Below are 288358 nucleotides of genomic sequence, written 5' to 3'. Positions count from 1 at the left end.
GGCCAAGGTCTGGAATGGGCTTCCAAGGGAGGTGGTGCTCTCCCCTACCCTGGGGGTATTCAAGAGAAGGTTGGATGTGTATCTAGCTGGGGTAATGTAGGCCCAGCACTCTTTCCTGCTTATGCAGGGGGTCGGACTCGATGATCTATTGAGGTCCCTTCCGACCCTAGCATCTATGAATCTATGAATCTATAAGAGTTTAAACCACCCCCCCTTTCAAGGACACAGTCAGTTGAATTCCAGCTTCTGTAATCTGCATGAGAAAGGCTAGGGAGAGGCTGGGGGAGAGTCTGCGATTTAAGAAAAACTGTGGCAAGGCTGGGCAAGGAGAAAAGTCCTTGGCAGGGTTTCTTTCTTATCAGGCACAAGATGCAAGCTGTGCATTTCTAACAATACTCCATTTCTAACACTGGAATATGGGCTCATTGCATGAGTAGGGGAAGGGCCCAGAGGATGATAGGACTGGGGCACCCTGAGAGGCAATCAGTCTAAGCCAAAAGCGAGTAGTACCAAAAGGAACAGGGGCCAAAGGCTCATCCTGATCCTAAAGAGACAGTCTTCCTAACTTTATAATATACCATCCAGGTGTTGGCAGATGACGTTAGAGGCTATCTTGGGGAGACTGGGTGAGACAAGGTGGAGCAGGTATAGTCCAGCCCCCAAAAGAGTGCAGCAGCCACCCCTGAGGTATACCTTTCTATACAGCTCCATGGGTGTTTGTCCCGACTAGCTAAAGAGGTAAGATACATGGTCCAGTGAAAAGAAGCTAGATCATTCAGTTGGGATACAGAGACATCATAGGGCACCATCCAAGCTCTGATCTGTAGTCTGTTCCTGTAAACTGGAGAAATGTGGGCTTGACTGAACAACCATCAATTACATAACTAATTGGTAGAATAATCACCAGCCAAGAGTAACTATAAATGGACGCACATGAAATGGCAGGGGGTCTCAAATGGGTCTGTTCTAGATTCTATGCTGTTTAACTTTTATTTTATTAATGATTTGGATGCAGGGATAGAAAATACATGGTTACAATTTGTAGCTTACATATGACTGGTAGGGGCAGTTTAAAGGACAGGATTAAAATTCAAGGAGATGTGGATAATTTTGTGAACTAGGCTCTAGACAAAAACATGAAATACAAGAAAGAAACATAGAAGGTGCTGCATGGAAAAGAAAAACCAAATGATCTAATAAAAAATAAGGGGATATGTGGGTTGGTAGCAGCACTGCTGAAAAGGATCTGAGGATTTTAATGGAACACAGACTCAATATGTGTAAGTAATGGGAAGCTGTTGCAGAAAAAAAAATGCAATTTTGAGTTGCATTAACACAAGCATTGCATGCAAGAGTCAACCCTAGTATAACTCAACTTAACATAAATTAAGCTAGAGGATTCTCCAGTTTTCAGTAGCTCCTTATATGAAGGATGTAGAGAAACTATAGACAATCCAGAGGCAAAGAGATTTAGATTAAATTTCAGGAGTAAATTCATGACTCTGAAAACATTAGGACAATGGATTAAGCTGCCTATAGAAGCTGTGGAATATTCTTCAATGGAAGTTTCTGGGAAAGGGTGGGAGAGAGATCTGCTTGTAATTATTTAGATAATATCATCCCTTTATATAAGGGGTTGGACTAGATGACCAGAGTAGATGAGCAACCTTATGATTCTGTTATTGTTCTAGACAATAAGTAAATAGAAGCTAGTCCTTTATAATGAGGTATGAATCATCACCTTGAAATGTAATACTCTCCTGAACTTTGGAGAAGTTCAGGCCTAGCTCTACAACTCCAGCCCACTCCACTTACAAAGCAATGTTTTTCACATTCCTTTTTACCAAGTTTATGTTTTATCTTTCCCTAAGTTGAGATTTTCACGTTGGAAATGAATACCACTATATGATACTTTTAAAGATGTATAGCCATGGCTATATGACTCACTGGGTTGTCATTATTGTGCCGGCAGTGATAATAGTGGAAGAAGGCAACTTGAGCTTCATTTCTTTAAAAAATAAAATAATACAAGTTAAAGCCCAAGACTGCAGAACACTTACAGTTCTCATAATACCTCAACCAATACACATGCATTTCAATTACTGCTGTGATGAAGGGGGCTCCAGGAGGCTCATTTAAACTCCTCTTTAAAAGTCCATCGCCAAGCTAAAGGGAGCTTTCAAGCTATGGCTTTGCCTCTAACTGTCCAGTCTCTGAATAATATTAGTTATGTGTTCCTGGACATAAACTATTTTTAAAGGGAAATCCTTTTGCTGTTAGGATACCAGAGATTTCAGGAAATATTTTCACAAAGGCTTTCTAGAAGAGGATGCTTTCCAAAAAACATTTGTTCTCTCTCCCTCTTACATAATTCACATACTTTCATATTGACTCAAATGGAAAGCAGCACTGTATATTACACTACCAATAGCCTCAGTGTTTTACGGGGAAAACATAACTATAATCAGAAAATTATTTTACTCTTGGTTTGTCTCCTAAAGAGTTCTTCATTCCACAGCTGAGACTGGGGTTGGGGTTGCCTAGTTCACAGGTTGTGATTGAAATAAGAAACAAAGGCATGATTCAAACCGGCTGAAGTAAATGAGTCTTTCAACGTGAGCCCCAAATGAATAGTTGCCTCACTGCCTTCAGTAATGTTTAAAATAAAGGGAGGGAGGAATACTTGTTGAAACCCCTTTTAAAAAAAAAAAATATTGGCAACACATCACTCATTTCAACACTCCAAAGCACTCATGCAGTTGTTCAATGATTTCCAGAAATTGTACAGCTGGAGCTGTACATAAACCTGTGTTCATTCAACATCAGAGTTAGGATTATAGGGTTTCCCCTAAGAAAATATTATCAAGCCAAATTGTAGGCAATTGAATGTAAGTATTGTGAAATTAAAGTATCATTTATCTGAACATTCTGAGCAAATCAGGGCTTTTTTTCATAAAAACATCTCTAAAATGGACATTGGTTGCACTGAAACCACACAGCTGATGTGCTCTAGCTGGAGTGAACAAGAAATGCAAAATGCTTTGATTTAAATGCATCAATCACTCATGCTTGCTTAAACTGAGCCAAAATCTGAAGATTCCTATGTGTAGGAGGGGTTATGCAAAGTTTAAGCATAAGTCAACTGTGAAAAAATAAGAGACTATACTTTTCCTATCTGTGGTACAGAGTATATTAATTCAGACTAGAATTGTCAGTACAAAACTGGGGGCTTCATAGTATAAAATAACTACAGATTGCTGGGAAATTATAGCTTCCACATTACTAGAAGTTTGTGCAGCAATGCTGTTGCTAACTTTGCCTGATAAGATGTATCATCTAAAGAGTAATGAAAGACTGAAACTATAACAGCTCAGAGAAATAATATATCAAGAGAGATTTTGCTTATAAGAGACTATCACAACAAATAAAGATGCAAAACCAAGAGCTGAGTGAGCAAAAGGTGCCTACAGAAGATTTTACCTGAGAATATAGCAAATACCACAACAGATATTGCAAGATCTTTCTGTCCTTAGTCATTCCCACTGTATTTCAGACTTATTATTTTGCCTCAGGTTTTTTGTGACTCTGCCAATGTTGTCACTGGCCTTGTTGTGACAAGGTTATAATTTTCACACAGACTTACTGTTCTTGAAAGCTCTTCTCCAACAGATGTAGTGCAGCTCTTTTTCAAGGATCAGGTATACATAGCTTTGCTCCTATTCTATCTATTCCCTACTAAATAGAATCACAGGAAAGCAAGCCTGGAAGGGACCTCCAGAGGTCATCAAGTCCAGCCCCCGCCTGAGGCAGAACGCTCCTTATACAAACCACCCCATACCAATCCTTGTCTAACCTATACTAAAACTACCCAGTCAACCATGTGCACAGCCACAAAGCCTAACCTGCTACAGGTAAAGCAGGGGGCAGCAACAGTCATTGTCCTGCTGCTACAAGAGAAATACATTCCTGAGGTCCCTTTGACTTTGCCAATTCTCTCTCATAGAAGGGTATGGCAATTACAAAGAACGCTTCAGAATCAGATCAAGTTCCACTAAAGTCAACAGAAAGAATCACATTTACTTAAATTTGGTATTGGTCCTGGCTCGTTAAGCTAGACTTCCCTGCTGCGCTCTTTATTTACAAGATGATTCTGTAAAGGAGGTATTTCATTTGCTATTTCCCTGAGAGACTTCAGTGGCAGCAAGCAGTTGGTAGTGTTCAGTGCTCTTCTCCATGCACGGTTAATTTCTGCAGGGGACGAGGATATATAATTGCCTTCTTTCTGGCATGTATGGTTTCAAATTTTGCCCCATCTGATCTCACAACTGTGCACAGAGTAAACACAAACCCAGGCTTTAAAATGGGATTTAAATTCCTTCTGTAGCCATACAGGGCAGCAGCAGCAATTCCTTTTTCCCTAGCAGTTCACTGCTTAAAGCACAGCACTGCACAGAAACTGAGTTTCTGTGATAAAAATGTTAGACCAATGATACATTGCATATTCAAACATAGAGCAGTTATATGTAGAGAGACATTAGCTTCCCTACACGGGCTCTGTATTCAGAATCCATCCTCTAATGCATCCCACAGACCAATTTCTGTTCAGGTCCAGTATTTCATTTATGTTCTTTTATATTCCATCCTATAAACCTGCCCTTATGTGCCCATATACCATGAAAATTGATTTTTAAAGTGCATTTTAAGTCATGCAAGTCAGCCTATATTAACATTCTTCTGTCCCTTCCTACTAGTTAGTAAGGAATTGTTCCCCATGCCCTGCATAGATAGTACTGCAGTATTTCAGTTAAAGCAATTTAGTATCTATGTGAAAGTAAGTCCTTAAAGAACATTTATTGCCTGCCAAGTCTAAGCTGTTTGGAGTGCTTAAACAAAACACTGTTGCATGAGAGGATGAACAAAGTTCCTCTAATCCTTTGAACACTTCAGCTCATCCAGAGCTATTTGTATACGAGTTCCTTAGCAGTCATTATGGAAAGGTCAACTCTGTCAGAAAAAAAGTTAAAATTGCTTAGTAACCTTGCTGGTTACAGGGAAAAGAGCCCCTATTTGTGACTGTGCAGCTGGATCTTGTTTTCAATCACTTACCTTTTAACTCCTAAATCAAAATAAGAATTCATTAAGGGACAGGGACATATATTTTTATTATAAAACTGCTCTTCTTCAGTTACCTTTCCACACTTTAACAATGTCAAGTTCTGGGTCACAGTTTTAAAACCGCTTTGATGTAACTGATTGGTGAGTCATTTAAGATGAAAACAAAGGCAGTAGTCATTTTTCTGTGATGAAAATGAAACACCACTGATGATGGTCCCCACTGGGACTCTGCCAAAGGGTCTGATTCCCTCCACCTGAACCTTATGTGACTTGCATTAAGTCTGTTGGCAGAAGATATAACCAGCTTGCACTTTGTGTAACCTGTTCTTATAAACCACCATGAAAAGAATTGCATAGCATCCCCTGGTAGACTATTCCAATGCTTAATTGCTTAATTCTGGTACCCACAATACATAGAATAATGACGTACTGACTCTGATCTTTGGTGGTACCCTCCCTGGCAGGCCTGTGGCTGGGGTAGAGGTGCTCAAGTTCAAATGAGATATCATCCATTTTTCAAGGTCATTCTGATCAGCTGAAGGACTAGATCCTGCTCTGCCCTTGCTCTGTACAATACCCGCTCTAGTAAAGCCAGCTCAGGATTTTGTTCTTAATCTCTAATGCAGTAAAGTACACTTCAAATGTCTCAGGATGAATTAGCCAAAGTGCAGACATTTGTATCAGAAAGGCTTATAGATGTAAGCACATAAGCAATCGGATATCACTGTAGCTTCAGGCAGGAAAACCTCCACCAAGTTACGAGCAAGCTCAGTGGAGCTGAACTGGTATTATAAACCACATTGGCACAGCCAGATCCTCAGTTAGCCTAAATCTGCATAGCTGGAGATAGAATACCTTTGAGAACCTGGCATGCAGAGTCTTAGTATTGTCTGAAATAAATGGAACTGAAATCATGCTTTGTAATTCCTGTCTTGTAGTTAATTTGGTGAAAGTCTTTACATGGACAGAATTGCAGAAATTGTGCCTTATTTCAACTGGTTTCAGAAAAAAAACACAACTATAAAAAGTACTTAGCTTTGTTGGATTCTAGTTTTTGAGACTTTCTACTCAAAGAAGAAATGTATTCCTTTCTTTTTTCAGTCACTCGTGTATGTCGTGTATGCTGCTGGAAAGATGTCATAAGATGGTGTGACATTTTAACAGTCTGTCTCAGTGATGTAACTAGGGTAGGGTGACCAGGGAAACTGCCCTAGATACTACTGGAGGTAGCGGGCAAAAAAACAGCATTTGCCACAACCAAGCAATCGTGGTGGTAGCAGCAACAGGAAGTCACTGCTGCCCCAGGCACCCAGCTGCATTCTTACATTGACGTCCTGTTTCAGAGCAAAGCAGAAATTGAATTGGTGGCCACACTAGACATTTTCTCTTTAAACTTTTGTGTAACTGATGACATCACATGCTATTTCAAGCTGTCTTTCTAATAATCTCTGGATATAGAGAATACTTTGTGTTGGCCTCGTTAGTCACAAGTCAGGCTGTTAGTCGTGGGTAGGATGGGTGGCACTTTATAGACTAACTGGTTCAGAAAGGCTTTTGTCGATAGTTTTCATAGATAACAAACTACTTCATTAGATGCTCACCTGCCACCCAGTCTTACCTTCTAACTGTCTATGATTAATCCTATGCTTATGCTCAATGAGGTCCATGTGCATATCTGATTAAGACCTTGAAACAGACCAAAGATCTCTTAGACACTTTTGTGAAGCCGCATTATAACACACTTCATAAGAAAAAGAAAATAGCCTGCTGGCATTGTTCTCCTTTTTCTTTCACCAGAACTAAAACCCAGAGAAGATGGTTAAGCTTAATTCTGTTTTAATTCAGCAGAACTGTGGCAGCATCCTTATCTGTATAGTGTTTGAAAAGGAAGTTCCTAAGGCAAATACCTTTTCAAAGACTGCTTCAGAAGAAAAGAAGAAAAGGCAGGCTTTTAAATGTTTTGCAGAGAATACATCTTGAAGTCCTACTGTTTAATCCACAAGGATATGCCAGTCACACAACGGCTTCACATCTGGATCAATCAGTTAGGTTGCAAACCTTCAAGATCAGCTTCCTCAGCTCTGAATGTAAGCAGCTTCCAGTGAAGTAAAAGGAAACTGCCCAGATGAAAAGGAACTTCAGAATCAGGTTCTGTGACATATAAGCCTTGAATAGTGCTCAATTTTGTTGTTCATGTTTAATCAACAGCCACAACAGAGGAACAGGCCAACTTTCCATTGCTGATTTCATAGATTTCACAGACACTAGGGCTGGAAGGGACCTCGGGAGATCATCGAGTCCAGCCCCCCGCCCAAAGGGCAGGAAGTCAGCTGGGGTCATAGGATCCCAGCAAGATAAGCGTCCAATTTGCTCTTGAAGGTGTTCAATGTAGGTGCTTGAACCACCTCCGCTGGCAGACTGATAATTTTGTATTTAAATTATTTCTTCTTATTTGGGCAATTTCTGAACGTAAACAAGCAATTTTTTTCATGCTGTGTGAAAGATGTAGACAAGTTGGGAAGTGTCTGGGGGGAAAAAAGTAGCAAAAATAAGAGGTTTAGAAAATATGACCTCTGAGGAACAGCTGAGGCAATTGCTTTGTTTAATTTAGAGAAGTGAATGCTGAGGGGAAGGGGGAAATACGGTAACAGTTTCCTCATATATATGAGGACAGTCATCAGTTGTTCTCCTTGTATTTTGGGGGCAGACAAAATGAAAAAATCATAGAATCATAACAATAGCTATCTTTGAAACAAGGAACGTTGAGGTGAGATATTAGGAAAACTCTTTCTAACTCCCAGATATGTGGAGCCATGAAAGTACTGACTTCTACTCTTTGGATTATGTACCAATTACAGCATGGTCATCCCAAGAATCAGACCCACTAGCTCTTCCCCCTCCATCTTCTTCATCATGCCAACACACATGCGAGAAGAACATAAGCCAGAGAGGCAGAGGTAGAAGAAGACTGAACAGTGATTCTCAGCTCATGGAGCTGAGCATCTGGTTGGGTTTAAGTTGTTGAGGGTTTTGTTTTTCATTCTTTTTTAATCCTTTCTGTAGAATCATAGAAATTATAGAGAATGAGGGCTGGAAGGGACCTTCAGAGGTCTTCTAGTCCAACCCCCTGCCTAAGGCAGGGTCACCCCTATACAAACTATAATCTAACTCTACATAAGCACAAAGCAGCTGACTGGTGATGTGTAATTGGTGGCGTGTAGATGAGCCCATGCAGTACCTAAGTAAGGGAGGTTATAAAAATGAGGTAAGTGAGCATTCTGACTCTGCTCGATTTGCCCTATTAGTCCCCTTGCTCATGTGCCTATAGAGAGTAAGGGAGGGATAGGAGCAAAGCACAGTAGGACAATGGAAAATGGGCCTCTAGGAACATTGTGGAATCTCCCCTTTTGGGAGATTTTCAACAGAAGGCTGGATAGGCATCTTGGATAGTTTAGGACTAGCATAGTCTGTACCACTGTAGGGGGCTGGACTACATGCCCCTTGTGGCCCCTTTTCAGCCATATAATTCTCTAGTTCTGTAATACAATCCCTATACATATGCAAATATTGGCCTTCATTTCAATTAATTTCATTCACAACGTTTTTCTTACTAGGCCACCCAAACTTGCCCAGAAAATCATTCTTACAAAAAAATATACTTCTTTACTATAAGGTATGATCATTAATTCACCGAGTTTTAAATTAATCTCTCATCACAGTCGCATTCCTTACAAGACCTGAAGTGAAATTTTGGCCCTGCTGTTTTCAGCAGGACTAAAATTTCCCCATTCATGTATATTTGGAAGTAAGTAAAGTCAGACCATAGGCAGAGTCATTTTTTAACTGTAAGTTCTATTAGAATGGAATAATTTTTTCACAGGAAAATGGTTAAGAATGTGACACTTAAGTTACTATCCTTTAACAAGATGATTAGGGAGCTCTTTCACAGCTCTTTGAACTCTTGTTTCAAGTTGCCTGTCTGTGAACTCAAAAGTTCAATTTTCATGATCCCATAGGCTAAGAACTTGGGTTCCAGAAATGGAAAGCTTTAGTCTCATGGAAACTGATGAATTACCAGAGAGTTGCAACATGGTCCTGGCTTGTGTTATTGTAGATAACAATGCAAGGAGAAATAGAATAGAAAAATAACTCCTCCCTTTATTTTTTTCTCGTAAACTACAAATGGTGCATTCAATGCTGGGGAATGAAGCCACCTGGGGAATTCAATGCTGGGGAATGACGATCAAGACAAATTGTGTTTTAAGTTTAGTGGTAATTCATAAGCCCCAAGAGAAGACATAAACCTTATTTATGATATGCATATTGAAAAACAGTTAAAAACTGCAAGATTTTTTGGTTTGAACAAGCACAAGGCTTGTAGCTAAACTCAGGAAGCAAACAAACAGTATGTGGATACAAACCAGAGAAAATGTGGACCTCAGCTGCAGTTAGTTTAACCAGCCCTAAGATAACACACTATACAGAGTTAATCTATGGCTAAATGTATTATGTTCACTTACTCTGATTTTTACATTTATTAATAGAAAAGAAAATAAATTGTCAGATTGTACTTATTTTTCTGAGTAGAATTTTGTATAAAAGATATGCTTTTGATTCCACTTGCAAAGTGATGTTTGTGTTTGAATAACATAAATGATAGCTTACAGCTGGGTCCCAATAGTAATAGTGTCAAATCTAAGTCAGTTTTCAACAAAATATTTGCACTAGTACAGTTTTCACTTAATGCTGTAATTTACACACTACAGTTTCTACACATTGAAAAATATGTCCCAACATTGGGACTTCCAAAATCATTTAGGGTGACTTGCTGAGTAAAATGGTACAACTACCATTTATAGACAAAACAAAGCAAGTTAGCTGATGGAATGGAAAGCTGAGGAAACTGATAACAAAAGAGATGATCAGAGAGCTTTTGTTGGATCTGAATGAATTCAAGTCAGCAGGGCCACATGACCTTCATCCCAGGGTCCTGAAGGAACTGGCAGAGAAGGTCTTGGAGCTCTTGCTAATGGTCTTCATAAAACTGTGGAAAATGATCCAGATACCAAAGGACTGGAAAAAGGGCCAAGTCATGTCCCTCTTTAAAAAAAGCAAAAAGGAGGACCCAGGGAACTACAGACTGATTAGTCTCACCTCAACACCTGGGAAGTTACTGAAGGTTACAGGAAGGCCATTGCAAACAACCAGGGCAGGAAAGGCTGAATACAAGTATGGTTTTATGAAAACCAAATTATGTCAAACAAACTTGATCTCCTTCTTTGATAAAGTAACTACTTGGGTGGATGAAGGGAATGCTGTGGATATATTGTACTGGGACTTCAGCAAGACTTTTGACAAAGACCCCCATGACTTTTTCATAAACAAGTTGGAGAAATGTGGGCTAGATAAAACTACTACAAGGTGGATAGATCACTGGCTCAATAGCCACAAGCAAAAGTAATTATTAATGGGTCTGTGTCAGAATGGCAGGAGGCTTTGAGTGGAGTTCCACAGGGAGATGTCCTAGGTCTGGTGCTGTTCAACATGTTTATTAATTATTTTGATGCTGGCATAGCAAGCTTCTTGAGTAAATTTGCAGTAGACATGAACCTGGGAAGGATTGCAAACATGCTGGAGGATGGAAGTGCAATTCAAAAGGATCTCGACAGATTGGAAATTTGGACTAGAGCTAATAGGATGAAGTTCAACGAAGACAAATACAAGGTGTTGCACTATGGGAAGCAGAGTAATAATAATAATAATCACACATACGCACATATACATACAGGTTTCCCTTGCTTTATGTGTGTTCTTTATGTGCAAATTCATTCTTATACAATGACCCTTTTTATACCAAAAATTTGTTATATGAAAAGTAAATTCACTCTTATGCAATTGGTGTGATGGACATGTAGTACTGTCCTTTTGGAAGTACTAAAGCACATTGCAGTAACTGCCTGTACTGTGCCATACAGGCAGCACATGCTTAAATTTCCCTACTACATCACTGCAGCGGCTACATTGTACTATAAGTGGAGAGCACGCCCCTACAGCAACGTAGTGAGAGCTCATATGTAGATCTGCGTGATTGTTACATCACCATAGCACACTGTACAGCGATGTAGCACCTTGCTATGTTCCTATAAAGTTATGTGTAGATGTGCCCCATGTATTCCATGTGGTAGGATGGTGAAGGAAAGCTGGGATCAAGAGAGGATTGTCTAGTGTAGTGGGGTAACTAAGGACAATCATATTCTGTTACGCTCATGGATGGTTTCAAAATGGGGCTGCCTGGACTACTCGCTTGTTTCTCCCACTCATCACACAGGGCCAGGTAATTTTTTGTTGTAAGCCCTCTGCTTCTAGCTCTGGATCCACCTACCTGTATGCTGTCTTCAATAGCTGTATCTTTTCCATGTCACTAGTGACACAGGCAATGTTGCCCATTGCCAAATGCTGCAAATAAGGAAAATTTGAGGGAGCAAGTGGTTCTGATATAGAAAACTGATCCCTGCTAGCACTGTTTTAGAAAGATTAGGCAACACAAGTGAATTTTCTTATGTTAGTCATACCATCAGTGACTGGCTGTTCTAACTCATCTCTCTGGCAGAGACCATCTTAAGCAGAGAACATATTTTCCACTTCCCTGTTTAGAGGTTAGTACATTCCCAGGAGGAACAGCTCTATGCCTTGTGTCACTGGGATGAGATGTCTGATTTTTGTCTGATCCCTAGCTGGGCAACAGTACTGAATATGTGTTGCCTCCATCTATTCCAGCCAAGTACTTTGAACAGCAGGAAACCAGGGAGACTCAGCTGGGAGGAAAAAGAACATAAAATTAGGATCCCTTAAATTCTCAGTTGCCCTACACCTTGGATGAAATCCTGACTGTTGGGGACTTTGCTACTATGACTGCCCAGGATTTCACTTCCTTCTTTATGTGTACCTCAGACAAATGAGTACAAAGTGGATGTAAAACACTTTATGATTTAACAGAAATTTATGCTCACTTGTGCAGACACCTTTTTGAGAGTCAGGGCTTTCAACGCTGCCCTTGTTCCTTGTTTGCAGTTTTCAACTAAGATTTTCTGGTCAGAATCATGGCCATAATAGTTTTAATCCTCATGCCAATCTCTTTTTTCAGTAAGCATGTTTCAGTAAGTGTCTAATGAAATCCCTTGTTTGATACCTCTATTTTTAATTGCTATTATAGCAGGCAGTAAGAATATTAATAACATAAACTTAATGGCAAGAGAAGTTATGAAACCAAACACATTTCATTTGGTGTATGTAAAAAAAAATGATGCAAGGGCTGATGAGACTAAAACTGGTGGACAAGTGATTTAGAGTGGGTGGGTGTTTACAGATCTGTTTCCAGTGTCTAAAAATTGCAGAAAGTGACACAAAGACTCGTATTACTGAATCCTGCACTCTCTTGTAATGAATAATTACCCTGACATCGTCAAGTGATGATGTGTTTATTGAAGCAGTGCAGATGTGCAGTCCACACCAAACCCAACCAATTAGTCCCAAATGTAAAGAGGTCTTATAAAAGGCAAGAACATGCATCACGGTTAATGTTGTTACTCTTTTTGTAATGCAGTGTTTTTCTGAAGTGGAAAGATCATCAACACCTGGTTGTGCTCATCCATTAACAACACTTTAAGTGTTACACAGGTTCAAAGGCAAGCTTAATGCTCTAAAGGTCTTTCTAATATAGAAATGTCACTTCTGCAAGAAAAAAATGAAGTGTCTATCAATAAAAGACAGGTTAAAAGATGTACTACCAATTTAAAAGTTCAAATCCATGTAAGATGCATGCTTTAAGCAGAAAACATCAATCTAGTCATTTAGGGTACCGTGTCCTCAAATCCCCTTCTTTTAGAGTTCCATTTCTAGGTTTATATCCATTTTCTTCCCTTCACATCTCTAACTGACAGGTATATGCAGGTTTTACATCTTCCTGCTGCCACATACAACAGTAACTCTCAGTGTTAATTACCCCATCAATTCATGAATTTGCTATGTGCAAGACCAACTTTGATCTGTGTGCCTCAATAAGTTCTTTTTTTGCACAGACACACAGTACGACTACAGTTGGGATGAAATAATGTCACTTACTGCTATGCAAGTGTTAATCAAATAGCAAATCAATAAAAATAATATACTCTCTAACAGAGTAGTTAGTCATGTTAGTTTGACGTCAGCAGAAGGCAGGGTAGAGAAGCATCTTATAGACCAGGGGCTGGCAACATTTTTGGGCAAGGTGCCAAAAATACCCACAGCCCCAGCTTGTAAGATGTTAGCATGCCAGGGTGGAAAGCGGGGGAGCTGCAAGAAGCATAATACTTGTTGTGGCAGTGCAGCCCTAGCCCCTGCCCTGCAGTCCACCCCAAGGTGTGTGTGCTCACCATGGAGCCCAGGCTGCTCACAGCAGATGGCAGGGAAGCTGCAAGCAGCTGCACTGGGGTCCACAGAGCCCCAGAGCAGTTCATTGCCAGAAGCAGGTGCACATATGCTTTGAGGCTGGTAGTGGAGAAGGGACCAGGGCTAAACTACCACACCAGTGATTGGGCCCCTTGTGGCTCCCCTGCTGTCCACCCTGAGGTGCACATGCCAGGCAAAATTCCTTTGTGTGCCATACTCTGGCACGCATGCCAGGGGTTACCTACCCCTGTTGTAGACCAACTGAAGCAAAGATGCATAAGCATTCATGAGTAAGAACTCACTTCATCATGTGATGCTAATGTGATACCTTCTTTCAAGAAGAAATTGTTTACACAGCACTTACTACAATAGAGCATTGATCTTGTGTGCTGCATGCTAGCACTACAATAATCATGATAATTAATAAATGAAAGGAATACAAAATAGGAAAATTCAGACTAATTAGGAATGTAACTAAAAAAAGAATTCAAGTCTCTTGGATTGCCTCAATTGGGCTTTCTGTCTACACAATAATGTATCTTTTATCCCTGCCACCAACAGTTTGGGTAGAGATAGTCAAGGTCAAGGAATAACCTTCTGCAGGAGTTCAGCTAAGCTATTCAAGGCTTAGAAGAGCATAACCAGGCTTCCACTCTCTCTCTTTACATCCACTTCACCTGTTCTAATCCCACCTCTTTGAGATGCAATCCAGCAAGCCTAAACCACTGTAAATCTAGGGGGAGGTATTTGCTCCAGGTACTGATAACACAGAGTCAGAGGAAAAAGGAGGTCAGTTTCTTATCCAGAATGATTCTGAAGAGCAGAACACCATGTTGTCCCTTACTCTGTACTGTGTTCTTGGCTACAATCAAACCCAAAGTTAATACGCACTGTATAAATGTATAGAACAAGTTTAAAAAATCCCTCTCTAATCTGTATGACTATTTTCAACTTGAAAAGTCAGTTCTCTCCACACCTATGGAAACTTCTTAAAACATGAGGGGAATACAGTATTGGACTCAAGTTCTGAAATAATTTGTGCTGTTTATATGGAGTTCTAAAATTCATACAGAACCTCCGAATTAGCATCTGATCTTCTCTTTGGAACGTGTTGATACCAGATCTTCATTCCAGTGCTTCATTCCATTGAACATGGAGTTATCCAAATCCCATTTAATATATACACATACTTAACATCTAGTTCAATCTTCAAAAGATTATTTCTCATATAAGAGAAAGTCCACATCTGAATAAATGATGGAAACTAAGTCACTCATCTCTTCTAAAAAACATTGTGCCTTAATGCTTCTGATTCTTTTTCCTATATTTTACTCTGAAGTACCTTGACAAACTTTGACTGCGTTCAGTATTCAGTATAAAAAGACTGACTTTAAAAAAAATATTCTGAAGAAAACTCCCAACCGCTAGAAATACAAGTTATATCAGAACTCTGTTTCAACTCATATCCAAAATAAATGTCATTACTTTAGAAGCATCTAGTCATCTCTTCTAACCCTATTGTTAAACATGGTGACAAGAAAATTCTTTTGTTAAGCTGTTGTAGGGGCTCACAGCCATGCAGCTCCCTGCTGTAACTCACAGTGCTTTGAAGGGAATGCCATAAGTTACAGCATTTCCTTTGACCCAACAGACTTTGGGTTGAGAGTTCAGATTGTTGCACCATCAGGCACTTTTAAAGTGATCTGCTTTAAAAGAACTCCTTTCTTTAACGTAATCATGATGCTCATGACTAGGATTCAGCGATACCATGACAAATAGGAGGATTGAACCACAAGAAATCTCATGAGGTTCAGTAAGGAGAAGTGCAAAGTCCTGCACTTAGGATGGAACAATTCCATGCATAGGTACATTCAGGGGAGCGACTGGCTAAGCAGCAGCTCTGCAGAAAAGAACCAGGGGGTTACAGTGGACACTAAGCTGAACATGAGCAAATAGTGTGCCCTTGTTGCAAAGGAGACTAACAGCATAGTGAGCCACATTAGTAGGAGTGTTGCTAGCAAATTGAGAGAAGTGATTATTTGCCTTTATTTGACACTGGTGAGGCCACATCTGGAGTACTGTGTCCAGTTTTGCTCCCCTTCCCACCTACAGAAAGGAAGTGGACAAATTGGAGATAGTCCAGTGGAGGGCAATGAAAATGGCTAGCGGGCTGGAACATGTGACTTGTGAGGAGAAGTTGAAGGAACTGGGCTTATTTAGTCTACAGAAAAGAAGACTGAGGGGGAATTTAATAGCAGCTTTCAACTACCTGAAGGATGGTTCCAAGGAGGATGGAGCTAGACTGTTCTCAGTGATGGCAGGTGACAGAACAAGGAGCAACGGTCTCAGGTTGAAGCAAGGGAAGTTTAGGTTAGATATATAGGAAGAATTTTCTCACTAGAAGGGTAGTAAAGCACTGGAACACGTTAGCCAGAGAGGTTGTGAGCTCTCCATCCTTGGAGGTCTTTAAGACCCAGCTAGACAAAGACTTGGCTGGGATAATCTAGTAGGGAATGGTCCAACTTTGAGCAGGGGGTTAGACCAGATGACCTCCTGAGGTCCCTTCCAACCCTAGTTTTCTATAATTAAACAACCTCACTTACAGAAGACTCTGGGCTTTCATTGGAATGAAAAACATAGCAGCATTCTCTATTAAATTCTGCACATTTTAATATAGTTTCTATAAAATTATAAACCATTTTTTAAAACATTCCCTGGATTCACAAGCAGCTATCATTCCCATTACATTCTACAAGATAATACATGAACTCTTTCTAAATTTTATAATTTTCTCTCTACCCAGTAAATCTCTACATGGAAACTCATATGCACAGAATGAATATATACTTCAAATAAATAAGCAGTAAAGGTATTGGGTTTTTTACATATGTGCTTTAATAGACAATAACAAATACTGTGCAGATTTCCCAAAGTAAACAGCTTATATAAGAAAACCAAGGAATTATTTCTCAAGAAATTATTTGCTTCATTCATTCAGGCAGCTGGAAAGTAACATTCAATATATATAAATAATTCTAAGCAAACACAGAAATTGACTTATTTTCTGCATTTTAAAAGTATGATTTAGTCAATGCATACTTCATCCTGAAAGCCTACTAACTCCCAAATTAATTTACAAGCAACCCAAGAAGAATAGGGTTAAATAAATACATTCCTTTGTAATTACTGAACAGAGTAATACAGATTGTTTTGGCTCCAACCCAAAGGCCACACCCATATGGACTGACAGAGTATTTAATGAGGTGCCACAGAACTGAGATGAAGTATTGCCTAGTAACTTTGCCTGCAGGCTCATATATTGATTGGACAAATCACTGCTACCTATGATTTATATTTGTTTTGCACATTGGCATGGTGCTGATGGTCCTGAGCACTTAGGCTGAATTTAATTTCACTTTACACACCTCAGGGGCTGTTTCCAGCTACATAAGTTGAATTTGGGGTACTTATGCATGGTTTGTGGTCTTATTCTGGGTGGATGCATAAGAAATCACAGATACTGAGCATGTTCACACTGGCTGGGCAGCTATGCAGCTCCATAGACATTCTCATTGAGCCTCTGTGGGTGTGTCTACATGCTTATCGCACTGGAGTTTATTGCTCCTGGGTATGCATTTACACATACACCTGAAATCTCAGCAAGTTGAGCTGGATCAAAGGAGCCCCAGCTGGCAGAGAATTCTAGGGGATCAGCCTGTCAACCTCAACACGCTACAGAGGGGTTGGCTGGGGCATAACAGTGCTTCAGTGTGGGGCTAGCCAGTAGGCAGCCCCCACAAAATATTACCCATCAAAAACCCACACCTGGTAGTGTTACATGGAAGAAGCAGAATTCACATGTCAGTCTCTGAGGACATTTATACATATACCAGATGCACCAGAGATCCACCACTTCAGATTCATTGAGTCTGCTCTGCATGGGATCTGATGCGCACCACACTGTACCTCATGCAGGTGTATAAAGTGGCAAAATGCGCATCAGTACAGAGAAAATGGTGGTGTTAGACAAAAGACTATCGCACGGGTTCAGCAACCAAGATCTTTACTGAGTGACACATAGATCAAGCGGGGAAAAGCAATGCTTTATTTAAAACCATTCATACACACACAGGCCAATCCACTGTGCTGAAGTTCAGTCATGATGGCCAGTTGTGGTGCCTCTGGATACAATGATCTTATGGGAGGGATGCCAGTGGTTTTCTCCTGAATTAATGTGCATATGACATCGTACAATGGCATACAATGCCAACAGGGCCAGGTAGTCACTGCCTTTTTTTCCCAGACTGCTGTGGTGCCTGTGACAACCTGCTCAGCAAATGACCTTGTTGCTGTTGAGCTGAGTTGCTGAGCTGACTTCATCAAAACTCACAGTCTTTCGGTTACACACATCATGGCTTAGGTATGCACATGGATGGATGGTAAGGAATCGCTTGTTTTACAACCTCCTAAGACAGGGAGTCTGCTTGGCTTCTTACCTTCTTGTAGATGGTTTATTTGTCCTTCTTATCTTCCTGTTCTCAAGGCTGCTTTCTCAGTAGACTGGGTATGATTAAAATCATATTCATTCACTCACTCATGCATTCATCTAAAATTAATTTTTGATAATATTCTCAACCACAGTGGTGCACTTTTGACCGAAAGCACCTCTGAAGTGTTTTAGTTCAAAAGCACACTACTGCCATTTTCCTCACACTGACATGCTTTTTACCACTTATACAACTGTAAGCTTTACAGCGCCAGGCACTTTTCAAAGCATCCAGCACTGCTTTGAACCACAGAAAAACAAGATGACCCATGACAAGCAGATGACCCTTGAGAAGCATATGACCTTTCCCTAAGCTTAAAGACAGCCTTTTGCTGACAGTAAGCAAACTTGTTCTGTGTATTTTGTAACTCTGTAACAGCAAGCAAGAAAACAAAACTCCAAAGCTAGTGTAAATTCCCCAAAGATACGCACACATATATGCCTTATGCCTATGTATACCTATATTTGCATATGTATGACCTGTTAATGTAAAAGGTGCTACCAAATTCAGATCGGGGGAGCTCTTTGTTTACTGGGCACTGAGTAACCCCTCTGCAGAGAAATAAATCATCTTGCCGACACTCTCTTGTTCTCTGCCTAATTGATTGTGGCTAAGAATGAGCCCAGAGACAGGCCATGGCCAGTGCTCCTCGGTGTATGAGCACACCCTTCAGTGTATGGGTGCTATGCAGCAGCTGGCCAATTTCCCCAACAACTTGCACATTTAAAAATGCCCTGAGTGAGGGCTAACCTACATTCCCTGCTTCCTAGGTGAGCCCCCAAACCAATCAACTATTGAGAGTCATTTAAGCTTGTATCTCTTTAGCTCTCCAGCATGATGCTCTAACAATCATACCACACGTTGGGCATTATCCACACATTAGGGTTAGGCATTATCCAGTCCCATCTCTTTTGGAAACTGGCTCCCTGGGCCATCAAGAGTGGGAAGCATCTGGGACCATGATGAGTCAGCAGGTAGAGGGTGTGTGGCTCAGTGTGATGCTGCTGCCTGGCTAGGGACAGGTCCTGGGCTCTAGCCTTGGCCTTTGTTTGTAATGGAGCATCTCTTTTATTCAAAAAGTAGTAAATGTAAGGTACAGTGACTGAGCTTCAAGAGGAGATCTGGAGAAGTGACAAACTGACCTGTGACCTATTAGTTAGAACAACATATTGGGAACTTAAAGAGATGGATGTTCAAAGTGCTTCAAGACAAGAAGGGTCTAGAACAGAGCTATTCAACTGGCATGCAGCCTATGAGCGGTTAAACTGAGGCCTGGAGGTCTCGCTGACACAGCTGTTATGTTGGTGCAGCTTTAGAACACAGAAAGCGCGTCTGCACATGCATGTGATCAGTTTACTTGTGCTCCCAAGCTTGCTCCCCTCCCAGCTCTGCACTTGTGGAGCTGAGTGGGGAACAAGCTCCACAGCCTGTTCTCCACCCAGCTCCGCACTCGCAGAGCTGGGCAAGGGACAGACTTCTCTGCCCCGCCAGCAGGGAATTCCCAGTGCCAGCTCCACAACCATGGGGCCAGTGCTAGGAGTCCCTTATCTCCCAGTGCCAGCTCCATGATCACAGGGACTCGGGCTGTGAGACCCTTATCTTGGGTTCTAGAGCTGTACCAATGCAACAGATCTGGTATCTGTGCTCACAAGCTGCCACTAGAGATGGGACATTAAACCCCTGAGAAGCCCCAGGACATGGATCCAGTCTGTGAATCCACAGACACCCCTGACTTAGACCATGGATCTCCTCTGCTTTGGTGAGAGCCCCACCCATGCAGCTACTGAGGCTAAAATGGAAAATGACTTTCTTCCTTGTCTTTCAAGACTTGAACTGAGGTATACAGATATAGAGCTGCATACTGGTATAGCCTTCTGCTCACACATACAGGTCCACACTGCAGGAGTAACAGAATCACAAACTGTGTATAAGTGCCAACTTGCTGCTCATGCAGCTGAAAACTGCCTTGTGAGCATCTAAAGTGAAACAGAATTCTGCCCTTACGGCTTTAGGACAAATCCTGGGTGCAAATATTTTTAGACATTTATTTTCTGTAGTTTAAGGAAAGTATGGTGTTATTCCTGAAGGTGTTATTCTTGTTGTTCCATCTGTGAAGTTTGAATACGAAGAAAAAGAACAGAAATATTCTCTTGCATTATTAATAATGGTTGGTTTTATTACTTTTGTTGAAGAAGTTTAACAGCCAGGTATTTTCTGCCTCCTTTCTTCATATTATTGGCCAGTCTGTCAACTATACACAACACCTGGGTTGCAGAGTTTCTCATAATCTGTTACTTGTAGACAAGATAGGCTGTGTTTACAATATAATCACTATTACAGCAGTAAGTTTTATATAAATGATGATTTTCCTCAGGGACAAACCCACTTGCAAAGAAATACACAACAAAACCCAGAATTTAGCCACATGGTTTTCCCTAAAGACGAGAGGAAAAAGAATTCTTATTATTCCCATTTTTGGGAGATGCTATGGTGACCATCAGAGATGGCATATGGAAAGACCCAGAAATAAAGTCTAAACTTGATCCCTTGCTATAAAATTTTGTTCTGAAAAAGAGAGGGTGATAGTAAAAGAGAGGGATTACCTGCTTTTCCCCTTTCACTTGTCTCATCCCCTACCCAAATCCTCCCTATACCACTCTCCACCAGACTCTCCAATTGAAAACGCAGATCATCCTACAGTGACAGAGGAAAAATAGATGGGGACAGAGGTGGTGGCTGTTGCTTTTTGTACTGCTAGTCCCACCATTCCCTCCACATGGCAGATGCCTCCGTGCAGCTGAAGAGCCTCCAAACTCCATTGTTATCTGTCATCTCCAGTACAGGATCCTTTGGCTCCTGAAGGCTCTATGCAGCCTGCTGCAGGAATGTAATTCTTCCCTACAGGCTGAGTCAGAACAAGCTCCCCTGTTGCTGCTGAATATTGCAAAGCAATATCATAAACATCTGAAAGCTATCAAGAAAGTCACAGCTGTAGCTGCTGCTTTGATTCCTTCTGATTCATTAACTTTGCATTTTCTTTTTACCATGGGGATCAAAGGCATGCTTATTGTTATTCTTAAGTCTGTGCATATACAACTTGCATGTGAGATACGGTAATGTTTCTATTACTGACAGTGGCATCTCACTTGAGGCAAAGCTAGAAACTAATAGAATCTAATGGCATGCACATGCTGCAGGTTGGCCACCTTTGGTCTAGTCTGACTTCCTTCACCAAGTCACACTACCCTTGCCTCTGACCTAGCAACTATTAATTGAATAGGACTCTAGCACATGACAGACATCGTGCTAACAATTCCAGTTTAAGCAAGCAAACATTCCTCTTTTCCTCAAAGGTTTTGGGGCACAATATGTCAGGAAAGGATTATTTTTGATGCTTCCTAGCAAAATAACAGCAAAGTAAACCCCTGAAATTTCATACACACACACAAAAACATTTGGGAATGCAAAATCAATAAAAACAGTGGCAAAGAAACTGGCCGAAATAGTTGCTCCGTCATGCCCAGAATCTGTTATTCTTGTGCTGACCAGAAATTAGTTTCAAAATTCTAATGTGACCTCTGCCTGTGGTCATACTTGGGTCTTGTCCAGGATACGGAAAGACAGGATAAATGCAAATTGTCTACTTAAAGATGGTGCGAGTTCTGGGTTATGTCATTAGTGATACAAACTCCTGCTGCTCCATCCATGGACAAATAATCTTTAGGTGGGGTTGAGGAAGAACATCCACTCAAGCCATCTCTTGTTCCTTTAGTCAGTAACTCAGGCTTTTCACAGAAACCAACATTTGGCCTTAAGTGACCTTATATTTGAAAATCCTGTTTCAAAAGCTCTTTTAGAACCTGAGGTACTTCTAAAAGGTGTTTTAGATTGTGGGCCGGCATGGCAACTTCTGATTGTCTCTAGCATGGATTAAATCAGAGCAATTAAAAAAGTGGCGTTCTACTGGTACAATAAGTTATTTTGAAAAATTAAAGTATACTTCGAATAAGCCTTTCATTAACACTCACATTCCTCTCCCTCTCTAACTTGATCCACCATCCAACTAACTTGATCTTAGCTAAGTTTAAACCACATTACAAATCCAGCACTCTCAAGGTTCAAGCAATACCGCTGTAATTACACCATTATACATAATCTACTGTAAACACAAATGTAGAAATAATTGTATTGACACATCACAAGTTATCACAATGGTATATACAGCTGAAAAAAGAAAGAGCTGCTTACAGATGTGAAAAAAAATAGTGCTTTAATTTAGTGCACCAAACTCAACACATGCCCAGAGGAGATACTGCATCAGTTTAACCCAGCTTACCCAAGGTCTCTGTAGATCATGCACTTCAATGGGGCTTTTTGGTGCTTTTTGTCTAATAGCTATTATATTATCTAAAGATAATAGATACCTATCTAATGGATATTAGATTGTCTAATAGCCAAAAGATATCTAATAGCTAATAGCTATAGATAAAAGTGCTAAAAAAGCCCTGCTGAAGCGCATGATCTATAGAGACATTGGGTGAGCTGAGTCAAACTGATTCAGTGCCTTTTCCAGTAAAGCACTGTTTTAGTGGGGGGGACGGGTTTGGGGAGAGAGGGGTTGCATCTGCTAGTTGCCTAAGTAGATATAATGAGATTTTCTTCTACATGGCACTTTTTCCCTTCTCTGTGATCCTAGATGCACAATGCCCTGTGAGTGCATCTACACATGGCTGTACAGCGACTTTGTTACTGTGCCATCGTTTAGTGCTTCCTTTTAAAAGAACTAAAAGACAGAACAGTAATAACCCAAACTGCACTGTGCCAGCCACACATTGCTATTTTTGGCCGCTACATCACTGTAACAACGCGCTATAACAAGGGAGCACATTGCTACAGCAACATAGCAGCAGTGTCATGGTATTTGCCAACAGACGCTCCTGCGCCATAGCACATCGCTACAGCACTGTAGCATCTTGTGTAGAAGCTCCCTGTAAGAAGTTTTATTCCAGAAGTATTTCCTAATGCCCCACAACAGGTATTTTTTCATAAATACCAGGAAAAGTATAATAAAATGATAGCCTATTAGACTGCAACATGTTTATTTTTAACCTGCACTCTTGAGCAAATAAGGCCGCTTTAAACTGGTCTCTATTCACTTCCTGCAGGGTGTGTCTGAACCCTCAAATATTTTATGCATGCATACCAACACAAAAGCTTCCTTTAGTCCCTTCTAGCATGCAGGAATAATACAACAATGTGACTGTTATATAAATAGTAATAATTATGCAGGAAACAGCCTACGTTCCCTTGGAGATGGCACCTCATTAATTTTACTGAAACTTCTATTATATAACAATGAGTGTTACTGTCAGTTTTTTCCCTTTAATGAACAAATTTTTAAAAAGAGGGAAAATGCAGGAGTTCTTCCACTTCTTTAGAAGTTCTGAAATTCTCACCATCTCTGATGGTGATGGATAGATAAGTAGTACCTGAGATTACATACAAATAAGATTTGCTACGCTCCCTGGGTACGGACCCAAACTTAGTCCAATTTAACTGCATTTTAACTTGAAATGAACAGATGTAGAAGCCCGTTAAACTGGTTTAAAGCCACTTGGAAAATCAAGTACTCTTCTGAACTGGTTCACAGTTCACCAGCTCAGCTTTATGCATGGACACCATGCATAAAGCGCCCCCACCACTATTTTGAAGCACAGGGAAGCTGAATATATGAGACATGGAAGTTGCTGGAGCATGCCAATTAGCATGCTCCAGAAGACTCAATTCATTGAGCCTGCTCTGATGTGCTGTAATTATAGAGCATCAAAGCAGCTGTCCTGCATGTAAAGGCACCCTACGTGTTCTGTGACTGTCTGGTTGATCCTTCAAGTATTCCACACTACATCACCCCTCACCTCCCCACCACACCACTGCTATAACTGGCCGCTCTGGTACATGGCCAGAATACTACTGCTCCCCTTTTTTCCCCCTTGCATTGGGACTTTTGTCAATGAGCTCCTTGCTCAGTAAAAGCTATCTATTTAACAACCAGCTGTGTCCTCATCCTAGTCAACCACAGCTCATCATCATGCCCACCATGTCCCCTCATTCCCCCCCAACCACTAGAAATCCTAAAGCGTGGGTCCAAGGACTCTCCCTCCCCCAAGCACCTGAAGTCAGGAAAGCACACTCCAGAGTTTGGCCAATTGCAGAGTTTTGAAGTTTACTGAACTCATGTTTAGGAGAAAAGGGAAAAGGGGAAAGTGAAAATTACCCTAGTCACGTGTTACCCACCTCCTGGGATCCCCAAAGCCTGGATGAAAGTATTCTCCCCCTTCTTCACACCCACTCACTGCAAGGCATGCTGGGCTGTCTGCTCACTCCTACTCCCTGATGTAAAAGCCACAGCATTGCAATGCCTAAAATGTGACACTTCTACCTGGAACACTAAGGCATTGTTACATGTGACATCTCTGATCCGTGACAATTATGAACCAGTTCCCAATCAGTGACATCTGGGAATAGATCAATTGTTAAGTATGTAACAATGGGAAGAATTCCCTTTAAAAAATCAACAATAATTAATTCTCACAATAACATAAGGTTTTTGCTCACCGTCACCAACAGTAATGATGTTAATAAGCCAAAAGGCTCTGTTTATGCATCATCATTACACTCTTCCTCTGTGTGTTTTTGCATCAGCATATTTCCAGGGCTGGAACCTTCTGCTTTATTAATCAAAACACCAGGGAAGGAAAATTCCAGACTCCATTTCTGCCCAAGTTCTAATACATCTAACGTATGGTATCTCACAGTATTAATCAAGGACAGATTCATTTTCTAACTACTTGAAAAAAATAGCTTCTGACTTAAGACTCCACGGAATTAACTATTTTCAGATGTGTCCAGGCCCTTCCACAAGCAGAATGAAGCTGAAATTGGTCCTTTTCTTGCTGGCATGTGAGCATCTGGGAAACTTCCCTTGACCACAGAGGTATAAGAGGGCAACTCCCATCCTAGGCAGTGGTTGCACGTGGGGCAGCATCAGCTGCCTCAGTGCCAATATGGCAACTTGGCTAGTTACCTCTGTGATGGCCACTATTTGTGCAGCTCCCCACAAAGTCAGCTCTTGTGACTGATGCCCTGGTCACCCCCCACCTCAGTTATGCTACTGTTTGATGCAGTCTTCAGCATGTGCATGAGCAGTGCAAGATCACACACTTCAGACTTAGGAATGGCAATTGTCCCGAACAACTGTAAGAAGAGAATTGGAGTTTTGTATCCTGTGTTGGGAACATTAATGCAAATGAAATCCATATATGTGTGACAAAAACTCTTCATAAGCAAGAGTCTAGAGTCTTCCCATCAGTCTAGATGGAGTACACAGCTTTGAAAGCATCATTTTGATCTTAAATGTCAATAGCCTTTATGACCTCTCAAAACATATTTCTTTCTGACATACATCTTCATTCATATTTCTGAAAGATTTTAAAACTTCAGAGAGATTTGAAGTTACAATAATTCCACTTGTCATATGCTGGCTAATTAACTGCTAGTAAATGGCCTTGAAGCATTGTTTGGGTTTGCCTGAGACATACTAAAAATATGTGCAACTTTGTTCTTCACTACTGCAGGTCAGCTCTCAATAGAAAACAGATGAGTTTTTCCACTGGTTTGAATTAGGAAAAAACTGTCATTATAAAGCCTTCTCCACAGCCAGAAAACTGCTATCTCAGTACATAATATTTAATTAATTTAAATTTCATTAGTCATTGTGCTGTGCAAAAGGTACCTGAATAAGAAAAATGTGATAAAGTCAATTAACTAAGGTTACCTTATTGTGCTGCTGTTCCATTTGACATTCTCTAGCCTTATCATGGGCTGCCCAAGTAGAGATTCAGTTGTGTCTCTTAATTTAGCTTCAATTACCTATTGTAGGCCCTTTATGCATGCATTTTGCTGCCTCTATCCTTTTTATAAGCCCCTATTAATTTTAACTCATGTAGGCAATGAGGCTAAGCAAGAACATTATAAAGAGAAAAAGCCTCAAGCCGTTGCATTTCTCAAGACAGGGTTTTTTCAGTTTCCAGGTGCCTACACCTAGTTCTTGCCCTGCTTCAGAGACCCTCACTTTCTAGGATTACCATATTTCCAGTTCCAAAAAAAAGAGGACAATCAGGGGCACACCTCACTCCCAACCCACAGTCCCCTGGCCTTGCCAGTGCCCCTCACTCCTGACCCACAGTTCCCTACCCCCCCATCCCTGCTGGTGCCCCCCACTCCCAAACCATAGCCTCCTGCTCCCTGCAGCCCTGCCAAAGGGGGCTCCCAGCTGTCCCCATCCAGGCCAGGACAGAGCTCAGCAACTTGAATCTGTGCAGGAGGCAGCACAGTGAATCTGGCCCCAGTGCAGGCAGAAGGGAAAAGGAGAGGCCTGTGGCACCCTTTTTCCTGGCTGGGGCTCCAGTGCTGCATCAGATGGCCTAGCCATGCCCCTCTCTCCCCCCACAGGCAGCGTCTTCCAGCTGGCCCAGCCCTGCAAGCAAGGGCACTGGCCCCAATGCTGTCAGCCTAGCCACAGAGCTGTCCTCTGCCCTTTCCCCCACTGAAGGGGCACGTGCCCTCCCTCCACCCCTCTGCCCTGCCACAGCCCTGGTGACTGGACAGCTTCCCCCAGTGCCAGCAGGCACCCACCCTCACACACACAGCCATCCCCTCCACACCCCTGCCACACACACACATCCCACAGCACCCCATAGAGTCCCCAAGCCCTGGACCTCCAACACCCACAGACTTACCTGCATCCAGGCGCTGCTCCCACAACTGTGCCTGGCTGTATGCCAGCCACATATATATGCATACACAGATGCACATGAGCATAGGCAACACGTAGGAGGGCATGCGGGGCTCAACAGGGCCATCCCCATTGCCAACACCACTGACGGTGTCAGCGGGTGCTCAGCATGCCCACCCTGCAGTGGCATACCAACAAGGCGGCAGAGGGTCAGACCCCCTCCCACTCAGTGATCAGCCACTGGGGGACCCCTTCTCCCACTCAGCGATTGAGTGCCCTTCCAGATTCAGGAGGCATCAGTTGCCCATGCACATAAGCCTGCTGCTTCCAGTCGCTCTTCCCCTACTCCCGCCAGCAGAATGGAGCAAAATCCCAGACATTGGTTCAGATTTCAAAAAACCACCTGGACAGAGATTGGAGGTCCAAAGTGAGAACATGTCTGGGAAAACCCAGATGTATGGTAATCCTATCACTGCCAGATGAGTTTCCCACTTCAACATCCATGCCTGTGGCATGCGCCTGGTTCTACATGTTCTACAAGATGAAACTACTCAGTAAAATTGATGTTTGATACATTTTCCCAAATTCTGCTCTAAATATAATAGTATTTCTACTTAAATATTAAATTAAGTGGGGGAAAGTCAGCCAATGCTTCTGCTACTAGCTGAAGCAAACTGTTCCATTAGTTAGACTTATCCAACTAAATTTCTCAACATGTATTTCCAATTTTCACCTTTTTATGCTTTCCTACTCCTTTGCACTGTGTGTACCTGTTGCACCATAATCAGTTTGTCTGTTCCTTAAGTTATCTCTAATGTACACTTAGTTAATTTTAATGGGTTGTATTTTGTGTAGAATATCTTGCTACTGGAAAAAAGCAAAGAACTCTCAAAAATGAGTCTAAAATATTTCTTGAATATATATTTCTATGCTGTAGCAAATATGGGAAAATAACCTTTATATTGAAAATGTGATTTACTTTGACAAAAGATACTTTGCCAGTAGAAATTCACATTTCTATTTTTTAGGATGTTTATGTTTGATTTCTGTTCTCCCTCATAGACTGTCTTCTGCTTTAGCCTACAGTAAAGTTATACTCTTTTGCTTGTTGGATAATGGTTTGTTTCTATGGAAATCTTTCAGATGTCAAATGCAGTATTATGACTTTGCTAATGTAACGAATGCTATTTGTACAGTGCCTTAGGTGTGCAGGGTACTTAGACAAATAAGACAAGCTCTCTAAAAACGGTTTGCAGCTGAATTGATATACAAAAAGTAAAAGTGATGTGGGAGGACTCAGGGAATTAGAAGGTTTATACAGTATAAAATCTACAGTTATTGATTGTACACACAGGCCACATCCCCATGACCTGGAATGTCTGTTTCCTCGGGGACAGGTAGCAGTGGCACACCTTGTGGTGCTGCTACTTGTCCCTGGGGAATGCTCATGCCATGTACACTCCAGTATGCAGCAGGTTACCCCAGGTGGGGTAGGGGAGGTAGCAGTGCAAGGAATGCCTCCATGTGCGGTGCATGGTGCCACAGATGGGTCTGGGGTACCACATAGCGCATTGTCCGCGCTTGTCTGGATGCAGCCACAGAGTGCATCTACACATGCACTTTACTGCAGAGTAGACTAATTAGCTCCACAGTAAAGCATCACTGTCACACATGCAGCAGTATTATGGTGCACTAAACTAATTAACTCTGCTGCCAGATAGTATTGTCGGGAACAGTACCACTTTACAGCGGAGTAAGTAAAATGTGTTGAAATACATGTGTAGACAGTTACAGAGGCTTGCTGGGACACAAGGGTGCTAATGTGGGGGGCTGCCTGCCACCTACCCACACAGCTCTGCACTCTTAGCATCCTCATGCCCCTGCCAGCCCCTCTGCCAACCAGCGCTGCCATTTAGATTTCAGGGCTGTCCCCCCATGTTCCCTGTCAACCCAGAGCTGCTCCACCCTTCTTCAAAGTACTGCTGTCCTGGGTGCACATGTAGATGCTGCACCCAGAAGAAGTGTACTGTGGCTCAAAATGCTCCAGAGTTTATTGTGCCACATTAATTGCATGTGTAGATGCACCCACTGTATGTTATTGTGATCCTGTATACCTGTGGAGGGGGTTGAAGAAGGGAGGTTCTGGAACAGCCTTCCAGTAAGACTACTTGGGACAAGGAAAGCTTAACTACTAGACATGGTAGTTTACTGTAGCAAGGAACCTGGTCTTGATGAACCAGGAGCCCCTTGTTAGTCTTGGTTCAAATAATTTTTGTGTTTACTTTTTATGAACATCTGAATGACATTTAAACATTTTAATTTATTGGCCCAAGCATTTGCAGAAAAGGAATATCAGGGTTATTTAGAGGAGACTGATGACAAGCTAGACAGAGCGTTTCTTATGGCTATGGCTATGAAGAGGTACTATTTCAAGAAAATATGACAAAGTAGATTCTGTTCAAAACAAATAGGCTAGTGGCTTGCCATTTGTTATCTGCAATAACTTATGTCTGTGATTCAGAGGTTGGATTATAACATCCATTATTCAAGGGCAAACAGGTAGAAGAAATGGGAGTGAGCAGCACTATAGTAAATTGTTAGTTCTCTCTCAAACTGTAATTCCACAAGCAATGGCCAACAGGCTGTGGAGAACTGGTCAGTTGCATGACACTGGCTTATTTTTTATTTCTAAGGACTAATTTGTATTAAAAGATTCTAAAAAAGACATTCAGTATTTCCATGGCAAATACTGGCATACTTACTAAAGGGTGGAGTTCAGGCAGAAGTGCATGTCTACTCAGCTGTAGAAAAGGAGTTGGGCCCATGAGGCAGTCTACTAATGTGGTCCGTTCTATAAAAATAGGTTTATAAACTGCTGTGTATATTTTTTCATTTTAAATATCAACATTCAGGGACACTATTTCTAGTTTATTTGACTATATTTTTGAAAAATAGAGGCACAAACAGAGCACAATTAGTTGCTGAGTGCTCTACATAGCCCAAAATAATGCTGCAAAGTTAAAATAAAGACTCACTGGCACATCTACATGTCCAATTAATGTGACTGAATAAACTCTAGTGCAGTTTGAGCTGGAGTAAACTAATCTGGACACCATCTATATGTGCATTAAACCTACACCAACCTAATTGCCACGCCTGTGTAGACAGTGGCTCTTTACTGCATAGCAAATTAGTCTACTGCATAGTAAAGCTCTCGTACACGCACCCATTAAGTCTGGTTCCTCTCTAACACTGTTGTAGGTCAAAAGTAATTCCAGCTGAGTCAGCATAGTTACACTAGTGTAAAAGTGTGCTGAATATGAGGAAAATCAAGCCTTTCCTATGCTAGAAATTAGACACAAAACTACCTTACAAGGACTTGTTCATCTCTCTCCTTACTTAGATAGGTGGGGCCTATGATAGCAAGTGACTGGACTTGATGAATCAAAAGTCCCCTCCAGTCCCCATATTTCTGTGTTCACACTACTCTATTTTTGCTTTGTGGGGATATTTGAGTAAGAGAAGTTAACAGGCACAAATATTTGCAGAAAACGAGTATTAGAATTGTTCTTAGATACTAGGTTGTATAAAAAGGAGCACAATAGAAAAGAATAAAGAAAAATGAGAAAGCTGATGCCACAATAGATGGGATTTGAGTTGGTACCCTATGGCACATCTTCAATGTATTTACTATTGCAGCCTTATTAGCAATCATTTAGTTTTTCCATTCCTGCCATTTCCATTATCCTATCTGTATTTTCCCTTCTGAGTTTCTCTTTCCTTATCATTTCTTACCTACCATTATTCACCCATCTAGCCAGGCTAATGCTAGATTTCATTTGATAGTTTTCATTTATTTCTCTTTCTGAAAATCAATGTAGAATTAAATTAATTTCTTGAACTGGGAACAAAAGAGAGAAGGTTAGAACCTGTTTCACCTATTGGGTGCCGAAGTGGGATAATTATGATCTTGTTCCATCCTACTTGAATCCCTGAAAAATGCTTAAAATAAAATATTCCTGATCACTTTTTATGACTTTATCTTAAGTCTAAATAGGGTGGTGCCTTACAAAAAAAGGTCCCTCAATGTTTTGTTCAGGGACTTATGAAGAATGGAATAGGATCATGCTTAGGCACCTAAACCTACTTATGCACTTAATGGGCAAAATATGATCTGGGCTATAGCCTTTTCTTATATTAAAATATTAGAAATTATTTTCCTACCAGTTATGATGTAGGCAGGTCAGGCCACAGCCTTCCACCTTTTTTAAATCCCTTTTCTAGATAAGAGGTACAATGGCCCAAATCTGACTTTCCAGGTTCAAGATAAAAATCCTCACAGCCCTGCTAGTATTAACTTTCATTTGATAGTAAGTTGGCATAGCATCAAGTATGACCCTCTCCAGATCATTCCACAGGGAGAAACTGGACCACAAACAGAAGATGTATGATGTGACAGGAAGGGAGAGAGCAGATCTTCCAATAAGAAGAATGGTAAAGCAAAGAGGATGTCAAGGCTTCAAATTCCCTCACTGTGGCCGGCACCAAGTTTGAGCTTGCTCATACCAGGATTTAACTATTGCTGATGCACACAGTATCATGGAATCCACCAAACCCCAATGAGTTTCAATTACATTAACATCTACACTGCCTCCCACCCAAGCCCAGGAACAGCACTGAGAAACACTACCCCTGCCCATTCATCCCTTTTCTACACACAGCAATGTCTGGCATTTATAGTTTGAAGAGACGCAGAGCACAGGCCTCAGCAACTCTTTGGGTCTTCTTGTCTCAGGAGAGCTTGAAAGTAGTTCTGGGTGCAAGATCAGAATCAGTATAAACTGTATTGCCTGCCTAATTTCCAGGCTTGGCATTTAGGGAATGGTAGTGAGTAGACATGGTTTGCATTGGCAGCAGTCCCTGGCTCACACAGGAGGCAGTACCGGCATGGGCTACATTAATTTAATTTAAACTTATTGGGGTTCAGTAGATTGTGCAGTACGAGGGAACCTTGGGGCTGTGATGTAATTTCTTGAGGGGGCTTTCCTAGAGGGAACTGATCATAGACTCTGGTGAGCATAGCTTGTGTTGCCAAGTAGTCTTTTGTAATCTTTTATTTTCCTGCTCTTCCACCCAACGATTTTCTGCTCCAGCTATATATCACCTCACTAACATCTTTTTGGAAGCTAGTTTTTACTGTATTGTCCAATTATGGTTCTATGAAGACTGTGGCTTAGAAGACCCAGATATTTGGGGTCTTAAATGTATTTAATATTCATGTAAAAGTCTTCAAGATTATTTCAGATTCCAGTTAAACCTGGGTTTTGTTTTTTTGCTCCACATTTGAGTTTGGATCACCTAACTAAACAAATTGTGCTGCCGAATATGTCTGTACCTCATTTTGTGTAATTGGTTTATTAACTTTTGCACGCATATTTAGATTTAAGGCGAGAGCTAGATTGTAAACTGGATACTTAAGTGGGACTTGGGCAAATTTTAGATGCTTAAAATTAACCTTACTCCAGCAGTCATATATTTCACAAGGTGTTTAAATACCTTTCTTGCAGAAAGAAATGCAAAAGCTATGGGACAAAAAGCAAAAGGGACCAAGTGAGGAGGGCCTTCCCCTGGAATGTGGGGGAGCCAGCTTCTCATCTCTATTTCCAGGACTGTTTATGCTTTTTATATTACACAGTCACTGATTAAAACCAGAAAAAAAAAACTCTGGCAGGGCCCCTTGTTTCCTCGTCACTGGATGTAGAAACAGATCCCTTATTTGATTTCTTTCTGGCCTCGAGGGCCCCGTATTCTTGACCAGCCAGTGGTCCAGCTTCATAGAAGGGTTGGAGGGTACCAATTCATCCCCAGTTATTCTGTAGCCTGACGATTAGGGTATCCTCTTGGGAAGGAGAGATGGGTTGTTTCCTTGAGAATACTTACCCATAAGATATTACAATTAATTGCCATAGTCAACATCTCCGATATAGGAGGGTTTTTTTCTAATAGTACAAGAAAAATTGTTAACAAGTTATACTACAGTCCCAGTGGAACTCTATTAAATATAATTCTCTGAGGTGTCATTAATTCTTTGTTTTGTTTATTATAAACTAATCAGTTTCACCATAATGACCTCTTGAAATAATACATAAATACAAAGGAATGAAATAATTGCACTAGCAATTTAGCAATAATTATCCACTTAAAGTTACAGGAAATAAACAAAATAAGGCAAACAGAGGTTACTCAAACTACTAAATAAGGTTTCATAATGCAAGTTTTGTTTTTGTTTCCAAACCCATGGTGGAACAGACATAAAACACGTTGTTGAGTACAATAACAACAACAGGCAATTAATAGAAGTCACTGCCATCAATAATGGTTTACAAATAAAATGTCCCTTCCTTTCATTTCACTGTGGCAGTATTTCATTTGTAAACTATACAACTGTTCACAAGAGGCCTTTCAAAATCAAGTGGCAGCTACATAAAAGGTTGTTTTTTAGGGTTATTTGTCAAGCAGACAAGTAACAACACTGTTTGCATCCTGCTGGTGTTTTTAAAATCACTTTGATGTTTTTCAGTTATTAAGCACATTTATACTTCTATCACCATATTGCTTATAATGTAGGCCCCACTTGTCCCTCCATATTATCTGGATTTTTTTAGATGTGCCTTCTTCTGTTACTTAGCTTGATCCTCTTTCAGTCATGATTGTTGCAAAATATTTGTGTGAACAGAACAAAATTAAAAATAATCAAAAAATAAGCAGGCATTTCTTCCTTATGCCATTAGCCAACTTTAAAAGCTTGGATTTTAAAATACAGTTTTAAAAGCCTGGACTACATGCTGTGTATTCATATACCTCCAACTGTAAAGCTATGTATTATAAAGTATTTCAAATTATTTTCAGTTTTGCTAAACTCAAATCCCTTAAGATCATTGCTTGGTCATATAAGCCAACAAATAGAGCATTTCTTTTGGAAAGATTCCATTGAAAATTGTGTTTCACATAAATTGTATTACCATTTTCATTCTTGACTTATAACATAAATCCCATACCTAAATATGCAATTTTTATGCCTCAAGTATTTGGAATATGTTTTGCTTCTTTTTTTGGCCACATAACATGAAAAAAAACTGATTAGGTACACAAGACTAAAAGAGACCTTTGTGATCAGCAAGTCCCCCTATTGTCACACACAACCACACCATATAATCCCTTTCATAAGCTGCTCAGGGTCCATTTTTAAACTAGTTATACTGCTTGTCCTCACTATTTCTTCTGAAATAGTTTTAGAACTTCTCTGGTTAGAATCCATCCTCTGATCTTCAAACTAATTCCATTCCTGGCCATTGTATACCCAGTGGAATTGCACTGCCCACCTCCCTGCTCACCCCCCAGCCCCACAGAGTCTGTGCCCTGGCAGCATACCCATTCAGGAACTTCAGAACAGTCCCTGGCTGATGCCAATGTTTTTAAGAGTAACAGATGGAGCAAGCTGAGTACATGACGGCTACAACAGCAGCTCATTCAGAGACTCTTTAGGACTTCTGGACTTGGGTAAAACTGCTACCCATGAGACCCCAGTCCTGGAACCTGCATCCCCCCACCATCAGAATTGGTGCCCTCCCCACCCCACCCTACCCCACCTTCCTTAGGATTTTCCCCAGAGAGCCAACTCTACTTGTTACCCTATTGCCACCAAACCTGGTATCATCAGCAGATTTAATCACTTTAGGCACATATCTTTCCATCATGGAAATAAACATATGGCTCAGAAGATGATCTTGATGGCAACACTTTGGATTTCTCAGTAATAGAAAGGGGATTGTTGTCTGGAGAGGGGATCCATCTGGCAAAGACTGGGAAGAGCATCTTTAGGCATTGTCTAGTCAACCTGCTGAAGAGTAGGCTCCATGGAGGATGGCAAAGATCACCCACCAGCTGCACTATGTTCAAGAGTGAGGGGTGAAAACCAACAGAAGAGAACTAATTCTGGAGAAGGGCTGGAAACCCACCAATGATATGGCAAAAGAGATGTCAGAGGAAACCTAGTATGGCAGCCTACAAAGTATCTTTGATACTTTATGTAAAAACAAGGAGTATGGGGAATGCAAAGATTAAATAGAAATTACCACTAAATACATATGACACAGATTATTCAGCCTCACATCTCTCTCTCAGGCATGCCACCAGTTTCACCAAATCCCATTTATGCTGAATGCCTCTCACAAAAAGAAAATTCCATATCACCTTCCATATAATACCCTATGCTCTCCTTTCAATTTATTATTGGTCACTTCTTTCCACACATTTACCATCAGTCTTTTCATAAGATTCCCAACCATTGTCTTATCTTATCTTACTTAGCTTTCTTTCTTATCATATTAATCACCTTAGTTTCATAGTTTGTAGGGTTGGAAGGAACCTGAGCAGATCATTGAGTCCACCCCCCTGCCATGGCAGGAAAGAATACTGGGGTCAAACCCTTGTCTTAAAGACCCCCAGGGTAGGAGCCAGCACCACTTCACTTGGAAGTTGGTTCCAGATCCTACCCGCCCTGACAGTGAAGTAGTGCCGCCTGATGTCTAATCTGAATCTACCCTCTGCCAGCTTGTGACCGTTATTTCTAGTCACTCCTGGTAGTGCCTGGGGGAACAGGGACTCCCCCAATGCCTGCTGATCCCCTCTGACTAGTTTGTGACAGGCCACTAGATCCCCCCTCAGCCTTCTCTTGTGGAGGCTGAACAGATTCAGGTCCCTGAGCCTCTCCTCGTAGGGCCTGCCTTGCTGTCCCCTGATCATGTGAGTGGCCCTCCTCTGGACCCTCTCCATGTTGTCCACATCCCTCTTGAAGTGCAGCACCCAGAACTGGACGCAGTACTCCAGCTGTGGCCTGACCAGTGCTGCATAGAGGGGGAGGATCGCCTCTTTGGACCTGCTCGAGATGCATCTGGGGATGCATGACAAGGTGCGGTTGGCCTTCCTGACTGCATCCCCACACTGCCGGCCCATGTTCATCTTGGAGTCAATGATGACTCCAAGATCCTTTTCTGCCTCTGCACTGGCGAGAAGGGAGTTCCCCAGCCTGTAGGTATGCTGCTGGTTCTTCCTCCCCAGGTGCATCACCTTGCACTTGTCAGTGTTGAATCCCATCCTATTCTTATCCACCCACCCCTGTAACCTGTCTAGGTCCAATTGCAGCCTATTCCTCCCTTCTAGCATGCCCACATCCCCCCACATCTTAGTGTTGTCAGCGAATTTGAACAGGGTGCTTTTTACCCCCTTGTCCAAGTCGCTGATGAAGATGTTGAACAGTGCGGGCCTAAGGACTGAGCCCTGGAGGACCCCACTGCCCACATCCCTCCAGGCTGAAAATGACCCATCCACCACCACTCTCTGGGAGTGGCCCTCCAGCCAGTTGGCGACCCATTTGACTGTGTAGGTGTCGACATCACAGTCCCCTAGTTTTTTAATGAGAATAGGGTGGGAGACAGTATCGAAAGCGTTCCTAAAGTCCAGAAAGACTATGTCCACTGCTACCCCTGCATCTAAGGATTTGGTGACCTGGTCAAGTACTCTAATTCCACTCCCTCAAATTCCACAGTGGGCCAGTGGCTGCCACACCTACAGCCTTTTCGAATCTCCCCCATACATACCCCAACTTCTTAATGTTCTTCCTACTAAGTAATAGCAGAAACATAAAGTATTCCCCACCCCTTCCTTTGTCTCTTTACATACTTATAAACTAAGCATACAAGTATAAAGCTTTCCAAATCTGGCATTCCCCAGCCTCCTAATTCCCTGGGTTTATATAGCTCCATTTTGGCTACACTTTCTGTTTTACTTCCCCCCAAAAAACCACAGGTGCCTACCTCTACCTCACAGGGCACTGGCGCGACCAGTCAGGCCATCGGTGGGCTCTCCTTCAAGCCAAGGTGACAGATGTCTCCCATACGGCAACAGAAATCATGGGAGTCATAAACCACTTGGTGCAGGGGTGGCTCATTGGTCAGGGCGAGCTCACCCATGGGTCAGAGCTCACATGAGAGTCAGAAGCATAGGAAGGACTCTGACAGACTCCGGCAGATTATATGAACTATAAGTTAACACCAGGTGGAATGGGAGAGGGTATAGGGGTTGGTGGAACCCTCACTTTACTAAGGCGAACATAAGGACCAATTGTGCAAGAAGCTACACACCCCGACATTTCTTCTTTTCTCCCTTATTCAGTGAATCATGGCAAGGGAGAGTGTGGGTGTGCAGAATATTGCCTCAAAAAGGGTCCTGGCAGTCTTCAGCCAGCTGGCTGAAGAGCAACGACTGCCTTAGTAGAAAAAAAAAAAGAAAAGGAAAACCTTACGGAGAAGGTGGTAACCATCTGAGATTAGTTGATTACTTAAATTGAGGCGAGGCTGACATCAATTGCACTTTAACATTCACCGGGAATGGACAGTGTGCTGTTCCTGGATAGAAGAAATAGTAAAGAAGCCAGAGGCTAGCATGCAATGCAGGTAAGAAAGCCAGTCAGTGAAAATGGAAATGGAGGCATCAGGATGTGAAGGACAGTTTGGGGTGGAGGGGAAGGAGGATGTAGTAGCACAGGTCAAACAAGTACTAAATAAATGCCCAGTAACCACTGCACAGTAGCATCTCATGTAGACATGCCTACTGTGTAGCACTTTGCCCTATCCAATCATCTTTGCAGGAAACCCCATCGTCCACAATACTTCAAACATGAAATCATGTTCAACCCTATCAAAAGCTTTTCCAGGTCTAAATTCATTACTACCTTGTTTCTTTTCTTCTCTTGCACATCTGATATGATATCTGTCATTAACCATAGGATCTGGGATAACTTTCTATCAGGAACAACACACATTTGTTCTTGTATCACATCTGCTATACAGTCACAAATTCATTGGTCAATACTTTTGCCATCAATTTGTAGCCTATGTTTAAAAAGGTTATTGGCCTCCAATTGCCTAACATGTCTTCCTTTCCCTTCTTGACTATCAAAATTACCACACCTCTTCAAAATCCTACCCCATTCCCCAGCCTTCATTATTTCCTTGTATGTCTCTATTATATCTGTCCTCAGCCACTGCCAAAAATTTTCATAGAATTCCACCATAAGTCTGTCTCTTCCCAGCATCTTCCCTCTCTTGCAAGCCTATAAGCAGCCATCCCCCTCCCTCATATTTAACTTCTACAATTTTTGTTTCTTTCCATTCGCTATTCCTTCCTATATCTCCTCAAGGAATACTTTCATTTTTCTTCCATCTACTCCTCTTCTTTTGTACAGCTCTTTATAAAACCACATCCAATACTTTTGCATTCTCTTCTATTCAGATGCCTTCTTCAATTCTAGCTGCTTTATATTCCGTGCTTCTTTTCCCCAATTTCACCAATAAAAAAATGCCTTACACAATCCTTGCCCATCAGAAAGATTTTTTCATCCATTTTCCTTTGGAACCATTCTTCAGCCCATTTCTTTATGTTTTCCAGTTCTTTCACTCATACTCCTCTTACCACCTCCTTTACTAATTCCTGCTTCCTTGTCTGCAGTTCCTCTAGCTCTTCCATCCTCTTCTTCACTTCCCTTTGACCAATGTTTCTGTAATTCTCTTGTTCTTCTCTTTATCATAGTCCACCACTCCCAGATGCTTTTGTAGTGTTTCCTCAGAGTCTTCCATTCTTTATGCAGTTCCACATATATTTGACAGGTCTTCTCATCTTGTAATAATTGAACACTAACTTCCACATCCCTTTCCCCCTACCTTTGCTTTTATATGAACTCACTTCCATTCTCGCTTCTGGGGATTGGTGAAGATCACATCTAAGATCTACTTCTTTCCAATCCCTAGCTCAATTGACATTAATACAAAATTAATCCTCAACATGTGTCTCATACTTGGTTCCATTCCTATAATCACCTTCTTACCGGACCAGATAGCCTTTAAACCATCTTCTTTTATTAGCAGTGGGAGGGGGACAAATTCAAAGCAAACCTCCATATTCTATACCTGGAAAATTATTTTAAAAATTATAAATTTGCCATATATAGTATCTAGTTATTTGGTGCGAGGGGACATCTTACATTCAGAGTTGTCTTCTCTTTGAGTAAATATGGTATAATATGCAAAGAACATTCTGACTTAATTGGCATTACATAAATTCGGTGGGATAACTCCCATGACTGGAATATAAAAATTGAGCAGTATACTTCATTTCAGAAAGATGGGTTTGATTTAAAAAAAGGAAGTGCACTATACATCAAGAATATACATGCTCATTCCCAGGTCCATAAGGAAGAAGGTGGTAAGTTTGAGTGTATCTAGGTGAAGACAGAGAGGCAAAAGAACAATAGTGAAACAATGGTGGGGGTCTACTAAAGACCACCAAATCAAAAAGAAGAGGTGAATGGGGCGTTTTCAGGTGACAAGAATATCCAAAAGTTATGCAGATGTATTAATGGGAAATTTTTAACTTCCTTAATATCTATTGGAGGAAAAATACAACAAAACATAAAATGTCCAGATAGTTCTAAACATGTGTAGAGGACAACTTTCTGTTGCAAGAATCTGGAGATACAACCAAGGACAATCTGTTTTTGTTTGTTTGTGTTTTAGCTTGTCACTATGTCAGAATAGCTTCTTATTGAGCTTCCAATAGCACACCCTCTGGAACCCCTCTATTTTTCAATCTGTCTCCCATGAGACCTTTACCACCTGTTTGTCTGAGCTGGTTAAAATCTTACATTTTGAAGTCCAGTATCTTCCTTTGCTAAACTCATGTCTGTCTTTTCTTCATTTTCTTAGGATTGTGAATTCTATCACTTCCTCCCAACTCTCCTATCACCTTCAGGTTCATGGTCCATTTTTCCTTAAGGGTGAGGACAAGGTCACTAAGATGCGACATGGATTTGTTGAGAACAAATCATGCCAAGTCATCTTGACTTATTCTGTGACAAGATAAGTAGTTTGGTAGATGAGGGAGGAATGCAATAAATTAAAACACCTTGAGTTCAGTAAGGCTTTTGATACAGCCCCCCCTTAACATTCTCAAAAGTAAAGTAAAGAAATGGGGGCTAGATAAGATTACTAGATAAATTTAGATACATAATTGGCTGAATAGCCACAAGCAAAGAGTAACTATAAATGAATCCATGTCAGAAATGTTAAGGGGTTTCAAGCAGGATGACACAAGGGTTAGTTCTGGGTCAGGCTCTGTATGTCACTTTTATTAATTATTTGAATTCAGGAATACAAAGCATCCTTAATAATCTTGTAGATCATATAAACCTGGAAGGGCTTGCAAATATTCCAGAGGATAAGATTAGAATTCAAAAGGAGTTAGATAGATGAGAGGGCAAAGCACAAGACAACAGAATGAAATTCAACAAGGGCAAATGTTAAGATGATGCATTTAGGAAAGAAAAAACAAAGGCACGAATAGCAAATGGAATAAAATTGACTAGGTACCTTAACTGAGAAGGATCTGGGAATTTTGGTAAATCACAGACTCAGCATGAGTCAGAAATATGGTGCAGTCACTAAAACACAAATGCAATTTGGGGTTGCATTAACAGTGGTATTTATGGAAGACATAAAGAGATGGCTGTACCACTCACATTGGCACTGGTTAGGCCTCAGATGGAGAACTTCCTGCAATTCAGGCCTCTATAATTTAAGACGGATGTGGAGAAACTGGAGAGGAAACAGAAGCAAGTGATAAAGATGATAAAGAGGTTAGAATGCAATTAATACAAAGAATGATTGAGAGATTTGGTATATTTGGTTTAGCAACTGAAGAGGGACATGAGAACATTTGTTGGGAAGAAGAACTACTTTCCCTTGCCACCATGGGCAGGACATGAAGCAATGGGTTTACACTTCAGCAAAGCAGATTTTGATTAAATCTCACACTCACAATCAGTTGAAGTTTCTAGCTCAAAACTGGCTGTCTTTCTGAAAAATATCCTATAAATCAAACACACTTGATGAAAAAAATGATAGCAAGATTCTGTGGTCTATGTCATGCCCACATTCAGATTACATAATTCTAATGGTCTTTGGCTTTAAAGTTTATGAATCAGTTTAATGCAACACTTTATCCACTTTATTGTTCATCCAGGACAGGGGTGAGCAAAGTCCAGCTCACAGGCCTGCAGTTAACTCCATTCCCCAGCAACCCCTGCCCATATGGCTGGAGCTAGTCTCAACTGTGACCCCAGCTGCACCTGTACTGTGCGCACATGTCTGAGGTTGCCATGGAGACTGGCTCCAGCCAAGCTGGCAGGGGCTGCTGGGAAATGGACTCTGGCTGCCAGCCAGATCAACCATTTTGCCCACCCTGATCTAGGACTTTTTCACATATTTCCAGTTGGAAACATACAAAAACAAGGCAAGTAATTGGATCCACTCACCCAAAAGTATACCTACAAATGATGGCATCAGAGTAAATCTGCAGTGTATTAAGGACTTTTCATTTGCATACTTCCTTCAGTGTAACAGGTAAGAAAGATCGCCTTATTTTATTTTTGACTTCTTACCCTTTCTTATTAATGTTTTCCTGGTCACAAGCTGTCAGGATTCATCTGGTGGTGTTACAAGGCAACCAGACAGCCTAATCTAATTGATAGATTTAAAAGAGGCAACTGGTTGACAAGGTGGGGCAGTTTCAGATGAGTTTCAGGGAAGCAAAATTACATTTCATTGTGTCTACATGTGTATTAATGCACTGTAATAACGGGTACTAACTCAACACACACCTTATTAGTGACACTGATCTGCAGTAGATTAATTCTACTGCACATTAGCACTGCTTTTGCTGTGACATGCTAATGTGCAGCAGAATTAGTCTACTGTGCATTTATCATCTTATGTAAACGTGCCCAGGGAGATCTTGTCTCACATACATAATAATCAGATTTATCATCATGTCAAAATAATATCATAGTTTCATACATGTTAGGGGCCAGCTGGAAGGGAACTTACAGATCATTGGGTCTGGCCCCCTTGCACTTGGGCAGGAAAGATTGCTGGGTTCAAATGACCCCAGCAAGATGGGCATCAAGATGCTTTTTGAAGATCACCAGGGTAGGTGACTGTACCAGCACTGGGGGAAGCCTGTTCCAGAGCCTCAGCACTTGACTCAGGGACAGGAGCTGAGCAGGGAGCTGGGCACACCTGGGTCTCCACGCATATGTGTGCCCCCTTACCTGCTCAGAAGCAGCAGCAGCAGCGTGGAGGCAGCAGCAAGGAGACAGCAGTAAGGGCAGCAACAGCTGATCCCCCTAAGGTAAGTGAGGTGGAGGGAACTGGAGCAGCAGAGCTGGACCCAGAGGGGAAGCCCCCTGGTCCCTTTTTGCTGAGCCAGTAGGGAGCCGCACTCCCAAGCCACACGCACGGAGTGCGCAAACAGGTGTGCTCTATAAGAGTGCGCCAGCAGGTGAGCGGGAAGGGCCAGGCGGGAGATTTCATTAAGGGTAGGGCAGGGGCACCACAGTAATATAAACAAACAGCATTTGATATGCCACTGTGGACCCGGAGTGCTGTTAGGGCCCATGACCAGGGGGTACTGCCTACCCAGGGCTTGTCTGAAGCTGCCACCCAGACAGAGCCCATGGTAGGGCTAGCATCCCCCTCCCTCCTGGCTTGCAGAGGGGATGCTCACCAGGACCGGTGGGTGCAGGGAGAAGGGGCCCCCACACCTGTCCTGCAGGCACCTGTCTTAGGGTCCTGGAGGCTCAGATGAGGGAACTCCAGGAGGAATTTAGCAGGCTAAGAGGCATCAGGGAGGTGAAGGATGAGATTAATGGGTATTTTCTCTCCCTGTAGAGCCATGCATCCAAGGGAGAAGCACCCCGGGAGGTGCCCCCCCAACAGAGTGGCGAATGGTCGCCTCTGGGGCAAGGGCTGCTCACAGCAGGCCAGTACCAGTTCCCCCAGTTCAGCTGCAGAACAGGTATGAGGCCTTGGTGGCACTACAGGAGGAGAGAGGGGAAGAAACCTCCGGAGAGGAGGCCACTCCACACTCCTCATGCTCCGAACAGGCTGAAGGTGCTAAGCCGACCCGGAGGAAGAAATCTCGGATGATCATTATAGGAGACTCTATCCTGAGAAGTACGGAGGGTCTCATCTGTCGACAGGACCCCTCGCATGAGGTCTACTGTCTGCCGGGCACCAAGATCAAGACTGTGACAGGGATGATCCCAGCCATTATCCACCCCACCGACTACTACCCCATAGTCCTTAGCCATGTAGGTACTAATGATGAGGCCAGGAGAAGCCCCAATCACCTGATGGCGGATTACCAGGCTACGGGGGGCCTGCTGAAGGAGATAGGGGCACAGGTGGTGTTCTCCTCCATCCTTCCAGTGAGCAGATGTGGAAGGTAACAAGAGACCTGCATTGGTGAGGTCAACTTCAGACTTCGGAAATGGTATCTTGAGGCAGGCTTTGGCTTCCTGGACAATGATCTGCACATCATGACAAGGGACGTGCTTGGATGGGATGGGCTTCACCATTGCCCTAAATGTAAGCATGTATTCTCTTCTAGGTTGGAGGATCTTCTCCAGCAGGCTTTAAACTAGGCTCATTGGAGGAAGGGGAAGACGAGGGCAAAGGAAGCCAGGAGCAGCCCAGTCTAAACCAAAGAAGAGCGGAACAGAAAACCAAGTAAGTAAAAGGGGCCTGGGTACTACTGGGATTAAGAGGGCAGTGCCAGGAGGCCTCAAATGCCTGTACACTACTATTCGCAGTATGGGGAACAAGCAGGAGGGACTTGTCCTCCTGCTAGCTAGCATCAACCCAGACATAGTGGGGCTCACTGAAACGTGGTGAGACTCACCTCATGACTGGGTGGTGAACATCAAGGGCTATAGGGTGTACAGGAGAGATAGGACAGGGAGGAAAGGTCGGGGTGTGGTGCCCAATGTCAAGGAGCAAAACACATCCTCAGTGAGTAACACATCCTCAGTGAGTAGCACTGGATCGGAGGAGGGGCAGACTGAAGTACTCTGTGTTAGAATACAAGGTGGTTAGGGAGAAAGGGACTTAACGGTGGGGGTCTACTGAAGACCACCCAACCAAGGAGAAGAGTTAGACAAGGAATTCTTAGGTCAGCTCACAGAAACAGTTAGGACCAAGGATGTGGTTGTCATGGGCGACCTAAACTTCCCAGACATCTGCTGGGAGGAGCAGACAGCCAGATCTGACTGCTCACTCAGGTTCTTAGCTGACATACAGGACCTCCATCTAACCTAGGAGGTGCACAGCCCCACCAGGGGAGATGCCTTGTTGGATCTGGTCCTGGCCATGGGTGATGACCTGATGGGGGGACTGCGGGTGCTCAACCACCTGGGCAACAGCGATCATCACCTGCTGAAGTTCACCATCCAGCGCAAGGTGGTGAAGGCCTGCAGCAAGGCAGCAGCCCTGGACTTCAGGAGGGTGGACTTCAACAAGGTGAGGAGACTAGTGTAGTCCCCAAGCAGGGGGGAGTTGGGTGTCCAGGAAGAGTGGTCGTTCCTTAAGGAGATGATCCTCCAAGCCCAAAGGGAAGCAATCCCTACACGGATCAAAGGGGGCAAGAGGGTGCAAAGGCCCCCATGGCTCACAAAAAGCATCCGGAAATGTCTCCAAGCTAAAAAGGAGGCGTACACCCATGGGAAGGGAGGGGTCATCACCAGAGATGGATCACCATCCATTGCTCGGGATTATAAGGGGGTAGTCAGGAAGGCCAAGGCAGAGATGGAACTAGGATTAGCAACCCAGATCAAGGACAACAAGAAGTCCTTTTTTAAATACATAGGGGGTAAAAAGTACTGAAAGAAGTGTATACATGTCGGGTCAAGATGGAGGGGGAAGATGTGGGCGAAGGCCGAGCGGGAATAACACAGCGGCCTTCAGGATAAGCTTATCAGAAAGCAGCTTGAGAAAACTCACTCGGCTCAGCCAGACACCGAGATGAGTTGCTGTCAGACTGCCAAGAGCCTGTTGCAAGGCAGGTTGACCTGTATGTGATTTATTGGTATATAAAGCAGCCTGTTTTTTACTCTCATTGAGCATCAGCCGCCCCTTGCTGTTCTCCCGTGGCCATGCAAAATAAAGCACTTCTGTTAGCCAAACAGTGATCCTGTCTGAATTTCTACATCATCTTGAGGGCTCAGCCGGGACGTGTCCTTACACAGACTGCCCTGAGTAGGACCCTCATCTCGGCTCTTTGACTCCGTCGCTCCGAGAAAGCTCTCCTCGACTTAGTTCTTCGGCTCTGCGGCTTCGACACTCCAGTCTCTAATTTACCATCCGTCTGTTTAGCTCTGGAAAAATCCCTGGCCAGGGTGAGTACCTGCCTGTTTCAGTGTCAGTAAGTCCTAGGCATGACAATGGGTAGCAGGACCTCTAAGATCCCACCGCGGGATCCTGCCCAGTTTATGTTTCTAAAGTATGGGCCCTAGTCAACACAGTACTTAATTAAATGGAACCAGTATACCGATGGTGACCCCAAATTGCGCTGGCCCTTAGATGGGTCGTGGGATCATCATATCCTCAAGCACCTCCGAGACAACGTGGAAAGTAAGCACCCTGTTCAAATAGAAGCCTGGTACCTATGGGAAGATGAGTCCGAAAAGCACCATAAGCACACCCTTATGGCTTCCTATAAGGATAATGAAGAAAAATTTAAGAAGCAAAATGATCACCTTCATAATCAAGTTAAAGATCTCCAGTGTCAGGGGCCGATCCCGTCTGCCCCTTGTTCACTATGTCCAGCTAGGCTTTACCCAGCCTTGCCTCCGCCACCAGACGATCCACCCCAAGATGATTTGTTGGATCACTGGGTCCTGTTTCTACCACTGCCTGCCAGTCCTGCGGCCTCCAGCACTGTTGTGTCCGCCGCATCAGCTTCCCCGGCAACTCCACCAGCCCTTACCCCTGGTCCTTCATCTCCCATTACCACTGTCACTTTTGATTCTCCCATGGGGGACTGGTTTGAAATTGACGTCCTCCTGGATCCCCATGATGGGTGGACCATACATTCAGCTTCCCTAGATCAGCAGAACACCCCAGTCAAATTGACCCTCCGGAACTGAAATAACACTACCACTGAGGTAGACTGCCAAAGGACCCCTGTAAGAAAGACTCGCCAGGGTGGAAACTTGCACAGTATCCCCTCCGAGAATACCCTGTGCCAGGGGGGCAACCCGTGGTGGTTCATGTCCCCTTCTAACAATCAGAAATTGTCTCTTGGTCGACCACCTTTCCTAAACTCCGTGTTGACCCTACCGGGTTTGCTAAAAAACTCCAAACACTCTTTGAGGTTTATAAGCTGACCCATGGCGATATTCAGATGCTCCTCAGTGGTTCTCTTCCTGGAAGATACACTCCTTAAAGCGGCCTACCGGCTTCCCCAAGACCCTGGCAAAGACCATCTACCAAACCTCTATAAACAGGTTCTTGAGGCTGTCCCCAGGGTCTCCCCACAAAAACCAGACTGGTCCAAAATTTCCACCTGTAAACAAAAGCCAGAAGAGCATCCTGCTAACTACCATTCTCACCTGATCCAAGCCTTTAAGGCACATTCTGGCAGTCAAGACCCAGAGGCTAACCTTTCTGCCATGGTTATTCAGACCTTTGTTCTGGGGCTGTTACCTAGGATCTCTGAGTCTCTGCAAAACACTGTGATCAGGTGGGAAGCCAAACCCCTCACTGAAGTTTTGGCTGCTGCCATTTGTTTCTATACTAAAGCCCAACAGCAAAATCAAAGGCTCAGGACAGGATGATGGCTTTGCAAATAAGAAATCTTCAGGGTGGTGCCAAACCACAGTGCCCTGCAGTACCGTTTCGCTCAACCCGACCACCCAGTCCCTCTGACATTCCCAATGATGTCTGCTGTTACTGTAAGCAAAGAGGCCATTGGAAGAATGAGTGCCCGAACAAACCCCAGGGGCCCCCACTCTCAGCTAGTGCCCCTCCACTTCAGCCAGGCGCCCATCGAGCTCCACCGCCAGAACCAGCTCCTCTCCAGTCCTTCGAATGTGAAAATCAGTATTAGGACAGCCGAAAAAACCCAGAGACTCTAGCCCCTTTACTTTCTACCTTTTCCGATGCTACAATACCTGTTACTGTGGGAGGACAAACTGTTCCCTTTCCTGTCGACACTGGTGCTTCCTTGTCTATGCTTAACTCTGATTTTGTTTCTAAGGTTCCCGTTTCTGATAAAGTAATCACTGCTGTAGGTATTGGGGATCAACCCATTGACCACCCTGTTACACAGCTGCTCTCACTTACCTTGGGTCCCCTTATTGAGCAACATGCCTTTTTGCTGAGTCCTTGCACCTCTGTAAATCTGTTGGGGCGAGACCTCCTTTGCAAATTATGGGCAACAGTACACTGTTCTCCAGATGGGGTTTTCCTCACATTACCCCAGACTCAAATTCCTGCCTTGATGATGACACTAATGGAACAGGAGCCCGAGTCCAATTCTTCCTCATTGCAACAGGAACTATTGGCTCACCTTCCTGAGTCCTTTTGGTCCCACTCCACAACTGATGTGGGACTCCTCAAGGGTGCCATCCCAGTTTCTATCAAGGTTAAAACAGAAGCATCCCGCAATACCTGCTATCAATTGCTGCCTCCAGAGACATTGTTCCTGTAATACAAGGTCTCCTAGAACAGGGTGTTCTTGTACTGCCTGCTCCTGTTGTAATACCCCGATCCTTCCAGTCCAAAAGGAGAAGTGTACACTTGAGGGGTTGTCTGTTTATCATTTTGTTCAAGATTCGCGTGCTACTAACAATTTTGTGATTCCCTTGACAGCTGTGGTACTCAACCCCGCCACTGTACTTTTTCAAATACCTGCTTCCGTTCTTTATTTTTCTGTGGCGGATCTCTGTAATGCTTTCTTTTCTATACCAGTTCACCCTCACTCTCAATATTTATTTGCTTTTACTTATCGGGGCCGGCAATATACCTTCACCCATCTGCCTCAAGGATTCCATGACTCACCCACTATATACAGCCAGCTTCTCAAGTCTGACCTTGATACAATCCAGCTGCCTCATGATTCTGTGCTGGTTCAATATATAGATGATTTGCTTCTCTGTTCTGATACTCTTCCTCATTGCCAAGCTGACTCTGTTGCTCTTTTAGAACAACTTGCAGCACAGGGCCACAAAGCCTCCCGCTCTAAGCTCAAATTCTGTCAGACTTCTGTTACCTATTTGGGTACATTATTTCTCATGGTACCTGTCACCTGTCTCCTGATCGTTTTTTCACTGTTCTCTCTCTCTCTCGCCCACAGACGAAATGCCAGATCCATGGGTTTCTAGGTGCTACCAACTACTGCTGACAGTAGGCTCCTAATTATTCTGGACTTTCTAAACCTCTCACCCTTCTCACCTGTGATTCTTCCCTGACCCGCTCTCCTGGGAAGACATCCATGAATCTGCCTTCTGTCAGCTCAAGCAAGCCCTTTCTTCTTTTCCCGCTCTCAGTCTGCCTGACTATTCTAAGCCTTTCACCCTCTTCTGCCGTGAACACCAAGACACTGCTTCTGGTGTCTTGACTCAGCCTTTCAGACCCTCCCCACACCATCTTGTTGCTTACTATAGTGCCTCCCTTGACCCAGTTGCTTCTGGGTTTCCTCCTTGCCTCCATGTCGTTGCTGCTGCTGCTCTGCTGGTTTCTAAAACCGATAACCTTGTCCTTGGGCACCCCCTTACTGTTGCTGTCCCACACGCTGTCCTTGCCCTTCTCCAATGCGCCAGAACTCAGCACTTGTCTCCTGGCCATCTAACGCACTACAAGGTGGTTCTCCTAGCTGAGGACCATGTGACCCTTGTCCGCTGCAACCCCCTCAATCCTGCCTGTCTTCTTCCTTCACCCTCAGATGGCCAATCCCATGACTGCACTCAGCTTGTTAATTCGTTTCCCTTCCCCATCCTGATCTTTCCGATACCCCTTTGACTAACCCTGACCTCATTTTCTATGTTGATGGCTCCTGTTTTCAAGATGATCATGGAATTCTACGAGCTGGCTATGCTGTCTGTTCCAATTATGCCATTGTTGAATCTGCTCCTCTTTCTGTTACTAGTGCTCAAGCTGCTGAACTCATTGCTCTCACTTGTGCCTGTCACCTTGCTGCTGAGCAATCCGCTAATATCTATACAGACTCTCGGTATGCCTTTGGTGTCTGCCATTCCTTTGGACAGATCTGGAGACAACGCGGGTTTCTAACTTCTGTAGGAGCTCCCATCTCTCACCATCACCTTATTACTGCTCTCCTGGATGCTATCCTCCTTCCCTCCACCCTCACTGTCCTATGGTGCAAAGCGCATACTGCTGATGATGATCTTGTGTCTCTGGGAAATGATAGGGCGGACACCATGGCCAAAACTGCTGCCCTGTCAGAACTCTCGGCTCCGGTCCTTCAGGCCACTCTCTACCTTTCTTCCCCTGTCTCCCCTGACCTTCCCTTTCTCCAGGATGCCACCCCAGACACCAAAAAGGATGCCTGGATCTCTGCAGGCTGCTCTCCCCACTCTGACTCCTTGTGGTGGCACCTGTCTTGTCGCCTTGTTGCCCCCAGGGCCCTGTTATCCCTATTGGCTCAAATGGCACACTCAGTGGCCCATTCGGCCAAAGGGGGGATGATAGCCAAAGTTGGCCGTCATTGGTATGCCCCTGGTTTTTCCACTGTGGCTGCCCATTTTTGTTGCCAGTGTCCAGAGTGTCAGCAATACAATCCTGGCCGGCCACCCCACCAGCCACGTGCATTCCACAGAACTTTAGGTCGCTACCCATTTTCTCACCTCCAGATGGACTTCATCGAGTTGCCCAAGTTGGGACCCTGGAAGTATGTGTTGGTCATTGTCTGCCTTTTTAGCGGCTGGCCTGAGGCATACCCTTGCTGATGGGCTGATGCCCTCACTGTGGCTAAAAAGCTTCTTTTTGACCTGCTGCCCCACTTTGGTCTACCCCTTTCCCTGGACTCATACTGTGGCTCCCATTTTGTTGGCCAGGTGGTCCAACATGTTTGCAAGGTCCTTTCCATCTGATACCAGCTCCACACCCCAAATCATCCTCAGAGTCAGGGTAAAGTGGAACGGAAAAACTTTGATATTAAGCTTCATGTGGCGAAGACTTGTGAACAAACTGGTCTAAAGTGGCCAGAGGCCCTCCCATTGGTACTTTTTCAAATCCAAAATTCTGTTCAGAGGTCCTCAGGTCTGGCCCCTTTTGAGATTATTATGGGTCAACCCATGAGGGGACTCGCTGCTCCTCCACCCCAACATCTGACTCATCTATATGATTCTCTACTTACCTACTGCCAAGGGCTCAGCGAGGCCCTCAAGGTTATCTCATTGCAGGTTAAAGCCACAGCGCAACCTCAGTCTCTAAATGGTGACTCAGTTGGCAACCCAGTCCAACCGGGAGATTGGATCCTGATTAAAGTCCACCAGAGGAAAGATTGCCTGCAGCTTCAGTGGAAGGTGCCTTTCCAGGTCCTGCTAATCACCCCAATTGCTGTGAAGGTTGCCAAGGTTTCTGCTTGGGTCCATACCTCCCACTGCAAGAAGGTAACAGCCCCGATGGAGTGGAAGACTTCTTTCACCAGTGATACCTCCATGAAGATCCAGAGGGTTCCTGTGACTGAAAATCAGACAACGAAATCTCAAAGAGGTTCCTTGTGAGTGAAGGTCAGACAACAAAATCTCGAAAAATAGCCTGCACGGCTAGCCAAGTTTTACTTGAGGCTATGAACTTCTGTTCTATGTGTTGAATTGCCTTTAGTAACTTAGTATGAATCACACTAACCCTTGGGAAGTCACAGATAATTACGTAGATTTAGAAACTCCCCAGGGGTAACACTGTTCTGTATTCTTGTGGTCCATATTTTATTGATGGTAGTGTGCTGGAGGCTGAAATTTTAGTCAAGAGTAGTCCCTCAAAGTTCCAAGGGATACCAGCATCTGGGATACCACTCGAGTGGGCCCCAAGATGTTGCCTTCTCTTTTACTCTGCTTTATGCCAGGACTTTTGGTCCGGGCACGGGAGGAGAACAGTATTATGTTCCTGGGGCAGAGCATTGCTAGTGCAGGCAACCTTATGGACTGCTGGGTGTGCATACATGGGCCTACAAACCCAGCCAGAGGAACCCCAATGCTTGGAGTACCAACTCCCCTTGAGGACTGGGGAAACAGTACCAATACCAGCTTCGTCAGATTTTCCTCCCACTCTACACAGCAGTCAATCCCTGAAAAAGACTCAAGATAACTGGAAACTGTCTTTTAGACTTGAAGCAGTCTGTTATAGGTCCAATGGCAGTGGTAGAACGGGCGAAGCTGGTTACTCAGTGGGGCACTACCCCAAATGTCGAGTAACCTTCGATTATCATTCCCATAATACGTCTGGGACCCTGCTGGGAAACACGTCCCTTCAGTGCACCAACGGGTCTCTCACTATTCATAGAACCCTGGAGGACACCCATAGTCTGGTAATGAATGGGTCTGACTTTTACGTGTTGTTAGGTTCTACTTCTTGTAACCAATCAATATCTCGATGCAGGTGGGTGGGGAGCATATGTGCCCCTTCCTATACCTTACAGGTCAATCGAGAATGCCAAATTGGGAGCACAACCTGTAGGGACCTCAGCGCTGTAGCCCCTCCAGGCTTGTTCTGGCTATGCGGGAATGATGCCCGCAAGATTTTGCCCTAGCATTGGGTCAGCACCTGTACCCTGGGGAGACTTGCCCCAGAATTTGACTTATACCCGAGTCTCTCACTGCATGAGGTGTCTAATCTCCCACCTGGCTTGCCCAGATCTAGGTGAGCTGTTGAAAACCCACTGGTTCACTGACCCACAGGATTCCATCAATTTACTAGGGCATTTCTCCCTTGGTTGGGGGTAGCTGAATTAGAAAGAGCTATTGTAAACATTTCGGGAGTTATAGAGATTTTTTTTAATGCCAGCACTGATGCTCTAGGAGCTCTTAATGATGAAGTCACCCAGATAGCACAGGTGGCTACTGAAAACCATATGGCTTTGGATTATCTCTTAGCTGCCCAGGGTGGGGTCTGTGCTGTACCTCAATTGATCAGCACCAACGAGTGGAAAAAGACCTCCGCACCATAAGAAGGAAGTTGCAGGTGAGACATGCTGTTGCAGAGGAGAAACCCTTCAATTGGTGGGGGTGGCTACCAGATGTAGGGGGATGGTTGAAATCACTGCTAAAATGGTGTATTCTGAGTTTATTATGCATTTTTGGCCTTTTCATTATTATCCAAATGATTCTGTGTTGCTTATGCTATTGTCTATCAAAAACTGCTTACAGTGTTTCTAGGCTCTCTAGGACCGAGTTACAAATGATGGTGCTCAAGGAGGTGGCCTAACTGCAAACAACAAGAAAATGTCAAAGGCCTTATGAATATAGAAGTGTAAGCACAAGCGCTTACAAGGGGGGAATGATGAGGAATGGAAAAGTACTGAAAGAAGTATATACGTGTCAGGTCAGGATGGAGGGGAAAGATGTGGGTGAAAGCTGAGCAGGAATAACACAGCGGCCTTCAGGATAAGCTTATCAGAAAGCAGCTTGAGGTCCCGCAATAACCTCTGCTAGTTCCCTAAGCACTCTGGGGTGGAGATTGTCAGGACCTACTGATTTAAATACGTCTAGTCCCTCCAGACTCCCTGGGGGTCTTTAAAAGAAGGCTAGATGAACACCTGGCCAGGGTCATTTGACCCAGTACCCTTTCCTGCCATGTCAGGGGGTCGGACTTAATGATCTGCTCAGGTCCCTTCTGACCCTACCAAGTATGAAACTATGAAACTATGACTTATAAAGATGTTTTTTCTTATGTCTAGGCTAAAGCAATCTTCAATCAGTTTGTGCCCATTATTTCTTGCCCTCCGCCGGGGGCCTTGGTGAATAGATGTTCCCATAGGCCATGATGTACACCCTTGATATACTTGTAGGCTGCCACCAAGTCCCCTTTGAGTCTTCTCTTCTCCAGGCTGAACAGTCCCAAGACTCTCAGCCTCTCTCTTATGATTTGGTCTCTAGGCCTCTAATCATGCGTGTGGCCCTCCTTTGGATTCTCACAAGCTTTTCCATATCCTTCCTGAAGTGAGGTACCCAGATCAATACAGACATTGTTGTAAGGGCGGTAATGTTAGGCCTTCTGGTTTGAAGTGTGTAGCACAGGGTTTTCAAGGCTTTATTGTCCTAATGACAAGCTTTCTAATACACATATACTGAAGGGTTATATCTCTTTCAGTTGCAAAGAACGAGGGAGACAGGGAAAGAAAAGAAAAAAATAAGTGCACACAGAGCAAGGGATGAGTAACCCAGACAGATGGACAGAGAGGTGACGCCTGCCTAATCCCCTCCTACGGGCAAAGTTTTATTCAATGTATAGGAGAAAGTGAAGGGTGTTGGGGGCCAGAAACTGTTCCCTTCTAAAGAGGTATACCTCATAAGGACCCTGTAAAGAAGGTCTTTCTCTTCTCCTACTACTGCCAATATTCAGAGCAGCCCTCCTTCGTAAGCTTATGTTGCCATTGCCCAGTACCCATTTAAGAGTTTTCCTCACCTTCATCCTTCAATTTCCTGCCGGAATCCAAGGTACCCTCTCTTCCTTTTTCCTCCGAAGTCCCCTAAACAATGAGCAGAGCTCCATACTCGAACTGCATATGTGGTCTCCAGTTCATGTCCCTACAATTCTCTTGCCTCTTTTTTCTAATCAATATTGTCCTTTGTGAGCAATATAAGAAATTTTCCAGCTCCAGCTTAATGCCTGGAAGAAACAAAAAGCTTCTGGTTTGTGCTTTCTGCATACACAGAAGGCGAACAAGAATCTTTCCTTCTGCACCTCCTTCTAGGCCTACCATAAAGAGCCCTGTGTGCAGCACTATACACAATACACAGCCATGGATTTAGTTCAGTGGTAGCAGAACTCAAAAACCAGACAATCAAGAATGAGATCAAACCTTTTCCACAGGTGGCTAAAAGCTAAATAGTTTAAGACTGATTTTGGATGATGATTCAAAAAGAAAACTTTATATTGAAACTGAAGCAAGTTCAGATGCTAAATCAATAAATACATGATATATTCTTAATCTGGTTTGCTCTAGAATTTACTTTTGCATTCTTTGCTTCAGTAAACAGATTTAAACAGCTTTTGTAGTCACTTGCCTTTTTTAAATGAATGCCCTGTTTTGTGTTATGTTTAGTCACCCTTAGTACAATGAGCAAAATATCAAAATAGAATAATATTTGTGCATGTGCCTGCAAAACAGTTTTTAAAAATTGTATCCAATTACTCTTGGAAATCACACAATCATAACTTAAAGATTTGGCTTAACTAGAGCAAAAAAATAGCATCAAGCTATAAAAAGACTGTCCTGTTTATGGGAACTGAATTTGCCATTTAATGACAATTGTAGCAGCATAAGACTGCACAAAGGAGTAAGCTGGTAAGCAACTTAATAGCCCTAGCAGATAACAGATACACTGTGGCTAATTCATTTAATTAAATCTCAGAAGACAGGCAAATTACCTTTCCACAACTCTCTAAGATAATTAGTGTCAAAGATTACCTCACAACAAATGATCCTGAAATTTTAGACAGGCTAGGAGAGCTGTCAAAATTTACATTCACCTAACATTCCCATTATAAGGTTTTGCTTTCATTTTCCCAGGACTTTGTCAAACTTCAATTGTTTAGACAAAAATTTTCCCTTAGGCTGAATACATATATTTTTAATCAGTGAATATGGTTCTGCTCTTTCCAAGGTAAGGGTAGTGAAATGCACATTGCTTTGTCCCATGCTAAAAATTTCTGGTGAGCCTTTCTTCAAACAGTTCTAGTACATTCATGTATTAGAGACAAGATGTGAAATTGGTGGAATAATGGCCATTGCATTATAGGTGTGACTTTTGACAGCCCTGTGAAAATCCAAACAAATTTTGGGGGAAAAAAAATCAGATGATGCATACAGATGCAGAGTTTAGCAAATAAATTCTAAGTTTTTGTTCTCACTTAATATGATCCATCCCCTCGTAGCTGCTTCTACTGACCAAGCTGTTCCTGTACCATCTCCACAGGTCAGCTGAGCTCTTTGCAGTCCTGGGTTAAAGAGTGAAGCCAGGTTTCCACTGTAATTGTTTCTCCCAGGTACTCTGGGCCAGTGTAGGCTTAGCCACTAGAACATAAGAACATAAGAATGGCCATTTACTGGGAGCATCTACATGTGCCCCTATGGCCCTGTTGTCACTGCACCATCATTTAGTACTTCCTTTGGAAGTACTAAATGACAGCACAGTAATAGCCCATACTGCAGTGTGCGGGCAGCGCAAGATTATTTTTAGCCACTACATTTCTGCAGCCACATGCTATAGTGAGGGAGCATGTTGCTACATTGATATAGCTGCGCATCAAGGTTTCCTCTCAGCAACACTACATCACCACAGTGCATTGCTACAGCGACACAGTGTTAGGTGTAAATGCACCCACTGGGTCAGACCACCAGTCCATCTAGCCCGATATCCTGTGTCGCATAGGCGAGATACAGATATTCAAAAATCCCAAAGCAGAATTCATCTATGTTATACAGTTTTCTGTAAGCATTGTCATTGCCACTGGAAGTGAACAGAATATACATTAACCCTTCAGTGGGAGGCCAAAATCTTAGACCAGGTTCTTCCATTTTTAAACCAATCTATTTGTGCCAAACTTCTGTTCTGTTATAGGTATTGTTAATGGGTTGGCGGGGTACCTCCTGTTCCTCTGGTTATCACCTGCCACGACTTAGATTTTATGAGGGGAGGAAGAGATTGATGAGATGTTAATTGATACCCGCCGAATGATTACTCCTGACCCATTACATAATTTTAAGTATTTTATTTCTTTTTCTCCTCTTTCTTTTATAGTGTCCTAGATTGGAGGCTGCAGCCCATTTGAGCTGTCCACTGGATCACCCCTGGACTCAAGAGAGAATCCTTGGCAGTGAAATCCTCAAGGTAAGTGCTAGCCAGTGTTTCACGGGATAACAGCTTTGCCCATAATCAGCACACCTGGTGGCTTCTGTTCTGTGCTGGCTACCCTTGTGGAGGGCATCCCCATCTGCTTTTCTCAGTACAAGCTACTCACAGTATTCCCACTACTGTCCCAGTCACTTTCCACTCAAAAAAGAAAAAGATAAGTGGTTCCCTCTTTGTCCATGTCTCTGCTTCCCACTGCTAGTTAATTCATTAGTGGCTTGTTACGGGCACTGCCCAGTCTCTCCTTCCACACTCTGTGCCAGCACGGCTCAAGGAATCTTCCCACAGTTAATGCCAGGGCCACAGAACTTGAACCCAGCTTCCCCCTCTCCTCAAGCTCAGGCATGGTTTGGTTTGGTTTTGTTTTGGGGGGGGCGTTGTTATTGTTTTTTTCTTTTAGGGCTGGAAGGGACCTCAGAAGATCATTGAGTCCAGCCTGCCGCCCAAAGGGCAGGAAGTCAGCTGGGGTCATCGGATCCCAGCAAGATAAGCATCCAATTTGCTCCTGAAGGTGTTCAGTGTAGGTGCTTGAACCACCTCCAACGGCAGGCTATTCCAGACCTTGGGGGCTCGGACAGTAAAGAAATTCTTCCTTATGTCCAGCCTGAAACAGTCCTGTAGTAGTTTATGATCATTCGACCTCATCATCCCTTGAGGCGCTCTTGTGAACATATGTTCCCCCAGATCCTGGTGCTTACGTCGATAAACTTGTAGGTGGCCATCAGATCACCCTTGAGCCTGCGCTTTTCCAGGCTAAAGAGCCCCATGGCTCTCAGCCTGTCATCGTAAGGTCTGTTTTCCTGCCCTCTGATCATGCACATGGCTCTTCTCTGGACTCTCTCAAGCTTCTCCTTATCCTTTTTGAATTGTGGAGTACAAAACTGGATGCAGTACTCCAGCTGCAGCCTCACCAAGGCCAAGCACAAGGGGAGAATGCCATCCCAGGATTTGCTTGAGAAACATCTATGGATGCAAGCCAGCATTTTGGTCGCTTTACTAGCTACAGCATCACATTGCAGGCTCATGTTCATCTTGTGGTCAATGATGACCCCCAAGTCTCTTTCTTCCACAGTGCTAGCCAGCGTAGCACTGCCAAGCCTATAAGGATGCTGGAGGTTTTTCCTCCCAAGGTGGAGAACCTTGCATTTTTTGGTGTTAAACACCATCAGGTTCTCGTCCGTCCATTTGCTGAGCTTGTCCAGGTCAGCTTGGATCACCCACATGTATTCTGGTGTGGATGCTTTGCCCCAAAGTTTGGTATCATCAGCAAACTTGGCCATTCCACTGCTAACTCCAATGTTCATATCATTGATGAAGATGTTGAACAATATGGGTCCAAGGACAGAGCCTTGGGGTCACAGGACACCATGATGATTGACTTCCATCAATTACTACCCTCTGGGTCCGACCACAGAGCCAATTTCCCAGCCAGCGGATCATGGTGGACCCAAGGCCACAATTGGCCAGTTTCGCCAAGAGGTGATCGTGGGATACCAGATCAAGGCTTTTTTGAAGTCAAGATATATGACATCAATCTCTTCTCCCTTGTCCAGGTGATAGGTCACCTGGTCATAGAAGGAAATGAGATTGGTCAAGCAAGACTTACCCGCAACAAACCCGTGCTGGCTATCCCTTAGGATGTTGGCATCAGCCTGTCCATTAAGAATGGCCTCTTTAATAAACTTTTCTAAGATCTTCCCCAGGATAGAAGTCAGGCTAATGGGCCTATAGTTGGCTGGATCCACTTTCCTCCCTTTCTTGAAGATAGGCACCACTTTGGCCTTCTTCCAGTCTTCGGGCACTACACCAGAGTGCCAGGAGTTCTCAAAGATCCATGCCAGGGACTGGGCTATGATGCTCGCCAGCTTCTTGAGTACCCTGGGGTGTAGATTGTCAGGGCCGACTGACTTGAAGGTATCCAGCTTCTCAAGATGTTCCTTCATGAGGTCAGCATTAATGGAGGGCAGGGGATCTCCCTCCCCCTGACCTCCCTGTCCCGTAGCAGGCATGGGCATCCCATGGAACTGATGAAAGTTTGACACAAAGTGCCCATTTAATTTTTCCGGGCGTCAGTTGTCAGTTGCCCCATCTGGTTCAGCAGGAGGCCAATGTCATCCTTGCTTTTCCTCCGGCTCCCCACATATCTGAAAAAGGACTTTTTATTGTCCTTGATGCTCGAAGCTAGTTGGAGCTCAGTTGCAGCCTTGGCTTTCCTGGTTTGCTCCCTGCAGGACCGGACCAGTGCAGAATAATCCTCCTTGGAGCTGAATCCCATCCTCCATCCTTTGTCGGCTTTTCTTTTTAGCCTTAGGAGGTCTGCTAGGTCCCTGGAGAGACAGGGGGGCTGCTGTGCCCTCTTGCTGCCTTTCCTCCGAGATGCAATAGACCTAGCTTGTGCATGGAGGATCACTCCCTTGAGGAGCAACCACTCTTCTTGAACTCCCCTCTCCCTGGGGTCATGGTCCCTTAGGGCCTCACTGACAAGCCTCCTGAGCCTGTCAAAGTTGACTTTCCTGAAGTCAAGGGCTTCCATGTTGCTGACTGACTTGCCAGCTTTACAGCAGATGGTGTAGGTGATCAGCTCGTTGTCAGCATCCCTTCCAGTCTCGTCTTGTGACCCCCCTTTCACTTTAGTGCTACCTAGCCATGTCCTAGCATGGAACCTCAGCTCATCCCAGCACAGAGGCTCGGCTTTTTTTTTCCAGACTCACCACAGCTCCTGTAGGTTTGTTGTAAGTAGTGAGCAGGGCTGCCAACCCATCACCTCTGGGGTCCCTCGGTCTGTGTGCTTGTCTTGGGTCTTGGATCCCTGCACTGGATCCTCTACCTAGGGAGTTTCAAGCAGCTCCTCTCCTTTTGTGGTGCCCAAAAGGCATTTTCTTCAGGACTTCCCCTGTCTTTTATTCCTTGAGATTGTTTCCCATTGGCTGCCCAAGCAGGGGTGGAGAGTCTTCCCCCAGATGTCGGGGATTTTCCCCAAGTCACAGGATTCCTAACAGGGACCCTGTTACACACCTCCCCACCTGGTTTCTTAATCTGCCCCTTCCCCCCTCTGATTCCTAGTCTGTGAAGAGAGGGGCTGTTAAGAAGGGAGGGGGAGCAAGAGGAATAGAAAAAATGAAAGAAAAACGGAGGAAAGAAGAAGGAAAAAGAGAAAAAAAGAAAAGGAAAAACTTCCCACTGAGGCCCTCTATCTGGGTAATAAGATCCAAAGGTCTGGGAATGGCACCCAGTTTTCCTTAGTGGTTATTTGTCATTCTCACTGGGTCAGATGTCTTCGTCATGGTCGTCTCCAGGGTGAGATAGGAAATCTACACACTTGTTCCTCTTGCCAGCCCAATGTTTAACTGAAAAACAAAATGGCTGTAAGGCTAAAGACCACCTCATAAGTCTCACATTATTCATTTTAGCCATCTGCAATCATCACAGTGGTGCATGGTCAGTGATGAGCACAAATTCTCTTCCCAGAAGATAATATTAGAATAGCTCTATGCCCCACCGTATTGCCAGGCATTCCTGCTCTATTGTGGAATAGCGGGTTTCTGCAGGGTTAAGTTTCCTGCTGGCAAATGCCACTGTCCTTTCTTCTCCCTTCTCTAATTGGAATAGTATGGCCCCCAGTGCCATTAGTAGAAAGAAAGTTTTCTGGAAATCGGGTGTGTATAGGACGGGGTGTTGGCACAGGGCTTCTTTCAATTGCTTAAACGCATCAAGGGCCCTTGGATTCCATGGAACTGGGTTGCAGCATTGTAGCAGGACACTAAGGTGCCTGCTACTGAATAATAGTGAATGGGCCCAGCTGCCACTCACCAGGGCAGCGCAGGTGGCAGTTGCTACCGCAACAGAGTGGGTCAGCTGACCGCCGGGGGGGGCAGGGCCTGGCCTTTATAAACAGCAAGGCCAAGGCCAGAGTCAGTTCTCCTGCTGGTAGCTTATCAGGAAGAAGCCTGATGTCTGGAGAGCACTGGCTTGACAACAATGGTTGGGAGAAATTCCGATGAGGAGATGAGAGAAGGATAGCCAGGTTGGCTCAAGATTTATGTTATAGCCGAGGGGCTTTGAGTTTCTGTTGTGCTTGGGAGTTTGTGTTGTAACCCAGGAAGGGGAGATTTTGGATTTGTGTTTATTGTTATACCGGAGGACTGGGTGAGGCTGTAGGGGTGTGAGGAGGCCTCACGGGAGCTCCCCAATAATCTGGGGGTTCCTGGTGCCCAGCGTGTCACAGTGAGCAGTGCTGGATGGGCACAGCTGTTGGTGCCAGTGGGGCGCGTGTTGGGGGGTGTTGACCCTGCCCTAGTAGGGCAAGTGACCCAGACGGTGGTCTGGGGAGCCAGGCTCGGCTGCAGCAACCTGAGCCCCAACCAGGTGTAGGACCCAGAAGAAGGGTCAGGGGTCAGGCACGGCTACGGGCCACCTGAGCCCAAGCGCGGGCAGCACGGCAGAGGCCCCAGAGGGGCGAGGAAGCGCGGGCACAGGAAGGTGGGTCTAAGCAGTAGGGGGGTCCTGACCCCAGCCCAGCGTGGGCATTACCAGGACAGGCCCCAATTGGAAATCCCAATTGGGAAGAGCCCTAATGGGGCATAGGCCTGAAGAGGTGGGTCTGGGGCCAGGTAAGGCTAAGGCTGCCTGAGCCCCAACCCTGGGAAGCCTGAGTCGGGCACAGAAGGCCCCAGTGCGGGCGGGAGCAAGGAGCGCGAGCAAAGGCCCCAGTGCAGGCGAGCGCGAGGCACACTAGAAGGCCCCAGTGTGGGCGACGAGTGCAAGAAGGGCCCCAGTGGGGGCTTAGAAGGCCGCAGTGCAGGCAACGAGCGCAAGGAGCATGAGCAAGGGCCCCAGTGGGGGCATAGAAGCCCCAGTGCGGGCAACGAGCACAAGGAGCGCGAGTAAGGGCCCCAGGGCAGGCGCGGAGCTTGAGAGGCGCGACCACAGGCCCGAGTGCAGGCATAGAGACCGCGGGGAGTGCGGGGCACAGGCCAGTACACGAATGGCCACGGAACACAAGGGAGGCAGGCCCGAGTGGGGCACTGCCTGTGAGATACGAAGCCCCGAGAGGAGACTTCCACTGGGAAATCCGGGCTGGGCGAGAAGGGGTGCAGTCAGAGAGATGCCCCAGGAGGGGGCGCATATATTGAATAGGCCCCGAGAGAGGACCAGCATAGGGACTAGAACCAAAGTCCCAGTATAGTAAGACCGGCCCTGTGCCAAGAAAGGCAGGAAGGCAGCCTCCCTAATTGAACCAATAAGATCAAAGACGTGGCGGGAGAGATAGAGGGTACATTCAAAGCCCAGGTTGGCATGGTAGGCAAGGACACTAGGGGAGGTCACAGCGCCCCTAGGGACCGTCCTGCCGCAGGCATCCTTTAGATAACTCTGTTAGTGGAGCTGCCTTTTCTGAAAATTTTCTGAAAATGCCTATAATAGTTGGCAAAGCCCAAGAAGGACCATAACTGCTTCAGCATTTTGGGCAAGGGGTGTTGTCTTATGGCAGCTACTTTGTTGGCCATAGGTTTTATGACCCCCGGCCTACTAGGAACCTGAGGTATTGCATCTTCCTTTTCCCCAGTATGCATTTCTTTGGGGTGCCCATGAGGCTTTCTAATATCTGATGAATGTGTTGACGATGCATTTCCCAGTTGGGCAAGAAAACGATAGTATCGTCTATGTAGGCGGCCGTGTACCCCTGGTGAGGCATAAGTATCTGTTTCATTAGCCTCTGGAAGGAGGCTGCTGCTCCATGTAATCCAAATGGCATTCTTTTAAATTGGAAGAGGCCCCATGGGGTGCCAAATGCCATTTTCTCCTTATCTTCTGCGGCCATCGGGATCTGCCAGTCTCCATTCGTAAGATCCAAGGTAGAGATATATTGTGCTTGCCCCACCCTCTTTAACATATCGGCAATTGGGGCATCGGAAAAGCATCAAAGGTGGCAATTTATTTTCCAATAATCCACGCATAGGCGGATCGATCCATCTTGCTTTGGTACCACCCCAGTAGGGCTTCTCCAGGGGCTTTTGGACTCTTTGATAATGCCTAACTTCTTCATTTGCTCTGTTTCTTGCCTGACTGCTGGCCACAGGTAGCAGGGTAGTCTCCTCCAGTGGTCTCTGATTATTTGTTTCAGGGGAGTAACGATGTGATGGTGGATCCCCTTGGCTTCTCCTGGGTTTTCTCTAAACACATTGTGGAATTCTGTGATTAAGGCCCTCATCTCCTCTTGACGGTCGAGGTCTAGCTAGTCGTTTATCTTCAGCTCTCCCTGGGTTCCTGTTAAATCTTGAATGGTGGTTCCATCTTCTTCTTCAATTTCCTCTATCAGCTTCATTAACCAGCCATCTCCCTGGCGCCACTTCCGTAGTAGGTTAATGTGGTATATTTGTTTCCTCTGGGAAGGTGTTGTTCACAAAACATCATAATTAACTGGCCCCATGCATTTGATCACTCATAAAGAGCCTTAGCATCATGACAGGACCTTATGGGTGTTATCCAGGAGCAGGACCACTAACCAATCCCCCACTTTGAGTTCCCTCCCAACGTCTTGAGTGTCATACTGTTGTTTTTGCCTCTCCTGACATTGGCTTAGGTTTTTCTGGGCTATCTCCTGGGCCTTTTCTAGGCACTCCTGAAATTCCCCCACTATTTGGGGTTGCATTGTGTCAGCTCCTTCTTGTAGCCATTCTTCACATATCAAGTCTAACAACCCATAGTGGGGGCAGCATGGAGTCCCACTCCCAGGGGTCCCCCTGGATGCACACTCGAAGCATCCTTTTGAGGGTGTGGTTGAATTACTCTAAGTAGTCTGTCAGTTTGGGGATGATAGAGGTGTATAGCTGTTTAATTCTCAGCACCTGGCAGACCCCCTTTAAGATCTTCAATGTAAAGTTTTTTTGATGGTTAGAATTTCATGAGGGATTCCTACCCAGGTGACCCATTTCAATAGAGCCCCCATTATGGCCACAGCTGTTACCAACTTCAACGGTACCGCTTCAGGGAATTGGGTGGCATAGTCGATGATGCCAAGAATGAATTGGTACCCAGCCTGACTACAAGGAAAGGGTCCAGCTATATCAAGGGCAATTTGATTGAAGAGACACCCGATCAGGGGCACTGGTATCAGCGGGGCCTTTGGTCTTATCCCCCCCCAGTCTTCTGGCATTCAGGGCACTCAGCACAGAATTTTTCTACCATCCTATATATACCTGGCCAGAAGACCCTACATTTAAGCTTGCCTCTGTCTTGTCTCTTCCAAGGTGCCCACCCATGGGCAAGGTATGATCCACCCTTATCAGAGCCTCCCAATACCCGCGGGGTACCAAAATCTGGTGCCTCTCTCCTCCTTCTTCTTGATTTTCTACCCAACAAAGTATGCCTTTGCTTACCTCGTAGCAGGGTTTCTGTGTAATCCTCTGTGGGTCCGGTGTTTCTTCTTCCTCTTAGGCGAGCTGAGACTGCCATATGTTCTGGAACAAAGGTTCCTGTCATTGTTCCTCTCAGAAGTGTCCCCTTCCTATGATTTGGTCTACGTTTAGGTCTTCTTCAGGGTCCCCAAAACAGCTGGCTCAGGGGCTTCTCTCTTTGCCATCATTCATTTTCGTAAGCAGTTGGCGGATAACTTCTTTGAGATGTGGCCAATCTATCCCCATTAGCATGGGACAAGGCAAGATCTCAGCCAAGCCCACTGGAATCTCTTCCATCTGCCCCAGAGAGTTTTACCCTCTTATGCTCATATGTATAGGCAGCACCGTGCATACAGATCATGGACACTGGGGTTTCGGGACTCCCCAGGTTTGGGGGAAACAGTTCCTTGCACACTATCGATTGAGAGCAACCTATGTCTACAATCGTGGGGATGATCATGTTGCCTATTCTCACTGCCACCACAGGTTTGGCTTTCTGGCCTTGTCCTTTGGGTCACCCAAAACTACAGTCCATTTTGTCATCATGTACATCATTCACAAGAGTTGGGATCTGGGACTACCTAGGACAAAACCAGGACATGTGCCCCTTCTCTCCACAACGATAGCACATTAACTCCCAAGAGTTCCATACAAGCCCCTTCCTCCGTGTGCCCTTGCCACATCGTGGCAGAATGGGGTTGTTCTGTCAGGTCCCTGGCGTTGAGCCACCTGCCTGGTCTCATTTGGGAATTTCCCCCTCTCCTCCTGCTGACGCATAATCCTCTGCTAGCTGTAATGCTTCCTCCAGGGTTTTAGGCTGATGGTGCCCCACCCATCTTTGAGAGCTACCACCAAGGTCCGTCAGCCAACTATGCATGGCACACCCTCCATCTGATTGGCCTCTTCCCACTTCCTCCAACCCCAAACAGCCTCTTGCAGACTGGAACTCTACCAGACTGCAAGTGGAAACAAGTGGGGGTTTTTTCCTTTAAAGGATAAAATCCATGTTTTTCCATGGCAAATTGAAAACCTAGATCCCTGTTGATAAAATTGTAATGTTTGTACCTCGTCACAATGGCAGAAAGTGGATTGGAGTGAATTGGAAATGCTAAGGGTTCTTCTTTCACATTCAGCCTCCAGCATTTAATATCTAGGAAGTTATAATTCAGAGGCTGTATCCCTTACTCCTGTGCTCAACAGCTACTGAGGGGTTTGGACTAGATGACCTCCTAAGATGCCTTCCAACCCTAATTTTCAATGATACTACTGATCCCCTTTCCTCCAATAATTTGTCCAATCCCTTTTTGGATATGGCTAAACTGTCAGCTTCCACAACATCTGGTGACGATGAGTTCCACACTTTAATTACACACTTTGTGGGCACATCTACACAAGATGCTTTACTGCACAGTAAGCATCTGTGACTACACAGGCAGAAACTTGCTGAACAGAAATTGGCTCTACTCATGACTAAATTTACTTGTGATTAGTAACTGCACAGTAGCACATGTGTAGATACCTTACCAGGAACAAAGGTGCTCCCAGTCAGCCAGGCAGCAAGGCTGGGGCTGGGAGAGCTTTATCTGCCAGCACCAGCTTCACAGTTGCAGGGCCCATGCTGGGATATCCTTATCTGCCAGTTCCACAGTAAAGAAGCTAGCACTGGGAGATCCTTCTCTCCCAGCACTGGCCCCACAACCACAGAGCTGAGCTAAGGATCTCACAGCCCAGGTCCTGCAACTGTGGGGCTCGGACTGGGAGATAAGGAACTCCTAGCCTGGGCCCCATGATCACAGAGCTGGGGCTGGAAGCTCCCTGCTGTGAGGGCAGGGGGACATTGACCCCACCCAGGCTGAAGTGGCAGAATCTACCCAAGCAGCAGGCAGCTCCTGAAGGCAGGGAGCAATGCCCTGGCCCCCACCAGGATACAGCTGTCTCCTGGCCCCTGAGCTAGCACCCAGGGGGAGCTTAGAGTTCCCCCTGACTGCTACAGGGGCTAGTTGCAGAGCCACAGGGAGCAAGAGCAGTCTGTTGCTACGAGCAGCAAATCTGCTTCTGCATCCCTGCATGTGTAGACATTTACCCAGGAGACTTTACTCTCTAGTAGTTTACTCAAGGGTAAACTGTTCCTGGATGATTTGCATATGACTATGCACCCTGTGTAAAATAACTTCCTTTTATTTTTAAACTTGTTACTTACCAGTTTCATTTTGTGACCCCCCCCTAGTTCTTTCATTGGAGAAACAGTAAGTAACAAAACCTGATTTTCTTTCCTTCACCATTTAGTACTTCGTAAACCCTTATAATGTGGCCCCTCAAGTGTCTCTCTCCAAAACTGAACAGGCCTAGCTTCTTTAGTCTCTCCTCATATGGAATCCCTGCCATACCACTTATCATTCTTGTTGCTCTTCTCTGTACCTTCTCTAGTTCTTCTATTTCCTTTTTGAGATGCAGGGACTAGAACTGCGCACAGTATCCAAGGTGTGGATCCACCACGGATTATGATAGTTTCAGTTTCTGTTTTGTTTACATAAACTGTGTGCAGGAAGCTAATCTCTCCCGTGTTGTCAATTTCCTGCTGGTACCCAGGCATGGTGTTGGAGGGAGCTGTCTAATTTGACTCCCTGCAGTAATGGGGACAAAAAATAAAAGGTTAGAGCAAAGAATCTACTGAGACTAGGAATCACAATGGAAAATGAGGGCAAATGTCTTGCGAATATCTTGGCAAGGATATTAGGAAAGGCTAGGTTAGGAGGTGAAGGGAAAGCTGCAATTATTTGGGAAAATAAACTACTGAATCTATGAGCTATAAAAAAAGAAAAGCAGGCCTAGACTGGTAAGATAACAAAGATAGGATTGGGAGTTTGGGTCTAGAGAAAACTAACACTGGGAGCTAGTGAGGAGAAAAGGGTGGAGAATAGGAACTAGTTGCCTAGAAGGTAAAAACTAATGTTGGATGGGGAATTAAGAGAAGAAGAAAAGACAGAGGTACTTATGTAAGACATCATGACTGTCAGTCCAGGCCTCTCTTGGTCAGCTATCTGGTACCATGTAAACCAGTACAGCCTGTTTCCTGATCAGGTTATCAGTGACTAAACCAGTGCTCCCACCTGGGCTAGCATGGGTGAGAAGGGTATGTGGACACCCAGCAAGAGTAAAAACAAGATCTGTCAAAGGGCAGATGAGCTCCATGTCTCCCAACAGCCATCCATACCTGAAAAGGAGATGGGCACCACCAGGTCACTTTGCCCAAAGAATCACCAATGATGAACAGCATCTAGGGTGCCCTAACAGTCGCAGCAGTCTCAGGACTGACTTGACTTCATACGGACTGGCTAAACAAGGAAACTGTGGCTAGCAACAAGTACGGGGGTAAAGGAAGAGGGAAGGGGAAACAGAACACCTGCTTCATTTATTAAATAATTGTTGCAGTTATGCACAATTTGAGGAATATAAGCCTCACACCACATTACTGAATCACCCCAAACTAGAGGCAATATCCTCACACCTAGGGCACACAGAAAGCTAGGGTTCACCTGGGTACAGACAAATAATGAGAGAACAGAGATAGGAATGTAGATACAGTCAAACTGCAGGAACAGTTTGGTGATGCCATAAATATGCCCACCACTTCTCAAAGATTCAAAGCAACTAGAGGAATGTAGCAAAGAAATGTGAAATGGCAGGGGATTGGATATTTCAACCTCCAACAAGCTTGGTCAGGATGAGAAAAAGTCTGCTAAGATTTTATGACTTTACGGGGCTTCAGCTGGTGTCTGTAAATAAGAGAAGAGGGAAGGAGGAGGGAGAGAGGATGGAGATGCCATAATAGGAGTTATAACTTGGCAGGATGTATGCCAGTGTTACCTTCTCCCTGCAAAACAAGCAAACCTTGGGAGCTAATTAGAACTTGGTTGTCACCACACATGCTCTCAGCTCCAGACTGAGCTGCCAACTTATACCCCTGGTGGACTGGAGACCAGGATCAAATAGAGGCTGGTCCACCAAGTCTCCTCATCCTTCAAAGTTGGCAGGCTTCCCAACTACTCGATGTTATGAGGGACATCCAGATAAGAAAAGAGAAGGTATGGAGCACATGCATGTACACGTTTTCAGGGGTCAGTTCAAAGACACAACAACAAAATGGCTTGCAGCCTATTCAACTGAGTGATATTCACTGGACAAGAGTCCAACAATAAGCTTCATAAGGATGCACATGATACATGTTCCCACACGATTTGTTTAAGAGTAGAGAATGGTGGGGGATAGGACAGGTAAGGCAGATCTTGCCACTTGCAGCCCTTACCTTCTTGCACGAGAAGGTGAGGTACTCACCAGGGGGGTCATTACATGCTTTGACCTGTCACCCTAAGGTCTACTTTAGTTTGCAGGTTTCTGGTTCTGATGTCAGCCAACACAAATTTGTAGTATGTCATAGGGCTTTGACCACCCACATAATGACATGGTGAATGTGTAACAGGGAGGAGACATTTCCCTTGTTGGCCATAACAGAGAAGTCCTCTAGGACAAGCTTCCAGGTTTTCATAAGGTCCCAGTTAAAAGCCAGTAGCTCAAGAAGTCTTGAAGGAGACTTCTTGGATACTTAGTCTTATTAGGTCCTTTAGAAGAAGTGAAGAAAAGCCTGTACCAGCATGATCAATGTAGTATAAAGGAATCTTTACAGCGTCTGGAAGTGGGGTGTGTAGACTTGGCTGCAGATACAAATCAGGCCCCGTATTTCCCTTCCCTAAGAAGTTCAGGGTGGAGAATAGGAACTAGTTGCCTAGAAGGTGGAAGTCCCCCATGAAGGGATTAGGCCATGGGGCCCCACACTGCATCTGTACAGCCCCACACACTAGGATCAGACCCAAGTGCCCTGCATTGCCTCTGCCCAGCGCTGCATGCCAGGACAGGAATTTACACATCTGTTTGGCACTCCAGGAGCTGACCACCCCAATCTACTGTTTTAGGGAGATATTTTTGATGTATTCACAGCAATCATAATGCCAAAACAGCATAAAGGGATTTATGTGCCTCTGAGGCAATATTGAATCACTCTTGAGCGTGCACAGTAGGGGCAAACTAGGGGCAGAATTCTGTTTCCCTTTGTGCATCGAAATGGCAGCTTGCTAGTCACATAAGTGGCTTTCTTGCTACTTACACACAGTTTGTGATCCTATTTCTCCTGCAGTGTGGGCCATTAAGCATATGCACGTAGACTGAGTATGCACAGTAGGCTACCCTCTGGCCTACTGTGAACACGAAGAGGACAGCTTATAACCTAGGTTTTCTGAGTGTGTGCTTTTATAAATACTTATACTCTTGATGGACCAGGAGTAATGCCCATGATGAATACAAGATGACCCCTATCTAATAACAAGGTACCAAATTGTCGGGGTCTTGGGTATAGAATGAAAACAGAAAACCAGAAAGCTGTCTGAATCAATCAACAGGAATGTTCAGATCACATTTCCTGAAATGTGATTCATCTATTCCTGAAATAGCTCACTATTCCTTCAGCTATTGTAATTCTTCTAAAATTCAAAACGTTGTTAGAAATCAATTAAGACAATTTTTGTCTGCTTCAATGATAATAAGGGGAGGGGTATTTTGGAGAACAAAACAAATGTGCAGAAGTGCCTATGAAGATGTACTAGCAGCCCCAAGAGGAAAGAGTTGTGGTTATAATTATTAATCTTCTTATTCTTCTAAATAAGTTTGCTGACAGGTCTGCCAGGTTTATATAGCCATCATTCTATTGCTGTGTGGCTTTATTACTCGTTCTATCTTGAGAACACTTAAGTGAAAACCGTGCAACTCCCCAGTGAGTCTTGGGAAGAGATATTGAGTGTACAATAGCATATGTTTTAGCTGTGTGTTCTATCATCTTTTTGGTCTATTTGAAGAATAATAAAACTAAATGATTTGCATCATTTAGTGTGATGTATTTTTTTTTCATTTTTCAGCTAACAGCATTAGCAGCCTAAGGGTTTGTTACAGTGTATTGAATTCTATCCATAGATTTCAATATGTTTTGAATCAAGCTCTAATACAGCCTTATTTCTCCCATGGAGTTCCTACACACTGGGCACATCTACACATACATTGATGCACCATAGTTACTGCACATCTAAGTTAGTACTTTCTTGATGAAGTACTAACTGAATGTGCAGTAACTACATTTACTGTGCAGTAGCACCAGCACATTTTTTTTTGTGGCAGTTAACTGCATGGTAGCCTAATAACCTTGCACAGTAGCTTATTAGAATGGATTTTGACCAGCACGCTACATCACAGTGTTATTTGGCTACCATGCAGTAAGCTTCTCATGTGGATGTGCCCACATCCCTGGGCTCATGCCATCTAAATTCATGCTGTGCACATATTTCATTCAAAGTTAATTCCCCTACCCCACTACCTGAAAACTTTCCTACTTCAGAACAGGAGATCCTGAAAAAGAAAGGTGCAGGGTACAGCAATGCTGAACAGGGGCATAATACACAAAGGTCCTGTGGAATGGCCTGAAACCCTTATTCACATGAGATTACACTCATACTTGTAATACTGCTGCCAGTGGGACTATTCATAGTTTCTAGGGTTGGAAGGGACCTGAGTAGATCATCTAGTCCGACTCCCTGCCATGGCAGGAAAGAGTACTGCGGTCAAACGACCCCAGCAAGTAGTCATCTGAGTCAGAAATACTTATGAGACGTGGGTGGTAGGTCTGGTCCCTGGGTCCCCTTCATTGTGAACCTGAAAGCTGAGAAGCAATCAAGAATGCACAAAATTACACTAAAACTAACTAAATTATGTAATAAATCCAAATATTTATACTCTTTAAAAGATGTACGTATTTGCATTAAGTTGTAGGGTTGTGACTGCTAATGCTAGAAGAAAAAACTAGACCAGTCAGGGTAAATCCAGAGTTTTAGGTCATTGGGAAAGATTTATAGACAAATCTATCCCTAATTTTTACCCAGGGTAAATTAGGCCACAAATCTCCTCATAAGCACATGCCATCATGAAGTATTCCATTTGTGGGTGTGCGGGGTGTGACTAATTAGAAGTGGGAAAACAGAAAGAAATCCAACCATCTGTTATAACTCTCCTGGGTATGCTCTTCATAGAAACTAACCAAAGCACTTGTTAGCTATCTGGCAGTACACCCTTGGAAAGATATGTTAGTACTATGTAGCCTTTCTTTTAGCTTGTCTTTTCATGCCATTCTGAAAGGAGTTTTAAAATGGCACTTAGCACTTTTAATTTCTTTTACACAAAAGTCACTTATAAATGGGAACTAGTTTCAATGTATTTTAGCCATTAGGTATCAGACTGTTTAAAGGCAGTTGATACAGAATATCTGGGAGAGCTTCAGAGCCTTGGATGGTGCCAATACTGTTGAAAAATCCCACTCTTTAAAAAGCTGCCATATGTGAATTGAGTGACCAGACAGAAGACAGCTCAGTTTCAAGCAAGTAACACAACAGGAATTGCACAGCCCATGCCATTCAACAAATACAGCAGATATCAGGTCTGGTGATAATCCACAGCATGGTCAGAGGATCCTTAGAGGTTACACAGTCCACCCTGGGTGCAATCTTGTCATAGTGTCCATCTGCACCTCCAGTTAACAAAACCTTCATAAAGGCAGTTCTAAAACACTTGGACTATCTTCTCCTATGCCAGTATCTGCTACACTACTATAATTAAAATATTAAATCATTGTTTGGCAGGAACGCACACTGTTTATGTCTGATACTTATATTGCACATAAGATCCCTCTCAAGAATGTCTTGCAATAAAAAGGAGTACTTTGGGTATTCCACTCAAGTTCAGCTCTAGTGATGAAATCCTCTGCCTTGTCATCATTTTGTCCACTTTTATTATTGCAACTCACCCCTGGTTCCAGCTCCCCAGAATCAGTTCCCCAGGCATGGATGTATCAAAAAAATATCAATTCTGACAATGTTTATGGAAAATAACAAAGAAAGAAAATGTATCAGTATTTTCCAACCAGTTCTAGTGTATGTTGCTACTAGCTGCTTCCTCATACCTCCACTTTCAGCCAACTTTCATTAATTGCAAGTTCCAATAAAAATGGTGTCCACTGGTTTTAAAACCTACCCAGCTTACATTTCAACTGTGGTCTTGTACATCTTTAAAACAATTGTTATCACTGTAGAAATAAAACATATAAGTCATAGTAATAGTGGTAGTAGTAGGAAATAAATAAATAAATATTTCCTACGCCTCACATTTTTCTGTGCCATCCTGTTCCAGCCAGCCTTCTTATACAATCTCAACAACTGATTGTTTGAAAAATCCTTCTGTATAGGTACTCTTGATTCAGCTTCTCTCCAGAGAATGAAGCTCCATACTGAAATGGAGATACTGTGCTCTTCTACATTGTCCAAAGAAAGACAATCAGTATAACTGACAGTAAGTGAGAAGGTAGGGTAGAGGTGCACCTTATAGACTAATTGAACCAGAGATGCATAAGCTTTTGTGAGCCACAGCTCACTTCATCAGCTATTTTAGTTAGCACTGGCCCTTTAAGCCCTGAACTGTGGCATACCATAAGAGTTTAAAATCTAGAGTTCTTACTTCCTTTGACCCTTATAAATGACTCCAAGTTAACATTACCTTACTAGCAACACATATGATTCCTTTTCTTTTACTGCCTAGCCCAGTTTCATCAAAAACTGGATCTTCCAACATGCTCAGCAGCACCCAGGAATTCCTATTGTTACATTTTCAGTCAGACTTTCACAGTGTGCTAAGTTCTCAAAAACCTAGATCTATATGCAGGAAGAGTTGAACTAACCTCCAAATGGATTAGAGGGAGAGCAGAGAAAATGTTATGAAATCTCCCACTTGGCAATGTCATCCTTGTTGCCAATAAAGGCACCAGAATGACTGCTTAAGAATCCATTCAATACTATTTCAACCAAGGAATAAAACAGGTCATCTGTACATTTAGAACATGTGTATGCCACTTCTCTGGTGCTCCCAAAATTACTGCTGAGAACCAGGCACTGCCTCTCCCCCCTCACTGTGCACATGTCCCACCCAGAACTGAAGTAGTGCAACTGCTCTGAGGATGCCTCTAGAGCTGCTTTCAAACACAATCTCAAGCACAAGCAAGAATAGAAACAGAGGTGCATCTGATACCTCCTTACAGCTTTTTCTGAGTCTAGTGCATGCATAGGAGCAGCACATAGGCAGGGTTTGCATCTGTGCGGCACTTCCAGGAATGCTGTGCAAGCGGTCCAGATTCCCCATTATAGTGCATCGCTTCGGGAATGTAGTGACTACAAATACCCATGTGAAGTGTGCTGTAGAAATTAATTAGCAAGACCATAGATAATAGTGTAGAAGTTAACTACAAAGCAGACTCAGCACTTCAAGGACACAGGCTGATTAAGACTTTGGGATGACCAAATCCTAGTCGCCTTGAAGTCTGAAACAATCAAGGATGTAGCCCTCCTCCCTATTAGTTAGCATTTCAAAAAACAAGCATGTAGCCAAAAAACAGTTTGAAACAATTAAGAGTTTCTCACACTGACCTGATATCTCATTTTCTTTCACAGTGGAAAATTCCCACCTGCGCACGCATCTTGTCTGTAAACTATAAATCGCCTCTAACAGTTTTATTCAGGGCCTATGAGCTTGCTCAGGGTGCCCAGCATGCTGAAGAAAATTTGAGACTGACAGCGACTCTGTGTCTTTGGGAACAGCTCCGCAAGGGATCACGAACTCCTCAACAGTGCACAGAGCAGGACAGGGCATTACTGCACTGTCTTTTAGTACTTCCAAAAGAAAGTACTAAATGACAGCACAGTGACAACATCACCATAACCGCATGTGTAGATGCACCCAGTGTGTCTGTTATTCTCTCTCCATCTTGTCTAATCAGTAGGCCTGTGTGAAGTGGCTAGTATTCGCTTCGGATTTGGATTTGGCCAATTCGAGGGACAGTGATTCAGTTCAGTGATTCAAATCACTGTCCTGTTTCATTCAGCCAAATCTGATTTGGAGATTCGGCAGTAGCCAAATGTCTGAATCACCAAATCAGCCAGGCCAGGCCCATCCCCCACCCCTCTCCCAGCCAGCAATGGCTGTCCCGCCTGCCCCAGCTCCCAGCACCTGGGGGGGAAAAAGCCCCGGCTCAGCAGGTGCTGCAAGATGGGAGGCGATCCCTGCTGCCCCTCACTGCCCCACGCTGAATGGGGGACTCTGCATGAGCCCCCATCTCCCCTCCCCCACTCCTGCAGCCCCTCATGGGTGCCCAGCCTGGGCCAGCTCCTTTAAGAAAAAAAAAACCTGGAGAAACCCCGGGAGTGACTGCTTCTGCCAGCAGGGGTGATCCCCACTGCCCTGTGCCACGTGGGGGCTCTGCACAAGCCCCCTGAAGCCCCGAGGCTGCACCAGGAGCGGTGAGTCCCAGGACTTTTCTCCACTTTTTTTTTTCCTTAAGGGGCCAGAGCCCTGGCAGGCAGGGTAACCATGGCGGGGTTGGGGGAGCAGGGGGAGTGGGGCTTCTCATGCAGAGCCCCCTGTGCAGCATGGGGTAGTGGGGGGCAGTGGGGATCCCCCCCAGCCCAGCAGCACCCAGTGAGCACTGGGGCTTTTCTTTAAAGTACTGAGAGCTGGGGGCAGGCAGGGCAGCCATGGGGGGGCTGGGAGAGCAGGCAGGTGTTGCGGGGGCTGGCAGAGCTCCCCCCATGGTCCGCTCCCCCAGCCACCCCTCCCCTGCCCCTAGTACTTACCAGCTCGGAGTGGCTGCAGCTCCTTGTTACAGCCACGGGGGGACTGCCTGAATCATCAAAGCTCTCTGAATCTTTGCCAAAGCTTCAGAAACCTTTGAATCGATTCAGACCTTTAAATTGGTCCCCTGGTTTGATTTGGATTTGGAAATTTGGCCACCGAATTGGGCCCAAGCTCCTCCGAATTGAATCACCACCCAAAGTTTGGCACAGCCCTACTAATTAGATTATAACCTCATTAAAGTGGCAGCAGTTCGGGCTCTGGTGTCTATGTAATGTGTGGCCCCTGATGCTGATGTTTTAAAATATGATATAGCATTTTTTTATTTTGCAGGATGAGAGAGTTAAGGAGATAACAAATAAATAATGTGGCTGTGTCTAACCTATTTTAACTTCATGCTCCTGGAGTTCTCCTAGAAGGGATTTCCATGTGTCATCCCCTTCTAATTTAGCTCCTATGCCAAGCCAGAGGCTGTTACATTCTATAGAAATCTGTGGCTATAGCTCTCTAAATTTAGCTGAAAATCGTCAATTTTCAGGGAAATGTTCTACTTTCAAAGCAAAATACAGGACATGCTGATTTCTTAATGGACTGTTGATATCATTATATGCAGTAGTGAGGCTATATTACTCACATCCAGCCTTGAAAGTACATTGCAGGATATGGTAGGGGCAGTCATCAACTGAAGAATCCATTATTCCCTTGTGTACTTCTGAACAATGAGTTCCTATTAGTTAAAGATCCTGGTGAAAGAGGTTACTGCTTATGTTCCTATCTGTTGTTTTCTTCATCCACCTATGTTTGTTAGGAAAACATACCTCCAAAATAATCTCATGTTGCTACAAGTTAAGAGTCTTCTGAAGTCTTTAGTATTATTATTTATTCCTTGTTGAGCAAAAAACATGTGCACAATAATATATAAAATGCAAAGATTAAAATTCAAAGTTAACATAAAGTGAGATGCACAGGGCTAACTGGGGAGTTCTAGCACTAAAGGGAATTGCTAACAATGTTTGAGATAACATGATCTGCTCACCTCAAAGTACAGGCTTTTCACATTCACCTAGGACTTGCCACTTGGTATTTAAAAAATCACATCAATGAGAAATTCAATAACTATTAATCTTTAGTCATCTTTCCCTCTTAAACTGTATTAGAATATGTTCTTCAGTCTTAAAACTCCCAGTTCCAACCCTGTGTTCACTTGGTCTTATTTCAAATAAAACTAGGATGCTATGTTGTTTAGGGGGGCTCCCTGTTTTATTTTGGTATTCTAGTTACCTTTTAAGTTGTATCAGAGTGGCTGAAGGGGGGTCGCCCTTTCTGTACTCAAAGATACAGGTAGAGAGGGCAAAGGGAGAAAATGGGAAGGAAGAAGAGGTCCTGCTGAGTACGGAGGGGAGGGGAGAGGGTGCCAAAAGCAGAGGGGGAGAAATTCTTACTTGTTTAAGGGACTTTAAAAAAGTCACTGCTCCTGCTGCATCGTCTGCCCGTCCCAGTGTGAGGAAGGCTGGGGACGGGGGTAAAATCACTCCCGCAGCTCTCATACCCCCATTTGCAGAATCCTGGATCTGCCTATGGCAGCTGGCTGAGGTGACACATATCTGGTTTGGATTAAGTATAAACTGGGCTCAGAATAAAGGCCAAATCAAGGACAAGATTTGAGGTGAGTGACAGAAATTTTTCCATGAGGTTTCAGAAACAGTTCTGCTTTGTGTTGGAAAGTTATTGGGGATCACGTTTTTTAAAGTCTGATTTGGATGTGAGGATTGAAATCAAAGCATATCCTTTCTCCCAAACTTTGGAAATGCAGATGTGTTGGAATATGAGCTTCTGATATTAGCTATTTCTAGATTACTATAGAAAACAGAAACAAACTGAGAGAGGTACTTCACTGTAATCCTTTCTAAATACAGCACATAACTGAGATGAGAGAAAGAGGGGGGAGGGAGAGACACTAAATTTATACACCTGGTCAACTGTTTATGATGTGCATGCATAATTTTAAAAAAGGTTATTTCTAAAGGGAACAGTTCTTAGTGTGCTTAGAAGAATAAATACTTAAAGGTTGCCAAGAAAATAATGAAACGTGTATTTATTCATTCATTTAGTGAAAAAAAATTTCTGCTATGGAACGTGAGTTATTGTGGTGAATTGATGCAGCATCTTATTAAAATACTTATTAAGTGCAATAGATAAATACCAGAATTGTGGAATACCTTGCAGTTCAATATTATTCACTATTTAGAAGAACCCTTAGGTTGTTCTCATCAATATTAGATTTTCAATTTCAGTTTCATCAAAGCATGCTAATCTTCATTTACAGTTCAGTCAGCAGCAGAGCATTTGTGGTAATTGAGCTATAAAGCAATCAAGACTTTAATAATGCCCCATCATAAATTTTCCCTACCCTTTTCTGCTTAACTAAAAATAGAGGGCCACATTTTGCCCTTGGGGCATATTAATGCAAGTTGCACAGCTCAGTGAGTGAAATGTATTTGGTATTTCAAGTCATAAATTCTGATCCTAAAACCAAAATAGCCATATCTTATGTAAATCTGAAATTTAGCTTAGATTGGGTCATAAAGTCTGAAACCAAAATCCATCCTAAATAAGATCATAGGAGAGAAGGGCTGGGAGAGGTCTCATGAAGTCATTTAGTTCAGCCACCTGCTTACTACAGGATTGTCCCCAACTAAACCATCCCAGCCAAGCATCTGTCTAGGCTATTTTTCAAAATGTCCAGGGATGGAGAGTCAACAACATCTCTATGTAGCCCACAGCTTTGCACCCCGGCCGCCTGCCACTGGTCAGGTGGCCTCAGGAATCCATCTGAGCTATGAATGGGTCCGGGGGGAAACGTTTGCAGCCCTTAAGCAGAGCAAAGAGGAGTTTCTGCTCAAAAAGAAGTGGTTACAGACAACCTTGAACTCACACCCTTCATTTACCCACTGAAGGCCCAGCCACAAAGTACCAAGTACGGAGTTAAGCTTCAGTCTTTCTTGGACCTCTCATACTGTTTGGTCTGAGAGGTCATGATGGCCCAAAATGGAGGAGAAGGTGGGGATTAGCCTTATCTGAAAAAGACCTTTTGCCTGGACAGCAAAATCCATGAATAGCCTGGAACTCTTGCCTCATAGGCAAAAGCCCAGCCCCAGAAGTATACAGGATCCAGCCAGGCCCATTCTTTCTTGTGCACTGTGTTCTGAGGAGCCATGGCCACCCCAGTCAACTTCCCACCCCACATTTAAGAAAAAGGCTGCATTTTAGGAAGACCCAGCCACTCCACATTATAGACACTCTCTGGGCGTGGATTAAAGCACAGGCCAGAACTGAGGACTAAATGCAACATGCCAGAACCCTGAAGTGGATTCAGCATGTCACAGCTCCAACACGTGCTAATTAGCATGCACTGGAGCAGAACTGATTAATCAAGTCTGCCAGAGCATGTTAATTAATGCGCTCCAACAGCCTCTCTATCACATCTATTCAGTATCCCCGTGCTTCAAAATGGCAGCAGGGGTGCTTGAAACTAAAGCTTGTCAAATGGATACATTTGCCCAGGCACTATTTGTCTCTGGGCACACCCCTGCATGCGCACTATGATGTGCAGCAAATTGCCCCCGACCCAGCCCCAGAAGCCTTATGTGAGGTCCTCAGGGCAGCAGCGACAGTGATTCAGGCTGGCCAGACCCCCTCTCTGGTGGTACACACTGCTGCCATGTGCACCACACTGCTTTTTTTAGGATTTCCCGATGTCAACAAAAAAATCACTACACTGCTAATTAGTAGCACAGCAAACACGTGCACATACACACTTGTGGGGACATACCCACTGATGCCATTCAGGCAGAAGTATTTCTGCTTGAAATGGCACTCCTGTTGTAAGAGGCACTCCTATTAATAATACCATTTTGCCCATTTTACCATTTGATAAACCAAGGTATGAAGTGGTGTTGTGATTTACCCAAGATCATCTCACAGGCACCCAATCTGCTGAGACTCAGGCGGTTAGGCCACATTGCTCTGAAGAGAAAGCAGAGTTTGTCTTTGTGAAATATGTGGATGTGTTGAATCTGCATTTTTGAATCTAAAGTTCCTTTCTATTTAATCTGCTAGTACTAGTGCATAGATAGTTTTACTTTAGGTTTACAATATATTGTGTGCCTGGTAGTCTGGCAGGCACACAATATATTTCCCAGACTCGTGGCTGGAGTCATTTATTTATGAATAGGGGTCCAGCCAGCTCAAGAAGATAGCCAGTTGATTTTGTGTAGAGAATGCAAGGCCAGCCAACTATTTTCATGGGCTGACCACGGGACAGGGGGCCCCAAGCCTCTGATTGGCCTAGGGCCCCTGGTGACCCTGCCCCTCACTGCTGATTGGTTAAGCGGGCTGTCTGTCATATGACCCCACACCTCACTGCAGATTGGGGAGGGCACATGACCGGCAGCCCTATCAGCCAATCAGTGATGAGGGGTGGGACTAGCAGCCATCTTGGTCTCCCTATTGTGACAGCAGCCCTCCTCCCCCCTGGTGGGCTATGTGACTGGGTGACAGCACTATGAGGACTGCTGGCTCCCTCTGGGGAGCCAGCATTTTATTTTCAGTAATTTTTTTTTCACAGATTTCATAAGTATTGCCCTATTTCACGAGCAATGCTGGATTTCACAAATTCCACAAAATCCACAAAAATCATGATTTTGGCAGGTCCCTAGGTATGAAGGCCCTGGGATAAACATAGCTGATAATGTCATGCCACAAGTGAGATACACCTTCAAGTCACAAAAAGAATCTGCTCTAACTGCAAATTCAGCACGCGCACCCCAGAAAAGCCAGTAAGCAAAACCTTTAAGGAATTAATAAAACTTCTCCCAGATCATCTGGCACATAAGCCACTGGTTATTGCAGAAAGTTTCAGGTTCTGTAAATAGAAATGACTTACTTGGCTGACGAATCTATTTCCTTTTTTGTGACAGAACTCGAATACTGGGCACATCTACACAAAACACTACATTGCTGTAGCAGCACACTAAGGCGTAGTGTCGGCAGGCACAAACTGTGATGCCACAGCTGTGTCACTGTAGCAACACACTTCCTCATTATACAACATTGCTACAGCGATTAAAAATAACTATGCGCAACCTGCATGGGGCAGTATGGACTGTCACTGCGCCCTCGTTTAGTACTTCCAAAAGGAAGTGCAAATTGATGGTGCAGTAACACCAGCACCATGCAGGTATGTGTAGATGTGCCCACTGAAACTTTAAAGATGGACTTAATGAGGCCCTCAGAGAAAGATTTATGTGGGCTGTTTAATGAAGCCACACAACAGAAGCTCTTAACAGAGGAAGACCTCACCTTTAAGCATGTTGCTGAAATTAGAAAAGCTATGAAAAAACTGCCACGAAGGAGGCCATAGAATTGCATGCAGGCCTGGCTATGAAAAGAGGAACGAATGAGTTATTAAATATGCAATATTTAACATTGCATACTGATCTGGAAGAGCCTGGGCAGGCCAAAGCCTGATGCATGCTGTTGGTGTGGAAAAGGGTCTCATACCCCAACTAATTGCTGGCTTAAGGAATGCTACTGCTGAAGGTATGGTAAAAATATATCCAGGAAGTGTGCCCAGATGAGAGAAATGAAAAAAAGGGTTCAAGTAAGGTATAAAAAATAGGAAAAATGATATGTAATACATGGGAACAGTAGTGACATGGCCAATGAGAATGGAGTAGCTAGCCTGGGCCTGTATCATGAAACAAGGGTGATAAATCAGACAATCTGGCTGACACCCAAGGTTCTAGGAAAAACCTTCAAACAGAGCTGGATACAAGGTCTGCATTATCTGTTACCTCATATTCTAAGTATAAAAAAACCTTAAAATATTAAATTAAAGGGCATCTTGGTGTTATTAAAAACATACACAGGAGAGAAGAGCATACCAAAGGGTTTATTCAGTGCCTACAGAATATAATAATAAGCAGCAGCTCTTAGATTTATACATCATTGAAAAGGGGACCCCCTCTGTGGGGTTGTGAGTGATTAAGATAAATTCCCCTAGATTGGAATTGTGTAAAGATGCTTCAGGCACTTTCAAAAGTCCCTGCAGAAACTTAAACAAAAGTTAGGAACAATATTAAATCAGGCCTCCGAAGTGTTCAAGGAAGGCATAGGGAATTTAAAATACATCAAGGAGAATGACAGATGAAAATGCCCAGACCAAGCTTCATAAAGCTGAGCCAGTTCCTTACAGACTGTGTGCCAAAATAGCCGTGGAATTCAACCACTTAAAAAGAGAAGGGACTAGGGAACACTAATTATAGTGACAATTAAAAAAAAAAAGTCTGGTGCAGTAGGGATCTGTGGGAACTTTTAAGGTGCTTGTACATGTGATGCCCCAACGATGTACACATGATAAAAATATCCCTTTGTGTGGCTTAATGGCATCACACTTTACATGTACACAAGGTTTGGGAGTTTTAAATGAGTTTGTATCACTACAAACTAAACCGCATCCTGATGTAGTTTCGTTTGCAACATTGCAACTGGCAACATTGCAGCCATTAATCCGTCACACGTACATAGCAATTCACTGAACGACACGTAATGAGCCCCTTTGATCATAGGGTGTCACTATAATTTTTGTGCAGTAAGCACCCTTGGCTAGTGGGTGTTGCTACAATTTTTGCGTAGTTATCCCCCTTTTTGCACGTATTTGTGTGTAATGAATGTTTTAGGACACCAGGTGTAGCGTCAGAGCCTGAAATGAATCAATTTTCTGCTGACCTTATTTTATTAAATAAAGAGTTCAAAGACACCTATCTATGGTTATCATCTCCTGTGTCACTTGGTGTGGTGGGTGTCCAAAGGTCCCCAAAGTATGCTGGGGGTTGCAGATCGAGATTATCCTGGAGTCTTTTAGATATTGACCAGTGTCTGCTGTATGTGCTTCCTTCTCTGTTATCGGGAATAATGCAGTGCATGGTATACTTTGAGCCCTTCAGTGCAATTATAGAAACCACTCTACCAAATAAAAATTACCTGTGCTGGAAAGGTGTATCCTGTTTCCCTAGTTCGGGGTTCAGGGTTAATGCATGGAATTAATAACTGATGGCCCACTTTATGTGGGCTGCCAAATGTAGGGTTTTTGCCATTAAAAACAGTAAGTGTGCACCCACTGTCTGTGGTCAAGGTGGTTGTTATACTTTCTTTCTGAACCTCACCTACTCTTTCGCCCCCTTGGCCTCCCCATTTGCTCTGCAGCAACACTTCTTTTACCTAAGCCAAAGATCCCTGTAATGCCCAAAACTACAGTGGGGTCTGCTCATCAAGGGAGCTACTACTAGGACCATTATGACAAGAGATTGTGATGTCCTGAGTTTTGAGGTGCATGAGGGTATGGGTATGGGCTGAAAGTGCTGATTGGACCCAGCCTGCTCAGACGTGTGTGTGTGTGTGTATGTGTGTCTAACTGCATTTATTATTGTCCTGCTGAAATAAGGGATGAACTGAGTTCAAGGCACATGAGGGTGTCAGCCTATCAATGCTGAATAGTTCGGCCTAACTCAGATGTGCTCTGTTAACCCATGTATTTGTGTCTGACTGCATTTGTTGTTGCCTTGATGAACTGAGTTCAAGGTATATGAGGTTGTTAGCCTGTCAATGCTGAATAACCCAGCCTGGCTCAGGCGTGTCCTATTGATCTGTGTGTGTATGTACGTACATGTGTTTGACTGATTCGGTGGTTGGAGGAACCCAGCCCCGTTGAGACTCAGTCCTGCAAGATAGCTCCACTGGGGCTGAGGACTTGGAAAAGGGAGAGATACAGCTCCATATAGAACACAAGAAACACAAGCAGCACACTGATAGAATTACAGAGACCCCAGAAATGTATCCCTGATAAATGAACACACCCCAAAGTGATGGGCAAATCTAGTAACAGAGTGGCCATTTGACAGTTTTTATGTGTTCTCTGTTTTGTTGTATTTGTATTAAATTATATTTGAATTAAGGTTTTATTGTTGTAAATTTCTGTTTTTTCAATCTGGGTATACTTAGCAGTGCTTTAGCAATCTGTGAGGTATCAGTCATGGATGGCAGCTGCTGCTGGTGGTGGGGAGCTCCTTTGAGGGGGCGCTGGTGTGGTTTTGGTATGGGAGGTGCTTTCAGCCAGGAGGGGTCAATGCCCACCCTTGGGGTTTGTGGTTCATCCATTCAGTCTTCTGCTCGGCACCTTCTTTTTTCCGCTGAGTACTTGAAAGATTTCAGAGTTAATCTCAGGGAGCATGTACCTCTGTACAGCCCCGGCACCTGGCTCAAAGGGCAGGTCCTGCCAGTGCAGGGAGCTTTGCAGGTCAGGTTGTACATGCAATCCAGGCCGGGAGCCTCCGGACTGTGCAGCAGGGAAGTGGCACGTCCCAGCAGTAAGCTGCATGCTAGTACCTGCGGGGCTAAAAAGTCCACAGCAAAAATCCCCAGACTTTTCCCACCAACTACCATGAGTAACTTCTGTGACAACCCACCCTGCACCTCAAAAAATCATCCCTTTTTGGCTGACTGGCACAATTGTCCCCCATATCCCATTAATTCACTCACTGCTGTTAAGTGAACCTGACAAGTGGAGTTCTGTAACCCTGATCATGATGAGCCTTAAGCACTCCCACTTTATGATTAGTGGGTGAACTCTGTCACCATTAATTCCCTCACTGGCCATTTCTCAAATGCTCCGCATTTGAGATCATGGCCTGCTGGGAGCAGTGTCTTGACACATTGCTTACTGAGCAGCCTGATACTGAGCCATGGCATACACATAGCTACAGGACACAGCAGGGCTAAAATACATCCAGAACGAGCACATCCATAAGATATACAGAGTTGCCATGGCTGCAGACAGAGCCCCCATCCCTGGCTTGAACCTGTCTGATGCCAAAATCTCCCAGTTGCCTGGCAGAAAAACTTGCAAGAGGTCTTGTATGCACAGCTAAACTTCCCAGACTTTTCCTGCCAACCACCGTAAGTAATTGCTGTGCCAACCCACCCTCCACCTCCAAAGACCATCCCTTTGTGACTGGCTGTGGTACAATTGTCTCCCTAATGCCATTAATTCACTCACTGTTTTTACTAGAACCTGACAAGCGAAGTCTGGAACCATGATCATGAGCCTGAAGCACTCCCGCTTTATTAATAGCGGGATTTTTCTGTGCACACCCATCCCTGGCTTGGCCCTGCCAGGCACCAGCATGGCCCAGGTGAACACCTTTCATTGGCGCCAAAAGTTGCAACACTTACAGAGCATGTCTGCTGTCCAAACTTTGCCAGACACAACAGGGTGAGAGGGGTGTGAACTTCCTTTCAACCCAAGACCTATAAATTGAGCACACAGCTCCCCAGGGTACCCCTTATTGATCTGAGATGTCTGGCATTCAGCAGAGAACAGAGCAGACCAGGGCATGTAGGAGGTCTAGGTTTAATTGGATCATTACCAAAACAAAGAGCCTAGTACAAGTGCTGGGGGACCCTGAGGTCGTGTGCCAGTTCTTCTGCAGCCCGTGGGCCAACTACTTTGACATTGCAAGAATGGCAGAGCAGGGGCACAGCAGGACCCCACTCCAGTGCCAAGTCAAGGCAAAAATCCTGCGGGCTGCCTTCCACAGGGATGTCAGCAGAGCACAGCAGTAGGTCACCCCACTGCATGATGTGGCCCACTGCAGATACCTCCAGCCACTAATGGAGGAACTGGATTGGTGTGAACACTGAGAGGCAGAGGACTCCAGTGTGTCCTCACCTGTGGACACTTTGCCAACCACCGCTGTAAGTCACAGGGGATCCAGGGACTCCAGTGGAAAAGATAGGTCCCAGTCACGTTACCTGCTGGTTCCTCCGAGGAGAGACCAAGGAGCTCAACCTCCACAGCCAGTATGTGAAGCCCTGTGAAACCTTATAGTCACCTGTCACCTGAACTGACAGCTGTGAGGTGAAGTGGAGAGAGGTGTAGTTTGCAGCCACTTGTTTGCAGCAGGATCACATTTGTTTACAGCCACTCAGGGCCTGCTACCCACCATGGCCAAGCACCCTTTCTTGGTCATTTTGGTCTGAACGCTTCTTTTCCATTCACAAGATTCACTGAGCGCAACTTTTGAGAGCTGCAGGTGTCCTTAATTCACGCTATTTCCCGCATTTCTTGATTTTCAGCCCTGATTCCAATGCTGCCATCAAGGACACAGGCAACCAAGGCAGGCTGCAGCTCATGCACAAACCAACCGGCTGGTGATTGCCCTCAGCAAATGCAAGCAATGGCTACGCAAGCTGGTCACACAGGTCCATCATGCTACAAGAAGCATCATGGCCTTCCAGTATGAAAGGAACAGCGTTGAGTCCAGGAGGCATTTTGAGACCCAGCTGGACTGGCAAATACTGATGGGCATACTGGTAATGATTCTATGCCTGGTGGTCATCAGCCCCAGTCCTGCACCTGCCCCTGCCAGGGAGCAGCAACAGCAAGCATGGATCCAAACTCTGCGATCCAGTAGTTCTCTGTCAACCTCTGAATGAAAGTCCACCTTAGGGCCAGGTTCTTTTAGTTAGAATTGATTACTGATTTTATTTTTTTCACAATTCATGTGCTGTTATAGTAAGTGGGTCATTATAGTAATTGTTATAGTAATGGCACTGCTATTGTCATTGTGTTTTTTAACTGTTCATGCACCATTATAGTAACTCATATTTATTATGAATCATTATCTTAAGAGTTGTTCTGTGGTTTGTTTCCTTTCTTTATTTTTGTTGGTTGTAAATAAAGGTGTCTACTTGCTACATGCTTTGTTGGATTTTTCACTTCGTGCTGTCTATTTTTAAAGGGGGAATGTGGATGGAGAGGGGTTTTGCTAGTTTGTGGAAAGTTGTGGGGAAGTTGTTTGTTGACCCCTGGTTAGCTTGATGCAGTTGGAGAACACACCTAAGTAGTGCTCCCCACCCAATTAGCACTCCCCACCCTAGCGAAACTCTGGGCCATCTCACCACTAAGTGGCGTTGGTTTGCCTGATGTGTTTTTTTCTGGTCATAATATTGAAATCCTGGGCCTTGAAAGCCATTGCCCCCCAAGATCCCTCCTTTCCCATGTCAGCAGACAGATATGGACAAAAATTAATTTCACCTAAGCATTTATTTTATTGTCAGTAAATCAAAGCAGAACCGAAAAAAAGAAGGAACACAATGCCCACTCCCCCGATTTGCTACAGAAGCATCAACAAAACACAACTAAAAACCCATCATCCATCATTTGTTCTTCTTTCCCCCACCCCTGACCACGCCCCCTCTGTCTCACCCTTCCCTTGATCCCTAAAGCAGACTTGCACTCCCCTTGTCCTGCTAGAGATGGGGCACTCCTTGCTCACAGGCACAGCACCTGTCACTGAGGTTGTCACTTTGTGGGGCTGATCACAGATAGGGGTCTCTAAGTATGGGGGGACGGATGCTTATGAATGGGGTTTTAAGGAGCTCCTGTCTAAACTTTTCCTCCTGCCACCAGCTCCGCTTAACATTCTGACGGAACTTATTGGCCAGGTCAAGGCATTTTTTTGTGCTGGCCATGATGTCCTGGTGAGCTGCTGTCTCTCCCTCTTCAATCTTTTAGAATGCCTGGCAGATTTCATCCCACCAATCACCCACAGCCCATACTCATGATTCAGAGGCCACTACCAAAGCCCCCATCATGCCCTCTCTTGACCATTGTTGCCCGCGGCAGTACTCACATATTCACTCAGCTCCAGTTCATGCTGGTGTCTGTGCTTTGGGCGCATGTCCCAAAATTCCAGCACATGCAGTAGCTGGTAACAGGAATTGGGAAAAATAGAATGTGTTGATGGTAAAAGACCTTGTCTCCACTCCCACTGTCAAACTGACTATCGACAGTCATGAGGCATTATTCCTGCCACTTGGTAAATTAATGCAGGCACCTGCAAAGGATTCATAGATTCATAGATATGAGGGTCAGAAGGGACCTCATTAGGTCATCGAGTCCAACCCCCTGCCCTGGGCAGGAAAGAGTCTGGAGTCAGATGACCCCAGCTAGGTACTTGTCCAGTCTCCTCTTGAAGACACCCAAGATAGGGGAGAGCACCACCTCCCTTGGAAGCCCATTCCAGATTCTGGAAACCCTTACTGTGAAGAAGTTGCTTCTAATGTCCAACCTAAATCTGCTCTCCATCAATTTGTGGCCATTGTTCCTAGTTACTCCAGGTGGTTCCCTAGTAAATAGAGCATCTCCTATTCCCTGCTGTCCTCCCCTGATGAATGTATAGGCAGCCACAAGATCACCCCTCAGCCTTATCTTGCGAAGGCTGAAGAGATCTAGGTCCCTCAGTCTCTCCTCATAGGGCCTTGCCTGCGGGCCTCTGACCATACGAGTGGCCCTCGTCTGAACCCTCTTCAGGATTCTCCACATCCCTCTTGAAGTGCAGCACCCAAAACTGGATGCAGTACTCCAGTTGCAGCCAGACCAGTGCCACACAGAGGGGAAGCATCACCTCCCTGGACCTGTTCGTCATGCATCTGCTAATGCGTGATAAAGTGTGGTTAGCCTTGTTGATCACTTCGTCACATTGACAACTCATGTTCATCTTGGAGTCAACTATGACTCCAAGATCCCTTTCTGCTGCTGTGCTGCTAAGTTCATCCCCCAGCCTGTAAGTGGGTTGGTGGTTCTTTTTGCCCAGGTGCAGCACCTTGCACATGTCTCTGTTGAACTGCATCCTATTTCATTCTGCACATTTTTCCAACCTGTCCAGATCTGCCTGGATCCATTCCCTACCCTCTGGTGTGTTAACTGTGCCCCATAATTTAGTATCACCTGTGAATTTGGACAGGGTGCTCTCCATGCCCTCATCCAAGTCACTGATGAAGACACTGAATACCACCAGTCTATGGACTGAGGCTTGCAGGACTCCACTGCCCACATCTTTCCAAGTTGATATCAACCTGTCCACCACCACTCTATGGGTGCAACCTCTAAATGAATTTGCTACCAACCTGACCATGTAATCATCAACATCACAGCCTGTCAGTTTATTTACAAAAACTAAATGAGATACTGTATCAAAGGCCTTCTTAAAGTCTAGGTAGATGACATCTACCTCAACTCCTGCATCTAAGCTTTTGTGACCTGGTCATAAAAAGAAACAAGGTTAGTCAGGCAGGATCTACCTGCAATGAATCCATGCTGATTTCCTTTCAGCATTATTTTCCCTGATGACTATGAAAGGAACCCCGATGTCTCCACAGTCCACTAAAGAGATCATTGTACATCTCTCAGTAACACAAATTTCTGCTGCTGAACGAATGAATGCTTCCCCCCTCTAAGCAACTTCAAGAGAAGGGCTGGCACATCCAACCTCATGGGTGCGAAACATGGCATGACTGCAAGCAGCAGACATATTTGCCACTTCCAACATTAACCCCCTTCCTCCCACCTCATTGAGCTAGGCCCTCACATGGGGCTAGATCCACATAAGCCCTAGTAACCCAAACTTATCTAATACCTGTTGGCATAGTATAGAATAGGGCTACAGGACCTGGTGGCCTGCTACCCTATAGGACTGTGCCATCAGAGGTGCAGACTCATCTGGTGCTTATGCTCAATGGAAGTTACCCAATGCTTTTCTGCCATGCCTTGATGTTGAACTTGTCTTGATTAGGAGGTGACCCACTTCTGTCATGTGAAACTCTGGATGTACTGGGTTTGGCTCTTCTTTGGGGTTCCAACGTCCCCTACACCCTGTCCTAGCACCATCCTGTTGTGTTCATTGTATCCTTGTCTCTCGACTGGCCATCTTTAATTGGTCTTTACTGTGGACGGTCCAGGTGCATCTTGAAATGGCCAGCCATGGCCGTGCTGGTGCCAATCCTCTGATCAGTTGGTCCCCATTCAATTAGTGAATAAAGAGAATAAAATTACTCAAAGATAAACCAAAACTTAAGTAAGCCTCCCCCAAGGGTGTCACAACTGTGGACTTCCTCCCTCAGCCCAAAAACATCCAGATCTTAAGGTCGCAGGTCTTTCTCTACTGCCCAGCCCTTCCCAAAGTAGTAAAGTGAAAAAAGAGGAAAAGTAAGGGGATTCCAGATCCCCTTCACCCCATTTGGGTGTGTTTCCCTCTTAGATACTTCTTCATCAGACTCAAAGCTTCTGTTGCCCCTTGCGGCCTTCCCAGATGTGGCGTGTCTGTCCACCAATCTTTGCTTTTTCAGCTCTCATGTGACCCCGCAACCAATTCCCCCCACTGTTCTGTGCTGGCATGGAACAGTCCTGCCCCCATCTCCGGGGATGCAGCCCAACCCCTTGGGCTTTGTGACCTGCCAGTCAAAGTAAAAGAAAGAAAAAAATAAAAATAAAAACCTGGGAGGAGCACTGATGGCACTTTTTTAACTTGCTGCTCCTGCCATCCCTCCCAGCACTCTAAAGCTCACCAAGCCCCTCCGGGATCCCAGGAGCTGTTCTTGCCCCTTCTCTCTAATCCAGAGCTCTTCTTCCAGCATGCCCGTGTCCTTGGCTTCTCCCTAACATTTGCTCACTCTCCGCCACTTCTTCCCCTAGCTCTGGCTGTGAGCCAGAAAACCCTGTAGTCCCATGGGCAGGACTGAGTCAGATCCAGCAGCTGCTCTTAAACTGCTGCAGCTGCCGATCTCCAAGTCCTGTTGACTCCAGTGGCGCTGGTGGGACTCCTCCTGCTTCCAACAGGTAAGTCTTTACTTTCACTTTGTTACAATGCCCCTTCCCCATAATTTACAAGTCTGAGGGCATAGAACCTTGGGAATAGCCAACACTGACAGCAATCTTTGGGTCTCAGGAATTTCTGGTGTGCCCAACAAATCCAGGCTCAATATGATCATACAGTCCAATGCAACCTCCTTCTCCTCTAGGATATTCAGAAAAGACCCCAGGGAGAATGGGGTCATGGTCAAGGCAACTTTATCTTGGTTCTCCATGTCCTTTGAGCACTCATCCCCCTGCCACCAACTGGTGACCTGAAGGCTACAGAGTGCATATCGCACTGTTCTCTCCAGTGGCAGGATACCCTATGGACTCTTGCTGGCTAGGTGATGTTGTGACCTCCTGCCCCACCATCATGCCAAAGGACTCAAGGCAAGCATCTCCTGTGTCCTTCATGAGAATGCTGCACAGCTTATCACAAAATGGAGCTACTGTGCATTCAGCCCCTGAACAAGAATTCTGGTCCTTGGCTCAATGGAAAGAACATTTCAGGGCCTTCATCTTGCTGCAGCACTGGACTCAGTCACGATTGTGGTCATGCTCCTTCGCTTGCTTGGCAATGGATGCATAGGCTGGCATAGGCTGGCTTATTTTGTAGATTTTCCAGCTGTGCCAGAACCTTTCATTCCCCTCAAATCTCAATTAAATCCTCCATTTCATTGTGATCCCAGTTGGGGCCATACCTTTGAAACATATCTGTCTGCTCCTCCAAGCCCAGTAGACATTGCTTCATATTTTGTGCCTCTATTGAGTATATTTTCAGGGCCAAAATGAGTCACTGAGAGAGGGTTTGCAATGCTCTGACCAGAGGTGCCATGTGCTTTCTGCACACAGCTGAGAGCAGGTATATAGATATTTGAATGGGACCTTTTCATGCAGGGTTGACTTGCAATACATGCACCTATACAAGTGTGACCTGTGAACCGTGTCTTAGTACCAGGACTCACACCAATCTGCTCATGTGGTTTTTCCTTGACAGAAACTGGCTGAAATCTGTAGTCTAGCCCAAATTGTCCCCCAGATGACCCAATTGTCCAAAACAGTTGGTCTTAATGGCCCGCTGCCAATAACACCTGAAATTCACTGCCCGCGATGCAACTTGATTGAAAGGAATTACTGCCCTGCCTCCCTAGGCAACAATGTCTGACCTATCAACCACTGAACTGTTCTCCTGGGGGTCTACTTGGAAGGGGGAAGGGTGGAAAAATTGGGGTTCTTTCAGGCTTCTGATCTGAGCATGCCTGTATACCTCTGAGTGCTTGATGGATTTCAGGAGTAATCCCCCAGAACACCAAAACTATGAATTTTTTACAAGATGGGTGGTGCTAATGGGACCTATTCAAAAAATGGGCACGGGGACCTCACAACCACATTTCTTCCCCCCCCAGCTTCTGCTGGGTTTCTGGTTTTTGATAGAGTGAAACTTCATGGTAGGCCTGGTCATTGTTCCACTAGGTGCTATTATCTGCGCCCCTGAGTAGGTAATGGCATCAACAGATACCTCAAGTTTTTACAGGAGGGGTGGTTACAGGGAATGGAAATGTCAAGAGCAAGGCTGTTCATGCTGTTAAGGATAATTTCCTGTTATTCAGCAACCCTTAATTTGGGGTTTGGCCTTTTCGGTATTCTATTGCCTCTTTTTGTTCTAGAAAAGTGTCATGGAAAATGATGGGTGTTTGGAAACTTTGGACAATTGGGACCGTGATTTTATTTGTTGCTTCTGGCACCTCAACACCTGACATAGCTTTCAATGTGCTAATGGAACCTATTTAGAAAATGGGCACAGGGACCTCACACCAACAATTCTTCCCTCTGTTTCTCCTGGGTTTGGGGTGTTTGTTGGGATGAAACTTCATGGCAGGTCTGGTCATTTTTCCACTAAGTGCTATTAACTGCACCCCTGGGTCTATCATGGGTTTCTGGGGTCACCAGACACCCCAAGATTTCACAGGAGGGCGGTTACAGGAACTCTAGTTGTGTAGGGTAGGAATTGAAATTTAAAGAGAGTGGCTTGTAATGCTAATGACGTTATTCAAAAGACCTACCTAATCAACCCCCTTAGCGCAGTAAGTGGTGCTGTGAGGGAAACAGTTATTTTCTGCATAACAAGAAGGCTTTGCTGACTCCTGATGGAATCAGGAGAACCAGATGCTTTTGGACACCCTGGAGACGTCCAGCTGGAAAATGGAGGCACTCAATAATGCAGAGATGCTGATACTGAACACAATGCAGGCTATGATGGCCCTTGTATAGAAGCTCCAGTGCAGGGTAGCAGCTTCACTTGCCTTGTTATATCAGGAAATGTCTCAGCTGCTGGGATTGGAGAACCAAGAGGTAGCCATGAATCTCAAGGCTGAGAGGGTTATGTGGATAAACCTACAGAACAACTATCGCAAGGTCTGGGCACATGCAAGCAGCTCTGACTAGTGAGAATGCATCATACTCTCATCTTGGGATGATCAGCAGTAGCTTGAGACTGTCTGCATGAGCAGAAACACATTTTTCCATATAATCTCACTGCTGTCACTGCACATTGAGCACAAGGAAACTGTCATGTGTCAGCCCATCGCACCAGAAAAGAGGGTTGCTGTGGCCATCGTGAAACTGGCCACCCCCACCAGCCTCTACTTCAACAGGAACCAATTCAGCATAGCTGTCTGCACAGATGGGGTGGCAGTACATAAGATATGCCAGCTTCTGCAGGACATTGCAATGAACAACTTGTTCTGCCTCCATAACCCCAAGGAAGCTGTTGAAGGCTTCAGGCAATGGGGTTCCCTAACTGCATGGATGCATTGGACAGCACACACATCCCAGGCCTTCCCCATCCCAGGAAAGCTGGTCATTCATCAACAGGAAGGAATTTGCCTCAGTGATCCTCCAAGCCATAGCTGATCACTGAGAATGCTTCACTAACATTTATACAGACTGGGCAGGCAGCACTCATGATGAGTACATTTTTCATAATTTGCTGCTGCTTAGCATGATGGAGAAAGGGCAATATGCACCCAGGCTCTCCAGTGCAGTGATCCAGGGTGTTGCCGTGCCCCCCACATCTACTTATCACAGTAGATGTGGATTGCTGCCTCCTGCCCTGGCTCATGAAGCCATATAGAGGACAAGTTACTCACCAGCAAAAGTCTGTATTCAACTACCACCTCAGCAAATGCCATATGACTGTTAAATGTCTGAAAGCATGGTGGAGGTCACTGAACTACAGTCTCCAGGTGGAGCCAGGAAACATTACTGCTTTCATCATGGCAGCCTGCATGCTCCACAATATTTGCGAGACCCAGGGAAAGGTTTTCAGCAACTCCTGGTCTGAGGAAGTGAGGGAGGCAGTGGTGAGGCAGAGACATGGGCAGGCAGGGCATGGTACCCCCTTAGATCAGCAAGCAAATGCTGGTCACTGGGTGGAATTGCCTGGCCACACACACTCTGGCTGCTGCAGATGGAGAGGTTGCTCCGAAGGCCACCACTCAATCAGTGCTGAATGCTAAAACATTCAGCAGTTAGCAGTTACTGTTGAGTTTCTATAAATAAATGTAACCCGGGTGGTACTCCAAGAGATACCCCCTCTCCAATTGAAGGGATCAAAGCAGGTGCACAAGCGCTGTGGGAGGTGTAGGGACTCTCCTCCCCCTATAGAGCAGAGCCAGACTACCAATGGGGACTTAACCATATACCTTTTAATACTGGGAACATAACAGGCATAAATCAGAGGGTATAGTGGATACTACAATGCCCCAAGGGAGCAGGATTCAACAAAGGTTAGACACTTACAATCATTGACAAAAGACAGGGTTAACGAAATATAAAACACAAACAGCAGAACAAACAATACAGGTTGATGAAATATAAAAAGGCACAAAATACAAAATGTCAAATGACAAGGAAATATAGAGCCTAGGTACCTGGATGGGGAGAAAGGGGGAAAAACACAATGGCCCCTTTCCACTGCAAGAAGATTTGCTTTTTGTTAGCTCACTCACCCCAGCTAGGACCTGAACTCAGACCTCTCATATGGTGGGCAGAAACATCATCACACAGCTACCAGTGCTGACACTACTCAAGCCTGCTGGGGATCTTGACCTTTCCAGAGCCCCAGGCCTCATGTCAAGTTGCCTGGACTCTGATTGGAGGAGCTGGAAGCAGAGCTGAGATCCTCTTAAGTCGCTGCTCAGATCCTTGCTGAAGTGGGGGAGCCTCTCCTGCTGACTGCAGCCTCTCATAGGGGATCCTGGAGCCCAGTGGGGAGCCTCTCCTATTACCTGTGAGCTCCATGTTCTTGGGGAACCCTGACACAGGACACAGACTGTCTGACTCACAAAGAATCGCCCCCCCCACCTAAACAGAAATTGATTCAGATGCAGTGAGAGACACACCTAAAACCCTCCAGATAAGTGTGACAAAAGTGAAACAACTGCCCTACGTCTCATTTGCATCTGAGATGGGAACAGATGACCACTCATTTACATGAGAGATGGAGAACAGAAAGCCTGAAGCAGAGACTGCAGTGAATTCTGGGATCAGCGAAGCAGGGGAGCACCGCATGATGGGGAATCTGTGCTCCAGATGCTAATCAACCCACACACCCAGCTCAGCATTTATCAGACCAGTTCTAATCTGGCTTTACAAAGGACTTTTCCTCCACCCCCCCACCTCTAAGCAAAAGTAAGTTTATTAGGCATCTCGGGCCGTACATTCCCCGGTCCCACTGCGGGAGGCCTATGTAAACTTAATTGGCTACAACTCGGTTGCCGGGTTAGGGAATGCTGAGGCAATAGACTGAGTCAGAGGGGGTATGGGCAACATTTGAACAATGGTACAGGGCTCTTCACAGCGTCCAGCCCATTGGAGCCCTGTCCACAAGTGTTGTCATACTTTTCCCAAGACGACTGGTGGAAGTCCTCTCTACAACAGGTTATGAACATTCCAGTAAGTGCCTTAAGTCTGTTAAAAGACTATAGTAAGATCTGGAAAAGTCATGCTAAGCTGAGGCTTGTTCACAGCAAGTAAAAATCCAAAACTCTGATGCTGCAATTTATTGTTTCAGAAGACACCAAGAGAGATCCCATCAAGAGTATATAATGTCAAGCTGGCTCCCAAGCAGGTGTTTCCTGAGTATCAATCAAGTTCCTGAGATGTTCCACCCAGATAACCCCTTGTCAATAGAAAAGACAATTTGATTTACACTACTGAGAATGCTTGAAAGAAACTGAACTGGGGGTATAAAAATCTGTAAAAGAAGCAGCAGTGTGTGCTGACACTACCTGCTTTCTTCTGGAGAGGCTGCAGGAGGAAGATCATCTCCCTTCAAGGATCGTGCTGAGAACTTTGACCTGTCAGCTTTGCAACCGGAGTGCCTTGGACTGGTGAGATCCCAGCTCTCTTTCTTTCTCTTCTCTCTCTCTAAGCACAGATTTCTGAACTTGAACTGTATTAGTTAAGCTTGAGCTAAGTTTCCCCAAAAACTTAGTGAAACCAGGGTATACTGTGACTGTTTGTGTTTGTTTTTCCTTTGCATGTCTATCACTACTAGTGTCAATACATATTTCATCTACTTAGCAATAAATAACTTTTACAGTCAAAGTGGTGGTAATTGGGTATATTTTGCCTTCTTTACTTCTCTTTTCCCCACTTGCTCTGTAGCAATGCCCCTCTTACCTAAGCTAAAGATCCCTGTGAAGCCCAGAAATACTGTGGGGTCTGCTCATCAAGAGGCTAAAGATTGGGATGTGCTGAGTTTGAAACACATAAGGGGATCAGCTGGTACAGGCTGATTGACCCAGTTTGGCTCAGACGTGCCCTAATGAACTGAACACTGGCCCATGCGGGTGTCATCTGGACACCCAGCCAGATTCAGAGGTATTCTGTTTAACTGTGTGCTTGTGTCTGACTGTAATTATTGTTGCTCTGATGAACTGATTCTTGGCATATGAGGGTGTCAGCCTGTCCATGCTGATCAACCCAGCCAGGTCAAGCGTGTCACGTTAATCTGTGTGTGTTTGTGTGTCTGACTGATTTGGGGACTGGAGGAACCCAGCCCCACTGAACTGAGTCCTGCGAGATAGCTCCATTGGGGGTGAGGGCTTGCAGAAGGGAGAGATACAGCTCCATATAGAAACACAAGTAACACAAGCAGCACACTGATAGAATTACCAAGACCCTAGCCCTAATAAATGAGCACACCCCAAAGTAGCGGGCAAATCTGGTAACACTCCTGCTGGCTGCACACCGCTCTGCTGAGGGTCCCACTGCTGCTTGCAGGTCCTGCTCTTTCAGGTTCTTCTAGGGCACCGCTCCTGCCCCGCCGGCTCAGCTCTTGCCAGCTCTGTGAAGCTTCTTCCTTGTTGTCCCTTGCTGGTCTCTCCTGAGTCAGCTGCGCTGCCCCTTTTATCCTCTTCCAGATGACCCAAGGGGCCAATCAGGGAACATGGAGGGTGAGTCTTTGGGGCTTGATTGGTGTGGAAAAGAAATCCCAAGTCCTCCAATCATCTTTCACCCCTTCAAAACCCCTGGGCCAAATCATTACCAGATTGGTGAGGAAAGGGAATCCCAAGTCCTCCAATCATCTTTAGCCCTTTCAAACCCCCTGGGCTAGGTCACTGCCAGCTAGCCCATCACATAGAATACAACATTTCATTACAACACTTATTTCTGTCTCATAAGTGCATTTTCTCTAGTGAAGAAGGAGTCAGTCTGCAGTAATGGCGGAGGGGAAGCCAGAGAAGGTTGAATTGTAAAGGTTTTCCTTTGCTTTGTCGGCGGGGGGGATGGACATGGAGGGGAGGAGCGCCCCCTCAAGTCTGCAGAGATGGGCGGGAGCAGGGGAAGCCAGTGACAGGTGAATTCTAAAAGTTTTCCTTTGCTTTGTGGAGGGTGGGGAGGAGAGGAGCCAGCCATCTGGGCGCTCCTGAGGCTTTCCCCTCTGCACACAGCCCCGCACCTTTAGGTTTATGATAGGATTCACAGAACTCCACTTGTTGGGCTCCAGTAAAAGCAGAGCACGAATTAATGGCATTATGGGGACAGTTATGTTGAAACCAGGTGAAAAGGGATGTTTTAGAGGTGCAGAGTGGTGGGGAGGAAGGGTTTTCTTGAAGTTGTTGGCAGGAAAAGTCTTGGGTTTTTTGCCATGTGCGCTAGACTAAGAGCTCTGCTCCTTTCCGTCACGGCTCCCCTCCTGCTGGAGGACCGCCCCCCTCCACACCCCCTCCATGTTACAAGACTGGGCATTTGTTTGCTGTAGACCCCCTCACAGCTGCTGCCTCCCTGCAGCATGGGCACCCTCCTGCCCTGCCTCCCACCAGCCATCCCGAGCACAGCCTGGCTCTGCTGTGTGGCCACTGCACACAGGGGCTGACTCAGCTCGGACTGTCCTGCATCCCGCAGCTGAATGTCAGTGCCCTGTTCAAGTGAAATAAAAAAAGACAAGTGGATTTACACACAGAATAATGTTTACTTGATGACATAGTAAAATGAAAAATAAGGTGAGAATAAAAATAAAGATAGGTAAGAATGAAAAGAATACAAATAAAACTAAGAAGAAAATAGTTTTAAAATATTGGTAAAAACAAGCTAAAAATGTGTGTAAAAATAATGAAATTAATTAAAGTAATGAAATGACACATTAAATTATCTAAATTAATGAAACAGCACAACTTTTGGTGATCTGTGCATATCAGCATGCTGTGAGCTATAGGCGCCCCCTGCTGTAATTTAGTATGAAATGCTCAGCGGAGCAGATTGTTATTCATAGATTCATATATGTTAGGGGCTAGAAGGGACCTTATGAGATCAACAAGTCCAGCTCCCCTGCAAGTTTGGCATGGGGAGTAAAGAAATTTAACTAACACCTAAACAGGAGAAAGCTTACCTTGGTCACAGATCACCAAGCCTTAATCTCCTTTCTCTTTACTAAGAAAGGAGTGTCTGGGACAAGGGCAGCATATATGCAACTGTGGGCTCTCTCATGCTCTCTCTCACTTTTTAAGCCAGTTGAATACAAAAAAACAAAGGCACATGGAAATGCTGATGCCAATTATGGTAATTACTGCACATCAGGATCCTCCAGTGTCTTGTGTATCAGTGCCCCCATGCTTCAAAATGGCAGCAGGGGCACTTGAACTAAAGCTCATCGAATGAACTTTAGTTTGAGTGCCCCTCTGCCATGTTAAAGCATGGGGACACTGATACATAAGATGCTGCAGTGCTTTAATTAGCACAGGTCTCAGAGCAGGTGTAAAAGGTGTACCTCCATTATGAGGTACTAGAAAAATGTGCATTCACCTATTTTAATGTGCATTAGCTAGCGCACGTTTTTGTGACACTTTAATACATGTTAAATAGGCTAATACGCATTAAAGCGCACATGTAGATACGCCCATTGAGCATTAAAATTCGCATACCTGTATGGTTAAGTCCAAGTATCTGGTTTCACAACTCTCAGAGTCTTTTTCACAAGGCATTTACAGTCTCTGTAAGACAACACCATATTATACATACTTTAAATTTGGTTCATTTTTTTGGAAGCTGAAAATTGCAACCAGAAGGCACAGAAACTTGTTTTATATTTTTAAATAATAGTTTGAATGCTGCAGAATTCAAATGTGTCATGGGGAACAGTATAATTGCAACCAGAAATCAAACATCATGTCTGTAGGAGAACTGATGTTTTATTATGTACCTCTTCTATTTCCTCCCACATTGCTTCTTCTGTACTGAAGTGAACAGGCTGAATAAAATTAACTCCTCCACAAACCATTATAGTTTTTAACACAGGAAGTTATCACTCAGCAGTGACTAGATTAATCAGAAATACGTAGACTTATCCACCTAGGATCAACTGAAGTCCCACCGTAGGCACTGCGCTTTATTCTGGTTCTCAGTGTAGAACCCATAATGGTTAAAAAGCTTCAGGTAAAGTTAAATTAATATTAAAACCACTCTTTCTGTCACTTCCCTGTGGGCCTCTCCATGTTTCATAAATTATTAGCAGTCCACAGAGGCCAGGTACAAAAGTTACACTTATTGCACTGTAAGCATACAGAAAGCACTCTACAGCCATAACCAAACAGATGGTACGTCAAGGTGCGTCTGTAACAAAGGCAGATTCTGCTCTAAGATAACCAAGGATGGATGTGGTATCAGACATAAGTGCTGCAGTTTAGAGCACTGTAACGAACCTCCATACCAGATCCCATCATGACTCATAATAGGTTACATGTCTGCTGACATCCCATGGAGCATTGCAGCACCCTGCTCACTTCCACTCACGGGGCGGCAGCCTAGCCTAAGCCAGATCTCATCTTCTCTGCCTGAGCACTAGGCCAACCCCACCCATGGGCTCTCAGTGACCTGAGACAGCAAAGCCCCTGTTTCCAATCCCTTTCCCCCAGCTGAGCTGCTGTCTAGTATTATCACTCACTGTGTGGAGTCCATCTGCCCAATCTGGGAATTTGTAAAGATTGCAGCTTTTGAGAAAGTGCTGTGCTGTTTGTTGAATGCTGCATTCACACAGGGGGCTATCCAAGATGTTCATCTTGTATTGTTTTGAAGCCCAGATCTCAGTCTGTTCAGCCTGATCCACACTCCTCTGCCAAGGTCACACCCAGTGGGGGACTCATTTGGTGCTTCTGGCAGGCCTGTGCTCATTGTGTTGCTGCTGGCCTGTTCTGTCCACTTAAGCATGCTGCACCAAGATCTACTCTTCTGCAACTTGGTGTTACTTGAGGTTCCACAGGAGGATGTTGTTCAGTGCCTTTTAAACCCTGGGTGCCTTGGCTGGTGCTTCTGTGGGGTTCCTTACCTCCCTTTCACGCCCCCCCTCCCCTTGGCTTGGATCTGTCCAGCTTGGGTCTCAACAGGATTTGTATGTGCTACAGGCACTGTCTGCTTCTCCTGGGTGGCCTGTCTCCGCCCCACTTACCTAGCTAGTGGTAGAGGTGTCTCCAGTTGGAAAAAGAACAACTTAACCATACTAGAACTGGAATTCTCCCGAAGGCACAAGCAAACAGGGCAACAATGCTCACCATGCTGGGCACCACTTCTTTGTGCTTCCTTCTCTACATGTGGGGTACACTATGCAACTGCCACATAACCCCTGCTTCAGGGCTGTGACTCAAAAAGTGCTGGGTTCTGGATCGGCTGGCCCCTGGCCATGTCTGATAGCACCCTACGGAGCAACTTCCCATGAACTTGTTTCCCCTAGGGGCCTGCCATTGCCCAACTGTGGGTCTCAGGGCCTGAAGGTATGTCAGCATAGTGGGCTCTGTAGACCAGCTCCCTGGTGGGACCTGCCAGCCCATCCTGGGCCACCTCCATCCTGCCATGGCCACCCTGCATGTACCTGTGGACTGCGTCTGCCATGGGTATGGTCTCAGCGGGTTCTGAGCCCCTGGCTCCATGGTTGACTGCCTCTCTGCTGGAGATGGGCCCTGTCTTTCCACAGCCTGGTCTGCGTGGGCCATCTGTGGTTTGGGTGGACTCCATGCCTTTAAGAAATTATGCAGATGCAGCAGGGAAATTTGTGCCACAGTCAGAGCTGCCGTGCTGCCCAGCAGCCCATTGGCTTGCAGCTCTGCCAGCCCATGCCAGCCATGGGGAAGGTGTCTGGAGGCACTGTAGGTGCTCCCTCCTTCCTGCTCCCCCCTGTGCATAGTGGCCTAGCTCCTTTTGTCCCAGGAGCCTTGAGAAGCAGAACCAATCTGCAGTCTTCACCCGGCCATGGGACACTGGAGTGGCTGCCCGTTCACCCTACCCCTTTTCTAAATTTAACACGACACACAAAGCCGCAGTACCTAGACTGCTGGGCTCTCTACAGGCCTTGTAGCCTGCTAGTAGGGGTGTAGTTAGGGTTTGTCTTCTTATGTCACTTGGTCTAATGCCTGAGAGTGAAGGGAGTAGATCTGTGTGTAAGTTGTGCAGCCTATTATGAGTCTCCATGCACTGTTAAATGCAGTGTTGAGCTTTTTAATGCAACAATTTCTGAACCATACTGGAGCACATTAATCAGCTGGGGTGTATACCATTGCAAGTGCAATGGCTTTACTTTTGACTTTCTGAATGCGATGTTTATCAGTGAGGGAATGGTCTAATGTGACTGCTTGTTAAGTTGAGGCATGCTCATGGGGAAGGCTGTGGTTGCCTACTCTACTATTCAGTGTGCTCTTGGCTGAATGAGTGTTTAGGTGGAAGACTGATGATGCTGATTTGTTGGTGTTCCTCACTGACCTCATGCCTCTCAAGCAACCTCCCCACCAGCTCCCACACCACTAGCTTGGAACACAGGTGAGGCACCAGGTTTGGTCCCCCCTACTGATGATGGGGATTTATCAATCCGCGTTATACTGAGCGCAGCCATAAATCTGGGTAATTGTTAGGGCTGTGTGAAGCTTTGGTAGCCAATTCAACTCAAAGGAGATTCAGCCTGATTTGGTGGCTGAATCTTCAAATCTGAATCTAATTGGGAGACCCATTAAAAGGTCTGAATCGAATCGGAAGCATCTGAATTGATTCAGAAAAGATTTGGAAAGATTTAAAGGAATCCCCTCTAGGGGAGGGACATAGAAACAACATATAAGGTTGTGTGTGAAGTGATCTGTTTCTGTACCTTTTGTGAGCTGTGTCTGTCTTGCAGCAGCCACAGGATCAGAAAGGTTCTGGCTTGGTAGCACTAGCTAGTCTCTTGCTAGCAAGTTGTATCCAATCCTTTCCTACTTACCCTTGCCTACCATCCCTATTGTTATCCCTTTTAACTTATTCATCCTCCAGAATCCTCTTGTTTGTTCTTGTTAGTCTTTTTTCTCTGCACAAAAAGAAATCTGTGTTTTCCCTGACAGTGTGTCATCACTGTGCAGGAAAGCATCGTGCGCGCACACGCACACAGAGTGCTGGAAAGGCAAGTGCCAGGTCTTCTGACGGGAGAGGGAGAGGTGCAAGTCCCCGCCCCCGCCCGCAACCAGGCACACCTTTCCTGGCAGTGATAAATTTTCTGCTGTTAGTGCTGGCTTGTCCAACATATGGCCTGCGAGCCGCCATGCGGCCCGCCAAGCTGTTTTCTGAGGCCCAAGGTGCTGCGATAGGAAACGAGAGTAAACACTGTTTACTTTTGTTCCCACCCCTTGTCCCTCCCCCAGCCCCTCAGTAGGTGACCGACAAACATGGACTACCAGGCAGTTGCCTGCCCAGTGACTGCTGACCGTCTCCCCGGGGGGAGCAGGGCCCCCCTCTCAGCACCCCCGACTGCAGCCATGGAGGCCAGAGTGGGTGAACTCGCACCAGGCGGGTCCCAGGACCTGGGCTGAGGTACCCCCCCACCCCCTCAGTGCCCCTCATGCGGCTCCTTTAAGTCCCGCACTGGGGTGGTCCGCACTGCATTGGCAGGGAAGGGGAGGGGCGGGGTGGGGTAGGGAGGTCTGGTGCGGGATGCTGAGGAGCCTGCACGGGGGAGCCACACACATGCATGTGCTCATGAGGAGGAAGCACAAGGTCATACTCACGCCTCCTCCTCCTCCTCCATGGGAGCCAGGGGTGAGGAGGGAGATGGGCTGTGCGCGCATGACCATGTGTGAAGTCCATGCTTCTTGTCCCCAACGAAGCTGGGCAGCATCCTGAGGCGCTGCTTCTCCTCCTCCTCCTCACTGCTGCTTCTGGAGGTCAACAGCCAGCTGCTCCTCCACAGCTTCCTCTACCTGGTGCTGTACACCCAGGTGTCCCAGGGCAAGCCTGCATTATGCTTCTTTCATTCATTGAGAAGTGAGTAGAAACGAAAGTATTTATTTTAGTCAAGTGCTTGGTATTATTTCATTGTTGCTTTTATATTGTTTTTATTTTGGATTTTAAACCACATTTCCAGACCCATTTCATTGTCATTTCCTGCAACTTCATTGGTGTCAAAGGTCACATGACATCACTTCCTGATGTGATACTGCTTCCTGTGAGGTCTTTGAATCGCCAGCCCACTGGGTGATAAAAAGTTCATGATCCGGCTCCATATTAAAAAAGGTTGAACATCCCTATGCTAGTGGAAGCAAGGAAGTGGGGGCAGTATCTGCACCTGCACCACCTCCACTAATACCACTTATAACCACTAGCACCAGCATGACAGTCTCCATACCTATTTCATTCTCAGCATGAGCCTTCCAGTGCCAGAGGAGGAGCTAAATCTGGAAGCAGATGAGCTGAGGGCCATAGCTAAGGAAATTCTGGGGAAGGAGGAGAATCTAAGTTTGTGTTCCACACCCCTCAAAGTCCTCTTAGAGGCAGGTCTCTTCTGGAAGGCACTTTGGAGGAGATTGTGGGGGCAGGTGGCTCAGCTTCTCCTCTTGTTGTGCCTCTGCCTGGTGAGGAGAAGCCAGGATCCCCACCCGCAACCCAGAAGTGGATAGGTCATGTAGTGTGGGATCTTTTTGAGGTGGAAGATGATCCCAGGTATGCTACCTGCCAGCACTACTGAAAGCAGATCAGCCAAGGCAAGGACAAGAAACATTTCACCACCATAGCAATGCTTCTGCAACTCAGAAGGCAGCACCCCTTTGTCCTTGTTCCTCCTCAGCCCAGCACCAGTGCGAGTGTGCCCAAAAAGAAGTCCCCCTCTCACTCCAAAGCTCCTATCCCCAAGAAGTAGAGGCAGGCCACCCTGGACCAGTGGGGGAAAGGCAGAGACAAAGGGAGGGCATGTTCCCAAGGCAAGTGAGGTCACCCAGAGCACTGGGGAGATGCTGGCTCTGGATGGTCAGCCCTTCTTTGTTAAGTGTCCAGGGTTCAGGCAGCTCATGGTGCTCATGGCCCCATCCTACCAAATGCCTGCACGCACCAACTTTAGCAGGACGGTGATGCCCTCCCTGTATGAAGCATGCAGGGAGTACTTGAGAGAGAAGCTGTGGAAGGCAGGGCCATAGGTAGCCTTGGACTTCATCTTGGACATCTGGAGCAGCCAAGGTGGAGATCACATCTACCTCTCCCTCATAGGGCACTGGAGCAATCAGTCAAGGCGTCAGTGGGCTCCTCTCCTTCAAGTGGAGGTGATGAATTAGTCCCACATGGCATAGGAGATAATGGTGGTCATGAACCACATGGTGCAGGGGTGGCTCATTGGGCAGGGTGAACCCACGGATTCATGGTCACCAACAATGGGGCCAATATGGTCAAGGCAGTGCATGACACCAACTTGGTTGGCATCTGCTGTGTGGCACACAAGTTCCACCTCATAGTCAGAGGTGCCTTGGAGGGGGACAGGGCTCCCGGTGATGGCACCATCACTACCAGCCAGCTTATTTCAAAATGCAGGAAGGTGGTGAGCTACTTCCATGGGAGCATTAAAGGAGGCATGATGCTATGGGACAAACAGGCAGAGCTGAGCATCCCACAGCACAAAATCATGCAGGATGTGGAGACTCAGTGGAACTCCACTTATCTGATGCTGGAAAGGCTGGTCGAGCAACAGAAGGCCATCCATGAGATAGCCTTGCTCTGGGAGGTTGGGATCAGCAGCCCCCTTAACAAAATGGAGTGGGATACCATCTCCCAGATCTTGGTCATCTTCAAGCTGTTCCTCAAGGCCACCGAGAGCCTCAGTGCTGCCGATGCCCTCCTTAGCCAGGTGATCCCCATAGCGAACAGAGAATTTCCAGGGCATCAATATTCCTGGCTGGGGCAAGCCGCTTTCACTAGAGGTGCAGGCACTGGTGAAGTGGCTGAAGGAGGGCATCAGAAAAACAGCAGGATCCATTGTGGTCCAGGATGGCCCACATACTGGCAGGCATGTGCATCCTGAGGGTGAAGGGGAGCATCTGCAGCAGCAAAACCCTCCATCACTGAATGGAGGTGCTGGTGAAGAGTCGGGGAGGCAGATGGACAGAGGCAAAGGGACATGGAACAGGGGGATCTATTTTCTCGTACCAGCACTCCAAGCACCAGCCAATCTCCTCCACCACAGCCACTGCCATCGTGGGCCAAGGGCATGGCTTCAATGTTGGGATCCAGAGGCACCAGACCCCATCATTTCGCAGGTAACGCAGAGGCCTCACGGCTACCTATCTCGCTGAGGATGTGGAGCAGTTGCACTGCGATCCCTTGGCCTATTGGGCAACCCATAGCCAGGTGTGGCAGGATCAGGCCACAGTTGTCCAGGAATACATGTCCTGTCTGCTAACCAGTGTTTCAAGTGAGAGGGTGTTCAACATAGCTGGTGATGCTGTGACACCCCACCACATCTCCTTGGATTGTGGTTTGGTGAAGCAGCTGGTGTTCCTAAAGGTGAACCTCCTGCTGCTGGGGCTCTCCAAGCTCCACATATAGATGGAGTGAATGCCACCCTCCTCACTCTGTACCTATTTGCTTTTTTTATTTCCTTCAGAACCATTTAATGCCCTGCTCTAATAGCTGGGGGTAGCAGTTTAGTTTATCACCAGCCAGCAGGGGAAGAACATCTCCCTGCTGAGCTTCCATGCAAGGAAGAACTTGAAGGTATGGGCTGGGGCTTTGGGGAAGGAGGAGACCCCAGGTGCTGGGCATGACTTAAAACTGCACCCTTCCAGGGTAGGGAGGCCTGGTGGGATTGCTGGTGGCACAGCAGTCCCAGGAAATAGCAGGATCATGAACCTCCCTGGTGAAAGGTGGGTAGGGGGTGCCTGATAACCTCCAGCCACCACACGCATGCACAGGCGTGGCTGGGGAAAGCCCAGACCTGTAAGATCTTTGAGAGGCCTGGTGGCAGTGGAGTTGTGAGGGCAAGAACAGGCAGGCAGCTCAGATCTGACCTGAGGTACCTTTGACTGGTCCATGCTGGGGCCAGGACCCAAAGAGGGGTCAAAGGGCCGGGCCAGGGGCCCACCGCAAGGAATACCCAGAGCAAGAGGCTCAGGATTCTGACTGGCCAGAAGTCAGGGCCAGGGCCTAATAGGGAGCCAAAGGTCCTGGAGAGGGGACCACAGCTGGAGGGGGTAAATGATGTAGCAGGTAAAAGTGGAGAGATACCTGGGGAGTCGGATGTCAGGCAGGTTATAGTGAGTCATATATCCAATGTCTATACTGAGTCCATGAGTTTTTGTAGCTAGGAGGTTGATGAAGTGAAGTTCACAGGCTTGTCTGTGAAAAGTGTTTTGTAAATTCCCTTTGAGGATCAGGACTGAGAGTTTGGAAAGAGAGTGATTTTTCTTGTGAAAAATGTTCCCCCACTGGTAATTGGGTGTTTTTGTCTTTAACAGATTTCCAGTGTGCATTCATTCTGGTGTGCAGTTGTCTGGGCTCTCCTACGTATTTTCCATGAGGGCATTTGGTGCACTGAATTAGATATATAACATTTCTGGAGGTGCAGCTGTAAGATCTAGGGGTGGTGATGGTTCTGTTGTGGGGTGGAGATATGTTGGCAAGTTTTGCATTTCTTGTCATGGCATGGTCTGGATCCATTCGATGTGTTTTGGGCTGTAGGATGTTGGCTTCTGGTGATGAGGTTAGCAAGGTTCAGTTCTTGTTTGAATTTACAAACCACTTTTCACAGATGAGCTTATGAACATCTCTTCATCAATCTCCTAGATACAAAAACTCATGGACTCTCATAAATCCAATATTTATATTTACACTATGACCTGCCTGACACCTGATTCCCAGTGTAACTCTCCACTTCTACCTGCTACATCTCCCTTCCCTCCCCTCCTCCAGCCTGTCTCTCACCACCCTGATGCCTCAATTTACATTTTCACTGACTGGTTTCCTTGCATGCATACCAGCCTCTGGATTCTTTGCTAATCATTCCTTCCAGGAGGAGAACATACAACAACTGCAGATGCTTCCTGCCTGACAAAGGGTTTTTAAACCCAAAAGCTTGCTAAGATACATTTCTCCAATTATTCAGTTGGTCTAATAAAACATATCAGATTGACCCCAAAGAACCTTGTTTGTCTATGTCCTTAGACCAACACGGCTACAACCTACACCCCATGGGTGACTGGTGCCTCTTGAGTCAGGGGGGCACACGCCACTTTTGTTGGTGGCCCCACTCCCCAGCTGACGTTTGCAGGGGGGCACTGGTGTCCCCACCTGCTCCCCCCCCACTGACTAAACAGGGAGCGTGGCCTGACAGGGGTCCACTAGCACTCTCAGGGGGTGCATGTGCACCCCCATGCACCCCCTACAGGTTATCACTGCTACACCCCTTAACACACACAAGTGATACGAGTTTTGCTTTCAACAGTTTGAGGGGCACTTTCACAGAAACCACTGCACCTATCTCTTTGAAATCTGGCAGGCTTCATACCCTCAGAAGGGGCTACCATCCCTGCTGCATTCATCCCACTCTGCCTTAACACACACAAGTGATATGAGTTTTGCTTTCAACAGTTGGAGGGGCACTTTCACAGAAATCCACCCCTGCACCCATCTCCTTAAAACTCAGCAGTCTTCATGTGCTCAGAGGGGGCTACCATCCCTGCTGTTTTCATCCAAATCTGCAAAAAGTGACAAAATTATAGGTATTTTAGTGATTCCCCATTATAGCCTAAGGCTGAATCATCGAATTGGTGCTGAATCTTCGAATCTGATTCAGCCAAATTGAATTGGGACAGTGATTCGAATCACTGAATCAAATACCATCCCTCTAAATCAGCCAATCCGAATCTGAATTGAATACTTGTTGCTTTGTACAGGCTTAGTAATTATTAACAGACCTCCTCATCCCTCCAGATCTCATTGCTTACTTGAAAGAGGCCAGAGTGTTTACCCAAATCCACCTAATGCACACTTGCACCCAAACAGACCCCAATAAACACTGAGTGTGTCTACACGTTCATTAATGTGAAGCAGTTACTGCACATTTAGCTTAGCGCTTGCTTGGTGAAGTACTACATAAATGCACAGTAACTACAGTTATATGAGCAGTGGCACCGGTGCATGGTTTCATAGATTTCATAGACATTAGGGCTGGAAGGAACCTCGGAAGATCATCGAGTCCAGCCCCCCGCCCAAAGGGCAGGAAGTCAGCTGGAGTCAGAGGATCCCAGCAAGATAACCATCCAATTTGCTCTTGAAGGTGTTCAATGTAGGTGCTTGAACCACACTGCCATGGTGATGCACCCCCTGCCCACCCAGCAGCAGTTGGGGCAGTGACAGTAAGGAGCTGTGCCACCCACTGCTACTCGGCAGGCAGAGGGTGCACACCTGGTGTGGAGCTCCCAAGGTAAAGGGAGCCCTGAGCCTGCAGAGGGCAGCCTGCATCCATCACTGCCTCAGCTTGGCTCCGGCTGTGTTGCTGGTGGGAGAGGGGGCAGGTAAGCAGGCATGTATTCCACCATTACAATTTAAAAAGGACACAGGGCGCAGTAGATGGGCAACTGCGGGGTGGCCAGCTGGTGGCTTGTGGCCATGAGGATGCATCCCATGACAAGTCCAGGTGGGCATCCTTGATATCCCTGCCAGCCAATCAGGGATGGCCCAGCCATTTCGCTCTGCTCAGGAGTCTCCAGTTCCCCAGGGAGTTGCAGGGCATGCTGGGAGGCCTGCAAACCCTCATCTGCTAGCCTAGAATCATGCAGGCAGATTCTGAGCCCCATTCCCCTCCCCCCACCACAAGGCCTAGCGCGTGTTCTGCTTCCCCCCAACCTAACTGTGGGTGCTTAAAGTAAAACCTGACAGAGCGCTTCTGCCATGGGCTTCTTGAATGTCTGTACTTAGCCTAGAACACCAGAACTCTGCCCTCCTAATTGGGCCTCTGCTGCCCAATGTTTTTACAATACAGGTACAGCAGGCATTTTTCCAAGTCCTCCATGGCAAGTGCTTTAATTATGGTGGCTCTGACAGCCACCCTAATTAGAGCCCACAGCATCTTGTGTAGCAGGGGCAGTTTAACTCAGGCTTGACAAACAATACCTGCTGGCATTTTGAAGTGTGGGGACGCTGACATCTGAGACGCAGAGGCTGCTAGAAGCATGCTAATTAGCACACTCCAACAGATTCAACTGAATGTGCTCCAACACGCTGTAATTACAGCACATCAGAGCAGCCTCCCCACACGTGTACAGGCACCCAGCTGTTTTTCCAGGCTGAGATTCCAAACCTGTGAGAGTCTGTAAGCAAGTGCTTAGCCAGGCCATACATTTCCTGAACAAGGCTGAGAGTAGATTCTGAAATAAAGTATGGCATGTAGTAACTAACCCCAAAAAGCATAAGTATAAAAGTATGCAGCATTTACTGAAGGCAAGCCAATTTGTTCAACAAACTTTATTTTAGCAGAAGACTAGCCAGGCCAGGCAGAGAGTTTTGACATTAGCTACAGCATTTGAGCTATTTTAATACAGTCATTGAAACAATTATCAGTACAATTTGTGCAAGAAAGTAAGATAGAATTTATATTAGATCATCCACTTGTATAGGAATATAAGGAACAACAGACTGGAGTTGATCTTCCATAAATGGACAAGCTCTGTTATGCGAGATGAGTTATGGAAAAGTTAATTGGCAATAAAACAACTGCATAAAATGCTACTGCTGTTGAATCAATAGAGAGACTAAAAATTCAGCACACTTTGAATGGCTTCTCACGATTAACTTCAAATGGAGATGAGACAAATTTGCTTCAGATAAATGATAGATGTTTGTGAAAATGGCACGTCTACAGTTTTACTGCAGAGCTGACTAATTTGCTCCACAGTAAAGTCTCAGTGTCTATGGGCATTTGTACACATGCATTTGCTACAGCACTGGGGGCTTTTAAAAGCGCCTGGCACAGTGGTGTAAACATTCGTATAAATGGCGAAATGAACATCAGCCATGAGAAAATGATGGTGGCATGCTTTTGGACTAAAACACGTCAAAGGTGTTTTAGTTCAAAAGCACCCTGCCACCATTTTCTGTGCGCTGATGTGCATTTTGCCTTTTATATAAATGCATGTGCATGTGCAGGTGTGTCAGCTCACGTGCTCTGCATACTCAATTAATTGAGTCTGCTCTGATGCACTGGATTTCCAGCAAACAAAGGTACACAATAAATGACCTACATGTGCAATGCTATTAGGCTGGAGTAAACTAATTTACTTTGCCCCAAGGTAGTATTTGTATATCCTGTATACAAGTACTATCCTGCAGCAGAGTAAAGTACTCCACTGCAGTGCATGTGTAGACAGGGATCAGGCTGGCTGAGGCATGAGGCTGCTTCAGTGTGAGGAGCTGGCTGCTAGCTAATCCCATGCTGGAGCACACTTGTGCCCCAGCCAGTCCCTCTGCAGCACACTGAGCTGGGTCAGAGCAGCCCTAGGCTAGCAGGCTGACCTCCCAGGCCTCCTGCCAGCCAAGGCTGCTCTGACCTGGCTCAACATGCTGTGGTTCTGGGCACATGTGTAAACCTGGCACCTGGGAACAATACACTCCAGTACTATATGTGCTGGAGTATATTACTACATACTGATTCCATGTATAAATACACCCACATGCTCTAAACAGTTGCAAAGGAATTACAGCAGGCATGAATTTAGTCTGAGGTCTACAATAATGAAACTCTTTATGTATACATCACTAATTAATCAAAAAGTCTTTAGGCACGTCATGGTCGATGGCTTGTAAATGGGTGCATATTTGGAAAGTATCTGATCATTAAATTGTTGAAGCAGCTGGAGTTAGAACAGCCCAGAGATACCAGTGACGTTCAAATGCTAATCATTTAAGATGGAAAATGAAATCCTTTAATAGAGTCATGAACATGACCATGATCTGCCAGGGTAAAGTAGCAAAGAGGGAATGTAAAGATTAGGCATAACCCTGAAGAGCACAGGGGACTCTTCTTTCCTTATAATTTCATGAAAAGGAGCCATAGTAGGCATGTCTCCCTTGCATACCAAGGAAGTGAGTCTTGTCCCAGAGGTCAATGTTATACAAAATAATTCCTTTATCTCTAGCTTTTAGCAGGCACTGGACATGTCTACACAAGATGCTGACTGTGCAGTTGTTACTGTATACACATAAACAAGTACTAAATGACTACGCAGTAACTCGAGTTATTGTGCAGTAGTGCCGATGAACATCTTTTTCATGACATGTTTGCATAGTAGCCTTGCATCTAACACTACTGTGCAGTAACGTTGCATCATGCTTGTTACCACAAGACACTGCTGTGCAGTAGTTTCAGGCTACTTCACAGTCAGCAACTTGTGTAGACATGGCCTGTTAAAACTGTGGTTAATACAGTCTTCAGCCAGAGGCCTGGGCAGGCTTTCACAGCCCATCTGAAAGCCCACATTGCCATGGCTTCATTGGTGTTGCTCAGGATAATGACAGATGCTGCAATCACACTTCCAGCTGCAGTCCATACATACCCATAGTGTTGACCACAATGGCAGACAATGTTTTGTAATATCCCAGTGGCTACTACGGAAATTGCTTCTGGGAGAGTTATGCTATGATCTTTGTCTCTCTCTCCCTGCCCCTGCACATTGTCCCCAGTTACTTAGTCCTCCTTTCCTCCAATCCACACTCACCAACTCTGGATGCTCTACTTCCCTGTTCCTCTGGCCAGCTGCTGCACTCTCTTCTCTCCCTAGCAGAGGCAGCTAACTCAGTTCTTCTTACTTATTTCAAACTTTTTTTCCCCAAAAACTTCAGATTCTTTTGTGTAACAAAGGGCCTGGATACTATTCTACTGTGGAAAGGCAGAGCAAGAGCAGACAATTTGCAGGGGCAGGGAGAGGGACAGAAACTGTAGGATCATAGAAATTGCTTCCGTAACAAGATAACACTATAGCTGGCACAGGAGCATTACAAAAGTTGTAAAAGGACAAGAGATCCACTCTTTGTCTAAACCAAGCACTCTCAATCTTTTTAGACTCGAGGCACACTTCCATAACTTTTGTGAATTGAGTGGCATGAAATTTCAAAAACAAATTTATATATTAGTGCTTACCTCCTTGCATATGGACTTGGCAGTGGCTGTGGGGAATTGTTTAGGCAGGGACAAGCCTAAGCCTATGTTTATCTACTTACCTCCTCACAACTGGCTTATCTCCTCCCACCTGGCACCTTAGTTGAGAATCGCTGATCTAAATACCTATCTATATTTGCTACCTGATAGATGTTATATTAAGTGGGAGCCTCTACACATGTGCTTTACTACAGTTGACTAATTAGCAGGGATCTGGGTTTTCTGTTTGCTGTGGAAAAACACAGATTTTCTTCTTTAAAGGAGAAAAAACCAGGAAACCATGGGTTTCCCCTCGCAGGCTGGCAGTGTTCCAGCTTGCAAGGGGCTGCTTGGGGCCAAAAGGAGCAGGATGCAGGGGATGTCATGTGCATGTGTGCAAATACACACATGCATGTGGCAGCCAGACAGAGGTGGAGAGCAGCTCCCTCCAGGTAAGTCTACAAAGGAGGGTGGTGGGACACAAGTCTGTGGTGGGGCATGGGTGATGCAGAAGAGGGCATGTGCCCCACCCCCCGGATTTCTGCTCCCACAGCTGTCTGTGGGGCTTCAGCCAGGCCAGGCCAGACCAGGCACCCACCCTCCTCTTCATATAATGGGGGTAGGGGGCAGCAGATCAGAAGTGAGCATCAACAGGACTGGGGGGCTGTGGGTTAGGAGTGAGGGGCACTGGCAGGGCTGGGGGTGGGGCTATGGCTTGTAGGTGAGAGACAATAGCATGGGTAGGGGCAGGGCACTAGCATATCATGGCTGTTCAGTGCCACAAAGCAACAAGGAGGACAGCTGAAGCTGGACCTGCACCCTGGTAAGCAAAGGGAGCAGGGGGAGCTCTGATTTTTCCATGATAAAAAAATGAAAATCGAAGGCCAAAATATGTATATAGGTATTTAGAATTTATTTTATTATGATTGAGGCACTGGTTGGCTTTGAAATTGCTTTAAAATTGTAAATACATCAATAAAACATTGTGTTCAACTGATACCTATATATACAGCAGCGTTTTATTCTAATCATGGAAAACTGCAGATTTGGGGGTTTTTAATCACAGAATTTGGGATTTTTAAGCAAAACCATGATCCCTGCTAATTAGTTCTGCAGTAAAGCATCACAGTCTACATGCGCACCCATATTAGGGTCCAGCAAATTAACTAACTCAGGGACAGTACTATCCTATGGCAGAGTACTTACATGTGATCAAACACACATGCAGATTGTGACACGGGCTGGCTGGGGCACAAGGGTGCTAAGGTGAAGGGGCTGCTTGCCACTTAGCCCTGCACTATAGCACCCTCATGCCCCAATGAGACCCAGTGCTGCTACCCAGAGCCCTAGATTGATCCCCCCAGGTTCCCTGCCAGCCTGGGGCTCCTCTGCCTTGGCTCACACTGCTGCAGTCCTGGGCACACATGTAAACTCTGCCCTTGGGAAGCACCTGACTCCCCAGTGTAAACTGCACTAGAGTTTACTGCATCACACTAATTGCACATGTAGATGCACCCAGTTTGACCTAAAACATTTTGCATGTAAAGAGATAGTTAGCTAGGAAACAGTTGGCTTGGCTAGACTAAGTAACAAATGGCTAGTCAGTACTTAAATGGTTATGTTAATAAGACACATTTTGCTCATTCGGTTGCTTCCCAGTTTATACAGGTAGTTCCCAAAGAAGGAAAACCAAACCTGCTGGAGTTCTGTATAACAAAGTATCCTCTCTATAGCAAAGGAGAGGGTATGGGTTGCAGAATTTAGTAAATTACACCTACTCTGGGTCTCTCTCATTACATTTTGGATTTAGAATAATGACATATACATTACATGGCTCGATTTGCTTCACCTCACTTCATAAAGGAGCCCAAATTCATTTACTATTACATGCACACAAAAAATATAAAACAGAAAACAAATTTAGTATCTCTAAGTTTTGTTGTACAGTTCATTCATTGCAAACTGTTTTCCCCATCTTGCTAGACTGATAATTAAATAGTTCAGTAAATCAAAAATATGAATTAAATGTGAACAGAGAAATGGAAAGGAACTAATTGGATTCTCTCTTTGCCTTTTGGAATGAGACGATAGATCTATAGATACAGCAATGGTGCGTTTCATAAATTTCTCACATAGCCCCTCAAAGGGCTCAATTACACCTTTAGGCTCAGCTGCATACAAATGTGCAAAAGGAGCCAATTTCATCAAACCTGAAGCATCTTGTATATGAAGCAGTTTGTGGATCAGTGTAGTGTGCACTTTTATTCTCCTATGTATGCTTCAATTCTCTTTCCCTGGGATAAAGCATGGCACGGGCCTATTATCTGTAAGTGGCACGGTGGTTTAGTTTGAAAGTGCTAACAGGTTTGAGCTTATAACCTAGCAGAGTTGAATGAGGCAGTTAATGGCCAGCAATTTCAAATAATGAACAAATTCAGAAACCGGATTTTTTTTAAATGCCACATACTTTTTCTATAACAGTAACAAGGGATAAGGATTTTAAATAAAATATAATAGATATGTTGATATGAATTTGGTCCCAAAAGGTTTAAATACCTGCATTAGTCCAGGCTGCAATATTTTAAAGTCCACAAATATCACAATAGGGATATTATTTATCCTTGTTCTAAGAATAGAACAGCTAAAATTATGTCAAATACAATTTACTAGAGAACACTTCCGTTTTTGTGTATGTGATGCACCTGCATTGTAATAAGATGATTATGAAATTTGTGAGTCACATCATCAAGCATATAAGAGATATACTCCCTGACTGAAGAGCTCAAAGTCTCATTTCAGACATGGAATACAGTCATAGATAGGCATAGCTTGTTCAGGAAAGATGAGCATGGGGGAAAAGGAGGTATTGCCATTCATATCAAGGCAATGTACAATTCAGAAGTGCCGCATGAAGTGGAAGATACATCTATTGAAAGCCCTAAAGGTAAAGGGGGCATATCATGGCAGGCACCTGCTACAGGCCTCTAGACCATGAGGAGGAAGTGGACAAGGCTCTCTTTAAGCAACAGAAATTTCTAAATTGCATGACTTGATTCTCATGACAGACTTTATCAGATTACCTTATGGGAGGGAAACAGCAGTATGCAACCCGTATAGCAACTGTTTTAAAGTCAAATGGCAGAGAGGCCAATAAGGGGGGAACTCCGAGGGCTGGGTGGGATACACCCAAAGGTACTGAAGGAATTGGCTGATGTAATTTCAGAGCCATTGACTATCTGTTTTGAGAACTTGTGAAGGTTGAGTAAGGTCCCAGATGCCTGGAAAAGGGCAAATATAGTTAGTGCGTGTCTTTAAGAAGGGAAAAAAGGACAATTTGAGAGCTACAGACAAGTCAGCCTGACCTCGATACCTGGAAATATCATGGAGCAGGTCCTCAAGGAATCCACTGTGAAGCATATAGAAGACAAGGTGATCAGGAACTAGTATGGATTCACCAAGAGTAAATCATGTTGACCGATCTGATTTTCTTCTATGATGAAGTGGCAGGGTCTGTGGATGAACTGAGAGCAGTGGATGGGATACCCTTTGATTATAGCAAGGCTTTTATCACTGTATCCCATGATATTCTTATTAACAAGCTAATGAAATACAGACGAGAAGAAAGTACTGTAAGATGGATACAAAACTGGCTGGATCACGGTACAAAGCAAGTAGTCCTCAACAGATAAGGAGTGGTGACTTGGGAAGAATTGCTTAGAGAAAACTAGAGATAAAGGTCAGGAAGGTGAGCTGAGGGGGCACAGTGAGACAAGGAACAGGAAGTGGATGTAATAAGTTAAATGAAGCAGGTGGCAACTATACCGATATTATTGGAATCTGGAATCCTGAGGATGATAAAGGAGGACAGGGTTGGAGGAGGAGGTCTGTTGTACTCTGCTTTGCAGTTCACAAGAGCTAGCTGTGATGCAGAAGCAGACTAGCCACAAACCTTGTGGTCCTGACCAATAGAAACAAGGTGAGGTGAGATGGTGTGTGGACTGAGAAGACTTATCAGCCTCAGAATAGCTCCTAAGGAGTGGGTCAAGGACCATGCACCCCAGTTTCAGGATGGTTATCTGGGTGAGGATGACATCAAAAGAGCAGGTAAATTGGAAGAGGCTGGCACTGAGTGCTATGAAGCAAACTTCTCTTTTCTCAGAGAGTAGGGCTTTTAGTAATCACCTTTGGAAATGACTTGCTGATATAGCCAAAATTAGTAACAGGTGGCCTTGTCCGGGAATAGTGAGGCTCCCCACAAAGCCAGCTGTTGTTCATACACCTCTGCAGCACACTTGACAGAGGGAGAAGGCAGGGCCAGAGACCTTGGTGGTCTAGGTGCTGTTCTGGGCTCTACCACAGCTTCTTCATAGATTTCATAGACATTAGGGCTGGAAGGGACCTCGGGAGATCATCAAGTCCAGCCCCCTGCCCAAAGGGCAGGAAGTCAGCTGGGCTCATAGGATCCCAGCAAGATAAGCATCCAATTTACTCTTGAAGGGGTTCAGTGTAGGTGCTTGAACCACCTCCGCTGGCAGACTGTTCCAGACCTTGGGGACTCGGACAGTAAAGAAATTCTTCCTTATGTCCAGCCTGAAACGGTCTTGCAGGAGTTTGTGACCGTTTGACCTCGTCATCCCTTGGGGCGCTCTGGTGAACAGACGTTCCCCCAGATCCTGGTGGTCATCCCTGATAAACTTATAGGTGGCCATCAGATCACCCCTGAGCCTGCGCTTTTCCAGGCTAAAGAGTCCCATGGCTCTCAGCCTGTCATCATAAGATCTGTTTTCTTGACCTCTGATCATGCGCGTGGCTCTCCTCTGGACTCTCTCAAGCTTCTCCACATCCTTTTTGAATTGTGGAGCCCAAAACTGGACGCAGTACTCCAGCTGCGGCCTCACCAAGGCTGAGTACAAAGGGGAGAATGACGTCCCAGGATTTGCTCGAGAAGCATCTATGGATGCAAGCCAACATTTTGGTCGCTTTACTAGCCGCAGCATCACATTGCAGGCTCATGTTCATCTTGTGGTCAATGATGACCCCCAAGTCTCTTTCTTCTGTAGTGCTATCCAACGTAGCACTGCCGAGCCTGCATTTGTTTTTCACAATGTGTAACAATTTCTGTTGTGTTTTAGGCATTACCCCAGTTTTTCAAGTGAGAAAACCTTCTCCTGGAATACTGAGTCATAACTCATTAACATTTTGCTTAATGAATTAGGATTACATTTACAGATTGACAGGATATGGCTGCAGTTATAGGCCCCATGGACCCTGCTGGATAATGGAATTGCTTATTTTCATCATTTCCTGGTATTTAACTGGCATGCACTACATTCTGAAAGTAAGACATGATATATAGTCATTTTCATGTAATATAATTTATTTGAAAATATATTTTAAAATTTCAGACAGTCCTAAAAGAAGTGTAACACATTCTATATTCCAGTGGCCAGTATCCAACATTGGCAAAGACTTGTAAATAACGTCAGCTCTTTTAATACCTAATATTTGCAAGGCAAGGTGGTAAAAACCCACCCCAAAATAAAAACATCAGGAGCTTAGTTTATATTTTACTGGTATTAGTTTCTCTGAATAAAAGGACCTGTTGGTTCTATAAGCTGAAGTTTTCTAAAGCAATTTTAAGAAAACCAAATCCAAAACTTGAACTTACATATTAAGTTCATATTAAATTACATATTAGGTGGCCATATCACGGGAGGATTCTGTGTCTTCAGCCATCCAAACTGGCCCTGCATGGACTCACTAGAGGATCTGTCATCCGCATGATCTTCCCTGAACTACTGGCATACCATGAGAAACTGGATTAGTTCCATCCCCCGTCCCCACCCCCAGGTCACTCTTAATTATAGTTTCAGTTTCTATAATAGGCTGTTTGTCACTGTCCTAAATTACAGCACATACAGGTTGCTCTAATCTGATACAGGGGTAGCACCCCTGCATAGAGTGGTCCCTGAATGATGGCAGTGCAAGGAGGAGCTTTAATCCACTGGTGTGTTACCTGACTGGATTCAGTATCTGGCCCTGTACGTTTCTGACTGGTTCCTCCAAATGTTTTGTATTAGCATTTTGTTCACAGCTGAACAGATTGAACATAACTGTAGCCACATGTTTAAATTCTCTGAAATTCCTAATTAGAAACCTTATACTATCTCCTTTACAATTCGGTGGACTAGAATTATATTCTGTGTTAGAAGATTTTTAAAAATATTACTGTTACAGGAAAAAACAATCACACCTTGGAACATTTGTACAGTGAAACTATTTCCAGGGACAAAGTGAAAAGCTATGTATATTCAACATCAATTGTTAAAATCTAAAGAGGAATACAACAAATCAATATAATCTGCATATTAACAGCAGATGAGTAAATATATATACAAGAAGCTTACAAGGGAAACAAACCCGAGACAATTCTCCACAGCTTATATGTAAGCAAACTTAACAATTCACCACATTTACCTGAATTTAAGATGACCCCCCCCCCAGTAATTAGATTCTACACATAGAATGTATGTATAAACCTGTGATTTTCCAAGACAGAATCTAACTACTGGAGGGTCATCTTTAACTCAGCCCCCCGCCACTGCAAAGGGGCAGGTGGTGGGGCAGCAGGCGGCACAGGGAAGTCAAGTAACTTGCCCTGTTTGTGCCTGCCTACCCCCAGCCTCTGCTGTTCCCTTTCCCCTCTTACCTTTGCTCTGCACTGGCAGGCTGTGTTCCCATTCTAGCCTGGGGCATGGCCTCCGCCCAGCCCCTGTAGCAGCTATGTAGGCTGTGCTTCACGTCCCACGAATGGAGACAGAGGCTGTTGGTGTGAAGCGGCAGGAGGGAGAGCAGCAGGTGGAGGAGCCAAGGCTGTATGAGGTGGGAGATAGCAAGAGACTGCATGGGGGAGATGACAGGGTGTAGAGGCAGCAGGGCGTAGAAATCAGGTTGTAGCCGTGGCTATGGCCCCGACCCCAGGTAGGAGCTGGAGCCTAAGCCACAGCAGGCACCTGTTCCTCCCCACCTACTCAATTCTAAGATAAGGGATTTCTCCACCCTAGGTTAAATGGGGGGAAAAAACTCACCATAGAATCAAGTTTTTCAGTTTATTCCTGGCTAATACCATTTCCACACAAGGGAGAATGTATTTTATTGCTCTAAGGTACTTAAAAAAATCCATCTCTCAAATCAAAGATAACTAAAGATTCACCTGAGATCATTCAGAAATCACAGAACAAGACTGGTTAGGACTAAGAGCAAAGATTTGATGGCTTTTTGCATCAGTTTTAAACAGAACCAGCATCTGCATGGGAGACTTCTTTTTGAGAGGTTGATGGAAATATCATGTGTGAAGAAGCCACCTGAAAACAACTACCATCCACAGCAGGGAGGAAAACATTGTTGCAAGGAAATTAAGCCTCTGTGAAGGTTTTACAGCTTAACAGGCTACTTATGTCAAATAAAGGAAAACAAGAAATTGTATGGGTGGTACATGCTGCAATCCATTGTTTAGGTGGTACATTCCATTCCCTTCAATATCAGCTTGTCTTTCTGCAAAAAAGGAGGAAAGGCAAAATCACGGCATTTGCATACAAGCTGAATAATCATTTTGACACACCTGTCAACTGTCCCCAGGCTATGTCACACAAATGGCAAGGAGGGAAGGAATTAAACTAGAAGAAACGTAACCAAAGTTCTCAAAACACGGAGCAGTTCACCTGCAGACACAGATGATATCACCATAACGGCCATGACTTTAGAGGCCTTCGGTAAGGAAGATCAGTGTAGCTAAAGTGATCCTGAGACTCAGACCAAGACTCGGCTAAAGTCAGATGACACAACAAAAATACAAATTCAGAAACTATGACTGCTACAGTTAAAAAAAAAAAAAAAAAAAAAGGTTTAAAAATCCTAAAAATGCTAGAAGTGACAGAATTTTAGCAGGCATCTATGGCCTCTGATACTTTGAACTCTCAGTCTGCTGAATCACCATCACTACAGTGGCTGAGCCCAGGGATTCAAGGCAGCATTCATAGATTCACAGAAGTTTAGGGCTGGAGGAGACCCTCATGAGATCATCAGATGCAGGAAAGACTGCTAAAGTCAAATAACCCCAGCACGGTATGCATCCAGTATTAAAGCATTAAAGAACAAAGAAATGGTTCAAGTAAAGGCAAAAGGAAAAGGCTTGCCCATGTGATTCAATCAATCTGGTTTTATACTTGCACATGGAAATCAAATGGGCAAAGAAAAGACAATTACTGAAGTGACTGGGAAGGCAGGTACACTCAAAAAGATTAACTTTTCAAACAGCACAGTAATATGGCACTGTATAGCATCTTGCACACGAACTGTACTCAACATGCTTTATAGACTTTAATAATATAATTGCAGAGTTCAGTAACAGAAGGGGAAAGACATTAAGTGCTTCAGGCAAGAGAAAAAAAGAGAAAGTTTCAGAGGTGATTTGAAATGAAAGGGAGAATCAAGATAACTCTGCTTTTTGCAGTAAGTCAAAAAGAACTGCATGCCATAAAGTACCATCAGAACGAGGTGGTTTACCTCAGCAGCATCCTCTGGTTTTTTCCCCCTCACATAATACTTTCAGGTGGCTTCTGAATCAGGAGGTTCTTTTTCTGGAGAGCTGTCATCGCTAAGGTCGCTGTAGCTGTCACTGTCACAGAGGGAGAAACGGTGTCATGAGCGTATATAAACTGTCTTCACCCCAACCTCTCCAACCCTAATGATGCATGTTCACATAAAAAAGTATCCCCACCCAGGGAATCATTTCAGCATATGCCTAACTTTAAAGTCACTCTAAAGTGCTTTCCTCAAAATGGAGGGACGTAAGCATTGATTAAATACTGAGGGCTAAGTGACTGATGGAAACTAGCACGCCGTACTGTTATGTTACTACAGCTTACTCTCATGGGTTAAAGCATAAGAAGCAAATAAAACAGCTTTACCCTGCAGAGTGCTGACTGAGTGCAATCCCACTGACAGTGTGAAGGTAGCAAAGGCTCAGCATAAGGCTTTCAGCATTTTTACTTTACACTAGAATAGGAGTGTCAAACATATGGCCAGCAGGCTGGATGCAACCCATGCTGTTGTTCCATGTGGCCTGTCAGGCTACTAGTGAGCTACAGAATTTGGGGGTGTAGCTAGCTATGGGCAGGACCTACAGCTGAATCAGAGGCTCTGGGACCCTGGCAGACACAGCCCCTGGTGGCAGAGGGATAAATGAGAGCTGTACTGACACAGCCCTGCTTGCCTTGCAGCAGCTTAGCCACTGTTGTTCGTGCCACCTCCACCACAGCAAGAGGCCACCTGCTCTATGCCACTTGCTCCACTCCATCATAGTTGCTACCATAGCTGCCTCCACCACTGCTCCTGGCCCAGTGAGATGCCCCACAATAAGGACCAACCCTAGGGCATGAGGGGAATTTGACTCCCTTGCTCTAGACAAAGGGTTTCAGTCCACTTTGAGAACAATGTAAAAGGGCCTATTTTTGCTTTATTTGCCCAGGAAAAAACTCAATTTATTATATTACAGTCCTTGCTATTTTTCTATCATAAATCCTCAGAACATAATCCATTTCCACTGTACTGCTCATGTACTAACAGCACTCCTCTAAGGTTTTCTCTTCATCTACTGTTTCCTAGATAGGTATGTACAGGATAGAAATTAACATGCAGGTGATAATTTTATGAAGTGACCAGAAAAAGGACATGGCGCAGAATGTGACACAGCACAGTGATCAACTCAGCAAACTGCTAACAGGCAATAGCAGTGTTGATCTACCAGCCTGGGGCTAGGCCAAAGTTGGGTGCAAGGGGTTTCAGCGGAGGAAGGCTCTGCTCACACAGCACTGCAGTTGGGTGGCATAGAGATCTGACAGAGTGGGGTTTTTTCCATACCACACTGCAGGGGGAGGCAGTAATGGCATCCAGGTCCTAGTGTCTGACTTCCTTGGACGTTTGCTGGGTCATTCTGATTTGCCACCAGAACATATTGCTGCCCCCTGCCCTAGATGGAATGAAGATGCCACATGAACTGAAGTGTAAACAGATGTACCACTTTTCTCCTTGGAGAAGGCCTTATGTCTTGGGATCTTATAGACATACAAATCCACTGTTCTGCTTCAAGTACCTGTGGGCTAAGGACAGACATTCGAAAAGCCTGAGCCTGAATTGATTCAATCTTTGGAGGTTAGTCTAACCTGCAAAGATTAAACCAATTTGGAGGTGAATAGACATTCCTTTTTCATTCCAGAAATGCAGGCACATGCCTTCAATGAACCAGGCTAGAAGCAAGGGGCACTGGAGCAGCCCACCCTCCCTTCTACAGTACTGAGCTGAGGGGTGTGTGGCCAGACCCAGGTAGGACACTCTGATTATCCCAGCAGGGAATTGATAACAGTGTTTATCATCCCTAACTCAGTATTTATCAAAAAGAAAACAACAGGGGGACATTACCAGCTACCTGTTGATTCTGCCTTGTTACAGGACTGGAGCCAGCATGTGGTCTGCTAGCTAATACACAGATACCCCTCAGCAAGACAGAGGGCAGGGAGGAATTCCTGCTTAGCAGGGAGTGGTGAAGGGACAGAGCGGCCTCCAAGTCCCTTCCAGAGCTGCAGCCAGGGAGCAGAGGGGAGGGACCAGCTCTGCTGTGGAACAGAGAGCCCTGCCCAGCCCAGAGAGCATGCCAAAATGCCAGGGGAGTCTGGTTTAACTTAAACCAGCAAGGGGTCTGGGACAAACATTGCGTAAGCTGGTTTAAGCCAAATCAGTTAAGTCTGATAACTACATTCAACCAGGTTTATCTCAAACCGGTTTCAGCCATTTTCAAACCAGTTTATGTGTGCTGAACATCTGTTCTATTACAGATTTAAACCAGTTTCTGATCATTTAAACCAGTTTATGTGTAATGTTTGTCCCTAGCCATGAAGTACACAAGATAAACTATGCTACCAGTTTTTTCTGGGACAATGCTGTGTACATCTAAGTTAATCGTGGCTCATTCAAGTTAACTGTCAGTCATTCTGGAAAAGTCTATCATGCTGTGCGCTCTCCCTGGCCACCTACAGGCAGAGGAGCAACAACGCACTGGAAGGGCTACATGTGTAAAGGGCTGTGTTGCTCCTGTTTTGTCCCATGTTTTGGGTTGGATCAATCAAGGCCACCTCAAATGAGATATCTCTTTACAACATTTGGGTAGCCATTAAACTGCCCCAAATTATACTTCCACTGTATATGTAGAGATGTGCCTACAGCCCTGGATACTAATCAAAAATTCACCCTTTCCTTGCACTTGATATGCAAAATAGTTATCTAATTAATTATTCATTCTTAACTTTGACTGCTAAGAAAAGTTTCTTACAACAAAGTAGCAGGATAAGAGACACTAACTGACTTAACATTAACTAAGTTTGACCTACAATATTCTTTACTAACATGGATAAGGTTGCTAAACATTTTTAAAAAGGCAGTTCCCATACAGCTAACTAGCTGATCAAACTAAGTATTTTGTTAAGTGGAAATAACTACATTACTGTTATGTACCAGGGATGGTGAAAAAAAGCTAGCAGTATGATCAAGCATGCCAGATGCACCCAGACAAACAGTTTCATCAGAGCATCATTGCCAGTGTACTTACTTCTTTCTGAATGAGCCCGGAAGCATGGAATAAAAACTTTGTATTATTAAAACATTTTTGCATCTGAATGTCACAATACAACATACGCCTTTTTCAATAGTACAGTTTTGATTGCATAGTGCTTTGTTGTCTTTTGACAGCACCAATTAAGTACCTCAAGCCAAATGCTATTTCAGGTTTACACTCTGTATATCAAAATGTAGGTATGTAAATGCCATTTTTAGCAATTAGGCCTACTGTAGATTCTGTTTCCACTGGTGTGGCTAACCTTTCCTTGCACTTTCCCTTTTGTGCTTGCTCAGAAGGCTGCACTACAGCTGTTTATGCACTGCAGCAAAAGATCATCCAAGTAAGCACATAAAGGACTCTTACAGATGTGCAGTGAGGCTGCTCTGACGTGCTGTAAATCCAGCGTGTCAGAGCACGCTGAAGAACAGAAATTAACGCACTCCAGAAGCCTCCAGCGGCACATGTATCAGCATCCCCACACTGAAAAATGGCGGCAGGGCACTTTGAATTAAAGCTAGTTTGATGATCTTTCATTCAAAGTGCCTCACCTCACCGCCATTTTTCAGTACAGGGATGTTGATACACATGACACTTAATTAGTGTGGCTCACTAATTAAAGCACTCCCTCCCTCCCCACCTCCCAAAACACATCTATAAACTCCCCAAATGCCCTGGTTTTCCCTGCTTTCATCTGTGGCATGTTTGGAGCAAACCTCTGATGGAAGCAAAATATTTAAGGATGCAAAGGCTGTGCTGGTGAAATAAGAAGGGGAGCACCTACTTCAAGAATCCACTTTGATACTCCTGAGGCTTCAGGAAGACTTTACACATTCCTATGGGAGGAAACAGGCTCCAGAGAACTGAGGGCAGTCAGCAACTGAGTGATCTCATGGTACTTAACTGGCAGATTTAGAGACAGATAGCATGCAAGTAGTTTCAAGTATCTGGGCCCAGGTGCTTACATTCCAAACCAGTAACTGGGTCAAATGTGTAAGATGTACTCTACGGTGAAATGTGTTATACCTGGGAAAAAAATCTGTGGTAAGTCTCAGGGTTGTATTGTCCAGGAAAAAGTAATAATGTCTCTTAAGATCAAATGTGTATTGCCTTCCAAATTTTTTCTTTCTGCAGGTTTTTTTTTTACCCTTTTTGGAACCCTGGTTAAAAAAAAAACCCCAGGAAAAAAAAGCCAGAGCAGCACACACACAGGCAGTTCACATTGCTGAAAAGTGGAGCTGGGCTGCCCAAAGCCATGCTGTGGCTGCCAGCCAGGCTCCACCCACCAGGATCTCCATGGCTGCAGTCCAAGAGCCCCCCAGGACCTCAGGTAAAGCTGCTGGGGCCAGCCCAGTGCTAGCCCCAGCCTGTTCTACTGTCCCTGGTAACTTGCTGCATGCCAAAGCACGCGTGGAACAGATGTTCCCAGGGACAAGTAGCTGCAGCGCAAGGTGGCCGCTGCTAATTGTCCCCGGGGAACCAAATGTTCACAGTCATCTGTACATGGCCTGAGTGAACAAATGTAGCTATGGTTTTTTTATGAAAGGATAAGTGACTGATGGAAAGCAGCACTTCATATTGTTATGTTACTACAGTTTATTCTCATGGGCTGTTATGTTACTACAGCTTATACTATAGCTTATTCTCATGGACACAGTGAACAAATGTACCTGTAAGATATACAAAAAACTAGAACTCTTGGTTCCAAAATGATACCTTTTATTAGACCAACTGGAAAATGGCAAGAAAACTGTCCTTTTCTGCAAGCTTTTGGGATCAAAGTCCCTTTGTCAGGCTCTGGGAAAAGGGTAGATAGTACAAGATGGTAAGAAGTCCCTGTAGGTAGGAAATAAACTTAATTTTTGCACAGAGGGAGCTGAAGATGGAAGGCTGTCCCTCTGGGTCGGTGAGAGCGTGAGAGCTGCATTGAGTAGCTCTTTGATGTGTTAATCAGGTAGAATTCTTTCCCTGGAGGTGTCAGATGGCAGGCAGGGAGGTAAAAAAAACTCTATGTTTTTTAAAAATACACCTATATTTTTTTTCTGTAGGTTTTCTTTCATTTTGTGTACAAGTGAATTAACGAGCATTCTGATGAAGACCCTGGACCTGCAATATTCAACTTGCACTGCTCAGGCAACACTGGATCACCACAGCAGAGAAGAATGTGTGGAGCACTGTAGAACCACCTATTTTACTCCCCCCCGGACATCAAGATTGCGTGAACATAGCCACGAGAAAATGGCCTGGATGAGGTCATGTCCCTACAACTTCTCTATCTCCCAGTTCCAGGACAGTGACTTTGGGCCTTGGAAATAACAGTTGGAAGATTCCCTTCTTCACTTTGGCCCATTGTAATACAAGGAAATACTTCTACTCGGCAAGGGCTTTATCATGTGAAACAAAACTTGAAGCACATGTATTCCTAAACTGTAGCACAGAAAATGCTCTTTTGCAAATAGTTCTTTCAAGGTCTGCACCAATACAGATTTTTTAGGCCGATACCAATAGCAGATTTTTAAGGAGGCATATCGGCCAATACTAAGCTGATTTCTGATACCAGCCCGGCAGCTTGGGGTGTGCAGCCCCACAGTGAGGAAGGAGTGGGGCTGGGGCAGGGGCAAGCACTGCCCAGCTGGGGCAGGATGGGTGAAAGACAGAGCCACGGCTTGTCTGGGGGGGCACAGGGAGGGGGCGGGGTGGCTCCTGCCACTGCATGCTGCTCATCCAGGAGCTGCTGGTCCAGTACTCACCTGCTCATCTGACTGCTCCTGCTGCTCATTCGGTAGGGCATGGGGGGGTGGCATGTGCCCTCGGATCTGCAGAGGGAGGCTCTTCCTCGCCCACCCCACCCTAAGCAGATCTGGGGGCACACGGCCCCTCCCCCATGCCATCCTCGATGAGCAGCAGGATCCACCAGACAAGCAGGCAAGCACTGGCCAAGCAGTGTGCAGCAGCAGGACTCCCCCCCCGCCCCCCCCCCCGCCTCGGATGAGCCACAGCTCCGTCCTGTGCTTGCCCTGCCCCAGCTGAGCACCTCTAGTTCTTATATATTGTCATTTGGTGTATAAATCCACCCCAAATTCCCTCCCAACATGCGAACAAGAATGAAATGTTCTCTGTACACTTACTCCATTATAGCCAAATTCACACACATTCAGAGTCCTGGGATATTCTTCATCTGTTATTTTCTATTGCCACCAATTACTAGACCTCTAACTTTTCTTTACATACCATTGTGCACCAGTTAGTGCTGGGTCTGTGTGCAAGCTAAAGGAACAGATTCCCTGTCACTATTATGATGAACATTGTCTGATGTGTTTATGTGGCGACCTAAACCTAAACTGCACTGTCACCCCCATAACCTCACTGGCAAAGCCACAGGGAGTCAAGATCACTTCTAAACCTGTGTTTTCTGCATGGCCACCCACAAGCATTAAGCTGTCTGCTTTTATTAAGAAATATGGACAACTGTGCAGTGGGTAATAATAATAAATCCTACTAGTTTGCTTTGGAAAATAAAGATCAATGTTCCAATGTGCAATGCTTCTTAAGAACAAGAAAAGTAGACTATATGATAGATTGTTTCGGAGCTTTATATCTTCTTAATGAACAATTAAGAATAATCCCTGATGTCCCCAGAGATGTGAACAAGCTGAATTCAATTTTTATGGCAACTTCATTTTCTATAAAGGGTGAGAACTAAGTTAAATGCATAAAGTCATGGTAGATGTAACCAATAAGGGATTACTAAGTGGGAAAACTATGTTAAATACTAAAAATTTATGAATTGATTTTTAAAAAAAGAATATTTTAAAGAAATTATCCCACTTTCTGTTAAAAATGGGCCAAAAATCTAAATATATATTAAATTAGAAATCCATAAAATTTACTTAATGCTTCTGATGAAATGTGGCATGTTTTGAAACAATGCTTTTATTAAACCAAAGTTTTATGATATGTGATTAAATATAAGGTCATTGCATAAAGAAGCTATTTAATAAGAGGTGGGTAGGAAGAGAGAGATTCTGCAATCAAAACAAAAGAATGGCAGGATGTGATGCTAGAATGACAGATGGGATGGACAGGCATTATACTGAAGTGAAAGGAATTTGCAGTACCATGAAAGCACGGTGACAAGGGGAGGGTACAGGTGTTGTAAGCCTATGGCTGGAGAGCTACAAAGCTGCTCCAAAGGCAAGCTCACTAGTCAGGGGGCAAGAGCAGCTGTTCCTTGGCTCATCCCACCCCTAGAGGAGCTTCATCATTGACAGTCTGCTGTTTACCCTGCCAAGGAAGGGGACAGGCAGAAAAGCTGCAGCTACCAAGGACGTGAAAGAGCTGGCACTCTCCCTCCTTCTCTCCCCCTTGCAGAGAGAGAGAACAAAAGATTGTGGAATACTGGGTGTTCTAGGGACCCCAAAATAAGGTGACAGGTTACAAGTAATGCTATAATTTCTCTCTCCAGAGAAGTTGCCAGTTAGACGATCTAACATTTTTTTCAGTGAGTTTTGTTCCAAAAAAAACCTCTTTAACACATACACAGAATTTTGTGCTGAGAAAAGGGAATATTCCTTGGCACAAATGTAGTACCTGTCCATGGCTATAGACAAAAGTGAGGATGAAAGGCAAATCTGATTTCAGTTCAAGTGCATAAAACATACTGTCACTGAGGAATTGCACTATTCCTCTGAAACACACATCTGAGGTACAACCTCCTCCATACTTCCTTCTTGCTCTGGGAGGGTAGTGATTTGCTTGTGGCCTACTCCTGCTTGTCTTTGAGGCCAGCTGCTTAGCAATATTATTAATCCCTAGCTACAATGTAGCTAATTGGTTGGGTTTTTTTAATTAGACTTTTTACATGGATAAGGAAAACATTATCCATATATTTGTCAGACACCATCCTTTATACAAATTTAAACGTACTTAGAAGAGATAAAAACTCTTACACAACGTATCCACTAAGTCCATCACTAACTTATTATAAAGGATGGAACTTCTCTTTAATTTGGGAGTGTGAAACATCCAGGCTGCATCCAGGCTGTGAAGCTGTATAATCCAGGTTGTGGGTCACTGGACCAACCCCATGTGCTGGCTTTGGCCCCTCACACTGCATGTGGTGCATGGGCTGGACCCAGCACTGTAGGCAGAACAGGGGACCGGCCTGGGCCACAATATGCAGCCTGCACCCCAGACTGTCTAGGCCAGCGGTGGCCAACCTGAGCCTGAGAAGGAGCCAGAATTTAGCAATATACATTACCAAGGAGCCACAGTAATATGTAATAATGTGACATAACAGCTATGGAAGCTGGTCACCATGTGCTTGTGTAAAGATTCAAGGAGACGCATTAATTTCTGAAGAGCTGCATATTAACTTCTGAAGAGCCACTGGCTGGCCACCCCTGGTCTAGGCTATGTGCAGTGCTGGGTCTGGTAGGGTAATGCATGAAGCACACACCCTGCACCATCCCCCTGTGCTGCCTATAGAGCCAGGTCCAGCCCAAGGACTGTGAGTAGGGCATGCTCCACTTCACCCCAGGGACTGGCACACTCTGCGTGCAGCCTACCGGCTGGACCTGCCACAATGAGTGCTCCATAGGGAGTTAGTTCTGGTCTGGCCCACAGACCAGCCCAGGATTGTTCATCCAGCCCATGAGCTTGACACCCGTGTCTAACTGTCTACCACAAGGTCTCTTGCACCCTCCTCTGAAGTCTGTGGTGCCTGCCAGTGGCAGACAAATAGTAGTAGGCTAGATGCTCTGAACTGGCACAATAGTCCCTTTTATCCTACTTACCATGTGGATGCAAAAAAGTTTCCTACTGTAATGTCAAGTGTATTGTCCAGTCCAGTACACAAAGTCCCAAGTGATAGGACTTCCCTAAAGAGACTACAGCAAAACATATCTCATCATTCCAATTTTTCTTGAGAGTCACCTCAGTTTTGCCATTATTAATTTTTGTTCCATTATTCCTTGTTATATCCCCTAAATAGCTTCTCCTCATTTAATGTATTTGTACATTTAAGTGTATTTGTACCTTCTCCTCATTTACTATATTTGGATACTGAATCCCTTCTTACTGTCCATTTAGCAAAACAGCACACCCTGAGCTTGAACACACAAGTACTAAATGACTGTGCAGTAACTGCCAGTACTGTGCAGTCCCAGAACTACACAGATCATTTCCGATCCTACTGCACAGTAGCTCATTGCTACTGTGCAATAGTGGTGGCATCATGGTTCATGCCTGCTGTCACTATGTCACCGCAGCTCATCACTATGGTGACATAATCTCATGTAGATGGGCCCCCTTAGGTCTTTTACTTTTTTCCTTATAGACCAGACTTTCCATTTTCTGAATCCCTCTAACTTGTCAATATTCTTCTACTAGTGCAGTGCCTAGAATTTAACAAAATATTGCAGAGGTAGAGGACTGTTATTTTCCTTCTTGCTATCTACATATATTCTGCCCTGACTTGCAAAAAGCAATTTTGCAGCAATCCAACGCCATACAAACTCTCATAGTGAGCAGTCTTTTATTTACCATTATTGCTTCAGATATTTCTCCCTCCTATTGAGTATGTGTGCTAGAATTATTTATACCCATCTCACCTCCCTCATGCATATTCCTTTGCACATTCTCTAGTAAAACCTTGTTTCATTATTTACAACTCATGTTTCTAAATTCTTTTAAGTCTTTTAGCATTGTTTCTTTGTTCTGACTGGTGCTCCCAACTCTTCCTAAAGTAAAATGATTTGTGAATGTCATTAACTTGCTGTCACCTCCTTGTTCCTGACCATTAATTAAGATTTGGAGGGGGGAAGCCTGATGGTTCCTGTAGACTCCCATTAAACACTTTCTCTAACTTGACATTATGCTTCTTTTTTTCTCCTATTGGTTTATTGCACCTCAGTGGCTTTACAATCTTGATGATATTGTTCAGATATATAAGCCAATCTTTATTACTTTTTCATATAAGATGCCATAAGATTTATCACCAAAATTCTTTTCTAAAATCCCATACATTACACTTAAAGTTCCCTCTTCATCTGCCAGCTTTATAATCAAGTATTTGCCTGGAGAAATGTATTCTTCATAGAGCCATGGAGCTTACTACTCATGGTCCCTTTAGGATTTAGGGCAGAAACTGACATAGCCGTTCTGAAGTCAATGCATATATACCATTTTATAGCTGCTGAGAATCTTGCCTCTGGCAGTTAGCGATTTGTTCACTTTGTATTTAGTTTTCCTTCTTTATGAAGACAGAAGTTATGGGTGTAACATGGCAAGCGTCAAGAATCACATTTGTCTTCAATTTTCAACATTATCAAAAAAAATTTCTGCTATTAGCAGCTTAAAAATTTCAGAAATAAACCCCTGTATCTAGTAGGAGACTTAATACCTTATCACAAGCAGTAGTCATGCTGCATGATTGATAGTTCCCTAATTTTTAAATACTCCTTTACTGTCTCTTTATCAGAACTTATTTTTACAATGGATGGATCAAACTGTTTGTTCATGATTCTTTTCATTAAAAATAGAATGAATGATAACTTTTTATCCATTGTATTTGTGACAATTTTTATTTTCCTGATCTTACTGGTTTTTAAGGAGAGAATATTTGTGAACATTAAGCTACTTTTCAGAGTAGCCTTTCCATCTCCTGTACTATTAATGTTTAATTTGGCCAACTTTCTTGTGTTCTGTTCATTCAATTCCAAATGGAATTATTCCTATCATCATTTTATATACATAGCTGTAGAAGATATCTCTGTATGAAAGAGCTCATGAAGAACTGAGCTAAATAGCTTCCTCTAACTCACTGTTTAGCACTATGGGCTGAAACTCAGGGTTCAGCATCCTATGGCCCAGGGGATGGATCTAGCCTGAGGAGCCACTGGATCTAGCCTGTGAACCTTGGAGGCTTTGGCAGGAGGTGGTCGGATGGAAAAGGTCTGTTTTTTAATTTGGCTTTCTCAGTGACTAGACACATTACTTTGGGACTTTGAAACTTTATTAGCAAAAAGATTGTTTCTGTGAAACTTTTCAGGTTCAAGTAAACGGTTTTGAGGAAAAAACATTTTACAGAAAATGCTTCATCCAGATATTTCTCAGAATTCTGGTATTTGTTGAACTGTTACACACAAGAGATGGATTTCTATTACCCTTTAGGCAGCCAGGGCACTTTTACATGTGCTCCAGTGTGTTCCGATTAGAACATATTGGAGCAGACTCGATTAATTGAGTATGATGGAGCATCTCATACATTCAGCATCCTCGCATTTCAAAATGTCTTGCAAGTGTGAACCAGCCTGCAGACCTCCATCATCCAGCCCCTGGTGCTGCCCTTTGGTCTAATGATACTCACATGGAGCAGGGCACGCACCCATTGTATGAACCCAGTCCACAAAGCTGGATCTAGCCCATGGGCCCTCCCTCTACCACAACATACCTGATCTGGCAGCTGCTCCAACCGGTCTAGGCCCTAGACCTTATGCGGCATGGATTCTGGAGTGACCAAAATAGGCACCAGGTATAGCACAGTCTAGCTGGAGTGGCAGCTGTGCTGCACACAGTGGCCACTCTGCTGGACTATGCCCCATGTGGTGCCTGCTCTGTGAGGTGCACTGCACAAGGTGTTGGCTCCAGCTGGTCTTAGACCCCCACTGCATGCAGGACTCACAGCCACCAAGTGCAGTGTGGGCCCCAGAATGGCTGGAGCCAGCGCTGCTTGTAGCACAGTCTTGGAGCTGCTGAGGCAGCCATTACATGTGGCACAGCCTGGACATCCACTGGGTACAGCATGGCTGCCACTCCAGCTGGCTGGACTGCATGCACATGGGGCTTATTTCAGGATCCACGCTGCACTCAGTGCAGGTCCAAAGCTGGTTGGAGTGGCCACTGAATCAAGTATGCTGGGGGAGGGGATCCAATCTGGGCCCAATCTGGCCAATAGAACTGTCCTGTACCACTATGGATTGGATGAGTTTGACACCCCTGCTCTAAACTGCACTTTTCCTCCTATTCTCCTACCCCCATGTATCTCCTCCTTTGGCTGCTTATAGGCCAGTTTCAAAGGTTCTGCTGGAAAAGGACCTGAACAATGTCTGGTCTATGCTTGGTGGTTTGAGCACTCTACTCAGAAAAACAAAAGTTCAAACCACATCTAAGTGAAGGGGCCTTAGAAGGTATGTCTTCCAGGTCCTGGGTAAATGCCCCAACTACAAGGGTTTTGAGAATAAAATACAAGAGGTCTGCTCTCCTCCTTGGAACACCCACTAGCCATTGGCTTTTGTGAGGTGGAAGGTCATAATTTCCATATGTAGCATATGCTGGCACAACCTAGTGGGTGTATGAAATGGCTATGTAGACACCAATTCCTCTATGCTGCAGGGGTGACAAAATCCCACACTGCCTAAGTGCCAAAAATGCCATTTACAAAGCCAGTGAGTGCCACTTAGGCATGAAATAGTTAACAGAAATTCTACTGAAAGAGCTTAAAAACTGTGCTTAGATTTTATTGTTGAAAGGAAGATGTCCGAGTTGTAATCCTCTTGGTTCAAATTCATTTTAAACTGCCGTTACAATGTGCCTGAGCCGCACAATTACTTTTGTTTAATTAAAACATTAAATTTATGGGTTTAAATTCAGGTCAGCAATCATGTCCATTCCGCTGGGGACTATATGTATGGAGACACACGTGTGCACACAAACTGGCTTTTAACCTTCTGCAATGCTCAGAGACGTGTTTAGGATTAAGGCTCTCCTGTTCTATCTTCTATTGTAAGCTTGCTTTTTCAAGTTCTGGTACTAGCTGTATGTATACTATCACCAAAGCTTGCCATAACTAAGCAGCAAGGTAGATGCTAAGGTGGGTTCTTGCACTGTAATGGGGAGGTGATTAAAAAAAAAGTTTTGTTACTGAATGTTCAGTTCCTGGTTGGAATCTGTTTTATAGACACAAATAGAAAGAAAAATGCTGGATACAAAAAGCAATCACATCTTCATATTACACACTGTTTCTCCAGAGCACAAAAAGGGAATGTAGCTGCTGCTGCAACTTCTAATACAGGTAATCCAACGCATACGGTAATATTTCTAACTGCTCAGCAACTAACTGTTAACTGAACACAAATTAAATTTAGAGAATATACACTGAGCAGTCACTAAATGCACATCAGCTCTCTTTTGTATTTCAGAAAAGTAAGTATGTATACTGATGGCTGGGGGGTCAAGGGAAATGGGACTGCAAGCTGGAAGGCCAGTGGGCTATGGGTGAGGATAAAGAGAGCACCCTTCTCCCACACACCTCTCAGAAGGAAAAAGCAATAGGCAAATAGCACTTTCCCTCCCCTCTCTGTGATCACATTGGGTCTTAGTGCCCGAAGACCTTTCTCACTTAATTTAACCAACTGGCATAAACCTTCTACTTTAGATCATACTACATTAAGATAAAAACATCTTTTGCACTCTGTTCTTCAATATAAGGATAGAAGGGCACTTAATGAAATTAAAAGGCATTGTATTTATAGCCAATAAAGCCATTTTTGCCACAAAGAGTTGACTTATGTGATGCACTATGAGTGTAGGCTATCAGATGGATTTTTGAAAAGGACTGGATAATATTATGACTGCTGTGTAACAATATTTGTAGCTATTTCACTCATGATTTATAATATAGGTTGGGGCTGAAAGAGATCAGGAAGGAGTTTTTTCATCTATGTACAACATTGTACAAATGACCAGGATTATGACAGGTAAGATGCATTTACTTCTGAATGATTTGCTGTTAACTATAAGAAACAGTGGCAGTGCTCAAAGAAAGCAAAACTGGCAAGCTGTGCACTTCACTTTTAGGACATCAAAGCATTTCAAACTGTGCAGTAAGACATCCTGGAATTCTACATTTAAAAAATGTTACCATTTTACCCCATTTTCTGCAAGCCTCCCTCATTCTTAATAATTTATTATTGTTTTATTATTATCACACTCTGTTAGGGCACTGTACCAAGAGGAATGAACTGAAAGAAGCTAAAGAAATATTGCTAAAACCAAGAAACGTCCCAAGAACTACTGTCATGGAAATGAAGCTTATGGGATCCAGGATCTGGATTTGTCTAAATTCAGCCTTGGATTCAAATCCTACTGTAAATTCAGAGATATTTAGTCCAGGGTTTGATTTGGGTCTTTGTCTGGTCAGTGCCAACTACAGACACTGGAACAAAACACTGAAACAATCACTTGTAGATAGCTAGGTGAGAATCTCATTTAACTGCGGGAGCTGTTAACAGATCTTTTCCCCTATGATACCAATATTAACAAAGGTGAAATTAGAGATCCAGACAGCTCCTATGAGATTAAAAATAATTTTCCTATAATTGCAGCCAGTCAAGGTGTGTTTACTTCCATTTGAAGAGTACATACTGTTCTTGACCTTAGACTTACTAGTCTCTGAAGAGAAAAAATACAAGAATCTACTCACTGCTGCTTACAATCTGAAAATCACAATTTTTCTATTCTGGGAAGGAAGGACAGCATATGAAATTACTTCCTCCCCTTTCTAGAGTTTTATCTTAAAAACAGCCAGGCTGAAAATGTTACTAGACCTTGGCAAGCAAACAAAAAAGGCTACCTTGGAGACAATTTACATCCACGCTGCAAGTATGCACTGAGTGTCCCAGTTGCTGCAAGCAAGAGACCAAGGTATGGAGGCGAGGGCTTCATAGGTCTTGAGGAAAATTCTGGATGGAACTGAACACCAACAAAATACGGGTGATCTAAAAGCAAAAAGTTGAAAAGAAAATGAGAGAAGCTGAGAAAAAGAACAGTTTTTAATGAAACAACACTGTAAGGAGAAAGACTTAACAGGGCATTGAAAGTACTATAAATATCCCTCTATTCCACACACGTTCAAGTGAATTTAATGGGGCAAAAGGCTTAACCATGTTTGATGAAATGCAACACAGAAAAACTGACTGATGCTATATGTACTGTTATGTGCTCACCTGTATGCTTACACCACCACAAATGACTCAGATTTACAATGATGTCACTGGTATGAAATCAAAGTACATTTCAGTTTGTATCTTGTAGGTACACTGTAGCTCAATTTCTTGTGTGTGTATGCACATGTACAAATATATTTTGTGTGCATATGCAGTGCTCCCATTATGCTTTCAGGTTCTGCAAACTAAGAATGCCTTAATGATCCACTGAACTAAAACAGGTCGAGGATCATTTGACACTTTACAAAATATGCACCATAGGCTGCAAAATGCAACGTTAGAATCTGGAAGAAAAAGATCATTCTGTTCTGCAGAAGTAGTCACTATTCCAAAATCTGCTCTTATTCAATGCAAAAAAAAAAGGTGAAATTCTCTGTGAAACAGAATGGTACCCCAACTTCAGGATAGGCTGCGTGCCACTGGTGCCTCAGAGACACAGAAGCCTAGGAGTCTGTAACTTAAGAAGTCTACATGGAATGCTGCTCTTGAGTGCTGGACTCTGAAAGACCTGGCATCCATCCCCAAGTCCTAGGACAGTGTTTCTCAACCTTCTTAGACTCAAGGCACTCCTCCAAAACTTTTCAGGGTATAGCAGCACCCCATTTAAAAAAAAAAAAAAGCTAATTTAAATAGAGTGTGTGTATTATAACATAAACATTGTAATTGTTATCAATGAATATGTTGGCTACTGATTAGACAGTTATATTATGTTCACCTCACTGCACTGCATGCCTTCTGCAGGGCCAAACTGAGAAGCAGCTGTGGCAGGAGCATGTGCCCTTGCCACAGACTTTCCTGATCTGACCCTGCATGGTGTCTCCCAGAAACAGAGGGGCATGGGGATGATGGAACTATCCCAGGCACCTCAATTTTTGGGAGACCTGTTGCAGCCGATCTGAGAAGTAGCTGCAGGAGAAAGCCAGGCCTGCTTGCATTACATTATTAGGGCGCACTGTTTCTGCTATGGCTCTTCCCAAACTGGTTCTACCTAGTGGAGAAACATTTAACTCTAGGCTACTGCTCCACCAGGTAGAACTGCCCGGTATGTCTCCATTCTCAGGAGGAATGTCAGAGCCAAACTGGAAAAGCCTCAGCAGAAACAGGGCTCTTGCCTCAACGTAATGTGAGCAGGCACGACTTTCTTTCAGCCACTTAGCTCGGCTCCAACATGACCCCTTTAAAGCAGAGGCGTGCAGGGCAATTTCACTCCATGGCCATAGCCGTGCTAGTGTTGCTGCACTCCTGACAGGTTTTCATGGCACCCCAGTTGAGAAGCACTGTCCTAGGCAGTTCACAGGGCAAAGCTGCTCAAAGGGACACAGACCTTGAAAGCCTTGGGTTCTCTAAGGTTAGTCTACCTGATGGTCTGCCCTAGAGCTACAAACCCTTGAATGCTGTGAGCCTGGATGCTGATAACTGCAAGCTTGGGGCTCAGGGCCCCCAGGGCTTCTGTTATCCTCCCAATCAGCTCACAGGGTTGGCAAGGAGGCAAGCAGACAAACTTGCAAGAAACCAGGCAGTGTGCTTTTGGGACTTCATCCAAATGGAATCAACTCTTGTCCAGTCTGCAAATGCCAATGAAAATACTTCTGTTAGAATTTCTGCCACCAGCTCTACATAATGTATTCACTTAATCTTCTTCCAGGAAGATGAGTCTAAATTCCTAGGTGTGTGAACTACTTACCTGCAACCTTTTGTATACAGTATTGCAGAATACCTATAGTGCAAGAAGTAATTGCAATAAGTAGGTCACAGCTAGGAAAGGTTTAGTTTAATTGTTTAAATTCCCTTTTTCTCCTCGGTAGAGAGGTCTCTGATTGTTGCTGAAAGTAAATTTTGACTACCCAATGGAAACTGGATAGCAGTTGAAAATCTGGAAGAATTTATGATAAAAACAGATGCTAATACAACCATAGTAGAACTGATCATGCCACAAAGAATTTTAGGTAAAATATATAAAAATAGACCAGGATACTATAGGCAGAGCTGGTAAACATGTTTATGCTCCCATATTTCTGGTGCTTATTCATTTACCAAGCTAACCACTTTGAGGTGAAATTTTCCATGCGGTGTTAGACATTTTTTAAAATTTCAGTCAGACCAGTTCAGCTGCCTAGCAAAAAGAAGTCAGAGAAAAATATGCCCCCCCATGTTAAAATTCTCACAACCGTCTTTTCTTAGAAACTCTAATATTTCCCTGACTTTGAACAATTATTTGAAATTTGGCATTGGGTAGCCTTTCCATCAGGGCTTATGCTTCTTGCAATCCACTGTGGAAATCCACCTACATTTGGCCAGCTATCAACCCGTGAAACATTATTCTTTATATGTGCTCTGTAAAAGATTTGCTAGAGCTCTTCAGCTTGATTTCTTGAGTATTCCACTTGTATCAGGCACACTCCAATTCTGGGCTGCAGAGAGCAAAGCAGGAGTTTATCCCCTAATTGCTGCTCTAAGATGCTGTGAGCTATGCTAAGTTAAGGGGCTAGAACTCAGAGCAAGGAGCCTATTTGTCTCATACTCTTAGTGCTGTTGCTGATGCCACCCAGGCAGTATGGAGGAGGAAATAACCTGGATCAAATGCAGAGGGAGAGGAAAGCAGAACCTGCTAGGGAGACTGGCAGGAGGGAAGAGGGGAATTTTGATTAGGAGTCAGTAGGAAACAGATGCTGAGAACTACTGAGAGACAAGGATTGAGGAGGACTAGGATGAGAAGACTAAAACAAGAAGATGGAGTGGGAGCCATGGAGAGAAAAATGATATGTGAGTCATTGGGGAGGGAAACAAAGATCAAAGAAAAAATCTGGGAGACAAGGACTAAAAATCAATCAGGCCAGGAAATGTAGGACTAACTAGATGCTGGAGTCTATCACGAAGGGTTTGGGGAAATGCACATATTAGGAGTCAAGTCAGGAAGGGAGAGCGGCTGGGCAAAGAATCTGAGATTGGAAGTAGTGAGAAGACTGCAGCTGAAATCTGGAGAGAGACTGATTAGGCAAGGATATTAGGACTGGGATGATAAATCTATAGAGTGGAGACTGATAAGAATAAGAAGCCTTGCTGTGTCTCTGCTGTCTGTAAGATCTGTAGCAAAGTAACTGTAGCAAACTCAGTAGCAAAGCATATGTGTATCATCCCTTTCTAGTGCTTGCCTCCAAAAAGGCTGACAACCTGCTGCTGCAACCACTTACTCCATTACTCAAGTTGCAGAAATCTGTATGGTTGATCAAAGGACTCCAGCCTTTCTGACAATGCATGTAGATGTCCACATCACACTGAATGATAGAAGTTCTGTTTGTTCAGCTTCCTTTTAAAAATTACAGGAAATTAATTATAACTACATTAGAAGAGAATCATTACATTTGTAAAGTCAAACACTGATAAGTTAGGAAATGCCAGAATTAAGATGGTCAGGGCAGCTTTAAATGTGTGTATGTGTTATAATACAGCCTTTAATTAGAGGATCACATACTACTTTTTCCCAAGATCCCTGTTGTACTTAGTGTACAGGATAGACCTGCTTTGGGGGTGAATCATGGCTGAATAGTAAAGGATGCTAGTATCTTTCGTATCTCTGCCCATCTGGTGCAGAACTTGGAAGGTGTGCAGTGAGTGAGGCAGAAGACTTCAGTAACAAAAAGGACTGTTTCACTGGTAAACCAACTGATTGCTACTCACAATTCTGTCTGTTTCTTCAAAAGAGTGCTTCTGTGACGCTAGCAAGTCACTTAACCCACACTTTTCACAAGTGTCATTAACTCTATGTCCCTTATTTTTAGTACTTCACTTACAACTCTACAGTCAGATTTGTAGAAAGTCTGAGTTCTCAAAAGTGCAGCTAAAATCAACAGGAGATAGGTGTGAATAAGGGTAGCATAATGCTGTATACTCTAAAATACTAGGTGATAACTATTCAACTTGAAATACCAGAAGTTAGTGGATTTTTTTTTCATTCTTGTGCTGTATCAGTGGAATGGAGATAATTTAATAAATGTAATTAATGGATGTTTGTGAAGCTCAGGCACTACAGTGATGAGCAGTATATAAATACCTAGTAGGAAATAAATAGTTCTCTCTCCACAACAGGCTTGATTAATGTGCAGTAAATAAAACATGGGGGATAAAAAAGAACCCACTAAATAACTTCATTATCCTAGCACCATCCATCCTGTGCACCAAGGCAGAGATCCTATAAAAAAAAGAGTATGTAATCTTATAATTAAAGACTGTTATAAATTTGTATCATAATGAACAGGCATATGGGGCACCACAAGTGCGCATGCATGGTTTGCAGCACCTCAAACTCATCTGAGGCACTGCAAACCACATGTGGCGCACATGTGCTGTGTGCTGTATTGCTAATCTGCAACAGGGCAGGGTTTTTTGTCACCTTAGCCACTGTTCTCTTTCTGTCCTTTTGCCTGTAATATTTTATATATGAATATTATACTTTGAATATAAGAAGTAGAAAAGTGGCTCTATTAGGCCCTTATTGTATGGGACAATTAGCATCTCAGCCCATAGTAAGCATTACTGTGCCATACTGAAGATTGGTATGTGTTCTGAGTAGTCTCACAGTAATGCTTACTACAGTCTTAGCCTCCTCGGGACAGGGATGGAGCTGGCTGTGCCTCCCCCACTACCCCAGACACTGACCATAGAACTTAGTACCACACCTTGCACATCTGCCCAAGAGGGTGTGTAACCCCCATGTCTACATGCCCAGTACTGCCCAGCCTGGGAGCACCTGCCCCAGCACACTAGGACAAGCCAAGTCTCTGCTGCTTGCGGCAGGAGAGGGAGGCATAGCAAGCTGAGCTTGGGAGCTTCCCTGACGGGGGAAGTTCGAACTGTAACTTCAAGCGTCAAAGGGCCTGCAGACTGATCACCCGCCAGGGTCGCCCCCCACCCCCCAGTACTGCCTTGGGTCGTTCTTGAGGCCTCCGCGAAAAGACTAATGTTCCCAGCCATGAAGCCGCTCCTTTTGTTTGCTGTAGCGGTAAGCGTGCATGTAAGACTGTAGTCATTTATGTTTGTATTTGTCTGTCTTTCCTGTAAAAGACATGAGCCGTAGACCAAGTCTGGGTCTAGGGTCTTGGCTAGCCGCACCAAGGTCGTCCGCAATCTTGAAAGCATGGGGCCTTGATCTGAACCCCGTGACTCAACGGACATAATTTCCCATTTAGTTGTTTGTAGTTATTTTGATTATGTTTTGATTGTTAAAATACCTTTTAAGAAATATGAGCCGTTGACCAGGTCTGAAACTAGGGCCCTGGCTAGCTGCACCAAAACCACTCGTGGTTTTGAAAGCAAGGGGCCTTGACCCGAACCTCATGACCCAATGGACATCGCTCCTCAGCTTTGAGTGTTTGATTACTGTGTGTTGTCATAGATTAGTATTATATAGGAAATAATTTGCTTGAGTTGTCAATATTTTATAGGTTAAAGCCAAATAAATATTGCATATTAATCAGACACTGCGTCCTCATTGGTGTCCAACCCACTGACCTAGCCACAACTGGGCATTTTCAACCTAGTACGACACCCTGCTACTGCTGGCAACTGCATCATGGCTAGGGACAGAAGTTACACATAAGCTAGTTTAAGTGATCAGAAACTGGTTAAAACCTGTAACACAGCAGAAGCTCAGTGCACTTAAGCCAGTTTCAAAATGGCTGAGACTGGTTTAAGATAAACCTGGTTGAAAGTAGTATCAGATGTAACTGATTTGGGTCAAACTGGTTTGTGAAACTTCTGTCCCAGACCCCTTCCTGGTTCAAATCAAATCACAGTCCCCCAGCATCCCAGCATGCTTTCTAGCCCTGGGCTGGGCTGTTGTGTCTGTCTGCTCCAGCAGAGAAGGGTTGCAGTGGGATAGGAGACAGGGACTACCCTGCCCCCAGGCAAACCCCAACTGGGGTCTGGGGTTGGGGGGGAGGGGGAGTTAAACCCACCTTCTCCTGAGTACAGAGCTGCCCTGCTGCTAAACTTACTGAAACTTACTACTGGCTGCAACTGTGGACTAAAAATCCCAGAGGCATCTGGAAGCAAGAAGAGGAAGTGATGAGCAATCCTGGAGAGTCCTGCTGCTGTGATTGTGGACTGCAAATCCCAAAGACCTCAAGGGCAACAGGAAGAGGAAGCAGACACAACCAATGCTGGCTATGTGCCAGAAAGGCATACTCTAGTGCCCCTGGCTTCTGGCCTGAGCCACCACAGGCTTGTTGCTGCATTTTCTGAATCAAAAGAAAATGTCTGTCCAGTTGTCATCCAGTAAATTTACTGTCCCTGTGACAATGTGCTCAAGCAAGCTTATTTATTAACTCGTGCTCAATATGCTCAAACAAGTGTATTACCCTGTGCCAGGATGGCTGAGTGGTTAAGGCATTAGACTTCAGATTCAATAGATATATGTCTGTGTGGGTTTGAACTTTGCTCCTGGCAGCTGCTGTTTACTTCTGCTTAACACCGGGACAGCTGGTAACCAACATTTAGGAAAACACTAAACTCTTGAATGCCCACCTTGCTTCGGTATTTCACTAGACCATGAGGACAGCCAAGTGAGATAAGGCTTGCAGTGCCTCAAATGTGTGGGAACGGAAAATGGTTCCCCTGCAGCGCAAGGGTGAAATTAGACCCCGCCCACCTAGATATCCAGAGGGATATTCTTGAGATCACTATAAAAAAAAAAAAGGAGAAAAAAAAAAAAAAGAGGGGCAGGTAACAGAAGACTGGGTCCTCTGCAGTTGGCCCTGGCGCTGAAGCATACTACCTGGCTGTGCAGGTAAGTGTGGAGGGGCAGGGTAGGGGGCCATGGGGGGGAACCCCAGCCCCCCAATAGCTGCCAGGCCTGCCCCCCTGAATTCCAGCATCCCCACAATTTAAAAAAAAACAACAACCCTGGCGCTCACCACCAGTACAGCTGCCTGTTGGTATCACCATCCACCCTCCCACCCCGCTGGGCCAGTGGGGGGCCAGGTGACAATCCTAGCCTAGGCTGTTGCCTGGGGTGGGAGGCTCTGCCAGGAGGCCCCGGAGCTCCCAAGCCCCTGCTACTGGGGTGAGCAGAGGCTATTTTTTCCTTTTTTAAAGTGCTAGAGGAGCAGTCATTGGAGGGCTAGGGGGTGCAAGCAGGGGGTGGGGCCAGGCAGGGCAGCTATTGTGGGGGGAGTCTGGGGGGGGGGATGGTCCAGGTGTGGCACTACTCCAGGGGGCTGGGAAAGCAAGCAGGGGTGGGGCACTGCAGGGGGGTGGGAGCCCCTGCAGGAGCCATTTGGCCCTGGTTGGGGGGGCTGTAACCCTTGTGGGGGCAGCTATAACCTTTGTGGGGACTGTGGCCCCCATGGGGGTGCTGTAGCTCCTGTTGGAGGGCTGTAACCCCTGTGGGAGGCTGTGGCCCCTTTGGGGGGCAGCAAAACATAGGTATTTAGAATTAATTTTATTATGATGATAGACACACTGGTAGGCTTCCAAATTGCTTTAACACTGTAGATATATCGATAACATGCCCAACTGATCTCTCTCTCTATCTATATATATATACACACATACATACATATATATATAGTGGTCTTTTTGTTTTAATTGTGTAGGAACATGGATTTCAGGGTATCTTACAAAGTGACTTTGGGATTTTTTTTATCAGGGATTTTTCAGTTTTCCAATAGGGAACACCAAAACTCCTGCTAGGGAGGCCAGTGGCAGGACCCTGCCTGCTCAGAGCTGGCACCTTGGACCCAGCTGAAGGTGGCTGACCTCCTGGCCAATTGGTGCCACGAGGACATGCTTTGACAGTTCAAAGCAGGCCGCCACACTGGGAACATCTTCTGGGAGACAGCTACCCAGATGGCTGGGCAGGGACACACATGGCAGTAGTGCCACACAAAGGCCAACCCTGGAGCCACAGCCCACTGGCAAGTGGCCCAGAGGGGCAGATGCCTCTACTGGCTCTGCAGTCCCCATCAGGGTCTGGCAGGTGCACAGCAAGTCACAGACAGGCAGCAGCCCCCACTGCCAGACTGCTGCAGTGGGTAAAGGGTGCAGGGAACTCTCACACTGCTTCAACAATCCAGCCAGCACAAATAGCAGTGTCCCCAGGTACCAATTGGCTGGGCCCCAGAAGCTCCTGAGAGTGAGTAGCCCTGAGCTACTTGCCAGGGCAGCTTTTTGTACTGCTGGGGCCAAGACAGGGCAGCTTCTTATACTGCTGGGGACAGCACAGGTGACCCCAAGCTCTAGCTCCCTCTGGCTGCACATCCAGGAGGAGTCAGACAGGGTTATTTTGCCCCAAGTGGCATAATTTGCTTTACAAGTGCATGTCCAAGCACAAGCACCGAAGCAAAAAGCCTCGGCTCAAATTTGCACTGCTTCTATTTGAGCTGCTGCAAGCTCATGTATCTGCATGTGTGGACACGCCCATAGGGGGGATACCAGGACTGACAGCCTCCCCACTGCAAATGCAGAGTGGGTGCAATACCACTAAAAAAGCTAGACATTTAAAAGTCAGCAGGACTGGATGGACTCCATCTGAGAATGCTGAAGGAGCTGGCTGAGGTCATCGTAGAACCCCTGGCAAAGCTCTTTCAGAACTTGTGGCACACAGGGGAAATTACTGAGGACTGGAAGAGAGCCAACATTGTGCCCATCTTCAAGAAGGGGAAGAGGGAGGACCCGGGCAACTATAGGCCAGTCAGCCTAACCTCCATCCCAGGGAAAATCCTGGAAAACCTCATTAAAGAATCTATGTGCGATATACTCATGGGAGGTAAGATTCTGAACAATAGCCAGCATGGCTTTGTCGCAGGGAGGTCTTATCTTACCAATCTCACCTCCTTCTATGTCTCTTACCACCTGGTCATGGGAGACATTATATACCTAGACTTCCAAAAGTCATAGTTTCATAGTTTCTAGGGTCAGAAGGGACCTGAGTAGATCATCTAGTCTGACCCCCTGCCATGGCAGGAAAGATTACTGGGGTCAAACGACCCCAGCAAGGTGTTCATCTAACCTCCTCTTAAAGACCTCCAGGGTAGGAGCCAGCACCACTTCTCTTGGAAGTTGGTTCCAGATCCTAGCCGCCTTGACCGTGAAGTAGCGCCTCCTGATATCTAGCCTAAATCTACCCTCTGCCAGCTTGTGACCGTTATTCCTGGTCACTCCTGGTAGTGCTCGGGGAAACAGGAACTTCCCCAGTGCCTGCTGATCCCCCCTGACTAGTTTGTAACAGGCCACCAGATTCTCTTCTGGAGGCTGAACTGGTCCAGGTCCCTAAGGCAAGGTTGAGAGGGGACTTGATAGCGGCTTACCACTATATCAGAGGAGTGCCTCAGGAGCTCAGTGAACAACTGTTCACTAGGGGACCCCTGAGGAAGACCAGGACCAATGGATCCAAACGCCTGGAAAGCCGCTTCAGGCTTAACACGAGGAAAAACTCCTTCACAGTCAGGGTGTCCAGACCCTGGAATAAACTCCCTCCAGAAGTGGTGCAGTCACCTACCCTGAAGGTTTTCAAGAGGATACTGGACAGTCACCTTGCTGGGATCACTTGACCCCAGTTGTCTTCCTACCTAGAACAGGGGGGCTGGACCCAATGATCTGCAAGGTCCCTTCCAGCCCTTAACAATCTATGAATCTATGGATCTAAGCTCCAGTATTCCAGGCAGGCTGCCTCCTAAATCAGAAGTAGTGCACTTACATGGAGAGCTTGCGAAGTGGGATAATGGCCACCAATTTCAAGCACCATGTAAATACAGTTGCCTGGCTTCTGATTTTGGAGGCCCAGAGCATCAAGATGCTCGAGAACACTACTATCAGGAATGTTATATTTACTGTATAGACATGACCATAGCCATGTTGTGATAGAATAGTATACCCAAGTCTTATTTCTCCTTGGTCTTTTTCCAAGTGACAATTTAGAGCAGTAATTTTTATTATTAGCCTTCCATGTATGACCTTACACTTTATACTAATGAATTTCATCCCATTTCTATTACTTCAGTCCTCAAGATCATTCTATTTTTTTCTGTATTATATCTTGGTCCACCTCAGTATTGATGCCTCCTAGCTTGTGTCATCAACAAATGTCACTAACACACCTGTAGTCTTGTACCATGGTCATTACAGAAAATTCTAAATCAAATCAGTCTCTGGATCAATCCCTGAAGAACTCCACTTGTAACCTGGCTCCAATCTGACCCTTCCCTAACTGGCTTCTGTTGTCTTCTTCTTAGACAGGTCTTTGCCACCCTTACAATTCTTTGACTAATGCCCAATCTCCCCCAGGCTAACTAATAATTTCCTTGTGACACCGTATCAAGTGCTTTACTGAAGTCCACATAAATTAGATCTGCTACATTTCCTTTATCTAAAAAAATCACTTATCAGAGAAAAACATCAAATTAGTTTGCTGTGATGTACATTTGGTAAACCCATGCTGCATTTTACCCCATTTACTTGTGTCTAAATGTAATCCAGAAGGAATTAATATATATAATACAACAGTGACACTTGAAACAGCTGTCACCATTTATGTTTGTATTCCTATTGGATTAGGATCTGGGTATATGATACATTTATCATTATGCAGTGCTGAGAATAGTGTGAAAAAAAATCTTCCTTGACCTCACCAGTTGTGATTTCATTACTTGGTTCATTTTACCACATGAGATAGTTCCCTAAAGCAGCAAAACAAGATGATGAGAAAGCATCAAAATATTACCTGTGGGGATAGTCTGCTAAAACGCTTTCCCAACCTAACTTGATATACTGTATCTCTGTGCCTGATTGCCAATCCCCCTGAGCTGATCGTTTTTCCTCATGAATGATCATCAGAGTCTTCTTGCAGGTTGTTGTGAAATGCCGGTTTTACTGCTGTTCCTATTCCTTTCACAGTATCATGAAGTTTAAAAATCCTGTGCTATTTCATCATGCTCTCTACATAAATAATTTCATGTGGGGCAGATAAAATAACCTTCCAGTACTAATCATACTGCATGCATAGCAGAAGTAATCTATCAGGAGCAAACTGAATAAAAATCACCATGGCAGTTATTAATTTATGAGTTCTGATGTATTCCTTAGTGCCTGATTGAGATGATGGAAATACATCTTTATTCAAACTGGTTCAAAATTAAAGTTTTGCTTTTTAATGGAAGTAATAAACTCAGAACTCCCAATCTTGTGTTTTAGCAGTTTATAATATCCCACTTCTAAGGCACCTTGGAAGCCTGAATACAAGGTTATGGTAGCAAAACAATTATATCAGTCTCATAAATGGTATTCTGTCTAATGCCGACATTTTAAACTTAGATCTAGAAACCTATGTCAATTTACTTGCCTAGGTAGCATGTATGTAGCCGTGTAACTGCAATTTTTAGCATTTCCACATATTTGGGAAATATCTCCCCGGAAGGTGTATACAACAGCAGGGAGATGCCCCCCAGCACCCCTTGGATGAGCCACCTGCAGCTCCCTCCTGCTCCTGGTGGGGTCACATTCACTGCCCTGGCTGGTGTCTCCTGGCAGGGACAATGGCCCCCTGCCCTGGCACCAGGGAGCTCCTGGCTCCAGCTCCCTGATCAGGGGTAGGGAACTTGGAAACAGCTGCAGAGGAGGCAGTCTCGGACCTCTTCCCCAGTGCACTGATTGGGAAGCTAGCAGCTAGCTTACTGCTAGCTGCTCCACTGGCAGATGGGAGCAGGTGGCTGGGACCTACCCCATCCCTGCAGCTCTTTCCAAGCCCTGTGCCTGAATCACCCAACTGGCACATGGCACTGGGACCTGCCCCTTACCAGTACAGTTCCCAGACCCCACCTTACATGCAGAGTGTCATGGATCTCCCAGGCCCCATTCCCCAATCGTAATCTTGGAGCAAAGGACTTGAAGCTCACTGCTGCCAAACCAAGGGCATACAGTCTCTGCCTGGGCTCTGGTGGTGGAGCCCACCCCAAAAGCAGGCAGCTCCTGGGGGCAGGGAGCAGCCTCCCACCCCATGGTGGATGGCAAATCTGCTCCTGGTCAATCATCTACACAAGCGCTACTGTGCCATTACTAATTGAAACTAAATTTGCTACTTGCATTTGCCGGCAGCAAATTTATTCACGATTAGGGAGGTTTATTGCATAGAAACACGTCCAATGTGTAGATGCACATGCTTACTTCACAGTAAACTATGCTACTGTGTGGCTAAGCATCTCATATAGATGCACCCATTGACAATAAAAGTCCTATCTGGCACTGACCTTATTGAGTCTATTCAATCTTTCTCCTGGAGAGTTTTTTCTCTTCTGAAGTATTAGGACAAAAAGTAGCCACAAAACGTTATTCTCCTTTTGGTAGGGTAGTAATAATTCCTCCCAGATGTACTATTTAAGATGCTTTATGGGCAGACAGGTGGGTGAGGCCAGGATCACAGAGTGAGGTGGTGGGATGGTGACATCATGGGGCTGGGGCCCAGGCCAGAACCATGACCTGCTGTCTGCATGCCTTTGTGATGGGAATGGGTTCCATGACCCTAGCCCTGTGCTGTCACTGCCTCAGGTTCCTGGGCCTGGCCCCAGAGGCAGCAACTTGCCCAGTCATGCTCGCAACCATGGAGACCCTTGGATTGCAGCGCAGGGCCAAGGCTGAGGTCAGGACATGCAGGGCCAGGGCCTGAGGAAGAACCACAATCCGCTCCCTGCATGCCCCTGCCCTGTGGGGTGTGAGAGTATGGGATATGTAGGGGGGAAGTGTGCAGAGGAGTTGGGAAGTCATATGTGCATAGGTATGTGTGGAGGGGGCGCTGCCTGGGTGCTAGACCCTGGGAGCTGGCCAGGGGTGAGGAAAGGGAGAACTCACTAGGAGACCGAGCTCCACCTGCTCCCACCCAGGGCAGCCCATGCTACACTCCCGCCTGTGCCCGCTGGCCTGGCCCTGGCCAGTACACACAGCTCATCGTGCTGAGCAGGAGGAGTGGGTGGAAGGCAGCTGTGAGCTGGAAGTGCAGCTCCCCATGCTGGGGCAGGAGCCTCTCAGCTGAAGCTTCCTCCCTGCTCAGAGTGGCACAGCAATGGCAGAAGCAGGAGGAGGAGTCACCATGGAAGGTGAGGGGAGCTGAGCAGCACTTGGGTGGCTGCAGCCACACTGGGAGCAGCCCTGCCAGAAGCTGGCCATGCTGGCCAGGACTGGGGCCAGTGGGTGCAGGCAGAAGCACAACACTGCCTGCCCTGGAGAACACCACAGACCAGCTCTAATTAATTGGCAGGCACCCCTGGAAGGCTGAATCCAATCAGTTGGCACAAGCTATATTTTGCCCACCCCAAGCTAGAATTTTGGCTTTTTCGAAGAGTAATACGAGTCCTTGATATCGCACTGCACTCATAGTCCTGTGACAGATGTAGAAGGTAAGGGTCCCTAACATACTTATGAAGCCTTCTCCATTTGGATATAAAAGTATGCTTGATACCTCAAATTATTCAAAACATTCATGTTCAGCTTAGTCAGTGCCTAGTCATTATTCTGATTACGTGTAGTTCATTTTAATACAGACAAAAGGTGTTACAAAAAACTGAGTCACTTACTTTCCAGTTCAATGATTTCCATTCTATTCCCTTCTGTGTCATGGCCAACAAACTTTAAACCCTTCTCTTCAAAGAAGCGAGTCAACTCAGGGTTCACCTCAAAAATTGAAAAACAGTAGTAATATACAGATTAGAAGAGATTATATAAATAATGTAGTATGTACTTGGCATTAACAAATGTATGGCTAGGTCAGGTGCTGGGAATTATTTCTTGTTTGATTTAAAAAGTCTGCAGTGGAAAATTGTACAATAAATAGTTTTTAAGAAAGGTAAAATTAAACAGTATTTGAAAAAGTGTGAAAAATACCTCCAAAATACTAACATGATTTCTACCACCAATATACTATATTTGTATTGCGAATGGTTAATATTCTAAAATATGAAGATAATATGCAAATATTTGAAAATAAAACAAAAAATAAACCTCCAGTAAATAGTGGTTTTAAGGACAAACAACCCCCAAAGAAAACACCCCAAGACTCAGGAAACAAAGTGTAAGTCATGCAACTTCACACACCATCAAACACAGACATATACAAGGAAGCTCACAAACACATGGCATTCTTACCCTAAACACATTAATAATCTCAACCTCAGTCACCAAAGTTGATGCCCTAATAATCTTAACTCTTCTCTGTGGCATAAATTTGTTCCTGTGATTCTTATCTCCTAGTCTTCATGACTGCAGTGTTGTTTAGTCATAGCTTTAGCCATATTAATATTTTTTTGTATTTTTGTAATATTGGATTTGTAAGCTTTACCTCATTTGCTATCTCGCTCTTAGCAAGAAGTGTTAATGAGCTGTATGGTTTGTGGAAAAAATGTTATTAATTGGCAGGCAAGAAAACAGGATAATAAACAAGTGTTTTTTTGCAGGGCATACAGCATGAGGTGTATATGGTTTGCAGGATAGGAACACTGTCAAAGCAGCACATTTGGAAGGCAGTGCTATTCTTATTTTGTCATTAGTACTTGTCTACTCTGAGTCATTCAAATCTGCCATACACTGCCTGGTTTAACTGATATAGATGGAGGTCTAAGAGTCACATACATTTTTATTCAGAAAACTCGTAAAACAGTTCCTCATTATACCTTTGTCCTTTGACAGAAATAATTATGATACTTATCTGCTAGTCTGCAGAGCAGCAGAGTGACTTCTTCCAAAAGGCTGATGACAATAGATAATCATACAATAAACTCTGGTCACTTTGCATTAGAGACAAAGCCTGCCATGTATAGGACATATGTAAGCTCAATCAGGGTGAGAAGCAACAATCATAAAGAGTACTGATCCCATTACTCCTGTGCTAAAGTGTTTGAAACCAGTGGGAGTTTTGTCACTGACTTCACTGGAAGCAGAATTAAGTCATGTTAATATTTTTTTTGTATTTTTGTAATATTGGATTTGTAAGCTTTACCTCATTTGCTATCTTGCTCTTAGCAAGAAGTGTTAATGAGCTGTATGGTTTGTAGAAAAAATGTTATTAATTGGCAGGCAAGAAAACAAGATAATAAACAAGTGTTTTTTGCAGGGCATACAGCATGAGGTGTATATGGTTTACAGGAAGCAGAATTAAGTCCAGTATCACTCTTCAACTTAGCTTTCCCAAGATGCAATATTGCCTCCAAACTACAGAAACCATGAGAATAATACCCAGCCTCCTAAGAGCTTGCTTCCTCTTTATTCAGGAAAATCCCCACTAATTTTAGTGAGAGTTTTGCTCCTAAACAGGTAGATTTAGTCCTTCCTAATTTATCTGTGCTGTAAACACTCAACACTATATATTACATTAGCAGTGCTTACTTCATATCTATGCCTGTGTCGTTCCTCCACAAAAGCTTCATCACCATAAAGCCTCCCTGCAGAAAAAGTAGGATAGTGCTTAATGACAGAGTGCAGCTTCCATTAAATGCTTTTAGATAACAGAAAATATAAACCCTTTATGCACCCACGTATCATTGTGTTTCTAGGGTTTGCTTTCAGTCACAAAGGAAGATACAAAGGAAACTTCAAAAAATTCTCACATTCAAAAGGAGTGTAGTGTGAAGGAAATTCCATACCCTTTTACTAGGGTTCTGTTCCATTTTTATGAACAACGCCCAGGAACTGACATAATACCTGTATGAATCCACCTTGAAAAAAAGACACGTTTTCTCCTCATTTCCCCCACTTCTTATGTCCAGTGACTTTGGAAGCCCCTCAGTCCAAGTTATTACCTCTGCACTGGGAACCTAAAACTCTAGGTTTAGGATAGACACAACCAGCTAGAAAAAATTAACATTCTAACAGGAGTTTCAGTTAAAGGTAACAAACAAAATTGTGCTTTTTGCTCATACTGTTGTAAAAGGTATAACTTCACCCAACAGGATACTGAAACTGCCTAACATCAGGAAAATTTGTTTAAATTCTGCAGTGATTGTACTGGCATTTAATTGATGGAGTTAAAAGGCAGTTATTCTAGGGTTTTGGTTTGTTTTTTTTAAATATCATTCCAGTTTAAATTTATTAAGACTGGGGGTGGAATTTCTTTCTCCTGTTCAGATTATCAAAGCTTTCTCAAGCCTCTGATATACATGGAAGTGGATGAAGCTACTGAAAATGATGGCAGAGACTTACCACATATTGCTTCATCCTAACTCTGATCTCCCCATCAGCTGATGATAGTGATCCTTAATCAGGGTGCTGCAGAACCCTGGGGTGCCTTGAGATCTTTTCAAGGATGCCATAGAGTGCCATTCAATGTTAGGCATGCAAACACGATTCACAGGATAAACTCAAAGATGTCAGCTAGGAATGAAACATTCTGACCCACCGTGACCTTTACGAGTTCTTTGCAACAGAATTACTAGGATTATTATCCTGGGTAGGGCTGAGGTAGGGGTTTAAGAACAGCTACAGGCAAGAATTAGTGTACAAAACAGTAGCTTTTGCCAAATTAACATTAGGACTACAAAAGTCATGATATCTATGAAGAAGTTTAGGAGGACCTAAGAAAAGGGGTCAACACCTGGGATCAACAGAGGTCCTGGACCAATGAACAGGACTGGCCTAGCCTTGAATATCCGCTTCTGAACACAACATTAACTAGAGTTCAATTGGCCAATGGCCTTAGAAGGCAGGAGGCGTTAGGTTAGGCACCAGAAAGGGGTAGGATAGGATTTCCAGTATACTATTAAAGAATTAGATAATATATCTCGGTATAAAATTTGTTGAAGGAAAAATGAAATCCTAGCAGTATTTCCCGTATTGCCTGAATGGCATGTTATTCAGAGCTGAGAATGTTTATCTTTACCTCTTGAAAGTACTAGCACTCTCTGGTTGTTCAGAAAATAATGATGCTCCATTAGTTTACTAATGGGTCATTTCACTTTTGTGATTCATTCATTCAAATATAGCTGAATATCCTTTCTAGTAAATGAAATGAAGTACTTTGAAAGGAGTTTACATATCCTAGGTAGTCTGGACACTTATTTACTACAAGAATTTCCATCCATTGTGTCAGGATTAGTCCTATGTCTTGGCTGAATCCCTAGTAGTAAGCTGGTGAAGTTCACACAAACATGCATCTTTTAAGATAATAAAGGCACTTATCAGGTGAACTTTCAAAAGTATGGAGTGCTTATTCAGGTTGCCCTACACACCCAGCTGAGATAAACACGAACATATTAAAATCAGCACTCAAAGCAACTGAGAAAATGTAGCGCATTTTGGCTATCATTCATTTATGGGCACTTCATTTCCAAGGCAGTAAAAGCGTGGGTTTCATGATGGCTACAGTGAGCCAAGCCAGAAAAACAACTTTGGCTAAGCACTACTGAAGATCTAAAGGAAAGTTTCAGCTTTTAACGCCTGTTGAATATGGTGCAAACTTTAATAAAATAGTCTATAAATGGGCTGTTATTCTGTGAAGGACAACTGGATTATACTGTATTTTCAAAGTACTTATTCTGTTTATACTGTGGGAACAGTGATACATTGTCAGGGACTGGGAGCACAGGCAGTGCAGAGCGACAATTACAGCCGGATTGGATGCTAGGAGTCTAAACTAGCAAATGAGCTAGTCTGGAACCCCAGATCTGTGCTAGAAGTAGGGAACTGAGAGGAGGTAGAAGGTGAGGCTGGGCAAGAGGCACGGCTGGAGCAGGAGAATTGACAAGCAGGAACCAAAGCAGGAACTTTGCCTAAAATGGGTTGCACTTAAGACACCTGAAGAAGACATGTTGCGCAGACATCTGCCAGCCAGCAGTATAACTACGGGCAAGTGAGAACGCCATGAACCTTGGGTGCTGCCTAAGGAGAGAGCTGGAGGGTGCTGGAGAAAGGTTGCTAGAATAGAGCTAAGGGGAACGACACCTCTTACCTTCCTGTTCCCCATCCCTCCCCGCACATTGCACCTTGTTTGCAGTGGCTTTAGCAGTGGGAAAAGCAAAGAATCAGTGGAGGCACATGGCCAATAGTTCTCCTTTTTGCCACTGAACACTGGCAATATGAATGTTGGTGGCAAAAAAAAGGAGGCAACATCTCCAGCAGCACCAAATCTGCCACTGCCACCCGGGGCCCAGAACTGGCCAGATAATTTTCAGCTGTTTGCACTTTAACAGAGGATTCTGGGGAAAAGGCATACATACATAGGAACAGGGTTTCATAAGGGGCATGGACTACTCCGGTTACAGAGTGTTGAGGTTGTTATGCAGACATGCTGGCTCCTTGGCAAATATACACATTCCCAAGTGACTCATTTTTTCATTATTCCTGAGTAAGTTTTTACTGTCTGGAGCACCCAATGATAAGAGACGGATGTGACAAATATCCAAAGGCAGATTTGGAGTCAATGTTTGTTTTCCTTCCTTTATGCTCCTTGTATGGAAAGGCAAAACCAAAGAGGATTCAACAGCCAAGGATGTTCATTATTGTACACAATATAAATGTGTGGCTAGAATCGTCAGATGTGATTTGGAAAAGCAAGGATTAGCTGGAGTTGGTTAAAACAAAACAAAAATGAAGCGAAATGTCTTACTTAGAAAAATAAAACTATGCTATATTTTAGGTACTTATCTATCCTTTTTAACAGCTGGGCAACTAGCGTGCTGAAGCCAGCGGAACCCTGAGCTTTTCTTTCCCCTATGGGACAAGAGCCACAAATTTATAACTGCTACTTAAAGGAGGAGAGAAGGAGACGATAAAGCTGTGAAACTACAATTCCAGTGATAGTGATTCTCTACATTACACTTCAAACAGGGATAGGGACAGAGATTGTTGTTAACCCAGACAATAAGGTTTTAGTAATGTATTTTACATAAACTGAAAAGACACACTCAAGTAACTAATTAGAAACAGGAACAAGAAAATGCCATTTTTAGGGTAGCCTTTTAGGTTTGGAAACACTTCAAATATTAAATGCATGGTATGGGAGAAGAGGGAATTTCACTATAAGGACACTTCAGAACATGTTTAACATGATGAAATTCAGGCTTTTGGTGAGGCACGTAACATTTTTATCTGAAGGGCAAATGAAACAAGAAAAGTTAACTTACGTAAGACAGAGTCCTCTGTTTTGAAAACTGTTCTCCTTTTCCCCAGTCTCATTGTTCCTCCCATATCTCCAGGATTGTGTTCTGGCATGTCAATGACCTTAAGGCAGAAAACAGGTAAGTACTATTTCATGATTTCATTATTTTTTTAAATAAAAAGTGTCATACAGTGAGCCACATGGAATTAAAAATGATAATATCACTTTAAAATAAATCTACAGAGAGGCAGGTCTCCAGTGTTTAATATACTTAGCAGGAATTATGATATAATTTCTGAGTATAAGACTTTTGAGAGCCATACAGGTATAATAGTTAGGACTGTGAAAAAAATTGATACAAGGTTTTTTTTTTAATATATTTAAGCTGACAGAAACAATTTGCAAATTCTTGATGAATTCACTGAATTGTTATGTCTGAAAAAAATCAGAAGTTTTCATTTTTATAACTTTGAAATTAAAATAGTTCAGTGTTTCAGTCTTACTTTTAAATTAATCGATTTTTCAAGTAAAATAAAACCCCTGGAAACAAAATATTTAATTCTGGGTTAGAGTAAATGTTTCTCTTAACCCTCTCCCCTTTGTCCCTATAAATTTTTGATATGGCAAGCAAAATATAGAAACAATTAATTTCATAGCACAAATCATAATTATTTCAACTTCATCACATGTAGCACACATTAAATGACTAATGTTTTGGAACCAGGTTTTTTTTATTACAACTAGCACACACCATGCCAAACAAGTTTTGCCCTGGTCTATCTTGACAGATCAGTTGTAATCATCATAATTATATATATTTTTTGTAGTTAACGCAGCACTTTAGATTCCTATTTGATTCCAGTCAGATTTTGTATTACAGATAAACCCTTGGTTTTAAATTATTTGAAAAATAATCTTTGGAACGAGATCTACATATAAACTGATGTTGCTTTTCCTTGCTAAGTCTGTAAAAGCACCATGAAATATTATTTTGAAGGGTGCAAACTGCTCAATTCAGACCAAGAGGTATTAATTCCAGATCCAAATCATAGCTGTTTTAATAATAACCTTTTGTTAAAAGTTTTACTGCTGCTCAAAGCAAGAAAAATAACACTCATATTATTAAGTGGCAACCTATGAGGAACTAGGCTAGCAGACAGTTTGGGAAAATAACATTAGTTTCTTCTAATGCATAACAACCCATGAATGATAACCTTTTCCTTTCCATTGATGGGAGTTTCTACACGTTAGTGCTCATTGTTGCCTTAAAAGACAAAAGCAACTCAAAATGTATGCCACCTTCACTAGGAATTTAGTCCTCAGACTATAATCTCTCTTTATTTCTGGTACTCCTTGAAACTTGAAAATGCTATTCAGCTGAGTATCTCTTTCCTAGTGAATGACATTTAGCTGCAGGAATACAATCCAGTACAATAAGAACAGTATTAAGAAAGTGTCTTTGCTTTAATAATATTTTGTGCACTCTTAGAATTATATATATTCACCTTGTGGCAAGGAGAAAATAGAGGAACTTTATACAATAAGTTCCTTACAAAAAGCATTCAACAATGTTCCTCACCAAAGGCATTTGAAAGCTTTATTGCCACAGGATTAGAGAGATGGTCCTTTTGGTGGACTGAGAGCCAATTAAATGACAGGAAACAAAGGGTAGCACTAAACAGTCACTTTTCAAAATAGAGGGAGGTCAAAAGTGGGGTCCTGCAGGGATCTGTGCTGAACCCCGCTTTGTTCAACATTTTCATCAATGATCTGGAAATGGGAATTCACTGTGAAATCTGAGTTTTCAGGCAATACCAAATTATTTCCGGTAGTCGAGTCCCAAGCTGATGGAGAGGAGCTGCAGAAAAATCTCACCAAACTAAATCAGTGGAGGAAAAAGGCAGATAAACTTCAGTACTGACAAGTGCAAGGTAATGCACCTGGAGAAAAATAACATCAGCTTTATGTACACAATGCTGGCTTCTGAATCAGTGGATGCCACCACCGTGAAGGGAAGCACTGGGTGCCTCTCTGCAGCCTAGGTGCTGCGCGACTTGGTGATAGCTTGTGCAGGCGGGCTCCACTAAGGAAGAAATTAAAAAGTGGCAAGGGGCCTGATCCTTTATTTTTTTCTTCTGGAGCCTGCTCATGTCTTCCTCAGTTAGGGGGCCACCTGATGGCGGGCCAAAGGGTCCCTGAGCTGCACGAGGCCTGGTACTTCTTACCGTGGCGGAGTTGCCCCCTGGACTGCCCAGATGGGCTGCTAGCGGGCAGGTGTCACCACTGCGAAGGGAAGGACTGGAGCCCCCCACAGTTCAGGGCCTGCCAGCAGCTCCTCCCCAGCCATGGGAGAAGTGGAAAGGCTCCAGGAGGGGGGAAAAAAAAAAAAGATCAGGCCCCTCACCACGTTTTGGGGTTTTTTTCTCAGCAGAGCCTGCCCGTGTGTGCTGCCACTGAGTGGCACAGCCTCTGAGCTACATGGGTCCTGGTGCCTGCGTCCGCAGCAGCAGCGCCCCCTGGGACTGTCCAGGTAGGGTGCTAGTGGGCAGGTGCTGCCCAGGGGGTGCCGCCACTGTGGAGAAAAGCACTAGGCACCCCCACAGCTCAGGGCCTACTTAGCCTGCCAGCAGCTCGTCCCTCTGCCATGGGGGAGGTGAACAGGCTCCCAGGAAAAGGGCCCTCACCACTTTTTTTTTTTCCTTGGCAGAGTCTGCCCATGCGAGCTGCCACCAGGCTGTGCAACCCCGAGCTGCAAGGGGGAGCTTCCCTCTGTGGTGGGATAATAATAAAACTTTGAATAATAAAAGATGTAAAATAGAAGACACAAGCTAAAAGGGTTATTATAATTACACCATATGGATTAGTGATACTTTACCTACAAAGTCTGAGTAGTCTCCACACTCATTTTTGTGAAGTAATTACAGGGTTTATCATATTCAAACAGTTTGTTCAAATCTTCTACTCATCGCCTTTTCCAAAGAGGATAAAAGTTGTGGATGAATCTGAAAGCTATAAGCATGGGCAACCAGTGCCACCTTAGTCAGGAAGGCACATGCCTGCCCCCTCCCCCCCGGCAACCAGTCAGAGACTGGGGTGGGGGGGACACTTCTCCCCACAGCCAATCTCGCCAACGGGGGGGGGGAGGGGTGTCGTCCCCTTGCAGCAAAACTTACCATCTGGTGAACAGCCACACTGCTCCCAGAAATGGGTGCAGCACTACATCCAATGCTCCCACTCCCTGGCCGGCACTCGCAGGGGGGTCACTGGTGCTCCCACCTGCCCATCGCCTAAGTGGGTATGAGATTACACTGAAAGGATTGAGCATTATCCCTTCTGAACTGAATACATTTCTTTTATGAAATACATTACCAGGAAATTATTTTATATTCTTAGAGGGCAGATTAAAGTTACTGAAATGCAGTTTCAGATTACCAGTGCATATGAATCTTTGCGTTATCCAAACCCAAGTTAGCTAATCACATTCCTTTGTATCATATGTAAATATGTATATGGTAGCTTCACTCCATATATTTCAGTAATTCTGAAAGGTTCTACCTCTGCAAGAGCCCACTCATATAGCTGTAATAAAAATTTCTTAAACTGGGAAGACTTTATGTAATTCCTGTGTCAAGAGAATTCATGATTTATTCACATTTCTGTCACTGTGTTGGATTCTCTCTGGCTCTCCCCTGTGACTCTAACCCAAAGTATTTCAACAGGTCTGTCCCCAGTTTCATACTAGAGCTCTGAGCAATCATACAGCTCTTTTACACAAAGAGCTACTCCTCCTCTTTCCCCCTACCTGTCCTTCCTGAACAGTTTATACCCTTCCATGACAGTGCTCCAGCCATGCGAACTATCCCACCAAGTCTCTGTTATTCCAATCATATCACAATTCCTTGACTATGGAAGGACTTTTAGTTCTTCCTGCTTGTTTCCCAGGCTCCGTGCATTCATGTACAGACACCTGAGCTAAGTAGTCATTTGCCCTACTTTCTCAGGCAGAATGAGAACGCCCCCCGTTGTCCCCTCCTGCTTGCGTTTCCTCCAGGTGCCCCAGTTTCCCACTTAACTCAGGGCTTTGATCTCCCTCCCCCTGCAAACCTAGTTTAAACTCTCTTCACTAGAATCAAATGACACTTGTACATGTGATGAAATTGGCCGTTTAATTGCCCCTTTGCACCGCTTTAACTGCATCACTGTTTATACATGCGGCAATGTATTTTCATTTTAATTTCACCATGCTGTACATGTGTGGCAGCGTATTTTGCTTTAAATTACTTTGTTACATAGCAAAGTTAAACATATCAGATGTATTTTAGTTTGCTACATAACAAATTGCAATGGTGCACAAGGTGCTGGAAGCCCAGATGTGCTCAGGGGAGCTTGGGCTTGGCGGGTTTCCAGCATCCCATGCACTGTCCCTGGTGCCTTCTTTGGCTGTCAACACGCCCAGCTGCCCTCCTTCTGCCTTGCTGCACTGCCCCAATGGCACTAATCCACATGACGTTATAACAATAACACTTTTTAGCTTGTCTCTTCTATTTTACATCTTTTATTATTCAAAGTCCCCCCTCAAAGTACTAGGTTCTGCTACATGATTAAAATATGTACGATCAGAAATAGCTAAAATGTACAAAAACAGAGTGAAATCCTGGCTCTGTCAAAGTTAAAGGCAAATCTGACATGGGACAATGTTTGTTTATGGTACAGCATAGAAGGCTTCCACTAGCACAATGGCCACCAACCTACAGTGACACAAAAGCACTATTCTAAGCCGGTGACGGTCTGTAGAAAACATTCATACTTTGTTCTCCTTGGCCAACCTCCGTGCTGATTTCTTAATTCTTCTGTGGCCAAAAGCAACATGAGAGGCTATAGCAACAAACACGTTTTGCATAGGCACTGGGTTGCGAACCACTGAGCTAGAATTTAGTATAATATCCCATTTCCTAACCGAGGCACATCAATTTGAACAGCTTACAGGTGCTCCAGCCTCTAAAGCATTCCCTTACTTCTAGGTGTAAAATAAGATGTTGAATACTGTTAATGCTCAAAAAATGGGCTGGAACTTAACTAAGCCAAGAAACCACATCTCACATCATGCCCCACTATGTAAGTGATGGTCCTCTATGCTTTCATTCTCCAAAGTGCAGAGCAGAGCACATTCTTGGTAGGAAGCCCACAAGATGTGAAACCCACATCTACTTAAGATCTTTTAAAAAACAATGCAAAATGTAACTTATTTTTTCCTGGAGATTTTTCAGTCAGTAGTGATTTTTCAGTCAGTAGTGTGGCAGTAGATTAAAAGAAGAATAGTCTATTAAAAACTAGTATGTTTGCACTTGCACTTAATTATTCTGATAAGCACACTATCAAGTAAATGTTCTTGCTGACCCAGATTGTTAGAACTTCCTGAATTTGATGGGCCCAGTTGAATTGGAAAGGATTCCAGTATTTGGTGTTACTAATGTTTTGTGTGGTTAGGCAAGGATAGATTTTTTTACACATTAATTCCTCATCGTGCCTTCACCCTAGACCTTCCTTTCTCCTTCAAATAGCCCCTATTGCCTTCCTCCACTTTTGGGATTATTTAATCACAGCAGTCAATATACTTGTCTATTCCTTTACTTTTATTGTAACAATCTATTATAGGAAGTTTGGAAAGCAAAATGGCTCTGCTGCCCATTGAGAGTAATGACCATAAATGAAAGCAGCTCATATTATGTAAAACTTGGCTATTTTCTATGCCATGTTTTAATTAGAGGAGATGTTGTGTTTTCTGAATGCTAGGTTTTATTATATAAAACAACTGTGCTTTCAAGCCACTTCATTTTAAAAGGCTTATATTCCCTGCCACAAAACTCAGCAAACCCTACAATGCAATAATTCTCTGAAGAGCAAACAGCATCAGTAGAAGTGTAGGTACTTAAGCAACACAAAATGTCAGGGAGCAGATAAGGACAACTGGAGGAAAATTAATAAAGTCCTTGAGCTGATTCCCTCTTGTCCTGATCCCTAAAAAACCAAGAGAGAGACAAGGACTTCACAGCTACATTTTAGGTCAGGCAGACAAGCAGAAACACGGATCATGAATCTATCTGACATAACACAATAACAGTAAGATCTGATTGGTATTAAATTACAAAACTGAATGAGGAATGATTTTAACCATCCATGAAATCCAATACTCCCCAAGAAATGTTCTGCTTGGAGGGTTTCCTAGCTTTAGGAAATGCATAAAGGCAAATGACAAGAACTGAGAGACCAAGACAGTTAGGGCATGGATCCCAATCTGTGGAAACTGCATCACTTGTTGTTTTGGGGATAAGGGAATTTACTTATTTCCTATGACTTTCTGAAATGCTCCTAGTTGTTTTGTATGCCAGCTAGAAAATGAAATAAATGTATTGTGGAACGTTTTAACATTTATTTTTAAAAAATATAAGCCATTAATTTTTGTTCCAGGCTGCCATCTGTCAATGTGACCATGTTAGAATTCTTTTATTGTAAAAGACTTACGTGAAGAGCATCTCATTTAACAACAAATCAGTCTTCCATTCAAGTAGGGTGGCCACCAGTGTATCTCCAGAACACAGGACATCCCACTGGTGAGCGGTTGGCCCCCTTGGCCAAAAAGTGGCGAGGGGTGGGGCCACCACCTCTTCCACCAATCATCAGCGAGAGGTGGGGCGACCTGGCCCCTTGGCCAATCTGCAGCAAGGGGCAGACTCACCACAAAACAGCTACTTCCCTCCCTGGCTGGGAACCCTGATCCTCCTGGCTGTGCACTGCCCCATCTCCAGGCACAGCCAATAAAATCGTGAGGACAAATGATTGATATGTATTTCCACCAGTGAATTGAAAAGCAGGACTTTTTGAAATCATTCCTCATTAAGAAAAAATAGAGGACACAGGGTTTAAAAACAGTATGGTCTTGCATAAAACAGAACCAATGGCCATCCTAAGTTTAAGTCCTATACAGCATATAAAATACTATATAGTCTAAAACAGCAGTTCCCAATATGTGGTACATGTATCACCAGTGGTACACAGACAACCTGTCAGTGGTACACATTAACAGGTTTATTAGAATTACTTTATATGACACAAAAAAGGTGCTAATACTTAAGGCTGAAATGAAAAATTTGCTGGTGGTACTTAAAGTTGTATCATTTTAAATTGGTAGTATGCAATCTGTCAGAGTTTGGAAACCACTGATTTAAAATATACAAGTAGATGAGGTCCTGACTACTTCAGCATTTGCACTGTTAGCTTGTCCAGAGCTACAACACTCTCATATATCCTTGCACTGATACCATTTGATTTCAACAGTTCTTTGAGCAATCAGTCTTTGAAGAGTTTCAGTTCATCTACCATTTTATCAGGTCGCATTCAAATAACAAATTATTTGCCACTGTTGAAAGAGGCGGCTGTTAATATAACTACTGATCAAAGCTTGAGGAGAAGCACTGACTGAGGGATTAGCTAAACACAGAGTGAAGCTCTAAGAATAATACTAACATCAAAACAGCTTTGCAAAGGGAAAAGCTGAAGGGAACATGGAACATTTGCTGCTGAATACCAATACTACCAGGCACAGCCATGAGATTCTTAGCAAAGCAAAGCAAAGCAAAGCAAAGCAAACAAGAACTCAGCCTAACATGCCTTCAAAATCCATTCATTTATTGGCTCTAATTAAAACGCCTGCAGCATCTCATGTATTCAGCATCCCACACTTCAAAATGGTGGCAGGGTTGCTTTAAATAAAGTTTGTTCAGTGAGCTTTAAAGTACCCCTGCTGCCATTTTGAAGCGTGGGGATGCTGAATACACAGGATACTGAGGCTGCTAGAACATGCTAATTAGCAACCTTCAGCAGACTCGATTAATTGAGTCTGCTTCGATGTGTGCTAATTAGCACACATTGGAGTAGGCTTCAGGCATGTGCATAGGTGCCCTACGAGCCAGGTGTTGTGTTTAATCCACCTGTACCTGAAAAACCCATTATGAATTTTTGTATTATGCTGTGGCAAATTGTCATGTGAACAAAATGCTTTTCATGTTTTTTTACTTACCTCCATAGAGATATTTTTCTACCAAAAAATTACAAGGGGTCAAAAAAGTCACACAAAGCCACTGAACATTTCTGCATGCTTCTTTACAAAACTGTAATTTTGTCCTGTACCTTATGAATTAATTCTTTATAACTGAATTTACAAGAACAATCTTATTAATAACATAGATATCTTTTTTCCCAGTACAGAATCATTACCAGGAATCTGGGTTTCCTGCTGCCCACAAAAAAACAGAAAAACTGAGGAAAAAAATCTCATTTTTCATTTTAAGGGAGAAACGTGGATTTTCCATTTTTGCAAAAAGCTCTCTGCAGGCTGCCAGAGTTCCAGCCTGCAAAAGCTTCTTGCAACAAAGGCAGGAAACCCTAAGCCCTGTTCCAAGGGGAACACTCTCAAGTCAGCTAGGGCTTGGCTTAGGCTCACTTCCTCACCTACGGCCTTTGGGGTAAGTAAAGCTTGCAGGGGGCTGAGGATTAGGGGGCTGTAGGTCAGGAGGAAGGGCACTGGCAGCATTCAGGGAAGGCCCTCTGGGGCAGGGGCAGGTGTGGGTGCAGGTGACTGCCAGGGCTGGGGGGAGTTTGGGGGCTGTAGGAAAAGCCCGGAAGGAGGGTGGGGATCAGGGCAGGGGTGTGTGGGTGAGGGCTGAAGGAGCAGAGAGATGTCCACAGGCACTCTCAGGCCAGCACAGAAGAACCCGGGTAGCATCCCCCTCCCCCACCAGGGGTAGGTATGGATAGGCAAGCAGGGTATTTTACCTGTGTGCCTAGCAGTGTTGAACAGCCAAGGCACCTGCCCTGCTTCCTGCTCCCACAAGGAGGTGGCAGCAGCTATGGCGCAGCACTGCAGCCCATAGTTTCATAGTTTCTAGGGTCAGACAGGACCTGAACAGATCATCAAGTTGAGCCCCCTGCCCTGGGCAGGAACAAGTGCTGGGATCCTAATACCCCAGCCAGATATCTATCCAACCTCTTCTTGAAGATCCCCAAGATAGGGGAGAGCACCACCTCTCTTGGGAGGCCATTCCAGAGCCTGGCAGCCCTAACCATAAAGTAATGCCTCCTGATATCAAGCCTGAACTGGCTCTCAATCAATTTGTGGCCATTATTTCTTGTTATCCCAGGTGGTGCCCAGGGGAGCAGAGCCTCACCTATTTTCTGCTGGTTCCCCCTGGTGAGTTTATAGACAGCCACCAAATCCCCTCTCAGTCTTCTCTTGTGGAGGCTGAATAGATTCAGGCCCTTTAGTCTATCTTTATAGGGCCTGGTCTGCTGCCCCCTGACCATGTGAGTGGCCTTCCTCTGGACCCTCTCAAGCTTAGCCACATTCCTCTTGAAGTACGGTGCCCAGAACTGGACACAGTACTCCAACTGAGGCCTGACCAGTGCTGCACAGAAGGGAAGGATCACCTCCCTGGACCTGCTTGTGATGCATCTCTGGATGCATGACACGGTGCAGTTAGCCTTACTGACTGCTTCCTCGCATTTGCAGCTTATGTCTATCCTGAAGTCAACAATGACTCCAAGATCCCTTTCAGCCACTGTGTTATTGAGAAGGGTGTTCCCCAGCCTATAGGTATATTGCAGGTTCCTCCTCCCTAGATTGTCTGCATTGTAACCTGTCTAGATCTAGTTGGATTCTCTCCCTCCTCTCCAGTGGGCCCACTTCTCCCCACATCTTCGGTGTCATCAGCGAATTTGGACAGCCTGCTTTCCACACCCACCTCCAAGTTGCTGATAAAGATGGTGAATAGCATAGGCCTGAGGACTAAGCCATGGAGAACTCCACTGCCCACATCCCTCCATGTCAAAAACAACCCATCCACCACCACTCCCACAGGATGCTGCAGCATGCCAGAGGCCAGGGCAGGTGCTAAGCTGCTGCTGCCCATGTGCCATGGGATCAGGCTGGCTGGCTCTGTGCCTCTACATGGGGCTTCCACTACTCCAACGGGAAGCTGCATGTGGAGACAAGCAAGAGCCCACCCAGCCCAATGGCCTCCATGTGTGGCTTCCTATTGGAGTCCTGGAAGCCCCACATGGAGGCCCAGCCCAGTCCAATGGCACATGGACCAGAAGCTGCACACCACTGGGCCAGGCAGGAAGCTGCATATGGAGGCACAGAGTTGCGTGCCATCAGGCTGCGGGCTCCTCCTTGCTTCCACATGCAGCTTCCCACTGGAATGCATAATTCTGAATTTTCCTGTGCATGCTTTTGAACTTTTCTGCACATAATTTTGAATTTTTCTATGCATAATTTCCTGGGGTACACAGAGTAGTCTCAGCAGGAGCTCTGATCTTCCACAATGAAAAACCCAACATCAAATGCCAAAATATATCGGTATTTAGAATTTATTTTATTTTAGTAATTGAGGTACTGGTAGGCTTCCAAAATGCTTTAAAACCGGAAACATAACCATAAAACATTGTGTTCAACTGAGACCTATATATGTAGTGGCCTTTCATTTTAATCATGGATTTGGGGGTTTTAATCAGAGAATTTGCAATTTTTATTGGAGAAGTTGCAATTTTAAACAGACAAAACCAGGTTCCTTGATCAATGCACAAAGTGAAATCCATAAATAAATACTTTAAAACAGAACTCTTCTGATAAGATACTTTGATTTTCTGTGTTTTTAAGAACATTTTCACTTTATTGTGCTGCTAACTAGAGTGACCCTGACCAGAACCCAAACAAAAGAAAGACCTCATACAAGAAGGAATTTCTAGATTTATTGAAGATCAGCACAGAGAAAGCTGCTGAACTTGGTTCTGTTTAGCATGTGTGGAAATGTACAAGTGTGGGGGGTAGGTTAAGCCAGCATGGGTAATCTTTGCTAAGGGACTGAATTTAGTTAAAAATGAATGAAGCAAACTTCCAGCACTGCATATTTGCTCCAGATTTTCACTACTGTAAATAGATCAATTGCTTTTGACTTCACTGCTGCAGGATTTTGCTATTTGACATTACCAGCTATGCCCTGAGCCCATCTAAGCATCAGCACAGCTAGTATTCTCTGGCTGGAAGAGAAGGACTGCCAGTTTGCCTGAGCAGAAGAAACAATTACCTGTGCATTCCCTAAGGGTTGAGAATTTCATCCCTAGCATTTTTACATGTGCTCATGGAGGTGGGGGAGGCAGCGCTTTAATTACAGTGATTCTGAGAGCTGTTCTGATTAAAGCATCTCTTGTCTCTGTAACAGGGAACCCTAGCCCTGTTACCAGGAAGCAGGGCAGTCCCTTTAAATCCAAAACCTTCTTTGTGCAGCCGTCCAGCTGAGCAGGGGTTAAGGATCGAGTCCTGCCAGCCAGTCAGGTGACCGGAAGGGGAAGGCCAGAACCATATAAACCGCAAGCAGAGAAGGCCAAGGAGGCAGCAGAGAGGGAGGCTCTTGATGACTACAGAGCAGTTGTGGCAGCCTCCTTGGGAAGAATGGGCCATGCTGAGAGACAGAACCACAAGCACATATAAGCAGGCACCTTGCCTCTGTTATTTTTTTTTTATTTTCATTATATGGCCATAGAGACCTATGGTTTACATTTAATGTTAAAAGCCAGTGGTTTGTGGCTGAGGCTGTAGGAAAAGAGGAGGCCTTATTAGCACTTAGTGGCACTGTGACAGAGGGCTCAAGAAGCCCTGCTGCACTAGGGCCACAAGCCTAGAGTCATTTGAAGGGAAGATAGGAGCCTTGAACACAGGTCCTAGTGGGTGGACTTAGGCGAATGGCCCTAACTACAGAAAGAAAGGCAAAGCCAGAGGGGCTGAGGCCTCAATACCCTGGAACCACAGGGGAGCAGTGTAGAAGGGCCAGTAGGGAACTGGTGTGGAGAGTATGGAACAGAGCCTTGAGCCTGAGCAAGTTAGAGAGCTAGACCCTCGGAGTCAAGCCCTGCTTAGTGGGTTTTTGATTGACAGGCCTAGCTAGAGTTGGGGGGGGGGATAAGACCACAGCAGTTGAGACCCCAACAAAGAGAAAATTATAAAACATCTGTAAGGCACAGGGCATGTCAAGGGGAGGTAGGAATATGTATTTTGCCCTTAAGGCAACAGTTCATTATCCTATAGGTGGTGAGCCTAGAGTCTGTCTGGGAACCTGTGGGTCAGCCCCCCACCTTTTTAAGAACCAAGTAATATCAAGTCGTGGCAGGTAAGTAAAGAGGGGCGGGAAGCTGATCCCCAGGGGAGGAAAATTCAGCAAAACTTGATGGATGCACATGCACTGGCCTATAAAAAACTGCAGCCAAAGATGATACCCTGTCATGGTCTCATATATCAGTGTCCCAACACTTCAAAATGGCAGTGTGGGTGCTTTAACTAAAGCTTGTTGAACAAGCTTTAGTTAAAGCGCCCTGCTGCCATTTTGAAGCAGGGGGACACTGATCCACAAGATGCAAAGGCTAGCTAGAAGATGCTAATTAACACACTCTAGCTGACTCAATTAATCGAGTCTGCTCTAACACATTGAAATTGCAAGTGCATCAGAGCAGCCTCCCAGTACATCTACAGGCACCCTCAGGTACTACTTACAAAGTACTACAGGCACCCTCAGGATATCTAACAAAGTATCCAGAAAAGTTATTCTTTTTTAAGCAATGATAAAAGTCTGATTTATAACCTGTTTAATGAAAAAGTTAATGGGAACTTACATGTTGCTTTCTTAATTAAAAGTCATATACTTAGAACTGATTTACCTTTGAGAAAAAGCTAAAATTTGCCCTAAATCTTTGCAACAACCCCATTTCCTACACAGGTTTCTATGTACTTTTTGGATACAGTGCTTTACAAGTATGTCATGAGATTTTCTGAGGCAAGAATTTTTTGGGAGTGATATCTTTTATTGGACCAGCTACATGGTTAGAATCAAGTCAGACAAGCTTTCAAATTCTTCATCAGCTTTTCCAAGATTTTTCTTATTTTCCAAAATGTGCATCTTGCTTACCACTGAAACAGAGCCCTGCAAAGCACCACAGCATTTATAGTACACCTACCTGTCATACACACAGAAAAAATAAATCAATGGAATCACAAGGTTTACATGATCAAAAACTAACAACAGTTGGCTTTATAATCATACTCTGGATCACATCATATGTGTAGAAGAATAAAAAAATACATTGCCAATCTATGGGAAAAAAATTGACTGGATTTTGAATCAGACCTATCATTGAGAGAAGTTAGTAGTTCCCACTGTTTTTACTGATACAAAAACCTTATTAACAGCAGAATTACCTCTGGGTAACTGAGAGTTCAAGCTAGTTAAGAGTTACTGCCAGTCCTCTTCTAAGGCAGAATCTACAATAATCACCAATATATTTTTTAAACTTTTGTTGCTGTTTATTAAAAACACACAGTGTATATCCACTAAAATCTTAAAAAATGGATAAAAATTAAGGATGGATAATTTTGTTTGGAGGCATTTGAGGCTATTATAACCCAGGTAGGGTGTTCAGTCAGGAACATTTTTCCACAAGAAAAGAAGCTTCACAACTACAGGGAAGAAGAGGGACTTTATTAAAAAATGTTATGTGTGTATTTTATGTTTTAAGAAAGGCTCTCTTAATTACAAGATACACAGGATATGTTTTGACTTTACAAAGACTCGTATTTTCTTAGTCTCAGAGCCGCTCTCCTATGCTCTATTTCTCCACCTTGACTTGGCATATTCTAGCACAGGACTGTCCAACTTCAGAAGCACCTGGGGTCCACATGCAGCCTGGGTCATAGACCCAGGCCCGCAAGCAGTGCAAGCCAAGACTTGGGGACCACACACTGCAAGGTCTGAGCCCCCCACCCACACATGCACCCTAGCTTCCTACCCAGTGTGTGAATAAACCAGTTCTGCCCTGCTGTGTGGGCAGCTGCCCTCTCCCAGCAACTTGTAATAGGAGGGCAGCCCACCCTGTGGCATGGAGAGCAGGCTCCACAACAAGAAATGAATAATTTTGTTTAGAAAATGAAGATGAGGAAGACACAGTTTGGGAAGGAGGTGATCAGCCAACAGTGGCAAAAGAACAGGTTAGGGACTACTTAGAAAATATAGACATATACAAGTCCATGAGGCCAGATGGGATGCACCCAGGGGTGCTGGCTGATGTAACTGCAGAGCCACTGGCCATCACCTCTGAAAACTGATGGTGATCAGGAGAGGTCCTGGATGACTGGAAAAGGGCAAACATAGCGCCCACATTAAAGAAAGGAAATAAGAGGATCCAGGGAACTACAGACTAGTCAGCCTCACCTCATTACCTGGAAAAATCATGAAGCAGGTCCTCAAGGACTCCATTTCTAAGCACATGGAACAGAAAAAGGTGATTAGAAACAGTCAGCATGGATTCATCAAGGACAAGTCATGCCTGACCAACCTGACTGCCTGATGAGATAACTGGTGCAGTGGATGCAGGGATAACAGTGGACATAATATACCTTGACTTTAGCAAGGCTTTTGATACGCGTCTCCCACAACATTCTCACAGGCGAACTAAGGAAGTGTGGGCTGGATGAATAGACTGTAAGATGGATAGAAAACTGGCTGGAGCATCAGGCTCAGAAAGTACTAATCAATGGCTTGATGTCTAGCTGGCAGCCAGTATTAAGTGGAGTGCCCAGAGGTTAGTCCTGGGGCCGGTTTTGCTCAATATCTTTATCAATGACCTGGAAGATGGCATGAAGTGTATCCTCAGCAAGTCTGCAGATGACACCAAGTTGGGGGGAGTTGTAGATACGTTAAGAGGTCAGGTGATGGGAGGTCATCCAGTCCAATTCTCTGCTCAAAACAGGACCATCCCAGCTAAGGCTTTGTCTAGCCAGGTCCTAAAAACCTCCAAGGATGAAGAGGCCACAACCTCTCTGGGTAAACTGTTCCTGTGTTTTACTACTTTCCTAGTGAGAAAATTCTTCCTAATATCTAACCTAAACTTCTCGCTGCAATTTGAGACCATTGCTCCTTGTTCTGTTATCTGCCACCACTGAGAACAGTCTAGCTCAGGGGTGGGCAAAATGCGGCCTGTGGGCCAGATGCGGCCCACCAGGCCATTCTATCCCACCCGCGGGACCCCTAAAATAGTTAGAAAATTAATATTTATCTGTCCCTGGCTGCCTGTCGTGTGGCCCTCGATGTATTAGTGTGTAGGACTGTTCCGTCCTAAGTGCAAGACTTTGCACTTGTCCTTGTTGAACCTCATGAGATTACTTTTGGCCCAATCTTCCAATTTGTCTAGGTTCCTCTGAATCCTATCCCTAAAGCACCAGCAGCATCACGTGTATTCAGTATCCCACACTTCAAAACGGCAGTAGGGTGCTTTAACTAAACCTCACTTGATGATCTTTAATTAAAGCATCTCCACTGCCATTTTGAAACATAGGGACACTGAATACACTTAATGCTCAAGGGCCGCGGAGTTACAACCGGGTTGTAAGTCTTGATTTAGTCAGATATAAAATAGAAGCAGTGATACCTAGAAATATTTAGCAAATTCTTTTTAACTTCTTAAATCTCTCCATCTCAGATAAGCAATTTTTGTTACATTATGAAAAAATGAGTTCTTTGTCCAGGAACTGCAAACATAATAGTCTGTGTGTTTTGACAAACTGAAGGAGCAACAAACCAAGATAGATATTTTAGACACAAATCCTTTTCAGAGGAAGTGATTCTAGACTGAATACAGAGCTTTGTGTTCTTTATCAGCTCTGAAGAGAAGAGATTTTACTTGAAATCCCATAAACTTTATCAGTCTTGTATCAGAATATAGATCCATTTCCCTTTCTATCATTTTATTAAAATGGGGAGGGCAAAAGGGGAAAAGCCACATCCAAAATCTAAATAATGCAAAAAACCAAAAGTTTAGTGAATTTATTCCCTTCAGAAGCAACAGGGGGGAGAAGGGGGACGGGTCTGGTCCCAAGGTGGGAGGTGGGGCCATTCTTGATGGGCAATAGGCTAGTAATCTAATATTATAAAAGCTTTAGTCTGTCTGTCTATGTGTCTGCAGTAGCACTTTATTTGCACTGTGATTGGCTGTCTTAGCAGGCAATCAGTGCTCCAAGAAGGTTCAGCCCATGGGTGGCAGCAGCACCATGACAGCAGGGATAGAGGGGATGGGGGAAACCCCCGCCCTGCTTCGTGGAGAAGGCAGAGGCAGCAGCATGAGGAGGGTGAGGAACAGGGTTGAACCTGTGACAGCAGCGCAAGGAAGTGGGGGGAATGGGCCCAGGCCTGCCATGGCATGGGGGAAGAGCAGGTCCAGATGCCGCCTGACAGTGGGGACAGAGGAGAAGGAGCACGGGAGCAAGGTTAGTGCAGCTGACCTCTTCCCCCACCCCGCTCCAGAGAGGCGGCAGCCATGGAATGGACAGAGTGGGGCACAAGGCCATGGGCACTGGCCTCACCTCCCGCCCCCTGCTACTTAGATGCAGCAGCAGCACAGGGTGCTGGGTAGAGGTTCTCCACCCCCCCCAAGACATTCATGGGGAGTGGAGGCAGGCGGATGCGAGCTGGGTGGACGTGGGGGGAAGCACGCCTGGCCCTGCAACAGTGGCGGAGAGGTGTGCCGAGCCCAGCCTGGCCCCAAAATGATGGCGGGGAGGGTGTGGGGGGCCCGGGCCCAGCCCTGGCCCAGCCCCAAGACAGTGGTAGGGAGGTGGGAGGGGTGTGCCTGGCCCTGAAAATGCAGTGGGTGGGGGCACGCCAGGCCCAGGCTGGCCTGACCTGGCCCCAAACAGCAGTGGACAGGAGGGCGGTGCTGGGCCCAGCCTGGCCCCACAGCAACAGCAGGGAGGATGGGGGGGCTGCGCCCAGACCTGAAATGGCGGCAGGGAGGGTGTTGAGGACAGGGCAGGCTCAGCCCCACAGCAGAGGGAGGGGAAGGGGGAGCAGGCCCAGCCCCAAGTGGAGTCTGTCTCTGCCCACACCTGCCCTGCCCCATGTCAGAAATATAGCTAGTAATATACACACACACGCGCGCACACACACACACGCGCGCGCACACACACACGCGCGCGCACACACACACACACAACGCAGGGCAGCTTTAGTTAAATCGCCTCCCTCCCGCTCCCAGAGCATGTGTATAAACACCTCAAAACACTAGCAGGACTCCTGAGGGTGGGTGGGAGGGGCTAGGTGGTAGCCAGAGGAGCGGATAAGAAATTTCACGTCCTTTTGTTCAGTTTTCAAACTTATTGCCCATTTTTCTTCTACAGAATAAATTTGTCTGTTGTTCTGTCTCCTTAGCAATTGCTTGTGGGATGAGTAGTCTCAGACAGAGTGATATTACAGACTAACCCATTCTACAGAAAAGGAGACCTACATTTTCTTTCACAACCCAAATCGGGGGCTAGTAGAAATCTCCCCACTGGATCTGTGAGGTCCAGTGCAAGGACAGTGGAGCTGAGGCTTGTGGGGGATAAGGAGTTATCCCAAAGCAAACTTCATATATTCCTTTTCAGTGAGACAGCAGGGAGAAACTCAGGACTTTGGGTGTACCCTGCAGACAGGTTTGTGACAACTGCACAGAACAATAATTTCAGAATAACTGTTCTGACTTTGATTGCTGTAATTTATTCTAATAAATGAGTTGGCATTATATTAATAGCTCCCCAAGGGCTGTGTCTAGAAACAGCTTTAACTAGTAGTGTTTTTGGAAGGTCAGCAGGACCAGCTTACTGTTTTCATAAAGAGCACCGTGTTAACGTACACCACACAGACCTTTCATGGTGTTTTATTTATGCTTTCTTTTTCACTCCTCCTCTGGTTTTGAGGTTTTTTGTGGTTTGGTTTAGGTCAGGGGTAAGCAATTATTTCGGGCAGAGGGCCACTTACCCAGTTTTGGTAGGCTGTTAAGGGCTGCATGGGTAGCCCTGCACCTTGAAAAGTGCCCCGCCCCCTGGTCACCATCTTGGGACCAATGTCCCAGGGCCAGAACTGGTGGGCCCAAAGCAGGGCACAGGTTGGCAGGGATCTGTGGAGCCGGGCTGGGCTGCACCAACAGGGAGAGGGGTAGCTGGCCCGGCTCCATAGAGCCCCTGCTGGCTGGGACCCCTGTACTCCTGCTGCCCTGCTCTGGGCCCCGCTAGCACTGGCCCCGCAACACCGGTGCAGGCCCCATGCTCCTGCTGGCTCCCGCACCTGCTCACTCCCAGTGCCCCCCAGCCCCGCGGTACAGGTGGGGGGCAACACACAGCCCTGGCCCCCTGCTTGCTGGCAGGGGAGAAGCTGGTGCTGAGCACGGGGAAAAGTGGTCCCATGCCCGCCCCATGGCCAGTGCTCCCTGCTGCAGCCACTCACAGCCCACACAGGGCTGTCTGGAGCAGGCACAGGCAGCCCCATGGGGGCTGCAAGCAGCTGCAGCATGGGGCACCAGGCAGGTGAGGGGACCGCTTTTCCCCATGCTTAGCACCAACTTGTAACCTGGCCCCGCCGCCAGCCTGGGCCCCGTGCTGGGTCCAGGTTTGCCCATCAGGGCTGTACACAGCAGCAGCAGCTGCAGCCCTCCACTTGCCATGCCGGCAATGTTGGCTGCTGCTGCCGCCCACCCGGAGCTCATGCACTGGGCAGCCCAGAGGCAGTGGTGGCAAACACTGTCCGGTGCAGGGGCCGCAGCTGCTGTCACCACACACAGCCCCGATGGGCAAGGCCGGAGTCAGCGCAGAGCCCAGGCTGGTAGCAGGGCCAGGTCACAAGGTGGTGCCGAGTGTGGCGGAGAAAATCGGCCCCTCACCCACCCTGTGCCCTATGCCCTATGCTGCAGCCACTCACAGCCCACCTGGGGCTGCCTGGGCCTGCTCTGGACAGCCCCACGTGGGCTGCAAGCAGCTGCAGCAGGGAGTGCCAGCCACAGGGCAGGGAAGGACTGCTTTCCTCCACATGAGGATGGAGCAGGGAAGGAGCCCGGGGAAAAGCTGAGCGTAGAGGGGAAAAGTGGCCTCTTTCCTGCCCCGTGGCCAGTGCCCCATGCTGCAGCTGCTCACAGCCCGTGAGGCTGTCCTGAGCAGGCACAGGCAACCCCAAGCAGGCTGCAAGCAGCTGCAGCACGGGGTGCCCGCCATGGGGCAAGCAAGGGGCCACTTTCCCCAGGACACATTTCCCCAGCCTCCTTCCCTGCCCCCTTCCCCCTTACCTGAGGTTGCAACACGGAAGCAGCCATGTGGTCCCAGTGGGGCTTCTGGCTGTGGGGGCAGGGCTGGGTGGGCCCTGCAGTTGTGAGAACCCACTTGGCTTCCCCTGGGTCCTACTGCCCTTGGTTCCTGTCATTTTTGACAGGAACCAAGGTCAAAGAAATATTAATTTTTTAAATTTTTTAGGGCCCCTGCAGGCCGGATAAAAAGGCCTTGCAGGCTGGATCTGGCCCATGGGCTGTATTTTGCCCACCCCTGGTTTAGGTTTTGCCCGCTATATGTCCCTACATCAGTTCCCACCTCCTGGCATCCACCCTAGTTGTTAAAAGAGGGCAAAGTTAAAATAAAACTATAACTGCAGTTGGCCAGCTACACCACTGGGTGGCTATATTACTTAAAAATTACGAACATAAATAGCTCTTAGAACAGGGATGGACAATTATTTGGGCCCAAGGGCCACACAGGAAATTTGATGAGCTGTTGTGGGTTGGGTCAGCACCCTCCTCCCCCACAACAACTCACCGTCACTCCCTATGGGGCTGTGGGCAGCAGTGTTCAAGAGAGTGAGCGAGTGAGCAAGTATGTCTCTCCCCCCAGGTGCTAGGAGCCTGCTGCCCCCACAGTGCTCTGCATGGGACTGAACCCCACCCTCTCACTCCAGGGCAGCCTATGCCATGCTCCCAAAGGTGCCCACAGCCCAACTGAGTACTGCTCTGCACCCCCTTCCCCCCCTCTGCCTCCAGTGGCAGCTCCCTGCACTGCGCTGTATTGCCCTGCTCTGGCTGAGCAGTTTCAGCCAGGCTCCTTTCCCAGCATGTGGGGCTCTGGCTCCAGCTCCTGGGAAGGCAGCCAAGAGCTGAAGCTGGAGTCCTGGCAATGGAGCAGGAGCCACCCAGCTGAAGCTGCTCAACCGCTCAGAACAGCATGGCACGGTGCAGCACAGCAGGAGCAGAAGCAGCTTCCGACAGGCTGTTCCCAGTCCGGTGCTGTTCTGCACCCCCCACCTCCCACAGCAGCCCCTCCTCCAGAAGGCAGCCAGGAGCTGAAGCCAGAGCCCCATGTACTGGGGTAGGAGCCTCTCAAACTGCTTGCCCTGCAGGGCAAGGGGCAAGATCAGAAGCTCTGCCTCCCCACTGGCACAGGCTGCCCCGCAGGGTATGGCCCCATGAGGAGCACTGCAGGAGTGGTCATGGGCTGATCCAGTCTCCTGGTAGGCTGATGGGCTGCATTTTGCCCACCCCATCTTAGAAGGATCTGCCTAAAGAGGTACTTGCAAACAAATGCCTGAGAATCTACAGACCATTTACCTTTGGCACAGACACTGTAGCTTATTATTACTTTTACTCTCTTGTGGGTACAGATTCAAGCTCCAGAAGAAACATATGAGAGGATACAAATATCATGGCTTGTCTGATGGCTCATATGTTTCCCAAATTACTGAAAAATAGTCTAACACGTGACACTGCATTAGCAATGGGAACTACTAGACACTGCATTAGCAATGGGAACTACACCACTGCAAAGCTTCTCAGAAACTTGCAACAGGATTTCTAGCCTTCACAAACTGTATATCTGAAAATATCATTATTCAAATTACTTTCACACCTTCTTTCCCTATGCGTCAGTATCACCTTTCCAACTTGAGAACTCCTAAAACCGGAGTCAATGCTGCACATTATCCAAAAGCTTTCTAAAAGCCTACGAAGCCCCGACCTCTAATTCTAACACCTCTGCTGTTTCTGAGAATACTATAAATCACAAAATAACTGAAATATGGGAGAAAGCACAAAACAATCAGAATGGCCTAATTTTCCAGAGCTGTATCATCTAATTGTAAAACGTCGTTTTTGTTGTTGACTTAACTATATAAAATATCTTAACAGTTTCAGAAAACTTATATTATATTAGTTCTCTGGCTAGGATTCCCTCTCCCAGCAAATAAAGAAGGAAAGACCATGGCTTGGTATAGACACTTCAGCAGGACTCAGAATATGGTTGGATAGGTTGATGATATTGTGGATTGTAGGGCTGTTAGAGCACGTAAGTTTGGAAAGTTTTGCTTCCTTCATTTTCTTTAAGGAGTAGAGGTGTTTGTGACAGGTTTCATGGCTGGATACAGAGACCTCCTCTTGGTAAAGAGATGTTATGTTCACATAGTTCTGCAGGCTGCTTGTTAGTACTACAAGTCTGGTGTTGATTTGCTCCTGTTTACTGTATAGAACCCTGATAAGCTGGATCCTCGGTTTCTCAGATAGGTGATGGCCTACTCCATCAAAAGCTGTGAAAGCTTACATACACCCTTCTGAACTAGTTAGTCTCAAAGGCTGCAAACAGATGTCACTTTTGTGCCACCATAATTTTTTTTATAATGGCAAAAAGCCCAAGAAAACAGACAGCCATACCTCCTTTCATGTCACAAATGCCTAAGTTTGTGGCCATGACAACTGGTGGTCAACATTTGTGCTGCTTTTTTTGCAGTGATGTCTGTTTGCTTTATGGCAGGAGAGCATGGGCAGCTCCAGGCTGCCCTCACCCTCCAGCTACCGTGGGCAAACGCTCCCAGGGCATCAGAGACCAAATCCTGTTTGCCCTGGAAATTCCTTTAAGATTGGGCCCCCAAAGCTCTGGGAGCACCTGTCTGGGTTTCCCCATTTGCAGGGGCACATTTTGGGAATCCCCCACGTGCATATATTGGGCCACTGCACTCCAGCTTGGGATGAGGAGTGACATCTATGTCACCCAATCAAGTGAATCAACTGTTCTGGGATACATCCTTGCAGAGCTGATCCCATTCTAGGACAACGCCTGTTTATAGCCTAAGGGGTCACCTTGCCCCGATTTCAGACTAACACAGATAACTACCTCTCTCCAGCAAATGCAGAAACTCTTTCATACTTCTGTTTACATCAAAGAATTCCATGCTTCCACTTTTTAGAGAAGAAAAATCCTCTCCCCATATTACTCTCCAGGTCTACAGTCAGTCATTACACAACACTGGGTTAAGACTTCAATACTATTTACTTTATCTGCATATTCCATTCATTCACTATTCTCTCTCAGGCTAGTTCCTTTCTTCCTTCCTCCACAGCAAACAGATTCATACAGTCTTGGCTATTTAAGGGGTCAGTGCACCATGAAACAAAACCAACCACAATTATATTATTCTATTTATATATATAGTTTATCACTTCTTAGAATAAAGTGCATATGAAAGAGGAGGAAGAGACACACAAAGAGTGTGAACATGGGCAAAATATTACCATCAAGCTAGAGCAAAGAAAAAAAAAACATTTTCATATTTCACTTATTGCAAAGACAAAAGAAATCTGAAGGAAATGAAAAAAAATATTTAAAAAACCCTATATTCTTTCAAACCTTGTAATATCTTCAGATTTAAATCAAGTATCTAATTTAAAAAAATGATCACATTCAAGGCACCCACCCAGTATGATATACACACCCTCTGTGAAAAGAGTGGGTGGTTAGATGCCAAAGATCAGTTAAGCAGATAGTCTGATGAGTACTTCACTGCACTATGTACAAACATATGCTAGGCAACCAACAACAAAGGACTGAGGATAGCACCACATAACTAGCAGCACATGTTACTGTCATAGTGTTTAGGATCATCGTCACTGACATGCAGGTAACATCATGTAGCCCCTGAATTAGTAACAGAGATGTTATGGATCGGCAAAGGCAAAATAGATTATTCTTAATACTGACCATGCAATACTCCTTTGATTTTTGCTTTGTATCTCTAATTCACTATTGAAGGTGCCCCTCAGCAGCATAGAGTGGGCCTGGGCATCCAGCAGCCATGTAAACTAACAGCACAACAAAGTTCAGTTTGTGGGTGGGTGCCTTGTTTCTCTTGTCCCCTGCTTGAGATGTAAGTGACTGGAAACCACTATAAGCGATTGGAAACTAGTTCAAATCTGTAACATAACAGAAGTTCAGTGCACATAAACCACTTTCAAAATGGCCAAAACCAGTTTAAGATAAACCTGGATGGATATAGTATCAGACTGAACTGATGTAAGTCCCCATCATCCTAGGATGCTAGTCTGCCCACCCCCCTTGCAGGGTGGGCAGACTAGCCAAGGCCCAAGCTGAGATGTGTGCTCTAGCACCCCCCAGCTTCTGCCCTGGGCCACTGTAGGCATGTGACTGCATTTCTGGAATCAAAAGGGAATGCCTGTTCACTTGCTTACCAGTTCAATCTACCTACACAGCTTAGACTAACCTACAAAGACTGAACTGATTCAGCCCCAGGCTTTTTGGCTGTCTGTACTTAGCCAGGTGAAAGAGAAGCATGTGGAAAGAACAGAGAATACAAGTGTGGAAAAAAGGCAGGAAAGCCCTAGGACTTCTATTACTTATCTTCTCCTGCTTTAAGTTCTCTGTTCCTAACACCCCTGGGTAGACATGCAATTAAAGGTATGATAGGATCTGATGCATGGCAGGAGGAACAATTGTGGGATCCACTATCAGATCCCTAACACACCATATTGCTGGTGCAGGGGGAGACCGAGAGTATGTTCCCACATGCCCCCTGCACCGGCAGGCTGGTATGTGTGACTATCAACTGATTGTTAGCTGCCACTAGAGATGCACAGGGCCATCTGAGCCCCTTCTGCTCACCAGCAGATCAGGACCGCCTCAGGGCTCAAATCCTGGGGCAGTCCTGAGCTGCAGTTGGCTGGCAGAGATTGCCCTAGGATTCCAGCCCTGGAGCAGTCCCTGCCAGCCAACAACTAGTCACAAAGCTATTACACATTTTCCAAGTAATATCTTTGTAGCTGGTTTGTGATTTTTATGGTGCCATAAACCCTTTGAAAATGGTCAGTTGCTATTTCTGTAGCTATTAACCAGAAAAATAATCATACCAGAAAAATAACATGTGCCAGGAACCTAAGGATTCTATTCCAAATGGATGGAATTATTTGTCACACTTAGCACATGGGGAGCAGATAGTGATGGAAATCTTTAGGCAAATGATCAATTTAGAGTCTATTCCTGCCTCCATATCCCCGTTACTTAAAAGGGTGCATGCAGGACTGGTTCTGAGGAATTAGTTCATTATTCTGCAGGAGAATGGCTGCAAAAAAATAAATAGATATCCCTTGACCATTCTGTAAATACTGATATCATATAGTGTTTTGAATAAGCCAGGCAATATTTTGTGATATAAGTAGAACAAGCAATGGTTATATTTGTGAAAAATGGTCAGATTCAAAAATATTGGGATTTAACGTGCTAAGCTACAACTCTATCAACAATTATGTAATAACCCCAAATTACTTCAGATAAGATTAAGACAGAAGTGTGACAAGGTCCAAAGAACTGTATCTTCCCCAGTTTAATTTCTTCCCATTTATCAGGACCCTATTTCATACTTACAGTCTATGCATGTTCACACATGCATACACAAATACTGCCACACAAGTGAAATCAGGTATGCTGTAGTACTTAGCACGCTGGTAGTGCTACAGGGTCACCATGCAGAGTGCAACTGGTGTTTCAGTATGGTCAGATAAATTGATAACTTTTTAGGACAAAGCAATCCACATGAAATGTATGCTACAAACAACTGACAGATCACAGTAAATTTGAGCCATTTTCAATAACTAATGGAGCTGGAAGTGTTTGGATGTGGGAAAAGAATGGAAAGTTTGAGTTAATTTGTGCAACCAATATCAATTTTTCTATATATACAACATGATATGACAATCATACTATACAATCTAACAATCCTCAGTTGGTTATACCATTCAAGAGAATCTTCAATACAGACCAATTCAGAAAGGAAGCTGAAAGTATTCATAATTATTCACAACAACATGTAAATGAACATTATAGTTTCACAGTTGTTAGGCGCTGGAAGGGACCATACAAATCATCAGGTCCAGCCCCCTCTGCACTTGGGCAGGAAATACTGCTGGGACCAGATCATGTTGCTCTTCTGACCAAATATCGTAACAATAACAGCCATAAGACATAAATAATAGCTTTAATCTGACAATTATCGGTCCAGTAATTCACAATTAGGTTCACTGCAGATGCCACTCTATCACTCAGGATATTTTTGTACACTATGATACACATGATTACATACAAGCCATGGAAGGGAAACAGATCAACATAAACCCCAAAGCAATTTGCGTTTATATAGAGTCCCCCTTTCCCCCACCATGATCTCAATGCATATTACAAAGGTCACTACTAATGGATGGTGCCCTTACTTACTGTTTTGGCCTTACTGAAGAGGGACAGAACTCACAGGCCCTCATAGAAGAAATGCATCTTTTTAACCCAGAAAAACTACAAAAAATAGCTATATAAATCATTAGTCTTCTGATCAAACTCTCCTGTATGGAGTTTGATCTCTCAGTAGCATGAATTGATCTCTAAGATTTCAGTAAATCCTCCCTCCAAAGTGACTATGCAGATGGTCTTACCATCTATCTAAGGATATCCCATTCTTCTCTATATGTTACCATGAAACTTGTGCAACCCACAACCCCAATTCTCATTTATATGAAGCTTGCAAGTCTGTAAAAATAAAATGGTGAGACTAGCCAATGGTTAAACAGACCCTTTTATTTATAGACATCTAGTCATTTTATAATGGTGGGACATTTCATTACCGCCAATGTACAAATGGGAAAATTAAGTCAGATATAGGTTAATTGATTAGCTAAAGTTATGCAAGAGTTAATACAGCTGAGAACAGAATCCAGAACACTAGCCCTGGACTCTACTTTTAAATCGGCCTCTCTACAATACCTTAAATATCCCTACAGCCTCAATTAGTGGAGTCAAACTCCCACCTAAATATGAATCAGTACAAGCTCAACTAAGTTAGGCTTGATATCAATATCCCTAAATTATCCTTAACAGTTATTCTACATAAAAGGAACACTAAGGTAGACATGACATTCCTGTTTTGTAGGATAGCTTTTTAAAGTTTTCCTCAGATTCACCAATACGCAGATATATTCCAAACTCCTTCATATCTCCTAACCTGATTTTAGGGTCTTTCTCTGTTTCTTGTCTTTTATTTTTATTTTATGGCACAACCATAATATTATAGAGCTATGGATGATGCCTCCCATATCTCTTTTCTATAGTGCACTGGCATTTTCATTTTTTCTTTCTACCTGGAAACTGGATTGCTGTGGGGAAGTACAACTGACCCTGAATCTCTCTGCAGCCAGGCTGGGGACAGTGGCCAGTTACCATTTCAGATTTTCAACTACATAGGTAGGTCTCACTAGATCTTGTAGAGAACTCATCTGTCCCCTCTACATGCAAGTAACAACCTCTCTACAACCTCTTAGGGTGTGATCTCTTGTTAGCCTACAGTATAGCCCATCCCCCCCCCGACAATCAGCCCTTATCCAAAATTCAGTTCAGATTTATATCAGGCAGATCAAACTACAATTACTCATGTTAAAAATCAAAAGTCCCTAACAAACCCCTCATATGGTGTTCTTTAATGGATCTGGACTAATCCCTTATGACAGCTACCTTACTGGACTTCAACAGAGTCACACTTCTTCTTATGCCCTACCCTCAAACATGAAGGCCACAACAGCAGAGCATTGCAAAGGCTTGCAAACACTAAGTGTTCACAGTTGCCTCTTTGCATCAGCACTTTGTCAGCACTAAATTTACCATGTGTTGAGTTTATAGGTGTGTTCTTCCTGTGGAAAATGAGACGTCAAAAAAATCAGACAAGCAACAGGACATCACAAAGGCGAATTTCATAATACTGTGTTCTGCCAACACACCTCCCAGTACTAACTTGTTAGGTCACCAGTTGACACAAACACAGCATGTAAACTGTCATGGGCACTATGAATGTCAGTCATCACAATTCAGCTGAAAATTATCCACATAAAACTGTATGTTCCTAATTTAGGAACTGACAGGGCTTTCCAAACGTCTGGAGTGAGGTTCTACTTTCAAAAGTGGACTGTGAAGCTCCAAATCCATTCTCTCTCTCTCTGTGACACCATACAGAATGCATTCAGTTAAAAGTAAACTGTACTTTTTAAACTGCTAGTCCTGTAAACTTAACTGGCACTTCAAGTTGCCTGGGAAGTGAGGCCCCTTCCTTCTGGCTCGTCATTATCTATAATTGGGCTGTTCAACTTTGGGGCAACTGGGAGCCATGTGCCATGCAGGCCACAGTTCCACAGACCGCGGACCAAGAGGTACAAGAGCACCCCGCTGCCTCCCCACCAAGCTTTCCTCTGCTTATCCCAGTGCGAACAGCCCATCTGTCTCTGTTTCCAGCCATGCATGCTGCTCCCTTCCCTGCTGCAGGCAGCCCAGCTTCTCTGCACTACACATGGTGGGAAAGCCTGAAGTACCCAAATGTCACAGCAAGAGCTACAGTGGGGAGGCAGTAGCAGCCAGGTTGGGAGCTCATGGGCCACCTCCTAACTGTTTGGGAGCTGCAGGCAGTTCACCAGTTGGACAGCTTGTATATATATAATCAAAGTTCTGCTGGCTAAAATAAACTCCCAATAATACCTGCTCAACTCTGAACAACCCCAGGGACTTCAAGGGATATGGAGAGATGTAGCCAATTAACATTTATTAACATGACACTGATGATGCAAAAAAGATAAGGAACCACTTAGCTGCTTCTCAGGTGCCACCAAGAGTAGCAAGCTGATTAAGTGCATTTTCATCCCTGAAGTCAGCTCTAGACACAGAGGGAAAGTAGACACATGGAGAAACAAAGTGCTATTTTTACATATCTACTTTTCAGAGTAGAACAGCAGCAATTACTTTGAGGTGTGTTATGTCATTTATTTCAAGAACGGTTACCCATGTGGTATCCCAAGATCCTATTCTGCCACGGTTTTTTGAATAGGTTTTGAATTCTAGTGCAGACAGATGGAGAAATGCAAATATACACCCTGAGTAAACTTTAATTACTGCTATTTTAAACAGGTTATCCTGAAAAGTTTTAAAGTAACCCTCTGTTACAGATGGAAAGTTCTAAAAGAACAAGATGTAGAAACTTTTGCATAGCTTTAGAATGCAATGGGCACTAAATTGCCTTGCCTGGAAGAAAACACACCTGTTATACAACTTCCACATCTATTTTTAATACTGCCAATGGAGGCACGTTTCAGGCTTCAATGTCCCTGTTAGGATCTTACAGAATTCTTGAGGCTCATATTTTAAGATGAGATCCATGTTACAGTGCCAGGGTGAGATGACTGTTTGAATCCCCCATTCTCAGTCACTCCAGAAACCTCTGTCCCCCAAGTCATAAGCTGGCACCTATGCTTCTCTGTGGATCATTGGGTTCAGAAAATGTATACCAATCATTCTTGCATTTCTCAAAGCCAGACATTAGCTCAGAACCATTTAACCCCAGAGCAGCAGATAGCAACCTTATAAAGCTGCAGACTAGGAAAAAACACAGCTTAGGTCAGAGGCAGGCTACTTAGGTCCGACTGACTCCTGATGCTGAGACTTCTCTCTAGCGCCTGCGCACACCATGTACAAAACTCCCCGGCACCCAAATGCAGCACAGGTAAAGCCCTCAGTGCCCTCAATGCAGGCAAACCCCTTACTGCCAGAGCACCACCAAAGCCCCCTACCACCAACACACTGCCAAATTCCCCAGGTCCACAGGCAGGCCAAAACTGATGGCTGCTTATTGCCAACCCCTGCCTTGAAACAGCATACGGAAGGGAAGAATCAAGTTAAAAAACGGTCTTGCACTTCTTTCATCTTGATTTTCTGGAGGTCTCATACTCAGAGGACATGTGGTTTATACCAAGGTACTTTAATAAACCTTCTTCCTTAAACAGGAGTTTCCTAAACTGACGCCATCCAGTGACTGCCTCACTAATAAAATTAATTCCTGCTGTAGGAGTCCAAAATAGACTTCACACCTGATATGCATTAGAAAGGTATTTAAAGAGGAAGCAAGTGAGGGTTACATCCAAAAGAATAAAGGTCAAGGCAGAAGGCTTTGACTTCTGTGAAACAAACCACCTGTGTAGAGATTAATTCCCCTAATCCCATAATTCTCCTAATCCTTGTGGCTGGTCACCTACAGGAAGGGGAAATTAAAAAAATAGTGAACAAATTACATTCACCGTGATTCAGTTCTTGAAAGGCCTCATTAGCATGAAACACTGTACTAGCTATGTCATTGCCTAGTTATTGGACTGCAGAGATAGCTCTTGTTCCATGGAAGTCTGAAGAATATGAGAGATGAGTTCAAACCTGTTTTCTTTGCTGTCTTATATTTCCTTTTTCTATTGTCACTTTTGTTTTTATTAGCTGTAAGGCATCCCAGCCTATCTAAACTCTGAAAGTGTAGTTGCATGTGCCTGCATCCACAATCACCAGTAAACTCTCTACCGGGAAGATGCCAAAAGCAACATTCCCTAAAATGAAGTAGCTCTAAACATTTTCTTATAAAATCCTTGTAGAGTGATATTTTTACGTGAGTCTAAAGGAATTGCAAACTGTAAACTAGCTATAAACTGTCAGGTGAGAGGTGTGAAAATTCTGCTTATCAAAATATCTTAGTGAAAATAAATCCTAATTAAGTCTGTTCCTGTACCATAGGTGAGGAAGTCACCATATAATACTGACATTCATGAAAGAACTTTAACTGGCCTTGAAATTGTGGTTAAGATTCACATACTTTGATTTCCATATTAAAATACCCAAGTTCTAAAATAGGGGTTTATAACCACATAGAAAACCACTTCTGTGGATTTCTGGTTTAGGATTTATAAAGTTTGACTGTTGTATCAATCCGATGATGTGACAATTGATCATTTAATTCCAATCCAATATTGTTAACAAACTGATTTGATCTGAATTGGCAATTGTGCTGCTTAATTAATCTAGTAAAATAAATGATGAAAACAGAAAGCTTGTGATTTCTGGGAAGGCAGTCCTGAAGGCCAACCGTACCTTGTCATGCATCCACAGATGCATCTCAAGCAGCTCCAAGGAGGTGATCCTCCCCCTCTATGCAGCACTGGTCAGGCCGCAGCTGGAGTACTGCGTCCAGTTCTGGGCGCCACGCTTCAAGAGGGATGTGGACAGCATGGAGAGGGTCCAGAGGAGGGCCACTCGCACGATCAGGGGGCAGCAGTGCAGGCCCTACAAGGAGAGGCTATGGGACCTGAACCTGTTCAGCCTCCACAAGAGAAGGCTGAGTGGGGAGCTAGTGGCCTGTTACAAACTAGTCAGGGGGGATCAGCAGGCATTGGGGGAGTCCCTGTTCCCCCGAGCACCGCCAGGAGTGACCAGGAATAACGGTCACAAGCTGGCAGGGGGCACGTTTACGCTAGATATCAGGAGGCACTACTTCACAGTCAAGGCGGCTAGGATCTGGAACCAACTTCCAAGTGAAGTGGTGCTGGCTCCTACCCTGGGGGTCTTTAAGAGGAGGTTAGATGAACATCTTGCTGGGGTCGTTTGACTCCAGTATTATTTCCTGCCATGGCAGGGGGTCGGACTAGATGATCTACTCAGGTCCCTTCCGACCCTACCAACTATGAAACTATGGAACTGTTAATTTCATTTTATTTCTGTGCAATGTCTTTAATAACATGCATAAGTAGTCTACAGAGTCATTACTATGGACCCTGTGGACTATTCTACAGCATTTTCTAAGTCTTTGTCCTCCTTAGTCATCACCTGGCTGGCTCACATTAATTCATGTTAGTAATTCAGATCATTGAGGTTCTCCTCTAACACCTTTGGGTGCTTGTCACTCAGGTAAAACAGAAAAATAGATATGAAAGCGAACAGAAGTGCTTGCCTCATCTCTCACATCCAACAACCCTGTCTGTTAACACTGATATTTACTGAGCTGTAGAAAAGAAAGATTTTGATAATTACCCAGAGGATTATTGGAGAATGCTCAGCTCCCAGGTTGATACTTGTTGCTTTAGCCTGTTCACTTACCACTAACATCTGACGGAAGCAAAAAAAATCCAGAAGGCACAAGAGATAGTTGCTGTTTTTTCAGCTAGGCAAGGCATTTTCTCTGACAGCACGTTAGGACTGAAGGCTAAATTGGAGGGATCTGCTTATACTTCTGAAAGAGCTGGCTATTATCCTCTGGATTCAGAACAGTTCTGGCCTTTGATGCTTATTGAAGGTGCAGGTGGATCGCAGTTCTGTCCCAGCCTCAGACCTCATTGTCACCGCTGCAAAATCCCGGCCTCAAAACAACTCCCCACCCAAACACGCGCTCTGCTAGGGCTGCTGGGGCCAGTCTCCATGGAAACCTGGGCCGCACGCTGTCTCCATGGAAACCAGCAGCAGCAATGCCGGCAGGGACTGCTGGGAAATGGAGCCTGCTGCAGGCCCAACTCAGCCCCTGGACCAGACTTTGCCCATCCCTAGTTTAGCTGGTATCAGGGGCATAACCAAGATGTAAAATACAGTAGTATCCTAATCATCAATATCAATGTAACATTACCTATAACTGTACCAATCCTGACCCAGAAGCAAAATCTCATTATTCTGTACCTTCCAGTATTGATCTGTGACTTTGCACATTACTGAAATGCAGATTAATAAGGCTCTTCAGTATCTACTTTACATGGGTAATACGCTTGTAGGAGCTATACTCAAAATCATCTGAAAATAAAGGGAATTAGACTTCTAACATTTAGCCTAATTGTAAAGAGCAGATGTGTGTAAATGGGGGATGGAGGGTAATAATTTTACTGTAGTACTGCATGACTACAGTAAGTTCAGAACTGTACTAAGTTCAGAAAGCACCATGGGAAAGCTCCCCTCCCCCACTTTTATATTCATGCTCTTGCCCAAAACTGTGCTTCCTGGTATGTGTGCATACTCATCTGGGAGAGTTTCCGAGGTGGAATACCCTAAATATCGAAGCAGCTAATAATATGCGTACAGTTCATTTGGCAAAAACATCACAATGTGGAGTCTTCCATCAGCAATGTGTTTTACTGAATTGTTCGTGCACCCCCACTCCCGCCCCAGATGCCACACCTGATTCTGTGAGGGCAACACCTTATACATACCATAAGGTATGTGTCACAGCTTAATGAGGGAGTGCCTGAAAGAAACCACACCTGTCAATTAGAACAGTCAACCTCTAATCAGCAACTTCCATTCCTAATGCAAGATGCAAAAAGCCTTCTCACATGCACACACCATGTCGGCAGACATTTTCCAGACACTAGCCATTGCAACAACAGGACCACATCACCAGTGAAATCTGGGTGCTCTACTTATGGATTAAATGGAACAAACCTTCCTTGCCTCCCATCAATCCCAAATCCAAGAGTGATGCCAGTTCTCCTCAATGGCACAACTCTTAAGTGAGTTCCATACTCATTCAACAATTATTTGATAATTTTAATCCAATCTGCTACTTTTGTGAATGCTTCCTATTCTCCCTCCTCTCCTTCCTCCCCACTTTGTTTTGTACTTGTTCCTGCCTGATCGCCCATACAGAACATAAGGGCACTGACAGAGGTAGTGACTTTATCTAATACCTTCCATTTGCATCTGTGAGTTAATTTCCCACATCCAACAACATCTATCTTGAAAACAGCCAAAGGAACCTAGCTGCTTATTTGTGTACTCAAATCTCTAATCCTTTGCCTCCCTTGTGCAGAGCTCTACATCCTAAAGGCTTCTGGACCTGGAAACACAAGATCCATCCAAACAACCCTTTATCTTTGTGTGCACTGCACACCAGACAGTTACATCATTGTAGAAAATGGCACAGTACTTGGGATGTCTGGGAATGCAAATGGTCAAAACAGCAGCATCTATATCATGCTCTCACCCAACTCTCCACTCTTCACACACTCACCACAAAGGTACTGAACAGTGACCGGTGCCAGCCAGAGCAAAAGGCACACCAGCACAGCTTTTATTCCAACTTCTGATTATCTTCATCCTCACAATATACAGTTCATAATTTGATAGTATATTCTGTGACAAGTTCCAAAGTCATGCTATATTCTTGCTATTCACTAGCTACTGCAAGAATGTTTTGAGCAGAGCAAATCTAAAGATTTTTCTAGTTGGGACTAGGGATTTACCTTCCCCATTGCTGACTTACTCATCAAAATGTCAAGTTTATTAAAAAAATATCCTGTATATTAGAGACAGATACTGCCATGTTCTCTACACAGTCTGGAATACCTGAACTGCTGTATCACTCAGTTTCATAGTTAATAGGATCGGAAGGGACCTGAGCAGATCATCAAGTCCGACCCCCTGCTGTGGGCAGGAAAGGATGCTGGGGTCAAACAACCCCGGCAAGGTGATTATCTAGCCTCCTTTTGAAGACCCCCAGGGTAGCAACGAGGACCACTTCCCTTGAAAGTTGGTTCCAGATCCTAGCCGCCCTGACTGTGAAGTAGAGCCTCCTGATGTCCAGCCTGAACCTACTCTCTATCAACTTAGGGCCATTATTCCTAGTTACTCCTGGCAGTGCTCAGGGGAACAGGGCCTTTCCCATTCCCCGATGGTCCCCCTTGGTAAGTTGATAGATGGCCACCAGCCACAGGCTTCTCTCAGCCTTATCTTGTGGAGGTTGAACAGGTTCAGGTCCCGTAGCCTCTCCTCATAGGGCCTGTCCTGCTGCTCCCTGACTACGCAAGTGGCCCTCCTCTGGACCCTCTCAATGCTGTCCACATCCCTCCTGAAGTGCAGTGCCCAGAACTGGACTCAGTACTCCAACTGCAGCCTGACCAGCATTGTATTGAGGGGGAGGATTACCTCCTTGGACCTGCCTGAGATGCATCTGTGGATACATGACAAGGTGTGGTTAGTCTTACTGACCGCATCCTCATATTGGCGGCCCATGTTTATCTTGGAATCAATATTGACTCCAAGATACTTTTCTGCCTCTGCACTGATGAGAAGGGAGTTCCCCAGCCTGTAGGTATGGTGCTGGTTCTTCCTCCCCAGGTACCTTGCACTTGTCAGTATTGAATCCCATCCTACTCTCATCCACCCACCCTTAAAACCTGTCCAGATCTAGTTGTAGCCTGTCTCTTCCTTCTAATGTGGCCACTTCGCCGCACATCTTAGTGTCACCTGCGAACTTGAACAAGGTGCATTTCACCCCCACATCCAAGTCACTGATGAAGATGTTGAACAGTGCAGGCCTGAGGAGCAAGCCCACTGCCCACATGCCTCCAAGTCAAAAATGACCCGTACACCACCACTCTCTGGGCGCGGCCCTCCAGCCAATTTGCAGCCCATCTGACTGTATAGGTATCAACACCACAGTTGCCTCATTTTTTAATGAGAATGGGGTAAGAGACAGTATTGAAGGCCTTCCTAAAGTCCAGAAAGACTACATCCACCATGACACCTGTGTCCAAGGATTTTGTGACCTGGTCGTAGAAAGCAACCAGTCCATCTATCCCACCAAAATAACAGAACACCTCCTTAGCTATAAGTGACTAGGTCCTTTATACTCTGAAAGTTACTGAATATGACCAAGCTGCTCACGATGGAATAAAATGAATGAATGTTAAACACAAAACAACAACAAAAACCCTAGAGATCTCCACAAACATATCTTCAAATTCTTAATCAAATGTACTTACAAGTTTTCCAAAGCTGCAGTCAAGGTCTGACAGTGGCTCTGGTAACTGAGATAATTTTTACTTAGCTGGTTGGATGCTGATAATTGGGCAACAATGGCTGCAAGGAGTTCAGAGCAGGCTACAAAGTCTGCTGGAGAAGCTGAGGAAATACTTGGAGATGGGGTTAGTCTGCACAAGGCTTCTATGCTGTTGCCATCAGCACCAAAGCTGCAGTCCACTTTTGACAGATGTGTAGACATAACCCGCGTTTCCTCAATTTTTGTATTTGTTATCTGCAAATAGTTTAGAAATAAGTTTCCTGGGGATCACTGACAAAAACATCCAATTTAAAATTAATTTTTAATCTGCATACAGGTAAGTCTGGAAAGTGGATGAGGCTTGTAGTAATTGCAGGGACATCTGTGTGAACTTTGTATGCATCTCCAAATCAACTACAAGTATATCACAAACCCAGCTCTTTTGTAGTCTTGTTTCCACACTACAACGTCCCCACCATATAGATATGTAGACACCACGGACCTTGCTAGCATGGTTTATGGGCCACAAAGCAGTCTGAACAAGCTAATAAAATGCAGATATACCAGCATCCTTAATCTCCCATGCATCACACATGGGTTGCAAATATCACAACTGGGTTGGAACAGCTGCCTCCATGTGGGAGGTCAGTTTGTTCAGGTATATGAGTAAAGATTTGATACTAAGTACTATTTTTCATTACTATTGACCCAAATTTTATAGTAATACATGATTTATTAAAAAGCAACTGAGATACACATTTCTGTGCTCTTGTTTCATAACAGTGATCTCTGGATCAGGATATTGAACCAAGTTTCTTAACTGCTAGGCTCCCTATTGCCAATGCCTGAGTTGTTGTGGAAAGATAAAGTCTGTGCCTACCTTAGTTTTTCAGTCATATTCCATGGGGTAATTCTGCAGCTAAAGAAAGTAATTTCAGACCTTGGAGAACCAGACCTATGCTTGGTTCTGAGGCATCCTGCGTGATGGCAGGTGAGTTCTTAGAAAAGGAGTGTTGTCTGGTAGCAAAGGGTCAGGAGTGAAAGTTGCAAGACCTGAGTTCTACTCCTAGCTCTGTGCAACTGTTTTGGCACATCTGTTACACGATGAAGAATGGTCTTGGGGTTAAGACACCAAACTGATCTTAAGTTATACTTTAGGTTTACTCTCAAGCTTTATGTAATTTTCTTATGGTCAAACAGGAATAATCTGTCAGTGCAACAGTTTTCCATTTGTAAAATATACTTCTGTTCTCCCACCCTGTGTCTGCCTTGTCTGTTTAGTGAATTCTGTGGCCCATGACTGTTTTCTACAATATGTATATACTGTCCTTAGCCTTACAAGCCTGATGCTGGTTGTGACCTTTAAACATAACATAAACTCTTTGATTAGGTTGTGTCTTAAGTTTGTATGCCTTGTACACAACTTTAGTCTTTAACAACTAATTTTTGACTAACACTGATGCAACAATGAGGAAAAAAAAAACATACAAATCTTAACTTCCAAAACAATTCAGAAAATGCTTGCTCTCTCTCCAACGCTTTTGGGCTGTAAAACCCAATTCCAGTAAAAAAAAAATAACTACTATAAATCCACTCTAAACCTACTTGTCATGTTGTTCTTGTAGTAAACCTGCTCCCCACAGATACAATCTTATGTAGCTAATCACCTGTCCACTTGGCACTACAAGGGACCCACTAGGCTGTAATCCCCCAAAGACCTACACATATGTTTTTAACTTTCTGTACGTGAGAAGTCACACTTGAAGTCAGTGGGCCTATTCATAAGAGTAATGTTCAGAGTTTATGCAAGTCACAGAAGTGAGATCTCAAAGGTTTCAAGAGACAAACAAATTATACTACGTTATGCCACACAAAACACTACATGAAAAAGAGTGCAAAGCTGAACATTTAAAACTTAGGAACCTGCAAAATCAAGTTTGACTGTACAACCTCCATTCAGTCTCCTTACACACAGGCACTATGATTTTGTATTAGTTCTTTTCTCAAATACTAAACACTTTGCTGTTTAAAAATGTTATTAGTGTTATATTTTAATAAAGAGAGAAAAGTGACCTGTTTGAGAATCTTGGGCTGCTTCTTCATTCACTCTCATAATTAACAGGAATATTACTTTTGGATATAAAACCTTAGCCCAAAGGTAATTTTTAGCAGAGGGAAGAGACAGAAATTAAATAAAACCTGATTGTGCTTTATTTAATTTATATGACCATGAAAAAAATGTGTCCCTAAAAAAAAGCCCCAAACGCCTAGTTTTCTGTCCTGGGATTCCTCAAAACAGTTCAAGTTTAGAACTTGCAAGGCAGCTAGATCTTCAAGAAGAACCTTTGGTGCACATGTGATAGACTACATGCTTTATTGTGATATTTATAATAACTGTATTCACATTGCTGTTATAATACTGTATGACTCAGGTTACCACCTTAGTCTGCACGCAGAGAAGTAAGGGTAAAAAGCTAGGGCTGGCTACAGGAAAGTTGAAATGTACCATCAGCATCAGCAGTCTTGAGTGGCTGTGTTGGCATATCAACAAAGGTGAAATGGCCGACACCAAGGAGGCATCCAGCGGAGATAAATGTGACAAAAAGGAGGGCAGGTTACAAAAAGCAGTCTGGTAGGTCTGGGGCCAAAACAGTCTGAGGGACACAGAAGATGGAAAAGCTCTGAGGAACTAGAAAAGACTGGAAGGGAACAGTATGTTTGGGGGTGCTCAGAGCTGTGCACCTGGATTGGGGACAAAAGGACTACTTAACCCCTTCAGAGGGGACAGAGAACGTTTGGCTGGGTGGCCTTTGCTGCAATAAACGTCTTAACTTGAAAAAACTGTGCTGCTTGAAACTATGGGTTGCACTGACATGGGTCAGCAACCAGTTCCACTCCTGAGGTTAAGTCCCTGGGTCAGGGCCACAAAGAACCAAGGAGAGTGAGGGACTACAAGGCTGGGGCCTCATAGTGGAAAGGAGCTCAGTCCCCCCCATTCTGGAACCCAAGCCTAACCTGGCTTCAAGGGGTACTCTCAGAGACCAGACAAGGTTCTAGCAGTCTTGAGCAAGCATCCCCTTGGAAAGAAATCCTCAACAGAACATAAACATATTTTATTCACAAATAAAGAAAGGTATTGGAGATGCATATTAGCATGGCGGGATTGGAATCCTAGCTCTCCATGCCAAGACCAGTACCCCCTGAGCCTGTCTCACAGCCTCTCAATCTCAGGTACACCAGGGAAAGCTATGACCACTATAGTACTGCTACAGGTAGTCACTGAAACAAAGCAGAGTTTTTAAGTTGGAACCTGCTGTGTCTCTCACTGGGGGGAAAAGCAGAGGGTAGAAATAGAAGATGAGTATTGTTCTATTATCTTCAGGGAAGACAACAGAGCTCATTAATCAGTTTGAGATGTGGGGAAGTACCAGGAAAGCCAATCTATATGGAGTTATAATGAACTGATAAGCAGCATACTGGCTTTCAGTACCTTATTTATTTTTCTTCTTAAACTTTTTATATATATATATATATAGAGATACAATCCTATCTGTGTACTCTAAAGAACCATCAATACAAAATAAAATAAAAAATAATAAAAATCAGATATGTATTGCTGACAGAGAGCTTTTTACACTGTGCTGTGGGTGTTAACTATCTTCTCCAAAACCTGTACTTCTACATCTCATCTACACTTTGCTAGCTCAGGAGAAAGAATGCATTTTATAGAAAAAAAAATGTTGCATGCTAAGGGTTGGAAACAAAAATGTTTGCTACATATTCACACTCATAATCACACTCTCCCTCTTGCAAGCCTTCTTTAGACTGGGTGCAGCAAATTAACAAACACATTTCAGGGGGGAAGGGGGAGGGCAATCCTGCACAGAAAAGCCTATAGGAACTAGAAAACTTGGATAAAACAGGTGAACATGGGTTTATGATACAGCTTTGGTGTACAATTGTTTTAATTTAGTCTTTTGTCAAAGTATCGAGCAGCACCTCCCATTACTGGAGCATTAAAATTAAGGTATTGTTTTAATGACTAGAGAAGCATTCCACAATCAGGGTTGAGTCAGAGCCTGAAAGGACTATAAAGGCTAGCCCCAGCCCCACAGTTCTCACTTCTGCTGGGTTATTTTAGTTGTTCTGGATTTTGTGACTTGGGTAAGTATAATATAAATATTATGCAATTAAAATCTTTTATGTTAATTTAGCATGTTCTTCTCAAAGTGGATTGTAGCTGTATATATAGAAAAGAAAAAGCCCTTTACCTGTGTGATGGCAGGTAAGTATTACCTATTCAGTGCTATCCAGCTTAGTAGAGGTAATTACCAGCCAGCTGCAAAAAATATCAAAAACCTACATTTCTACAAGCTATTTCAGCTGTATGAGGAGTCTAATATTTTTAGGTGTTGATAACTGCTTTGCTAATATAATAATTTTTAATTCATAAGTAAACATCTTTTATACCTTACCAACTACTTCCCCACTGAACTCTTAATATGTGGAATGAAATAGATCACAGATTTTTCCCCTTCATATATTCAAATAGAAGGTCTTATGGTTTGTATGCTTTATTTTCACAGATATTCTTTAATAATATTCATATAGAAATATGGAAAACTTGGTCAAAGACAATCTTTTAAAATATTTCACCGAGTATGCTTTGAAGGAGGGTAGTATGAGCACACTGTCCATTGGTGGATTAAAAAGCTTGCTTCAAAATCAATTTGCAGAATATCTGAAGGTAAGTGTGCTCCCAATATTATCAGCTGTGCTCCATATGTAGTAGGTGAGAAAATGTTCACAGAGGTCAGGATTCTGTAAGCACCCTGTTATATTCCAATGGAATCTCATTGTGTTCAGCAATAATCATTACCTAAAGGTCACATCCATGAGCAATTACAGGCATACCTCGTTTTATTGCACTTCGCAGATATTGTGTTTTTTACAAATTGAAAGTTTGTGGCAACCCTGCGTCGAGCAAGTCGATCGACGCCATTTTTCCATCGGTTAGCATTTTTTAGCGATAAAGTATTTTTTAATTAAGGTATGTACATTTTTTTTTAGACATAATGCTATTGCACACTTAACAGACTACAGTATAGTGTAAACATAACTTTTATATGCACTGGGAAACCAAAAAATTCATGTGACTCACTTTATTGCGATATTCGCTTTATTGCGGTAGTCTGGAACCAAACCCGCAATATCTCCGAGGTATGCCTGTATTTCCAATGTAAGCAAGAAGCTCACCCCACCAGACTATAAATGAGAAAACCTCTTTATGTAATTTATAAGATTTTCTGTAGGAAAATGACACATCTGGATTCAAGGAGACATTATCAATTTCAGCTGGAGAAATGTCTACATAACACCATTGGAAGATTTCAAGTTTGGAGAAATGACTGGCACTGGATTCTGATTTCAGTACAACTCTATATAGTTTTCTTTGGTGGACAAAAAACTATTAGCTATTTCTGGGTGTGTGAATCAGTGTCTGCAAAGGCCTGAATTCACCTCTGTGGAAATCTCAGTACTCTATGAACAAGAGTACAGTTTGGCTGGACTCACTAAAATAGGTTATTTAGAAAAAAATATTTTACAATTTCTGGTAGAAACAATTTTGCTTAAAGAAAATCTCATAAGACACACAAAAGTATTTCCTTTCAAACAGCAACCACTACATTTAGTTGTAATTTATTTTAATATTAAAGTGAATAGGCAATGCATGACTGAAAGTCCAAAAGGATGCTTTATTACTGAAGCATTTTGATATTATTTGTACCTGATTCAGCACTGGAGAAAAATATATCTAGATTTACCTGATCATTTTTTGTTTTACCAAAGTCTGATTGATGTTTTCTATTTGCAATTTAGATATTCATTATTTTCTAGCATTTGCTATTTGCAGAAATGTGCAAGTTGGTTGATACTGAAATAGATGGATATTAAGTGAAAGAGAGTATAATACAACATGTACTTTATTTTCTACTCCAATGCAAGTGAAAAGATCAACAGGAAGGTTTACATCACTATCACAATGAGGTTTATATTATTTCATAAACTTGTCTAATACCCAAGAATGATTTCAGAATACTCTTTACACTAAAACACCACACGCACTTTCATTACACATTGAACTGAAAGGTGTTGGTGCTTTTAGTGAAATTTAATAAGCTGGAAGTTTTGCAACCAAAGGACAGATGCAGTAATCTACAAACAGGAAAACTAAGCTCTCTCAGTGCCTAATGTGAAGTCCACTGAAGTAAATGGGAGCTTTTCAACTGATATCAGGAAGCTTTGGGTCAGATCCTCACAAATCATTATATAGTATATGCTTCACTTCTGATGGTGACTTCTGTAGCTCAGCAAGCTTGCGAGCTGCTTTTTCACCCATTTGTTCTCATTTCCATGATATAATTAGGACTAAATTTATCTATGTCATACAAAACCTACTCACAAAGAAGCCTTAGTGAAACAGTTGGTTTGAAAATCTTGTGCATGTTTGTTTGCAATAGTTCCTCTAGCTCTTCCAGGTGGGGATATTCGAATAGTAGGACATAGAATTTTAACTGTTTCATAGGGCTGCTCTTATTTTCTTATAGTAGCATTCATAACTACAGGGCCAGGAAATCAAAAGTTTATTTATGGATCATGCTGTTCAAAGTACTGATATGTCTTTGTTCCTAACATGAGCAGTTTGTGGAGCTCTAGTTTAGTCAGTAAAATAATGCCCCTTTGCTGACAGATACCATGTTAGCAGCAACATCTTCCTAGTAATGTTAATTTAGAGCTTGCTTTGTAGAAATATTTCTTATCAAGTAGCTTCTGTAAGCAATTTATTTTTTTTTTTTTTACTTATTTTCTTTCTTTCATTTCTTTTCTTATTAAAATAACAGGGGGCATTCTCTCTTGATAATATAATTAAATCATTTGACACAAATAAAGATGGCAAAGTCACCTTTGACGAATTTGTGGCCCTTATAACAAGGATAACTACTTCAGGCCACTGAGGCATCAGCAAGTAAGAGGAAGACAATCATATACCACCAAAAGGAGCAGACAAAAAACCCGGAGTTCTTACAAAGTATCTATATTTAAAACCACAGATCTACTTCTTGTGATAACTAACCATCAAAAAATAAAGATTTCTTTACCATAAAAAGGATCGGTTACCTTGCCCTTTATTGTTTGCATATTGAGTATTAAAGTTCTTTAGCAAGTCAGAATTCCCAGTTAGGTCAAAATTAATGTACTTTAAAAATTTTATATTACAAAAACATTTTGTGAAAAACTGGCTTTCTACAGATCAGATTTTATGTGAGGTAGTATCTTGACTTGAAAAACAATCTAAATCCAAGTTCTTGGAAAACATGTGTAGCGACCAGTCATGGGAATTAACTATTTAAAAAGTTAAAAAGTTAAAGAAATGGCTAACTTTTAACTTTAACTGGTTAAATTTTTCAGCTGTCAACTTTTAACTTTAACTAGTTAAAAAAAAAAGTTAACTTCAGCTTTTTTTTTAAAGTATAAGTTAAAAGTTTTTTTTAAAAAAATTAAATTTGGCTTTCCAGAGTTTTTCCTGACACAGCCAGTCTCTAGGACTTACATGGAATGATATTTCTTTATTGAAACTCTAAGACTTCTTGTTTGAGAGCCAGAGTAGTGCACCTTCCTATGAGATATGGTCTCTTAAGAACTACAAGTCCCAGAGTTCCTTAGTTCATATTGGCATTTTCTGTGCATTTGCAGAAGTCAATAGTTGGCTGCAGGAGAGGGAACAAGCACAAGCAAGCATAGACATTGATCCCAGTAAGAGTGGGAGCAAGTAGTGAGGGTGAAGCAGATAAATGACTTTTTAAATTTTAATGAAGATCAGAACCAGCAGCCTAGGGCCCAAGAAGTTGAGCATTACTTCCAATGTGTGAGAAACTTATCTGAGATATCACCTACTATGAAAAAACTATTCATCCGTTATAACACAAGCATTCCCTCATCTGCCCACATAGAGCAACTGTTCAGTAGTGGGGGCTTAGTTTTGCAAGACAGAAAAGGAAAATTGTCAGATGTAAATTTTGAAATGCAGCTTTTGGTGAAGTTCGATAAGCACGTTTAAACAGCTTCTGCTAAGCAACTGAACATTCTTTTCTCATTTAAACTCTTTTTCTCATTTCAGTCTAATTTTAACTTTCAGACACTTGCATTATTTCTAATTCAGATGTATTTCTTCCCCTTTTGTTACCTTTTGAACAGTAAAAATTGTAATAACAGAGGTTTTCCGTGGAAACAGCTTTCATTTGTCACTTGGTTATGAAAACCTCCTTTCTGTTTTCCTTTCCTCCTCTCTCCTTTCTCCTATATGATGCATTGACTTTTATAAAGTACTTCACATGGAGAGGGTGAGAAGGATCTAACATTACATAGGTATCGGTAAATTGTTATTCTGAAAACTGCATGACAAGTATAACATTGTTTTCAGGTAAAGCAAGGTGAGTTATGAGTCAATTAGTGTGCTTCTGTGGGTTTATGGAAAAGAAACCCGCTCACTGCATTTGAAAATGAAAAATGATGCCAAGAGGCAATTCACCATGTTTCACACATTTCTCACAAATCAACTAACTTTTTAATTAGTTGAAAGTGGAAATCTTTAACTTAACTCAAGTTAATTTTAAAGGCTGCTAACTTTTAACTTGAACTAGTTACATTTTTCATAAACTTTTCCCATGATTGGTGGCAACATACATTAAGTGTGGATTAATGGCTTTCCCAGGCTTAATCGAAGTAATTAAACTATGGTTTCAGGCTAACCCCAAGTGGGGAGGCTGCACAAGCAGCTGCATCAGAGTCGCAGGCCAGCTCTGGCAGGAAGCAGCTATACTGAGGTCCATGGAGCCCCAGCCCAGCTCACTGCCAATAGTGGGTGCACCCCATCTTGATCCCTTCCGTCCACCCCAAGGCACAATGAACTGGGCCAGGGCTCCGTGGTCTCTGGTGCAGCTGCTTGCAGCCTCCACAATGCCTGCCACAGCCAACCCAGTTTCCATAGACCAGTGTTTCCCAACCAGTGTGCTGTGGCACAAAAGTGTGCCATCACAGATGAGCCAGGTGTGCGGCGGAATTTTGCCATGGCAATGAGCTACAATATGTATGAGGATGGGGAGTGCCTTAGCAGGTGTGCTACGGAAAATGTTTATTAATGTAAGTGTGCCTTGGGCTGTTAAAGGTCGGAAAACACTGCCATAGACAGTGGCAGAGGCATGCCCAGAGCCTGAGCCTGAGCCAAATGAGGCAGCTGCACCAGGATCCACGGAGCCCTGGCCCAACTTGTTACTGGAAGCAGGTGCACATGTGCAACTTTGAATGCCAGTGCAGCTATGTGCAGCCTCCCTGTCTCCTGCTATGAGCAGCCAGCACCCACCTCCAGCCCCCTGTACTCCAAGATTACAGAGATCCCCACCCTTTACTCTGCTTGTAAGTTTTTTTGTTTGCGTTTTGTGCCATCGTATTTCACAGATCTTGCCCGATTTCACATTTTCCATGAAAAACATGCAATCACAATTTTGGTAGGTCCCTAGGGATTATAAGACAAGGGTCTTTTTCTCCCATGCCAGTTGGGGGAGAAAGAAACTTCATCTTGCATTCAAGTATACATGATAAATTCTTCTAGAACATAAATTCTACAGGAATATTTATGATAATATGGGGATCACATTTATCTTAGTTTGATAGAATCAAGTTTTTACATACAAAGTCATGCTACACCTTGTTTTTTGATTCCAAGTACAAACAGTTTTCCATCTACAGTATCCAGGTTTCCCCCGATTTATGTGGTACAAGCGTTCCTGGAGAACAGTGCATAAATCAAATGTGCATAAAGCAAACCCACTTTATAATGTAACAAATAGGGATAGGTTCCTATGGCGGTGAGGGAGGAAGGGAGGAAGTGAGATTGGGCCTAGAGAAGCAGCAGGGGAGGGGTGCTGCTCCCGGGGCTACAGAAGACAGCAAGCAGAGGGGCCAGAGTAGCACTCACCCCAATCCCAACCCCAACCCCACCCCCACCTGCAGCGGCCCCAGGAGCAGCCAGCGCCAGTTGCCTGCAACTGCTGGGCTGCACCATGCTCTGCCTGTCCTCACTCACCTCTGCTCCTGGGCTGCACCGTGCCCTGGTGCAGGTAGCTGGTGTTGGCTGCTCCTGGTGCTGCTCCAGCATGGGCTGGGGCGAATGCAGACAAACAGAGTCCCAGGAAGCGTGGGGCATGGCACTCACCCCAGCCCATGCTGGAGCAGCCCCAAGAGCAGCCAATACCAGCTGCCTGCACCACCGCACGGCGCAGCCCAGGAGCAGAGGTGAGTGGGGAGAAGCAGAGCCCAGGTGGAGCACGGTGCAGCCCAGCAGCTCTAGGACGCTGACGCCAGCCGCTCCCAGGGCTACTGCAGCCGGTGCTGGGGTAAACGCCATGCCCCGCACCGCCTGGGGCTCCACTTGTCTGCACTCACTCCGGCCCTTGCTGGAGCAGCTGACACCAGCTGCCTGCACTGTGGCACTATGTAGCCCAGAAGCTGGAGTGAACCCAGGCACACGGGGACAGGTGGAGCACGGTGGAGCCCAGCGGCTCCAGTTGGCTAGAACAGGCCACTCCCTGGGCCGCTACAGCTGGGCCTTGGATGAGTGGGGCCATGGCCCTTTTCTCTCCCCACCCCCAGATTTATGTGCTTGGGCAGAGGGGGCGCCTATGCTGATTACATAAGAGTGAATTTACCTCGCATGTAACAAATTATGGGTGTAAATATGCTCATCGCGTAAGAGTGAATTTGTATATAAAGAACCCACATAAAAATCAAGAGAAATCTGTATCTGACTGTATATGAGGGGTCTTTTCTACATGTAACCCAAAAATATTTTTCAAAAGTAATAACTTAAGCGGACTTACCCTCCCTTTCCTGCCTAACTAAAACTATAGCTGCTGCTGAAGACTGGTCTCCATAGGTAGACCTCTGATCTTGAAAGAGATAAAGAGATGCAAAACAGAAGTGACCAGAGGCCCCAGCAAATAGTAAAATTATTTTAAGAAAGGTTTCCTTCATTAGTAGGACTATTAAAAAGAACTTTAAAAAGGAGAGATGATCTTTAACACCCGTGACGTGAAGAACAATAGACCACTGACTCCCTCAACTACCTGAAGAGTAATACCAGCCCAGTTGCACTGAGGTGGAGAAGCACGGTGTTACTCTACAGCAAAATAGTCTGCTTCTCCACTTAATACATGCACCCTGATTCTGGGGGGAAAAGATGTGTGCACTATTTAAGAAAGTATGGCAGCTAACACTACATCTCACCATCTATAGTTCTCTGTTGACTGACAGTTTTGCAGCTGGGTCAACTGTGGAAGGCCATTCACACAAGTCTGGAAAGGGGCTCAAATTCATGTCTCCAGGTGCATCAACCATGCTGCCAATTGCATTTACAGACAGAATCTTCTCATCCAAATTCTTTGTTGCCTGTTTTGTACAACTACTTTAAGTTATATTTTAAACACTAAATTAAAAAGAACATTATTTAAATTACAAACTCAATAGTTAGTAAAAGGGAAAATTGAAATTATTTATAAAACCTTAATTCCTGAAACTTTATTTGCAAAATTGTGCATATGAAGCTCAGTAATCTTTCATTACACAAGCACATTGTATTTATTCTCCACAAGGGCCTGAAATAACAATCTAATTAACTATAAAATGTTAAGTGTTACAAAGGCAACATCTATTATTACCTCTGCTGGCTTTATATTCTGCTTTGGGATAGATTATTCCAAGAAAAAAAAAAAAAGCACTGTAGAGACACTTGGCTGTTTACATCTAGATCCTTAACTGAAGACTTAACAAACATTTGCAGCAACTGAGATAGATTTAAGTGAAACAATGTTTGTATTATTTTTACTGTCCTTTACACTGACGCAGCAGTCAAACATTTTAAACACTTGCTGAAACAGAAATTCCTTTGCCAAAATGAAGCTTATAAAAAACCTCTTCTTTTTAGGAAATCTGCTTCTTGCCCTTTAAGATCTAACCTACAAGGTATTAAGCATGTTTGACTCTCACTGAAGTCAGTGGGAGTTGAGAGTGCTCAACTCTTAGGAAGCTCTCCAGTTACACTAATAACAAACACCTGGCATTTTTAAAAGACTCAACAAAAAGGCTGACTTCAGTGAATGGAGGATGGGCACATACATTCCTTTCAACACAAGACCAATCGCACAGCACTAGTTTTCTTTCTTGTCCCTACAGATTTATAATCTCTGACGGGCTGTGCTTGGGTCCCTAAAGGATAACAAGTTACTGCTGCAATTAAAAACATCTAAATATTTTTTTAACTCATTCACTGCATGACCAACAAATGCAAGTGTCACTATAACTGCTATTGATTTTACTCACCTTATTGAGAGAAAAATAATGAAAAGTAATGAAACTAAGAGGAAGGATGGTTCAGTGATTCAAGGTGCTAGACTACAACTTGGAACAGAGGTTTGAACATGGGTTTCCCATCACAGGTGGCTTGGGTGACTCAGTGAGAGTCTCTTAAGTCCAGCTCTTCAAAGGTGTTGGGTGCCCAGTTGCATTAATATCAATGTGAGTTAGGCCCAAATACTCAAAGGGAATCTAGGTGCCTTATTATTTCTGTACCCCTGTTCTGCCACTGCAAAATAAGAATACTTTTCCAAAGCAGTGCTATGAGGATTAATGCATCATAAGGCTCAGCAGTACTGTGGCAATTTAAGTACCTAAAATGGAAATTGGTGCTCATTGTGTATTAGAAACCCCTCTACTACTTTATGTAGGTCAGTTGTTTTCAACCTTTTTTTTCATTCGCAGACCCCTAAAAAATTTCAAATGGAGGTGTGACCCTTTTTGGATTGTAAGTGTGGGCATTCACATACTTTTGATTGATCATACACATCTTTTGCTCACTCCTTAGATATAGTCTGCAGAGCCCCAGGGGTCCACAGACCACAAGTTAAAAACCATTAACGTAGGTGGCATTTCTTGGAAAAATATTATTTTCTCAGTGGTTAGTCTCCTTTTGGCCAAACATAAAAGTAAGTTCAAACCCCATGTTTTTATTTCAACTCCAACTACATTTAAGATCCTGCAAACACTTATGTACTTAAGCATCTTTCTGCAGTTTAGTAACCACACTGCATTATATGTGGTTAAGTGTTTGCAGGACTGGGTCCTGTGCTAATTTTCTTTTTTTTCTGTTACAAAGTAGGAGAAACTTCTGAGTGTGAACAAATTCACTGCTTATGGGGAAAATAGGCAGAAGAAAATGAAATTTTAAATGGTGTTAAAAGTGTCACCCACCTACTAGGAGAACCTGTTTTGGTCCCAATATTTACAAATAATGTGCATGTTTTAGTCCCTGAATATATCATATTTTAAATAACAGAGAACAAGGTTTTAAAACTAAACTAAACTATTTTGAATCTAGTCCTACAAGGAGCCATTTTTATATTACATTAGAAACTAAGATCGCCATGCAAAAATTGCTCAAAACCCTTAAAATCTCAGTTTAAAATCTGATTTAATAATGGAATGGAGCTAAAACAGCAACAAAAACTTTTAACTGTCAGGTACAAATTCTGGCTTAGCACCCAGTGTAATTATTTATGGTCACTGTAAGGGCATTGCATAGAACATACACAGAAATCAGTGTAGAATAATCCCTACATTAATTATTTATAATATGATAATCATACACATAATATGACTATGAATCTACACTTTTACCATGTCTTAACTCAGGAAAGGTAACTCAGTATTATTACTCTCAGTATCATGATCAAAACACTTCAGAAAATAGAGGTAAAAAGATTAAATAATATGCCACTCAAATGACATGATCAACAGGACTTGAATTAGAAATCAGAAGTTTCTGGGTCTCTAAGATTCCCTCTCCAAAATCCACTGAGTATTAAACATGGACAGGGCCAGGCCACAAAACCTGGCCCTGCAATTCTAACAGTGTAAAATACCTAATCTGGTAAAGACAGCTTGGGAGCAGCAGACCTGGGTTTTTAATTCTAGCTCTGCCATTAACTTATTGTATAACACCAAGTCATCAGAACTCCCTATACCACAGTCCCCTGTATTCAGACAACATTTATTCTTGATTGTTCATCATATCAAGATCTACAGCTATAAAATGCTACATAGGAGTTAGCTGTTTTCATTCTGTGACATAAGTGTTTAAGCTTATTTCCAAAGTTAAAGCAAGGATGCATACAGCATAACTATTAACTGTAACAAAGAAATCAAATATCAATTATATTTTAAAATCCCACCAATACAGAATGTGATCCTATATATGTCTATAGACATGTAGGCATATATTATAAACTATGCCACTAATTTTTCCTTACATGACCCAATGCTTTACTTTCCAGATTCTGTGCTATCCTTTTTTCTTATAATTTTGCTTAGGACAAGCCTTTTAGCCCAGTCTTGCATTATTTGAGTCATAAGAACAAGAAAGCTTTGTATAAAGAAGTGATCGAGCGCTTTCACAACATTTCAAAAGTGAGTGCATTAGGGTTCCAAGCAGCAGACACCTGCATACTAATGCAAAATACGTGGATAATCCTATGGGACTCTACATCTGCATTAAGTTACTGGGTGTTTTTGTAGGGCTGAGTAACAGTTTTGTAATTGTGCTGCAGTATAGAACCAAATGAACAAGACGAACAATAGCCAAACTGATACAGATCAGCAAGTGTCAGACACTCCCTTATATTTTAAGCAATATATTATTCAAACAAGTCAAGTCACAACATTTACCCCACTTAGCCTTGGTAATTAAAAACAAAAAGCTCAAAAGGAAAACTTGTACAGAAACTGTTTTATCAAAATGAATAAAGGAGGTGGTTCAAGCACCTACATTGAACACCTTCAAGAGTAAATTGGATGCTTATCTTGCTGGGATCCTATGACCCCAGCTGACTTCCTGCCCTTTGGGCAGGGGGCTGGACTCAATGATTTCCCGAGGTCCCTTCCAGCCCTGATGTCTATGAAATCTATGAAAAACTTCTGATCACTTTCCAACTAAGCTTATTTGTGCCATTTTAGTTGAGGACACAATCATACTGCACTAATTTTGATTGTTTTAAGCACAATTACCACAATATTTAATATTTTTCTTAAAGGCCTAGTTCCCAATTATATGAGAATCTTAGCTTTCATTTTGTTTTTAAATATAACTTGTTGGTCTTCAAAATAGCACTCTAGAGAAAAGTTGAAAGCAAGGACTGTTAGAGACTCCAAAAAAGGAAAAAAAAAAATGTAAACAAGAAAATCCAAATTTATTCCTTTTCTCTAAATCTTATGAAAACTAATCTCAAGAGTTTTGACTGGCTGCTGACCAATGCATTTTGATCATTCAGGGTTGCAAATACTGCATTTGATAAGCACTGTAGGACATTCCAGGTTCTACAAATGCTTCCAAGAACCCTTGACTGGGGTCAGCAACCTATTGCCCACAGGCCAGATCCAGCCCTTGGAAAAAAATTTTCAGAGGCAGAAAAGGATCTTGGAGTCACTATTGATTCTAAGATGAACATGGGCTGCCAATGTGGGGATGCCGTCAGGAAGGCTAACCATACCTTGTCACGCATCCACAGATGCATCACAAGCAGGGCCAAGGAGGTGATCGTCCCCCTCTATGCGACACTGGTCAGGCCACAGCTGGAGTACTGCGTCCAGTTCTGGGTGCTGGGTGCTGCACTTCAGGAGGGATGTGGACAACATGGAAAGGGTCCAGAGGAGGGCCACTCGCACGATCAGGGGGCAGCAGGGCAGGCCCTACAAAGAGAGACTATGGGACCTGAACCTATTCAGCCTTCACAAGAGAAGGCTGAGAGGGGATCTGGTGGCCGTCTATAAACTTGCCAAGGGGGACCAGCAGGCAATGGGAGAGTCTCTGTTCCCCCGAGCACTACCAGAAGTTACAAGGAATAATGGCCATAAGCTGACTGAGAGTAGGTTCAAGCTAGACTTCAGGAGGCACTACTTCACAGCCAGGGCAGCTAGGAGCTGGAACCAGCTTCCTAGGGAAGTGGTGCTTGCCCCTACCCTGGGTGTCTTTAAGAAGAGGCCAGACACCTTGCCGGGGTCGTTTGACCCCAGTACTCTTTCCTGCCATGGCAGGGGGTCGGACTTGATGATCTGCTTAGGTCCCTTCCAACCCTACCAACTATGAAATTTTGTATCTGGCCTGCATATGTGGGGCTTCAGCAGAGGGAATGAGGATCAGCTGTGGATGCTCCAATGCCACCATGGAGACAAGTGGAGATGGCAGTAGGGTCTTAGCACCTGCCCCCTACCCACCTCCAGCTTGGGGTGTCATTCCAGCCTGCAGCCTGAAAAGTTTGCCTACCTCTGCCCTTCACAATTTGCATAGTTTAAAATCGCATACTCCTCTGATTTCTTTAAAAAGTTAACAGAAATCTTGCTTCAGTAGCCATCTGTGCTTTCCTTCCCCTAGGAAGGAACTTTTGAAAGGAAGAGGAGCCAGCACAAAGAAGAGGAACACAAATACTTCAGTCCTGTTTCAGAGCCTGAGTCACAGAGAATACCAGCAGATGCTACAGCATTAACAAGGTGGCCCCTGGGAGCTGGCTGTGGAACATAAAAGCTCCTGTATCAGTTCATATTCCCACCACCTCACTGGTCAGCCCCTTTTCTCTTGTTATAAATAAAATCCAAAGCTGTTACCACAATGCAGGCTGGGCTAATGTGGACTCCTCAGTTATCAGATTAATATGGCAAGATGTCCAGATGAAACAAGTCAGGGTTCCCTTTGCCTAACCTAAAGTTCAGCTAGCAAAGATCAGCTTTCCAGCTGTACAGCTCTGGATTCAGAAATGTGTTCTTCTGTTGCAAAGCATTCCGATCAGCATGTCTTTGACACTATGGATTCCTGTTTGAAATCTCTGAATTTATCTTGTGAATCATGGAGATCTTTGCTCACCTGACTGCCAATGTAGTGCAGCACCTCATAACACCCTTAAAAGCATCTCACAGAACGTGGCCAAGAATTACTGGCTTAGAACAACCTTCATGTTATATTCTTTTGGAAGTACACTGATGTTACTGAGAATGTCACATTACAGTTTTTCTTAGCTTCCAAGGAAGAAAACAGGGCAGGACAGCACCTTAAAAACTACCTGGTTCAGAGAGGCACATGCTTTTGCAGGTGACAGCCTACTTAGATACTATGAATACTTCTTATGAAGTAGGCTGTTGCCTTTGAAAGCTTATACCTCTCTAAACCAAGTAATCTCCAAGGTGCAACCCTGCCCTGCCTTCTGCCTGACTCACATGGCTAACTCCCTCTCTCAGATTCAAGGAAGTAAACTCTGAAAAGAGAAATAAAAAAGCTGTCTTACAATACCACAAATCCTGCTGTAATGCTCAACTGTTTATCTGTTCTCATGTGAGCACATTTTCAAAGCTGTGAATGGTTTTGTCTGCAAAATTCATGCCAGTTTCAACAGGAATCATGCAAACAAAACTCTGACAATTTTGACAATTTATCTTCAAGTTTTGACTAATGGTTTTGACTAATTTGAAGGCATATTAGAAGTCCAACGTTTTAAAAAACTTTGTATTTTGCAAACTAAAGAGGTGCCTAATCATTTTCACATTTCAGTACAGAATATAATGTTACAGTAGTAGTAGCTTAACAATCATCTGGTTATTAGAAGATATGAACATAAAATCTGTTGTACTGGGTCAAAGCAAAGGTCCATCTAACCCAGTATCTTATCTTCACCAGTAACAACTGGTAGATAAATAAGAGGAAGAGTACAAGAACCAGGACGTGTAGTGCGATTCATCCTGTGTCAGACATTTCCGGCTACCAACAGTGGGTTACATCCCTAACTATTGTTTAATATCTCCTCATGAATTAAGCCTTCATTAAGTCATCTATTCCCCTTTAAAATGCAGTTATATTACTGGCATACATTAAATCCTGTGGGAACAGGTTCTACATGTTAATTATGTGTTATGTAAAAAAAAAAAATTCCTTTTGTTTGTTTTAAACCTGCTGTCTAATCATTTCATTGCAGGCTCCCTAATGCTTATATTATCAGACTTGGTAAAGAACAGTTCTTTATTCACTTTTTTCACACAATCTGAATTTTCCATAATTTAATAGACCTTTATCATCTCTCCTCTAGCTTGTCCTTTTTCCAAGATATAGAGCCTTTTCAGCCTCACCTGGTACAGAAGCTATTTGTTTCCAAGTCCTCATTTGAAATCTTTGTTTTCAGTTCTGCCCCTAATGATTCCTAATATTTTATTTGCCTTTTAAATGCTACTGAAAATGTTTTTTGGTTTGTCTGATGTTTTTAAAAAACTCTCCACAAGTAACCCAATATGTCTTCCCTGAGCTTTAATAGCTAATTCAGTGCTCATTACTGAGTGTATGTATCATTCCAGTTATCCCCTTCCCCCTGATATATATTACACTAAATTTCTCAGTTAAATATCACCTACCACTTAACAGGCTACTCACTCAGTTTTCTGAGATTTTTTTTCAACTCCATCTACTATTGAGTGGCTTAACATTTATAGTAAAACATTTCTAGGATTTTGATTCCTCTTTTTCTTGGTGAGTTTTTCCCCCATTTTCTTGAAATTCCAGATCACCTGTGAAGTTTTCCAATTATGAGATTATCCCATATTCTTTTCAACATTATAAGAGTTTTCTTCCAGAATTCTTCCTAAGAACACTTAGATGATATCAGGTATATGAATACAACTTTATAATAGAGAGATAAGGGACTGATTTAAAAAGACCACACATAATAATACTGAAACCACACATAATTTATTAAATCCATAACATTTTAAAAATCTCAACCTTAAATTTTCAAATATTTTGAGATAGATACCATCAAATATAGAACATAGGAAATTGTTCTAATAACAGACTTGTAATGAACACATATATTTGATAAAATACAATACATTTTACATGGGGGAAAATGAATCCTGCCAGCAGCTTGCTTTATTCTCCATGCTATTTTATTAAACATATTTGTATTTTGATAAGAGCTCTGTCCTCCATCTTCTGGCTTCTCCTTACCTTTCTACAGTAAAATAACCATAATGCTTATCTTTTACTCATAAGAACATTAAATTTGTGGCTATTGCAAATAGTACAAAATCATAAAATCAGCATGAACATTTTATTTATTTATTTTTACCAGTGGGAGTAGATGGACAGTATGAATGAAAATATCTATTGAAACAATAAAAATTTTGAATATGGGCAATAGACATCTCTTCTGCCCCGGCATACGTTTCAGCCCTGGGTCTTGAACTGGACCCAGGACTGTCAGAGCCGGATCTGACAATCAGCTGATTACTGGACCTGGCCCTGTCAACCCCAGGTCTGGAACCTGTTGGAGGGGGCAGAATTAGGGGAAGGAGGGGACTCTGGATCCAGACAGAGAAGCTCCTCACCTGATCTGCAGGGCTGGGCTGGGGCAGCTCAGCAAGGCTGCAACTAGGATCAGAGGACCCCAAACATGCAGGTTTGGCCCGGCAGAGGGCACAATGTTGAGATGTGGCATAACGTTTTTCCAATCCCAAATCATGCCACTGTTTGAATGTCTGCCAGGGGCCTTCATTAACTAAGCAGATACAGTCTTTAATTCAACTAAACTTATAGAAAGAAAATCAGTACTTACAACCGGTTTCTTTGTATTTGTGTCAAATTCTGTAGAATTTGCATCTGGAAAACAAACCAAAACCAAAAAAAAAAAAAAAAGAAAAATCAGCACACGCATCACACATTCTCACCATCCCAGACACGCTACATTCATTTTATCAGTTCTGTGGGCTTTTAGGATTCGATTGGGCCTCTAGGCCTGGCCCAATAAAGGAACGGTAACTAAGTTGCAACTTCAAGAGGAATAATGTTGTCAAGACTCATCCAAATTACAGTTTATTCTCCTGTCTCTTTCTGACTCTTGGCAACAGTAGTTTATTGATGGCCTAAATCCACATTAAGTTACTATCCCATGAAGCAGTTTGGCTTGTCTGGCCAATGAGTGGATGGGGGAAGCCAGCACTCTACCCATTACCCATTCATCTATATTACCTGCCCACCTGCTCCAAGAGAGTATATTATTTGCTATACCATGTAGTCCTCTGCCCCAGAAATAAGTTCTGGGTTGTTTGCGTAAAAGTAAAGGGAAGTGCACATATGCAGTTAAACTAACAGCTTAGCTCCTAGGAAATGGTCACGGTAATCTCAATTCATAACAATATGACTTAAATAACATACAGTTAAACGTAAGGAATAAGACTTTCTTCTAAATCAACCAAATAATAGGATATTGAACTCACCTTTCCAGTTTAAACAGTTTCTTGCAAACTCCACAACAGCCAGCTGCATCCCTAAGCAAACTCCTGCAAGAAAGAGTAAAAAATAGTTTCACACAAGAGAGAGAGAGAAGACCATATAAATGTTCAGGCTTTAGAATCAGCCTCGCACCAGGCTTTAGAATGCCCTTAGTTTCCATGTCTTGATACTCAGTTGTATATATGATTTGCACATATACAATTTCTTAGGTTTGGGGACTTCAGAAAATTTGAACAATAATAGGAATGTACTATTCACTAATCTCTCACAATGCTAGAACTAGGGAATATGCAAATTATTAGGCCCCAGATTTAAAACAAACAAAAAGTATTACCCACCCTTCATAATTAATAGGCGGCATTCATTGGTATGAAAAAATATTTTAGAGGCCTATAATTTAACCATTTTCAAAAGAAAACTGGACAGCTTAGGGGAGAACAAGGGTGATATCTGTGGTGGGTATCTGCTATAGACCACTAGACCAGAAGGGTGAGGTGGGTGAGGCTTTCTTCAAACAGCTAGCAGAAGTTTCCCAGTCACAGACCCTGGTTCTCATGGGGGACTTCAATCACCCTGACATCCGCTGGGAGGGCAATACACCAGTGCACAGGCAATCCAGGAAGTTTTTGGAGAATACTGGGGACAACTTCCTGGTGCAAGTGCTGGAGCTGTCAAGTAGGGGCCATGCTCTTCTTGACCTGCTGCTCACAAACAGGGAAAAATTGGTGGGGAATGTAAAAAAGGATGGCAACTCGGGCAGTACTGACCACAAGATGATTGAGTTCAGGATCCTGAGGAATGGAAGAAAGGAGAGCAGCAGAGTAAGGATGCTAGCCTTCAGAAAAAGCAGACATCAAGTTGTTCAAGAAACTGATAGGCAGGATCCTCTGGGAGGCCAGTCTGAGAGAAAACAGGAAAAGCTGACTGTGTTTTTAAAAAACCTTACTGAGGATGCAGAAGCAAGCCTGCATGTTCAGGAAGACTAGCAAGCATGGCAGATGTTCAGGAAGACTAGCAAGCATGCCAGAAGACCAGTTTGGCTTAGCAGGAAACTCTTCAATAAGCTAAAACACACATCAAAAAAAAAAAAAAAGCTTACAAGTAGTGGAAACCTGCACAAATGACTAGGAAGCAGTATAAGAGTATTGCTGGGACATGCAGGGATGAACTCAGAAAGGCCGAAGTGCAATTGGAGCTGCAGCTAGCAAGGGATGTGAAGGGTAACAAGAAGGGTTTCTATAAGTATGTCAGCAACAAAAGGAAGATCAGAGAAAGTATCGTCCTTTACTGAATGAGGGAAGCAACCTAGTGACAGATAATGAAGAAAAGGCTGAAGTGCTCAATGCCTTTTTTAACCTGTCTTCACAGGCAAGGTCAGCTTCCAGTCTACTGCACCTAGTGACACAGTTTGAGGAGGAGGTGAGCAGCCAACAGAGGTGAAAGAACAGGTTAGGGACTACTAAGAAAAGCTGGATGTGCACAAGTCAATGGGGCCAGATGTGATGCACCCAAGGGTGCTGAGTGAGTTGGCTGAAGTGACCGCAGTCATTGGCCATTATCTCTGAAAACTTGAAGCAATCAGGAAAAGTCCCCAGACAATTGGAAAAGGACAAATATAGTCCATCTTTATGAAAGGGAAGGAGGATCTGGGGACCTACAGATCAGTCAGCCCCACCTTGACTTTAGCAAGACTTTTGATGCAGTCTCACAACATTACTGCAAGCAGGCTAAGCAAGTATGGGTTGGATGAATGAACTGTAAGGTGGATGGAAAACTGGCTGGACTGTCAGGCTCAAAGAATAGTAAATCAATGGCTCAATGTCTAGTTGGCAGCTGGTATCAAGTGGAGTACCCCAGGGGTTGGTGCTAAGGCCAGGCTTGCTCAATGTCTTCATCAGCAACCTGGAAAATAGGATAGAGTGCACTCTGAGCAAGTTTGCAGATGACACCAAGCTGAAAGGAGTAGGAGATATCCTGGAGGGTAGGGCTAGAATTTAGAGTAACCTCTACAAGTTGGAGGATTGGACCAAAAGAAACCTAATAAAGTTCAATAAGGACAAGTGCAAAATCCTGCACTTAGGATGGAACAATCCCATTCCGGTACAGGCTGGGGACCTACTGGCTAAGCAGCAGCTCTGCTGAAAAGGACCTGGGGGTTACACTGGACAAGAAGCTGTGTATGAGCCAAAAGTGTGTCCTTCTTGTCATGAAGGCTAATGGCATACTGGGCTGTATTAGTAGGGGTGTTTCCAGTAGACTGAGGAAAGTGATTAGTCTGCTCTATTCAGCACTGGTGAGGCCACATCTGAAGTACTGTGTCCAGTTTTGGGTCCCCCACTGTGGAAAGCATGTGGACAAATTGGAGAGAGTCCAGTGGAGGGCTGGGACGCATGACTTCTGAGGAAAGGCTGAGGGAACTGGGCTTACTTGGACAAGAGAAGACAGAGGGGATTTAATAGCAGCCTTCAACTACCTGAAGTGGGGTTCCAAAAAGGATGGAGCTAGACTACTCTCAGGGTGGCAGATGACAGAACCAGGAACAATGGTCTCAAGTTGCAGCAAGGGAAGTTTAGGTTAGATATTAGGAAAACCTCTCTCCCTAGGAGGGTAGTAAAACACTGGAACAGGTTACCCAGAAAGGTCACGGAATCTCCATCCTAGGCAGTTTCTAAGATCTGGCTAGACAATGCCTTGGCTGGGATGATTTAATTCAGGAGGGTTCTGTTTTGAGCAGGGGAACAGGACAATTAGAAGTATAACCTCCAATTTGGGACAATTTGGGTCAGTTTGGACAGATCCTGCAAAAATACACTTTGCTTTAGCAGCCATTCTTTACCATCGCAAGATACAGGTCATTGGGCTAGATGGTAAGGCTGTGCAAAGCTTAGGTAGCCAATTCAATTTGGAGGAGATTTGGCCTGATTCAGAGGCTGAATCTCTGAACTCAAATTGAATCAGGAGACCCATGAAAAGGTCCGAATTGAATCGGCAGCCTCCAAAACAATTCGGATATTCGGGCGGTCCCCACTCACCACTGCAGGGAGCTAGACCTGGGGTCCGAGCCAGTAAGTAGAGGGCAGGGGGGCTAGAGGAAGAGGGAAGGGACCATGGGGGGACCCCCAGCCAGCCCCAGCCCCCACTTGCTCCTCCAGGTCCAGGACAGTGCATGGCATCCTGTCAAACCACACTGCACCCACATGATGTGACAGCTACCGCACAGGGAGGGGGTGTGATCCCCACTGCCCCATGCTGCACGGGGTGCTCTGCCACTAGTCCCCAAAGGCTCTGATTGCCGCTGCAGCAGCCAGTGAGTGCAGGCTTTGTTTTCGGGTCTTTTAAGTGCCGGGATGCTGGAGCTGGGAGGAGCAGCCATGGGGTAGGGTGCTGGGGGGAGCAGGAAGGGGGTTGGGCCCCACTCGCCACTACCACACCCCCACCGCCTCTTTGATTCAGAGGAGATTCAGCCCAATTAAAAAAAAAAAAAAATCATCAACTTTAAATCGTCAACACCCAATTATATTTTCTAAGAATAAAGGTCTTACCTAGAAAAGGCTTTTTCTTTTTTCTTGCCCAAGAGATTGCTTGGAGTTTGCCCTCAGTTCCTCTAAATCCAAATCCTCCTGGGACCAAAATGCCACTGTAACAAAATTCATACATAAAATGACTGAGATGCAATATAAGGCCAAAAAGGAAATCCACATGAGTCAGTGAGGAACCTGTCATGCTAAAATTGAATGTGCATGGTGTTATGAGACACACCATATTTTGTATAATCCCAGGGTGCAATGCTGCGAGATCTTTGACAAAAACACACTTTATCAACCTTATAAAAATCTTGAAATTTTGCAAAATATTTCAATGTTTATATAACAACCTTGCAAAAACTGTCACGAAAATACACTAACACATGCACAAAGACAGACAAACTCTTTGAGTGGAGGCAATATCTTTTATTAGACCAACTAAATTGTTGCAAAAAAGTTGTTCTTTGCGAGCTTTCAGACGCACATGCCTTTCATCGGGCAAAAAAAAGAAAGAAATTGAAAATGGTGAGAGAAATTAAAAATGGTCAGAAATCTCTCAGGTATGAAAAAAGTCAGTCTTTGAAAAGCTGTTCTGCAGGAATGCAGATTTAGAGGAGATGCAGGGAACTAAGGCAGGATATTTACCTGGAGGTAACGGATGCCAGACAGGCTGAAGGAGGCCATACACTTGATGTTAAAATTTTAGTCCAGATTGTTGAAATTGGCTTTTTTCTTCTTCTTCACATTGTGAAGTTTCCATTTCAAACGCAAAATGTGACATCTTCCATATTTTAGGGATCTAGGCTGTAACTGTGTCGGTCTAAGCACAAAGGCAGACAAACTCTTTGGGTAGAGGCAATATCTTTTATTAGACCAACTAAATAGTTGCAAAATTTTCAAAGACTGGCTTTTTTTCATACCTAAGAGACTTCTGACCATCTTTAATTTCTCTCACCATTTTCAATTTCTTTTTTTTGTCTGATGAACAACTTGCGTACCTGAAAGCTTGCAAAGAACAACTTTTTTCCACTATTTAGTTGGTCAATTTCAATCTTTTTTATAATCTATTTGATGTTTGATATGCGCTTAAAAACTAGTATGTTCGTCTATATATAATATATATATACAATTATATAAAATATGTGTATAGATATTATGAATATGCTACATAAGGCTGTTGTGTATTATGTGAAAATATTACTGTATTTATTCATATTCAGTACACCTTGCCCCCCCAAAAATTAACCCTTTAAAATTGGGGTATATCTTTTAAGATAGGAATCTGACTTCCACACTGGAATGGAGACATGGAGATACTAGACTAGTTGCTGGTGGCTGTGCTGGGCTTCATACTCCATAGAGGATGTGTAGAGTCCACTCATGAGTGTCACTCATCCTCTACCTGCAGCACCACAGCTTCATGTTTAACCTTCTCACAGCTGCTGTCAAATCAGCAGAAGCTTTTGGCTGCATGTCACTAGAAGCATTCAGCCATGGTAAGCCGGGCATTCAGACACAGTAAGCAAGCCCAGACTGTGGAAGTTAAGATTCTAGGCAAATCTTTTTTTCTTCATTCTGTCTTCATCTCAAAAGGGGACATGTCTTATATAAGTAAATAGAAAAATCTTATAAAAATCTTTAATTGTAGTTTTCATGTTGTAAGGTATTTGGCTAACAAAAAAGACAAAGCATAACTGACCTAAGGGGGAATGAAAAACTCAGTTAGAAGAAAATAATACTATACAAAATTGAATCATCCATTAAACTTTGTATACTGAATACCTGATGGCACTTACTCTGCTTTGCATAACTTTTGCCATGCCTGGTGGTATTTTACTGGGTTTTCAACTTCCGTGCAATGCTCAAGCTCTATTGAGTCTATATACTAAAAAAGAAAAATGTGCATCAAAACCTCATTTCCTTCCATAGAAAGAAGCATTTTGTATTGAATAAGAAGCATCTATAGCTTCAGGCAAGCCTGAAACACTTCAAATTAGTCTGCTAAAAATCTGGATATGAAATGCTAGCCAAGGCCCTGAGATTGCAAGTAAATCTATCCAGCTCATAAAGAATTCCTTGTTTTCAGCTATCCAACTGTAAATCTGTTTTCCCTGTGCTTTCCTTTCAGGATAAGCTAGACCTCTGAGACTGTGTGCAGAAGAACTCCTTATGAGTTGCCTCCAGATGGCAACTCTACATAGTAAGACACAGCCGTAGTCCTCTTTCAGGGAGACTTCACACCAGATTTTCATCATTTGCTGATGTTCACTGAGAAAGAAAGAATGGATGAGAAATTTGGGCACTGGACTCAGAAAAGCTGGGTTCAATTCCTAGTTCAGCCACAATTCTCCACTGTAATCCTGGGCAAATAATTCAGTCACAAACAACTCTCACTCATCCAACTGGAATTAGGCTAATCTAAGTGCTGATCTGTGCAGATGTTCAGGGAGGTTAAATAGGGCAAAAAACACCCAGCGTAATTTTACTTAGTTCACCTGAGGAGGTGGGCTAAATTACATTGAGAATAAGTTAGCCCAGAGACGAGCAAAGTCCAGCCCATGGACCGGATCCAGCCAGCAGCATACTCCTTTTCCCAGCAGCCCCTGCCCACATAGCTAGGGCTGGTTTCCATGGAGACCCCAGCCACAGCTCTGCTGTGATAGAGCAAGGCTGAGGTTGCTATGAAGACCAGCTCCAGCCATGCTAGCAAGGCACATGGCAGGGCCTAGGGCTGCTCTGGAGCCGCTGGGATCTTGCAGTGGGGCAGTTTGGTTGGGGCCAGGACAGAGCCACCATATGCAGCCTGCATGCTCCAGGCAGGGGCATGCATGCAGCAGATTGCAGCTCTGTCCCATCTTGGGCCCATGCTGTCATTGCTGAAAGGAACCAGAGCAGATCTGCAAGCTACTGCATGCGTGCCCCTGTCCAGAGCATGTAGACTGCAGACTGCAGCTGTGCCCTGGCCCTGACCAAGCTGCCCCTGCCACAAGTTCCCAGCAGCTCTGGAGCAGCTCCCTGCCCTGCCCTACCACATGGCCCACCAGTGCGGCTAGGGCCAGTCTCCATGAAAACCCCAGCCTTGCACTATCACAGCAGAGCTGTGGCTGGGGTCTCCATGGAAACCAGCCCTAGGTATGTGGGCAGGGACTGCTGGGAAACAGAGTCCGGCTGCCAACCAGATCTGCCATGTTGCCATCCCCTGGGTTAGCCCAATCTACTGAATACCTGCATATTCAGACCACAGTCCCCAGGCTGGAAATGCCCAGCCATCTGCCCAAGGTCCAGGGCTATGCTTTGCCTGCCCCCCAGCCCCCTCCCACAAACGCAACTCGTCTATTTTTAGCCCCACAATCCCCCCACCCACAGACACAAAGATGAAGTTATCTAAGGTCTGTTGGTTTTCTTTTTTCACAAGTATTATACAATACAAATAGAAGCCATTTTTATTGCACACATATAGTATTCCTTATTTGGTTAGACGGTTGAAAAGGGGAGCTAACTAATCATACAGTTAAAATTAATTCTGGTTTCACTGTCACATGCATTGAGTCAGTACATTTATAACTGTTTCAACAACATTTTAGGTTTCATTCCTCAAATATGTAGGGTATATGTTATGAATTGAGTAATTGCAATATTGTATTATAACTACTTTAGGACACAGGAGGCAGGAACACAAATGCTTAGCAGAAGCTCTAGAAATGAAATAGCTCTGGGAAAACTTTGCCACTAATTCTGAATTAGATCCTGCAAACACCCGCGCATGTGTTTACCTTTATTCACACAAGTAGCTCCACTGAAATCCCCGAGCTGATGGGTACATGTAAAGCTAAACATGTGCTTGCAGTATTGCGGCTCTTGCCATCTTTGTTCAAAGGGAATAAGACTTGTTTAAATACAACATGAAAAATAACCCCTATTCAAAAAAACCCAGCATAAGATATAAGCAATATCTAAAACACAAGGTTTTAGATGGGGTGTAAAAAAGATGTAGACTTAATCCTGGCCTGTTACATAGCTGGCCTCATATCAAATAAGATCCTTGAACCGCTGCATAAATAATTTATTTTCCAACCAATACAATGACTGCTATGAAGTCTCAAACTCTGCCAACACTCAGCAGACAGAATGTTTATAGTGAATAAGGGTTCTAGCACCATATGCCCCACAGTGATCAGGGTTATTCAGCAAGAGGACAGTGCCCACAAAAATTGAGCAAAGGAAGTGTATACAAGGAGCGTGAAATATTTGCAAAAAGAAACAGTTTGTGCTGTTGTATCTAAGTAGGGTCCTTTAGACTTGAATACTTACTTTTCTGATGATGATGATGACAATAAAACCTTTGATTTATGATAAATGAGAGTTTCGTCATTCCAGCAAAGCTTTGGAACCGGATCAGAGTAAGCACAAAGCTTGTATGTACTATGCATCAGAAATGAAAATGATCTTCTCTCAAGTGTCTGTTTCACTTACTAAGACTGCTCACTTAATCTCAGATCCTCTGCCAAATTAATCTGAGGGTGGAGATGGGAGGGGTACCTTGAGGCAACTGCTACTAAAACAATTCAAGTCAGTGGATCCTCAGTTAATGAGACTGTATCCCTCCGAGCAAAACAAGATGATAATTCCAAGCACATCAATTACTGTATGCTAAGCCTAATGCCAAAGGCAGTCATTGCTAATTTAACATCTTTTCCCAGATGAACACCTATATAGGATCATCGCAAAGTAGAGCTAGAAGGGACCTCACAAGGTCATCTAGTTCACTCCACTATAAAAGGCAGGATCGTCCCTTACTAAAGCATCCCAACCTGCTCTTGAAAGTTTCCAGGGATAGAGATTCCACAACTTCTCTTGGCAGGCTGTTCCAATGCAATTCCACCAAACTTGGTGTGATTCACCAATTTGCAAAGCATGCACTTAATCCCTCATCCAAGTAACTAATGAAGATGTTAAACAATATCAGACCCAAGACAGACTACACAGCATGGGACACCAGAGCAATCATAAAGCATACAATTTAAGTGCCACATGATTGCTCTGGTGTCCCAAATTGTCTAGTTCAAAATGGAACCCCAGGCCAGAAAATGCAAAGCAACAAGATGACTGGTAGCTAGAGAACAGCATGGAAGAGCAATTAAGAATAGGATGCAACTTTAAGGCAAATTACTGTATTGTATATCAGATGCTTAAAGAGAGCAGTCATCAGTGAGACTTGCTGGATTGATGCCCAACCTCTACATGAAAAATTGTGGCAATAGTTAGGGGTTCGGAGTTCAGTTCCTGGCCCTGTGAGTGACAGGCTCCAAACCTTTACTTCAGTTCTCATTTATAAACTAATAGTGTTTGTAAAGTGGTTTGAGATGCTCTGATGGATAGTGTTAGATCAGGACTAAGGTATTATCAGACTAGAGATAGGCCAAGGCAGCAAAAGGAAGGAAATGCTATACTGGATCAGACTAGCGGTCAGTCCAGTGAAATGCATCAGCAGCAGTAGAGAAAACACGATGTCCTAAAAAATTAGCTGCCTCCAAGGGCAGTTTCCTTCTACCTCTAATAGTCAAAAGGTAGCTTAAGCCCTACAGAACAATGAAATTAGAGTTTGGTTTTTCTTCGGTATTTACCATTATACCTCCTGATAATCCTGATAGCAAGATTCAAGAAAGAATAACATGCGACTAAGTTCTTAGCCTGAGATACATTTTGTAGCTATCAATTCAACACATTAATTCTGTAACACCTCAAAGACTTTCTTTTCATAGGGCCTGAATTTTTCACCATTTAATTTCACTGAACTTTGTCGTTTTTTTTTTAATAGTGATATAGAAAGAGCAGCTCTCAAACTAGTCACTATACTCTTCATTATTCTTTAAAACTTTATAAAATCTGCACTTATTTGTTTCTCTTCGAAGGCAAAGAGCTGCAAATTATTCATTCTCTCTTGATAACATTTCTCTTTCTAACTTTTTTTTTTTTTTTTTTTACAAGTACATATTCTCCTCATCCATCTCTGATCTCTCCCTAACTGGATCTCTCCCTAATCTTGCAAAAGGGGTTAGGAGAGAAGCAAAAGGTCAGCTGGCTGAACTGCTCCACCTGACTCAAAGCAGAAAGAATGCAGAAAAAAAAACAGAGGGATGATCAGCCCCACACCTTCCACCACTGAGTGCTGTCATTGTTTTCTATTCTTCCACAAGACAGCTAGCAACCCCTTAAAGCAGGCTGAAAGGATGCCAAATGAATCTTAATACAGTATGGTGAATCTTAAATCTGTTCCCACTGAAGTCAGTCAACCTCTAACACCATTATGATGAGAGACACATAAGACGGATGAGATTAGATAGGATCTTCAAGTAGTACCATCACCATCCTGTTTTTCTCCAGATGCTTAGCTTTTCTGTTCACCTTACATCTTTACTGACAACTTATTTACAAGGCTCCAAACCAAGTGCAACTCTCTTTTTCAAAATTAAAACAAAGATATTTCATCTTTTAAATTTTGAGCACAAAAATGTTTATTTGTTTGGGTACTTTGTAATTTTCAGATTCAAAATTGAACCATCTTCCACAATGGCATTTGATCCATTATGAGAATTTAGTCTCTTAACATCTCATGTTTATACTAAATTAGATCCTAATAGCTGCCTAATGCAGATACATAACTGTGTAATTCTTTATATCCAAACTGTTTAGTGAAAAAAAATCACTCTGATTTAAAAAAGAACTATACAACTTTAGTAGTAAGCTTGCAAATACTAAATTAAAAAAACAAAGTGCCTAGAGACAAGAAACAAAACAAGTAGTTCTTCCTTTCCATCGTGTACTTACATGCCACACAACTAATAACTGAACACTTCTCAGTCACATTATGCCACGTCTCTTCTTTCCTGATCTAGGAAGGATATAGGATCCAAGAATGATATAGGAGGACTATATTTGGCCTGTCCCTTTCACAAGTGAGGGGTGACTGAATCATACCTGTGTCTCATCCTCTCCTTTTTGCAACTGCTCTGAAGGAGCTTGCAATCCCAAGCACCCTAGAGAGTGCACTGGGACTGGGACTACCTGACCCACACTCAGACACCATCTCTTCCCCTTTTCTGCACCCCCACAAAGGCCACATGCAATCTAGCCTATGATCATTGCTCTGGACTATTTATCTGAAGTCACTTAGAAATCAAACACCTAAGTATTCCATACATTTCTGATACAGTATTTTCCTTTGGAGGGACAGATTACTAACATTTTGCTAAACCACAGGCTGTTGAAATTTCACCAATGTTCCTAAAATAATGTTCCTAACATTCCCACAGACCCTGAAATATACTCTTTCCAGACATAAGACTTGGCAATGGAAGCAGAAAGTTTCATGATAAAAATAGCTGCTATCACATTTTCAAATTCACTGAAACTTTCAACAACACACACAACACACACACACACACGTGTCAGAACTTGTCACAGGCTTAAACGATCCTTTAACTGAACACTTACTTTTCTGACGTACTTTAAAGTTAGGGCCAAATTCTGGTATCCTCACTCAAGCTGAGTAGCATCTTGCCCCATATATATAATCCCAATGGAAAAAATGTAACCACGTCAAAATAAAGTATTACTCAACATTAAGTAAAGGTATCTGGTTTGGGGGTTTCCCCCTCCCCTTTGGGCCAATTCTGTAAATATGTACTTCAAACTGTAATGCTAATATAACCAAGGGGAAAAAAGTCATAGGTCTTACCAAGACTAGGTGACTCATTAGGCTAAACTAGTTAAGGATGCCAGTTTCTGTAGCCAACAGCACACAAAGTATAAAGGCCAACGTCACATCTAACCACCTTTGACTTCCCAGCTTGTCATCTCGTCAATATCAATAAGCTCTACCAAATGCCTTTTGGTAGTAGGCATTTGCAGATGAAGAGTCTTTGCACAGCAGGTCCAACTGCAACACCGTTCTGCTACATTTCTGGACTTGTGGAGAAACCCACAGGCCAGGTGTCATGGTCCCATGTGCTGAATCAGGCCAGCACCTGGGATCAGTCTCAGGCACACAGGGTCAGTCCACAAGCAGGATCTGGCCCACTCGTCCAGCCTGCGCACCAGAAATGGTAAACATCTATGTTCCAAGATGAAACAACAACATTTTTCATTTGTACTCACCTGCATATAGAAGCCCTAAAGCAGATAAGCTTTAAAAATCACTCTGTCTAAGGTGACAGGAGCTAACTCATTGCAGGCTGCAGCATTCTGGAAAAGGAAAATGGACAGATGCTCACCATTAAATCCAATTTGTGATTTATTGCCAAAGCCGAATGTTCCAGAGCCTTGAAAACAGATGCATAGCAGTCACTTAGTTTCGTATATTTGCCAACCAGAGCTATGGAGCATACTTTCAGCAACCTTTCATATCTAGCAAAAGCAAGATTTTTAATTATTATGCCAATTTCTACAAAGAAAGCATTTGAACAAATGTTTCTGATTAAAAATAAGTTAACACAACATCCTGTTTAAAAAGGAAGCAGTCTACACATGGGGTGCTCAGCCCCCAGTACCTTGTCATCTAGCCTGCGGGGCTGCCCTTGGGCCCATGGGGAGCCTTGCAGGCTGTGGTTCTGCATGCTAGATCCAGTGTACAGAGCTGGGCAGAGGCAGCACACGGTCCCCAAAAGTCCAATCCCTGAGCATGGACCTGGGCAGAGGCAGTGCAGGGGCTGAGGACCCCAGTCCCCACACATGGAGGCCAGACAGAGACAATGCAAGGTCCTGGTGCCCTGATCCTGGCATACAGAGCCAGGCGGTGGCAGAATGGGCTCCCCAGAGCCCAGATCCTCACACATGGGACCAGATGGAAGTGATGCAGTGCCCAATTCCAGCGTGCAGAGCCTGGCACAATCCTGACATAAGTTGCCAAGAAAGGCAGCATGGGGTCCCAAGGCCACAAACCTAGAGTGCAGAGCTAGGTGGAGGTGATGCAGGGTCCCAGGGTTCCAATCTAACCATGCAGAGCCACACAAAGGCAGTGCAGGGTCCTGGGCCCCAATCCTAGCATGCAGGGCTGGGCAGGGGGCACTGCATGCCAGATCTGGTATGTGGGCCCAATCCTGGTGCAAGGGGTCGGATCTGGCTCACAGTCAGGCCCTGCACCACTCATTTGGCCTGCAGGGCCAAAATGTTAAGCATCATTGAGCTATACCACATCCTCAGCTGCTGTAAATCAGCACTGTCACATTGACTTCAATGGAGCTACATCATTTATCTATATAGGTCCGATGCAGAGTGTTTTACTTTTAATGATTTTAAAGCTTCTCTAAACATAATAGGCATTATGATACCTGTCAGCCATTCTCTTCCATTTGAAAAGAAGATCACTGGGTTGGTCATCAATTGGTAAGTTTAATCTCTGTTTAAAATACTTAATAATGCCTTGTTCCTCCAGCAGGATTGGCACTCGGTAAGTAGAAGAAACATCATGGATAAATATCACCTAATAAATAAATTGCAATTATGAAAAAAATATTTTCCTATGAAATGCAGACTAAGAAGAAAATAAATGCATGCCTGCTAACAGAAAGTGACAAATTTGGTATATTTGAGTCTCCTAAACAAATGAGACACTTGATTTATACAATTTTCAGAGGAATTCAAGGCAGGGTAGGACAAGAAGCCTACAGATTTTGAATCTATCATATTAAGTAACCCTTGATAGGGAATCTGTACAGGTGTAGCCATCAGTACAGAGACAGGTGATAATGTTAAAAGTGATCATAAGCAGAAGGACCAGAAGTGTCTGGGAGGTTTGTATTTGAAGGTCTGACTTTAGTCCAAGCTAAAACTTAGTGGGTTAGATACTGAATAGCTGCCATTTTACTGCCACAGGCAGCCAGTGGGGACTAAGCAAAGATTATGACCAGCCTATCCTTTATGGCCTCATTTGGGAGCATGAGGTGGTAGCAAGTGTATGCACAGCTCCAATGTTGTGTTCCAGGCTTGCACACCTACCATGAGACCCACACAGAACCATATTCAGAGACTTCTGGGGTATATATGAGCACCTATTACACTTGTTAAGATGAAGTCTTTTAGACGTTCAAAAATATTGAACAGCATTTGCATATTGATTTTGGCACATCAAAGAGTCATGACCTACTTGTTCCATATTAAAGATACAGTTATAGAATAGTTATTAATCCTTTACAAATAATTGATACATATTATAAGAATGTTAGGGATTTAGGTAGTATATTGTAGATGATTCCTGAAACAACAAGCTTTTTATATGCTGTAATTTCAAACAATCTAATTATTGGACTAAAATTTTGTGATAACTGATTAACTACATATTCAAAACTGGTTAATTAACTTATTATAAACTATTTATAACTTTATCTTTAAAAAAAGTAAGACCACATTTTCCAACATTATTAGTATATCAAAATGCCATTCATATGTAAGAGCTATCCAGTAGTTTAGAAATGTTTCTATTTTATATGTACTATTTTATTTTTCATTGTACATCGCTTATAATGTAATTAAAAAACAATGAATTATTGCAGCAGGATTTGAGACTGAAAACAAATGAAGATATGCAAGCAATATAAAACAAGAAAAATAAATATATTTATACAGTTACAAGATAACTATTATAGTTAATAACTATTTATTTATATAGTTAGCAGATAACTAAATAGTTATTTATCTGTATGTCAGTCCCAGACGGTCACTGAAATACAAACCTGTTCAGGTTCCACATGGCAAAACATGGAAATTTTTTCCTTCACTGCCATTTCTATAGGCTTTGCACTTCTGCAGACTATCTACGAAATACACACACAAATCACAAATGAGAGAAGGGAAAAATTAGAGTGGTAAATTCTTTTTAAGACAATACAAAGTCCTTAGCACCAATCATGTAGATCCTCCTCTCAATCAGTGGTTTTCAAACTGTGTTCCATGGAGCCCTGCAATAGGTCAACAAGGGTTCCACAAAGAGATTGGGGATAATGGCAAAACAGGCTGGGAGGTGGTGCACCACCACAGCTGGGCTTGGTCATCTGACTTTGCACAGATATTTGGGATAAAGATAGGAGTTCTGAAGAAGTAATAGGAAAGGGTTCCGTGACTTAAGGCAGTTTGAAAAAACACTGCTCTAAAATAATGGACTGGATGAATATTTCATATTGAGAACTCTGCAGCACACCATAACATAAATATCACATAATAAGGCAGAAAATACATCCAACCAACACTTCCACACTTTTCTTCACCCCCCCTTTTTTTTTTTATTCCCATAGCTGCTTCTGCTCATCTGCTGTCTCTCTTTCTCTGTCCTTGCCACTACTCTTATTTTCTCATCAGAAACCATTTAAGAATCCCATAAAATAATTAAGTAAAGTCAATCACTTTGTCTATTGTGCCTTTCCCTTGTTTATATATACACATTATATTTTCCAAGATCTGAACAGTAACTTTGTTTATCCTCTCTCTTCTCATAGGCACAAGCGTACTTCAAGGAATTACTGGTGTTGATTTACATCCCAAAGCAATAGAATATGAGTAGACAATAGACATTATTCCATGCAAGGAGAGGGACTTGACAACCAAGGCACAATTTTTCAAAATGCCATAACAGAGTTTCCTGGATGTGTAGATACTCTGCACACAAAAAGACATTTTTCAAAATTAGTCCTGTCTGGTTACGTGATCAACAGCTACAGACAGAAGGTTAATTTATTTTCTACATTACTCTGCACGACTGCAGGATACGAAAAAAACATTATTAGTCTAGTCTGCTTTCTTAGCATTCCGTACTCAATTTAATAGTCTTTTAAAAACTTATTTTTTAGAATAGGGAGAGGTGATTATCTTAACTGCATACAGAAATCAGTTGTACTCTTTGTGCACATACAATTCATTTCATGTAGTATATTACATTAGATTTAGATTTAACATTTTGAAATACTGTAATGGAGCATATTATGATAAATTAATTATTTAAAAAAAGACTTTAAATTACTAAATCACAACAATCAGAACCTACTTACCTGTCACTTCTTTAGAAAGCACATTTAGGTCCTTACATCACCATTATGATGAAAGGATTTTGATAACACTGGCTGCATACAGACATTTAAAAAAAAATAAGCAAAAAAATGCACTTTACCAGAACTTACATGTTAGCTTGACCCAGTTCCACAGCATCTGTATAGATTGGGTACTTCAGCAGGGCTTTTTGGGGCTTTTATCTCAAGCTGATTCAATCAGCTATTAGATAAAAGCACCAAAAAAGCCCCACTAAAGTGCCTGATCTATATAGACATTGGTCAAGCCAGGTCCAACAATGCCTCTTCTGGGTATGTGCTGGGCTCGGTGCAGGAGCACACTGAGTTTAAAGTAAAGCACCGTTTTGTTTGGGTTTTTTAACATCTGTAATAAGCCCGCATTCCAAAGGACCAGGCACACATTTTTATACAGTGAAAATTGAAAAATAAAGGACTAAAGCTAAGAAATGGATACCCAGAAACATCATAAATTTTACCTCTAATTACACACGTTATTGTTTTAAGTGATGGAAATGTCATGACAATGAAGGAACCTTACGGATGATCCATGGATTGTTTGACTTTATTACTTTTGTTGGCTTGATTTCAGTACCTAAGTATCTGTTTGGAATAGATTCTCTTAAATGAGAAATATCGGTTATTTTATTTACCCACACTAAAAATGTGTTGGTATGGTACTTACAGTTTTTTCTCCAGAATAATATTGTATAGGTAGTTCAGTAGAAAAACTATGAAATATTAGAGTATAAAAATATGAACATGGACTTTGATTAAAGGCTAATCAATATAGATTATTATTAAAGATATTTTTTTAATTTGCAGAGCACTTTTTAATTTCCAGACCAAGCAGTATTAATTTGAGCTAGAGTTAGGGTTAATGATGGCAATTAAATAAGTATTTATTTATTCCCAGAAACACCAATGTTTATTTATTATATGACCAGGTAAAATTCAGCATTATGACTTAACTACCTCCCATGCTGTCTGTATTTAAAGAATGCTTTTGTCATTTGGAACCAAAATCAGTTTTCCTTGATATTAGTTTGTTTTGTGCATCTTCGTTATTTTCCTTAGTATCTGTAAATAACGCTGTAGTGCTTTTACAATTCACTATGTTCAGTCTTACTAGAGTCCAATCTTTCAAGCAGTCTTCCAAGACAAATATTTTAAAATTGAAGTCATAATATTATAAACAGCTGATTGCAAAAACTTCCCCTTCTTATCAGGAACTATCAAAACATCTTCAACCTAATAATTATAGAACTGATATCAACTGCTTTTAGAAAGCATTGCTGCTCAATATGAGGCCTCTGATTTGAAAAAATTAAGGCAGTAGAATGGTCTCCTTTTGTTTATTGGATTTGGCCAAGAAAGTCAGCAAGGTGAACAAGCCTGCCAAGGTAAAATGCTGATAGGCGCTCCACAGAATTAATGTTCATCCTTTCCTAAACACTCCAAGGGAATTCTTTTAAGGAAAGAAGTGAAGAGCCAAGCCTTCAAAGTGCTGACAGTTACATTCTAATTCTGCATATTCATTAGTGTAATTACTTAGCAACCAGAGACAGAAACAAAATTCAGTGGCTTTCTTCTACCTACTAAATCACACTTAATTGGTATCCGAAACATAACGATGAAAGGAATTTTTTGTAAAGGTACCTGTTACTAATGGTGCACTAGATACCTTGTTAGTTAAGTACCATGTAATTTAGCTCCATTTTCTAACTTGGAGTGTAGTTTTCTGATCTCTGTGCTTTTTTTTTCAGGTTACTTCTTGGAATTGTTGGGGAAAGAGAAATTTATTTTTAAAAAATTGGCAGAACACAATATTTAAAAAAATTTTTTACATTTTCCCCTTCACAAAACAACCAACCAACCAACCAACCAACCAGGATTGAGCCCTTAGTGACTGCAAGGTGCCAGGACCTCCTGGGATGAACTGAGCATCCTTCATTCCCCAGGTTGTTAAGGAAGATGAAGGTCTTAAAGGAATACCTAGTATCGTGTAGACTCGGACCTTTAAGTTTGCACCGTGCTTTGCCATGAGACAGAGCAAATGACAGTACAATGCTGTGCTAGTGCTGGACCATATTAGGAATCAGACTGATTTAAGCTGGGTCTATATTGTAACTGAGAAGCACAATTATTGCTAACCTCAAAGTGAAACAGAGTTTCAGCCAGGGCTGCAAGTGCACACAAACCTACTTGCCTGCCTAGGACCCTGCATACATTCAGCAACTGAAGCCCGTGCCACGCTGACTTCAGGGCTATCAGTATCTGATCTAGCCAGAATAAAGATAGCTTTGGAGCATTCCTCATGCTGCAGTCCACCTCCCAAGTGTGGTGCTGAAGGTTTCAGAGAGTTTGAGTCTGCCTCCAAGATTTCTCTGCTCCAGAGAAAGAGAACCCTGCCTAAACCTTAACTGGTTTATTTTAAAGCGACTCACTAAAATTTTGCTATAAGACTCTGTAAAGGGAACTGCATGGATACAAAGGACATTGTATGGACACAGCACCATGACAAGTGAGTGGTTATCCTATATTAACACATGGTAATCTAGTTTAATATCTTGGGATTACAGCATGCTATGAGAGTATATATGTCCCTTTTTACCCTTTTCTCTCAAGGTAAAAAGTACTGAAGTCTGTGTCTTAAATATTTTTCATACCCTGGTAGTCAAGATGACCTACAAATGGAGATTTTATCATAGCTTTATAAACTCACCAGATCTGGAGACAAGCCTAGGCCCCTCAGTGCTCGAACACTGTTCTGTGTAGGTTTTGTTTTCTGCTCCCCAGTGGCATTTGGCTGAAAAGATACATTTTAAAGGCTCCAATTGTAGCTAGGTTCTACAGTTAGAACAATTACAGTTAAAAAAAAATATCAGTGTAAGTTAGAGTATTCAGAGAGAGAGGAAAAACCTGCTTGAAAATAGAACCAACAAAAAGGTCAGCAACCTACGGCCTGTAATAGGCCAAAAGGTCTTTGCTGTGGGCTGGAGCCAGCAAAGAGGTTTAATCCAACATGGGAGATCTGTCTCACAGAGCTGCACCACGCTGCCCCTCCACTTGGGAGCACTCCCTCCCGCTGCAGTGCGCTGATCCTCAGCATCTGAACTTAGCCTTAGTGTAGAAGGGTTGGGAATCTGGCAGCTGGCTATCCAGCCCACAGCAATGGCCAGGTTGTGAGCTCCAGCCAGCACTAGCAAAAGATTGCCAACTCCTGCCATAATACAGTGGTAAGGAAGAACAGTAATACAATAATTTCAATATAATAATAATGCTGTGAAGTTTCTAATCATATGGCTTTAATTCAGGCCAGGTTTTAGAGAAGTACTTTTATGCAATGGAATCAAAACTGAGAGAGAAGTACAAGGCTATGCCTTTGAAATCAGCTGGAAATCCTTATGAAGTCACCAAGCCTTCAAATGTCTTCTACAGGTTACTGGAACGTATTAACCTATTCTGTATTCATACATACACATTCAATTTACATTGGGTAAATGGTTTGTGCAATTTTGGATAGAATACATTCCTTTCCTTCTTACATGGAAGAACTGTAACAAATTGTGCGATTATACCACCTACAAATACTTACAATATTAAAACAATGCCTTTTACTGCAACAATGTTTGTAGTAAAAGTTTAAGTTGACTGGAATAAATACATTTCAGGATTATAAAATAGATGTGTGTAATCTAACTGCTGTGAGAGCATTATTATTCTTTCCTCACATGACCTGGAAGGTAAATAATTGGCACTGTTTTACTCTACACTGGATGAAATTCTGACTCAGATAATCTGAGGAAAACCTCCCGTTTACTTCAGTGAGGCTAAGGTGTCACTTACTTTTTCTTTAAGCTTTAAAAGATGCTAAATCCTCCTGCTACTTTCTCCAGAAAGTTCCCACTTTATATAGAATACAGTATGAAGCAAAACTTTAGAGACAATAAAATTTATATTCATCTTGAGTATTTACCTGTGGTACCAAGCTCACATGGATATTGCAGAAACGTTCTCTTTTCACCTTAAACTGAAACTGTCTAAATGCTTCAACAAATGGCATGCCTTCAATGTCTCCAATAGTTCCACCCAGCTGGAAAATAAGTCCTAGAACTGTTAGAGTGGTGGTAAATTACCAAAAGAAATGAAAAGAAAAATTCCAACTCTATGGTCAGCCTTGAAAATAACTACTCATCCTAGCTGCACTGCATACAAGAGGTAGAGTGAATGAAATATGCTTCTGCAGACACACACTGTGAAGAACCCTGAAATCTTTCAATAAATAAAACTTTATTCATTTTCAATTAACACCAAATACTCTAAATAACTTGAGAAGGAGCCTACAACACACCTTCATTTTCATTAACGTTCCAAGTGCATAATTTTTCCACATGAAGAGGTTTGGTGCCCCTAAATAATACATGCTTTACAAATATAATTTGCAGCATCTCAGAATGTTATCGAATTAAGTAGTATGAAATATATTTTAAAAGAATTATGGTAAAGTCAAATTAAAAAAAAAACAAGCCTGTAGTTTTCTCCTTGCTAAATTAACAACTGAGGCCAATGTGAGAAAGGGACCTGAAAATATCACAATCTCTACAGTACAATAAAATACAACTTGGTATAAAAGTAATTAGAAACATCTTATACCAAAAGCAAGAAATAAATAAAAAAAATAGCTACATTTACAAATGCACTTATTCAGAAAGAACTGTAACAGGAACGCTGGGCTTATTAAACAATCTTCTGACACAGTTCTATGAAGCAAAGTTATTTGTGAACCTAGTCTGATGTGCCCTCATGTGGTGTCCGTTAGCACTGCTCATTTTTTTCAGCTAAAGTGTAAAAAACACTATACAACTTTGTTTTTATTCAATTCATATACACTACACCTATGTATTACAACAATTTGCAATGGAAAACATTACACCCAAATGCCCTGAAGAATTGTATTTTTCATAAACACAGTAAACCAATACTTCAGGTTAATACTATTAATTAATACTTTTTGTTTCTCTAAGGTCTGTGTGCAAGTTAAGTGTGCATGAATCCGAGTCCTAAAATGCTCTTTACTTCTCCTAAGTTACTCTTGTGAAAGCAACATACCTTAGGCTTCGGACATAAGGTAGGGCAGGGTGGCATCTTAAAGGCTAACTCATTCAGAAAGGTGTAAGCTTTTGTAGGCAACAGTTTACTTTGTCAGATGATATGAAAGACTAACACAGATAACTACCTCCTAGACTTCAGAGAGATAATACAGATGTAACTCTATTGCTATTCAAAACAATCAATGTCATATAGGAAGAAATAATCAGCAAAGATAAACTTCCCACTTTGAGACTGAGATACTGTGGGCCAAACAAAGATGAAAAGTTGGTCACAGCTGGACAGAGAAAGGCACAGAAATTTCCACTGGTCTATTTGCTAGAAGCAGGTAGGCAATTAATATGGATTTTTGAGCTTTCATTTGCAGGCAGATCTCTAACATGAGGCAACCACTGGTACTCTGACATCTAAAAAGATAATACGTCTTCTTTATAGAAGTATTTTTTGTCATTTACTAATAAACTGATTAGTTTAGCCTGGCTATGTGGAGTTAGGAGTATTTTCAGGATTGATCCTTGAGTGCATTTAACATGTTGACCCTTGGCTAATATAACAACTTAATCTGTAGCTTAAATAGGAATTCTGGTTTTGATGCTGGAATTAGTAAGCAAGTTTCTATGACCTGTTTCACATAGCCAGAGTGGATACTTCTCTCGTGTCATTAGTATAAATACTCTTTCATTAAATCCCCAACCACAGTTTCTTCAAAATCACCAATGGAGGTAATAACAATATTTAGCACTAATATAGTGTTTTGCATCCCTATATCTCAAAGTGTTTTAATGAAAGAGTGCTTTTCATTCCCACTTTCCAGGAAACAATAGACTGTGACCACTCCACGTTCACAAAGCAATTCACAGCACAACAGTAGCCGTATCTTTGGAGCCAAATTCCTGTACTCCAACTACTGAACTTTGCTAGATCTAAAAAATAAGTTAAGAAGCTTATCTTGACCTCTGAAGTGGTTCAAGATGTTCCTTAAAGTCTGATTATGAACAGCATGGAAGGAAACTACAAGCTAGGATCTGAAGAGTTTTTCTACTGTGTCATGATTTTTCAAAACATTTGGGAAATAAAGTACCATCCCTAAATATATTAAATTAATCATATCTGACTAGAAATCATTTGCTCTAGCTTGTGTAAACAGGGTGAAAACAGATACTTCTAAATATATCTACACTGATGGGCTGCTACAGTCTTATGGAAGAATCACCTCTTAACAGAGGCAATCCAAAGTTTTACTAAATGTCAGTGTTCCCTACAGTCATATTATTATAAGTTGCAGTGGTAAACCTACACCTACTATACTCATAATTAACAACACAGGTCATACAATACTTGTGTCTCTGTCTTGCTGCTATCCATATAAACTTTAGTGTGGTTCACAATGAATCAGATACCGAGATAGCACAATGGAGGAAAAGCTAGCTCCACCTATTCATCATACAGTAACAAATATTAAATGGATAGATATTGGCAGAGATCATTTCCATACTTGCCTCAATAACACATATTTGTGGCTCTTTCTTGTCATCATCCACAGGAACCTTTGCCTGATTCATCACCCATTCCTGAACAGCATCAGTAATATGTGGAACAACTGCAAAGTAAATCAAATTGATTAAGGCAAATACTTCCTGCTTTAGGATCATACTGGACTCTCCACCTACAGAAGGGAGAAAAACCCACTGGTAGCTGAGCATGTGGACTCTAAAGGGGAAGTAGTAGCACTATGGCACATTCCTACTTTCTTTGAGCCTGCAGAAGTCCTTCCAGAGGGCCAAAGTATGGCCACATCTCATTGACAAGAAAGAATGGGTGAGACAGGGTAGCAATCATCAGCAGTTCCACATGGCATGCTCCCCACTGAAGCCTGAACAGACGAGCATGCCAGCACTTCTAATTCAAATAACTGTGCATGCAATTTTAAAAGGTTTTAAATAATTGTGAATGAACTGAAATTTGTTCTTTGCAAACATATGGGCAAGTAAAATTTGCTTACTAGAATGCGTGCAGGGAGAAAACCCTTCCTGGACCACCTAAAAGACACAATGGTGGGATCCAGCAGAAGATGAGGTAGGGTCAGCACAATTTCTTAGATAGTCAATTTCTTAGATGGTCCAACTTAACATTTTCAGCAGTCCAAATCATCCACAACATATCATACTCCCAGGAAAACAGTTTAAGTGAGCATTTAATTCACCTGAATCTAATCAGACAAAAACCTGAATGACTGTGTTTTGTGGAAAGGGCTGTATATTAGCAAGAGAAGTATTTTAATGAAACCTACAGTAAATATGCATGAATTTAAACTTTAAAAAAGCACCTTGAACTGTTTTTCCTAGGTAATCACCATGTCTTTCTTTATTGATTACATGCTGGTAGATCTTTCCAGTGGTGATGTTGTTATCTTTATAGAGATTAATGTCCAAGAATCTTTCATAATTTCCCAAGTCTAAGTCAACTTCTCCACCATCATTTAGTACAAAGACTTCACCTGGAAAAAAAAATGAAAGAGTTTAAAACTGCACAGAGTCTTCCTTTTAAATTAACATATAGGAAAGAAATTAAACCTTATTAACTAGATGGAACAACACTGCAAACATAACAAGTATACATTTTTGTATTAAAGTTAACATATAAATAAGTTTAAAAGTCAAACGGTATGTTATATCAATATAGAGTGTGTTACAAATAAGACCATCTGTGCAAATGAAGTGCTACTGATGGGGTATAATGTTTTCTTTCTAGGCAAAAAATGTGTACTTTTTAAAATAACAAATGTTTTTGAGAATGAATTAGAAAAGTTATACCATACTGAAGATATATCAAGTAATTTAAAATGCTTACTGGATATGGTTTCAGCAATATGTTACAATACTTTATTGGGAAAACAAAGCAGTTTCTAGACATAATGAATTAGTTCTAAATGCTACATTGATATATGACAGCTGAAGACTGTGGATATGTATCTATAAATTATAGTAGATTTTTATGAAAGTATATTTTTTGCCTTGCTTAACTCAGCCACTAGTCAGTATTATGCCTGTGTCCTTACTTGAATATTTTCCTTCTCTTCAATCCACCTAACTTCAAACCCAAATCCCTTTCTAACATTTCCTCCCTACACAGAAGTGATATTTAAAATCATAACAGATATGACTCATTTGTTGCTGAGCTAAGTTATACTTACTTATTTTAATCTTTCCTCCTAACCAGTTCTTAAACCGCCTTTATATTTTGTTAATTAAATTCCCTCCAATATGTGTTGTGGCTCCCAGAACTAAATGAGCAGATCAAAACTTGTCCTGTTTCATACGTGAAACCCCCTTACCTTTGATTTCCAATGCTAAGTACAGTCTCGCTAGTCTATACTAAAGAGTCCTTATTACATGATGTAGGAGGTCTGCACGAACAGCCTAAAATTTCATTGGCCATTTTTTTTTGTTGCAATACCACCTTGAAAGCTCATATTTAACTATACATACAGCATTGCTCCTCCTTCTTCCCTAAATATCAGTTTCAGATTTATTTCTTGCATATATAATAATTTACCTTTCCAAGTAGAATCTCATGGTCTCACTTCAAAGCTCTCTTATCCCCCGTAATACCTCTTTCATATCACCTATAAATATGATTTATTCTGACACTCTGATTAATTAGATTATTTAATTTGATATATCATTCATTAGTAATGGTGTTAAATAAAACCACCTCTCACAAATTCTTGAAGCAGCTCAATAGACACCTCTTCTAATTTATTATGCCACCACATAAAGTGTTATTTCCTTTGTTATCTGCAGACAACCTGGTTTTCTCTGCTAAAAATAGCAAGTTCTCTAATTTACAAAAAAACCCCCTGCAAATTCTCCAACTGAAAACCCCAAATCAAAGATTAAAATGAAAGGCCACACACACACACACACACACAAATATACATACACATATCTCTATATCTATATCTATCTATATAGATAGATAGCTAGATAGATATATCTGTATATAGATAGATATATATAGGTAACAGTTGAACACAGTGTTTTATTGATACATATTTACAATTTTAAAGTAGTTTGGAAGCCTACTACTGCCTCAATCACTATAATAAAATACATTCTAAATACCTAAAATCAGATGCCAAAATATATAAGTTTTTCATCACGGAAAATCAGAGCTCCTGTTGAGACCACTCTGTACACACCACAGAATTATGTGCAGAAAAAATTAAAATTATGCACAGAAAAATTCAAAATTATGTACAGAATAAATCTAAATTATACAAAATTAATTACCTTATTATGGTTGAGGGGTGGGTGTGGGATGTGTGTGGCGGGGATTTGTGAAGGAGTGGGGTGTGTGGATATGTGTGTGGGGTTTATGGAGGTGTATAGGGTTTGTGTGTGGGTGTGGTGGGTGGGATTTGTGCAGAGGTGTGCGTATGGGAGTATGTGGAGTTTGTGAGTGGATGTGGGAGTTTGTGAGGGGGCTGTGAAGGGGTGTGGAGAATGTAGGTATGGGAGTATGTGGGGTTTGTAGGCAGGTGTAGGGTTTGTGGGGAGGTTGTGAAGGGATGGGGTGTTGGGGCGGCATGTGGAGGGCTATGGGTATGGGGTGGTGTTGGTACGGGAGTATGTGGGGTTTGTGGGGGTGGTGTGAAGGGGGAGGGTATTTGTGGTGCACAGCCTCTGCCACCAGTGGCTCAGCAGCAGCAGGCAGTGGGCCCTAGGGGTGCTCATGGCCATGGCAGGCAGAGCCACCGGCAGTGCATGTCTCTGGCTGAGTCCCAGGGCTTTCACATGCCCAGCTCGCTGACACAAGCCTTCACACCAGACCAGGCTGGCTCCATGGCAGCAGGTGGGGCTTGTGGCACTGCAGGTAGGAGCCGTGCGCCATCACGCTGTGTGGGCTCTGTGCTTCCATGTGTGGCTTCCCACTGGAGTGCTGGAAGCTCTCTGTGGAGGCACGGAACCAGCTGGCCCAGCCCTATGGAGAGTGGGCTTGGAGCAGCACGCCATCAGGCTGGGTGGGCTCCATGTCTCAACATGGGGCTTCCAGCACTCCAGCAAGAAGCCACACATGGAGGCAAGCACAAGCCCATCCAGAGTGATGGTGCGCCACTCCGTGCCTCCATGTGTGGCTTCCCACCAGCCCAATGGCACGTGGCTCCCAGTCCATCCACCATCAGCCTGGGCTGGCCCTCCACATGGGGCTTCCCATTGACACCTCCCCGCTCCCTCAGCCCCTGCCCATAAAGCCCTGCCCTGCCTCCCACCTTCTCCACCGCCTCTTCCCACAGCACCCAATGCCCCCAACTCTGGCCATCACCCTCACCCACCCTAGAAGCTGTGCCAGTGTTCCCCATCCCTGACCTGCAGCTTCCCACCCCCACAGCTGGTCCCCAGCCTCCTGCAAGCCCCACCTACCTCAAAAGGCTCCAGGAGGGAAAGTGTGCCTGAGCCAAGCCCTGGCCGATTGAGTCTCAGGTCCCCTACTTCCCTCTTTCCCTTGGGACAGGGCTTAGGGTTTCCGGCCCTTTTTGCAAGAAGCTCTTGCAGGCTGCAACTCTGCCAACCTGGAAAGAGCTCTTTGCAAAAGTGGAAAATCCACAGGTATCTCCATTAAAATGAATATCCACTTTTTTCTCTGTTAAAAGGGAACATTGGTAGGTTTTTCAGTTTTTCCATGGGAAAAATAAAACCTGGATCCCTGGTTATCTGTCTCTCACCTCATTCTCATTAAGAAATTGGAGGGCTGTAGTGCAGACACCCACATAGTCAAATGGGTCGCCAACTGCCTGGAGGGCTGCACCGAGAGGGTGGTAGTGGATGGGTCCTTCTCAACCTGGAAGAACGTGGGCAGTGGGGTTCCGCAGGGCTCAGTCCTTGAGCCCGCACTGTTCAACATCTTCATCAATGATTTGGACGAGGAGGTAAAACGCACCCTGTTCAAATTTGCTGATGACACTAAGCTGTGGGGGGACATGGGCACACTGGAAAGATGCAACAGGCTACAATCAGACCTAGACAGGTTACAAGGGTGGGCGGACGAGAATATGATGGGTTTCAACACAGACAAGTGCAAGGTGATACACCTCGGGAGGAACAACCAGCACCATACCTACAGGTTAGGGAACTCCCCTCTTGCACAGAGGTGGAATAGGATCTGGGGGTCATCACTGACTCCAAGATGAACATGGGCCAGCAGCATGGGGATGCAGTCAGGAAGACCAACCGCACCTTGTCATGCATCCATAGATGCATCTCAAGCAGGTCCAAAGAGGTGATCCTCCCCCTCTATGCAGCACTGGTCAGGCCGCAGTTGGACTACTGCGTCCAGTTCTGGGCGCCGCACTTCAAGAGGGATGTCGACAGCATGGAGAGGGTCCAGAGGAGGGCCACTCGCATGATCAGGGGGCAGCAGGACAGGCCCTATGAGGAAAGGCTAAGGGACCTGAACCTGTTCAGCCTCCACAAGAGAAGGCTGAGGGGGGATCTTGTGGCCTGTTATAACTAGTCAGGGGGGACCAGCAGGCATTGGGGGAGTCACTGTTTCCCTGAGCACTGCCAGGAGTGACCAGGAATAATGGTCACAAGCTGGCAGAGGGTAGGTTTAGGTTAGATATCAGGAGGCGCTACTTCACAGTCAAGGCGGCTAGGGTCTGGAACCAACTTCCAAGAGAAGTGGTGCAGGCTTCTACCCTGGGGGTGTTTAAGAGGAAGTTAGATGCACATCTTGCTGGGGTCGTTTGACCCCAGTATTCTTTCCTGCCATGGCAGGGGGTCGGACTAGATGATCTGCTCAGGTCCCTTCTGACCCTAGAAACTATGAAACTATGGGTGACTGTATTTGTATGGAACTATATGGACATGGAAATGTGACTTTTCTAAGTAAGATTTGTAAAGCATTTGCTATAGTGTTCTATAAATCAAACTAGGCCAAAGATAATGTGCAATGAATAACAAGAAAGATTTCCTTAGTGAGGTCTATTACGCTGGGGAACAGTTTGCTAATAGAAATACAAGAAAGCCAGACACTTGAGTTACCTCAAATTAGATTTGACAAGACACTTGAGAATATGCAGCACGGAACAATCTTACATTGTCAAATAAATGCATAAGGTGGCCTAACACCTCTCACATAAAAATTAGAAACTTAAATTCTGCTTATAAAATGGAATAGCAAATGAATAACTTATACACAGAAGAACAGTACCACCCTTCATACCATGTTCATATGGTGAGAATGTTCCAGCATCTATGTTAATATAGGGATCAATTTTGATTGCAGTGACTCGTAGACCACATGATTTCAGTATGGTGCCAATGCTGCTTGCAATGATTCCTTTGCCAATGCCTGAGATGACACCCCCGGTTACCAGGATGTACTTCATCGGAAGATTACTGGCAACACATATGTCTCGAGTGGGAAATCTAAAAATAACAAAATAAGAATTTATCCTTAGAAAGCATACCAAATTATCATAAAGAGAAAGAAAACCAAAGTGAGCTTCAGAAACTGAGACATTACATGTAGTCACTAATCTGGACTTTAAGCCACTTTTAAATATTAAGAGGTTAAGCCCTTCAAATATGTTCTTTTAATGTCAGATCAAAAATATCTTATTCCTGTGAAAATGGACCAGATTCTTATTTGTCTATTATGCATCTGAGTAGAATTAGAGGTCTCTGATTTGCCAAAATGCTATTCTCCCCGGCAGATACCCCCGTGGTGCCACTTGGTGCCACTTCCACAGTTTCCTATCAGAGACCACTCGATGCAACTAGACTCAGTGAAAGAAATGGATCATCACATTTAGGAGCATTCCATAACAATATTAGTCTTTTTGCAATATCCCTGTACATACATGAAAAACAGATATGAAAAAAATACATAGATAATTCTTCAATAGATAACGTGAAATTAAAGCATATTGCTTACCTAATGAAAGCTTCACAAATCTTTCTTGCTCCTATCAGCTAAATAATCCAAAAACAGACTGTGTAAACTATAAAATCTAAACATAAATTAAAGTACCTAAATCCTCAAATTAACATACCTAAAATCCTTAAATTAGGCCTCAAACAGATATTCAGTATCTCCTGGGAGAGGAGCTGCTAAAGTTATTCAGTTTTTTCAATGTCAATATTTTTACAAAGTGAAAATGCTGTCTAAATGCTCGCAGGGAGCTGGGATTTTTCCAAGGAGCCGGGGTGAAGGGCAGTTATCAGCTGGAAACAATAGCATTGATATTTTTGAAACCAAAACAAAATTGTTTTAATTACTTAAACTTTGACACACAAATAGAAAAAAAATCATAGGTATATGATCACTATTTAAATACATATATTATAATATCAGTCTAATCATCAGATTATATTTACTGTGTGCTTTATTTTTAAATGAACTGTATTTGGCTTTGTATGTGAAGCCTAGAATTCCATGGAGGCAGGTGCCAAATAAATTATATTTGAAATATACTCTAAAGTTCAAGCTAGTCCACCTTCTGCCTAGAGTCTGGGATGTATGTGATATTCCTTGTGATCTTATATATAGGGACCTACTCAAGTCATGATTGCGCGCATTGCAAAGAAGTCATGAAGTCAGGCAATCTCAGTGAAATCCATGGGGAAAAAAACCCAAAACAAAACAACTTCCCCCCCCCAAAAAACACAACTTACTAAAAATAAAATGCTGGATCCCCAGTGGGAGTCACCAGTCCTCCCGGTTGTGCAGCCTGGCATGAAAGGTGCTGTAGGCATGAAGGCGAGCAGGCTAGATTAGCTGCTGCCCCTGCCCTTCACTGCCGATTGGCTGAGGGCTACCTGTCATGCAGCACTACCTCTCTCCACCAATCAGTGGTAAGGGGCAGGGTCATATGCTGAACAGGCCTCTCCACCAATCAGTAGCAGGGGGCAGGGTCACCAGGGATCCTCAGCCAGAAGCGCAGTTCCTACCATGATAAACCTATGAAAATGGTGACTGGACCCTCGATGTGCCCATGAAATTGGCCAGTCACCACCTCAATTTGGGTAGACCCCTACTTATATATAGTAATACCATGAAAAAAACTATACACTTTCAATGATGGAAACTGTATTAAATCAAACACAACCACAAGTACAGAATCTACTAACAAACACAAGCCTTTGCTTTGAATTAAAGTATAAGCACAGATTTTATATATGGGTGTATTTTGGGGAGAAATTCCAGGCAATCTAAACTTGAGTCTCAAATAAAGAATTAAGTTAAAAATCAGGGATGAATTAAATCAGGGAAGAATCAGGAGCAATGAAATTCTGAAAGTCTGACCTCAGAATCCCCTCAATTTTCTTCCATCAAATGGATGCAACGCTCTTGGCAAACGGACTGAGGGTTCAAACTCCAAAACCTGTGCATGTCTGCATCTACCACAGTGATCTACATAACGGTTCTATGTTTCTACAACCGTTTCCACTCAAACGTCCTCAACTTCTTCATTAATTTACAGTTTTTTTAATTAATATCTTACAAATTTTAAGCTTTCTTTTGCTGCAAGATAAATAAAGGAAACCTTGTTTTCAAATGACCATGCTCAATTCCTGGCAAAGAATCAAAAATCTGGTTTGATTATTCTGCTTGTACCTCACCGAATACCAGTCACAGGAAGTGAAACTGATAACGTTCCAGACGAGACAAACTAAATGGATTCCCTTTTTTTTTGTAAGATGTCAGAGAGGACACCTTAATGAGATCCAGGTGGCCATTTCAGGATATGCCACAGCTGGTAGCTATCTTTTAAGAGACAAAATTATATAGAATTATCTGCACGTGAACAAAAATGAAGCCTAGGGTATCTATAACACTTTCACACTAAGAGTTAATATAATGATGTATGAAATAGTTAGAGGAAGCTAAAACATCAGGAGAACTATACCTTCTTCCATGTACAACTGTAAGCAGTGTAAGCCTTCCAAACATTACCACTTCACAAAACAGCCTGCAAAACAAACAATAAGCACTCATGTTCATGCAAGCCAAGGACATAAGCTGCTTAAAAGTCAACCGGCCACTTGTCAGCATGATTGCCTGGAAAGATAGAGATGTACAGTGCCATCGTGTTGACAGATCAGCATCTAATTATTCATGCACAGCTCTCAAAGATTAAAAATGAAGAGTGTCTGTGTGTGTGGTGGGGGGCAAGTAACAAAATAAAGTTATAAAGTTAACAACATAAAATAGTTTAAGCAAAGTTCTCCTATCAAAGAGATATATCAAACAGTATTTTGAAAAACAAGCCTAATCATCAGATCATGGATTAGAACAGAGCTGTACAACTTAGAAGTTGTACAGGGCAAGGCATAGGCCCCTGGGCCGTGCGCTGCACAGACACCCTCCTGCTGTGTTGCATGCCTGTGCTAACACCTCCTCTTCCCTATCACTGTATAGCATGCCTGCAAGGTCCGAGCACCATGCACCCCACTGTCCCACCCCCTGGGGCAGGGGTAAGAAGTGGCAGCTGGAAGAGAGAGGAAGAGTCCAGAACCTTTAACTGTTGTTGCAGCCAGAGCAAAAGGGGGAGCAGCAGCTGAGTGGGAGCCCTGGAGCATCAATTTGACCTTTTGTAGGCCTCATGAGGCCCACAGGCTGCCAGCTGGACAGCCCTGGATTACAGTATTTCCAGATACTGTTCAATATTAGCTAGGCTGGCCCAAGAAAGCCACCAGCTCCTGTCTGGTGGAAACTTAACAAGGAAAAAAAATTTAATCCAAGTGTTACTCCAGCTGCTAGAAAAAAACAGGATGCTGGAAGACAAGTTATTGGTCTCAGAAAAATAGATCTGAACATCTCCACCCAGTCCTTCTCCAGCTCTTGGAAAAAGGGGGAGGAACATTCTGTCTCTTCACCACTGTCAACTTACTCACAAGAGGGCTCTGAAATTTCCCCCACCCTAAGTACTGCTTGTGCCAGAGAACTAGAGGGCAGGGAAAGCACAGCACTTCACTCAAAATAATCTGCCTTCTGCACCCAAATTTGCTTTCTATATCCAGGATAAGTAGTCACCTTTGGTAAGATCCATGCCGACTCAACCCCACTGTTCTAGAGGAAAGCTACTCCCAATGTTCCAGAGTAAAGCTACCTCCACTGGTTTTGAGGAGCTGCCAGCTTCCAGATGCCAACTGCCACCTTCTTTTTGTTACTTATGGGTACTTTCCTGTTGGTAGCTTTCCTCTGGAACAGTGGGGTTGAGTCAGCATGGATGCCAAATGCCTTTCACTGGTGTGGGAAATTCCATTGCTGGATTACTATCCAGAAGGTATGCCATGCCATCTAGAGGGCACTAGTACAACAGTTTTCCACCTCTCCAAACTGCTAGTGATCAAAGATGAATCTTCCTCTTTGGAGTTTCCAAACTGTACCAAGGCCATCAATGGCATCCACATTCCCATCTCAGGTCTAGCATACTGTGATTCAGTGTACATCAGCCACAAAGGCATTGTGTTGAAGAATGTCATGGACCGCCATGGAAGATTCATGCACACAAGCACCAAATAGCTGGGCAAAGTCCACAATGCTAGGGCCTTCAGGAACACCAGCCTGGAAGCATTTGTACACAACGCTCCCAGCATGAAGCTGGAAAAGGTGACTATCCCCACTCCGCTGCCCAGGGACCTGGACTAACTGCTTCTCCCATAACTCCTGAAGCCCCAAACTGGGCAGCTGGATACCAAAAAGGAACACTTCAGCTACAAGCTGAGCAGCTGTCAAATGACTACACAGTGCAGTTTTGAGCACCTCAAAGCAGTGAAGGTCAATGGGGGTGTCTCCATGTTAGCAAGTAGTACCTGTTACATACAATCACTCCACAGCAAGCATGCTCCATAACAGATGCAAGGCCAGAAGCAAGACTTCCCAGAGGCCTGGGCAGTAGTGGCCAGAGGCTTACTATGTCGTACTAGACCTTAGAAACTGAGCCTCCCAAGAACTTCATCCATCAGAATACTCTTGTGAGGGAAACCTTAGTGAACAATTTCCAGCAGTGTCTGGCTGCAAGGCAGGAAGTACCAGTGCATAAAGTTTGAGTCAGTTCAGGGGTAATTTGTTGTGGGGAAAAAAGTTTCTTTATTAACATGACAAACATTCAAACACTATGGGCTGTGTTCTTAAAACAAAGAGTTTTGCAACCATCAGGGGAGTGTGGTAAATTCAAGGAAAGGAAACATCCTTAAATCCCTCCCAGAGACCATTCTCCTACCTCCACAGCTCCAGAAAGGAGGGTATCCAGAGCTCCCACCTGTATTTGAAGAAGGGTCTATAGGACCCTACAACAAAGGAAGCTGGCATGGTACCGTTGGCTGAACGTCAGGGCTGGGGGAAAAGGAGCTCACAGGAGAAAGGGAGGGGACCTTTTCATGGTATGACTGGGATGTCAGAGAAAAGTTTTGGGTAGGGGAAGGAAGTAGTAGACATGGGCCAGGGTAAAAAGAGAACAGGAAGAACTCTCTGGGGCATGCCATGTGTCCCATGGGGCATGGAAAATAGGAGTGGAGAATTGGAACCGGAGTGGTTAGTCCTGGCCCTACTGAAGGTAACTGGGATCTGGAAGGAATGGGACTACCACTGAGCAAAACGGCATAGATCCCTGTCTACAGGGAAAAGGCAAAGACACAGGTGATAAAATGAAACATAACTGGGATGCTCTCCACTGGTGGGTGAGGGCTACTATGAGAGTCTGCTGTGTCTTCAACAGCACCTCCCTAATTTCTATTACCATGCCAAGAGCATCACTGGCAGCCTCAGCATTCTGTCTTGCCTTGCCTTGCCTTGCCACGCCACACACTTAGTCTGGGAGATCTTCCACCTGACAGGGTCAGCACGGAAGTCCTAAGAGTATTCCATCAAGGCACAGCAGTCCTCCGCAGCTGCAGTTCTGTCTGATGACAGCATCTCCTCCTCCTCAACTTTGCTGACCTGCAGCCCCTATCAACAACCTTGAAACCTTCACGGCAGCATCAGAAGGAGCAGCAGTGGCTGAAGGTGATGATGCTGATGAGATAATAAATGTACATGGAATCTTTATTAAACTTGTCTGATAAATGATGACCTCCTAAAGGAGTGTTGGTATTCTGTCATAGAAGCATTTTCACATTTGCTGTAGGCTCCTGAGACATTAAATACACTGGCCTCAACCACCAGGATGGGGATACCTACCTATCAGTTACCCACAAGTCCTTGGGGTACCTCTGGTGGCATACCTCACTTGGGCTCCCCAGGGACTCTTTGAATTTACAGCAGTGGCTTGGAGATGGTGGAGACCTTGGTCTCCAGTAACTGATGTTCCCAATAATCTCCTAAATAATGCAAGTCACTATCACTTTCAGGAACAAGACCCTCTTGCATGTGCTAAGAGTGAGACGCCGAGAATTGTATACCATGACAAGTGAGCACTGACTTTTTGTTAATGCTTTCTCTACTCACAATCTGAGTTGCTTGAACATCTCTATTTGCAAATCCAAGAACTATATTAGCTAAAAGGTCTTTTTCTCCTCCGTGTTTCCTTCCAACGGAAACGTACACACTTTCCAGGGCCCTTTGGCCTATAGAGAAGGAAGAGTATGCATGTTCCCACAACCAAACCACAAATGATGGGGTTGAAGAAGGGTCCTGGTCTTCCCATTGTTAGTCCTGCTCCAGCAATTGGAGCAGGGGAGGAAAGAGCAGCTCTGTTCCCATGGCCAAGTTTTGGGAATGACAAGGGCATAGAGAAACCCAGCAGTAGGTGCTGTGAGACAGGGCTGGACTCTGAGGATCGGGATGGTCCTATTGCCCAGTGGTTGGATACATGAAAAGAAGAGCAACACTGCTCCAAAAGAAAGGTGGGAACAACAGGTGGCAGCGAGAATAACAGGAGTGTGACCCAAGCTGCATACAAATGAAGCAGGGCAGACATGGCAGCATATGGCCACAAACAGAACTTGCACCCCCTCAGGTTCATGTTGGGATAGCACTCCTCACCAATCCCCAGTAGTGGCTAAGCCATGGGTGTCTCAGTCTGAGACAGAGGAATGACATGGGACATATTAACCCTTGCACAGGACACAACTGTCCCCAAAAGGATGCAGTGTGTCTACCACCCCCATCCTCATGGGATGTGAGCAAGCGAAATGGGAGATGTGAAAACTCCCTTGGCCTCTGGCTAAAACTGGCAATCAAGGCCCCTCAGCAAACCAAAATAGGCTGTTAGCATGCTGGTATCCTAGTGGCAGCACCAGCCCCCTCAAGGTCCTTGAGTGCTCCACAAGATGCCTATGGCTACCCCCGCCCTCTCCCTCAGGGCTAACATAAGGACCCCACTTTCCATGGCTTTGGGATCCCTTTCTGCTCAGAGTAGCCTGGCACTATGGACATGCAACTACACATTTCCAGGTCCAGGTCACCCCCAGGCACAAAACAGACCTCTGGCCAGCACTTCCTCTAAGCTGTGTGGTGTGCATGGCCGAGCAGGTGCGCTCATGTAACACTGCCAGGCACACACGCGCAACCGCACACACCACACAGCTTAGAGAGAACACTGCCTCTGGCTGTTTAGAGAAAGGGTTAATGATGCTCCCAGAGCATAAGATGGGTGCTACTCACCAGCAGGTTCAGTGTTCAGGTATCTGGGCCCTGGTGCTGAGAAGATGATGACACAGTGGCCAGCTGGTCCTCCCCAGTGTTGCTGTCATCTGGGCTGCCTCATCCCAATGGTTAATGCATCTCACCTCAATAGAGTTGTTCCCTACAAGGTTAAATCAGAATGCCTCCTAGTAAGAAAAGACTGTCATGGGGGCATCTGAGACCTGGTCAGCATCACAACTGTCTTCAACACCTTCATCTTGTCCTAGCACTGACCCCCATCATGGTCAAGCCTGCTGCACACTATTCAAACACAGCCTAGATCCAATGGCTCTTCCAGAGAAACTGTAAGGTCCTCTCCTCATCCCAGATGCAGAGAAGGTCCATAGCCTCTACTGGTTTTCAGCTGGTGGAGCATTTCACAGGCACAGATATTCTGGGCCGAGGTTTCCAGTGTTGTTGGTGAGTGGGTGCTTGAGAGTAGTTTGTACTGGTCTTGAAAAGCCAAAATACCACGAGTCTTCCAGAAAACAGTGGTTGCTATGTGCCTTCATGCCTAGCATAAAAAAGGCATGGCCACATGCAAGGCAAGTTCCTGGGCCCCACGGCAGGGTAATTAAGAATAAGACACAGAAGGTCTGCCTCAGTAAGGTGGGCAGGGTGGGAAGCAAAACACTGGGGGAAGCTTGCAGACTGATCAAATCCCTGTTGTCATCTGGAAGACAAACATAACCTGAAACACACGATGAAGTACTTGCTCCTGTTTCCTCCAGGATCAGAGTTTGGAAATCGTATGGGACATCTGCAGCACTTGCACGCGATATGTGACCTGCTTCTTTATTTTTTAAGCACTTATAACACTTGAAGCAATACAAACATTATTCCTGTCCAGGTCCTCTCATTTTGATGCCTTTGCTTCAGTGTCAGGCAGTATTAAGCAGTCCCCACATGAGAGAGACACCCATCTCCAGAGTTCGTTGTCAATACATTTCTAACACAAACCTGGGAGGACACTACCTATTGGTAGAAGCTGCACAAATGCATCCATTCCTTGCATGGGAAGTACCATAAGTGGGTGTCCAAAATTGAAAGGGATTAGAAAGAGTACAAGATTACAGGACACCTAGGTCCTGGCCACCCTAGGAAAATGAAGACTGTCCACAACAGATGACACTGAGCCTTGCCGGTTTCCCCCTTTAAAACCCTGCTGAAAAGAGTTTAGCCGCTATTGCCCAAACCATTGGGCTATTGCCAAATAACATCATCTCCAGTGTTAATCCACATCAGAGCAAGATCTCTTGCATGATAAACTTGCTAACTGCTAATGCTGCTGGATGCTTGCCTTTCTTCTCACTGAGACTACTCAGTTCTGGAGCAGCTACCTGTGCACCCCAGGAGCACCTCACAGGGTTAATAGATAAGCAGGGATGGAAGGGACCTCATGAGGTCAGGTCATCTGCTCCAGCTCCCTGCTCAAGGCAGGATCATCCCTGACTGAACCATCCCAGCCAAGTGTGTCCAACCTGCCCTTAAAAAATTCCAAGGATGGAGATTACACAGCCTGTTCCAAGCCCTGACCAACCTCCAGCCTAAACTTCCCCTGCTGTAGCTTGAGGCCATCACTCCTAGTCCCATCTCCTACAGCTAAGAGAAAAGCTCAGCTCCATCTTCTGTATAATCACCCTTCAGGTATTGGAAGACTGTTATCAACCCCTGCTCCTGCCTACCACCTGCCGTCTTCTCTGCCCTAGTTCTTTCAGCCTTTTCTTGTAAGTCTGGTCTCTAAAGCCCCTAATCATTTTTGTTGTCTTGCACCGGACTCTTTCAAAACTGTCCACATTCTTCTGGAAGTGCAGGGTCCAAAACTGGACATGGTGCTCCAGATAAGGCTTCCCCAGTGCTGAACAGAATAGACGAATCATTTCCCTGATTTTCAAGTGACACCCCTGGATGCTGCAAAAAAAAAAAAAAAAAGCCAACAGGAACACACTGCTGGCTCATACCCAGCCTATGGTCTACCGTAACTCCCAGGTCCTTCTCTGCAGTAATGCAGCCTGGCCAGTCTTTCCCTGGCCTGTATTTGTACATGCAGTCATTCTGTCCCAGGGGCAGGACATTGCACTTGCCTGCACTGAATCTTGTCTGATTGATGGCAGATCATTTCTCCAATTTTCCCAGGTCATTCTGAATCCTTGCCCTGCCCTCTGCAGTGCCTGAGGCTTCAGTGACACCCATGCACCTGCCAGACATGTGCTTGGATCCCACCACTCCAAATCACTAACGAAGATGCTGAATGGTACCAGACCCAGGAGTGACCCCTGGGGTGTGTCAATGCCTCCTCAACAGCCACCTGTTCCACGCCTCCTCCCCAGCAAACACAGAGCCATTGAGGACGATTCACTGGAGACAATCACCCAGCCCACTGAGTACCCACCTCACAGCATATTCCTCTGGCCTGCAGCTCCTTCACTGGCTGATGAGCAGGGATTTCATAGATTTCATAGACATTACGGCTGGAAGGGACCTCAGAAGATCATCAAGTCCAGCCACCCACCCAAAGGGCAGGAAGTCAGCTGGGGTCATAGGATCCCAGCAAGATAAGCATCCAATTTGCTCTTGAAGGTGTTCAGTGTAGGTGCTTGAACCACCCCTGATGGAAGACTGTTCCAGACCTTGGGGGCTCGGACAGTGAAGAAATTCTTCCTTATGTCCAGCCTGAAATAGTCTTGCAATAGACCTCATCGTCCCTTGGGGCTCTCTGGTGAACAAACGTTCACCCAGATACTGGTGGTCACCCCTGATAAACTTAAAGGTGGCCATCAGACACCCCTGAGCCTGCGCTTTTCCAGGCTAAAGAGCCCCATGGCTCTCAGCCTGTCATCGTAAGGTCTGCTTTCCTGACCTCTGATCATGCACGTGGCTCTTCTCTGGACCCTCTCAAGCTTCTCCACATCCTTTTTGAATTACGGAGCCCAAAACTGGATGCAGTACTCCAGCTGCGGCCTCACCAAGGCCGAGTACAAGGCAAGAATGACGTCCCGGGATTTGCTCGAGAAGCATCTATGGATGCAAGCCAGCGTTTTGGTCGCTTTAGTAGCCGAAGCATTGCATTGAAGGCTCATGTTCATCTTGTGGTCAATGATGACCCCCAAGTCTCTTTCTTCCGTAGTGCTAGCCAGCATAGCACTGTCGAACCTATAAGGATGCTGCAGGTTTTTCTTCCTAAGGTGGAGAACCTTGCATTTTTCGGTGTTAAACACCATCAGGTTCTCATCCGCCCATTTGCCGAGCCTGTCCAAGTCAGCCTGGATCACCTGCCTGTCTTCTGGCATGGATGCTTTGCCCCAAAGTTTGGTGTCATCGGTGAACTTGGCCAGTCCACTCCTGACTCCAATGTCCACATCATTAATAAGGATGTTGAACAATATGGGTCCAGGGACAGAGCTTTGGGGGACCCCACTGATCACAGGACACCATGAGTGACAGCCATCAATTACTACCCTCTGGGTCCAATCACAGAGCCAATTTCCCAGCCAGCGGATCGTGGTGGACAAGGCCACAATTGGCCAGTTTTGCCAAGATGTGATCATGGGATACCAGATCGAAGGCTTTTTTGAAGTCAAAATATGTGACATCAATCTCTTCTCCCTTGTCCAGGTGATAGGTCACCTGGTCGTAGAAGGAAATGAGATTGGTCAAGCAAGACCTACCCACAACAAACCCATGCTAGCTTAGAATGTTGGCGTCGGCCAGTCCATTAAGGATGGCCTCTTTAATAAACTTCTCTAAGACCTTCCCCAGATAGAAGTCAGGCTGAGGGGCTTGTAGTTTGCCAGATCCACTTTCCTCCCTTTCTTGAAGATAGGCACCACATTGGCCTTCTTCCAGTCTTTTATCTACATGATCCCTCCTGTACAAGGTATAGCCATCTATACCCGAGGTCCAGTCATGGGTGGAGACCCACCAGGTCTCCGTTATCCCTATGATGTCATAATTATTTGTACTGAGCAAGAGGATGAGCTCCTCCTGCTTATTCCCCAAGTATCTGGCATTTCTGTCCAGGCAGGCAAGTGTCCCCTTGGGGGCTCTTGCCTTGCCCACACATTGTACCAGGGCTGGGGCAGGGGTGGGATCCCTTAAGTGCTTTGGCCCACTGGCTTTGCAAGGGTTGCTCAGCGGGCCAGCAGTGGTAGTAGTCAAAACCTTCCCTATGACACCAGCACTACAGTCTTTGGTTGACTACATGGATCCTCTGTCTCCTCAGCCCATAGCCTGAGATTGGGAGGACTGAAGAAAACACCGCTTGCACCCCCCCAGACCCTTTAGCCCTGCTCCCAAATCCCTATAGCGCCTCATGACCCGGCTGGGAGCGCTCTGAGCCGTGTCATTGGTGCCCATGTGGATAAGGAGCGTGGGATAGTGGTCTGTGGGCTGGAGGAGCTTAGGGATCTTCTCTGCAATGTCCCGCCCAGGAAGCAGCAGACTTCCTGGGCTAGGGGGTCGGGGCAGCAAATTGCCCCCTCAGTCCCCTCAGGATGGAGTCTCCCACAACAAACACCTTACATTTTGTCTTGGGGAGAGGGGGAGCGGTAGCTGCAGTTGAGCCTGTGTTGCCTGCAGGAGCTGGCAACTCAGCAGGCTCAGCTAGAGCAGCAAGAGGTGCATACCTGTTGCTAAGCTCCGGCAGGGCAGGGGCCTTGGTGCGGCGGGCCTTAGGGCCCTTGACCACCTTGGTCCATGCCCCTGACTAGACAGAGTGGGAGGTCCTGGAGTCCTCCCTTATCCTGGAGGGAGATGGTGGTCTACCCGCCAGCTCCCAGGGGAGAAGGGCCTGGCAGTAGGAGTCGATGTCCTGCTCACAGTCCCTGACGGCACGCAGTCTCTGGACTGTGGTCTGGAGCTCCTCCAGCTGGCGCGCCAGAGACCCCAAAAGGAAGCAGACTCCACATGGGGAGGTAGCCACACTCCCAGCCGCCAGAGCCTGAAAAAGGGACAGGCAGCCCGCGCAGCCGAGAGCCAGGGGCTCCGTCTGCATGGAGCTCGGAGCCATGGGCTCCGTCTGGGTAGCCATCTCTGAGGTGCCCGGGGGGGGGGGCCGCAGAGCCCGAGGGGACCCTTGGGGTGCGGCGCGTGCCCATCCGTGTCGTGCCTCTGGTAGGCTGTCTACAGCTGGGACTGTCTACCCTGGGGGGGGGTTTCACAGCCAGGGTCTCGGGCCCTCCCGCGCAAACTCTGCGCTAACTCACGCGCCAGCAGGTAAGCGCACCTGTTTGCGCAGCCTGTTCTCAAGGCTTCCTGGGGGGCTGGGCAAAGTAGGGGCCTGGGAGGGGCTTGACCCAGCCTGGCTCTACTCAGCCACCTCCTCCCACTCAGTGAGGGGTTAACCCCCTCCCACCATGGGCCCTGCTTGCCTCCAGCTGTGCTGGGGGCAGTGGGGGGCAGGGGCATGGCGGGCTTTCACCCGCGTGTCTCTCGCCACTCCGGAGCCTAACTGGGGCTTTTTTTGCTGTTAGCGGATCCTTTTAAACTGCACGCATGCACAGTGGGCCCGCCTGGTTTTCTCCAATTTAAAAAAATATGATTAAAAAAGGAATCCAAAATCCACATTTCTCGGTAATTAAAATGAAGTCCCACTAATACATATATGCACATATACACATACATATACATATAGTGAGGTTTCATTTTGATCATGACAAATGTGGATTTTGGGTTCCTTTTATAACCTGAAAATTGGGGATTTTTTTTTTAATCAGAGAAAACCAAGATCCTTGCTGATGAGAACACAACGCCGGTTCCTTAATCCCAGTTCCTGGTTCATTTCTCAAAGTGCATCTTCATACAAATAATGGTTGCTAGTAATGAATGAGATGCAGTGATAATCTAATTATTGTTGTTATTATTACTATTACCATAATAATATATATTTTAGATGCCTATTATAATTATACTGTAATAGTGTTTAATGCATGCATGGATACTACATCTAATTTATTACATAATTAGAGTTCAAGTTTAAATCATAAATACAATCTGATTATATTCATAATTAAAAGTATGCTGTTTGTCCTTTGCTAGCAAAGATGACTGCATCCTGGGGCAGAGAGAGGAGAAAAGAGAAAGTAAGTGGGAAAGAAAAAGGAAGGGGGAGAAAAGAGAAAAGGAAAAAGAAAGGAAAAAGGAGAAAGAAGAGAGAAGAAAGAGGAGGGGGGTGGAGGTTAGGTCGCATGGGTAAGCAGGTGATTTATAAACCCAATCTTTGCCCTGAACAACCTGCTGCAGTAGGGGCAGGAGAACGCTGAGGACAAGAGGTTCTCATTTTCCTGGCCACGCACTTTCTCAGTGCCTCTGCTGCTGCTTGAAGTGAAATGTATAAATGCAGTACAATTATATTTCTAATTAAAATGAGGAATGCAATGATATATAGATACATATGCTATGTTGGAAGTAAAGCAGTTCGCACATCCCCAAAAACGGCTGCTATCTTGGTAACAAACGAGTCAACGTGTCCCCCACCCAAAAAGGATATCGGCTAATAAAAACGTAAGACGAGATCCTGTACCAAGGGCATAGCCCTGAAGAAGGAGCTGAGATTGGGCTGGGATTCGGGGGCCAAATTCTACATGCGTTAGCAGCCACTACCCATGTCGGGCAACTCCTCCGCCTAATTCATCACTGCCCACCTTCAAGTGTATCAAGAGAGGCTTTGCCACGGGCCCCAAGCAGCAACAGCAGCAGCAGCAGCAGCTGGCAATAAGGACACAACTGCGTGCTCAGGAGGAACTCGCGGGTCTCCAGCCTTGCTCCAGCACAGGCCAAGCTTTCCTGGCGGAGCGGGGGAGAGGGGGAGCGAGGAGCAGGCGGGGGGGAGGGGGCGGCCCCGGGCAGGGGCAGTGCGCCAGCGGGGCTGGGGGAGGGGGAGGGGAAGGGGGACCCGCCACCCTGCCCGAGCGCGGCGGGGCCGGTTACCTGCGCGCCCGCGGCGGCGGCGGCGCGTCCGGGCCTGCAGCTCGCACAGCGGCTCCTGCAGGCGGGCGGCCCCGGAAGGAGCGGGCGCTGCCCCGCCGGGGGCACAGCTCCTATCCCGGCGCCGAGGGCTCATCGCACGTGCACCGGGCCGGGCGCTGCAGGGCGCGAGGGCTGCGGCGGCCCCCGGCCCAGAGGTAGCCTCGCGGGGAGCTGGAGCAGGCACCTGGCTGCCGTGCGCTTTGTTTGGCAGGGGCCTGGTTGCATTTTTACCACTCTCTCATTTTTCCACCACCTGAGTCGGTGTAATAAAAGGTGTCAGATTCGCCCGAAGAACCGTGGGTGCCTTTGTTTTGCAGGCAGCAGCGGGGCTGGGCAGAGTGTTTGCCACCTGCCTGGCTGAGGCAGACCTGCATCTTGCCCGTTCGTGATGCGAAGAGGTTGCACGCAGGTGTACATGCAAACCGTAAAATCAGCTGCGGGCAGTCACTGCTTCCCCACCCCCCCGCCTGCCAACACTACTGGGGATGGTTGCCAATAGCTGGTTGGTGCTTGCCAACCCCCCCCACTCCAAATGCCACCGACACCGCTGCAGCCGCCTGCATAAACTCCCTGCTCACCTCTGCACCCCTGCTGTGGCCATGGCCTGCAGGCGGTCACCATGCCCCCCAGCCTCGGGATGCATGCAATGTTAATGTTGTTGCCCCTTTACAACCCTGCACTGAGGCCCCAGACCCAACAGTGTTGCCAGCTCCAGTGATTTTTGTTGTTCATAAAGGCTGTTTATTTAGCGAATGTGAAAAATGTAACTCTTTTATTTATATCTATATCTAAATATATCTATATATATAGATCTATATATAAAGAAAGAGCTACCTTTTTTCACATACCCAGAGAGTAAACTTTAAGAGCAACACCCAAAATCATGAGAGCTGACAACACTGTGCCTTACATGTGAGCAGCCCTTGTTTGGAACAGGGCCTGAAGGCACACAGTGGCCACTGTTTTCTAGATGGCTGATGATGTTTTTGCTTTTCAAGCCTTGCAAGCCGCTCTCAAGCACCAACTCACTGGAAGCGCCCACTCGATGATCTGCTTGTTTGCTGGACCGAGTGTGCGTGGGCTGCTCCCCTGCCTGATGGCTGGGCCCAAGTTGGCCTGGGCAGAGCAGCACTGTGTTCCCTTAGCTGGCTCCCCCATTGAGCCTGCCAGGGGGGAGCCATGCAAGAGAAGGAGGCATCAGGAGTAAAAGCGGGGACTTTCCAGGCCTTCACTTGAGGGAATGGAAAAGGGGAACACAAGTAGACAACTTCTGCTTCAGGTGCAAACTCAGTGGGAGTGCAGGGCTGCAGTCGCACCCCGCTTTGATTCCTGCTCCACCCAAACCTTCAAGCCTGACAGTGGTAGCAGCATTTCTAGTCAGCAGAGAAAGTGTAGTTGACATCGTGTCCCTTAAAACCTGATTCCTTCTCACAAGTGCTAAGGACCCTCTTTCCTTTTTTAATTCACTAATCAAGCCAGCTTTTCCTCTGGCATTCTGCTGCCTGTTTGCTACTCCTGGTAATATGGCTCCTATTTCACAGGCCTGGAGACTGTCTTTAACTCATTCCAATGAAGTTCTGTCTGTTATTGCGTCTTCAAGAGAATTACACAGCCCTAGGGACCAGCTTCTGCTTTCTTTTTACCCAAAGAAAAAATACGGGTTGTGTTATATGGGATGAAACACTACACCACCTGCACCCTGCTTTTCAAAATTCTAGATCTGCCCATGTTCTGTTTTCACATATATCTGGGGTCATATCTTGACTCATCCTCACCACTTCTAAGAGACTTAAAAGCAGCCTGGCGATGAGATAAGAAGGTATTTACTTCTCCTATTGAAAGTCCTTCCTAATGCACTCCTGGAGGGCCTGGTTTTGCTCTTAACATATTGCTGGTCTGTGACTTCAATGGGAGCTCCAAATTCCAAGCAAAGTCAAGGCCCAAAGAAGGGCTCTAAGCCAAGCCAAGCTACATGCACAAGAAATGCAAATGCCTTACCAGCTTTGATGACTGTGGAGTAGTAGATTTTATATTCTTTGGCATGTTATTTTGTATAGGACACATGCTTTTGATGTATTAGAAAAAGCCTCTTCTATCATCCATGGATCCAGTACAGGATGTAATTGTCTCTGCCTTTCACCCTCTCTTAAAGTTAGGTGCCAACTTGCCTATTCTTCTACCTTATAAAAGTCTAATTTTTCACCTTTTCTGACCTAACAAAGAACATACTGCATTCCAAAATATTTCTTTTAACTTGATTCCAACTATCCATAAAAGAGATCACCCCAGGAAATCCTTGCTTTGCATCCTTTCTGGACCATCACAGCTACATCACTCTTAAGCCTCTGCTACACATCATATATATTATGCAATTAACTGGTGAATCACACAATAAATTTAGACCAGACACAGGTGCAAAGTAATTATCACAGGATAAAAATGACTGTCCAGCTATAAAGAGATAACCAGCTATCAAGTTAGCACTTGAAAATATGTAACTACTCTCTAGCTGGTTACTATCCAGCTTTCCTTTGAATACAACCTTTTCCAACTGCATTTGTCCACTAGTCTAGTCATACCAATGGAAAGTGCTCTCTCTGAGACTGGGCCACATAAGATCCGGTTTGCAATCCTTGCTGCCTATTTTACAAATCATTACTGCCCTGCAACATATTCAGATAAAAGCTGGATAGAAACCAGCTATAGAGCTCTTACATGTTTTCAAATGCTTTGTAGGTGGCTGATTCTTTTTTAGAGCTGTACAGTCCTTTTTACGGTGGGATTATGACTTTTCACCTGTGACTAGACTAAATGTACAGTATTGATTCACCAGTGAGTTGCATAATATATGTAACATGTAGCAGGGGCCTTTCTTAAGTTTTTGCATGTGGAGAATGCACCCCCTCCCTCCCACCATTGAGTTAAATTCCCCACTTCTCTGCAAAAAAAAAAGCTAAAAATGCAAAAGTATAATGAGGACCTATGCCTGCAAGAATGCACAAGGCTGAGCATGTGTTTGGCCAAAGCCAGGAAATTTGCAACCAAGGTGAAGACAGCTGAGAACAGGGAGAGAGAGAACTGTGTTGTCTCATGTTGTGAGACAAGCTGTGCTGCATCCTGGGGGAGGCAGGGAAGGGATTGTACAGTCCTAGAAAATGAGAGTTGCAAGATTCCACAACTGCATCATTCCAGGGCTTTACAATCCACCTGGTGAGAGTTTTTCCTGATTTCCAACCTATACTTTCCCTTGCTGCAACATGAGACCGTTGCTCCTTGTTCAGTCACCTGCACACAGGATACAGCTCAAACCTGTATCTCTGCAGGATGCATCTACATTCACAGGGTCCTGGAGGCAAAGCACCTGGTTTCCATCCCCAGTAGAAGAGATATCTTTTAGTAAACCAATTAGATATAATAATAATTTATTTTCTTGCAAGCTTTTGGGCACACGCACCCTTCACCAGCTGGGATCCTGGTTTTCTTTGTTTAAAAAAAAATCCCCAATTTTCCGTTAGAAAAAAAAAAAAGAAGTAAACCCCAATCCAAATTTTTCTGTGTTTAAAATCAAACACCACTATGTATCAAAGCTCATCTTGACATACTTGAAAGTGGTCAATGATGAACTAGGCTGAAGAATTATCCAACATAGGTATCAGCTGCTAAAAATGAAGGATTTGGATCCAGAATCCCAGCCCAATTTCAGCTCCTTGTTCAGGGCTATGCACTTGATACAGGATCTTATTGTACATTTTTATTAAGTGATATCCTTTTTTGGGGGATACGCCAATTCATTTTTCTGCAATTAAAGTCAAACACCGTTTTTTAATATTTCTATATAATATAAATGCACATATATAAAATTAGTGGCGTTTCAGTTTAATCATGGAAAAATGTGGGACTTGGGGTTACTTTTTTAAAACCCGAACATTTGGGATTTTCTTTTTTTAAATCAGAGTAAACCAGGATCCCTTGTTCATCAGGCATAGGATAGAACAGAGACTGCGGTGTGTCCGAAAGCTTGCAGATAGAAAGAACATAATGTCCTTGCAAATATCGAGCTGGTCTAATAAAAGATATCACCTCTTCCATCAGCTTGGATTCCTTTTGCCTCTAGCTGGATGGATATCTGGCTTCCATCAGTACACGGGGGAAGCCGGATAGTGCAGCCTCGAGCCCATCCGCTCCCCTACTCTGCGGAGCAGCCGAGAGAGGCAGCCGGCTAGAGCGTCCACCTCCTCGCCTTCCCGGAAGTGATGCGACACGGAGCAGAACTCGACTGCCCGCTTCCGGAGGTGGCCTAGCTCCGTTGTTGTCGTTGGGAGTGGGTTTGCCGGGAGGTGGGAGGGGGCGGCCCGGGCCGGGATGTTGCGGGGCCTGGGCAGCTGGCTCGGGCTGGAGCGGCCGGCCGCGGCGGCGGCGGAGGAGGAGGAGGAGGCGGCGGCGGCCGAGGCCGAGGGCAGCGGCAGTTCCGGCCCCGCCGAAGCCGAGGAGGGAGGAGGAGCGCCGGAGCAGGAGCAGCAGGACCCCCTCCTCAGCCAAGCCAAGGGGCTGGGCAGTGAGTGTTCCACAGAAACCCCCCCCCCCGCCCCTTTGTTGCGTCAGGGGTGACGCCCCGGTCTTCTCAGGGGAGCTGGGCACGTGACTAACGTGCAGGCCCCCTAACTGCGAAGCTGCAGGGCCAGGTACATGCAGCCCTGGACAGGCGGGCACAGCGCAAGCAAATGCCAGGGTAGCCTCGCTCCCTTGGAGGGGTGGAGGAAAGGGGCATGGGGGATCAGGGCAGCACCTCTGCGCCCAAACCCAAAATGCTTGAGGCTGCGAGGGGCAGAGGAACAGGAGAAATGCCCTGTTGCACCCTCTTCTTTCTTCTTTCAGCCTCTGCTCCCTGCCACTGTGCAGCCTGGGCTTTTTGCAGTGCCAAGAGGTGTTGTGGGCCTGTGTCTGCAGAGGAAGCTGTGAGCCACTGGTAGAAAGGGAAGCTGCTAAGGATGTTATAGCTGATTTTTATTAGGGATAACAAAGGGTTGGGAATGAGGTCATAGGTTCAAAACGAGCATATTGAGGGGAGGCATGGAGCAGAGCATGCAAGGTGGTGTCTGCTAGCCCCTGAGTGCATCCAAGAAGCCAGTGGATGTTGCCCAGTGAAAATGCCTAGAGATGTAGGCAGACCGGGGACTGGAAAAATACCCCATCATCCTTGGGTGCTGCATGTCACAAGGCTTTTTGATGTGCATTGGGAGCATGGGCTGTTGCCCTCCCAGTAAAGCTAAAAGTCCTGTTAATCTGGGGTGAGGCAATAAGTGCATATCAAGTGGTTAGGGGGACAACTAAAGAAGGGAACAGGGACAGGAATGAGGGTCAAAGGTTCCAAATGAGTGCATCAAGGGGAGCACAACACGCAGAGCCCACCAGACAGTGCCCACTGGCCCTCAAACTTGTCCAAGGAGCCAGTGGATGCTGCCTGGTAAAACTCTGCTCAGAGAGTGGATCAGGGACAGGAAAATGGTCCTGCAGTCACAGGCGTATTTGACACACGTTGGGAACCCACAGAGCAGCAATTTGTCCCCCTGTTAACAGAGGACTATTGAATATATGCCAACTGAATTTGTGGTACAAAAAAGACAAAAACAGGGATGGGAGTGAGGGTCAAAGATTGCTATTGCCTGCCTGAAATGCCCGCTTGCCATTGAGTGCCCAATTGCCAGTGAGTGTGGCGGTGGGGTGGAGGGGAAAAGTAAGCAGAGTACACCAGATAGAGCCTGCTGGCCCTCAGAGGCATCTGAGGAGTTAGTAGCCACTGCCTAGTAAAGCTCTGCTCAGAGATATGAGTGGACAAGGGCTGGGACTGTGTCAACAAGAGACTAGGCAAGATGGATCTATGGCCTGACCCAGTAAATAACAATTCTTATGAAATAACTTGATGCCTAACTGATCTAGTTGTTTCGGTATTTTGTCTGGCAGTCAATCCCAGTCTTTACAGAGATTCAAGCCCTTTTGCCCATTAAGTACCTAGGAAGTATCCAGATTAACACTTTGCCTCGATCAAATGGGGTTCTGACAGGGGAGACAGGTAGCTAGCTGTATTAGCTTTTGAAAGTTTGTGCTTCTCTGAATTAGTCCAGGTTGGGGGTGAGCAACCTAGGGCATAGGTGCCACAAGTGGCACGGGAAGCCCCTATGTGGCACACAACAGATCAGGGAGCAGACGGGCAGCAGATAGAGCACGGTGCAGAAAGCAAAGCAGCAAATCAAACAGGGAACACACGGAAGAGAGGAGAAAGATCAGGTGGAGAAAAGGGATCAGAGTGGCACTTTGGTAGGGTGCGGAGCTAATTTCTGGGACACCTGCACATAAGCTTGGCCCCAATTGGTTTAAAATATGCCACTCTGCCTTGCCTTATTGTGACAAGGAAAGGGGAATAAGCAGGGCCAACATAGGGAGCCTTTTAACTGGCTTAATTATGGCCATGCTTTGGTGGAAGTTCTCAATATAAAGAAATCAGTGAAAAATATATATCATATTCCTCATTGAAATATTCAAACCGGTATAGAGCCAGAGGGTAAGCAAGCAGAAAGATCCTTTAAAAATGTTAAGTAATGTGATTTTGAAACAACTTCCTTAATTAAAGTAGTTTAATTATTGAAAATCACAATACAAATATAGGTACAGTTTAATAGCTTTATTTTGATTTAGTCAGATCATGCAAGGCGTCCCATTTAAGCGGTGACTTTACCTGCTAAAGTCTAGCTGAAGATGTTAAATTGTGCCTCTCTAGGGTTGAATAAAATTTTCAGCTCCTTTACGATACCTTGTTTTGAGTTGACTCATTTGGAAGGAGAAAACTTTTTCCTGAATTCTGCTTAACTTCACATTTAGTGTAGACATAGACAAGATACCTGCCTACCTAATTTTAAGGGCGTTGGTGTCTGCGCTAACTGCTAATTAGTGTTTCAGTGTGTTATGTAATGGAAAAAAAATCTTCCTTCTTAAACCTAGTGAAAAGTGGACTAAAAACTTTTCAGCCTCTCTGAATATTTATCCCTTTGGACTCCCGTGCCTGCTTTTGCCCCTTTAAAGAATATATATTGATTACATTCTCTGATAAAATCAGAGAATAGATTTCTGATATGGTATTCTGTGTTTATTGGTTTTGGACTTCTCTGCATATCTTTTAGTCTGCCCCAGGATACTCAAAGTCCATCCATATCAGTGGCGTACCATGGGTCTCCAGCACCCCATGGGCCAATGCTTGCATTTGCGGCCCTCCCCCCCAATCCTTCTCATGGCAATACTTAGTCACGTTGCACGATAAGAACTCTGAAGGGCCTGGTTGGTGCCCCCACTCTGCCCCTCCCTCTCCTTGGTCCACCACTGATTCATATATCTGGAAATTAAAATGAGCCGTCTTTGTTTCTGGTGTCAATAACTTAGTATTTAATAGAATGAAGTTAGGTAGGAAATGGAGGAGATGTCAATTCTCTAAGAGTGCAGTACACCATTAAGGGAAACTGACAAATTTCAAATTTGACAAATGAAAGTATTTGCTACAAAATAAACATGAGAAGTCAGAAATGTTTTCTATAATCTTTTAGTTACCGTGTTCTTTGCAGGTAATGCTAAGTTATCTGTGTTCTTCGGGCAGAAATGTGATTAAAAGTTTAGTCTTTTAAAAGTTTACTCTATTCTAACAGTGGAAAAAATGGCATGTGCATTAACTTAATTTGATGTGAAGTTTGAGGAAAATTTTGCATGAAAAGTTTAAAAAAGCAAATAACTGTTTGTTGAACGTACCTGTACATAACTGTAACAGGACAGAGCTGAGAGGTTTGCTTTACTTTAGTATTGTCTCTGGAAAATATGCAAAGTTCTGTTTCAGTGGGAAGCTTCAGCGAAGAAGAAAATATCAAAATATTGTTTGTAACTTTTGATTCATTTGATCTGTTTTGAAAATTTAGTTCGCAGCCTGTCCTCTTAAACAGGAATAGGTTACTCCTACCTCTCATGTTCTTTGCCATTGGTAGCTTAAACTGAAGTTGTATATCAGTCTTCATTGGTCCTGGATACAGATTCAGTGGATGATACATCTGGGTTCTGAACCATTAATTCATAGATTCATAGATGTTAGGGGCTAAAATCATCAGGTCCAGTCCTCCTGTGCCTGGGCAGAAAAGACTGCTGGGGTCATATGATCCCAACAAGGGATTTAGACATTTTTTGAAGATATGCAGAGTAGGTGAGTATGCCACCTCTGGGGGCAGTCTATTCCAGATCCTGGATGCTTGAGTTGTAAAGAAACTTTTCCTTGTGTCTAATCTAAAGCAGTCTGCTGGCAATTTATGACCACTAGTCCTAGTCTTCCCCTGGGGATCCCAGTGAATAGACATTCTCCCGGTCCCTGGTATGTGCCCCTTATGTACTTATAGGCTACCACCAGGTCCCCTCTGAGTCTTTTCTTCTCCAAGCTGAACAGACCTATGTCTCTCAGCCTCTCATTGTTTGACCTGCTTTCCATACCTCTAACCATATGCATTAAAATGCTTTTAAATATCAAGACAAATTGAGACTTTACATTTCCTGTGGACAGACAGATGCTTTCCACAAGAAATGTAAAGATGCAGGAAATGACGGATGTAGGAAGTCCCTGTTCCCCGGAGCACCGCCAGGAGTGACCAGGAATAATGGTCACAAGCTGGCAGAGGGTAGATTTAGGCTAGATATCAGGGGATGCTACTTCACGGTCAGGGCGGCTAGGGTCTGGAACCAACTTCCAAGAGAAGTGGTGCTGGCCCCTACCCTGGGGGTCTTTAAGAGGAGGTTAGATGAACACCTTGCTGGGATCGTTTGACCCCAGTAATCTCTCCTGCCATGGCAGGGGGTCAGACTAGATGATCTACTCAGGTCCCTTCCGACCTTAGAAACTGAAACTATAGCTATATGCCTGCTAGGGACAATTTAAGCATATCATATTTTGGTATTCCTTAACACTAGTAAAGTGTTCCTAGCATAGATGTATATCCTAGTAAAAAGGGGCAACATTTCCTACCAAGCTGGTAAATGACTCTGATTCAGCCCTGGATAAACAACAACTCTTTTTACAAACTAAAAGAAAACTGAGGCTTTGTACTATTGCTAATAATTGGAGGGATAGGGAACTTTGATGGAAAAAGGAAGACAGTGTCCCAGCCATTCTCCTGAAATGTTTTGTCATTCTAAATGTCATCAGTTCTGGCTCAGATGACCTAAATCTTATTTAATAATTCTGAGGTATCAACACTCACATTGTGGGTGTATCTATGACAAAAGTGGTGTATTGCTGGTGTTGTCTGGTGTCTCATCTTTGCAACCTGTCTGATCTAGATATTAAAGAGAAAGACAGCATAGATCCCTGTGGGAGTTAACGGGAGGATTTTGAAGGAAAAATAACGGGATATTAGCACTCTCTGGCACCAGTCAAAGGAATACATGAAACTGTTGTAGGGCTTTGCTGTCTCCTGCAAGCATATCTTATTTTTGTGTCCAGTGGTACATTTTGACTGATAATATTAAAGGTTACCGAAAGATCCAGCGATGTTACACAGATTGCTCATCCATGATTTCTGTCTATTTAGTCATAGTCTGCACCTGTAATTATGCTGTCTGAGCGCCTTTCCAGGGATGCGTGAAGAGAAATGAGAAACAACTGTCATTAGGTTATTTCTCCATACTTTAGTTAAGAGGAAAGTCCTTGGCAGTTCCTATGCATCATGGCTTAAAGTCTGATGACAAACTACTTGGGACATAAGCTGATACCTCATTTTGAAGCTTTGTTGTCACTGTTCTGTCAGGTATTTAGACATAGGGAAGTGGCTTGAGAGGACATCTTTGACAAGTGGTGTATAGTTTAAGATTGGATCGCTCCTGAATTGGGGCAAGTGTTTGGCAGCTTCATTTTCATGAAGGACTTGATGATTTCTATTAGTAAAACAACCCCAAAACCCTACATTTTATTCCAGTTTCCTGTAGTTGGGAATTGTAGTGATCTGTTTTCTGGTGTTAGCATCAGACTTGCCATAGGCTTTCAGTGCTTTGTGTGTGTTGAGGCAAAACAGTGTCTAGGGTGGTCAGTATAATCTGTTTGAGATTCTTGTTCTCCATAGTTATTGTTCCTAATTATTTGTATGCCAGAGAAAATGAAGCAGCTAACTGTTTTGCATATGATATGTTAAAAGTTTTAAAGTAATTCAAAACTGTTAGGGTTCAGTTCAGAAACCTCAGCCTGTCTTGTGAAAGGCAAGAGTGAAAATTCCCGATGGGCTGATAGTTCTGGAAAGTCATAGTGTTAAAATTAAACTCAAGCTTCCTGCAATACCATATTTTCTCGCGTATAACACACACTTTTCCCCCAAAAATTCAACTGCTGGAATTTGGGCTGTGTGTTATAATTAAGGAAATATGGTAGCAGCAGTTTCAGCCACTTCAGCCTCTGCCATGGGTGTGCAGAAGTAAAGTTACACCTGCTGCAAGCAAAGCTCTCTAACTGCTGTCTATGGACACTACTACTTCCCCCCCCCCCACACGCTGAAAGAGGCTGTCAAGGAAGAATCATTTTCTTTATTCTGCCTTTCAAAAGCAAAGTGTATATTTTATTTGGTGTGGGGTGTTTTAAAGAAAATGTGGTAATTGAAATGTGTTTGTCTTTTCCTATTCTGCTGAAAATATGTCCCTTTGATTTTTAATCATCCTATTGATTACACCTGTTTCATATTAACATTTAGTTTAGATCCAAGATTACTTTTTCTAAGTTAAGTATTACAGTGTTTATTACAGCAAATTACTGGCTTCAAATCTGCTGAAGCACAAATTAAATAACAGGACTGCTTAATCTAAATTTAGGTAATTATGTAGTGCCTAAATAAATCAACCCAACATCATTTCAGGTACTTTAAGAAAGAGTTGTTGCTTAATACTTTCAGAAGTTACTAGCTTATATTTCATTCCAGTCATGCCAAGCACTATAACCTGACTGTTAAAAACAAACAATACAGGGCTACTATTTTTGCTACATAGTGCTCTCTTGCCTTCTTTCTCTCCCTCAGCACCATGTTAAACAACTACGAAATCAAATGTATTCATTAATTATCACTGTTCATGATATTCTAATATATCACTTAGATTTTTTCAGAAGATTAAAAAGAATCATGTTAATTCCAGCTCCCATAGAATGTATACACATGAACAAGAGTGACTGCTACGTGCTAGGGCTGTGTGAAATGGCACCGTTCCATTTCGACTTACGTTTTGACAGAAGAGTGTTTCATTTTGAATTCCATTTCGTTTCGTCGAAACAGTTTTGCTGTTTCAACACTGTTTTGACATTGCACCCATAAGCTATAATAGGGAAGCTTGAAACAGCCAATAACTCCGTCATTTCTGGCCTGATTTGGATGGAACTTGCAGGAATGGTAGCCCCTTCTGAGGGCATGAAGCCTGCCAAGTTTCAGGGAGGTAGGTGCAGGGATTTCAGGCAAACTGCACCTCAAAGTCTTGAAAGCAAAACTCATGTCATGTGTATATGTTAAGCCACAGTGGGGTCAAAACTGCAGGGATGGTATCGCCTGCTGAGGCCACAAAACCTGCCAAGTTTCAAGGAGATAGGTACAGGGGTTTCAGGGAAACTGCACCTCAAGCTACGAACAAGCAAAACTAGTGACATGGGTGACGCTGTGTGTGTTAAGGTGCAGCAGGGTAAAAGCTGCAGGCCTGCTAGCCCCTGCTGAGGCCACAAAGCCTGCCAGCTGTCAAGGAGATGTGTGCAGGGTGGTTCTGGGGCACTGCACCTCTGGCTGCTGACAGGCAAAACTCGTGACGTGTGTGTGTGTGTGTTAAGGTGCGCCCTCACTCAACTGACACCAAGGCAGAAAGCAAGGCAGTTCAAACAATGTTACCTTTGCAGTTTTTCCTGAGATGCCTTCCAATCTCCCAGAGCACTGGGATTGAAAGAGACCTCAGGAAAGGATGACAGTCACTGGCCAGCTACACAGTCAATAATGAGAGCACTCCTTCCCCCTCCCTCTCCTTGTTTTAGTTTCTGTTTCCCTGCAGGCAACGAAACATTTCAAAATTTTTTAAACGTTTCAACTTGCCTCGTTTCGTTTCGAGGCTGTTTCAAAACTCTGTTTCATTTTGATTTTGCTGTTTCGAGCTCAAAACAAGTTGGAGCAGTGTCGGAATGAAACTGCCGGCAAATTTTGCACAGCCCTACTATATTCAGGCAGGGTATGACAGCATTTTGTCTACTTTTTCAGTAATTACTTATGCAAATACTCTCATCTCACAATTGGAGCAGGTGAGGGGAGGGTAAAGGGGTGCATTCCATGCACCACTTTCAGACCATGGCATGGAGGAAGCAGGCCAGGGACACTTTTTTAAAGTCCCTTAAGCAAGTAAAATTGTCTCCCTCCACCCCCGTTCAGTGGCATGTTCTCCCCCCTTCCCTTCCCACTGCTGTCATTGTCTCCGGGTGCCCAAGGGGATAAGATGGTGCTCCAGAGCCACTCCTGCCCCCTCCCCCTCCTCATGGAGCTAGGTTCAGCCTGGCAGGCAGGTCCCTGCTCCTTATCTGGTCCCCGAGGTGTTCCCTGCTAGCCTGGGAGCAGGAAGAGAAAAAGGAACCCTTCTGCTGCGGCTGCTATCCCTCAGCCTGGCTTCATGTGCAGCCCAGGTACAACAGGACAGAAGTGGCTCTGTAGCGCCCCCCCCATACCTGGCTTAGCTGCAGAAAGGAGCTATGGCATTTGGCAGAGGAGAGGGAACCTGCTGCTGAATGTAGGGTAAGTGACAAGGGAGGGAAGATACTTTCTTGCTTGAAGGACTTAAAAATCCCTGGCTGGTGCTCCTGCCACATGGTCTGCCTACCCTGGTGTATGGAGGGAGTCTGGAATCCAGGATGCAGCTCCTGTCATCGCTGCAGCAGAGGTCACAGCTCCTGCACTCTCCTTTCTGAAATCCTGATCCACCCATGCGCATGGGAAATGAATGATTAGTGTGGTAGCTTATCCCTTATTGAAAAATGAGAGTTTTTATCTCAGGCTAAGAAGCTGATGTAAATTATTTTGTTTTGGTGTTTATATTCAGAGTAGAGTTTTCAGATTAAGGACCTATAAATACAGGAGAGAAAAGATTGTCAGTAGAGAACTAGATGTAAAGAAATATTTACATTTGTAATCTCTACTTATTTGTGAAAGGTTACCTCTTCAATTTTGCCACTGCTGCTACAAAGAAGATATCTGAATCAGTTGCTGAAACAGCACAGACTATAAAGAAGTCTGTGGAAGAAGGAAAAATCGATAGCATCATTGATAAGGTATGCCTTTTCTGTCTTTTCTGAAAACATTCTGTAATATACCTACTTGTACCTCTCCTGCTGCTGTATGTCAGCTTCTGTAGAAAGAATCTGAGCCTGTAAAATTATATTTAAAAACATTTTTTAAAAGATCTTGTTTCTTAAATATTTGAATGAATGAATGAATAAATAGAACTTTATCTGACTGAAGTTTTCAGACAGAGTACATACTTTTAAGTGAAAATGTTAACGAAAATCCCTTACATAAAAATGTAATCACTTGAAAGCAACCTTAGCTGTTGGCCAACAAATAATAAACATTTCTAGTAAAACAAGCTAATTATTAAAAACATGAAGAATACAGTTTTTTGGCTGAGGGGTGGGTTACACAAAAAAGCTACATCAAAGATTTACTAGATCAGTGGGTTCAGAATTCCTAAATACATGGAACCTTTTCTGCTGCAGACTCCCTGCCCTAAAGACTGACATGGAGCCTGGTGACCCAGCCTGGCTTTGGCAGTGTCCCGCCTGCCCAGCCCGCTCCCATAACCTCCAGTCTTTTTGTGGAGCCTCCAGTGACCTACTGCAGAACTACAGGGACTGTGGAATACAGTTTAAAAAGCTCTGTACTAGGTGGTGCTCATTTAATAAGCAATAGCTCAGTATTTTTCTTCTCACTGTTCAGGGCATGGGCCTTGGCTTTATTTGCCACACAGTATTCATACCCATCTCTAAAGACAAAATTGTCCTGTGTGCTTTTTTGTGGCACACCCTGATGACAGCCCATTAAGATGGAACTTCCTTTTTCACAGGGTTGCTGGCCTGGTAGATAGGAGAAAGCACTAGTGCTAATATAGCTTCACCTTAGTAAGGTTTTTGACACGGTCATATATGACATACATATAAGCAAACCTAGAAAATAGGGTCCAAATAAAATTGCTATAAGCTGGATGCACAACTGATTGATGCTCAAGGGGCTTTTGTGGGGTTTTCCTTGTTTGTTTCCAAACAATGCTTTGATTTCAGATGGGCAGGACTTATCCAACAGGGTCTCTTGAAGGTCTGTTCTGGTGTGGTATCATTCACTGTTTATATTCATTTATTGGCTTTGATCACATAAAGAATGTACTTAAAATCTGAAGATAATTCCAAGCTAGAAAGGACATGTAAGCATTATGGACAGGATTAGGACTCAAGAATATCTTTTAAATTTGAGAAACCTAAAATTAGTGAAGTGAGATTTAATAAAGATAGCTGTAAAATGCTGTATTTAAGGAAGAATTGTATGCAAAACATAGAATGGCTGATTAGGTGGTGCTACTGTACGAAAGGATCTAGGGAACTTAGTGGACCACAAATTGCATGAGTCAGCAATGTGATGCTCTTGCGAAAAATACTAATATCTTTCTTTTCTGTTCAGTATTGTTGAAGCTTTGCCCGGACTGCTATGTTTTGCTTTGACTACCATATGCTGACAGGTGGAGCAACAGTACAAAGCAAATTAATACCCTGTGGGCATGTCTACATGTGCATTTAATGCAGTTAAATATACTGTGGTTCAATTTGAGCCAGAATAAACTAATCCCAATGTCACCATCTACACGTGTGTTTAAGTGCAGTAAATTAGCCTGCTGCACCCTAATTGCCATGCACGTGTACACAGTGATGCTTTACTGAACAGCAAATTAGCCTGCTGTGCAATAAAGCGTCTCAGGTGGACGCACCCAGTGAGTGACATCACACTTTGCTCTCCTTGTCAACATCCCTTCTAACTTTGAATTTCCTGTGGCTGTGAGCAGCATTGGGTCTCAGATCTTGCTCTTGGCCCCTCTACAACTGAACCAGCTAACTTCTTCCTGCTTCCTGCTGCCAGTTCAGGTGTTCAGACCCAGCTAAATTGCAAATGGAATCCTTCTACATTAGGTAGTGTGCTGTACATGTAACACTTTTTCTATTAATATAGCTTGTCTTTGGGGCATAGAATCATGCTTTCTTTTCCTTATTTCAATATTTTGGGCATTTGTAGGTGAGTAATATATTATAATAGTCTAAGTGATCATAATATTTCCATAATATCTTATTGTATTGCTTTTTGTAAGCTTGTCTCTGTTCATAGAGAGCCTTAATAATTTGGGGAATAGATTATTTTTGCGTTAATTGTAGACTGTCAGTGATTTCTCTGAGACTGTCTGCCATTAGAAAAGTATAGTGTCACTTGAACACAAAACATGCTTCTTTTTATTATATAAGGATGCCAGAGTCAGAATCACTTATCTGGAATGAAGACGTTTCAGTTGCTGACTAGAACAACTAAGCTAGATACAGGCTAGGCCATGAAAAATATTTGAGACATTTAACTGTGCATAAACCTAGTCGTAGAACTTTCTTAAAATGACAGTTTTAGGCACTGTGTGTGGAAGTGCCCTGTGGAAAATGTTGTGGTCTACCATGTGGACAGAAAGCAGTAAGAAATGCTTTCAAATACAAAAGTAGAGAGATGAGAGAAAGTAGGAGATCCTTTGTATGACTTGAAGCTATTCATGCATTGTGTGTTTAGGCAAAAATAATGCTTTTGGTTTGCAGGAAAAGTCTTGTATTCATGTTTAGTGCCTCTTGTGCATAGGCTTTGTTTCTGAAGAAGCATCTGACTGTTTCACAGGGCAGATAAAAGTAATTCCACAGCATCCAAAATTCGCCCTTTTGAGCATATGTACATATAGACTTTTTTATATTTACTTTAATAAATTTAAGGCTAGAAGGGACTTCTAGGATCTACCTGTATAACTGGCTGTAGAATTTCTTTTACCAGTGCTAGCATCAGGCCTAAGTATTGGCAGTTGATGTAGAATGCATATTCTTGAGCGGCATTTGACCTCAAATTAAGATGCTAATTAATGGAAAATTTACTCCACATTCTTTGGTAATCTGTTCTCTGTCTAAAAACCTCACTGATAAACCCTACAGAGCATGAATCACGCTTGAAACTCATTTATGAACTTTCATGGATAGAAGTTTAAAATCTAAGACAAAACTGAGTTTGATCTAAAGGTATGTAAAATTAATGGGCAGCCTCTTCTTGCTGAACTTGCAAGTGAATAAGGTTTCAAGTATTAAAAATGTTATTTTGAGAGGTTATTTAAAATGTTTTTCTCTGAACATTAGACAGCTTGCAATAATTTTCATATGCTTCGTCAAGGATAATTATATATATATATATATATATATATTTTTATAGACAATTATTGGAGACTTTCAGAAGGAGCAAGAGAAATTTGTCCAAGAACAGCACACAAAAAAGTCAGGTATTGAATATCTATTATTAAATGTGTAGGACTATTTTTCTAAGCAAAAGTAGCTTATGTTTGAATTTGATCATATTTAGTCAGGAGGTGCATAATTGACCTAAGTCTAAGCCTAATGTGTTGAACAGAAAAAACAGCATATGGAAATAATGTTTAATTCACCATACTGGTATGACAGAATTGAATTAAGTTACTCTTGGTGTGAGATTAATTGATTGTTGTTGACATAAGCTGAAACAAGTTAACACTATACAACTAACCTGACATGCATTTTCTATTAAGTTCATCAGAAATATATTACTCTAAAATTCATATAGTTGTAGGACTGATTTCCCGTGAGTAATTCTCTAAAGTGGAGACAGAAACACTAGATGACTGTTACCTGAGCTGTACCACTGGAATAACATGTTAATAAATGAAACAAAAAAGATAGGTTGAGGGTACTCTGATAGCATTTCTTAACTCCTCAAGGGAGATGCTTGACTTGTAATGCAAGGAATAATTAATTACATTCATTATTTCATAATTAAAATGAATGCAATCCTGCTTGGGTTTCCCAGCCATGTGCGTTGACATCAGTGGGTCTGCTTGTGGCTAAGAGAAGTGATGGTTGTTTCTTCTTTATATTTAGGTTGTTATTCTCTAACTTTTTAAAGCATTACTTGAATAGAAAAGTTTGTTGAAGTTTGACATAATTATTGAATCTCTTTTAACCTAGAATATGTAGATGTTTTTAAGTGACTCATGGTAAAATTTATCATACACTTTTCAACTATTAATATATGGTTCTATTCACAATGAAGAGATATTATCTATGCTTTGGGTATGAGTAGTAGAGCATACCTTTTTCACTTATTCTTGGACTACAGAATCAATCGTTATAAAAATTGTAATATATCTATAGGCAGGCAAGGTTCTTTGCATGAATCTGATATCTTTTATTAGACCAATTTAAATAGTTGGAAAACAATTATTAAGCAAGCTTTCGGGTTCAAAAACCCTTCATCGGGCTAAGGAAGTTTCAGCAGTTTGTGTGTGTTCTTCCTGACGAAGGGTTTTTGAACCTGAAAGCTTGCTTAATAATTGTTTTCCAACTATTAAGTTGGTCTAATAAAAGATAACAGATTCACGCAAAGAGACATTGTCTGCCTATGTCCTTAGACCAACACGGCTACAACCTACACCCCTATAATATATCTATAAGCACTTAACATCCCTTTCTTGTTTTCATTAATTTAACATTTTTTGTTTCCCCATAGCAAAAAATAGGTGAAATTTTGAGTGTTTGAAATGGAGTCTCTAGTGAAGTATTCCAAAATATGAAACCCAAGCCAGTTTTAAACCACTTGCAGTTTTTTCCAAATAGTTCAACCAGTTGTACAAGACAGTGCTTCCATGAATGAATTGCAGCAGACCTAGTCAAAACATTTTAGAACTAAAACAAAATCTGATTGAAAAGTGAGAGCAACAAAAAAAGATAGTGCAGATTATTTTGTGTGTGTGTGTGTGTATGAGGCAAAGACCCATTTCTGGCCATCACCTCCTATATATTGAGATTAATTGCAATTAAAAAAGAAATGGAATTAATCTACCCATGTAAACCCAGTTCTAAAACAGTTTTCTATCTTGTGGAATTGTATGTTACTCTGAGTTAATTTAACTTTTCATATTGAAGTATAATTAAGCTTGAATTATATTTCTCCTCTTAACAACAGAAGCAGCAGTACCCCCTTGGGTAGATAGTAATGAAGAAGAAACCATTCAACAACAAATCTTGGCCTTATCAGCAGTAAGTTTATTGTAGTGTTAAAGTTTTCTTTTGGTTTGATTACTTACTTACAGTAAGTTAAATCTTATGTTCTGATAAATTATATAGTGTGGATATACATGCAAACTTTAGCTACAGAGTAGTGTTCATCAGGCCACCTACTGTGTTCAGAAGTACTGTAAATAAGGTTGTGCCTAAAGCAGTTTCTGAGCAAAAATAGATAAAAGTGTATCCTCTAACATGTTTTTATCTTTTATGGACAGTTATGCCACTGGCATTCAAAAATATGTTGAATGAGATGTAGTAGTAGTATTTGTTGAGCATGATACCATTCATCTGTTAAAAACTTCTCTGTGTTTTTTTCAAAGGACAAACGGAACTTTCTGCGGGACCCTCCAGCAGGTGTTCAGTTTAATTTTGACTTTGATCAGATGTATCCTGTTGCCTTGGTAATGCTGCAAGAAGATGAGCTTCTGAACAGAATGAGATTTGATCTTGTTCCTAAACAGTAAGTAATTTCTGCTGATAGTTGTGAACTGTAACACATCACATTTGGCTATTTTAATTTAACTTTTCTAAATTGTTCATCTTTCTTCTCCACTACCTTCCACGGTTTTTCTTTGCTTTTCTCTACTGTGTGTGCAGTGTTCATTAAGTAAGATTATATACAGTTAATCCTGTATATGCAGACTTTTGGGGTTTAGTATAAGTATGCATTATTCACACCATAAATAATAAATTTGTGTATTATAAACCCTTTTTAAAAAAATTGAGACAGAAAAATTATGCCTATTTGTCTGAATTTGTTATAACCATTTTTAAGGTAGGTGCTTGAATAAATTAAATAGATTTCTTCAGTTTAAATTTCCACCTCAAAGCTCTACAATGATTTCTTATCAATTTGTTACTTTGAATAACCTTTTACTTTTATATAAAATTAAGTTCAGTTTATAGGAATAGTTCTTATTAATAGACAGTGGACACTTCTGATTTGTTTTTAGTGACATTTCTAATTTGTCTTGAATTGCTTATTAAGTAACTAAATGCAAAATGTTAAAAGCACATTTATTAATGTTGCTAAATCAAGCACTCAAAAGTTACAAAATGCCAGAAATGTAAGGTTGCACTCAGCAAGTGAATACACAGTTAGTAACTATATAAGAAAAGTTTGGCTTAAGTGACTTGTCTGACATCACATAGGACCTCTGTCAGGAGAAGGAACTGAATCCTCGTGCTCATGGCCCAGTTAACTGCCTTAAATATGAAACCATCCTTCATTTTCCTACAAGTCCTCATTCATTACACATCTTCCAGCTTCTACAACAAATGAGTCAGATATCCTACGGACAACAATCTCCTTCACTGCATAACTCCTTCATGCCCAGATCATCATTTCACTTGTGCACTGAATGAATAAGGTCTGTGGAAAAAACAGTAAGTGGTCATGTAAATAAAAACTGTCAAACTGCATAAGTGCAAGAGACCTGAATTAAGGGTGTATAGGCAAACGCAATTCTGGCACTTCCTAACTTTTCAATTTTTGGCTTAGCAACATTAATGCTCTTTTAACGTAGATATTTTGTGTGTACATTTTTTCTTTTATTATTATTATTATTATTACTTTTTTAAAGCAAACTGCCCCTTTCCCTCCTCCACCCTGCCCTGCCCCCAGATTTTGTCATATATTGTAATACAGACACCAACAGGGTTTCTCAGCAAGGCTTGAACACTTAATTTACATATGCCACACAAAACCTCTGTCTCTAGCTAACAGAGTAACTGATAGCAATGGTAGGTTGTTACCCTGACTGTAGACCAGCACTGGGCAGAAATGAGGCATGCTTTCTCAGGTGCTTTCACAGATACTTGCTGAAAGCAAAGGAATAGCAAGACTGAAGAATCTTGGGTTGCATTCTAAGCTTGGAGCAGGGAGACATTAACTTCATAGTGCACAGGCCCTTCTTCCTGTTCCTTCCCAGACTTGATTCCTTGTAACTTGTTCAAGTCCAATCATACTGAGCACATGTAACTTGTAATTTTTTTTTTTTTTTTTTAGCTTAACTTGGCCAAATTTGGATTTAGGCTGCATGCATCTGACCAGATTTCTGGTCCTGCTCCGTGGCTTGGTGGGGGGAGCCCCGAAGTTACTTTTTAAATCAGGTTTAATACATTTTTGACATTGCAAAAAGTATCTTCCTTAATCTCACTCTTAAAAAGCAGATGAATCATTTTGACTAGGAATTTAGAAAAGTTCAGCAAGAAGCAGATAGTCTATGGAAATTTGAATCCAACCAGTCAGAGTGTTATAAAATATGAACAACTGCAAACAGGCTGAAAGGAGGGTAAGTTGGACAACTTTAATTATAAGTGGGTCTATTCACTCCACCTCTAATACACAAACCTTCTCAGTTCTTGGGACTAGACTGTACAGCATGATATTTTTTTCCCCACTGGATTTTGTTTTGTTTTAATTTTTAAAGCATCTTACACAAAATGTTTTGCCCAGTGGCATAGTAGATTCGAATCGCATCATGTCTTAAGTAGTCATCTGCGTGCAATCTTGTTTTTACAAGACCCTTTAATTTTAGTAAGTAATACATGTAGCACTGGACCTTTAGCTAAAGACTGCCTTTGTATAACTAATACAGTTTAGAAATGCTGCATATTGTGGTCTACACTGAAAACAATTCTTGACTTTGTTGTGTAAAAGCAGCAAGCAGGAAAAACCATGAGAGTAACATTTCTACTTGTGCAACACCTGTTGAGAGAAGAGGTGAGCAAATGCTGTTCTCTGTGTCTTAGATTTGCTGCCTTTCACAAATCTGATAAATGCTCTTTTGGTTGCCGGAACCAAACAAAGTTGTCATTACCTGACAACAAAGGGGAGGAATTCTTAGAGAAGCTGAGCCAACATCAGTGGTCACATTTATTCTTTTTTTTTTTTTGGTCTGCTACGAAGTAGAACAGAGCAGTGGGAGCCTTCCAAGATAATGATGCATATCTGCATGTTATTGAGCTAATCTTTTCTTAAAGAAATTTATGTCAAACTGAGATTAAGTGATGAATATCTAGCAGTAACTTCAAGGAAAGAACAGCATTATAATGGTAGATACCTATAAGTTTTGTGTGTGCTGTCAGGATAGCCAAAGTTAAAATTGTACTTCAGACACTACATGCAATAGAGCAAATGAAAATGTAGATAGAGCCTTATGCTTCTTTCCCCAACCATCTGTAGTTTTGACTTTGACAGTTTCAGCTGCAGGTGGTAAAGTGAATCTTCATGCTGACTGCAAAAAAAAAAAAAGTATCAAAACTTATGTTTGTTTCTCTGCAGTGTAAAAGAGGAGGTGTTTTGGAGAAACTATTTCTATCGGGTCTCCCTAATTAAACAGTCTGCACAGCTTACCGCCCTGGCTGCTCAACAACAAGCAGTAGGAAAGGAAGAAACCAATGACAGAGAAGAGGTTGGACAACTCATAGGTACCAAAAATATTTGTTCAACTCAGTAACTGGATTATTGAAAATGATACAACTTTTTTGTCACATTTATCTGTATACATCAAATTACCTCAGATCCTTTTTTAATTGGAGAATTTATGTGTACCATTTAAAGGGAGATTCTTGAAAAAGAAAAATGTATAGTTTCTGAACTAGGTCCCTCTTCAGGTTTCTTTAACCCACACCTGAATCTCGCTCTCCCTTTCTCCCATTTGCTTCCCTGTTCATCGTGCATACCATCTAAAACGGTAATTCTCAACGTTTTTAGACCAAGGCACCCCTCAGAAAATACCAGGTCGTAGCTTTTATTCATTTCTTAACTACAGAAAAATAATAGAGCAATTTTTCTGCTACAAAGAACTCAGAAAGACCACAGCAGGTCAGAATTTTTTTGACACTGTGGATTCCTATTTGAAATGTCAGGGATTATCTTGTGAACCATGTGTAGGTGCTTACACATCTAACAGTGTGTTTTTTTGTGCGGAACCCTGCAGCACCCTTAGAAGAATAGTCTTACTTCAGTCCTGAAAAAATTATCCAGGAGCACATCTGGGAGGGACCAGCAGGGGGGAGGATGCTCAAGGGCAACCAGCATGGGTTCATTAAGGGCAGATCCTGTCAGACCAACCTGATAGCCTTCTACGATCAGGTCACAAAATCATTGCACACAGGTGTCACGGTGGATGTAGTCTTTCTGGACTTCAGGAAGGCCTTTGACACTGTCTCCCACCCCATTCTCATTAAAAAGGTAGGCGACTGTGGCATTGATGCCTACACAGTCGCCTACACAGTCAGATGGGTCGCAAATTGGCTAAGTGGCCGCACCCGGAGCCTGTTGGTGGACGGGTTATATTCGACCTGGAGGGATGTGGGCAGTGGAATCCCCCAGGGCTTGGCCCTCAGGCCCGTACTGTTCAATTTCTTTATCAAAGACTTGGACAAGGTGGTGAAAAGCACCCTGTTCAAATTCGCTGATGATACCAGGATTTGGGGCGAGGTGGGCACGGTAGAAGAGAGGGACAGGATACAACTGGACCTGGACAGGTTACAGGGGCAGGCGAACGTGAATAGGATGGGATTCAATACTGACAAAGGGTACTGCACTTGAGTAGGAAAAACCAGCAGCATACCCACAGGCTGGGGAACTCCCTTCTTGAAAGCACAGTGGCAGAAAGAGACCTTGGAACCATTACTGATTCCAAAATGAAAATGAGCCACCAATGTGAGGATGCAGTCAGCAAGGCTAACTGCACCATGTCATGTATCCATAGATACATCGCAAGCAGGTCCAAGGAGGTGATCCTCCCCCTCTGCAACATTGGTCAGGCCGCAGTTGGAGTATTGTATCCAGTTCTGGGCACTGCACTTCATGGGGGATGTGACCAGCATCAAGAGGGTCCAGAGGAGGACCACTCACATGATCAGGGGTAGCAGGGCAGACCCTTTAAGGAGAGGCTACAGGACGTGGACCTGTTCAACCTTCACAAGAGAAGGCTGAGAGGGGATCTAGTGGTCGTCTGTAAACTTACCAGGGGGGACCAGAGGGTGAGACCCTGTTCCCCCGAGTACCTCCTGGAGTAACAAGGAATAACAGCCTCAAGTTGATTGAGAGTAGGTTCAGGCTAGACATCAGGAGGCACTGCTTCACAGTTAGGGCGGCCAGGATATGAAACCAGCTTCCAGGGGAAGTAGTGCTGGCTCCTACCTTAGAGGTCTTTAAAAGGAGGCTTGATAACCACCTAGCTGGGGTCATATGGGCTTAAACTTACTAGCGGTCATATGAGCCCAGTATTCATTCCTGCCCAGGGCAGGGGATCAAACTTGATGATCTGCTCAGGTCCCCTCCAACCTTACATCTGTGAATCTTGTGGCTCCCTTGTATGTGAATCACTCATCTACAGCCACTGCCTCAAGTCTTCCATCTCCATCTTTGAGTCTCCTTGTGATCCGTTTTCCATCCTCTCTGTTTACATTAGAACTACACTCACTAAGTCACTAGTGACCAGTTTTGACTAATATTCAGGGCTCCTTTTTCATACTCACTCTCTTTGATCTCAACTGTTTTCTTACTCATTGATCATTACTTTCTTGAATCTACATCTCTGGTTTTCAGAACTCTGTTCTCCCTGCTCTGTGAGAACTGTCTTTTCTGTTTCAGCAGTGCATACTGTTCTCTTCCACCCTTTCTGTTGCATCAGAAAGCTCTGTCCTTTGCAGCCTCCTGTTGCCTATCTACATTCTCATCTGCTCAGTGGCTGCAGCCACCGCTTTTTTTGCTAATGACTCAAATCTGCTCTCCAACATTGCTTAATTCTGTATCTCCATGTGAATCTGACCTCTCTTCCTGGACATTGTGCCATCAATTTAAATTTAATTTGGTCCAAATTGTGACTCCCTGGTCTTTTCTTTCTGTGTTCTATTTTTCTCCATTATTGATAATGTCACTCTCCAGCTTATCAGATTTGTAACTGGAGTAACAGTGTTGCTGTTGCTATTTACATTAATATTCCTTTTCTTTTATTGCACTAAAACTGTTCTCTAGGGCCTTTCCCATTTTGGCTCCCTTCAAATGTAGTTACTAAGATCATTATCTTGTTCCATCATTTTGAATGTCATTTGGTCACTTTCACAGCTGTATCAAAGTGTTTTAATCTTGATCTTTTTAACACACTTTACCTCAGGGGTGGGCAAAATGTGGCCTGAGGGGGCTGGATGTGGCCCACCAGGCCAGTCTATGTGGCCTGCGGGACCCCTAAAAAATTTAGAAAATTAATATTAATCTGCCCTGAGCTGCCTGTCATATGGCCCTCAGTGACTTGCTGAAACTCAGTGAGTGGCCCTCTGCCCAAAATAATTGCCCACCTCTGCTTTACCTACTCTATCCTACCATATTCTTTGTCTTCCATTCTTGTGTCACATCACATTGTTTCTCCATTCCACCAAGAGGGCTACCTCCATTTTCCATCTGTGTTTTTCTTACGGGCACCTTTGTGCTTTATTCTACATAACCCCCTGTGTATAAAGTACCCCCTTGAATTGGTTGATTAAGCCACTGTTTCCCTCATCCTTCCTCAGGATCCCATTCTACTCTGGAAAAAATGTCAATTGATAGCCAGGAAGACAGTCTGGTAGAGGCTTCCAGTTTTCACTGCGTTGTGTTTTTGGTGGGCGGAGGAGGGTTGTTGTATGAGTGTTTGTTTTAGTTTATAGTTTGACTTAAAGATCGGTCACCATCTTAGGAACATCTAGCTTTGCACCTACATGGCCTCTGTAAATACAGATTCTCACCACTGTTCCCTTTGTCTTATTTATCTTTTTCCTTCTGATTAGTTCATCGCATCTGTCTGCTATGTTTTGTCTTAAATAATTTTGTAAGCACTAAAGGGCAGAGATTTTTCACTCTGTTTAACAATGCCTAGCACTGTGTGGGGAAAGGGGGCAGAAATCTTTACTGGGATGTCATAGCTGGTACTATAATACTATTACTGCTTTTTTAATTGTTTAAATGATACAAACTTTAGAGATTTTCCCCCTTAGCATAGCCAAATATAACCTTTGAGAGAGAGGTGGGTTTTTTTGTGTTTTTCTTGGGTCCTGGTTGTTGAGTTTCACCTATCTTGTAAAAAAGGTTGAAAACATAACAAATTTTTTTTTCAGTTTCTACTCCCTACTGCTTCAGTAAGCCAGTTTCAAGAAATGAACAGTTGCTACTAACAAGGCTGTGTGACTGGGCCTTGAAAAGAGAGAATTGTGACATTAAACAAAGACTTCCTTTTGCCAAGTTAAATTTAAGCATCTTAGACATCACCCAAGGGTTTACAATCTGTCAGCTTAGGCTTTTATAGTAACTAACACATTGAAGATCCCAATTTTGGCTGGAGTCTGAGTGCTGTTGCAAATTAAATAATATAGAACAACCATGTAACATTATTTTCTGAGGAGCTCACAAGTCTCAGACTTCTGCTGCCTCTCCTCATTATGCTTTTCACAGGTAATTCTGGCTGCTAGGTTATTTAGTAATCTGTTACTTAAAGGACTATTATTTAACAGTGAATCCTTTATTCAGAAGTTTGTGGAAGGCAGTGTACACTTCACTTTGCTAAAATCTCAAATTTCTATGAACAAATCTTAGCACTGCCCCTAGAGATGAAAATGTTTCATAGTAGCTAGAGTCGGAAGGGACCTAGGTAGATCATCTAGTCCGACCCCCTGCCTTGGCAGGAAAGAGCACCGGGGTCAGATGACCCCGGCAAGGTGCTCATCTAACTTCCTTTTAAAAATCCCCAGGCTAGGAGCCTGCACCACTTCCCCTGGAAGCCGGTTCCAGGCCCTAGCCGCCCTGACTGTGAAGTAGCGCCTCCTAATATCTAATCTAAACCTACCCTCCGCCAGCTTGTGACCGTTGTTCCTGGTCACTCCTGGCAGCACACGGGGGAACAGGGACTCCCCCAATACCTGCTGATCCCCCCCTGACCAGTTTGTAGCAGGCCACAAGGTCCCCCCTTAACCTTCTCTTGTGGAGGCTAAACAGGTTCAGGTCCCGTAGCGTCTCCTCATAAGGCCTGCCCTGCTGACCCCTGATCATACGAGTGGCCCTCCTCTGGACTCTTTCCATATTGTCCGCGTCCCTCTTGAAGTGTGGCACCCAGAACTGGACGCAGTACTCCAGCTGCGGCCTGACCAGTGCCGCATAGAGGGGGAGGATCACCTCCCTGGACCTGCTCGAGATGCATCTGTGGATGCATGACAGGGTACGGTTGGCCTTCTTGACTGCCTCCCCACACTGCTGGCCCATGTTCATCGTGGAGTCAATGACGACTCCAAGATCCTTTTCCGTCTCCGTGCTGGCAAGAGGGGAGTTCCCCAACCTGTAAGTGTGGTGCCGGTTCTTCCTCCCCATGTGCAACACCTTGCACTTATCAGTGTTAAACCCCATCCCATTCTCATCCGCCCACCGTTGCAACCTGTCAAGGTCAGCTTGTAGCCTATTGCACCCTTCTAGTGCACCCACATCCCCCCACATCTTAGTGTCATCAGCAAATTTGAACAGGGTGCTTTCTACCCCCTCATCCAAGTCACTGATGATGTTGAACAGTGCGGGCCCAAGGACCGAGCCCTGCGGAACCCCACTGCCCACGTCCTTCCAGGTTGAGAAGAACCCATCCACTACCACCCTCTGGGTGCGGCCCTCCAACCAGTTGGCGACCCATTTGACTGTGTGGGCATCGACACCACAGTCTCCCAGCTTTTTGATGAGGACAGGGTGAGAGACAGTGTCGAAAGCCTTCCGGAAGTCCAGAAAGACTACATCCACAGCAACCCCTGCATCTAATGATTTGGTGACCTGATCGTAAAAGGCCACCAGGTTGGTCTGACAAGACCTGCCACTGATGAACCCATGTTGGTTGCCCCTGAGCATGCATTCCCCCGCAAGGCCCTCCTGGATGTGTGCCAGGATAATTTTTTCAAAGAGCTTACCCGGGATTGAGGTAAGACTAACTGGCCTGTAATTTCCCGGGTCCTCTTTTTTTCCCTTTTTGAAGATAGGGACCACATTGGCCCTCTTCCAGTCCTCCGGCACCTCACCAGAGCACCACGAGTGCTCATAGAGCCGCGCCAGGGGTCCCGCAATGACCTCGGCCAGTTCCTGTAGAACCCTAGGGTGAAGATCATCCGGACCAGCGGACTTGAACACGTCCAGCCTCTCCAGAAGTACCCTAACTAACTCCTCGCTAACCCCTGGCCCAGGCGTGTCTCTCCCGGGGCCCGAGGGGGGCCCAGCAGGGAGGTGGCTGAACTGGTCCCTACTTAGGAAGACAGAGGCAAAGAAATCGTTAAATATGTTAGCTTTGTCATCTGGCATGACGACTAAGTTGCCCATCGTGTCCTGCAGGGGCCCCACATTACCCGGGACCCTCTTTTTACCCCCTATGTATTTGAAGAAGGACTTCTTATTGTCCTTAATCCGGGAAGCTAGTCCTATCTCCATCTCTGCCTTGGCCTTCCTGACTGCCCCCCTACATCCTCGGGCGACTGTAACATAGTCCTTCTTGGTGATGACCCCATCCCTCCATTGGGTGTATGCCTCCCTTTTAGCAAGGAGACATTCCCGGATGCTCCTAGTGAGCCATGGGGGTTTATGTGCCCTCCTGCTCCCTTTGACCCTTGTTGGGATTACCTCCCTTTGGGCATGTGTCCTCTTGTTTTGTCGTTTCTTGGTCAAAGTCCTTTCAGCAAGTGTTAAATAAAAGGGGCTTCCTAACAAGACGTTCAGGAGTTAGGCATCAGTCTGTAGACTGCAAAGTGTTTTCCATTTGATGCCAAACTAGTCATCTGGTTCCAAAGGGTGTTCCTTCCTGATATAACACAGCAAACAATTTCTCCCCCAAGTCAACTCTGTCAGTTCATCTCCTCTAGTTTTGTCTCCATCTCCCTCTTTCTTGGGAGCTGCAATGGTTCCAAATTGTTTTACTTGTAGAGAATCAAAGAATTTCTCAGTTTCAGTTTTTCAGTGAAAACTGAATTTTTTCATAACTAAGATGAATCAAGAGAACCCGCACAGCAAAATGATTGGGTAATTTCTGGGCATGAGGTCTTGTAACAAGATATGTGAGGTTGGAAGCATTTTCTTTTATGGTGGTGATGTCCCAGGAAGTTACTGGGTTGTAGGAGCCAGTTTCCACCTTTACTTGACATACTGGAACTGATTTCAATTTATGGAGCCTGCTAACGCAATGCATCCAAGGAATCATCCGTGTGGTCCCTTCCGACCCTAGCATCTGTGAATCAGCTATGAATCTGAGACTGTGGCCCAAGATATTCTTCCTTGATTTGTTCCCTTATATTGGTAAGCCTCTCCAGGGTTGACCTAGGGTTTTTGGCTGAGTCTGAATTCTAGAGTCCCAAGATCCTCTCAGAAAGGAAAACATCAGATCTTGGATTCTAGATTGGTCCTATAAGGGTGTCCACCAGCTCTGAAGGCTCATTCACATACTGGACCTTATCTGGATTTTTGTTTGTTCTCCAGTTTGTCTTAGGATTTCACGCTACGGAAACATTGAGGATATAGCTACTTGAAGTTTTTCATCTTGAATTTCATTTTAAAAAAAGGAACACCACTGAAAAGAATGGTTCTGTGTTCAATTCACATCCTTATTTTTAATGTCAGTATTCTCTCCATACCTGAACTTGACCTTTCAGTATGCGTATTTCCTGAAGTAAGAAATGTTATTTCCTTTAATCAAATTAATGCTTTTTTCTCTCTTTCTAGAAACAGTTCGGCCCAAAACGCCACCTGTTACTATCAAATCTCAACTGAAATCGCAAGAGGTAAAAATACAAGTGTTTTATCTAATGTGTAGGGCATCAAATTTTCATTTAAGACATAATCACATAAGCTTTGAGGGAATTTTTTGAGTTTGTCATATTTGGAGACAGTAGGGTTGCCTCATAAAATATTTACCTATACAGCAATGATACTTCTGGAAATTTATATTAAGGCTTAACTATGTGGGCCATATAAACTGTGTTGTCATAGTGACACTTTATTATGACAATGACAACTTTGCTTGGCAGAAATCATAATTTTGGGGAAAGCTAAAGACATTTATTTACCAATTACAGTATTGGTGCCAGGAACTCTTAGATAGTGATGGAGCCATAAATATGTCTGCTGGGAATAATATTTAATATGGTAATGGTAATATTTATTCAAAATACAGATCAGTGTTTCTGAAAGTTGTAAAACTGTATAAAAATAAATAGCCCAGAAGTTCACTCTCCTCAGTGTCTTTCCTGCTAAATTTAACAAGAAAGATTTCCAAAGAGGAGTCCTACTATAACTCTTTCTCTTACAGGTTGTTTTTCTTTTTAACAGTCTAATCAATTAATATAAATATTTTTGCTACTGCTGAATTATTTTAAAATTTGTTATCCTTTTTAAATATGTGTTAAACTGAAATACAATTTTCAGTGGAAAACTAATGAAAAATCATATGAAAGTAGTTATTTTTCAAACTCAACATTATCTTTTCCATTAAAAAACAAAAATCTATTGGAGAGCAGGGGTCAGCAACCTATGGCCTGTGGGCTGAATCTAGCCAATGGAGCTATTTGATCTGGCCTGCAGACTCCAGGCTTTGGCAGCAGTTGCTTTCCTATGCTACTGCGGGGAATAGCACTGGCGTTGGACACTCTCCACACCAGTAGCTTCTGACCTGAACTAGGTCAGTCCCACAGCCTTAAAGTTGCTAACCACTGCATTAGAAAGAAAAGTCTTGGACGTGTAGTAATTGACAGAATCAGTAGTTGTTTTATTTGTAATTTGGTGACTGGTTCAAGCTATGGAAGAGAGAGTCCGAACAATGAGAGTACTTTTGGCAAATATTTTTCCTTACTTATCTTCCACAAATCAATGATATCCCAGGACGAGGAGGAGATTTCCACCAGTCCAGGCGTGTCAGAATTTGTGAGTGATGCTTTTGATGCCTGTAACCTGAATCAGGAGGACCTGAGGAAGGGAATGGAACAACTGGTGCTTGACAACAAGGAGGAGAAGACTTCCATAGCAGCAGGTAAAACAAAAATTAATGCTAATAAAGTAAATATTTCTCAAACATGTTATTATGCTTATCCAATGTATTGAAATTATGATAGAGTGCTACTAGGTTCCAAAAGATGGAATATTCTAGTTTGTAGCATTTGCTAGGTTTGAAATAACCAAATCATTTAACTTGGACTTGTAACATTCAGAGGCAGCAATACTGAACATTTCAAAAGCCAGTTTCTCCCCCAGTTCTCTCTGTCATGGACCTAATCACCATCAAAAAAGGGTAGAAGGACAGTAATGGCTTTTGGATCACTTTGTCCTAAAGCATTAAATTGCCAGCCTTTATCCCATAATTATATGAGCTTTCCTAGCTACAAACTGTAATAGGAAAACTGTCCATTTACGTTTTAAAAATTGCCAGTGGTTTTGTGTTTGACCTTTTGAGAGCTAGTGGACTCCACAAGCTTATCTTTATTCATTCATAATTCTTCAGTTGACAATAATGTGTAGTTTCAGTGCAGCATAGCTTCTTTTTCTTTGTTTGTAAAAAAAGAAAGTTGACAGCAACTTTCCACTGTGCTGCTTCAGCAGTTTGAAAAATGATCTTGTCTGTTGGAGCAAAACATTTTTGTGTCATGCTGAGCTGGAGAATAGATCAAGTGTAATGAATTTATTACATCTTTATTTTTCTGTAGCGTATTCTAGTGTGAAGGAGTCCAGCTCCAATTCTTAGCTTTTGATCTTTTTGGACCTGTTATAGGTGAAAGTTATGAGCTTTGCATTTCCAGGTCTCTAACCCAGAGCTGCTCAAGTGAAGTAGCCTCAATGCAGATTTAGCTTGCTATGAACTAATTTATTTATTGCTGCTTTTCCTTGTAGAAGAGACTGCAGATTGGGAAAAAGAGCTACAGCAAGAGCTTCAAGAGTTCGAAGTAGTAACAGAATCAGAAAAACGTGATGACAACTGGGATAAAGAAATAGAGGAAATGCTGCAAGAAGAAAATTAACCAATTTCCTAAAATCACTATAACCCATGAACATTTTGTGAAAAACTGATACGGATCATTGCCTTTCTATTTGCATATGAAAGACCTTCAAGAAATGCAAAAAACCTAAAATCATTAAAAGTCCGTATAGGGATACAACCAGCACTATTCTGTTCTTTGTAAGAACAGTTTTGAACTTTGATCGCTCTTCTTAAAATAGGACTGCAGGTGATAAATAATAATCAAAAGTGGTAATGTTGTTATACGAAATTACAGTTTAGTTTGAATTATCATTTTAGAGGGCCAAAATGTGCTGCTAGGCTGTGCTAGGGGATTTGTAAATCTAAAACATTCTCAACTGAAGCTTATTTACAGTTCTGTGGTGGTGACAAAAATCAAATGGTATCTGACTAACTTTATTCCTTCAAGTAACTGTATTTCATCATGTTTGCACTCTGCCCCTGTATTATTTGTATATATGTACCAATTATTAAGGTATTTTCAGCCATTAGCTTCTGTTTAAAATTTACCTTCCTAATAGAACATATGGCACCAAAGAATTTATAGGAAGTCTTATCAGATAACTTTTCCTTATAATAATTTGTTTTTTAAAAAAACTTTTACTAATCCAGACTCAAAAAATACTGATTGGTATTGGTTAGATTTGGTATAACAGCCCAACATTTGAATGACTAGATAAGAAGACAGTTCCTGCTTTTCCTGGTCTAATACATTATCATCTTAAACCATCATGTGAAGGTATCTCCTTTTCCCAGAGGCAGAAATGGTTTAATAATTTTCTGTCTTCAAATTATTACTAATTTTCATCTCAGTTCTGCTGCCTGGATTAGCACAAATTAAAATATTTCTACTTTAGCATTTAAAATAAAGTTCCATATTTTTGTTTTGGTTTGGACATCTTTATTTAATATTGTAGATATTTGATATTTATACAGTTTACTTCCTTCTGAGCAGCAGTACTAGAATACAACTGACAACGGTTGGATACTTAAATATATGTAGATTTCCACATTGTATTTCTCTTTTGGGAGGCTGGTCATTAAACTTAAACAAAAATGTAGTTTCTTTTTCAAAAACTGAGCTTCGAGTTTGTTTCCCATTCTAGGCAGATGGATTTTATTGATGGGATTTAAGCTTAAACTCAATGTCTTGTTCCCATAAGAATTCACTTTGCCATTCACTCCACAATAATGGCTGTACGGAGTGACTTATCTGTTGAAATGTAGAATTATGCTACCCTTTCTGAAAATGTCATGTTATGACTTCCAGGGAATTCAAAGTAAAAAGGAATTTCCTTACAATTTTATTTATCTAATGAGAACAATTTAACCATATGTACATTTCATCCAATAGGTTTTGCTGAACTTAATGATATTTAAAAGAACACTATTGACTTGTTTAGGCCAGGAAATGTAATTCCCTTTTAAAATTGCCAGTTTGTCCTTATGTTTTTCTCATTATGTTGTATATTTGCAAGGAAAATTTCCCTTAAATGCTTTGGCTGACAACAAATAAATATCACAGAGGTCTTTTTAGTATAGTACTTCGTTTCTTTATGGCTATGGATACATTGCAGAACATGTACAAGAATGGTAAATGTCTTTCCTTAAGAGAAGTGTGGGATTTGGTGCTGCCTTTCTCAACTGGAAATTACATTATGATCTCGTACTTCTAGAGACAAAAACCTGTCCTGGGCTCATCCCACGAAGAATTTGCTACTAATATGAGAATGCTGGGCTAAGACTGATTTTATTTTTATTGATGAGACCTCCTTAGTACTGTCTTCCCAGGGATCCTGCAGCTTGTAGAGGAGACCTGATGTTGCATATTTTCCTTTTTCTGCATTATGATGATCTGAATGACATGGAGCATTTGGCAATTCCTCTGTAGACACTTCTGTTGAGGTAAGTCAACTGGTCAAATCTAGATTGTAGAATGAAAGACAGTGAAAATTATGTAATCCAAAAAAAGGACGGTAGCTCTGGATGTGGTTTTACAACGTAGCAGATGATTGCAGAATTAAATAAAATTTGAGATAAATCAGAAAATAAAGATGGAATATCATAGACAAATTAGAGCAATGGTGTTAAACAAATTTGGCCCGCAGAACAATTCCTTCTGGCCCACCAATAGACAACTGGCCACCAGAAATTGGGGGGGCCTGACCAGTGGAACATGGCCTGCCACAGAATTTGGGGACTCTGGATGCTGATAGAATTGCTATCAGTAGCCAGGGGGTGAGGGGGAGGAGAAATGAGGACTGTACAAATAGAGCCCTTGCTTGCCCCACTGCTGCCCGCTCCTCAGTGTGCGTCACAGCTCATTCCTGGACTCTCACTGCCCAGCCCGCAATCCCACTCCCCCTCAAACCTGTGCCACTGGCTCCAGATCTGGACCTATCTCAGATGCTGATGGCTCCATGAATCTGGTCTAGGAGGAACCCCTGTGGTCTGGATCTAGCCATGGATGAGTTTGACATTCCTGAATTAAAATGTCTTGTGGAAAGCAACAAAAATGATTAAGGATCTAGGAAACACAACTTTTGAGAAAATATTAAAGGATTATTTAGTCTGCAAAAGAGATGGCTGAGGGTGGTTTTAGCCTTCAAATACCTGAAGGGTGGTTATAAGAGGGATGGTGAGAAACTGTTCTCTACAGAGGCCACAGAGGTCAGGATGCAGAGTAACAGTCTAATAGTCTGAGATGCCTTGGCAGACATTATACTTAAGTCATGATTTAACCTGTTAATTACACCACAAATAATCTGGCCCCATATTCAGGCAATGGTGCAACAAAACTAGAAACCAATCACAAAAACATTACGTAAAACATGTGATACTTTGTAGCTGCTTTCCATAGCACCTTAAATTGAATGTGTGCTGCAGTAGCTCCATCATGCAACTTGATCTGTCATCATCTGGTCCAGGGTGCTATGTTGTTGGGAGCCAGCTGGGCTGCACACGTGGCTTTCTGACATCCCCAGCATGAGAACCCCAGGATCAGGCAGTCTCCTGGATCCCCAGGCCTTGGCACACTAGAACCTGAAATCATGTGTCAGCTGAGCTCCACATGAAGTTTTCTGACATCCCAGTGCATGGGGATTTGGGATGGCCCCTGTGCAGTCCTAGGGCTGAAACTGACAGTCATCTGATTGTCAGCTCTGAAAACAAGCTGATTCATGCCAAGCTATAGGCATCTGGCTTTCAACTTGCCAGTGCAGGAGGAGACCCAGGATCATTATCCCAGGCTCCTCCAGTACTGGAAAGTAGTAATGGTGCTACTGGGATCTGATCTCAACAATCACACTTCCTGCTATGCACATGTAATATGGCAGGAGGCATGCTTGTTGGGATTGGGAATCAGATCTCATCACGCCATTAAATGATTCTGTGCCAGGGGCCTGAAATTTCAACAAGGGAAATTTAGGTTGGATTTTAGAACTTTCTAACTATGAGAGTGATTAAGCATTGGAACAGATTACCTTGAGCGGCTTTGTAATCCCCATCCTTAGGAGTTTTTAACAAATGCTCATCTGGAATGGTTTAGACACAGGATGATCCTGCCTTAGGTGGTTTGACCAGATGACTTTCTAAAGTACCTTACACCCTTACTTTTCTCTGAGACTTGTATGGAATAGTCAGAAGATCATATATTTGGGAATATGTCCCTTTTTAAAACTTTGGTTCTGTGGGCTGCTAGTGTTTGACTGACATTTACATTGTTTATTGAATAGTACCAATTCCAGTATAGTTACTATTCTTATCCCTGATTAAAATGTGCATATAGCTTTGCAGAGTATTACAAAAATATGTCACCCTGTTAACACAGGGTTTTTGTAGCATGTTAATTATTTTATTTCCTATGCACGTTCATAGATTCAGGCAAAAAGTTTACATAAAGGGAAAAATATGTGATTGTGAAATATGAACTATAAGAGCTCTTCTCCTACAAACGTACCTGTCTCACTGAGTGTTTGCATGTGTGAGTATTTGCTGCCTAAACACTCAATTTGCAAAGCATTAATAAATAACATAGATGAAAGTTATTTCAACTAATAATATTCTTTTTAAATACAAAAAAGCCCCACAGCATCAACACAACAAACTATTTTGTAGCAAGCTAAAATTAATTTTTTTTGAGCCTAGGAATACAATATGTTCTGAATGCACTCACCAGCCAGGCTGTAACTTGAGCCAAGTCTATGCATTGCAGAATTTTGGAATCCACTTTCAGCTACAGATGCATTTTATTTCAAAGTGTTTCTATCTCTTGTATGTTCCCATTTTCAGGATTTTCTTTGCAATGTTTAAAATGATGCAGTGTTTTTGTCAGTCTCAAGGGAGCCAAAAAAGGAGCTCTTAATAGTGCAAGTTGTCCATTCACCTCTGGCATATTTAACTTTTGAACCCTAAGTGCAATAATTTAAATCGCATTATTAACTTTCTGTATGCTGATTTGTTTAGCAAAAATATCTGGCCCAATTTCCTATCTGTTTTTGAATCTCAGAACCATGTAGATTGCTCCTAGTGCAATTGAGGCGCATAAGATTATAGGGAAAAAATACTGGAGAGGGAATAAAAGCTGACTGTATACAACATGCTATCACATGCGTGAACTTCAATAAAAGAAATAAGGAAAAAACAGTTTTGTTGTGTTGAGGATGAAATATTAAAATAGGTAGTTGTGATAGCGGTAAAAAAATTTTGGATCCATGTAATTATAAGCTGAATGTGGGAACCAAAAGTAATCAGGGGAGCTGATCAAATATATAGGTTAACTGGCTGAAATGCTTCCAATTCTGCAACAATTGTAGACCCAGGTTTTTAATGGAAAGTAATGGGACCCGGTGCCAGTTTTTTAATAAAGAAGACAGTTATCATCAAAATGTTCATAATCCTAAACTGAGGATGAAGTAATACATTTGCCAAATACCTGGTTGCTTATATATGAATGGGGTTTTTTATATTGAAGATACATCAGAAAGTTGCCACTATTTATTGTGTTTCTATGTAACATACAAGTAACAGATTTTCAAAGGTACATATGGCAGGTAAGGTGCCCCAGCTGTTGTTGGAAATCAGTTTTTCTGTATAAAGTGCTCAGTGATTTTACACTTACAGAGGCAGCAGTGTTTCTCAGAGTATAAAAACCAACAAAGACCATTACTTAACTAAAATCTGATCTGGGAGGTCTCTCTGTTGGCAAAAAATTTTGGTGATATTTTAAAATCTCCTTAGTTGGGTTTAACCTAGAAAACTGAAACGAGTTGTTTTGTGTGTTCTTGGCAAGTGTATGCAACTTCCACTGCTATTCATTTAAAAGGATCTATGCAATTAGTAATTAGCAAAAGTATGACCGCTTATGGTAGAAAAAAAAAAACACTAAGAGAAAAAGCACGAAAGTTGTAGTCCTAGAGAGAGGTATACAGGCAGATCTCCTTCATCGCTTAGGCCTTCAGTGACATGAGTGGAACTCTGGCCAAATGGCCAACCTGTGTGCATCCATTTGCAGAGCCAGTGTCTTGGATATGAAACTTTGAAAATGACTACTGTTATTGAGTATTTACTTATTTTGTATATACATGCATATACTATGCTATAGTATTCCGTGCACACATCAAAAAGTACATAGGCAAAGACTTGTATTGCCTGGAAGGATTTATGGATTGCAGGATTTGAAATTCTGATACCTGTATGATCATACTAAGGCAGCAAATTTAGATATGAATAATATCGATACTGTAAATAGCAATGTAGAGGTGCAATATATATCAGATAAACAAAAATAACTAATTTATGAAGTTTTTCTCATCCAGAACTAAAATTGCTGTTTTCCATCAACCTTTGCTAAATAATGAAGTAGGTGCTTACATACAATTTATGTTAGCA

At 43.6% G+C, this 288358-nt stretch overlaps 2 protein-coding genes and 1 long non-coding RNA gene across 10 annotated transcripts; 2 read left to right on the top strand and 1 right to left on the bottom strand.

The window, feature by feature from the left end:
- Nucleotides 1-116103: 116103 nt before the first annotated feature.
- Nucleotides 116104-255240, bottom strand: CTPS2 (CTP synthase 2). 8 transcript variants are annotated; one of them, XM_090063072.1, is made up of 21 exons: nt 250988-251236; nt 244040-244181; nt 239340-239402; nt 236651-236856; nt 231753-231923; nt 230926-231026; nt 228294-228410; nt 227040-227123; nt 222992-223072; nt 221591-221742; nt 220535-220667; nt 214058-214146; nt 212280-212374; nt 208722-208784; nt 208061-208104; nt 153515-153611; nt 149784-149839; nt 147980-148076; nt 134048-134192; nt 119313-119424; nt 116104-118301 (listed from the first exon to the last, which is right to left on the bottom strand). In XM_090063072.1, the coding sequence occupies exons 3-20, from the start codon at nt 239381-239383 to the stop codon at nt 119355-119357; spliced, it is 1845 nt and encodes a 614-aa protein (XP_089919198.1). In that variant the 5' UTR covers nt 239384-239402; nt 244040-244181; nt 250988-251236; the 3' UTR covers nt 116104-118301; nt 119313-119354. The 8 variants fall into 8 exon arrangements, with proteins under 8 accessions (XP_089919198.1, XP_089919191.1, XP_089919215.1 ...); XM_090063065.1 differs by lacking the exon at nt 244040-244181; XM_090063089.1 differs by lacking the exon at nt 239340-239402 and having other exon boundaries at nt 250988-251232.
- LOC149874514 (uncharacterized) lies at nt 192237-195467 on the top strand. Its single transcript, XR_016439951.1, has 3 exons — nt 192237-192470; nt 192893-193053; nt 195209-195467. It is a non-coding gene; the product is annotated as an uncharacterized LOC149874514 (long non-coding RNA).
- A 60-nt stretch (nt 255241-255300) lies between the features above and the next one.
- On the top strand, nt 255301-284010 carry SYAP1 (synapse associated protein 1). The gene is made up of 9 exons (XM_090063132.1): nt 255301-255581; nt 264250-264368; nt 267583-267649; nt 269365-269438; nt 269786-269925; nt 272752-272897; nt 280186-280244; nt 281341-281488; nt 282343-284010. Exons 1-9 carry the CDS (start codon nt 255389-255391, stop codon nt 282468-282470), a joined length of 1074 nt encoding a protein of 357 aa, XP_089919258.1. The 5' UTR covers nt 255301-255388; the 3' UTR covers nt 282471-284010.
- Nucleotides 284011-288358: the final 4348 nt, after the last annotated feature.

This window comes from Crocodylus siamensis, chromosome 1 (genome assembly GCF_052110815.1).
Source record: "Crocodylus siamensis isolate JL-2025a chromosome 1, ASM5211081v1, whole genome shotgun sequence".
NCBI lineage: Eukaryota > Metazoa > Chordata > Crocodylia > Crocodylidae > Crocodylus > Crocodylus siamensis.
Note: the sequence above shows the minus strand (reverse complement) of the source record. Positions and strands in the feature narration are given on the sequence as shown.

Coding starts and splice junctions, on each gene's coding strand:
- CTPS2 (XM_090063072.1), bottom strand. CDS start 239,383: ATGTTTGGAAGGCTTACACTGCTTACAGTTGTACATGGAAGAAG. Junction 208,785..212,279: donor AAAGAAAAAGCCTTTTCTAG/GTAAGACCTTTA, acceptor TCTTTCTTGCAG/GAGTTTGCTTAGGGATGCAG. Junction 148,077..149,783: donor GACACAGGCATAGATATGAA/GTAAGCACTGCT, acceptor TCAATTTTTGAG/GTGAACCCTGAGTTGACTCG.
- SYAP1 (XM_090063132.1), top strand. CDS start 255,389: ATGTTGCGGGGCCTGGGCAGCTGGCTCGGGCTGGAGCGGCCGGCCGCG. Junction 267,650..269,364: donor ACAGCACACAAAAAAGTCAG/GTATTGAATATC, acceptor TCTTAACAACAG/AAGCAGCAGTACCCCCTTGG. Junction 280,245..281,340: donor CTCAACTGAAATCGCAAGAG/GTAAAAATACAA, acceptor ATGATATCCCAG/GACGAGGAGGAGATTTCCAC.